The following is a 264,182-nucleotide window of genomic DNA, read 5'->3' as shown; positions in this document are numbered from 1 at the left end:
CGCAACTCTGCTAGACTAGAATTCTAATAAAATTCTTATCGCTGTCTCACAGAGGAGGAAGATGGGGCTCTCTGGGATTAGAGCACTTGCTGGAGGTCACACAGCTACGAAAGGGTGAATCCAGGTGAGCCGGGTGTGCCTGAATCCCAAACCCGTGCCTTTCCACCTTGAAGGAATCTGCATGGCTGGCAGGGTACGAACATGGGCTATATCCAGGAACCCCAGAGCCAGCCCCTGCTTAAACGGGGGGTTCCCCAAGAGTCACACAGGAGTGAAGGGGAGGTGGGCGCACCCCAGGCCCCAGTTTTCAGAGCAGCCCCACATCTCCCGGAAGAGTGAGCACGGCTGCATCAGGGGTCTGAAGCCAGCGCGTCCCAGCTCTTGAGAGCCCACTGTTAGAACTACACAAAGTTTGTGAGTCCGTTGTGAACCACGGCCATTATTAAAAATTAAATGATACAGGCTTACAATTAAATAAAATACAGTTAAGACAGAGGTAATACTTAAAACTCATGGCTTCCTAATTACGTTCCCACATCTGACTGGTGTTTATCCTCTTGAGGTTCTACAGTGTTGTGCCCCCCTCCCCTGCAGTGTCTTGTCCCCACTCTCCCTGCTGTGGGAGCTTAAACTTGGATGCGGGGGGTTCATTACCCACGGAGATCAGAAAATGCTAAATCAGGACTACCTCATGGCCGCCACCAGCCTGTTGTTAACATTTAACCATCCCCAGCACTGAACCCCAGGAAGGGGCAGGGGCAGGAGGGGCAGGTATAGCTCGGCGCTGAGGCCCAGGGCTGCCCATTATATTCCCTCACTTAATGCCTCCCCACAATGCTGTGAGGCAGAGTGCTGTATCTATTGGCAGATGAGGAAACTGAGGCACGCAGGAGCTTCCTGCCCAGTCACTCAGCGAATCAATTCTCAGAGCCAGGATACAAAGCCTGATCCTTAACAGTCACTGTCCACACTCTGCCCTCCCAAAAGTACCAGTGTTGGATGCAGGTCTGGCCTCTTTCCTGAAATTTTCAGCCAGCTGCAGACCCCAAACACCCCCACCACACCCTCCACCCTGGCCCAGAAGCCTGAAGTGGGCTTCAGTGATCACTAGGCCCATGGCCTCTGCTCTCCTGTGGACAGATGGTCTTGGGAACCACATTCTATGCAGATCCTAGTGCCAGGGAGAGGACAGACCCATCTGCAGAGACCTAGGTCAATGGTGGGGGTGGGGGGAGGCTCTTTCCTAAAACAGCTTGGGACCATTCTTGGAATCCCGGCGCACTAGGAGCGAAGCTGGGCAGGTGGAGGCCCCAGGGCTTCCTGAGGGCTGTGAAGAGGAGAGCTTCCAAAATGGCACAACCTGAGAGCCTCTCAGCAGGTCTGTGGAAGGAGCAAAGGGAGAGGTCCCTGGGTTGAGAAGGGGTCAGACTGTCCAACACCTGGGGTTTCAAAGAAGGGAATTCTAGGAAAGGTCTCAGGCTGCTCGAGCAAGAGGAGGAGGTCTCAGAGGTGGGATGGGAGCAGATTAGAGCAGGTTGCCCTGGGGTGGTGGGAAAGACATGTCATGACTTTTCCTCTGATGCTGGAGGCAGGAAGGCTGTGACATGGGGTGTGGCACGAGGGGTCGGGGTGCTCTAGATGAGCCACAGGGGGAGTGGGCAGAGGCTGGCCTGGGTTGAATGGTGGCCCTCCAGAAGATAGGTCCATATCCTAATCTTCGGAACCTGTGAACGCGACCTTATGTGGGAAAAGGATGTTTGATATAATTACGTGAAAATTCTGGAGATGAAGTCCTCTTGGACTACTTAGGGACGCCCAACTTCAATGACGAGTGTCCTCATAAGAGATACCGTGAGGAGAAGGCCCGGCAATCACAGAGCCAGAGATGAGAGGGACACAATCACAAGCCAGGGACCACCCGGAGCCACCAGAAGCTGGAAGAGACAAGGAAGGATTCTCCCTGGAGCCTTGGAGGGAGCATAGCCCTGCTGACACATGCGTTTCAGACATCTGGCTTCTAGACGGTGAGAGAACGCATTCCTATCGTTTCAAGCCACCCAGTTTGTGGTCGTTTGTTACCGAAGCCCTAGGAAACCAAAACAGGGGAGGTGAGAACTGGCCTATTACAGATCCCTCCACTGCACAGGGTGGCCCTGGGCGGGAAAGGAGCTTCGTAGACTGGCAGGGGGTGAATAACGGGAGAGCCAGGGAGCAAGTCTGCCCAGTGGCCGCCGGCAGGCTCAGGCGGGGCAGGCACAGGAAGGCCTGCAGAGGGCGATGTGCGAGGTGGGCAGAGGCCTAGAGCTTTCTGAGGGATTGAAAAGAGGGGCTCTAGGAGGGGGACTTGGGAAAGGGCACTTTCAGAAGATGGCAGGGCCTGGGAAAGGATGTGGGAGGGGTGGCCAATAAGGCAGATGGGGAAACCCCCAGAGCTGGTGATTGCTGGAGACCAGAGGCCTGGGAAGAGGCAGGGCCAGAGGGGGCACAAACCTTGCCAAACTGGTCAAAGATGGACATTTTAATGGCGGGGTCATCCCTGAGGGCTTCCTGTGGGCTGGACGGTGGTCAACACTGTGCACACTGTTTCTCATGTAGTTCTCCCAACAACTCCATGACAGACCATGCCCGTTTCACAGATGAGGAAGGTGAAGGCTCCAGGGGAAGTAACACCCAAAGTCAGTGAACTCCCTGGTGCGTGTCAGACCCTGATAGGAAGCCAGGGTCTACTGCTGAGCACCCTGGCCTACCCTGGGGAGGCTCCTCAGAGTGGGGTGATGAGGGAGCCCTAAAATGGGAGCCCATCAAGGGGTGCAGGGCTCCCTCTGCTTCCTGCCCTGCCTGCCTGTCCCTTCTTCCCCGGCCTCGGGAGCTCTGTCCCTCCCACTGTGCTCCAGGTCCAGTCTGTCCCTTCTGCGGTCCAGGACCCTGCTGGGCCCAGCTCCAGATCAAAAGACTTCTCCTGTTTCCTGCCTGGCCAAGGCAGTTTGCTCTCAAAACTGCTCTTTGTCCTCCTTTTTTTCAAACAATGTGTTTTTAATCAATTTTATAATAAAACCCAAACTGAATTCTTGAGAACAACAGCAAAGAGAAATAATAAAATCATCCCAGCTCCTGCAGCCGCTTGGGCTCAGCCTTCCTCTCTCTCAGAAAACCTACCTCCTCAAGCCAGCAGTTCTTAGTTACCAAGCTGCCTCAATATCCCCAAACGGCTCCTTCCTCCACTGAGTTTCTCCATCTCTGGAGAGCCGTGCCCCCTCCCAATGCCTCTCCCTGCCTCCCACTTGACTCCCCTCCAAAATGGTCCCAAAGTGTCCCCAGGGGGGTGCTCTAAAAGGCAAATCCATCTCCAGTAGCACCTGTTTCTCAGAATCCATCAGGGACCCAGCATCCCCTAGGAGCAGAGCCTACAATCCTCAGCATGGCATCCAAGGCCCTAATGTCCCGTCCTCACCTGCCCCGGCCTGATGCCCCACCATGCCCTTGACCCCTGCCTTTGCAGATGGTGGTCCCTCCACTCAGGAGACCCTTCCTCCACCTGTCCACTAGGGTCATTCGACTCCATCTTCAAGACTCAACCCAAATAGCTCCCCCTGTTCACTGACCCTCTCCTGCCCTTCCCAGGCACAGAGCAGACCTCCTGCTGTCACAATCCTGTGGGACTTTGTTCCTTCATTCACCTGGTAAGTGCCAAGTCCCACGCTGGGCCCTGGGGCACAGTGGAAAACAGTACAGACCCAGCGCCCCCACCCTTGGAGTTCACGAGCCCTGCTACTGTTGCCTAGGTAGACCACAAGTCCCCCAGAACAAGTCCCACCTATGTCCCACAGAGCCACGCTTGCTGCCCACATGCAGTGTGTGCGCCTTAAACTCGTTTGTTGATTGACTCACTGACCAAATGAGTGAATGAATAACCATAATCCTTCCTCTTTTCACTCTCAGGCTTCTGGGCAGGGACTGTGTTGGACTCACCTATTGTGGACTCACCTGCTCACAATAGGTGTTCCGCTCTAGGACACATTGTTCCCCTGAGAGAGGGAGGGTTTGTAGAGGAGGGACCCTGAGGGGTGAGGAAACTGAATGGTCCTGGTCCTTGAGGCCGGAGACCTTGGGAGTCTGCGCCCCTCTCCTGCCTACTCCCACACTCTTTCTGAACTCAAGGGGACATGGAGGGCTTGAAGGGACTGCTCTGGTCCTCAAGGGACTCCAGCTTGGATGCGGGGACTTGAGGGAGGGCCCTCGTTGAGCTACTCTTGGGCTGGTCCCACGTGTCACCCACATGACATCGGGTGCTCCCCACCAGGGCTCTGCCCAGCAGCCCCAGAGCTTGCAGCAGGGATCAGGAGCACCCAGGGACCCCACATGGGGTGGGCAGGATCTAGCTCCTCCCATCTCCCCCTACTCCCTGGCTTTTTTGTATCCTTTTCTTTCTTAAATAGTATTTTACCATTTGGGGGTGGTGATTGCTACAAAAATAGTGTATGTTTGTTCCACAATTTAAAGAGTACACAGGTGTATAAGAAAATAAGGGCTGTCTCTCAGCCCTGCCCCCAGCCCCCCTGCATCAAGTTGACTTCCCTGAGAACACTTAGGGTAATCATTTGGCACGTGACTTTCCACTCACCTCAACACCCATGACACTACCCACAAGAGAGTTCTTAGGAGGATGGAACAATCATAAATGTGTTCCTTTAGCATATGCCTTTTCTTTCTTTACTTAAAAATATCCATAGACATTGCAAGGTAGATCTATAGAATTAACTCATTCTTTGTCTAACTGCTGTGTAATGCTTCCTGCGGATGTTCATGATCATTTGTTTAAATGGCATGCTATGGACACCTTGGCTTTTTAATTTTTTTCCTATGATGAAGAATTCTTCAACAAACACCTTGCTACACAACCTTACATTTTTTTAAAAGATTTTATTTATTTATTTGACACAGAGAGAGAGATCACAAGCAGGCAGAGAGGCAGGCAGAGAGAGAGGGGAAAGTAGGCTCCTGCTGAGCAGAGAGCCCAACGCGGGGCTCAATCCCAGGACCCCGAGATCATGACCCGAGCCGAAGGCAGAGGCTCAACCCACTGAGCCACCCAGGCGCCCCACAACCTTACATTTTTAAAAAGATTTATTCATTCATTTTAAAGGGGGGAGGCGCAGAGGGAGAAAATCTCAAGCAGGCTCCCCACCAAGCTTGGAACCCAATGCAGGGCTCGATCTCACAACCCTGAGACCATGACCTGAACTGAAACCAAGAGTCAGACGTTTAACCGACTGAGCCACCCACATGCCCCATCCTTACATTTTTAATAGGTCTTGCCATTTTACTTTCTCAAGCAGTCAGAGCAATTCACAAGTACTAGGAGTGCGACCCCCACACCCTGGCCAGCTCTGGGTGTGGTTAATTGTCTAAACCTTCTCCAGTACCCTGGGGAAAATTTGATATCTTATTGTTTTGAAATCATGTTTCCTGACTAAGGCTAAAGTTGAACATCTTTTCATGTATCAATTGGCCTTTTTAATTTCCTCTTCCACAAGTCTTTCTATCCAACCTTTCATCCAATTTTGCATTGGGGCATCTTTATTTTTTAAAAAATCACCTTGTAGCAACTTTTTGAATGTTACTGATATTCTTTGTTGTGTTTGTTGAAAATATTATAGCCCAGTGCATTTGTTGTCTTTTGCTCTGTGGAAGTTCATATATACTTAAGTCATTTTTAACTTTTTATTACAGAAATTTAAAAACATTCTCAAAAGTAGTAAGAACAGTAAAATGAACTCTTAGTGTACCCACCTTTGAGCTCCCACAGTAATCAAGGTAAGGCGTGAAGTTTTCCTTTTGATGTTGCTTGTAGTGGTTTTTGCAATGCAGAGATTTTTGTTTTCACATAGTCAATTTTCTTACTTTCCTTTTGTGACTCCTGGGCTTTGTATAATTCTTAGAAAGGTCATTCCAGTCCAGGATTATTAACAAAACAAAAACAGATTCTTCCACTACTTCTTTTTTTTTTCCTTATTTATTTATTTATTTATTTGACAGAGAGAGAGAGATCACAAACAAGTAGGCAGAGCAGCAGGCAGAGAGAGGGGGAAGCAGGCTCCCCACTGAGCAGGGAGCCTGATGTGGGGCTGGATCCCAGGACTCTGAGATCACGACCCGAGCCGAAGGCAGAGGCTCGACCCACTGAGCCACCCAGACACCCCTCTTCCACCACTTCTAAAACATGATTTTTTTTTTATTTGTTATTTTTGAAAATGATGACATAGTATTTTTCACATGGAGGACCATAATTTATTTAACCAGTCCCCAACTACTGAACATTAAAGTTGCTTCTGATTTCCCCTATTATATTTTATTTTATCTATTTTTTTTTTAAGATTTTAGTCATTTATTTGACAGGCAGAGATCACAAGTAGGCAGAGAGGCAGGCAGAGAGAGGTGGGGAAGCAGGCTCCCCACTGAGCAGAGAGCCCGATGTGGGGCTCGATCCCAGGACCCTGAGACCAGACCGGAGCCAAAGGCAGAGGCTTTAACCCACTGAGCCACCCAGGCGCCCCTATTTTTAATCATGCCACATTGAGCAGGCAGCCCTGACTTCCCCCTGCACCTGGATTATTTCCAAGCAAACCTCAAATATCAAGTCATTTCATCCGCAAATATAGAAAAGTTAAACAATTTTTATATTGTAAAATCTGTTAACCCTCTGGTCTTTCTGCCTCACACCTTTATTTATATTTTGAATAGACAGCATGTTCACAAGGCTTCACATTCCAAACGGATGCATGGAAAAATCTGCTTTATATCCCGTTCGCTCGCTGCCCCATTCCCCTCCTGGAAAACAACCAGTGTTGTCAGTGTCTTGTGTATCTTTAGAGTCATTATTTACCTACGTCGAAGTGAATTATGTGCTTTTTCCTGCTTAAAGTACAATTGATAATCTACTTGAACGATGATCTGTTTATTTTTTAAAAAAATTTTACTTGTTACTTTTATTGCTTAACAGCATGTCTTAGAGATTTTTATAGGGAGCACCCTAGCTCTTTTTTATAGCTACCTACACTCCTCGTTGCACGGACATACAGGAACTCAGTTATCTTGTCTCTGCTGGTGGACGTTCAGGTTCATTCCAACTGCAGAGGGCTCTGCAGTGAAAAAGCCTGATGCATTCTGCATTTCACTTCTGTGTGAGGCTATCTGTGCGATACATCTCCAGAAGTGGAAGTGCTGAGTCAAAGGGGACGTGTGTTTATAGGCTTGATAAATATTGCCAAATTCCTTCTATCAGGTTTAAACCAGTTTACACACCAGCCAGCCAGAGGGGAGGGTGTTCCCACCCTTGCAAACCTGGTGTGTTAATAAACCTCGTTGTCTCTGCTGATCAGCTAAGTGAACCGCAGTATCTTTGGAGATAAAGTTTTCATTTATCCTTATAAGGGAGTTTTGAGCATCTTTTCACATGTTTAAGAATGCTTTTGAATTTCCCTTTTCCTAGGAACTGTTTCTTCATATCCTTTACCTATTTCTCCTTATTTGAGTCATTGTTGGTTCATTTAGAAATAATCTGTGGGAGCCCTTTCTATATTGGAGAAATCATCCCTCTGCCTAGGTTATGCCCACCACCCCCACCCCTGCGTGCCCCACTCCCCATTGAAAGTTTCTCTTTTGACTTGGTTTGTGGCAGTTTTTTTTTTTTTTTAAAGAATTTATTTATTTATTTGACAGACAGAGATCACAAGTAGGCAGAGAAGCAGGCAGAGAGAGAGGAGGAAGTAGGCTCCCCGCAGAGCAGAGAGCCCGACATGGGGCTCGATCCCAGGACTCTGAGATCATGACCTGAGCCGAAGGCAGAGGCTCCAACCCACTGAGCCACCCAGGCGCCCCTGTGGCAGTTTTTGCAATGCAGAAATTTTAATTTTTTTATGTAGTCAAATTTATCAGTCTTTTGGGGCTTTAGGTTCTGTGTAATATTTAGAAAGCATTTCTCGGGCGCCTGGGTGGCTCAGTGGTTAAAGCCTCTGCCTTCGGCTCAGGTCATGATCCCAGGGTCCTGGGATCGAGCCTCACATCGAGCCTCACATCGGGCTCTCTGCTTGGCAGGGAGCCTGCCTCCTCCTCCTCTCTCTCTCTGCCTGCCTCTCTGCCTACTTGTGATCTGTCTGTCAAATAAATAAAAATCTATTAAAAAAAATTAAAAAAAAAAAAGAAAGCATCTCTCCACTCTGGGATGTGTGTTTTTGTTTTTGTTAAAACACAATTTGTTTTTCATGGTGGGGTAGTATTTTGTATGGGAAGGCTGTAATTTATTTAACCAATCACCTGTAGCCAAACATTTAGGCTCTTTCCGATTTTCCTGAATTATAAGACATATTACAGTGAAAAAGCCTTGCCCATAAATATTCTTTTTTTTTAAAGATTTTATTTATTTATTTGACAGACAGAGATCACAAGTAGGCAGAGAAGCAGGCAGAGAGAGGAGGAAACAGGCTCCCTGCTGAGCAGAGAGCCTGATGTGGGGCTCCATCCCAGGACCCTGGGATCATGACCTGAGCTGAAGGCAGAGGCTTTAACCCACTGAGCCACCCAGGTGCCCCAACCATAAATATTCTTAAAAAAAAAAAAAAAATTCTATTTATTACAGAGAGAGCCCAAACAGGGGGAGGGGCAGAGGGAAAGAGACCAGCGGACTCCCCACTGAGCAGGGAGCCCATCAAGGATCTCCATCCCAGGACCCTGGGATCATGACCTGAGCCCAAGATCATGACCTGAGCCAAAGTCAGAATCTTAACTGACAGAGCCACCCAGGCGCCCCAAATATTCTATTTCACTGGGCTCAATTCCTGAAAGTGACCTTCATGTTGGTCCCCAAACTGGCCTCCAGAAAGCTGGGCTGCACTTCTGCCACACAGACATGTTTACTTCTCCCAAAATGCCCTCGCAGCCTAAGACAGAGTGGCAGGGACCCAGGGTGGAAGATTCTGTCCCGGCCTGAGCGGGTCTTTCCTCTGCTCCTGAGCTGTAGAGCAGATAATGTAAAATATGCTGGACGAGGGGGGCGAGGCAGGATGAGACCAGAGAGAGAGAGAAGGAAAACCCACAGTAGCTGCTGGGGTCTCACTCAGAGCCTAGCTACTCTTACTTTACACACACTTCTATAGTCCAGTAAGCTTGTGACCTGGCTTTTATGAGCACAGCAACATATTAGGAAGGGGAAGCAAGACGGCTGCTTAGAGGCACCTTGGTCCACTCTCCAGGTTCCAAAGGAAAAGCAAGTGAAAGTATAATAAAATGGAGTCAGAAAGCACCTAGTCTGGACTAAGCAGCACAGAGCTTAACTGTCCCACGGATCCCAGTAATGTGTAAGGAGGAGCCGGTTAGACTGGGGGGTCTCTAACGGTGCTCCTCGACCTGACATTCTGGTGGGCATCTTGAAAATTGTAATAGGCAGAATAATGGCCCCCTTCCCGAAGATGTTTCATCGTCGTCGTCTTCTCTTTTAAGATTTTATTTATTTGACATAGTGAGAGAGAGAACAAACAGGGGGAGCTGGAGCGGGAAAAGCAGGCTCCCTGCTGAGCAAGGAGCTCCATCCCAGGACTCTGGGATCGTGACTGGACCCTGGGATCCTGACCTGAGCAGAAGGCAGACGCTTAACCGACTGACCCACTCAGTTGCCCCAAAGATATCCTCTTCTTAATCCCCAGAATCTGTGATTATGTTACACTATGTGCAAAGGGGAATTAAATGTGTCAATCGAATTGAAATCACTAATCAGTGGATCTTAAAATAGGGAGATTATCTTGGTGTACAACATAATCTCACAGAGTAGGAGCAGGAGGCAGCAGAAGAGTTAGTACTACATCCATCCAATGTCAGAAAGATGGGGCCACTGCCAGCTTTGAAAAATGGTGACAGCTACAAACCAAGGAATGTGGGCGGTCTCTGGAAGCTGGAAAGGGCAAAGGAGTGGATGCTCCCTAGAACCTTCAAAAGGAGGTTCTGTGGACACCCCTGAGTTTAGCCTAGAGAGACCCGTTTTGGATTTGGCTCACGAAAGTGTAAGGTAATAAATGCGCATTGTTTTAAGTTTGTATTAATTTGTTACAGCAGCCAGAGGAGAGGCATACGAGTATCATCTGGTACTGCCCAGCAGAAGGAAGGCCCTAGAAGTACCCTGCGCTTGGCTGCACAGAGCCCGGAATCCGGACGAGAAGCGTATGCATATCCTAGCTCTGGTCTTTCTATTTTATTTTTTTAATTTCTAATTTTTTTTTTCTTTTTTTGCTAAGTCCTGTTACTTCTCTGCCTTCTTGAGGATGAAGGTATTACCAAAGTTAAATTACGTCCTGGTATAATTCATTTATCTGGAACACTCCTCTCCAGGCGTTGCTAGGTGGCTTTCTGGATGAGTAGGGCTTTACCCCCACCCCCAGCTTCAAGGGCGAGGCTCTGCGCCCCTCCCTCGGGGGCACGTGCTGTCCAGATGTGGAGGGGCGGGGCGCCGGGGCTGCGGGCCCCAGCGGGGCGCGCTCGGGGGGTGGGCGCAGGGGACTGGGAACCCGGGGCGCTTCCAGGCGGCGTGCCCCGGCCAGTGGCTGAGCGGCTCCCGACCCGCGGGGGGCGCTCCGCGGAGGCTGCGGGGCGCGAGCGGGCGCGGGCCGCGTCCGGGCGGAGCTGTGGGCAGGAGGCTTGAAAGGGGTTAACCCCGAGGAGTAGTGGTCGGGTCGGGTTACTTCCCTTTAAAAAGACGGGGAAAGGAGGAGTCAGGCCTTAGTGGGGTAGTGTCAGTGGCGACCCGACACGGCAGCGGCGTCGGGGAGGAGGCTCCCGGCCGGCCCGGGGCGCGCGGCTCTGCGGCGACAGGCAAGTGGGGAGCGCGGCGGAGGGGCTGCGGGCGCAGGGGGTCGGCGGCGGGGGCGCGGCTGCGGAGCGGCAGCCGGAGTGAGCGAGAGCCCCCGGGCGCAAGCGCGAGCAGAGAACCCCACATCTGCTGCCCACGCCCCCTTCTCAGACGGGTACACTGAGGTCCAGGAAGAGCGAGGCGAAACTTTCTTCTTTTCTATTCTTTTCTCCTTTCCCTCCTCCTCCTCCTCGTCCTCTTCTTTTTACAGAAGTTTCTTCCCAAGCGTAGAACCGGTTCCGAAACAACAAGTTGTTCTTGGTATAGGTGGCGACAGATGCGGGAGGAACCCGGACGCCGCCGCAGGGACAGAATGAGGTCTCGCCCCGCCCCAGGCTGGGGAGGGGTTTGCTGGGGTCAGACTTCTTCGTTCCACCGCGGCCCGGGGACCCTTCCCGGGGGCTTCGTCTTTAGCAACTTGAGTTTCTCCCGCTCCTCTGCGGGAGGGCCAGAGCCTGATCACCTCCTCAGCCAGCTTCTTGGGGTCGCTTCTTGGCTCAGGCGCAGGTGCCTGCAGCCCCTTCCCCAGACCCCACCACCACGAGTAAGAGGAATTCTTCTGGCAGAGATCCCACTGTGATCCTGTGGCCTCGGAACCCGCTTCCCTATGGAGCCTCGGAGTCCGAGGCTGGAGGGAAGCTGCTTCCATCTGGCCCAGACCAGGCCCAGCTGTGTGAGGCAGCCCAGCCCCCATCCTGGGTTCCCACCGCCCCACCGCAGCCCCTGGGGGCAGCTCCTTGCCACGCCCACGTCCCTAAGTCAGGTCCTCCAGCCCATCTGCTTGAAGTTTTACTGCTCAGTGCAGTGGGGATCCCTACATTGGAAGGGGCTGGGGGATCGGTATTGGCTGTAGTTCTTGGGCTTGTGGCCCTGGTGGAGGGTCCAGAACCCCTTGCTGGGTGCTGCTGGACGGTCTGAGAGGGGCGGCAGGGACGGTGGCCAGCTGCTCACACTGGTCCACACTGACGGCCATCGCCACTTGCCTGGCCGCACCCTAGATCTGTCACCAAAGGCCCCACAGGGGCTCCAGCTGCACCCGTGGAAATAAGGCCAGGGTCCTCCATGGGCCTGTGTCTGGTACCAACCCCCAACGCAGCCCTCCTGCCAGGAAGTTCCACTTCCCAGAACCACCCCGAGCTTCCAGTGCTATGAGGCGTGGAGCTCAGAGCCCATGGGCAGAGCCCGGAAGCTGGCTTCCATCAGAGTTTTTGTTTCTTGGCCATTCCCTACAACAGCCGCTTCAGGTCCGTGACGTTTAATGTCCTTTAAAATTCAGAAGAGAGGAGCATCTGGGTGGCTCAGTCAATTAAGCATCTGACTCTTGATTTCAGCTCAGGTCGTGATCTCAAAGTCATGAGATCAAACCCCATGTCAGCTCTGCTCTGAGCGTGGAGCCTGCTTGGGATTCTCGCTCCCTGGCCTCTCTGTACCCCCCCGCCCCCCATCGCTCTGCCCCCCACCCACACATGCTCTCTCTCTCAAAATAAAAGTAAATAAAAATAAAAATTCAGAAGGGACACGCAGTCCCCCTAAAAGATGATCAGACCTTTCATCCTGCCCAGATCTGCCTCTGTTAACTTGCTATCCTGTGTTGTTATGCTAAAAAGTGTCTTGCCTCCTCCAGGGCCCAGGAGAAAAGGGAGGGTGGGGTGGGAGAACTGTTTTACGAGTTATATGAGGTTGGGACCGTGCTTGTGTGTTAAGCCTGTAGAAGCTGCCATTAACTAGCTGTGTGACCTCGGGCAAGTCCCTTCATCTCCCTCTGCTTCGGTTTCCTCAGCAGCTCACTGGTGGTGATGACCCTGGTGGGGCCCATAGCAGGTGCTCAGTTGCACAGGTGGGAGCTGCCAGGCAAGATCCACAGCCCAGAATGGCCCCGGCCCCTCCTCAGCTGGCGTACTGCTGACCCCCAGCCCAGGGGGGCGCCTCTCTGCTCCTTCCCTCCGGAGAGCGCTGCTTTGGCTTAGAAATCCATCCATAGCAGAGCTCACTTCCCATCAGGGCCTTCTGAGGTTCTCACAGGACAGACGATGTCTGATGCTCCCAGAGGAAGCACCCTGGGAGCTGGCCCACGCCCAGGCTAACGCAGCTGTGGATGGAGGGCTCGGAAGCTTGGGAGTAGGCCAGCGGCTTGAGGGGCCAGAGTGTGTCCTATGCTGGAGCCGAGCCTCACCCCACCTCACTGTTCCTTCACGATAGACAGATGGGCTGCAGGTTGTCACCTAGAACCCAGCCTGCTCAGCCTTGCAGGGGACAAGGGGCAACGGAGTGAGTGTTAGGTAGCAGCTTACCAGGAGTCTGTGAGGGAGCCCGGATCGCACCCGACTGTGGGTCCCAGGCTCTCCCCAGCCACCCCCACCCCGCCCCAGGCTCCTGGCTTGGCTGTGCCGGAACAGACAGCAATCTGTGCCCCCGGCATCTGAGACAAAGGGGCCTTTTCTTGTTCAGTTGATGTCTCCTACATGTGTGGTGATCTGTGCCTTCAATATTCTCCAAGTTGTCGAACTTAATTTTTTTTTTAAATTTAGAACTTTTGTTCTCTAAACCAAAACATAGTCAAGCAGAAATATATAAACCCACAGAAAGGCTGCTTTGGTTGCGAAGGGGCTGGAGGTACTGAGCTTCTCCCTCATCAAGAGAGTCACAGTAAAAGGGACACACATATTTTGCTCAGGTGCAGTAAGGTCCCACGACAGAGACAGCCCACAGGGGACACCAGCCTCAGAATCAGAGAGGGCGGGGCAGTGATTTCTAAAGTGAGTGTAGTGAGACAAGATGATTTTAGAGACTACCTAGATGAGTAGTTTTTTATTTTATTTTATTATTATTATTTTTTAAGATTTTATTTATTTGTCAGAGAGAGCGAGCGAGAGCGAGCACAGGCAGACAGAGGCAGAGGGAGAAGCAGGCTCCCTGCCGAGCAGGGAGACCCGATGTGGGACTTGATCCCAGGATGCTGGGATCATGACCTGAGCCAAAGGCAGCTGCTTAACAAACTGAGCCACCCAGGCGTCCCTAGATGAGTAGTTTTTTAAATCAATAATCATTCATTAAAATGTATACAGGAAAAATTATAACTTAGCGCATCTAACTCTGAGTTCCTGCTAATTATTGCTCCAAAAGAGAGTAAATAGATTGACTTAAAGAAAAATATTGGGGCGCCTGCATAGCGTAGTCAGTTAAGCCTCCAACTCTTGATTTTGACTCAGGTGATGCTCTTAGGGTCGGGAGGTAGGGCCCCGTGTCGGGCTCCCTGCTCAGCGTGGAGTCTGCCTGAGATTCGTTCTGCCTCCCTCTGCTTCTCCTTCCACTCGTGTACACTGTCTCTGTCTCTCCCTCAAAAAAATAAAATCTTAAGAAAAAGAAAAATCTTAAGTGAATAGTATACAAGAGGATCACAGATATGGCAAAAGTCACAAAGGCGATTTGTGTCTATGATCCAGAAGCCTAAGAAGGAGTGTGGGATATAGGGGGGAATCGGCCCCCACGATCAAGGGTCTAACGTAGGGTGAGTTCCATCTTGAACCACCTGGCTCATTTTCTTACCCATGCCTCCATTCCATCTGCACGGATACCTGCCTGCTGCGTGCTAGGTGCTTTCCTGGTGTGGGGGATACTGTCCCCATGGTGCTCTGAGTCTTGGGGGTGATGGGAGGGCTGTCCTGGGACAGCATCACTGCAGTGAGCCTCCAGGATGATGGGTGCAGGAAACATAGAAGCTTCCCGGACCCAAAGAGCCACTTGTTGCTGGTGGGGAAGGGGTTGCAGTATGCGGCTAGAAGGGGGAGAATGTGGTAGGCTTGAGAAACAGAAAGAGGCTGGTGGGCAGAGTGCAGAGGGTGATGGAAAGAAAGCTTGAGATAAGACTAGAGAATCTTGGAGGGCTGGATCATGCCAGGCCTAAAGGCCATGGCAAGGATTGTGTACATGGTCATTCATTTAGCCAATACTTACTAGACTCTTGCCCTGTGCTGGTAATGGAGGGGCTTACAAAATTACGGTCTTCCTTTAAGGTGCTTGGGTCTAGTGGCAGGCTTTGAACACATAGATGGTGTAGTCATAAGTGCTGTGATAGAAATGTGAAATGGGCCAGGGAACCACAGAGGGAAGAGGAGTCACCGTGCGTGAGAAGGCCATGACATTGAGGTGGGTTTTGAAGGATGAGTAGGAGTTTGACAGGAGGGAGAGGAAAGGTATTCCTAGTACTAGAAACAGGACGAGTAAAGGCACAGAGGCATGAAAAGGCCCAGCAGGTTTGGGGAAATGGCTGAAGCTGGAGGCACAGTAGGCACTGGGAAGAGGAGAGGGCAGATGGTCAAGTTCACGGATGGTCTTCGGACTCAAGACTGAGGTTTCATTCTGCAGGCAGTGGGGAACTGGAGACTGTTTAGCAGGAAAGGAAGATCCTTCTGCTGAGGTGTGTGGTGAGCCTGGGGATGCCCGCCACTACACACTGGGGTGTGAAGATAGCAAGCTCTGAAGCTAGAGCATGCCCCTCACTGTGGCCCCCAGCCTGAGCTGGCCTGGTGCCCAGAGCAGGGACCCCTTATTACAGGGCAATAAGCTGCCTACTGCGCCAACTTTGAAAACTAGAGGCTCTTTCCAGAAGAGTAAAGATTCCAGCCAGCTGGGCCTATGGTCTGCATCCAAAACAAACAGGAAGAGACCACAGTGGGCCAGTCAGGGCCTCTTTCTTTATTTGGAGAAGGGATTAGGCCAAGTAGGCTTGTGGGTCTTTCTGCTTCAGAGGTGGGGGGCTGCAGGCCCCAGGGACAGACTGAAACTTGGTTTAGGGGGACACATGGCTCTGGGGGCCAGCCTATGGGGTCGCTATAAAGATGGCCTCCTTAGGCCAGTCCTGGCCCTGATGATAGACTGGGAGCACATGCCACATCACCCCTGGGAGCCGCTGTCCACTGTGTCACCATGCCCAAGCTGGAAACTTCTCTTGGGCACTCGGCTTCCTATGAGTGCCCTTGGGCGCCAGCCCAGGCCTGATGAAGGTGCGTCCTGGCCACCATGGTGGGAAGTCCACACCGGCCAGCCCAGGGCCCCGTAGGCAGGTCTCTAGAGAGAAGGAAAGAAGTGCCAAGGGCTCAGAACACCCTCGGCCTGAAGCATGGGCACTACGGATTCCCCCGAAGACCCCACCTCTGCTGGCCCAGAGACCGGTGGCAGTCATTCATTCTTGTGGTTACATGTGAATGAATTCATCTACGCGTCCATTCAGTGCATATGTGCACTCACTTCCCAAGCGTTCGTTCGCACAGCTCAGGGGAAGGCAGACGCGAGCCAGGGCGGGGAGTGACAGATGAACGAGGAGCTTACAAGCCGATGGAGCCGGCCCAGGTGAGCCCTGAGATAGAGTTGGCCCGAACCAGAACACTGCTCGTCTGCCATGGTTGGAGGAAGGTTCCTAGAAGGGGGCAGGCAGTTCTTCCAGGGCCAGAGTGGGGGCAGGGACGGAGTAGAAATGGGCTAGAAAGACTTGAGTAAGCAGTGATTCATGTATGTGTGCGTTCACTCAACAACTGCGCATTGAGCACCTGTTATGTGCCGGGCACCATGACGGGCTGGTGAGCGGAAGCAGCCAAGGGCCTGCTCTCATGGGGGCTGCAGTTGCTGGGGGAGACAGACGGGACTCAAGTCTTCACTATGCAGATCAAACGGAAAACTGCACTGAGTTACAGGGCTTCAACAAAGAGGTTTGTGGTACTAATGGAACTAATAGGGACTTGACCTGGCCAGCGAGGGCTTCTCTGAGAAAGAATGGAAGAATGAGTAGGAAATAACTAGGGAAAGAAGGTGCCCCTGCCCAGCCTACTGACCTTTGCTTGTGTGAGCCCTGGATCACATGCTGATCCAGTCAGCGGGAACAGCAGGTGCAAAGGGCCTGTGGCAAAGGGAGTGGATGAAGACCAGAGTGGCTGGACCACTGGGACAGAAGGGAATGTGGTGAAAATGAGGCTAGGAAGGGGGTAGGCTGATGGCAGGCTGAACTTGTAGGTCTCTTTGGAAGATTTAGTCTGGATTTTATGAGCAAAAAGGAAGTTGTTGTTTTTTTTTTTTTAAGACTTTATTTATTTATTTGACAGAGAAAGATCACAAGTAGACAGAGAGGCAGGCAGAGAGAGAGAGAGAGAAGCAGGCTCCCTGCCAAGCAGAGAGCCCGATGCGGGACTCGATCCCAGGACCCTGAGATCATGACCTGAGCCGAAGGCAGCGGCTCAACCCACTGAGCCACCCAGGCGCCCTTGTTTTTTTTTTTTAATTAAAGCTTTTATTTTTAAGTCATCTCTATCCCCATCGTGAGGCTTGAACTCATGTCCCTGAGATCAAGAGTGGTGTGTTCCACTGACCGAGCCAGCCAGCTGCCCTAGGAGGGTTTAAAGCCTGTCCAATTCTTGTGGCAAACAGGTTTGAGGGGGCCTGAATGGAAGTGGTGAGTCCATGAGGGCATAGTGGACTCTGTATGAACAGGGAGAGTGGCTTTGACCAAGGACATGGTGAGAGCAGGGATGGGGGCAGAATTGGACGTGGGAGTCAGGGTCAGGAGGTGTCAAGGTCTGAGACACCGGACTGCTGCGTGGGAAGAGCAATAATGAACATTCTTTTATTAAGTATGATAAATCATGTCTTCATTTCTACTAAGGATAGGAAAAGAGGCCATGGCTGAGCTCTGGGTAAGGAGGAAGGGAATAATGATGTGTAGGTTGTGCTCTGTGATGTTTAATATGTTCTCGTTCAATCTGGGCAACAAAGTTGAGAGATAAATACTGTTATCTATTTGCAAGGAGCGAGCTCTGAGCAAGGTACCTGCTCAAGGTCACAGCTGGGAAAAGGTGAAACCGCACCGCCTCCTCTCTTAAAAAAAAAAAAAAAAAAAAAAAAGCCAGAACACCTTCTTTCTTTCTCTTCCGTATGCTGATAGCTGAGCTAGAGCTTTTTGGCAAGAAGGGGTAAGAGGGGGGACCTGGAAGAACTCCTGCTCTGGAGGAATGCTAGGGACTCAGACCCTGTCCCCAGGGCTTGGATTGTCTGGGTGTGCCAGATCCAGCCACAGGGGTGACCCACGCCGCTCTTGACCTGAGCCAGAAACTGACTCTATCCTCTGCATCTCCCACCTCTTCCTGCTCCTGGGGGGTCCTTCCCTGACTCTAACCTCAATCCTCCCGCTTCTGTCCCCACTGTCCCAGCACGCAGGCGCATCAGTGCCACCCAGCCCCGCTCCTCCCTCTACCTGTTGCCCGCCCTTCAGCCCTCTTCCTGCAGCCCATAACTGGACACTGTTTGCTCCCCAGCAGGTGCCCTGGCACACTGTGTCTGGACCTCCTCCTCTCTGGAGCCTGAGCAGAGGGTGCCCCTGCCCAGCCTACTGACCTTTGCCTGTGTGAGCCCTGGTTAATTTTTGCCCAGGCTGTGGGCCGTGGGGCTCCTCCCCCGTCCCCTCAGGGATATAAGTCTGGCCCGAGGCTGCCTTGCTCCTCGCCATCCTGAACCTCCCCCAGCCCCCACCCTGCCCTCACCATGGCCAAGGGCTTCTACATTTCCAAGGCTCTGGGCATCCTGTTCATCATCCTGGGTGTGGCGGCCGCGTGCACCATCATTGCTCTGTCCGTGGTGTATGCCCAGGAAAAGAACAAGAACACCGGGAGCTCCGCCGACGGCTCCACAGCGAGCCCCACGAGTGCCACAGGTCCCACAAGCCCCACGGGCCCCACAAGCCCCACAGGCCCCACGAGCGCCACGGGTCCCACGAGCCCCACGAGCCCTACGACCCCCACGGCCCCCACGGCCACTGGGTCCACCACCGCGGCTACCACCTTGGACCAGACCAAACCATGGAACCGTTACCGCCTCCCCAAGGCTTTGATTCCCAGCTCCTACAATGTGATTCTGCGGCCGTACCTCACCCCCAACAACGACAGCCTGTACACCTTCAGCGGCAGAAGCACCGTGCGCTTCTTGTGCAATGAGTCCACCAACGTCATCATCATCCACAGCAAGAAGCTCAACTACACCAACATCGAGGGGCAGAGGGTGGTCCTGCGGGGCGTGGGGGGCATCCAGGCCCCCGCCATCGACAGGACCGAGCTGGTGGAGCTCACTGAGTACCTGGTGGTGCATCTCCGGGAGCCGCTGCAGGTCAACAGCCAGTACGAGATGTACAGTGAGTTCCAGGGGGAGCTGGCCGACGACCTGGCGGGCTTCTACCGCAGCGAGTATATGGAGAACGGTGTCAAAAAGTAAGTAGCAGTGGGGTCTGTCTGCTTGGTGGGGGCAGGTACCAGATCCGAGGCAGAGCTGGATCCTCGGGGCCAGGGAAGGCCTTGGATTGCAAGTCTTGGAACCTGGAGCCTCTTGCTGGCCCCTGACTCCATCCCAGGTGCTAGGGGAGCAGCCCCTCACCTGGGGGCTTCTGTACCCCACATTAGGGAGTCAGGGGCGAGTGGTAAAAAAGCCTCTTGTACAGATAGGAAAACTGGGGCTCAGAGGAGAGAAACTTGCCTAAGGTCTCCTGGCTAATATAGGGATGGAGCCTGCCGGGACTTTGACCCTGACTCCTGAAGGAGCTCCGCTCTCCCCGAGGAGCTGGACTGTCAGGGCCCAGGGCTGCCTGGGGGAGACGGAGACGGAGACAGAGACGGGGAGGGCAAGGATGAGTCTGGAGCAGACTTTCCCGCACCCCTTCTGCTGTACGCCTGGCAGCACCCTGAAACCCCCACCCCGCCCACCCTCACGGGGTGCGAGCGTTTCCCCCGCACACGCTCTGACGTCCTGGTTTGGGCAGGGTGATCGCCACGACACAAATGCAGGCTGCAGATGCCCGGAAATCCTTCCCGTGCTTCGACGAGCCAGCCATGAAGGCCACGTTCAACATCACCCTCATTCACCCCAGCAACCTCGTGGCCCTGTCCAACATGCTTCCCAAAGGTGAGTGGGTCTGTCCTGGGGCCACACAGCCTTGGGAAGGAGGCACCCCAGGGCTAGGATTTGGAGCAGGGGAGAGGAGGCATCCCTGCGAATTCCAGTGCTCCTTGCCCAGGCCCCAGCGTCCCTTTCCTGGAAGATCCCAGCTGGAACGTCACGGAGTTTGAAACCACACCTATCATGTCTACTTACCTGCTGGCCTACATCGTGAGCGAGTTCAAGAATCTGGAGGACACAGCACCCAATGGCGTCCTGGTAAGAAGCTGGGCCCACTCGTCCTTCCCCTTCTCCGGGATTGGCCCCGGCCCGAGGGATATTCTTGTTCTAATTCATTCCCATCTCTGCCCCTGAGTTGTTAGACCAGTGTTCGAATCCCGGCGCTGAGTGTCTTGGACAAGTGTCTTAAGTTTTGGCCCTTAGTCTCTGCAGCTGAATGTTTGCTCTCTCCTTATGAAGGGTGTTCCCAACCCTGGGTGTCAGGCAGACGGCAGCCATGACTACTGCTATTCCCAAAGGCTCCTCCCTAGGACTCTGAGCCCCTCAGATACCCCCCCAACCTCTCCTCTCCTCCCTCTCAGTTTAACCTAGTTGGTGCCTTCACTAGCCTGCTGGCCCCTGGGGCCCCGCCCCTCTGCACCAGGGGACCCAGGAGGGGCCTCTGACCTACCTCCATTCTTTCTGCAGATCCGAATCTGGGCTCGGCCTAGTGCTATCGACGAGGGCCATGGAACTTACGCCCTGAAAGTGACGGGCCCCATCCTAGACTTCTTTTCTAAACATTATGATACCCCCTACCCACTCAGTAAATCTGGTGAGTGAGGGGCCTTGTGGTGGGGACAGAAGATGGGGCACCCCACCCAGAGGCCATCCTGCCAATGGCCTTGCCTCCGCAGACCAGATAGCCTTGCCTGACTTCAACGCTGGCGCCATGGAGAACTGGGGGCTGGTGACCTACCGGGAGAGTGCCCTGCTCTACGACCCGCTGTCCTCCTCCACCGGCAACAAAGAGCGGGTGGCCACTGTGATTGCTCATGAACTGGCCCACCAGGTAGCCCCCCCATCCCAGGGAGGGCCGAGAAGTGAGTGGGGGGCTCTGGGAGGAGAGGGCACAAGCCCTAGGCAGCTGCGAAGGGAGGAGGGTCCCAGCTGACAGGATAGCGGAGGGGAGTCACGGTGATGCCAGCCAAGTCCCGGCCAGCGCCTGGCACATGGGGGACACTCAGTGAAGGGGAGTTCTGGGTACTGTGAGTGACCTTCCCTCCCCAACAGTGGTTTGGGAACCTGGTGACCTTGGAATGGTGGAATGACCTGTGGCTGAACGAGGGCTTTGCCTCCTACGTGGAATACCTGGGCGCCGACTATGCAGAACCCACCTGGAATCTGGTGAGCGGGGGCTCCGGGGGCCCGGGGTGCGGCGTCGGCGGGCCCCCCACCCCGCCGCCAGGCCGGTCTCCTGATGAGCACTGGGGATTTGCAGAAAGACCTCATGGTGCTGAATGACGTGTACCGTGTGATGGCCATAGACGCGCTGGCCTCCTCCCACCCTCTGTCCTCGCCTGCCGGCGAGATCAACACGCCGGCCCAGATCAGCGAGGTGTTCGACTCCATCTCCTACAGCAAGGTACGGAGGCAGCGGTGGGCAGGCAGAGGCAGCAGGGACACGGCCCATAGAGCCCGGCTCTGGGAACATTAGCCCTGGCCCGGTCCTGCTGGCTCAGCCCCGCTTTCTGAGAGCTCCTCCCCTTCCCCAGGGAGCTTCAGTCCTCAGGATGCTCTCCAGCTTCCTGACGGAGGACCTGTTCAAGAAGGGCGTGGCGGTGAGTACCCTCAGCTAGCCGTGGGGGTGGGTTTCCCCAGCCCCTGCTGTGTGTCCCCGAGCCCCCGCCTACCGCAGGGGTTCAGTGGGAGAGGCTGGGGAGCACCAGCTTTGCCTTCACCCTGGCCTTTCTTTCTGCAGTCCTACCTGCACACCTTTGCCTACAAAAACACCGTTTACCTGGACCTGTGGAACCACCTGCAGAAGGTCAGTAAGAGCCAGCTGCCCATGGCCATTCTTTGGGGGTCCTGAGATGCTGTAAGTCTTGGGGAGGGGGGCGGGGCGCAGCACGTTTGGGAGAGAATGTGTCCAGCTCCATGGCTTCCCAGCCCAGGCAGGTCCTCTGAAGCCTTGGTTGCTCATCTATAAAATGGGTACAGCGAGAGCTCCTCGAAGGAGGTGTTTGCAGACCATGGGTCAAGACCCCAGGCAGGCAGCTTGCCTCCCCGCCACAAACCGCACTGAGCTCCATGGCAGGAGCCCAGGAGCACCCTCCTCAGCCAGCCCACACGGTTCCTGAGCCCTCCCCTGCCTGGAACTTTGGAGTCATTCTACCTACTCAGCACTCCTGGCTGCCCTGTGCCCCAGTGGGCCCCTCCCAGGCCTGACTCTGCACACTCCGGCATCCCCAGCACCAGCTTTGACCTTCTCGCCCTGCCCTGCCTTCTCTTCCTGTCCACTCACACCTCACTCAGCCCTGTCTGTGGGACAGACCCTCTGACCACCCTACCTCCCCTCTCCCCTCCCTGCCTCTCCTAGCGCTGGAGTCTGCACACTGCCGTCTTCCCATCAGTTCCCCTCCCTTACAGCAGCCTGACTGACCCCTCCTGAGTCCCAAGCCCAGTCCAGCAGGGAGGGGAGACCAGGGCCTTGTCAGGGAGTCACAGCTGGGCTCCAGCACCCTTCTGGCTGGTCTCCAGGCCAACTTCTATCTGCCAGGAGCCTGGTTGGGCCCTCTCCCCAACATTCCCCTCCCTGGACCCCACACAACCTGCTGACAGGGGGCACCTCACTGCCTCCACACCCACTGTCTTCCTAGCCTGCCTCAGTCTCTCCCTCCTTCCTCTCCTGCAAAGCTGAGCCCTCCTCCATGCCAGGTGCCTTTCCACCTCCACCCCTCCCTCCCACTCCCTCTGTCCCTGAGCCCCCACTCTCTGCAGCCCCTCCCAGCTCCCCTCCCTGCTCAGCTTCTGCCCTTCTGACACTCTTCTTCCTCTTTCCTGTCTTTATTTTCTCACTTAATAGCAGATGTTGACTTCTTGCTGTTATTAGAAAAGCAACGCATGTGCGCGGAAACAGATGAAAAAAACCTGAGAAGACAGTAGAGAGCACCCTAACTAAGCCCGTCCCCAGACCACCCACACTCTCACCCACTCGCTCGCTCTGCACCCTGCCTGCTCCTGGCCCTCCTGTCCTCCTCTAGGGTGGTTCACTCTGGGCAACCGCCCCCCCTGCCAATACCCACCTCACCTTGGGCCCCAGAAGTGGTGGGAGCGGGGAGCCCACCAAGATTTGCAGCGCACCTAACGCCTGGCCGTTCTCAGCTGGTCCAGCCCTAGGACCCAGCCAGCTCCTGCCTCCCTGCGGGTGGCACTTCTGGAGCGAGGCGGGAGGGGGCTCTCCGCTGACGGCCGCCCCTGTGGTTCTGCCCCAGGTTGTAGACGATCAGTCAGCCAATCAGTCAGCCATCCGGCTGCCTGACTCTGTGCGCGCCATCATGGACCGCTGGATCCTGCAGATGGGCTTCCCCGTCATCACCGTGGACACCTCCACGGGCAACATCTCCCAGCAGCACTTCCTCCTCGACCCCGAGTCCGTTGTCACCCGCCCCTCAGAGTTCAAGTGAGTGGAAGGGGTCACCGACGCAGGCGTCCTAGAGAGGGCTCCGAGGGCAGTGGCCGTGGCACCCCTTGGCCATCTCAAGTCCAGGAGTGCTGCGATCCTGGCCCTGGTGGCCGGAGATAGGCTCTCCCTCTGTGGCCTGGAGGATGGGAGTGCTCGGTGCGGCCGAGGGGCAGACGCGGAGAGCCCGACCGGGCTGCTCTTACCCGGCCGCACCAGGAGCTGCTGTCCCTCACCACCTGGTCTCGGGGGGGCTCTCGTTGCAGCTACCTGTGGATCGTGCCCATCACGTCTGTCAGAAATGGCTTACAGCAGGCAGACTACTGGCTTCTGGGAGTTCCACAGGGTAACCCAGCCCTGCCCCCAGCTCCTGGCCCATGTTCTGGGGGCTACGGCAGGCCTCGGGGGCAGCTTCCTTTGTCATTTCATTCAACAAATGGAGCTGAGTACTTCGGTTCTAAGCTCTCCTCTGCTGTTGCCCAGCTGTGTGACCCTGGGCGAGTTACCATCCCTCTCTGGTCTCTCTTTCGTCATCTGTAAAATGGGGTGAGAACGATATCTACCGCGCTGAGTTGTGTGGGGACTAAAGAAGAGAATGTATACGAAATGTTTACAACAGCACATGGCATAAAGTGTGAACAGCCCTGCGCTGCCAGGTACTGAGGAAACCAAGCTCAAGGCGGTTCCTCCTTGGCCTAGCCCAGAACTGCAGATGAAGAGAAGGAAGATAAGCAGCTAGAACTTTCCAGAGCTATGTTGAGTACTTTAACAGAGGCATGTAGCCTCTGGGCTGCTGCGGGACAGGAAGCCAGGTATAAGAAAGAGTGAGCTTTGTGGAGAGGTGAGGTAAGGCTTCCTGGAGGAGGTGAGTAGGGTGTTAGAGGAAGGGAAAGACTTAGCCAGGCTCATGGCGGCAGAGGAAATAGCAAGTGCAAGGCATAGAGGCGGGAGAGAACGTAGGGACGGTGACTAGGGCAGAGGTGTGCCCTCCAGGTGAGGCAGGTTCCTGAGGTCCCTGCAGGCTGTGAGGCACAGCGGCTGTGTCCTTGGGCCAGGAGGAGCCGGGACAGGTGGGAAGTCGGCAAGGACCACCTCTGTGGAAGGACCCCCTTCTGGCTGCCAGAAGAAAGACTGGAAGGGATGGCTGAGAGGGCCAGCCCTGGTGGGGTTGACTGGCAGGGACAAATTGTCTGGGCTTCCCCCTCAGTGACTGGGGCGTGCTAGAGCTGTTCATAAGCCCAGAGAGGATGAGGAGGACCACAGCCTGGGGAGTTGAGTCTGAGTGGCCCGGGGGTATGGGGATGGAGATATCCAGGCGTGGTCACTGGCCAACCCACGGTAGAGTTTGGCCTGGCAGCCCCGCCCTACACCCCTTCTTCTCTCCTCTCCTTGGCATTGCCCAAGGCTTGAGGACTGGCCGGTGCCAGGCTGTGTGGGAGGCTGCTCTCGTTGAGGCCTGGAGAGAGGCAGGCCAAGGGTCAGCCTGTGGCCTTCTGGGCAGCCCCACCCAGCTCCGGTCTCTCTCCACAGCCCAGAATAACCTGTTCAGAACCACAGGTTCTGATGAGTGGGTCCTGCTGAACCTCAACGTGACGGGCTACTACCTGGTGAACTATGATGAAGACAACTGGAGAAAGATCCAAACTCAGCTGCAGACAAACCTGTCGGTGGGTGTCTGCAGCCCCACCCCATCCCCTGCCCCAGGTCCCGGGCCCAGGGTGGCGCCCCAGACTGCCGGGCCTGCCCCCACTACCAGCCTGAGGTGACGCCCTCTGTTGCCCCTTCTAGGTCATCCCTGTCATCAACCGGGCTCAGGTCATCCATGACACCTTCAACCTGGCCAGGTGAGTGTCCCCTTCTTCCTTGGGCCCAGCCTGGCTCAGGCCTGGTGACTTCAGCAAGTGCCGTTCTGTCACGAGAGCTGTTGCTCTTACCGTCCCAGGCACAGGGCGGCGGGCTCCCCGGGGCTTCTGCACACCCCGCCCTGGGCCCCCAGATAATCATCCGAGACTCAGTTTGAGTACTTTACCTCAGGCCACATAGGAGTGGCCCCTGACAGCCAGACACAGGCCCGTCCCCTCTAAAACCACTCTAAACGGGCTTTTCCTGAGGACTGACAGCGGGCCAGGCCGCCACGCTAGGCGCTCAGAGAATCCGGGAAGGCCAGGATGGGAGAGAGGCAGCACCTACTGTGTTGCCCACAGGCGCTAAGCTGATTTAAGTGATGTCCCCCATAGACACGGACGTTTATGAACCAGATGTGTGCACATGGCCTGGGGCGGGGGGCGGAAGGCGCAGAGGGCCAGACAAATCAGAGAAGAGGTGGGCAGAGCACAGGTTTCTGCCCTTATAAATCTCTGCTCTGTGACCTTAGGCAAGTCACTTGACCTCTCTGAGCCTCAGTTTACTATTCGTAAAATGGGGACAATATGCGATTGGCTGCCGGTGAGGGCGGGGCCTGAGCTGGCCTCATCTGCGGTGCCAGCCAGCATCCATTCGCAGTGAGCACTGGAGCTGGCGTGGCTGGGGCTCTGGGACCTTAGGTTCCACGAAGGGGTTGGAGTTCCCTCCGTGGGGCTGGACTTACTTGAGCCCCTCTGTTTGTCCCCAGTGCCCAAATGGTCCCCGTCACCCTGGCCCTGAACAGCACTCTCTTCCTGAACCAAGAGAGAGAGTACATGCCCTGGGAGGCCGCCCTGAGAAGCCTGAGCTACTTCAAGCTCATGTTCGACCGCTCTGAGGTCTACGGCCCCATGAAGGTACAGAGGAGCGTGGCAGGGTTCAAGGACCCGTTGGTCTAGTGCCTGAAATTGCGCCATCAGGGAGTTCACGGAAATGCTATCTGGAGGGGTGGACCCTTCAGAATGCCACGACGCCAAGTTCTTTGCCAAGAGCAGCCTGGGGCAGGGTGGTGAGAGGGATATGGGGTGAAGGGAGCAGGTGCCAGCGAGGTGAGCAGGTTGGGGAGGGTAAAGAAAGGACCCAGACTGCTAGCGAAGTTTGCTGTTTGCGAAGTTAGCACTGTCCGAAGGCACGGAAGAAACCGCTGCTCGGAGCTGGGAGGCCTGCTGCTTACCAGCCGTGGGGCTTCAGCCAGCTCTCTTCAGCCCCAGCATACTGTCCCCTCTGTGAAGTGAGCAGGCCCGTGCCTGCCAAGCCCAAGGGCGGGGAGGGAGAAGCAGGTTAACAGCTTTGAAGTTGGGGTGATTGGGGGCGGGGTATGTTGAGGCTCCCATGAGGGAAACGTCACAGTTTCAGACAAAAAAAAAAAACAAAACACCCAAACTCTCAATGTCCAACAGTTGGGGATTGGTTAAGTAAATGGCAATATCCATTCAATGGAGTATTACACGGCCATCAGATAATACTCGAAGAAAAACAAGTGACGGCGTGCGTGAGATTGGGTGGGAAAGGGCAGAGGGAGAATCTTTTTTTTTTTTTTTTTTGCAGAGGGAGAATCTTAAGCAGGCTCCACACCCAGCACGGAGCCCAACGCGGCTCAGTCTCACAACCCTGAGATCATGACCTGAGCCAAAATCAAGAGTCAGATGCTTAACCCACTGAGCCCCCCAGGCGCCCCTTGAAGAGATCATTTTTATTGATTTATTTTTAAAGATTTTATTTATTTATTTATTTGACAGAGATCACAAATAGGCAGAGAGGCAGACAGAGAGATGGGGAAGCAGGCTCTCTGCCGAGCGCAGAGCCCGATGCGGGGCTCGATCCCAAGACCCTGAGACCATGACCTGAGCCGAAGGCAGAGGCTTAACCCACTGAGCACCCAGGTGCCCCGAAGAGATCATTTTTTATTAAAAAATTTTTCACATTAACTTTCTATCAGGGTAAATTAGGTATTAGTGTAAATGAGCTTTTAACTCAGAAAAGTGTTCAAGGATGTGGAGGCATAGCGTCCGCAACGTCTTTGTCCCACTGCCACGCAGGACCCAGAATTCACCCAGGTTTAGAAGGTTCTAGGTTGGAAATTGTTCCTCAGCGAATTTCAGGGCTTGCTCCACTGACCCCAGCCTCTCATGTTGCTGTTGAGAATCAGAGCTTTGCTCATTTCTGGTTATTTGAATGTGGCCGTTCTCCCCCTTCTGGAAGCCTGTGAGCTCTTCTGTCAGTCCTGGTGTGCCTTTGTGTGGGTCTCTCTCCTCCCCTACCCTTTCCATCTGGGCATTTTGACATTGCTCCCTAAGACGTTTTTCCCCTCCTTGCTGTTTGGTTCTCTTTCTGGGTCCCCTGTTTATCCAGCGCATTGTTCTTGCGTTGGCCTTCCTTCTGTCCTGCCCTTAAATTCCCAAGAGCTGTTCCTGGTCCCAGTGTCCTTTGCGAATCTCTGAGTGCTCAGAAGTTACTCGTCTCAGGCTTTCACCAAGCTTTCTTTTTCTTCCATTGACTTGTTCCATGAGTCTTCTGTTTGTTTTTGTCTCTTTTGGAGAGATCACTCAGAGGCTGAGCTGCCCTCTTTGGATTTGAGAGTGAGGCAGTAAAAGGCAATTAGAAGTTCCATGAGATCATGTTTGTCACCTGCAGGTCTCACTGAGGGGTGACTGGGGCTATGTGACTCCTCATGGGGACCCTCAAATATTAGTATCCATGGGATGTCTGGTTGGCTCAGTTGGAGACCATGTGACTCTTAATCATGGGGTCATGGGTTCAAGTTCCACATTGAGTCTAGAGATACTTAAAAAGAAAAAAACAAAAAACAAACAAAAAAAAAAACCAGTGTCCAAGAGTGTTCCCCTGAGACTGGAGTCATCTTTTATCTTTTTTTTTCTTTTTAAGATTTTTATTTATTTATTTGATAGAGATCACAAGCAGGCAGAGAGGCGGGCAGAGAGAGAAGGAGGGGAAGCAGGCTCCCTGCTGAGCAGAGAGCCCGATGTGGGGCTCGATTCCAGGACCCTGGGATCATGACCTGAGCCGAAGGCAGAGGCTTTTAACCCACTGAGCCACCCAGGCTCATCCTTTATCTTATATAACAAAGCTGTGATGCTCGCTTTTGGGATTGGGGATGGGGCAAGAAACTGGAGATGTCTCCATTCAGGATATAACTTTTCACCTCTGACCTGTCTCTCTGCAGCCCACCAATCCTTCCCCTGTGTCTGGTGACCCCTGATTCTGAGCCCCAACCCATTCAGCCTCACCCACGGGGGAGGGCGGGGTTTCCCTGCTGCCAGGAGAGAAGCAGGAGCTTGGGGGTTTAATTACTCCTGCTACAGGCTCTGACTACTTCGTGCCCAGCCCCCGCCTCACCCCTGTCCCCTGCAGACCTGTCCCTCTGATTCTATGCCACTCGAGCCAGCGTCGCTTCTGGCCATGTGTGCCCCGCAGCAGGCGCTGTGCTGCAGGCCCACCTGTCCCTCTCTCCCCACCTTCTAGCTCCTTGCCTGCACGGGTCCCTCATCCACTCTGGTTTCCCCTCCTTTTTCCTTTGTTCTGGAAGTTTGTTCTTGGACGTAAGGCAGGACTTACGTCCCCGTGTCAGGGACAAAGAGCAGTGTGCGGAGTTACAGAGATGCTAGGTAGAAAAGGAAGAAGAAGGGGTAAGCTCCCCAACTTGAAAATCATAGTTTGGGGACGCTCCTGGGTGGGTTGTATTTTCTGCAGACGCTGCTCCATGTTTCCTAAGCTCTTCATAAGAAAAGTGGGATACTAAAAAAAATACAAAAAAAATATTTAAAAATAAATAAATAAAAAAGAAAAGTGGGATACTTAGCATCGGGCAGCGGGGGTGGGACAGAGGCATTATACTCTATTCAGAAGTGGTGACTTGGAGACCGGACTGTTAGACTGGGGGAGGCTTTCGGGAGGGAGAACCTCAGAACTGTGAGCCCCAACCTGGGCCGGCCCTGGCCTCTTCGAGCCCTGTGGCCCCCGGGCGAGGCCTGAGCCTCCAGCCTTTCCGCCTCCACCTCCGTGCCTTTCACCCTGGCGACACCTCCCCACCCACGCCAGAGGCTGTGCGGGGCTCCAGAAAGGTCAAGTGTGAGTCTCGGCTTTGAAGCCCTTCCTGTTTTCTTTTTCCCAGAGTTACCTGAGGAAGCAGGTCTCGCCTCTGTTTGATTATTTCGAAACTATCACCCAGAACTGGACGAAACACCCAGACACCCTGATGGAACAGTGAGTGGAAGCTCAGAGCCCTGCTCGTTGCCTCATTTCCGGAAGTCACGGGCGGCCCAGCCACCCTGACCTGGGGAGTCCCGAGCCGGGTCCTGCAGTGTCGTCCTCTGGAGGACAGCTCCCGGCTGGACCAGGGCCACCGGCCACAGAGAGAACCCCTTCTAGGAGTAGGAGGCCTGCCCTGAGGCTCTCTGTGGCCTGCGAGCCCGTCTGATCTCCTTATACGAGGGACCAAACTGAAACTGAGGTCCCTCACTGGCTTGGTCATTTTATTTTATTTTAAAGATTTACTTATTTCTTTTGGAGAGAGAGAGAGCAAGAGCACATGAGCTGGGGCGGGGCAGAGGGAGAGGGAGAGGGAGAGAGAGAGAATCCTCAATCAACCTCCCTGTTGAGCCCTGATATGGGTCTCTGTCCCAGGCCCCTGAGATCACGACCTTATCTGAACCAGAGAGTTGGCTGTTTAACTGACCAAGCCACCTGCGCACCCCTTGGTCATTTAGATTCTAGGTGTTTAAATTGGGGCTGGAGCTCGTACTGACCCCTCTAGGTCCCAAGGCACAAAGCAAAGAGGGGGACCCGATGGACGGAGTGGGTTGCAGCTGAAGACAGAGCCCAGGCCCTGCCATCCTCCCTGGAGATGTGCATCGGCAGGGGACTCTGGCCAGAGTCTGGGCCAGGTGACCCACGGGCACACTGACCAAGTGTCACCCCTGGCACAGGTACGGTGAGATTAACGCCGTGAGCACCGCCTGCACCTATGGGGTTCCGAAGTGTAAGGAGCTGGTCTCCACTCTTTTCGCAGAGTGGAAGAAGAACCCCCAAAACAACCCGTGAGTGTGTCCCCTGCTCCTCCCCCCGCCTTCATCCGCCCCTCATGCCCACAGCCATGTCCTCGTCAGACCCTCGTCCCATACTCCCTGCTCCTGCTCCCCCTGACACCCCCACCCTCACCAGGATCTACCCCAACCTGCGCTCCATCGTGTACTGCAACGCCGTCGCCCAGGGCGGTGAGGAGGAGTGGAACTTCGTGTGGAAGCAGTTCCGAAGTGCCACGCTGGTAAATGAGGCCGACAAGCTCCGTGCGGCCCTGGCCTGCACCAACCAGGTCTGGATCCTGAACAGGTGAGGGCTGCGGCCGGCCGGGGCTGGGTAAGTTTCCCTCCCCACTGGGAACCAGGATCCCCACGTGTGAGAGAACAAACCAGCCAGGCCTCTGCACTCTCATTCACAGGATCCCCACAAACTCGTGCAGTGGGGTAGTACGTTTCCCATTTTACAGATGAGAACACTGAGGCTCAGGGAAGCAAAACCGCTTACCCAAAGCCCAGAAGCTTTAATAAGTCGTGGAGTCAAGAGCTGAACCCTGGTCTGGGTCTCCATCCCCAGCTTTTAGCTGCTGTGGCTTCTTGGCCTGCAGTTGACCACAGCTCAGTTCTTCTCTCTGTCAAGGGCTCTGGGGCAACTGGACCTGAGTCCTCTCGGACTTGCAGCCGGGCACGCCTCCAGCTCTTGCACGAGGGCTTCTAGCTCTCACCCCCGGGCCCCAGGAAAGAAAAGCCTCTCTCCATGTCAAAGACAAACATAGCCACTCTACCTGGGATAGGGCTCTTGACCCAGGTTCTCTTTCTTTTCTTCATTTGTCCATGGCCCGTCATCAGATATTTATCAGGCACTGGGGCCACAGGACGCATGATGTTGGCATAGCCAGTGGCCCTGCCTGGGAGACTCAGTATCCCTCCTACTAGAGGGAGATCAACTAAGGGGTCTTCAAACCTTGGTAGGCCGAAGCGATATGAAGAGTCTTGCAGAAGAGGTGTGGGGAGGGGGGGGGGGGGTCTGTTGCCCTCCTGGGTTCTCTCTCTCTCGAATCCTCTGACCAGAGCCCTCGGAGGTGGTCACAAAGTCAGCACCCTGCCCTCACAGGTTCCTGAGTTACACCCTGAACCCTGACCTCATCCGGAAGCAAGATGTCACCTCCACGCTTAGCAGCATCGCCAGCAATGTCATCGGGCAAAATCTGGTCTGGGACTTTGTCCAGAGCAACTGGAAGCAGCTGTTTGACGAGTGAGTCTGCGGGAGCATGTTAAGAGAAGTGCCCACCGAGGCTGGGGTGTCTTGGGGGGGGCGTGAGTGTGTGAATGGGGCCCCGCAGGGCTGGAAGTTGCGGGGGCCTGTGGGCACTGCTGAGGAATGCGGGAAAATGAACCAGCTCGAGGGGAGTCGGGTGGGGGGCAACGACGAGGCAGGTGTGGGCCGGCAGGGGGAAGAGAGTCCAGTTCTCTGCAGAGATGGGGCAGGGACACTGTGATCAGACCTGTGTGCGTGTCCCTAGAGTGTGTCATTTCCTCTCGTCTACAAGATAAGGACAGTCGTGGCGTGGCTGTGAGGATAGTGTCGCTGGCCTGTCCCTGAGCATTAGTTCCTGGCCCTTCACAGCGCTTCTCTCCCCACAGCTTCGGCACTGGTTCCTTCTCCTTCTCCAACCTCATCCAGGCAGTGACCCGACGGTTCTCCTCGGAGTTTGAGCTGCAGCAGGTAAGCAGCCCCGGACCCTTGAGTGGTCCCCAGAGGCCCATCCCAGTCTATTCAGCGAGCGTCCCCTGAGTGTGCTTTCAAAGGACCTTGGGCTCCGCATTGCCAGAGCCTTTCTCATTTCCAGGGGAAGCAGGGCATCGGGGCTTTTTACATGGTGACAGTTCAATCAGAAACATGCATCTGGGAATTCTTATATAGGCAAAAAGTAAAGAGAATCGTATAAACGAACCTCCGTGTACCCATTACCCAGATTGAACAATTATCAACATTTTGCTGCTGCTTTTTTGGGGGGTGGATAATTTTCGGGCAGAGATCACTTACATAATTTCACCTGCAAGTGGTTTAGTTATATCTAAAATAAAGGAATTTTTAAAAGATAATCTCAGTGTCATTAACAGGCCCAAGAAAAATGAACAATTTCTTGCTATCATGTTCTATTCAGGGACATTTAAAACCCTCTAGGTGGTTTTTTTTTTTAAATTCCTTTTGCAATGATAGATATGCTTGAATCAGAAGCCAAACAAAGTTAACTCATTGTGTTAGGTTGATTTGCCTTTTTCTTTTTTCATTGAGATACAATTTATGTAGCACAACGCTCATCATGTTAAGTGGTTTTCTGTGTATTTACGAGGCTGTACAACCATCACCACCGTCTAGTTCCAGAACATTCTTGTTACCCCCCAAAAGAAGCTGTGGCAGTCACCTTCTTCTGTCCCTAGCCCCTGGCAACCTGTCTCTATGGACATGGCTATTTTAGATATTTCATAAAAGGGGATCATGTAATACGAGACCTTTTGTGTCTGGCTTTCGCCTAGCATCAGGCTCTCAAGTTTTATCCATGTTGTAGCATGTAGCATTTATGGCTGAATAATATTTGTGCGGCTGTACCACATCTATTTATCCACCAATCCGTTGGTAGACACCGGGTTATTCCACTTTTTTTTCCTTTTTTTAGATTTTATCTTATTTGTTTATTTGAGAGAAAGAGCAAGTGTGGGCGACAGTACTAGCGGGGCTGGGAAGGAGCAGAGGGACAGGGAGAAGCAGACTCCCTGTTGAGCAAGGACACCCCCCCCAAAATATGGGGCTCGATCCCCAGAATCCTGGGATCAAAGCCTGAGCTGAAGGCAGACCAGAACTGACTGAGCCACCCAGGCGCCCCCACTTTTGACTATATGAATAACTCTGTTATGAATATTCATGTACAGATTTTGGAGTGATTGTATGTGTTTGTTTCTCTTGGGTTTTCACCTGGAAGTGGTGTTGCTGGATTGTTTGGTAACCCTGTTTAACTTTTTGAGAAATTGCCAGAATGTTTTCCAAAATAATTGCACCTAATTTACATTCCACCTGCAGAGTAGGAAGGTTCCAATGTCTTTCTGTCTTTGTGGACTCTTATTATTTTCTTTTCCTCCTTTCCTTTCCTTCTTTCCCCTTCCTTCCTTCCTCCCTCCCCACCCTCCCTCCCTCCTTTCTTTTTAAATTATAGCCATTCTGTGGGTGTGAAGTATATGGACTGCATTTCTCTAATGACTAATGATGACGAGCATCTTTTCATGTGCTTATTGGCCATTCATACATCTTCTTTGAGAAATGTCTACTCAAATCCTTTGCCCATGTCCTAACTGGGATATTTGTCTCTTTATTGTTGAGTTGTAAGTGTTCCTTATATACTCTGGATAGTAGGCCCTTACTGGATACCTGATTTGCAAATGTTTTCTTCCATTCTGTGGATTGTCTTTTTACATTCTCCATAGTGTCTCCTGATGTCCTGAAGTTTTTAAATTTTGATAAAGTCCAGTTTTCTAATTTTCCTTTCATTGCTTGTGCTTTAGGTGTCATATCACATGCTACTAAGAGTCTTACCATTTTAGCTCTTACATTTAGGACTTTGATTAATTTTGGCTTAATTTTAGTATATGGTGTAAGGTAGGGGTCCAACTTCATTCTTTTGCATGTGGCTATCCAAATGTCTCACCACCATTTGTTGAAAAGATGATTCTTTCACCCAGTGAATGGTCTTGGCATCCTTGCTGCAAATCAATGGACTATGAATGTGAGGGTTTATTTCTGGACTCTCAGTTGTGCATCATTGGCCTATCTGTTCATCCTTAAGCCAGTACCACACTCTCTTGATTACTGTAGCCGTGCAGTGAGTTTAGGAATGTGAGCCCTCCAACTTTGTTCTTTTTCAAGACTGTTTGGCTATTCAGAGTCCCTTGCATTTCTTTGTGAATTTTAGGATCAGCTTGTCCATTTCTGGGAAAGAAGAAAATGCAGTTGGGATTTTGAGAGGGATTACATCGAGTCTGTAGATCGATATGGGAAGGGTTGCCATGGAATAATATTAAATCTTCCAACCCGTTAACACAGATTTGGGTATATTGGGCTCTTTTTTCCTTTCATTTAGGTATTCTGAATTTCTTTCAACAGTATTTTATGGTTTTCAACTTGCCAGCCTTGCATGTCTTTTGTCAAATTTATTCCTCAGTGTTTTATTCTTTTTGATACTATTGTAAATGGAACTGTTTTCTTAATTTATTCTTTGTAGGGGCGCCTGGGTGGCTCAGTGGGTTAAACCTCTGCCCTTGGCTCTGCCTGCCTCTATGCCTCTATGCCTACTTGTAATCTCTCTCTCTGTCAGATGAATAAATAAAATCTTAAAAAAAATTATTCTTTGATGTTGCTCCTCCATCTTGCATCCTTACTAAATTCATTAGTTTTAGTAGTTTTTTGGGTAGATTCCTTAGGATTTTCTATATCCAAAATCATGTCATCTGCTAATGGAGATAGTTTTACTTCTTCCTTTCTGGATGCCGTCTATTTCATTTTCTTGCCTAATTGCCCTGGCTACAACCTCTAATAGTATATCTTAATCTCTGACATCTCTCTCTCTCTTTCTCTTTTTTTTTTTATAGTGCCATTTATTTGTTGAAACAGCTAGGTTATTTGTAGTATAGAAATGGCCACATTTTGAATTTGGCTGATTACTTCCTTGTGGTATCTTGTCTGATTGTCCCTCTCTCTTTCCTGGATTGGACTAAGATTACAATTCAATTAAAAGCTAAGGTTCAACTCAATAAAGAACCGTAGGGTGAAGATTAGATATGTCCAGGAGCCAGATTTAACCACATGGTTCTTGGTTTTGACCTCTGCTCTAGATAAAGGCTTTATGGCAGGGAAGGAGAGGGGGAGAAGGACTGGCCCTTCCTCTGCGGCCCTTCCTCTGCTGGAGAAAGCCTGTGGCTGTGTTCCACAAGGGCCCTAATGTGGATGGGAGGCCCGAGGCCTGGACAGCCCTCTGCTTCCAGCTGTGTGACCGACCCAGCCTGGGGCTGAGAATCCTCATTCTCCCCGCAGCTGGAGCAGTTCAAGAAGAACAACATGCACATAGGCTTCGGCTCAGCCACACGGGCTCTGGAGCAAGCCCTGGAGAAGACCAAAGCGAACATCAAGTGGGTGAAAGAAAACAAGGAGGTGGTGCTCAGGTGGTTCACAGAAAACAGCTAATAGTCCTCGGTCCTGTGTCACCCCCCACCCCCATGTGAGTGAGATGCGTGCATGTGTCTGCCCGGTGGCCCGCGGCAGCAACCCCTTCCTAGAGCCTGAGGTGATGGTGTCCTCCCCTCAGGGACAAAGCCCACGTTTTCTCCGGTCTGCCCATGGGGCCAATCCAGTGTCCAATGGCCAGATTGTCCAAGCACCTCCCAGCCCCTGCCCCTCGTGCCCGCCCGCCCCCACCCCAGGCCTGGCACGGTGCCTGTCACCCCGGGCCCTGGGGCTGATCTCAGGGAAGCCCTGCTCCAGGGCCAGATGAGCAGAAGCCTTCCATGGACGATGGATGGCCTTGGGGGGGTAGCCCTGTGCCCTCTCTCACCTTCCCATAAAGACCCTGAACCTAAAGAATCAACAGGGCACAAGACCTATATATTTTTTTTCTAAGAGAAAATGTAAATAAAGGATTTCTAGATCAGTGTCGAGACTCATTACTAAACTAGAGCAGGACTGGGTTTGCACAGCAGCCAGGAAGACAGCGAGGGAACCTGGAGTGTAGGGATCCCCAGGGAGCACAGGAGGGGAGAAGTATCCAGAATGCTTGTGTGTCCTGTGGGGTCCGCCTGCAGTGCCTCTCATCCACTGAGAGGCACTGGGGACCTGGGTGCTGGGAGCTACGAGGAGGTAGAGGCCAGGCAACCAGACCCAACGGTTATCACAGTGCAGTGAGAGCTGGGGCTCGGTGCCGGGCCCAGGGCAGGTCCTGGCGGTGGAGGCAGTGTTTTGTTTTTTTTTTGTTTGTTTGTTTTGTTTTTTTCAGAAAGCAGAAGTTTCCATAGTTGCAGATGCTGGGGTCAGCCCCTGCCCAAGCATGAGGGACAGGAGCAGGGTGCTGAGTGGGCTTCTCTTCTCGTGGCTCGGTCAGCATGCCTGGAACAGTGAGAGAGGGGCTTGGAGGGAGGGCAGCAGGACCTGGGACCCAGGCCTTGTCTGACCCCTCCCTGGCCAAGGGCCTGTCCCGTCTCCTCTCGGGGACCCACGGTGGAAGGTGGGATGTTACTTTGTGAAGTGGCTGTTTTCAAGAGCAGTGCGCAGAGAAAGGCCGGTGCCCTCCGGACTGCCCGGGGCAGCCAGGGGATCAGTGCCTGTTTCAAGGAGAAGGTATGGGACCCACATGGCTCCATGGCCCACACTGGCCTTGTTGGAAGTTTCTTGACAAATGGAGCCAGGTGGTTGGAAGCTCACCTCAGCCTCAGCCCCCCACCCCCACCCTCGGGGTGCAGGTGAGCACCCCCAGCTGCTGGAGGGCACATGGGAGGTGACACACCACAGGGCTCCTTGGGGGTCTCCTCCAAGTGAGTCGCTGGGGCTGGAGGCCCGGAGACCAGGGGACCTGGTGTCAGAGCACAGCTTGGCCAGTTTCTTGGGCAATTTACCCAAAGCCCTGGGTTTTGGCTTCCACATCTGCACGATAAAGGTGACAGATCACGGAGCTGGGGTGTGGATCTAAGGAGAGTCACGTATCAGGGTATCAGGGGCATTGCCCCCCTCCCCCCACAGGAGATATGGGTGTTGTTACCCTTAGCCTGGTCTCCTGGCCTGCGGGCTCCCCATACAGCATCTGCTCGGCCTTGGGAGAAGTGGGGGTGGGGCTGGGCCCGGAAGGCGATCCCTCATCAAAGGTGGGGCGGGCCAAGGGGTAAGAGCAGCCCCGGGGGATGGGGTGGAGTCTCTCCACCAATCAGGAGGCTTCCCTCAGCCCAGCCCCTCAAGGCCAGGCCTTCCTGTCGCCAGTGCCCAGCAGCTGTGGCTGGCACTTAACCTTCTGGGGATCAGAGGGCAGGCTCCCTCCGGAGGTCCCGCTGGGGGAGGGACCAGCCCCACCAGGGTCCCTGGGAGAGACCTGGCCTCCAGGGAGAGGAGTCTGCAGGGGGCCTCGGCTCTGTGCCTGGCACCGGGCCGAGTGTTTATGCGCATTATCTCATTTGGGTCTCAACAGTCCCAGGAGATAAGGATTGGTTTTCTTATCTCAGGTTTGCAGATAAGGAAACTGAGGCGCAGAAAGGGTAAGTCAGTGAGGCTAGAGCGGGATGCCGGCTCCGAAGCCGGGCGGAACAGAAGGCCTCCCCCCCTCTAGAGCTGGGGCGAGGTCTGTGGCACCCACCTGTTGGGAGCTCCCACCACCGCACGGCTCCCCAGGCTGGCCTTCAGATGCCCTTGTAAGGGCCCATTCAGCCAGAGCGGCCCCACGCCCGTGAACTGCCATTTTGCTGTAAAACTGAAATTGACCTTGCCCACCCCTCCCCCCAGGGGAACTTATTTAAAAGCAAGTCGGGGGGGAGGGGGGGCGCCTGGGTGGCTCAGTGGGTTAAAGCTTCTGCCTTCGGCTTGGGTCATGGTCCCGGGGTCCTGGGGTCGAGCCCCACATCGGGCTTTCTGCTCAGCGGGGAGCCTGCTTCCCTCTCTCTCTGCCTGCCTCTCTGCCGACTTGTGATCTCTCTCTGTCAAATAAATAAATAAAATCTTTAAAATAAAATAAAAGCAAGTCCAGGAAACCAGTCCCAGGTAACAAAGTCCAAGTACAAGGGTGGTCAGACCAGGTGGAGGTATTCAATCAGTGGGGGCGCATACTGTCCCCTAGCTACCAAGGAGTATGGGCCCCCGCCCTTTGGGAGCCTTTTGGCGCCAATCCTAACCAAGGTGTGATAGGCTAAATCAAATGTCTACTAGGGTAAATTGTAATTCATTTGGTCACCTAGCATCACTGTGGAGTTTCCTGTGTGTGTTATAATCTCATTGGCCACCTGTGTGTGGCCAGGCCCAACTACATGGCCTTTGCTCTATAAAAGTTAGTCTGGAAAGCAGGGAGAGGTCGTCCTCTCTGTAGGGGCGGACCCGACCAGTCGGCTTGAGGGTCGGTGTGATTCCTGATACTTGGCGCGAAATTAAGCTTTGCTTGACCTTCGCTTTGTATCAGTCTCGCTTCTTTAATCACGGACCCATTATTGGGGTACCCAATTCTGGGGGGACCCAACACCCTGGGTGTCTGGAGGAAATCAGGTCCCCAGGAATCCAGCGAGGGCACCCAGAGCCCGATGTCCGCCTGCAGAACCTCCCCCAAGTCACACACAGAGCAGGGGCCAGAGTGGAACTCAGGCTGCTCGTCTGTGCCCAGCACTCTGCGGTGGGCTGACCGCTCAGGGCCAGTGGGGAGGCAGGCCCTGGGCAGTGTTGGGGATGGTGGGAGAGGTCTCCCACCTCCCCTTACCCAGGAGGCTTCTCGGGAGGCATGTCCTTTACAGGGAAGGATCATGAGAGAATGTCCATTCTCCTATTGCTGGTGATGGAGGGGGCTCCCCAGGAAGGTGCGGGAAGACCAGCCGTTCTGGGCAGGCCCCAGGCAGCAGCGCCCTCTCCCTCCCCTGCCGGGCCCTTAGTAGACAGGCAGTCAAGAGTGGCACGCCCAGGGTGAAGCCACGGAAGGAGGTGACGGGCTCCTGCTCCTGAGAGGCAGGATTGAACCTTCCCGTGTAGAGGCTGAGGGCAGGGGTGGGAGATCAGCCCAAGCACCGCCGCTCCTGGACCCCTCACTCCAGTTGTACCCAGATGTCTCCCAGGCAACGCTGGCTGGCCGCCTCTCCTGCCTTTGCACCCCTCTTGGGCTCCACTCCAGCCCTTGCAGAATGGGGGAGCTGACCTTGGAGCTGGAAGGGCATGGCCCTCTGTGACAAGACCAGCGAGCACCTCTCCCTGTCCCGACAGCGACCAACCCCCTGGGAGCCAAGGAAAGGAGATGGGCAGTTGTTTAATTTAGCCTTTGGTGCAGATGCTGTGAGACTACGGAGCCAAGACCTTGGGTCTTCTAGGGAAGGAGAGAGCACTGGATAGGGAGTCAGGGGCCAGGCATCCCTGCCTAGCTCGGGGGCTAGGGAAAGTGGCTTCTCTGCCTGGGCTTGTTTTCTCAGCTATGAAATGAAGGGGTGGGGAATATCCACTGAACCCAAACCTGCTAAAGATTTTTTAAATCCCCAAGTTTCTAAGTTCCCGCTCACTGCTCTGACTCATGCTCTCAGGGTGGGCCCCGAGAACCAGGTGTCTGGGCAGGCAGCCAGGTTAGGGAACCTCCGGACTGTAAGGTCGTGTGGCTCCGTTCAGCAATGACTACGTACCCTGCCTAAGAATCCTGAGGGACTGGGTCTCTTACTGTCCCCATTTCACAGCTGAGAAAACTGAGGCTCAGGGAGGTTTCAGTTTGCTCAGTTCTATGTGAGCAAGGGCTGAGTGGAACGTGCTCCCAGGTTAGTCGTGCCCTGTATCCATCTCCTCGATGTATGTAATCATGTGTGAGGTTTTCTAATCCTTCCAACTGCGGCTGGCAACCCCTAGGGACCGGAGGCCCTGGGGTAAGAACCTGAATCCTAGAACGCTAGGGCAAGAAGCCACTTCAGTGGGCAATTAAACCAGTTCCTCTTTTAGGAGATGGGGCAACTGAGGCACGGAGAGGGAGTGACTTGCCTGATGTCACCAGGCACATCAGCGGGTCCAATGGCTGGCCCTATGTGCAGCTGAGAGCTCAGGCAGCTTGTGCGTGGTTTTCCTGCCCCTCCTCTAGCCTGGCACCGTGACCATGGCCTCCCTGCCCGGCTCCTTTGTGGCCACGCAGCCAAAGGGACCACCTGCGCCTCTGACCAACTCCTTCTGAGTCCCCTGACTTCAGTGCCTCCTCATCATCCAAGAAAGAGGCCATACGGGGTCCCCACAACCTTGTCTATGAGCTCCTTTTCCCACCCTATTCATCACCTCTGTCAACTCTGGACGCGCTGTTTCTTCTGCCTGGGTCACTCCCCACTCACCCCTCTTGGCAAACACCCTTCAATACCCACCCCCGACATCCTGCCGTTCTCCCCTACCCTGGCCAGTAGAGACACAATGAAGTCACTACCATGGTTGGCTCCAGCCCATGGCGGCCATTGTCAACGGACCGCGGGTGGCAATTCTTTTCCTCCAGATTCTGGAGGTGCAGCTTATCCTTACTCAAGGCAGCTTAAACCAATGCACAGCATTAACATGATTGGGTAACTCAAGGAAGAGAGCGTGGTCAGACCCACCTTCCACCAGCTGTCACATCCTCTCTGGTCCCTAAGTAACTTATTACATTCCCATGCTCAACCCGGGCTTTAACGGCTTACTTTCCTCTAATCCACCTGTTAGTTGGGGGCTGTTTTCTCCCTGGCACCTCGCACTGGGTATTCTGGGCTGAACTGTGTTCCCCCAACATCCACGGGCAAGTTCTAGCCCCCAGGACCTCAGAACGAGAATGTATTTGGAGAGAGCGCTTATAAAGAGGTAAGAAGCTCTCATGGCGGGGAGGGGCCCCTAATCCAGTATGACTGGGGGCCTTACCAGAATGGCTGAGCCAGGCACAGAGACCCAGTGTAACTACGTGAGGACACACAGAGAAGGCGGCCATCTGAAAGCCAACCCCTCTGACACGGACCTTGGACGCTAACCTCCTGAACTGTGAGAAAATGGTGTTTCTGTTCTCCAAGCCACCCCATGCGCACCATTTCCTCATGGCAGCCCTCGGAACAAATACGCCAGGCCTCGCTTGTGGAGGCGAACCACCATGCATCCTTCAAAAACGCTTCGCCATAATTGTGAAAGAGCCCTTTGCGTCAGCGGGAATGCGTGCAGAGGAAAGGACAAGGGCGTGGTGATGGGTTGGAGGCAAGCAAACAGGCTCAAACGTGAACCCCCACTTGTGCCACCACGCACAGCAGGCCAAGGGCAGCCCCTGGAGATAAAGACTTGCCATAGTGGCGTGGGAGGGCACATGCAACCTCAGGAGGCCTAGATGCTGGGGGCGGGGGTGGAGTGGGAGGGGAGCTGGAGGGTGGAGAGGGTAGGTGGGGGGTGGGGGGGGGTGGAGAGCCTCAGGACAGTTCCCTGCAGGATGGGAACATTCTTCCTTTTCCAAAGGCAATAAAAATCCAGGTTGATGGAAGAAAAACAGACCAAGCCCACATTTTTGTTGTTTTTAAAAGAAGTACAAAAATCCAAGCGTACAGGTTTCTCTCCCCCTTCCCCCACCCCCAGAACCCACGCCCCTGGCAGTCCCAGCCTGGCCTACTCTGTGGCCAAACGGCCAGCACCTTCCTGCTCCTTAGCCGTGCTCTGCAGACACTGGTCGTTTTGGGGGGTTCCTGGGAGTAGAGGTCACTCCCCCAGCCCCGACTCTAGCCAGGGCAGCCCCCCACGCTCTGTTTCGAACACTACATCCGTGGAAGACATCACTTGGAAAAGAGGTCTTTGGCTTAAAAACAGCTTGAAGACCACAGCACGTAGCAAAGGAGGGGGCCACTGCACACCAGAGGGCTGATTCCTGGCTGACAAGGGGACAGACAAGGCTATTAGAAGATGCCCAGGTGGCCCCCCTCCAAATCTTCTTGCCAAAGTTCAGGGCAGCCACTGAGCTGCAGGCCTGAGCTCTGGGAAGGGCTTTGGTCACCAAGCTGGAAGCCAGGGACTGTTCCCTGGTCCTCTGAGCTGGAGAGCACGTCGGCACTGTGACTCCAGCATCCCCACGGGGCCTGAGGTTGGAGTCTCTGGCATGCTGGGCGGGACAGGAGGGGTGGGGTTTCTGGCAACAGACAGGATTCTGGAGACACAGCGATACTCTGCAGGAGAGACAGAAGCAGCTGGTTAGTGCCCCACCGCCTGATGTCCTGAGACCTTGAACCTGGATGCTCCCTGGAGCGTGGCTGGCAGCTTCTGGACAGCTCTGGGTACCATGGATGCAGTGAAGCAAAATGGTGAAGCTCTGGGGATACGCTCCAGGGGTTCAAATCCCACCTCTGCTGCTAACTGGTTTTAAGAACTCAACCTCTTTTATTCAGTTTTCTCATCTGTAAAATGGTGGTGATGATAACAGTATCGACCACACAGGGTTGCTGGAGGGCTGGCTGAGTTAGTACATGTACAGCACCAAGAACGGTGTTGGGCAAACAGCAATCAAGCAGTAAATTTTGGTTCTTAATATGCTCTTTTATGGACCATGATTCATCCACTCATGGGCCTCACGAAAAAATGAAGCTTAAAGGAAGCAAGGAGGTCACCAGCTCCAAGCCCATCTACTCTGGCAGTCACCGCCCCTGATGCTGGCTAGACTCCCTTCACCCCAAACCTTAGTGGAGCACTTGGAGCGAATTCCCTGCTAGGACCTCTCGCTACCTTTCATCTTGCCTCCGGAGCAAGTCCGAGGATCCCCCCTCTTTAACGTGGTTGAGAAGACTTCTCCGTGGTGGTGTCCTTAATGACCTGGGACCCCACCTCATTCCCCAGAAGGTTAGGGTCCTCTCCACACTCCCTTCACCTTCTCTCTAACCCTAACTTGGTTGGATTAGATAAACCAGGATCTAAAGAGCACGACAGTGTCTGCAGACTGGAGCCTACCCACTCCCTCCATCTCCCAATGAACCCAGGGACGACCCCGAGAGGAGCGGCATGGGATTGCACGCATACCTGGTATACGGCAAGCTCCGGGACAGCGCGGGGCGGCGTCCAGGGCACGGCCTGGTTCCTAGGTTCTGGGGACGTCTGCGTTCCGGACCAGGCCTGGGGCGCTGTCCAAAGGGCCGTCTCAGGGGCTGGCCCTTGGGAGAGTTGCGTGGGCGACTGCGTCGCAGGGCAGTAAGGGGGTGTAACCCAGGGATCCACGTCGGGCACCCTGCTCCCCAGGAGCTCTGGCGCCGCTAGTGCTACGGGACAGGAGGGCGGGGACCCCCACGTCGCGGCGGAGCCCAGGACCGGGGCGCGCGCCGGCACCTGCGCCTGCACCTGCGTCTGCGCCTGCGCGGGGCCGCCGTCGGGGCAGAGCGGACAGCCCCGAGGGGTCGCCGCGTCGCTGCGCCGCCGCCGCCGCCGCTGCTGCAGGCTCTCCTCGCTGAGGCCCAGCACGGCAGACAGGTGGCCGATGTAGCGGATGGCCAGGCGCAGCGTCTCGATCTTGGTGAGGGTCTGGCCGGCGGGCGCCACGGACGGCGGCAGGAAGCGGCGCAGCTCGTGCAGGGCGCGGGCGAGGGTGCGCATGCGCAGCTTCTCGCGCTCGCTGGCGCTCTGCCGCTGCCCGCCCGCCGGCCCGCTGCGGGGTCGTCCTGGTGCGGTCGGGGCGGCCTCTGCAGCGCGGGCGCTGCGGGCTGGGAGCGCGGGCTGCGAGGGGCCGCGGGCGCCGTCGCAGGGGCACGAGCCCGACGAGTCTGAGGAGGAGGCAGGGGACGTGGAGTCCGGGTGGCCGGCCCAGCCCCAGCCCTGGGGCAAGATCCAGTGGTCGTGGCCCAGGAGGCTGTGCAGAGGAGGGGACTGGGCCATGGCCGGGGCTGTAGTGGGCTCTGGGAGGCTGGGCCGGCCACCTCCAGGCCTGAGCTTTTATCTGGACCAAAGGTGAGAGGTGGCCCCCTGCCAGGTTACAGAGAGGTGTCAAAACCCACAGAGCCCAGGGAAGGCCTGGGCAGGGGGGCCTTGGGAAAGCGGGCCCATTTGCGGAGGTGTGGATTCTGACTCCTCGGGGGCTCTAATGGAGGCCCCTGCAGCCCGGGAAGTGTGGGAGGGACAATTCGCATCTGGATGGAGCTGCTAAGCTTCTCACCGAGTTCCCACCCACCCGGGCTCGTGCGTGGTGAGTGCCCAGGCCCGACAGGGGTGGGCAGTGCCATTGTTAGGGATGGCCAGGCGGTCCGTCATGTGAAGAGTGGACCCATGTAAAGAGGGACCGCCTCTCTCATCACTAGCCTCCCAGTGGGAGGGGGCGGGTGTCCAGTAACTTCCACTCACTGTCTACAAGTGTGCTGGATAAGGCGGCAAGACAAGCCCCGAGGGATGTGTCCACAGTGATGGGGGGTGGGGTGGAAGTAGGGGGACATACAGGTGCATTGTCCCTGGTTTGCTCCCAGAACCTACACTGGCTGGTTTGCTGAATAGTGGGAGGAAAGTCATCTCACTGCCCACAGATAGTTTCCGCCCCTGAAAACTAGAGCAGCCTGGAGAAGAGGGATAGGAAGCAGTGGGTGATGAAAATAGGGGAAGGTGAGCCCCCCAGGCAGGCCTGAGTCGATTTGCTGTGTGACCTGGGACAAGTTACTTACGTCTTCTGACAAGTTTCCTTCAATCTCCTAGCATTAATACTACAGACCACCCACCACCTGGGGTGTCTGCTGGTACTCAGCGGAACCATCTGGAACCGTTCAGTTCTGGGCCCGGCAGGTGAGCGGAATGTTTGCCGCTATCACTCCATAAGGAAGGTGCTTACATTTCCAGACGCTGCAGCCATTAGTCATTTACTTCGTATTTATTTAGCGACTGGTAAAGGTCAGGCACACCAGCACGAACAAGTTAGTTGTGGTCTCGGCTCTCATGACATTTCAGGTTTGTGCTGAGAGGCAAGTGAACAGGCTGTGTTCCCTAACTGGCTGTGTGCCCTTGGGCTGGGCCTTTAACCTGTCTGAGCTTGAACTTGGGCTCTATAAATAATGATTATAGTATCAACTCGTAGGACCGTTGTTACAATCTCATAATATAAACCTGGAGATAGCAGTCAGCAGTGATGACAGTTTAACGGAGGCATCAGTGTCCTTTGTGATCTTCGGAGAAAGGGCTGAACTCGGAGGCTAAGGGCCAGATGAGGGCCAGGGGCTATAGGGCTCTGGCCACAGGACTGGAGAGGTGGCCACAGGACTGGAGAGGTTGCCACTGGACCTTGAACCATGAGTAGGACTTGGTTAAGGAGAGAGGCAGGTAGGGAGCATTCGGGCTTCGGGAACTGCTTAAGGAAAGGCCTGGCAGTGGGACTTGCTAAGGGCCTTCCTGGACAGCGTGCAGCGGTGCTGATGTGGAAAGCGGGAGCACAGCTTGGCTGGGGCCAGGCTAAGAAGTAGGATTGCCAGATGGACCTTAGAGCAGAAATGTGATGTGGGGGGAAAAAAAAAAAGCGGGCCATCAGTAACGGAAGGTCAACATGATGATGTTTCTGGGGTAGATGGCTTTGTATCCGCTTGAAGTAATAAATAATGGCCTTGTAGTATTTGTGCCTACAAAGAAACATTTAGTTACACAAATTACATAAGGAATACATTCTCTTTGGCCACAGTGGGAGCGTTACAGGTAAAGCTAGGGTCCCTCAGCAAAGGTAGCAGCTCTCAGGTTGTCACGTGCGGCTCCACACCGGGCCCACACGGCCACGTATGTAAATGAGGCAACATCGCGGCCCGTTTGTAAGTTGCTTTTCTTTCTTTCTCTCTCTCTCTCTTTTTTTTAAGGTTTTATTTATTTGAGAGAGCAGGAAGACGTATGAATGGTGGAGGGGGTGGGGTGGAGCAGAGGCAGGGGGAGAAGCAGACCCCCCCGGTGAGCAGGGAGGTGTTCCCCGGCAGGCAGAGGGAGAGGGAGAGGGAGAACCCCAAGCAGGCTCCACGCCCAGCACCGAGCCTGATGCAGGGCTCGATCCCACGATCCTGAGATCATGAACTGAGCTGAAATCAAGAGTGGGAAGCTTAGCTGGCTGAGCGCCCCTGGGGGGCCCTGTCACTTGCTTTGTTTCAGTCAACAGCATGTCTTACGGCAACCCCTGTCAGGAGAGAACCAGCCGACTCCTAGAGGGTCATAGGCGATTTAAATGGATGAACATTTAAACATTATACGAACATTAGAGCAGATCACTGTAACCGGAAGGAAAATGGCAGGAGGCGCAGACAAACCTTCAGTGAGGAGATGACACCACTTTCTGCTCAGGACTTTTTTTTTTTTTTTTTAAAGTATCAGAGAAAATGTGCCCAAGTCACCGCTCTAACTTGATGTTGAGGGAATAATTGGCATTGAACGACGCTGGTCAGGGCAACCCCTGTTTAGGTGATCCTAGCTGCCGTGAAGGAGCAGAGGAAATTTCTAGTTTGTCCACAGCATGGGAAAATGGTGACTCACTTAACAGTGACCTTGAATCCAAGCAGGCTTTTCTCTGGAAAGAAGCAGGAAGTCACACAGTACGACTTAAAAGGATTTAAACCAAGTTAGAACAACAACAACAAAAACCTAATTTTTTCCTAAGGGTGGCGGGGACTTAGAAAACAGTCGATCCTACACTTTTTCAGTTGCACTCAGGGCTGTACCGGCTTGTTTATAAAACAAAAATAAAACCGAATTGTTTTATGTGTAACTGAGAGGGACAGACAAGATCCGTCAGGTTTCATGTGTGTTTCCTGATCTGGATCCTGAAGTTTCAGATGAATGTGCTGCTGGTATCGAGTTTCTGACTCATCTCTGTTAATTCTTCTATCATATTCTATAGCCTGTGTGCCCCGGTCAGGCTCCTACTGATGCATCTTTTTTTTTTTTTCTTACCGATGCATCATTAGTGTGTGTTTATTTTTTGCCAAATAACACTGCTTTGTGCACAGGCAGGTAGAGCTGGAGAGGTGGAATGGCCTTGTGACCTCCAGGAAGGGTCCAAAATCCAGGATTATGCCCGCCCTCAGAGCCAGCCGGGAGGGGTTTCCTGTGAAAGGATTTGGTGAGTAAGGGAGCCACCACCAGCGCAGAGCCAACCCCCTGCTTGCTCTACTTCCCTCGCTAGGATAGCCTGGCCTCCTCTCTGGGTCTGGGCTGGCCCCGGAGCCCAGGCCTCACACTGACTGGGACGCTGGACTGTAGGTTCTAGCCGGGTTCTTCACCAGGCCCCTCAGCCAGGCTCTGGAAGCGCGGGGACGCACTGTCGACCAGCCCCATTCATCAGGAGGGGAAGCCAAAGTGAATCCCGCCCCCCCCCCCGCCCCGCCTCACTGGGCCTGCGCTTAGCACAGGGAGGCCGTGCTGCTTGATGGTGAGGAGGCTGGGCCGTGGAATCGGACTGCCGTGGGCTTAGAGTCCCAGCCCCACCCCTTCTAAGCCGTGAGAACGTGGGCAACTCAGTGTGTTTTCTCATCTCCGAAGGGGAGGATTCTGGTTTCCAGGGTGACTGTTGGGGTAAATAAACATGACGCCTGTCATAGTGCTCAGCACAGAGGCTACATGTGTGAGTCTTGCTTATGGCAAGTTCAGGGGCAGCAGGATGAAGTAGGTAAAGGACTAGGCGGGGGGAGCGGGGTAAGGGCGCTGGGGTCTTTTAGTCTTGGCCCTAGAAGAAGGCGATTGTTTCTGTTCCCGAGACTCCAGCACCAGGCCAGGCGCATCCTGCCCCATCCCCCTCCTCTACCTGCCACCCTTTTCCTCTGTGGACTGAGGATGGTGGGGTGATGGTCCTTAGCAGGGCTCTCCAGCCCCTGGCCGGCAGCAGGGGTCACCACAGCTGCAGGGCAGAGGGAACGGGAAAGCTCAGATGCCTGGATCCAGAGCCCACCAGCCCAGCCCAGCCAAGGCTAGGAAATGGAGGATCTGAACCTGCTTCTGATGGGCCAGATCCTGGCCCAGGTGCTTGTCCAGCTTGTTTCTGGAACCCACAAGCCTTTCTCCCTCTATGCAGGAACCTGCCCTAGGTGCATGGTGCTTGGTGAGCAAGCTGGGTCTGGGCCCTGCCCCACAGGGGGCTCTCCTCCCTTCCTCATCCTACTCTCCTGTTGGAAGGAGGGACATCCGCAGCTGTATGCTCTTGGAAAAGGTGATTAACTTCTGGGCCTTAGCAGGCCACTGGCTCTGGGTTCACCCTCTCCTTCCTGTGCTGGGAGGAAGAGGTGGTTAGGTCAGGGAAACATGGTCAGTAGAAAGTTCACGGGTATGGCAGACCCTTCTAGTTGCACACATAGCATCTGTTACAGCCTCTGTTCTTATATCTTTTTTTTTTTTTTAAAGATTTTATTTATTTATTTGACAGAGAGATCACAAGCAGGCAGAGAGGCAGGCAGAGAGAGAGGAGGAAGCAGGCTCCCCGATGTGGGGCTCCATCCCAGGACCCTGGGATCACGACCCGAGCCAAAGGCAGAGGCTTTAACCCTCTGAGCCACCCAGGGGCCCCTAGGAAAGCTCTTTAAAGCAGAGAGGTACACTCCCATGTTTCCTAACCCCTTATGTTTTCTTCCTGGAACATACGATGGCTGGAACTTAAGCAACCATTTGGTGACACCGAAACGGTCCCAAGGACAGAAGTCCACTGAGGATGACGGGGCTGACAGAAGCCTGGGGCACGGAGGGCTATGTGTAAGCACCATACCAGCCCAGCACTGTGTGTCCCTGAATTTCTTCAATGTGAGAGAAAACAAATCACCAGTTTGTCCAAGTCATTGACACTCGGGTGTACATGAGCGGCCACACATGATTCTTATAAGGAAGAAGTGCCAGGGTATCCCTGTCAACAAATAGGGCCACGAGCTGGATGGTGGTTGAGTGAGCTCATAACAGACTCGATGTTCCCACAGATGAGTGGCTGCGTGTCCACCCGGAGGAAGGTCTGCGGCGGCGCTGCCACCGGCTCTCTTCCCAGCCTCGTCAAGGGCATTGTTATGACCTTGAATGAAGATATGAATTGGTCTACGTGGGTGTAGCGTCCATCGCAGCAAGCGAATTGGATAACAGCCAGGATCTAGAGAGAGGCTGACAGGCAGGAGCAGCCCTACCAGATCGAATAAGGTAGGATCCCCAGAGCTCCACGAATCCTCCCACAGTTTGGGGGTCGGGTGGCTCGTAACCAGCAGCACGCGTGGAAAACAAGGTCATTCCATTTTCGAGAAACAGGGTCTTCAGTCAAAGAGGTGACTGTTTCTTGTTCGCTCTGCAGGATGGTCATTGCCCAAGTAAGTGGTCAAATGTGGGGGCCATTATTCATGATGGAAAGAAACAGGCCCTAGCCATGGACGGCAAGGTTAGTGACAAGGCTTCAAGCCAGGTCACCAGAGAAATCGTCGAAGGACTTGGGGATGTTTTGTGCACAAAACACAAACTTCAGGATAGGATAGGATGGTTGTGTCCGGGTGCCTGGAAGGAAGTAACTCCAGTGAGACTGAAGAACTTCCTAAGATGGGAAGATCTGTCTTATGAGGGAGTGAGCGGCCTGTTTGTGGAGGTGATCAAGAAGAGGCCAGATGAGTACACGCTAGGCACAGGCAGGAGCTGGGATGGATGGCTGTGCCTGCCTCTGCCAACACCGACAAGCCCCATAAAACGAGGGGATTGGACATGACAACCCCTGAGGTACTTTCAGAGCTGAGGCCAAGAATGAGGGAGAGGGTGGGGCAGCCGCCTCAGGGCTCCCGGATATATGAGGGCGAGGAGCCACGGGGGCCCCTGCAGGCTGTCTTGGGCGGGGGGTGCACACCGAGGCCTCCCAGGTCCTCAGCAACCCTGACACTGCTCCTGGCGTCTCAGCACAGGCCCCCCCGTCTGTTCGCCCCCAGCCCTGCTCCTGGAAGTCCCGCAGCTGCTCTTTCCCCTGGGCAGGCCGTGCAGGGCCCCCGGGAGCAGGTCCGAGCACCCGGAGCATGGGGAAGGCCTGGCCTCTGCCCTCTAGGTCTTCTTCGCCTGCTTCCCCCTAGGGTTCCTGCCAAGCCCTGGGTGTGGGAACACGGGAGGGAAGGAGAGGCTGGGCACACGAGGGCTGCAGCGGCGTGTGGTATTCTCATTACCGGGGAGCAGAAAGGGCCAGGCCAGCCCCCCCGCCCCCGGGCCACTGTGGCCGCCTTCACACCTCCTCTCGGCCTGTTGACACAAGGCCACCTCCCCCTGGGCGGAAGGTGTCAACTTGGGAACCGTGGTGTTCGGGGGCCTCCAAAACAGGCAGCAGGTCCTCTCAGAAACCCCAGAAAGCCCTTCTGGGGTGGGGGTGGGAGGCTGCAGGTCCCCACCCAGGAGGCCCAGGGAGGAGGGAGGGCCTGTGTCCTGGGGATGGGGAGGAGGAAGCGGGGAGTGGGGGAAGACAGGAGCCCCTGTCCCCTCTCCTGGTTCTGGGGGCTGGTGCATGACAAGGTCCTGCCCGGCAGTGCCATCAGTGTCACCAGGGGGCCCAGAGACCGAAGCCACCTGGGCAAGGTCATCCTGACAGGGCCTCCTGACTGCCCGGTCTTCTGAGCCCTTCCAGACCGCACCGTGCCCACCACCACCTGCTGTAGCCTCATCACTGCTCAGCTCCCACGACTTCCAGCCTGTCGTTCTCCCCATGCTTGGACAGGCCAGGCCCAGAGAAGTCAGCTCCTCAGCCTTCATGCCCCAGAGTCAGGATTCAGATCCACGGAGGCCAGGCACCAGGCACGATGGGGAAACTCTGCCCCAGACCGAGGGGAGCCCTCTGGGAATCCAGAACTTGGCCTAGTGTGCCGGGAGCCCAGGGCCACAGAGGGGCACGACCCAGCCAAGTGATCAGGGCAGGACCCAGGAGGAAGTGGGGAGGAGACCCAGAGTTGTGGGTATTCTCCAAGCAGAGGTGTGGCCTTCCTGGCAGAGGGACGATGTGGGCGCACGCATCTGGGAGTGGGAAGCCACCCCCCGCCCCCCAGCTCCGGGCAGTGCAGGTAGGCTGGGGCCCCCGCCCAGAGAGGTGGGAGAGGCAGAGGACTAGCAAGCGGGAGGAGGTGGGGGTTCAAAAGGCTACTGACTGGGGAGCTGGGACTCCTAGGGAGGGAGGCAGTGGGAACACAGACATTCTGAGTAAGGAGAGGGGCAGAAGCTGCGCAGCCGGCCCGGTGCCCTTCTCCAAGACCGCTGATCCAGGGAGGCTGGCGTGAGAGGGCGTGCCGAGGCCCCAGGACTGCCTAGTCCAGCTCCCGGGGCAGCAAGGCCCAGTGGAGGGGGCTCAGGCCTATGGCCAGCCATGCCTGGGCTCCATCCCTCAAGCCTTGGTCTCCTCCTCTATGGAATGGGTGCTCTTGCTAGGAGGATTAGCTGGAGCATCATGGGTTTGGCATGTGGGGCTCCAGACGTCTTGCCTGCCTGCCTGGCTGGAGAGAAGCGACCACTTGTGCTCCTGCAGCTCTGGGAAAGGACAGAAGGGGACAGTGAGGGCCACGCACTCCTGCGACCCAGAATCTGGGAGGGAAGACGAAGTCTTCTGACCCCAGAAGCCACCAGGGGGCATGGGCCCACCTGCTGGAATGCAAACAAGTTTGGGCTAAGTCCTGGGACGCTGTTGGAGATTGGGTAGGTGCCCCGAGACCGGGGCTGTGCACAGACACGCATGCACGCAGTGGACCCCCGGAACTCGCCTGGCACCACCAGACGCCTGTCCGTGCGGGGGCTGGGCTTCAGGTCTCTGTTCTGTTTGTGCGTCTATCAGTGGTGTGCTGCTGAATGGGTTTTTCTGGGACTTGGTTTTTCTGTGCCTTTAATCTTTTCTAAGCAGAATGAATTCCCATCAGGGCACCCTCTGGGCAGAGGTTCTGAAGCTGTTCTGAAGTTGCAGGCGGCCTTGGGGAGCCCTGGAGGTGGGCTCTCGAGGCTCAGCTGGTTTGGGGTGCCCAGCTATCCTGGCCACCTGCGCCGTGACGGGCGCTCTGTGTTCTCCCAGGGCAGGGGCTGGATCTTAGATTTCTCTTGGTGGGGGAAATTCTAGAACTGAGGGTGGGTTCATCCTTTCACAAATAACCAGTACTCACCTCGTAAGACCCTTCTCCCACATGATTTCATATCTGATCAATTTAAGTTCTGTCCCTTCCCCCTAGATGTTCTCCACTATGTCTGGGGACATCCCTGTCCCCCAGTCTCTGGCAAAGAATCCTCTGCCGAAAGGCTTCTCACTCCCCAGGTCCCAGCCAGGCATTCCAGCTCAGTCCTAGGAGCCCCTACTCTGCTTTTTACTGGGCCTGAAGTCAGGTACCTCTGCGGGCACCCTCTTTCCCTTGCTTCCTCTGCCCTTGGAGTTGGCTGAGGGCCTGAACCACAGTGACCTGGCAGGGGCTCATCACTGTCTTGTCACCTCACCGTGTTGTTGTGAGCAGTCAGCACAGGGAGGGGTGGTGTGATCTGCAAGCCGTGAATCCTGCCTGGAGGAAGCTCCACCTTGTGCTTTCTGTAGGGGCTGGTGTCCTAAGTTGGCAGCTGAGCTGGACCTGCAAATCCTTACCAGGGACTTGGCAAGGGCACGGAGCCCAACACATCCCCTGTCTAGAGTTTCCGTCAACTTGGGGTCTTTTTTCAGACTTTGCTCCTGCGAGTATATAAGGAAGGTCAGGGGCCCGGGGAGACCTGCTTGGGCCCTGCCCTCCTGACCCCTTCCTCTTCTCCTCATTCCTCTGGGCTCGATCTTGCGCTGCTTCTCTGCACACAGATGCATGTTTTTCCCAGCGGCCAGATGAGCACACAGGGCTCCAGAGAGGGCAAGTGGCCCGGCTGGGAGTCACACAGCCCATCACACTGGCACTGAGCTGACTTCACCCACTTTTTTTTTTTTTTAAAGGAAGGAAGCTTGTTTCATGTTTCTGTTTGTTTGTTTTTTAGGAGTCAGTGGAGTCCAGGGGCCGAGCCAGGGCCCTGGGCCTCAGGGGCTAAGATCAGCCCAGAGTGAGGCAAGTCCTGCCTTCTGACAGCCCTGGGGCTCAGGACAGGAGGTGAGCCTGGCACGGTTTGCTCCTGGGCCGCAGGCCCGGCTAACGTGGGGATGTGGAAGAGTGAGTCTGTGTCCCCTCAGTTGTCCCCGAGTTTACACGGGCACGGTAGCCTGACAGGGCCAACCCTCAGTGAGTCACGGGTCCTGCCTGCACAGGGAGACGCAGCAGCTTGCATTCACAGAAAGTAAACTAAGGGAGGTGGCCGCACTCCCCAAGTCAATAACCCGTTTGCTGTGTGAGAAACAATTGTCCCTAAATGTCAGCCTTGGTGCCACAGGCCGCACCTGGCAGCGTGGAGGGTAGCGAGGCCAGAACGAAAGCTTCCCATAGCCCCCCAGCAGTGAGAATGGGGTCAGTGGGAGCGAGGGGGACGCTGCGTGGCTTCACCCACTTCCGAAGCCAGCCCCGCATCTCCGGTTCCTGGTGCCCATCAGCCCACCCACCGCACCCAGGCCCTGGCCCTGGCCCTAGGAAGAGGCCCCTGACTCCTGGACGTAGGTGTGCCCTGCTCATATCCCCGTTACCTGGGTGGCTGGGCAGTGCCCTCTGCTGGTGATGGCTGGGAATTCGTGGACCCGGTCTACTCCCGTGGACCCAGGGTCAACCCGCTGGCCAGAGATGGGAGCCTTCTAAGCAGGGCGTACAGTCTCCCCGAACATCTCAGCAGGCAGTCGGCAGGTCTAGACTCCTTTTTACAGTTGGAGAAACCAAGGTGCCATGTGACAGGATCCGCGCCCCGCCCCTCGCCCCCATTCACATGTCTGCATCTCGGCTCTGGGCTAGTTCAGCTCCCTAACCCCTTTCTGCCTTAGTTTCCCCACATTACACTATAAAGCTTAGCTCTTCCTCCACTTACCCAGGTGAAGCAGAGGAGTGTAAGTGTGACTCCCCGAAGAGCGGCGCGATCTGCGTACCCCGGGTTCTCAGCCCCCCTCCCAGAACCACAGAGATTGTGCATCTCCCCGGGAGTCTTTCCTGGAATCCGCCAGATCTCTCTCCTTTCTTGCCACCCCCTCCCTCCTCATCACCCCTCTGCCTCCTGTGACTCCCACTGGCTGCCCATCCAGCTGACCCATGACCAGGATAATCAGATTACCTTGGGTCCAGAATAATCCATTCCATATGGCTTGCCAACTCGGAGGCTCCGGGAGCCAAAGGTGTGAGGAAAGGGGGTGATCTTGGTAGGAAGGGGCTCCCTGGGATCCTCGGGGGCCTTAGCGGGGGAAAGAAGGAGGTGGAGGAGAAGTCGGGCGCCTTCCTGCTGAGCCCCCTGACTGCTCTGGGACCCGAGGGGACCACGGCCTCATCCATCTGGGACCCACGGGGGCTTAGGATCTGTGCCTTTTCCACTCTCTGGATTGGGACGTGGCCACTATAGGGTGCTGCTGCTCGGAAGGGGCTGAGGTTCATAATTCTGGGGCAACTGTACTTTTCGCACCCACATTCTCCTGCTCCATCCCCCCAGGGGCTCTGGTGGAACAGGTCCAGGGGGAGCATGGAAACCTTCTTCTATCTCCACGGGTCCCTGTGACTTGTGACAAGATGTTGTGGGTGTTTGAGGATTCTGGGGGAGTCTCCCCCACACCAGCACCCTCCCTCTTGGGGCAGCCTTCGGGAGGAAAGGAGCCCCTCCCGTCTTCCCGAGGAGACAGGACCAGTGGTGGGGAGGACAGAACACAGGCTTTGACCCAGGCTGAGGCAAAAGGGTCCCAACTCGGCCCCTGTTTGCCTTGTGACACAGGACCACCTCTCCACACCTCCATTCCCTCATCTGCAGAGGGAGGCAGTGACAGCCACATCACCGCAGGATGGAGAGCTGTGACCCAGCCACGCCCAGTGCCATGCCAGGCCCAGGTGATGGTAGCAAACGTGACCACGGCTGTGGCCAAAGGCCAGTCCACGCAGGACAACTGGATCCTTATGATGTCAACACGGCAGGCATTACCCCGTGGCTCAGGAGCAGAAGCTGGGGACTGAGGATGGGGAGTGAGTTCTCCACGGGACACAGGCGGTGCCTGGCAGGCCACACTCCAGAGGGGGTGTCCTAGGCTGTGTCAAGGCGGCCGCTTGTTAATAGCAGCCCCTGCCCCCACCCTGAAGGCCCTGCCTCTCAGGCTGGTGCTGGAGTTTGGTGGGAAGACCCCGGCGTCGGGGACACCTCTGTGAGGAGCCTCCTGGGAAGACGCCCCTGCGGATGCTAAGAGCTGCTTCCCTCTCCTGGGGCCTCTGGCTCCGGCGGGGACAGGGATTAGGGGCCACAAGAGGAGTATTGACATAGCACCTTTGATTAGCACTCCTGTGTCAGAAGGGCTGGCCGGGAAATGAGAGCACGGAGGCTGGGAGGTGGGAGGGGGCCGCATCCAGGACCCAGGACCCAGGCCTAGGCCTGAGGAGCCAGTTGAGTCTTCTTAGCGGGAAGGCTGAGACCCAGGCCTTGTATAGAGTCCGATGTGCTCTACCCTGGGTCCCAGAGGAAGCTGCCCTGTCCTGCCTGCCCCCACCCCGGCCAAGGGCCCCAACTGAACTCTTACCTCTGCTCAGTGGGGCTGCCCCCAGGCCTCATTTCCCAGCCTTACACGTTGGCAGGCGAAGGCAGGCTCGGGCCAGGGGAGCAGGAGCCACTGGCTCAGGCACTTGTCAAAACACAGGCCCCTGAGGTGTGAAGGCCTCACCCCGGCAGGAGGGCCTGCAGGCCCTGCTGCCCGGAGAACTCATTAACTGGGGCAGCTCCCAAATGAGCCCACAGGAGAGGCTGGCTGATAAGGACATCAAAGGTGAGAGAGGCCTGGGGGAAAGGGAAAGGCGACTGGCAGGAGGAGATAGAGCCCAGGCTCCAGGTTGGGGAGGGGGTCCCTCCTCTGGCCGATCTTGGCTGCATTGGGCCCACTGGCAATGTCCCTTGCACACACTGGCTTTAGACCCCCCCCAGGGCGGCAGCAGGAGAGGGAGGGACTCCCTGGTGGCGGCCTCTGGGGCCGAGGCCCCCCAGGTTGGGGCGGAGGTGACCTGCCATCTGCCGCACCTCTCTCATGCCCTTTCTGGGGGCTCTTTGCCTCCACACTCGCCCGGGGGACTTCTGAGCCCTCCCCCAGCCTGACAGCAGAACTTCTCCTGTCACAGGCGCTCCATCACGGTGTCTTTCCTTCTCCAGGCCTCTTGGTACCTCCCAGGCAAGGGCCCAAGGAGGTCAGATCTTAGGTCCCCAGTGTGCGAATCCTCAGGAGCCAGAGCTGTGTTTAGGATAAACAGTCCACCTCCTACACATATGGCCTGTTGTCCAAAACGTGTCTAGTTGATTCTGTGCTGAATAAAGAGTCATTCCAACGACACACCAATACTGGCAGTTTCCCCTGGACTGGGAACTGCAGGCCCCAGAGACAGGACAGTAATGAACTTTGTTAAACCCTCGTGCTTGTTGGGCTCTGGACTTTCTAGCCATGGGCACGTATTGGATTCTCAAAGAGACGACAATGAAACAAGAGGGTGGCTGATTGCCTGGGCGTTTTTGGTCCTGAGTTTTCTCAATGATCAGCTGCAAAGTGGAAATCCGAATCCTGTGGGAATTGGAGGGATTTTTTTTGACATTCAGAAGGTTGGCCACAAGGTGCCCAGAGCCCTCATGGATCCCACCCCTCCTGCCTGACTTTACTCGGCACCGCGTCCCATCCAAGTGTACGACACGCTCTACCTGTTGCCAACTGTTAGTCCCCTTGGGCCCAATGACATTGAAGGGGCCCAGCAGCTGGGCTGCAATGCCAGGTTCTTGGCTTGGATCTGGAGCCCCAGGAAGGCCTCCCTTGACAAGGGTCCGAAAGGCCCAGACCCCACTGACAGCTTCCCACTGAGGAAGGCCCTCCTGGAGCAGGCTCTCCTTGGGAGTAGATGGGTCTACAGCACAACCCAGGGAATGGGTTCCTCCCTTTCTCTCCGAGGGTGGGCTGGCATTGCCTCTCCTGGATGTGACCATGGGCATAAGAATTCTGGGGCTGCTGGGACAGACTGCAGAAGAGACCAAGGGCAGTAGAAGATAAGAAATGAGGGGAGGGATGGTGGTGAGCAGAGATACCCACAGGGAAGTTACCAAGTCACCTGGCTGCCTTTACTACAGACCAGCTCACCCATCAGTCTCACTGGGCTGGAAGCCATGGGAAATGGAGATGGGAAATATTAGCTCTCTCACATTGAAAGATGTGAAGGACTAAGGCTCTTGAAGACACGATACTAGACACCAGGTACTTCAGGGTCTAGGCAGAGGACATACATCCGTGCACAGAGTAGCTATTATGACAAGGGACAGACTCAAACTCCTGAGGGGTCAGGCAGGCAGCATAGGTCCTCTGAGATTTCCTACATAGACAATCATATCGTCTATAAATGGAAACAGTTTTATTTCTTCCTTTCCAGTCTGTATGCCTTTTATTTCTCTTCTGTTATTGCATAAGCTAGGCCCTCCAGGACAATGCTAAGTAGCCCCAGGTAGGAGCAGACATCCCTGCCTTGTTCTCAGCATTACGGGAAAGCATTCGGTCTTGCACTGTGGAGTACGGTATTAGCCTTGGGTTCTTTGTAGATGCCTGTTATCAGGTTGAGAAAGTTCCCCTCTGTTGCTAGCTGGCTGAGAATTTTTATCATGAAGGGGTATGGATTTTGTTAAATGCTTTTTCTGTGTTATGTCCACTCACATTTCAGTGGCAAAGTCTCTGCCTGCCCCAAAGTGGTGGAATGCCAGCTAGAGGCCAGTGGTGGCAGCTGGTGGCAGCAGGCCAAGCTGGATCCTGCCAGGCTGAGGGTGTCCTGGAGGGCATCAGGCTTCCCCTCCTCCAGCTCCGACAGTCTGGCAACTTGACCAGATTTGGCTAGCTTGTTGGACTGGGGTGGGATAGTTTCCGCATATTGCCTCCTCCGTCCCACGACCACCACCACCACTGGGTAAGGCCATGTCCAGGAGCAGAAATGGGTTACTATTCCTCTCACCTCTAGCAGGGATCAGGGCCCCATTCAGGGTTCCCATCCTACTGATTCTACAGATCTGGTTGCAGCATGCCCCAAGGCTCCCCATTGTACAAACTGGGAACAAATTTGCAAGAAAACGTTAAGAATCTGCATAAGGTCCCAACAGGTGAAGGCAGCCCAAATCTAGGTCCTATACGTCCAGTTCCCTGACTGCGCTTCCATTAACCTCCTGAGCTGGCCCAACACGCCAGGCAGCTCGGGCCACTAGGTGCAGGCAAAAGCCCGAGCGGCTGGGCCAGGTGCCCATTCGAGGACCCAGGTGAGGCCAACCTGGGGCAGCCCTCGGCCCGCACCTTGGCACCCCCGTTGGTTCAAAGGGCCAGGCCCCGCCCCCTCCAGGCCCCCGAGCCCGCTTTGAAGTGCTGATGCGGCCTGGAAGGGGCCACTTCACACCTCGGGCTCTGGATAAAGCGGTCGCCGGCCGCCGGCCGCCGGCCCGCAGACGCGCCACCGCCGCCATGGCCCAGTCCCTGTGCCCGCCGCTCTCCGAGTCCTGGCTCCTCTCCCCAGGATGGGGCCCCGCTCGGCCCCTGCCGCCCTCCGACAAGGACTGCGGGTGCTCCCCGGCCTCGTCCCCGGACTCCTGGGGCAGCGTCCCGGCCGGCAGCCCCGAGCCGAGCCCCGGGCAGCCCGGCGCCCACGCGGCCCCCAGAGCCGGGAGCGCGGGGAGGCGCGGCACCCGCGGCAGCCGCCTGGGCTCCGGGCAGCGGCAGAGCGCCAGCGAGCGCGAGAAGCTGCGCATGCGCACCCTCGCCCGCGCCCTGCACGAGCTGCGCCGCTTCCTGCCGCCGTCCGTGGCGCCCGCCGGCCAGACCCTCACCAAGATCGAGACGCTGCGCCTGGCCATCCGCTACATCGGCCACCTGTCGGCCGTGCTGGGCCTCAGCGAGGAGAGCCTGCAGCAGCGGCGGCGGCGGCGGCGCAGCGACGCGGCGACCCCTCGGGGCTGTCCGCTCTGCCCCGACGGCGGCCCTGTGCAGGCGCAGGTGCCGGCGCGCGCCCCAGTGCCGGGCTCCGCCGCGACGTGGGAGTCCTCGCCCGCCTGTCCCGCAGCACTAGCGGCTCCCGAGCCTCGAGACCCGCCGGTGCTCTACGACCAGGCGGCGTGTCCGGAATCGCAGGCCATGGAGCTGGACCCCTCGTCCCCGGTGAGTACCTCCTTCCCGCGCGGGACTCCCTCCCGGCGCCGTCGTGGGCGGCGCTACCTGCTGTCCTCGTGCCGGGCGCGCAGCTCTCCCCTGCGGGGCCACTCACTCCGCGGCACCCCCACCGGCAGCCTGCCTGATCTGAGTACTGTCCCGAGTAGTGTAACTGGTGTGTCCCCGGGCGCTCAAGCGGGGACGGGAGGGAGAGGACGCTCCGGGAACAGGGGCCTGTTCCCCGCCAAAGGTCCCCTGAGAGGGGAACCCCCTGGGCACGGACACCCACACGGGACAGCCAGCGCGGATGGTTAAACTGTTCCCTCCCCGCAGCTCTTTCCTGGAGACGTGCTGGCCCTGCTGGAGACCTGGATGCCCCTTTCGCCGCTGGAGTGGCCGCCCGCCTGAATCGTTGAAGTGACGCCCTGTAACTGACACCTGTCTATGAGCATTGAAGCCTTCTTGGCCTCAGCACCTTCAAAACGGCCGCTCTCCAGACTCCCTTTCCTGGGAGGGGGCCCCGGTGATACTGGCATATGCGTTCCTGAGAGGGAGAGCCTGTCCCCACCCAGGATGGTCCTCCCCAGCCCCTCCCTCAATGGAGGGACCTATAGGTAGACCCTGGGAGGCCGGCAGGGGGTGCCTGCCTAGTGTGTATTTATTTATTTGTGAATAAACGTTCTGGTGTCCATTGACCTGTTCTTCTTCCTCTACACGGGCACAAAGCTCCCTCCCCCTCTCCAAAGAAGAACCTGGAAGAATCAAGAGGGTCTCTTGCCGACTTCAGCCCTCAGAGCACACTGGCTCAGACCCTTTCCTCCTTGCCCCCAGCCCTGGCTTAGCATCTCCCATTCCCCAAGTTCAGTCTGGAAGGGGAAGTTGCTGCATATGAGGGTCTGTCCATCCTTTCTTTGAACCTGGTGGAAGTTGGGTAAAACCAAGGATCTCTGCAGAAAGTACGTTGCTGTTAGTACTTTCTGTGTATCAGGTCCTTTACACAATTTATACCCAAATCACCAACTTACAGAAGAATAAACCAAGGATGGGCACTCGAGTCCTGATATGAATTCAGAATCTGAGTTCTCATCCCCAGTAGGATTTTGCCAGCTCTGCGGTCTGAGGGGACACCAGCTACCAAGGGTTCATGTCAGGCGTCCCAAGCCCTTTCTCCCCCTGTGCTATAGCATCATGGCCTAGACCTTGGGGTTTTTTTCATCTCCTTCACTCTGATTTCTCTCCCTGGTGGTTTAGGGACATAAACTAACATCAGTGAGTCAGTCCCTGGTTCGTGTAACTGTGACCTCCCGGTGGCCTAGCTGGGGTGGAGAGACTCGTGGGGGTTGCCTCTGGAGCCACACAGCTGACCTGGAACCACACTCCTGACTACACTGCTGGATTCTGATCAGGGATGTGCTGTATGGGGAAGAGGAAAGCCTTGACCCTGGCCTTGCTCAAGGGGTATAGGAAGCAGTCAGATGTCGGCGAGGTGGGGGGAGGGGGGTGGAGGGGGAGCCAAGGGAAGTAGCCTTGGCCCAAAGGCCCTCTGTGGATGGGTACTGAGTTCTCCCCTCTCCCTCAAGCATCTTTGAAATACAGGCCTTCGTATTTATTTTTTTTATAAATGATTTATTGAGATACAGTTTATGTACCATCAAATTCAACTTTATAATTCAGTGGTTTTAGTGTATTCATAGAGTTATGCACCCATCACCACTGTCTGAATTGAGAACTTTTTTTTTAAGATTTTATTTGAAGAGAGAGAAAGAGCACAAACGGGGGAGCGGCAGAGAGGAAGAAGCAGGCTCCCTCTGAGCAGGGAGCCCAGATGCGGGGCTCGATTCCCAGGACCCAAAGGCAGACGCTTAACCGACTAAGCCGCCCAGGCACCCCTAAACTGAGAACATTTCCACCACCCCCCAAAGAAACTCTGTGCCCATTAGCAGGCACTTCCCCATTACGCCATCCCCCCACCCCAGCACACTCCGCTCCTTCCCGCCTCCGTCGATCTGCCTGTTCCGGACATTTTGCATGAGAGAAACCACACAACATGAAGTCCCCGGTGTCCGGCTTCTTTCCCCTGTCAGAGCATTTTCAGGGTTTAGCCACGTGGTTTCGGGCATTGGTACTTCTTACCGCCCAGGGATGGCCCCCTGCACGGACACACCCGGGGCTGTTTAGCCGTGGATACTGATAGGTTTGTTTTGAAACCATCTCAGAGATCCTTTCCAGCGCTCGGCTGGGCCCGGAAGGTGGGGGGTACTCAGAGCGGGCGGGCGGCACGGCCGTGTCATTCAGGCGGCGGGGCGCACCCTGGCCAGCATTTGGCCGCAGAGAGTGGGATCCGAAAGCAGAGGCCCTGCGGGGGGCAGACCTCACACCTCCGCTGACCACCCCCTTTCCCACACCTCCCCTCCCAGGACCCTAACCGGAGCCGAGTGGGAAGGCCTTTCCAGGGGCCTGCCCAATTTAGAAAATCTGTTTGCATGGCAAAGGCCCTGCGGTTTAGGATGGGGAATTAAAGTTATTAGCAAGTCTTTTCACAGGTAAGTGGAGCTCATTGGCCAGCGCCCTCCCCTGCGGAGAGCCTCGCCTCCCTCTCGGAGCGGCCGCGGCCCGGTGTTTGTTAGCACCCGGGTGTGAATTTTCATTAGCGCGTCTCTGCTAATAAGACAGAGGGCTGGGGCTGGGAAGGGCTCCCCTCGCACCGCTCCTGCGCCTGCGCCCCCCCGCCCCCCGCGCCAGGAGGAGAGCCTGCGTCCCCGTTGCGAGGCACCGGGATGGCCAGCAGCGTCCAGGTAGGCGACTCTCAGTTCTCAGCTAACCGGCCTGTGAAAGTGGCAGCTGCTGGGGCCAGGGTGAGGTTGGGAAAGTGGAGGAAGGAGAGGCTAAGAACACGCCCCAGCAGATGGCCAGCGGCAGCGTCGGACTGGGCCCCGATGGGAGGGCAGCCTCCCGGGGCGCGCACACAGGTGAACACCAGTCTGTCCCGAGGACGGGCACCCAGGGTACTGGCTAGCGCCCCCTCCATCACCTGAGGCCCTGGCTGGGTGGGGAAGGCGCGTGCCTGCTGGGAGGCCGGAGCCAGAGGCCAGCTGAGCCCAGGGAGCCCCACCGGGCCGCTGGCGGGTGCTGCCTCCTTCCTGAGAAGCTGCGTTCACAGCTGGCGGGGTCAGAACCCACGGGGCACGGGCTCACGGAGCGGTTCCCGTCAGCCAGGCTCCGTGGCGAGGGCTGCAAATTCAACAACTGACCTCACGTGGGTTGAGCGTGGGACCCACAGCTGAGGGGCAGGTGTGTGGAGTTAGACCTGTTTTCCAGAGCGGGACACAGCAGCACAGAGAACGGGGAGTTGTTCACAGAGCTGGTACCCGGCTGGTGGGTCCACGGGCGCGGACACCCGTGGCTGGTGGTTGACGGATCAGGTCTCTGGGATCGTCCTGGCAGGCACGTGTGTGTGCACGTGTGTGTGTGTGTGTGTTGGGAGGACAGAACCAGGCCCCTCATGCACCTTGGCCCCCGGTGTTCTTGCCGTAGCAGGAAGCTGCCTCTGCTTGCCGAGCGGAGATGTTGCTCTCACTGAGAAGGCCACACTGTGTGGGCGCTGATGCTGACGGGCTGCGTCCTATGGAGGGACAGCTGATGGTTTCATATTTAAGCCATTGATTCAAGGGCAGGCTACATGGGTCACTGTATGAACCCCGGGGGAAGACAGGGGCTGGTGGTCATGGGTTGTCTGTCCGTGGATGGGAGGTGATAGGACTGAGGCCGGGCCAGGCCTTGTGCGCCTGGGTGGCGCACCTGGAGGAGGCCGAGCCCAGACGTCCCTCCAGCCACGTGTTGCTCAGTAAACAGGGCCATCTGTGGGGCACGCGGATGCGCTAGGATTCTGGAACCGCCAGTATCTGGAGAAGGAGGGTAGCCCAGGGCTGGGGAGGGAAGCTGGGCCTAACTGCAAAGCCCTGCTTGTCCTGGGTGAGGCCAGGAGCCATTCTGCCCAGCCCGCTCACCAGAGGTCATCCCTGTGTTTGCACAACCCTGAGCGTGATGTGTCCTAACTATGACACCTGGGGCTCTCCTTTGACTGATATACTAGTTCTAACATTCCCCTGAGAACTCCCAAGGTTCTTGGTGCTTCTGAGGGGTTCTGTCACCCAGTGGGCAAGGACCTCTTTTGGGGACCACTGGCACCGCCCGCTCAGCCCTGGTGGTACACCAGCCCTGGTGGGGGCTAGGGCCATGGGTCCCCAGCTCAGTGCTGCTCAGGCCTCATCTGCCCATTTTCCCAGCACTTTGCTGGGCCTGGGGTCCTCAGCCCTCCTCCCTCCCCCCCGCCATGTACCTGTCCTAGGAGGCTCCCTGTGACTGTCCCAGCTCCCCTCACCCCTCCCTGCTCTCCCCATACACACTGGGCAACTGAGGAGGTGGCCTGGTTTGGGTGGCACGTGACTTTGGAGGAGGAGGACAGGGCCAGCCCAGCACCCCTCCTGCCTTCTTCCCTTGTGACCTGGCATTTTCCTGTCTTCAGACAGCTCTGCCCTCCTTAGTTTGGGTGGGCGTGACCTCCATGTCCCTCCAGGGATGGGCCCATGTCACAGGCCTGCACAGTCAGCCCCTGAGTAGTTCCAGAATGTGACCACATTCAGACCAGTGAGAAGCAGGCTTTGGACTTTGCTGGAACTGTTGAGAAAGGGACACTCGCTGTGGGGGGTGGTGGCGGTCACATTGCCAGCCGAGCAGTGGGCCTCCCAGAAAGGGGAATCAAAACAGAGTTGGAAAGAGAGTCCTGATTTCTCCAACACCTGGACCCAGCCGCGGGGAAAGAATCACACCTGGATTTTTAACATTACATGAGCCAACCTGAAAGTTCATTTGAGTATCTGACACTTGCTGATGAAGAAGTCTTTTAGGACTTGATCCAGGCTGTTCCAGGCCATGTAACCTGAGTCTCAACTTCCCTTCTGGGAAATATGGATAATGACAATATCTCCATCTCACTAGGTCACTTGAGGCGCACAGGTCGAGCCCACAATCACAATGGTGTCCCGTAAACCTTCGTTCCCTGCCCCATTCAGTGTATGTAAGGTCATGGCCACCATCCTAAGTTTTCCTCCCTCACCTCAAAAGAGAGTGGCCACAGTGCCTGGCGGGTGGAGCTAGAGGGTTGTTGTGAAAGTTGCCGCTGCTGCCGTCTCTGCTCCCGCCGTGGGAGGGCGAGGGACAGAGTGCCTGGGTGGGGGGACTTCTTTGGGGACATTCTGCAATCAATACCAGCACTGTGAAGGATGTGTCTTGGCGATGAGGAGCGTGTGCGATCCTAGGGAGGAGAGGGATGGGGACACAAAGGGAGCTGCCTGTCACAGACCCTGCCTGCCGCAATCACGGGGAGGCTGGGACGTGTCAGCCACCTGCAGTTCTCAGAGGGGCCACAGGGTGTCCTCAGAGAGGCAGGCGGAGGCCCTGAGACGGGGCAACCCTCTGGCCTGTTTGCCTGGGAGGGAAGTTTCCAGAGAAGACAAAGTCACCTCTCTGCCCACCCCTCCTGTCCTCCAGTCCCCCGGCCTCCTCTAGGGTTCCAAGCCAGCAGCCAGCGGCAGGAGTGGCACCGTCCCTGCCTCCCAAGTGCCCTCTCAGGTCCCTGTGACCTCAGGCAGTGCCCAGCCACTCTGAGGGAGCCTCCGCCTCTCCAAAGTGACTCCAGTGCAAAGAGGGAAAGAAGCGGGTGGGGAGAAAGAGAGCCACACAGTCGCTGGGGGAGCCTGGGGTCTTGCTCATGGGAGCAAAGGGACTCTCCGGGGCCCAGAAGGCGAGTGGTCCTCACAAGGCCCAGGACACTGCCGGAAACCATTGCCTGGGCCCCGCTAGGGTCTGGACTGGGTGGGAAGGAAGAGTCACACACCACAGCAGCTCTGGGGGCTGGAAACAGTATCGCTGTTTATTGGGGTGACACATCGTCCGCCTGAGGGCTCTCACAAGTGGCTTAGAGTTGAAGCCCCCCCCCCCCCGAGCATGGCTCTCCCTTGCTGCCGTCCCGGACTGCCCGTCCAGGTCCCTGGGCCTACTGAGCTGCAGCCCTGTCCCCGCGTCGCCTGGCCTCAGGGCACCCTCGGGGGAAGCCTGCCTGCGGCCAACCTTCTCAGAGAGCCCAGAGCAGCGGCCCGGTCACTTCCTGAAGTTCTCTCTTTGGAGAAGCAAGGAATACCTGCGAAGCCGCGTCCAGTGCTCCTGCTCCTTCGCCTTCTTCTCCAGCTTCTGGAACCTGTGGGCCACATTGGTGGAGATGAGAGGAAATCGTGTTGTGCCCCGTGCCCCCCACCCCTCCGGCTCCTTGGTCCCTGGACAGCCCCTGACGGCGCTGTGCTAAACCAATAAACTCGCCAAATGGCACATGTGCTGCCTGTCGGTGTCCTCGGGACTCAGCCTGGGCACAGCCCGCCCTCGGAACCTTTACTGCCTGACGACAGGGACTCAGCCAGGAGCTGAGCCTGGTAGAAGGCACAGTGTGCTGGGGACTCATGGTCCATGTGCGTGGACCACCGTCAGCCACATGGGAATGTCAGCCACATCGGAATGCCAGCACGTCCAGTGGTTAAATACTCCTTGAGCAGACTCTACTAGTGTCATCAGCTGGACCCCAAGACCTGGCCTTGACCGCCCCCCCACCCCATTTGTACCCACTAAACTTTGTCCCACATTTTTCCTTAAGTTCTTTTCTTTCTTTCTTTCTTTTTTTTTTTAGAGATTTTATTTATTTGACAGAGAGAGATCACAAGTAGGCAGAGAGGCAGGCAGAGAGAGAGGGGGAGGCAGGCTCCCCGCTGAGCAGAGAGCCCAATGCAGGGCTCGATCCCAGGACCCTGAGATCATGACCTGAGCTGAAGGCAGAGGCTTAACCCACTGAGCCACCCAGGCGCCCCTCCTTAAGTTCTTCTTTCCAGTGTATGTCTTAACTCAGGTAAAAGACCTGAGGGCCACAGCAATTGTGACTGAACCCAAAACTACCCCTCAAGCAGCAGCAAGAGCCCAAAGACTTCCGGAGGCCCAGACTGCCCCAACCGGTTTGCGCTTAACCCCCAACTCACGCCTGCGCACGTGGACCGTGGAGTGACCCATGGAGGGACAGACAGTTGCCTCTACCTCCTTGTAATACTAAAATCTCCACCCAAGGAAGAGCACAAGCCTCATTTATACAACATACAATGTACACACGGGCGAGTTTCCTCAAGGCGCACGCGTGACCCTAGGCCGGCCTCTATGTACAATGAGGGGGCTTCCCTAGCTAAGTATTCATCCTAACCCTCACTAAAAGGAACCCAGTCCCAAGTTACTCCCTGTGATCGCCTCACTGGCTGCAAATCAAGCTCCCTTCATGCAACAGCTCGCCCGGTGTAGCTTCCTGGGAGTGTTTGGTGACGCTAGTGACAGGCACGGGTGCAAGTGCAGGGAAGACCAGAGTGTACAGAAACAGCCCCAGTTCCCCCCAGGTTTCCTGTGGGTGACAGGAGTGAAGGACATTTATAATCCGAGGCATTTCAGTGCCGTCAAGGTCAAATGCAGGGAGAACCTGGGAGGGGTCCACCATGCCCCGGGAGTGCTCCTGGAAGATCAGGTGTCTGAGCTGGGTCTCTTACAAAGTAAGAGGTTAATTAAAATAAAACAAAACAAACAAAACAAAATACAAAAAAAAACAAGCAAATGCACGTTCAGTACAGGAGAGTTGGAGAAGCCCAGGATCTACCCCTCATTCTGCACGCGGACCTGGCCGCTGGGAGCGCGCGGAGGATGCCTTCCTTCTGGGTAAGGGGGTACAGGCTGCAAGCCAGGTTCCTGCCGCGGCCTGTGTGCACCGAGGGTGTCAAAACAGTCCGGGCGCGCAGGAGGAGGCTCCTTCTGGGGAGAAAGGCAGTGATTGCAGCTTTGGATTTGTTTCAAGGCTCTTTCTGCCAAAGCGCATCCACGTGGAGACGTATCTGGTCCTCAATGCACTAAAACATTTTTTAACTTGAAAAAGTAGCCTATACGTTGCTTTTAAAGAAATCAGAAAATCCAGGTGGGTATACAATTACAAGCAATCTCCCTCTCACCTCAGATCCTGGCTTTCCCTTCCCAAAGCAACTGTAATTAACAGCTCCCTGTAAGTCCTTGGAAATTGCTTTCACACGTACAAGCATAGACGTGCATAAAATCTTGTTTTTTTTTTCTTTTTGGCCACACACTATTGTGCACCCCCCGGTTTGCACCGGAAATGTATCCTAGAAACTGCTTCCAGGGGCCACTCACAGATCCGCCACCTTCTCTCTCCCTAACAAGCACACCCCGGGGCTGAAAATCCTTTGTTAAGGCCTTCTAGGCTGCGTGAACCATTGGTGCCTGTGGCGGGAGCGCGGAGAGGAGGCTGAGTGTGCACACGGTACACACTCGGGCTTTGAACCCACACTGCTTGTACCTCACAAGCTGGTGACCCTGGACAGGCGATAGTAACAACAGTAAAAAATAAGATTATGCCTGCAAAGCACTTAGCATAGTACCCGACCTCGGGTAGGTGCTCAGTGCATGTTAAGGTCATAATACTTCTGCCTGTCAAATAAATAAATAAAATTTAAAAAAAAATAATACTTCCACTGCTGATGAATTAGTGGGAGTGAAATTGCTGGCTCAGGAGGTCAAAACAACATGACTTTCATAGACGACCCTCTGGAGCGCCTGTCTGGCTCAGTTGGTAGAGCGCATGGCTCTTGATCTCGAGGTTGTAAGTTCGAACCCCTTGTTAGGTTTAGAGATTACTTAAAAATAAAATCAGAGAAGAAAAGAAAAGAAAAAGTGACTGCCCAAGAGGCTGCTGAATAGATGGGACAAGGGCAAGTCTGAAAAGGAAGTCTGAGAATAAAGCCCTTTGTGTGTTAAGACAACGTGGGTGATTTGCAGCATACATTGTGGCATGGAGAAGGCCTTTCCCTGTGGTCTCATGATAAGTAATGCTGGCCCTTACTGCGTGTGCCATCGTGTCCCATGCAGAGATGTGGCCGTTACTCATTTCATGCATGAAGACCTGAGGCCTGTCCCGTCCCACAGCTAGAGGCCCCCGGTCTGCACCCCAGGCCTACTGCACGGCTTATGCCCTGAATCTGAGGCTCTTTACATCTGCCCTTCAGCAACATCTAAGGGAGAAGATGGAAAACTCCAGCGACCTGAGCCTGGAAACTTCTGGCTGCGTGAGCAGCCGCATTTGCAGCTAGCCAGAAAAACCAGGAAAAAAACTGTTCGTAACACACTGACACAGAACTTTTAAAATCGAAAGAGAATGAACTCATGCTTGGGAAAAAGATCCAAGCCAAGTCACAGAAGGAGAGAGAGACATGTACAATATATGTAACAAAAGCTACAAAGTGTCCTTCACTTCTGGATGAAAATAGTGATGGGCTATCACTTCCCGCCTGCCCCACCCCTGGTTCCCTTGGCTGTGGACCTGGACTGTTGGGTCACCCCCGAAGCCCACCTTCTGGCAGAAAGCCGGATGTGGAGAACCCTGCATCTCTCTGGGCTTTGTATTCACAGGGAATGAAAGGAGAGAGAGACAGAGACAGAGACATAGAGAGGAATGGGCACTCTGTTTCTGTCTGCTTCCTGGTGTCCAGAAATTGCTGTCTTGTGATCAAGTTTGAGCCAGCCAGAGAGGGCAGACTCTAAAGCAGGGCAGGGAGCCAGGAAATGGTGCCTAGAGACCTGGGCTGGAGGAGAGCAGAGGCCAGGCCTCGGGGAGGGAGGTGGCGGGGTGAGGGGTAGGGACACGTATTTGGAGCTAACTGGCCTCCTTTTAAAGCCCCGAAGGCAGGCTCCCTTTCACACAGGCTGTTTATAAAAGTCCCAAGGGTAGGTTTTGTGAAAACAATTTGGACAGAGTATTGCAAGTCTGAAACTTTGACTCGATTGCCACATAAACCCATTGCCTTGAAATTTCACTTATTTTTAGCATCAGTGAAGCTGTTTTAGACATGAGGAATTAAAGGGGGGGAAAGAGGTGAGATTAAAATTGGGGGGACACATAGGGGCCTATGTGAGAAACAGCAGCAGAAGTATGTTAAAAGCTAAGTTGTGGGCATGTGGCTGTTCAGTGACTTTTTTCTCCTCAAACCTGTATTTTGAAATTTTTCAAAATAAGGGGCACCTGGGTGGCTCAGACTGTTGAGTCCAACTCTTGATTCTGGCTCAGGTCATGATCTCAGGGTCGTGAGATCGAGCAGCATGGAGCCTGCTAAAATTCTCTCTCCTTTTTCCTCTGTCTCCCCCTGCCCACCCCCACCCCGTGTGCACTTTCTCTTGGGAGGAAGGAAGGAAGGATGGACAATTTCAAACTAAAATGTTGGGGCAGGGACTACTCTTTGGGAAAACCCCAGGTATCAGACCTCAGAGCAGGAGAACAGAAAAAGCCTTTTAATCAATGTTTCCCATATTCTTGCTGGGACCCAGTTTGGAAAATGGGTTGCCACAAGGGATATAATTCGAACACTGTGATCAGGCCCAAGTGAATGTTCCTTCAATCTGGGCTGGCCACAACTACACAGTGTGATCCCTCCTAGCTCCTGCTGGGTCCCAGGACCCAGTGAGCACTTCCCTGGGCTTTTCCATTCCCAAGCTCCCAAGCCCTGGCCCCTGGCTCCTGATGTCCCACCTGGTCAGCCTCTCCAACCTTCTCCCCTGCAGAAGGTTCCTTAGGAGGCAGTCCTCTCCACCCCTCCTAGTGGCTGTGGGGCCTTCCCAGGGAGAGGTTGGGGTGTGGGTCCTAAGAGCTAAGCTGTGTTGATAAGGATGAAAGACATTAGGAAAAGAGCGCCTTTAAAAAGTCCATTCCCACGGGAACTGGAGGAGGTCAGAGTGGATGGACCTTGTCCTTACGAGAGCAGGCCCAACCACAGGGGAGTGGAGAACTATACTGTAGACACAGCCTTTCCATGGAAATTACAAAGGCATTAAAAACCTTATTTATAAGGAGGTTTTTCTTAAAAAAATAATGAACTTCTATTCTGGAGCGACACAAAGCCAGACTTAAAAATTGATCATGAAATAGGATCTCAACTTAGTAAAAACACCAAAGGGAAAACCTGAACCTAAATTAACAGATGAACAGCCCTGCTAGGGTTTTTGTGATGGACTGTGAGTTATTTAAAAAAATTCTTTTTGCATTGTCCTGTTTTCCGAATTTCTACAAGTGCATTGATAATAACTTCTATCAGAAATAGTGAATAATTTTTTTTTACAATGGAGAAGTACTTAGTAGTAGCTCTGCTTGAAGCAAATTTCCTTCCTTCCGTGGGTTCCTTCCACGGGTGTCCTGAGTTCTGATCTCCACTTATACCTTGGCCAAGGGTGGGACTTGTCCATGAGGGACTGAGGCACCCTGAGTTGGCCAGGCCCTCCGTTGCCAGGCAGGAGGTGAGCCTCCCAGTGCTGGAAATGTGGGGCCGGGGGCCGTTCCCCCAGGTGGGGCAGCCGGCTGGCTTCCAGCTCAAGTGGGAAGGCTCACCCTTTCCAGGCCAGTAAAAGAGAGGGGTCAGACTGAAAGGCAGAAATGGAAACAAGCTCCTTAAACAAGGGGTTCTCTGGGTCTCATCAAGAAAGAGCAGCAGATACTACGCAGCCATCAAAAAGAATAAAATCTTGCCATTTGCAACGATGTGGATGGGAGTAGAGGCTATTATGCTCAGCTAAATAAGTCAGAGAAAGACAATACCATATGATTGCACTCATGGGGGGACTGAAGAAACGAGACAGGGCTACAGGGGAAGGGAAAGAAAAATAAAACAAGATGAAAATCGAGAGGGAGGCAAACCATAAGAGACAAACTCTAGGAAACAAACTGAGGGTGGCTGGAGGGGAGGTGCGGGGAGTGGGGGGGCAGGGGTAATTGGGGGATGGGCATTAAGGAGGGCACTTCCTGTAACGAGCACTGAGTAGTATACGCCGCTGGTGAATCACTAATTTCTACCTATGAGACTAATTCAAAATTTTAAAAAGGAAAAAGCTCCAGAAATCTCCACGCCAGGACCTCCCCTGAGAACAGTCTCACTACAGCCATGGCCTAAACTCACACTCTTCACTTCTTTTTTAACCGATATTTAAAATTTTCCAAAATCACGTTTTTGTTTTGTATTTTTTTTTTTTTAGAAAAGCTGCAAATAGGGGAAAGTACAAAGAAAGAAAATCACACATACGTGATCACCCAAATATAACTACCATTACTATGGGTATCTACATTTCCAGTCTTCTTTTACTCAAAATCAGGATTATACTGTAAATAATAATTTAAAACTTCTCCTTATCTTTTACTTAGAAAAATTTCAAACCTACAGAAAAGTTGCAAGTAGTACAATACACCTGTATTCACCACCTATGAACATTTTATCTGTCTGTCTGACTCTCTCTATGAATATTGTCCTGGGTTTCACAGATTGTTCAAATTTTCTCCTTCTCTCTCTAAATGTTTTCCTGGTCTGCTTGAAAATAAACTAGACTTCATGATGTTTCACCCTTAAATTATTCAGCTGCATGTCCTCAGAACAAGTCAAGCCATCAAGGGTTAAAAGAAGAAGCCTCCATGGGAGGAACAGGGGCACTCAGTAAATCTTGGTAATCCTGCCATCAGGGGAAATGTCTACTGGCCCCTTCCTTGCTGTCCTCCCCCAAGACCCACAGACCATCCCCGGCTCCCGACAGGATGGCCCTGCTTCCCTCCCGGGGATGCTGAAAGCCCTAAGGCCAGCCCACCACGCCCAGGAAGGAACCAAGTGTAGCGGGTAAAAGCCGTCATGGGGGCCGTGGCGCCACCTGGCGGTGGTGTCTAGAGTTTCCTGGGCACGAACTGAGACTAACCCAGCGTTGTTCTTGGACCTACCACTGAGTGACGACCCCATGCCCAGCCCTTGACATGTATTAGCTCTCGAATACCTACACCACCTGCAGGCCAGGCATCGTGGAAGAGCCCACAGCACAGTCTGCTGCACCGTGGGCGTTCCACACATCTTTTTTGAATTAAGGAGGAAACTGAGGCTCTTGGAGGTTAAGGGACTCGACAAGGTCTCCCAGCTAGTGAGCGGCGGAGGCGGCGGATTTCAGAGCTGAGTACCCTGCCGTTCCTTCATTCCTCTGGAGGCAAGCGTGAGGAGATCATACTGGAGAGATCACAGAGTCCCAGAGCGGACGCTACAGAAGGCCCAGAAAGGAAAGGGACCACTCGATTCCCTCCCCACCCCATCTGTTGTAGAGGGCTCCACTGGTGACCCTGTCCCGCTTAAAGTGCATGGTCCAATCACGACACAAATCAACAAGAATTTGCAAGCCGCCAGAAATTTGTGGTGAATGGGAGAGAAGAGAGTCCTGCTTCTCAGAGTGGACAGAGCACAGTTCACAATGCTTCTACAGCGGAAAGGACTGTGGACGGAGTCCCGGTGGCACTGCGACAGCGGAAAGGGGAGAGATGCAGGACCTCACCATTTGTCCAGATGATGGATAAAGCAGAGGGGAGCTTGGACCAGGGGCCGGAAAACCGTTTCTACAAAGGCGTGACAGACCCTATGGTGTCTGTTGGCAGTGTCAGCTCTGCCGCTGTGACACACGAGCAGCCACTGGTAAAACCTAACAAACGGGCCTGTTCCAGGAACACTTTATTCATGGAAACGAGCCACAGACCCTGTCTTAGATGATTGCGTCTGATAATCCAAATATGATTTATAAAACCAAAGACTCAAGAAAGCAGAAAGCAAAGATAGTCTTGACAAGGAGAAAACAGCAACTGGCAGCCCTTCCTTTCCAGCCTGAATCCGCTGCTCGTTTTCTACCAAGCTGAACGGCAACGGGGGCACGGTTCCTGGGCTAGGAGAGGGTGGGGTTCCCTGCTGGCGGGGGCTCTAAATGCTGGACAGACCTTACCGTCAAACAAACGCCACTAGTCCTCCATCCAGACACCCCAAGGGCAGGGATGGGAGGCAGACCCAGCACTCTACCTCTTCTGGAGGAAACGCTCGCATCTTTTCTCCAAGGGCAGCACCTGGGCAAAGGCCGCGTTCTCGGTCATGTCAGCTTCCGGAATGGTGTGATTTTTGGACAGATTTTCCAGGAGTGGGTAGGCCTCGAGGTTGAAATAGAAAACAGAACTCTGGATGTCCTTGGTGTTGCTGGATTCAGTTTCGTCGGGATGGTCTCCTGAGATGAAACGAGAGGGCCAGCGCTGTGGAGGGATGACCTTCTCTGTGGGCTGGGCGGGCACAGGGGGGCTGCTCTCTCTTGGTAAGGCTGGCTCACTGGGACTGAGCTGTGACTGACTGGGCTCACTTGATCTAGAATAGCAAGATTCCAGAGAAAAGACCTTGCCTCGTGTTTTAGCTAAGCGCCTAGGGAGGGCTGAACAGCCGCGTCATTCTGGCCCGTGGTGTGGGGTGGGAGAGTGGGGAAGAGAGCGGGCAGTGTCACCCTGTGTTCTGGGAGGGGATGGCGAGTGTCAGGAAAAGAGCCAGCAGGCCACGGGGTCCCCCTCCAGTACCTCGGAGCAGGAAACACGGGTGTCGAAGAGACACGACAAACAAGGGCTTCCAGGGGACCACCAGATGGTAGGTTCTGGGTAGAGCAAAGGCACAGATGATCTGAGGCTTGGCCACATCCATGAGCTGTACAGAGCCGTTCTCGTAGAAGAGCAGCAACTGGGAAGCAAAGAGATGGTGATGGGGACTTCTCTGTCCCCTCCATTCGGAGTCAGAAAAGCAGCTGGACATTACAACAGGCCACAGAGAGGACTGATTTGCTTTCAGGCAACCAGTGCGGCTCAGGGAGCAGAGAAGTGTGTGTGTTTCCTTCTCTGGAGGTCCCCGCAGCAACAGGCCCTCCTGCAGGTGCTGGGTCTGATCCTGGGGGGCGCTTCCCCCTTCTGCCCTGGCTTCTAGTCCGCCAGTATCCCACCCTGCCCTGCTGGGGTGCCGGCCCTCCACGTGGATTTAGTGCTGTGTACAAACCCTTTCCTTCCGTCCTCGGGGACCCCATTCACTCCAATGGCCCCTCCTGGCCTGAGATCTGAGCCAGAACTCCCTCCTGCCTGGGCTTCTTCCTCCCTGTAGATGGGACATACCTCGATGTCATCCTCTTCCAGCTGCCACACCATTTCCTCTCCCCCAGACTCACAAGTCCAGTGTCTGTCCTTGTCCTCTCCACCCTCTCTTGTCACCACCTCCTGAAAGCAGCTGCTTTCAGCTGTGGACCCCAGCAGGGCAATGACTTGTTCTTTCATCCCCAGGTAGCCCAGAGCTAGTCCAGGGTCTAGTACTTGACCTGCCTTTGACATGTAGTTTTTGAAGGACAAATGACCACGTTTACTGAAGAGGAGTGAGGGGCACAAGGAACCTACCATGCCAGGTAAGGCTTGGACCGGGGCCACTGCACAGATGGCCTCATCCAGGTGCTTTATAGGCCTGCAGGAAACAAGACACATGGCCAGTCATACTGGAAGAGTTCAGGCTGCACTGTCCTCTCCTGGGCATACACCCCAGACACGCTCTTATGTATATAAGCATCAGGAGATATGTTGTGTGGGAGGCCACGATAAGGCTTGAGACGAGGACCAAACCAGGCCCTGACTTGTGCCTCCTTTAAATGCTGAATAGCGGAAAAAAAGGCTTAGGTCAATAAAGTCGAGTAGCACTGAGAAAGGGTCTGTGCTATGTGTTGTGCGCTTGCCTACATGACTTCCCACACGTTTGCTAGTCAGATAGAGATGATTTGGTCGGGGTCAGAAATTCTTGTCTGGTCCTTGCTGTCCTTGCACGGGCTATAGACTACACCACTGTAAGACTGTGCTGTGCTTACATAAACTATGTCTTGAGTGGCCTTGAAGTCAGTACATCTGGCGCTAGAGGGTCTGCTATCGGTGCTTGGGAAATAGATAATGGGAAAGCTTGAAGGATTTTCTGTGCATGCTGCAAACTCTTTAGTAATCAGCTAAAAATAGATACTTTCTTATGATTGTTTCTGTTAGCTATATAATGCCTTGCTGCCTTGAATAAAATTGACACTATTGGACATCCTTCTTGGTGCTCCTCCTGCCCCCATCTCTTTGTCTCTTAATTTCTTTTCAGCATCCTCTTACCCTCTCGACCTGGTCAATTTGTCACGCCGGCCGCGACAATGTTGGACTTTTCAGAGTAGCAAACACTGGGGACAATCTGATTGTCCCCTGGGAGGAGCATGCCTCGTTGTACTCTGTTATACGACGGGCTGCAGTGCAGGTGGGAAAATAACCAGGCCGCATTCCCCAACATGTGTGACTCCCATGAACAAGGTTGCAAGGCAAGTGATAGAAGAAATGGCACTGAGAAACAAGCTGGGGAGTATACAGGATAGGATTCCATTTACAATTGCCCCAAATAATGTGCAGCTAGGTGGTCGGTTAATTCTTACAGGAGAGCCAAGGAATAATGAATTTTGGAAAACCATATTATAGATGGAAAAAAAAACTGGCCGTAATATTTTGCAGCAACTCCCATCAAAAGGTGGAGTCAAGGGGCACTTGGGTGGCTCAGTCTTCAGTGTCTGACTCTTGGTTTTGGCTCTGGTCACGGACTCATGGGTTGTGGGACTGAACCCCCCTGCTTCGGGCTTCTTGCTCAGCTGGGAGTCTGCTTGAAAGAATCCCTCTGCCCTGCTCCCTGCTTGTGCATGCACACTCGCTCTCTCCATATAGATAAATCTTAAAAAAAAAAAAAAAGTCTTAAAAAAAGGAAAAAGATAGGGGTGCCTGGGTGGCTCAGAGGGTTAAAGCCTCTGCCTTCGGCTCAGGTCATGATCCCGGGGTCCTGGGATCGAGCCCTGCATCGGGCTCTCTGCTCGGCAGGGAGCCTGCTTCCTCCTCTCTCTCTCTGCCTGCCTCTCTGCCTCCTTGTGATCTGTCAAGTAAATATATAAAATCTTTAAAAATCTTTAAAAAAAAAAAAAAAGGAAAAAGATGGAGTCAATTTGCCCCCTGCTTGATCGTGGATATGGCCATGTGATGTGCTCTGTCCTGTGTGGTATGAGCAGAGGCCTGGAAACTGTGCACTGCAGTGGCCCTTGCTTGCTGAGGGGGCCCCTTGGGCTGTCAGGTGATGGAGGCTGAGACAGCCTGCAGGAGTGGCCACAAGGAGGAAAAACAAGCGTCCTGGCCAATGGCCAACAAATGGCCACCTAGGTGAGTGAGGCCACTGAGAACCGCCCAGCCCCTGGCCGAGCTGCTGGTGGCCTGGGACACACATGAGAGCCTGAGCCAGACCAGTGGAGGAGCCGCCCAGCTTAGCCTCACCCAAACAGCCGACCTACAGGATCGGGGGTTCGGGGCTAAATAATGAGTGTTTCCTTTAGCCTTTAAGTTGTGGGGTGGTTTGTTACATACAGCAATAGATAGAGAACTACCTTTGGGGAGGAGAGAGAAGAGTGTGACTGGGGACAAGCACACAGAGAGCCTTAACTGAATTGGAGATGATCTTTTCTTAAATATTTTGTTTATTTCTTTGAGAGACAGACAGCGAGAGAGAGGACAAGCAGAGGGGAGAGGGAGAAACAGACTCCCTACTGAGCAGGGAGCCCGATGCAGGGCTCGATCCCAGGACCCCAGGATCAGAACCTGAGCCAAAGGCAGACGCTTAACCGACTGAGCCACCCAAGCACCTGGGAGATGATCTATTTCTTAAGCTTGATGATGGGTGCAGGGGAGTTTCTCTCTGCCTCTAGATATACACACACGTGGACACACACACTATATATAGTGTATATATGTGTGTATATATATATATATATGCATATATATATATATATATATGGTGTGCATACAGATACACCCGAAATCCACACACATATTCTGTTGATCATTTGCAAGCTTAAAGTATTTCACAATTTAGAAGAGACCCTTGAGGAAACGGATAAAAGGCTCTTTTGGCAGAAATGATGCTCTTCTTGGTCATGCATGTGGGACACGAAAGGTGTCCCTTGTGCCATCATACAATTTTTGCAAGATGAGTTTTACATATCTACCCACATATAAAAGACAGTGGGGACCTTGGGACGCTCACGGGTTGGGGGAGGTGGTCGGTGTCCTATCAGTGAAAGGCGCCATCTGGCTGGCAGCTCGTTCACCCCGTCCTGCGCTCGAGCTACCCACCTCTCAGCGAGCACACTGACGCTGGGTCCTTGGGTCCCTCTGGCTGTCACCAGGTAGAGAGAAGAGTCTGTGCACAGCACCACACACTTCATTTGGGATTTCAAGGGATTCTCAGGATACATGTTCTTTCCTTCATGGACTAAGAAATACTTCATGAAGTGAATGCTCTGGCAGGAACAACCCTTGGGAAGAGCGATGACCCCAAGAGGGAAACCTGGAGAAATAATTGCACCAGCAGATCAGAAAAGTGGCCAGACGACGATGCAGCCATGGGCTCGGGGTCCGTGACCAGCAGGTGTGTGAGTGATGTGAAGGCAAGATCCAGCCATGAGAACCCTCTGAGAGTGAAACCAGAAACCCCAAAGCCCAGTGGGAGAGAAGAGCCCCCCCTTCTGAGTACGGAGAGGCATGGGGGGACAGGGAGGACCAGCCCCGTGGAGGGGGGCTGAGTCAGCACTGGGACGGAAGGAAGGAAGCTACACCCAGCCTGGTCCTGAACCACGGCTGACCAGGGCAGGTCGAGGTACAACAGAGGGGGCAAGGGCCGGGGTGGTCTCGGAGAAGGAGAGGGACACGTGTGTGTGTCGCCAAGCAATATCCAGAATGTATCAACATCCAGAAAAATGAAAGCAAGCTATTGGGCAAGTGAATGTGCCATTAGTATCACCCTTCTGCCTTTGACGTATCTTTTTTTTTGTTTAATCTTATTTATTTGACAGAGATAGATCACAAGTAGGCAGAGAGGCAGGCAGAGAGAGGAGGGGAAGCAGGCTCCTCGCTGAGCAGAGAGCCCGATGCGGGGCTCAATCCCAGGACCCTGAGATCATGACCTGAGCCAAAGGCAGAGGCCTTAACCCACTGAGCCACCCAGGTGCCCCTGACTTTGACATATCTTTAGCCATTGTAAGAACACTGTGGTGTAGTAACTCAGGTTCAAGAGGGCCTGGAGCCCTGTTTATCTTCCCGCCATGTGGGTGGAGTAAGCACTGTTGGAAACAACCATGGCTTCGTCAGATAAATAAGCCAAGTGAGGAAGGCACTTCACCGGCTTGACAGACGCGTCCCGGAGACGGCCACGAGCCAGGGCACCATCCCGAACTCTCACCGACACATGGGCTAGGAGCGCGGCCGGGGAAGATGGCGCACCTCTACTCCCAAATGAGACACATATCCAATTACAAAAGGGCAAACCAGTGATTCAGTCATCCCATCTAAGAAAGTCCTATAAGAGGGAGACACTCCCGGGGCGCCTGGGTGGCTCAGTCGGTTAAGCGTCCAACTCTCGGTTTCGGCTCCGGTCATGATCTCATGGGTGGGATGGAGCCCCATGTTGGACTCTGTGCTCCGTGGGGAGTCTTAGGTTTTCTCTCTCCATCTCCCTCTGCCCCTCCTCCCCTTTCTCTCTTTAATTAATTAATTAATTAATTAATTAAAGGGAGACACTCCCTTACATCCTGATCAACTTCGGGCAAGTAGACACCGCTGATTTTCTGCACCTGCAGAGCGAGACCCAGGACCCAGGACTCTTGCAAGTTACCGCCCACCCAGAATAGTTGCTGGTCTTGGCCTGGTCCCCTTTGAGGTCTCTTAGTTTCCATACCAGTGAGGTTCCCGCTGACCAGGGAGGGGGTAGAATAGCAGGAAGGAGGACTTGCTTATTTTGAGAGCCTGGGGGAGACGGGGAGAGGGCTGAGGCTGCTATGGTGCCACACCCAGGGCTGGAAGACACTTCCTCCCCAGAGAGTGACAGTGAGGAAATGGACAGACTTCCAGGCCCTGGTCCGGTGCGGGGACGGAGCTGGCACTCGTAAATCCACAGGGAATGGGAATTGTCCACACATATTAAGTTCAATAAATGTCTGTTGAATGAGTGAATGAGGGGAAGGCAGGACCAGCTCCCCAAGTTGACCTAAGAACACAGAGTAACTAACAGTAGGCCCCGAGCCTACAGGAATTCCAGCGTTCCCGGACTCTGGTTACCCAGAGACCCATCCAGGGGTTAGGCAGAGATGGGGCTCACCTTCGGCCAGGTCCAACAGCGTGAGCACGCCATCCTCGCAGGCCAGCACTAGGAAGGTGCAGGTGCGGCTGAGCTGGGAGACCGTAATGGGCGCGGCGCAGGGCCACACGCTCTCCGGGTCTGCGAGGAGGACACAGCATGCAAGGCTGTCCCCCAGCCTCCGCCCCCACCCAGCACCTCCACCTGCACAGCCCGAGACCCAGACGAATCTGCCTGTCAGGGACGTGGGCAGGAACCGTGGTCTGGGCTCACCCTCTCGCTCACCTCTCGGCAATGCTGTCTCCCTCCTAAGGATAAAAGAAGGGGTCATGCTACTGTCCCCCCGCAGCTTAACACTGAGTGAAGGCTTACGAGGTGCTGAGCACTGTAGTAAGCCCTTTCCATGCCTCCTTTCAGTTAATTCTCACAAGGGTCCCGTGAGGTGAGTCCTGTTAGCACCCCTATTTCACAGATGTGGAAACTGAGGCAGAGATGTAAGCGACCTGCCCCAGGTCCCAGCCAGTCGGTACAGAGGTTGGTATTGGAAGCCGCGCTGCCTGGGAGAGGGCTGGAAGGAGAGAGATTCTTCCTTTGCCCATTTTCACATTTCACTATCCTTGTATAATTCTGAAATATAACCTAAGTGAACAGCTCAAGGAATCACCCCGAAGTGAACTTGCTCGACAACCATGAGTTTGTATAAACCAAACCACCACCGTGTTTCCAAAGTGCCTGTCAGTTTCAAAGAGCTTTCACATCCGGAAACCCTCTGGATTTGGCTCTTCCCGACAAGGGCAAGCAGGGGGCAGGGATGGCGTCGTGAATTAGCTCTGTGTTTCAGATGAGAAAAGGGGACTGGGGCTCATGGTGGCTGGCCTGACGGCACGCAGTTTACAAATATTCGGGCCCGGGCTGGATCTGGCCTCTGACGCCAGGCCTCTCTTTACCTGAGCTGCCAAAGGAGTCCTGGGGACCGGACCGGGTTTTGTCCCTGTTGACCTGTTCTCTTTAAGAAACGGGACCGCTCAGAGACAGAGCCTTGCGGTCACTGACACCCCAGCCACTGAGCCACCTGCTTCTGCCTGCACAGCTCTGGTCCCCTAAAGTGACACGTCAGTCACGTGCCCTCAACTAAGCTGGAGAAGGCCATGTTCTGAGAGCTCTGAGCTTAGGGAACCCCCATCTCAAAGTACCGACTTTATCCTTCAGAGTTCGGTGAAGTGAATAGAGGAAGAAGTTGTGATTTCCAGGCCAGTGTATGCCAAGGACACAGGCTACCCCTGGGAAAGAAGAGAGAGGGGCATCATGTAAGGAATCTAGATACCCTCTGGTGTGTACAGAAGCTGTTTGCCCAAGAGGAAGTCGGTTTGCAATCAAAAGTGGTCTGTTCTAATGGGCAGCAGGCAACAGAAGGACGTGCCTCCTGGGGAGTGGGGGGGCATCCCTGGGAGGGCTGTACCTAAGGCCAAGTCACCTTCCTGGGTGGGGAGGATGGTCACTACCCCTGGGCTGCTTTCACATCTTCTAGATAATTCATGTCCTCTTGGCTGTCAGTGTTTTAAATAACCTTTTGTACAAAATGAATTCATGTCTAGAAGCAGCCCGGCGGGCTATGGGCTCATGCCCTCCTCTGTGGCAGGTCCCTCCCTGAGACGATGCCAGTCTCTGTCATCAGGGAATCTGGGTGCCATGCATCCAGCCAGAAACCATTAAGCTCCAGCTGTGAAGCTAGTGACCTACTTCCTGCCTCCCTCCCTCCCACAGTGCAGGGTTTGCTGAGGCATTCCCTCCAGTGGCTCACTGCCAAGGATAACCCCCTGCTTCGTGTTCATTTACCCGAGGGGCTCTTGACTTCTGCCGGCATTGCAATCATGCTGCTGGGAAGGAGGAAATGGAATGTGGCCAAGCTGGGGAGAAAAAGAGACACCAGTCAGAGCCCCAGCAGACTCCTTGGCCAGGAGAGACGCTGGCAATCTTGGTGCTAAAACCAGACGTGGGTGGTTAAGATGGACCTTCCACGTTCTCTGTGCTGGTCCTGGTGGCTGCAGACCTTGGAAGTTGGTGAGGGTGGGGCAGACTGAGCTGTGGGAGTCATTCGCAGGTTGGGAACAGTGCCTAGCACCTAGCAGAACTTTCTCTGTCCTAGAGGAAGATCCCTTAGTGATCAGACTGGGCTCCCTCATGCTGGGGGGTAATCCAACTAGGGAGGGTGCTGATAAATTTGCTCTTCTTGAAAAAGCCAATCAATTTCTTGATTTATAGAGTTTGCATTTACAAGAGCTTCCTGTGGTATAAAGACTCCCAGTACGGACTGTGCGAATAGTTTAACAACTAGCCTGCAACACTCCTAACTACCCAGCTAGGCAGTGCACCCCTGAACCTCATGGGGTCCCGCTTCAGGTCTCTGGTAGCTGCTATGAGGGCACAACCCTAGGAGTCTGTGTCCCCAAGTGAGAAAATTCGAGATGCTCTTGACAGCAAGATGTGAGGCTTCCCGGGTAAAGCAAGAACATTCCAGAGGTTCAGCATAGCTGTGAGGAGAGCTAGCTCCTAAAACCAGCTCTACCAAGTTCAAAGACTTGGGCTCAGTTTTTACAATCACAGCAGGGAGTTCATGAGCCCTTCCTGCTGCCTGAGGTTACAGAGGAAGGTATTTAAGTAATTAGACATTAATATATGACGTTTAGAAAAACTGGATGGAAATTGAATAGTGAGTCTCACTGAATAGTGAGACTTTTATGTCAATCTGCAGGCTCTTCTGTGTTGTCAAGATAATCAAAATTTATCTTGACAAGATATTATCTTGTCAAAAATTATCTTGACAAGATAATCAAAAATTATCAAAAAAAGATAAAAAAATTTTAAGAGATGATGTGCACAAAATTGTAAACTAAACTCTTCCGCACACACGTCTATCCCCTCTTTGAAATCCACGTGGTCAGCCTCTATCCTAACAGTATTTGAACAATCTCCACACACTTTTTCAAAACATCTGCTGAAATTCTTGGAAAAAAAATCCCTGAAACCAGTTGGAGCTCTTAGATGAATTCACGGGCTTGGGCACACGTTCCTGCGTGTGCCCCCACGGCTCCGGGGAGCAGGGGGCTCCCGGGGCCCCCGGCCCGCTCACCTGAGTGGCTCCTCCTCCCACTCCGTGTCCGGGTCCTTCCTGTATGAGGCGTGCAAGATGGCCGCCTGCTGCTCCCACTGACTGTCCTTGATGAAGTGGTTCTGCCCCGAGCCCAGGCCATAGTAGTCCTCTACCTTGGCAAAGATTTCCAGGGGGCTTTTGAACGTGGTACCTAGGATGAAAAGATTCCAGAATTGGTCAAACCCTGGGACTTCCGCCTTCCTGATTTTCCCTCCTTCCTCGGTGCTTCCCAGTTTCCTGTGGAATCCCTCATCCCCAGAAGTCCATGTGGGAGCCCGGGGTTCAACCTTCGCCCTGCCTCTTTCCTACCCCGGGCTGCTCAGGGAGCACAGGCGAAGCGCAGCTACTACAGCCCCATCCCACCGCCACTTCCTGTTTCCGGGTTACCGGATCCGCAGAGGCGGCCTCAGACCACCGGTGCTGTGTCCCCAGGTCAGCAAGGCCCCAAACGGCCAGTTATGGTCACTACTGAGCTGCTGCTGAAGGCCCACGTAATCAGTCCCGCCCCGAGTTCACCTACCCCACCGCCTTCCTTCAAAAATCTCCTCTCTGCCAAACACTTTTCTTCCCACTCGACTTCCCCCGAAACCTTTCATTTCCTTCTTTTTCAACTGTTCCTAAATCCTCAGTAAAACTGGGTATTGATTTTCTGGGTGCCCACCCCAGCTTTGAGAACTCTGCTCTCTTTGGAGTGGGCTGGAGGCCTCATAGTGCCCCAGTTCCCCTTCCCCTGAGACATCCACTGTCCCTGGTTTCTTGCATTGGTTGCTACAAGGAGACCCTTTTTGTATAAACGAATGGCAGCGAAGGATACACAAGCAGTTCCCTGAAGTGGGGTCCCTGATCAGCAGGGATCCCGCAGGCTCAACAGTACTTGTTAGAAATGCAGATTCTCGGGCCCCACCCCAGGCGGAAGGGGAAACTCAGTGGGTGGAGCCCAGCCATCCGGGTTCTAACAAGTTCTCCAGGTGAGTCTGATGCAGCTAACGTTTGAGAGTAGTTCTTAGACATGAGCACTCTTGCGTGTTTCACTCGCAGTGGCTTGGAGATCTCTTCCTATCAGTACTATAGATCTTCCTCATTGTTACTTGTTTTCTTTTCTTCTTTTTTTTTCCTTTTTCCTTTTTTTTTTTTTTTAAGATTTTATTTATTTATTTGACAGACGAGATCACAAGTAGGCAGAGAGGCAGGCAGAGAGAAAGAGGGGGAAGCAGCTCCCCGCCCAGCAGAGAGCCCGATGTGGGACTCCATCCCAGGACCCTGAGATCATGACCTGAACCGAAGGCAGAGACTTTAACCCACTGAGCCACCCAGGTGCCCTTTTTTTTTTTTTTTTTTTCTTTTAAGACTCTGTTTATGTATTTGACCAAGAGCGAGCAGGAGCACACAGGCTGGGGGAGCGGCAGAAGGAGAGGGAGAAGCAGGCTCCCCGTTGAGCAGGAAACCCATTCGGGATTGGATCCCAGAACCCCGGGATCATGACCTGAGCCAAAGGCAGCTGCTTGACTGACTGAGCCACCTGGGTGTTCCTGTTGCTTGTTTCCATTCTCTGAAAAAATTTCTTATGTGAAATATAATACATTCAGCAAAGAGCATAAAAATATATATCTTAATAAATTATTACAAGGCAAACATCTGTCTCTACTCAGGTCCAGAGATGGGACAATGTGTGCTCCCTAGAAATTCCGCAAAGGCCTGTCTCCAGTCACAGCCTCCGGGGAACAGCGGAAGCCACTCTCCTGGCTTCTGTGTAAGCACCGCATTCTATTTATTTTACTTCTGTCTCAACGTGCATCTAAACACGATAGCTTTGTTCGGCCTGATTTTGCACTATATACACAAATGGGATTATATACAGTGTTAACTCTAAGCCCTCTTTGGGTTAATACTCTTTGTGGCATTTGGCCATTTTGTTGCAGATGGCTATAGTTTGTTCCTTTTTATTGACAGTGTCCCATCGAGTGAATGAATATATGACAGTTACATCTGTTCTGTCGTTGATGGGCATTTCGGTTGTTTCACATGGGCGGGTACTGAAAAATCACGTCACTGCTATCATTCTTGTACATGTCTGTAAATATCGGGGGAGCATTTACTTGTGAACCTATCAGGTATACACCTAGAAGGAGGGGGACCACTTCCCACCGCCCCGGGTTTGCTCACAAAGTCCCTACTGTTCGCGGAGAAAGCCCCACACCCCAGAAATCACCTCAGTCCCAGGCAAGCTGGAACGGTTAGTCATGCTAAGAGTGTAAGTGCTGGGTCTCGGTATAAATCATCATCAACATTACTAGATCATACCAAACTGTTTCTCAAAGTGATTGTACCGATTTTCATGGGTACCGTGCATGCGACCTCTGGTTATGGTTATTTCACATCCTTACCAACTTGGTACCATCAGCCTCTTTTCATCGTTGCCATCCTGGTGGGTGTGGAATGGTAGCTTGTTATGGTTTTCATTTGCATTTCCCTGATAACTAAGGATGTTAAGCACATATGTTCATATGTTTATTGGCCATTTGAATAAGGCCATCTTGCCTGTTTTATACTCGATTGTCACTTTTCCTTAATAAGTTGTAGGAATTCTGTATATACTCTTGATATGGACCATTCATAAGATTTATGTGTTTTGCAAATGTCTCCCCCCATTATGTGGCTTGTTCTTTCATGCTTTTACTGATGTCTTAGGGTGACGGGAAGTCCTTAATTTTAGTAGCCACATTTATCAAATTTTTCTTTTATTATAAGTGCTTTTTCTATTTGTTTTGTTTAAAAAGTCTTTCCCTACCCGGAAGTCATAAAGATATTGTCTTATATTAATTTTTAAAAGCCTTATTGTTGGGGCAGCTTGGGGTTCAGTTGGTTAAATACCTGCCTTCAGCTCAGGTCATGATCTCAGGGTCCTGGGTTCGAGCCCCAAGTCAGGTTCCCTGCTCCGTGGACAATCTGTTTCTCCCTCCCCCTCTTCCCCTTTCCCCTATTTGTGCTCCCTCTCTCTCTCTCAAATAAATAAAATCTTTAAAAAATATTTAAAAGCTCTATTGTTTTCTCTTATTTACTTCTGTGAGTCACCTGGAATTTATTTTTGTGTGTGGCATGAGGCAGGAGTCCCATCTCACTTTTGTTTACATATGGACAAGCAGCACCATTTACTGAAATGACCATCCTTTCTCCACAGCTCTGGAGTGCCACCCCTCAGATATCAAGTGGCCACTAATGCCTGAGTCTGTCCTGGCCTCCATGATAGTTCATTCATCTATTTTTTTTATCTTGTCTTAATCACTGTAGCTTTATAATAAATCTTGATGGAGCAAATCATATCATCATGTTCCTTTATGAGAGTGAACTAGATATTCTTGGCTTTTTAAATTTCCTTCTTTGTTTTTAATGGTTGCAAAGTATTCCTTTGGATGCGTGTGGCCAGATTTTATTTAACTAGTCTTTTGCATCTATAAATACTGCTGCAGTGAATGTTCTTATATCTTTTATGTCATGTGCACGTATTGAAAGGATATACTCTATCCTCTGCCTATAATGGACCTCTCCTCTGCACCTCATGACCTACTCCTACTTATCCTTCAAAACTTTCCCAACTGCCTCGTCCTTTGATATAGGCTTTGCCTGCTCTGTGGCAGAGTTAGTCACTCTTTCCTCTATGTTCTCGTGGTCCTAGATGTTCCCCATCATTGCACTTATCATAACATACAATGTTGGTTTCCTCTTACTCCTCTTTGGTAGCACTGCAGCTTTTAGAGCACAGGAAGGTGACCCCTCATCTGTGTGCTTGGTGCATTATTGGCACTCAGCAAATACTGATGAATGAACGAACACAGAAATATAGAAATGAATAAACTCCAGCTAGATGACTGTCTTTCCAGATTTCCCAATTCTGTTAATTAGCTGTATCCTTGTAACTTCTATATTTTTTGTCTTTAGATCCCAGAGCTTATGACTTAAAATTTTTTTTCCTTTCAGAACTATACTTGTAATTTAGATATTGCTGCTAATAAGTAGAAAAGATGGGAAATGTGGAGAAAGGCAAAAAAAAAAAAAAAGAAAGAAAAGAAAAGAAAAAAAAAAATCAATGGCAGAAGGAAAGAGAGCAGTTAGTTGAATTATACTAACCTGTAACTGGTTTGGGTGGTTTGATCTTCATTATGTGAACTGGAAGACTCAACTTAATGTCTCCTCTAAAACAAACCATCATATCCTACAATAAGGAAAAGGCACAGCTAAGAAGCCAACAAAGGGGATATAACAGAATCATTAAAAACATATCTAAAAGAAGACAGAAAAAGAGGGGAAGGGAAGAAAAAAAGGGAAAAAGTGGGACAAATAGGAAGTAAATAGCAACGTGATAGATTTAAATTCAAACACATCAATAATTACATTAAACATAAATGGCCTAACTACCCTAATTAAAGGTAATTGTACAAAAACTGTATAAGAAGGTAAGACCCAACTACATGCTGTCAAAAAGAAATTCATTTTAAATACAAAGACACCAATATTAAAAATATAGAAAAAGATACTTCTTGTAAAAATAATGAAAAGAAAGCTGGGGTGACTGTATTAATATCTGACATAATAGATTTCAGAGCACAAAATATTACCAGAGTTCAAAGATTCACTGAATAATGATAAAATAGTCAATTCACCAAGGAGATATAACATTCCGAATGTTTACACACCTAATAACGGAGCTTCAAAATACATGAAGCAAAGGCTCATAGAAGTGAAAGCAGAAATAGATAAATCTGTAATTTATTTTTTTAACCATCTCTGCCCTCCCACCTCAGGCAGCAATCCTGATAAATCTGTAATCTTAAAGATTTGAACACTCCTCTCCCAATAACTGATAGAATAGACAGAAACCCAGTAAGAGCATAGTAAGGATATAGAAGGAAAAGCAGTAAATATATAGGAGACTTAAATAACTTGACCAACAATAGCTGAATACACATTGTTTTCAAGTGCACATAAAACACTTAACAAGATAAACCATATTCTGGGCACAAAACAAATCTTAATAAATTTAAAAGGTTTCAAATTATATGAAGCATGTTCTCTAATCACAATGGAATTAGAAATCACAAAAATAAAGACATCTGGATATTCCAAAGTATAGAAGTATTTAGAAGTATAATATACCTCTAAATAATTCATTGTTCAAAAAATATGTCAAAAAGGAAATTGGGAAGTAATTTGAAATATTTTTAAAAATAACATCAAAATATAAAGAAAGGTCTATTTCTGGGCTCTCTGTTCTCTTCCATTGATGTATGTGTCTGTTTTTGTGCCAGTACCATACTGTCTTGATGATAACAGCTTTGTAATAGAGCTTGAAGTCCGGAATTGTGATGCCACCAACTTTGGCTTTCTTTTTCAATATTCCTTTGGCTATTCGAGGTCTTTTCTGGTTCCATATAAATTTTAGGATTATTTGTTCCATTTCTTTGAAAAAAATGGATGGGATTTTGATAGGGATTGCATTAAATGTGTAGATTGCTTTAGGTAACATAGACATTTTCACAATATTTGTTCTTCCAATTCATGTTCACTATTATATGATCTCCCTGATATGAGGAAGTGGAGATGCAACGTGGGGGGTTTGGGGGTAGGAAAAGAATAAATGAACAAAGATGGGCTTGGGAGGGAGACAAACCATAAGAGACTCTTAATGTCACAAAGCAAAGTGAGGGTGGCTGGGGGTAGGGGAGTAGGGAGAGGGTGGTGGGGTTATGGACATTGGGCAGGGTATGTGCTATGCTGTGTGCTGTGAAGTGTTTAAACCTGGCAGTTCACAGACCTGTACCCCTGGGGCTAATAATACATTATATGTTTATTAAAAAAATTAAAAATACTTTAAAAAATATAAGGAATATAAAGGAATTATAAATATATATATATATAAATATAAAGGAATATAAAGGAAGCAACTAAAACAGTGCTTAGATGTAAGTTTATAGCACTAAATGCCTATATCAGAAAAGAAGATCTCAAATCAATGACCTACCTTTCTACCTTAAGAAACTAGAAAACAAGGAAAAACTTACACCTGAACTAAGTGGATGAAAGAAAATAATAATCAAATTGGAAACCGATGAGATAGAAAACAGAAAAAAATGAAGAAAAGAAATGAAACCAAAAGCTGGCTCTTTGATGAGATTAATCAAATTGACAAACCTCTAGCCAAGCTGATTAAGAAAAAAAGAGAAAATACAAATTACCAATATCAGAAATGGGAGTCATTTGAGTGTCTGACTCTCAGTTTTGGTTCTGGTCATGATCTCAAGGTTGTGAGATAAAGTCCCCCACCTTCCATCAATGGGGAGTCAGTTTGGGATTCTCCCTTTCTTTCTCTCTGCTCCTCCCCCACCAGCTGTCTCTGTCTCTCTTTCTGTCTCTCTCTCTCTCTCTATCTCAAATCAATCAATCAAACAAACAAACCAATATCAGAAATGAAGAAGGTGACATCAAAATAGATTTTAGAGGGGTGCCTGGGTGGCTCGGTATGGATTTGGCTGAGGTCATGATCTCAGAGTCATGGGTTCAAGCCCCGCATCGGTCTCTGCATTCAGCATGGAGTCTGCTTGAGTTTCTTTCCCCTCTGCCTCTCCTCCTGCTCACTCCCTCTCTTTCTTTCTCTAAAATAAATAAATAAATAAATACATCTAGCTTTTTAAAAAAACAGATTTTACAGATAATGAAAGGATAACATGGGATTATGAACCACTCTAAGTCAATACCTTAGGTAACTTAGATAATATACAAAAGTTTCCTTAAGAAGAAAGCGATAACCCTTTGTCACTCAAGACATCGAATTTGTAGTTCCACAAAGAAAATTCCACAGCTCGATGGCTTTATTGGTTAACTCTATCAAACATTTTAAGAAGAAATAATACGAATTCTATACAAACTCTTCCAGAAAATAGAATGGGAATATTCCAACTTATTATACAAGACCAGCATCACCCTCATACCACAACCAAAGATGTTATAAGAAAATAAAACCAGGGTACCGGGCCTGATCAGGTGGTGGGATGTGTGACTCTTCATCTTGGGTTTGAGCTCAAGCCCCAAGTTGGGTTTAGAGATGACTTAAAAAAAAATCTTAAAAAGAAGAAAAGGAAACTAAATATTCTTCATGAACATACATGTAAAATTTATTAAGAAAATATTGGCAAGTTAAAATTGGTGAGTTGGATCTACAAACAGCTCCTTTTAAAAAAATTAAAAGAAGGCACACATAAATAACATTAAGAACAGGAAAAGGGACTAATTTAAGAGACAGGTTTTTATTTTTAAACCATAGGAAAAACATATTTACACATATCTACAGTTATAGATCTACACTAATAAATGAATTGTGACTGAACTAGGCTCAAATTTTTTTTTTTAATTTGAAATTAAAAAGATAATATAAGGTGCCTGGGTGGCTCAGATGGTTATGCGTCTGCCTTCGGCTCAGGTCATGATCCCAGGGTCCTGGGATTGAGCCCCACATCGGGCTCTCTGCTCAGCTGGGAGTCCACTTCTCACTCCCCTTCTACTCCCCCCACTTGCGCTCTCTCACTCTCTCTGTTGATAAATAAAAAAAAATAAAATCTTTTTCAAAAGAGATAATATAGGACTTATTTGGACCTAGAGGGTAAAAAAAGAAACATCCAGCTTTCTTTACAAGGCTAGCATAACACTAATACCAAATGCTGATAAGAAAACCACAAGGAAAAAAAAAACTCTACAAGCCAATCTCATGTTTGAACCTGGATACTCTATGAACACCAAACTATCATTCTGCTTTGCTAATATCTTATTTAGGACTTCAATATCAGCAAAGCAAACTGACAGTGCAATTAAATGAATTATTACCAAGTATGGATTATCCAAGAATGGAAGGAAGAATGTTTCCACATTAGAAAATCTATTAATGCAATCCACTGCATTAGCAGATTAAAGGAGAAAAACTGAAAAGATGAGGAGGAAGTATTTGATGAAGGTTGATATCTATTCCTAATTTAAAAAAAGAACAATAACAAACTCTTAGCAAACAAAGGCTGGAGGGACACATGCTTAATTTGCAGAAGGGTATTTATGTCAAACACCTTTAGTAAGCTTCATGCAAAATGGTGAAACACTTGGAGTGTCCCATTTGGGTCCTGGATAGTGTACTGTCCCCATGACTATTCAACATTTTACTAGAGCTCCTAGAAAATAGAACAAGGCAAGAACAAAAAATAAATAGGAATAAATACTTGAAAGAGGAAAAGCTGTCATTATCTACCGTTAGGATTGTCTATGATTGTCTAGTTAGAAAATCCAACAGTTTCAGCTGACAGACCATTAGAACTTCAGTAAAGAGGCCAAGGGTCCTGAGACTCAGGTGAAGGAAGTAAAGTACGAAATTTAAGGAGGCGCTCACTCTTAGGTGCCCACCCTGTGCTTGCATGAACCCGCCAGGATCTAGGTTTTGCCGACCTCACTCAAATACAGGATCAATATACAAAAATCAGTAGCATTCCTCCCAATTTTCTGAAACTTGATATTCTTCCAGTTTCTTTGCTGTAACTAAGGACCTGGAATACTGATACAGCCACAGACTAGCACGAACATGCTAGAAAATACAGATGGTAGTGTCCACATTTAACACTTAACACCTCTCCTTCCTGAAACCCCATTAAAATGACAAAAAGGTGCTTTTTCAAAAAGGACTAAACTCATAAGGAATAAGAATAAAAAGGAGACAAAAGCAAGAAAATTTTGAAGTTGGAAAGCAGGTGGCTAAATGATTTAGCAGGCCCAAGAATGTCAGGTCTGAACCAGTAGGGGAGAAAGCCTGGGAGGCATCCAATTTATACCACAAACACCCTAAGACTCGAAAAAATGGCAGCTCCAGGTGTCTTGAGTGAACTGCCAGTGGGGCCAGAAACAGGATTGGCTGAAAATCTCTTTAAAGATTTTATTTATTTATTTATTTACTTACTTACTTACTTACTTACTTATTTGTCAGAGAGAGAGAGAAAGAGAGAGCACGCAGGCAGAGAGAGGAGGAGAGAGAAGCAGGCTCCCTGCTGAGTAAGGAGCCCGATGTGGGACTCGATCCCAGGACCCTGGGATCATGACCTGAGCCAAAGGCAGTGGCTTAAACAACTGAGCCACCCACACACCCCTGGTTGAAAATCTCATTAAGAAGCATTCAAGTATTTATTCCTAATTCAGAAAATTGGAAGGAATTAAATTTATTCCTTATTCAGAAAATTGGAAGGAACCTAGGGAAGAGGGTAGGCAGTGAAAATGTAGCCAGGACACCACTCCTGAACATCACCACCCCCAAGAGACACAGCCACCAAAGCTGATGCTAGGCTTTTCTTAGACTCCCTATCTCCATGGAGCCAACAGAATGAAGTTAAAGTTGACACACTGAATGTAGATGTCACCCCACCCCCACCCCCAAGGTGTCTTCCCACAAGCCTCCGCAATTCAGGTGAGAGCTGCAGTTAGAGAGGCACACAGCACCTGCTTAGAGCAGCTCCCTCCCACCCCCACCCCTGCAAATCCTTCCCTGGGAGCTATACCCAGCATGTAGGCATCATGAACCATAGCTTTTGACTGTGTCTGTGAGCATTTGTACTTCATGTCATTTTATTTTATATATACATTAGCAAGATGTGTTCTAAGATATCAGAAAAGCCTAAGGTTATTTTGGGAGTCTGGGAATGCTCAAAAATTTTTCCATATAAATTAATGGTAATCCCTTCTTCACTTTACACCATTTTGGCTTAGGAAAGGTTTTATAGGAATGCTCTCCTTTTAGATTGCAGGAGAGACCTGTATTCTCCAAACACTGATTTGAGCATTTCCCAATATTAAAACCCAGTTGGGGCACTCTTTAGCAAAACCCCAGTCAACCAGCCCCACCCATGCCCAAAGGCTGGCATCCTGTCAGTTTCCCCATGACTCCCACTCTTACGAGTAGAGAGCCAACTACCACCAGGCAGTGAGGAGAGCATCTCTTCGGAAAGATCGAGACCAAAACAAATTGGAAGAAAAAAGCAGCTTGGGGAAAACAGACCAAACATGGAGAAGAAACACCAACAATTAGAAACATTTTTAGGGAAGGCATAGTATTTATCAAATAAACAATCAGAGAAAAAAGGGAAGCTCTTGTAAATAAAAATATGATAGCAAAAATGAAAAACTCAGTGAGAGAGTGGAGAGACTGAGCCAATGAGCTCTCCCCAAAAGGTGAACAACAGCAAAAGTATGGAAAATAGAACAGAAAATAACTGGGTGGCATTGATGAGATTAGAACCCTGGCAGTTTTGCTCCAAAGTTCAGTAGGTCCTGGTGTAGGTAGATGAATATTGTAATGGGACAGGATAAAGAACATAAAAGTATATACAAGAATGATAAAAGATCACACTTCAAAACAAATGGGAAAAGATGAATTACTCAAGGATATTTGTGTGATAATTGGCTATTTGAAAAAAAGAGATAAAAGTGACCCCCTTCTCACTCCATTCACAAAAGACACTCTCCTCTATGAATTAGAGTGAAATGTCAAAAACAAAATTCTGAAATTATTAGAAGAAACCACAGGAGAACTTATTTATAACATTGAGAGGAGAAAGCCTTCAGTAGAATGAATATTAAAAAAAAAAAGGGATAGAAAATTCTCACTATATTCAAACCTAAAACTTCTCCCCTCCCCCTTTTTTTTTGAGATAGAGAGAGAGAGAGAGAGAGAGAGAGAGTGTGTGCATTCACATGCAGTGGGAAGAACAGAAGAAGGGGGAGAGAGAGAGAGCCCCAAGTGGGGCTTGATCTCATGACCCTGAGACCGTGACCTGAGCCAAAATCAAGTTGGATGCCCAATTGACTGAGCCACCCAGGCACCCCAAACCTAAAACTTCTCTCTCTTTTTTTTTTAAAGATTTTATTTATTTATTTGACAGAGATCACAAGTAGGCAGAGAGGCAGGCAGAGAGAGAGAGGAGGAAGCAGGCTCCCTGCTGAGCAGAGAGCCCAATGTGGGGCTCGATCCCAGGACCCTGGGACCATGACCTGAGCCGAAGGCAGAGGCTTTAACCCACTGAGCCACCCAGGTGCCCCCTAAAACTTCTTTACAACAGAAAAGCACACAAACAATGGAGAAATGGAATTAACAAATTGGAAGCAAATATGTAACAAGCAAACTATATAGGCAGGCAATTCAAAGAAAACCTCAGTAAATAAGGCCAATAAAAAATATGGAGATCAATGAAAATTACACAAGATGTCATTTTGTTCCACCAGTTTGCAAAAACAAAAACAAAAGGATAATAGCAAGGTCAGAGAGGCTGTGGAGAAATTGGTTAAAAGTAAATAGTCATGCCACTTTGGGGAGGCAACTTAGCAGTATCTACATTAACACTAAAAATGCACGTGCCTGAACGCTCAGAAGCACCCAGGTATACAAAGAATTGACAAAGTTTTTCACTGTATAATGTAAAAGCCACAAAGTGGAAATGTCTTCAGTATCGATAGACTCATACCCCAAATAAACTGTGGTATATCCATAATATGGAACAGAACACGAGAGGTCGAAAGAACAAGGTAGGTTTATTTGATGTTGAAAAACTTGGCAAAAAAACCCCAAACACCCCCAAAAACAAAAAAACACAAAGTTGTAAGAGAATATAAAAAGTATAGGAAATTCTCATAAAACAAAACAAAAACAAATAGAAAAAATTTCCCATAGAAAAGACATTCCCATAAAACGAAACTATATATTTTTTAAGATAAATGCATCTAAGAACCTAGATACACACTGAAGATCGAGGAAACACACATCAGGCTAATAACGGTGAGGACCTGTGGAGACAGCTGCTGTCTCCGAATTACCTGGGTTTTCCCAGAGTGATAGGTTCACCTGTTGTTTGTATAATTTGAAGCATAATATAATTTAAAAAGGGGGAGAAGAGAGGGCTTTTGAGAGACTTCCATGTGGAGGTGACCTCTTCTGTACTGGCCAGCCTGGGTCCTCCCAAGAGCAGAGCCTCTGGAAAGCCTGGTGTGCTCCTGGCCTCAAAGGGAGAGCCGGGAAGCTCCAGGGAAGCCACTCGTCCCCTGAGGTACGAAGATGAAACCCCTCAGGAAACTTGGCTTGGGGGACTGGGCTGTTATTAAGGCAGAAACAAACCGGGCCTCATGGGGCCTGAGGGTATATAATTTGGGGGCCTCTGTGAAAAAGAGAACACAAAATTTTGAACACAAAATGCCCATGGCCATCCTAATAACACCCAATATGGAGTAAATGGCGACGGGGGAGAAGGAGTGAAGACAGTGGTCTTAAGTGACTGTGGTTAAAATGTTACTTTTGCCAATTTTACAAGACTATGTGGCCATGTTAATACATTGTTAGGGTCCCTTGCAGGGCCTTGGAAGGGGCCATACAGGAGAGGGGCCTAAAATTTCACCTCCCTTATCATCATGGAAACCCATCTCTGGACAAACGACTCGGGGCAATGATCCTCAAGGATAGGGGCCTGTCTTTTGTGGATATGAGGTACGAAGTTGAGTTACAGAGAATCTGAAAATGTGCCCTACTGGAACATTTTCCTGGGATACTTGGTATTTAAAGCACATTTTCAGTCAAAATAAAAATCTGTGGCATGCAACCTGAATTTCCCTGCAGATTTTCTTTAAAGTTCCTTACCGTTTCTAAATCCTCTGAAGTCACAGGTTCAAGAGGATTCTGAGGAGAAAAATGAGAAATTAAGTCACGATAGGCCTGATGTATGTGCGTCCCCCGCTTTATTCTCTCTCTCTCCCCGTTACTGTCGTCAGTAGTGAACGCATCCTGCAGACACAGATGACTGATATTTGCGTGGTTGCCTGGCCCGCAGGATTTTAACACAGGATCCCCTGCTGTCCAGGGTCTTAGGATGCAGGAGGGGAGACTGGAAATAGTGAGAGGAAGAAATATGAATGGGGGTGCCCCTGGGTGGCTCAGTCCTTAAGTCTGCCGTCAGCTCAGGTCATGATCCCAGGGTCCTGGGATCGAGCCCCGCGTCAGGCTCCCTGCTCAGTGGGAAGCCTGCTTCTCCCTCTCCCACTCCCCCTACTTGTGTTCCCTCTTTCACTGTCTCTCCATATCAAATAAATAAAACTTTAAAAAAAAGAAATAAAAAGAAATATGAATGAACAGAAGTAATGTTGGGCATTGAGATTATTAAAAAAAAATAAATAGACTGAAATGGTAGAGCTCCTACTTTCTAAGAATAATATGAAGAACATATGTATTCCTATATATTGAGAACAACCTGATTATACCATAATCTGGGAAATGCAGTGAGGCATGAAAGGATTACTTCAGCCCAGAGTGGGGGGGATAAAATGACCGAGGAGGCAGGAATCAGGATAAAAGACCGTTCTCCCAGAGAAATGCCTGGGAATGGTCTTGGTGGAGAGGCACCTCCCAGATGAAAAAGAGACTGAGGCTCCCACTACTGAGGGCACCTCTACGTTTTAATATCTTTTTTTTTTCTTTTAAAGATTTTATTTATTTGACAGAGAGAAAAAGAGAGATCACAAGTAGGCAGAAAGGCAGGCAGAGAGAGAGGGGGAAGCAGGCTCCCTGCTGAGCAGAGAGCCAGATATGGGGCTCGATCCCAGGACCCTGGGATCATGACCTGAGCCAAAGGCAGAGGCTTTAACCAAGCCACCCAGGCGCCCCTAATATCTTATTTTAACCAAAGCAAAATGATTTTGGAGTCATGGGCCCATGTGCCTGCTGTCCTCTCTTGCTGCCTCCATAGGGCCCCATTCGTCCTGATTCCAAGGGGCATTTAGGCTAGATGTGGGTCAAGGGGAGGGAGAAACCCATCAGTGGGAAACAGGGGCCTTTCCTACCGGTTGTGGCTGTCTGACTTTCTTCTTCGGATTTAGAGCTGGTTGGGGGTGCTCCACCTCCTTGAGCCAAGACTCCTTGGGCAATTTGTACACATCCAGCCAAGTGTCCCCAGCTCCTGCATTGGGAAACCAAGGCGCCATTGAGCAACTGTGAGTAGGTGACAAGCTTCCCCTGAGGAAAAGCCTGTCTTCTCAGAACCCCCAGCGTGGGGCCCAGCAGGCACCCTCGGAACAGAGACTTGGGCAGACCGAGGGAGCCGTGTTCCTGCCATGGGTCGCTGACAGTCCTCACTCCCGGGGAGCTGTAGGGCCTCTCCCCTCAGGCCACTGCCTTCTGAAGGAAGCCGGGCTCCTTACCCTCACAGCACTGGTTTTACGGTTTTTAACCAAGCTGTCGCCTCTGCCCAGTCCCCCTGTCTTTTTCTAGGTTCCAAGAGGTAAATTACACAGACATTTTGTCATACTGCTTTTCCTGTCAGGGGAGGAAGGCGATATGACACAGAAGCCATGACTGAGAGGGGATGGCTGAGGCTGCAATTGGGAGAGATTCCCTCCAGAGCATTCTTCTGATATTTGAGGAAATGATCACCAAGGACTACCTTGGTGTGGGGCTTTAACTTGTCATGGAAACACACTCAGCTTCTATACCCAATACCTGACAACCTGGGAAGGGCCACTTCCCCTTGGTTTGGGGCTCTAGCTAAGTGTTTCCTTTAACACGCAGTCATCTGGACCCCTGAACTTCAGGTTTCTAGTCTCTAGTCCTGGGAGAGAATAACTGTCTTGTTTTGAGCCACCAGGTTTGTGGTACTTTGTTGGGGCCTAGGAAACAGGACAGAGTATAAAAGCTTCCTTTGAAGTATATACTTTCCTCAAGCACTTAACATTTGAGGGACCTGTGGCAAGAATATAGAGGCCCATATACCATATGTCTAAATATTTAAAAGTTAAAAGTCAGGTTGCCTGGGTGGTTCAGTCGTTAAGTGTCTGCCTTTGGCTCAGGTCATGACCCCAGGGTCCTGAGATCGAGCCCCACATCAGGCTCCCTGCTCAGCAGGGAGTCTGCTTCTCCCTCTTCCACTCCCCCTGCTTGTGTTCCCTCTCTTGCTGTCTCTCCCTCTCTGTCAAATAAATAAAAAGATAAAAATCAAGCTAAAAGTCACTTGAATAAAAGATGTTCCATCTCTGCAGTAATAATTACAGCAGGTAAGAGCCAATGACAAATGCTAAAATTGGTGGGTTGTACTTTAAGGGGATGCGGGATATATGCGTAGTCTCAAAGTATCTCCCCTCGAATGCTTATCAGTTACTGTGGTGGTTTCAACATATGCCCCCAAATTCTTTGATTCTTCTGCCTCCAGGAGGAGAAGCTTAAATCCTTTCCCCTTAAGTGTCGCCTAGATGTAGTGACTTGCTTCTAACATAGTATGGGTTGGGAAAAGCAGTATCTTAGTGGGGGAACCTGGCAGACACCAGTTACCTGGGTGATATTGCTGGCACATACCCCCGACATACAACGACAAGAGCAATTCACCTCTGTGGCATCTCCCCTAAATCCTTAACCTTGGTTGAATCATGAGAAACATAGCAGGCAAATTGAAACTGGGGGACCTTGTACAAAATATCTCACTGGTATTCTTCAAAAGTGTCAAGGTCATGAAAAACAAAGAAAGACTGAGAAATTGTCACAGATAGGAGTAGACTAAGAAGACACGATGACTAAATAGAATATGAAATCCTGGATCGAGCCTTCAAACAAAAATTTAGTGGAAAAATGGGCAAAACCTGAAGAAAAAAGCCACCACCTTTAGTTAATAGTATTATATCGATGTCATCACTTAATTTTTTTTAAGATTTTATTTATTTTTTGGACAGAGAGAGAGCACAAGTAAGCAGAGTGGCAGGCAGAGGGAGAAGCAGACTCTCTGCTGAGCAGGGAGCCTGATGCGGGGCTTGATCCCAGGACCCTGGAATCATGACCTGAGCGGAAGGCAGAGGCTTAACCCACTGAGCCATCCAGGCGCCCCTGTCATTAATTTTGACAAACGTACTGTGGTCACGTTAAATGTTGGTATTGGAAAACCAGGGGAACCCTGTACCTATCTTTACAACTCCCATAAATTATTTCTAAATAAAAGGTTTGAAAAGAGGTGGTTATCTGGAAGAGACTACACATCTGAACCTTCTTATCAGCTCACGGTTAATCTCACCTTGTAGGAGGAAGGCTGCGAAACCCCCTCCTTGAGAGATCTCCACCTTCACACAGGTGGTTTGCTTGCTGGCATCATCCTGAAAAGAAGAGAGGTGTTGATAGAGTAAGGTCAAGCCTGACGATGGAGAGGAATGGTGGAATTTCGATTTCCTGCCTAAAGGTTTTGGATGTATTTCCTAGTTTCTTAAATACCATAGATTGGATGACTCATAAACAATAGACCTTTATCTCCCACAGTCCTGGAGGCTAGAAAGCCAAGATTTCCAAAGATTTCAAAAATCTGGCAGATTCAGTGTCTGGCGAGAGCCTGTTTGCTGGTCTGTAGACTTCCTGCCTGCCACCTTCTCAGGTGCCTTCACATGGTGGAAGGGTTGAGAGAGCTCTTGGGGCTCATCTAAGGGCACTAATCCCATTTATGAAGGCTCTGTCTTCATGATCTAAACCTTTCCCAAAGGTCCCACCTCCTAATACTCACACCAGAGTTTAGGATTTTCAACCTGAATTCTGTGGGGACACAAACATTCAGTCCATAGCAAGAAGAGACTGACTGTAACCCTGGTATGAAATTTGCTCAAATTTCAGGCCAGGTGAGAGACTCAATGTTTATGGTTGTCTGTGGCCTGCTTTTTCATTTTCTTAATTGTAGCTTTATAATAACAAAGATACTTGTTATTATTAAGACCTTTATTAATAGGTGCTTGCATTTTGTTGATTTAAAAAAAAACAAGTTGTAATGTTTTATTACAAATTAAAAATGAGGTGCTTAAAAACCTCAACTCGGTGAGGGGCAGCTGGGTGGCTCAGTGTGCTCCAGCATCCAATTCTTGATTTTGGCTCAGATGGTGAGATCAATCCTTGCATCTGGCTCCGCACTGGGCATGGAGCCTGCTTGGGATTCTCTCTCTCCCTCTCCCTTTGCCTCTCCCCCACCACCCCAGGCTCGCTCTCTCTCCAAAACAAACAAACAAATATCTCAACTTGGCTAGATATGAAACAATGTTAAAACCTTTAAAGGTGTATTGAGAAAAACCAGACTTTTCGAAAAACCCATTTGGTATTACCAAAAAGAGACATCTTTAAGTAAAAATAAAAACCAGATGGTGCATAGATGATGCCTCTAGTTCTAGCTGTCTGGTCAACAGTAGAAATACAAGCACTGAAGGTCTTCAGCTCCAATCTTTCGTTCACTTCTTATTGCTGGGATGTCATAATTTCACCCCCCCACCCCTCTGGCAACCACCAATTTGTTTTCTGTATTTAACAGTCTATTTGTTTCTTTTTTTTCTCTGTTTGTTTTGTTTCTTAGAGTCCACATAAGAGTGAAATAATATGGTATTTGTCTTTCTCTGTCTGACTTATTTCACTTAGAATTATACCCTCTAGGTCCATCCATGTTGCAAATGGCAAGATCTCATTCTTTTTTATGGCTGAGTAATATTCCATTGTGTCTGTATATACCACATATTTTGTATCCATTCATCTATCAATGGACACTTGGGGCCTTCCCTAATTTGGCTATTGTAAGTAATGCTACAGTAAATACAGAGGTGCATATAGTTTTTCAAATTAGTGTTTCATTTTCTTTGGATAAATTCCCAGCAGTACAATTACTGGATCATGTGGTATTTCTATTTTTAATTTTTTGAGGAATTTCCATACTGTTTTCCACAGTGACTGCACTGACTTACATTCCCACCAACAGTACATGAGGGTTCCTCTTCTCCAGCTCCTTGCCAATTCTTGTTATTTCTTATCTTTGATTCTAGCCATTCTGACAGGTGTGATGTGATCTCATTGTGGTTTTTTGATTTGTATTTCCCTGATCATGAGTGGTGTTGAGCATTTTTTCATGTGTCTGTTGGCCACCTGCATGTCTTCTTTGGAGAAATGTCTGTTCATATCTCCTGCCCATTTTTTAATTGGATTATTTGGTTTTGGGGTGTTGAGTTGTGTAAGTTCTTTATACATTTTGGACACTCTTTATTAGATATGTCATTTGCAAATATCTTCTCCCATTCTGTAGGTTGCCTTGTCGTTTTGATGATGGTTTCCTTTGCTGTGCAAAAACCTCTTATTTTGGTGTAGTCTGGATATTTATTTTTCTTTCTTTTTTTTTTTAATTTATTTATTTGAAAGACAGAGATCACAAGTAGGCAGAGAGGCAGGCAGAGAGAGAGAGGTAGGGAAGCAGACTCCCCGCCGAGCAGAGAACCCGATACGGGGCTCGATCCCAGGACCCTGGGATCATGACCTGAGCCGAAGGCAGAGGCTTTAACCCACTGAGCCACCCAGGTGCCCCTGGATATTTATTTTTCAAGATCACTCCTTGTCGGCTGACCGAAGTGTGTGCCGGGACAGGTGGTAAGCCTGCATTTGCTCAGTCCCGCCCTGCTCAGCCTGGGGAGACATGACGCCTCACCTGAATTCTCAGCTGCTTTTGTCCCTTTGCCATCTTATGGCTTAGGTTCTCCAGGCATTTGCATCAGTAATAGAAGTTGCAGGGTTGAGGAGGCTGCTGACCTTGGGTGTCATCTCCTTGATTTTCCTTCTCCTCTTCATTGCTGTCCTCTCTAGGCGGTCTTTGGTGAGATGGGCCCATCCCCTGATACAGATTCTCTCACTGATCTACTTGCTGTGCCCTGCTCGTCTACCCCCTTCGTCCCTTCTGCACGGGAGGGTCGGCATCGTGTGATGGGCTCCCTAATGGGCTCTGCCCACATGCAGGTGGGGACTGTCACCTGTGCCGGGCCCAGTGGGCTGGGGCCTGACCTTCAGGGGCACTCTCTGACCCCTCATTCCTTTCCCTACTCTCACAAGTCTGGAATGCCACTGGTAATTGCATGGAGGCCCAGCCCTAGACATGGACAGTGTTCCCCCTGGTTCTATTCTGCGCTGATTTACTGCCCTGTGCTGAACTCCATCAGGGCCTATGACGCCCACTGCCTCTGCACACTTTCTCCTCCAACAACATCCAACTCTTCCATCTCTCCATCTCCTATATCAAAAAGTCCCTTTTTGGGGTTACCTTTTATGGCAGTCTGCTATCCAAATACATCTTCCTTGGTGTCCTTGCTGCTGATGAAACCGTGTCTGTTCTGCGCATGGAACCACCTGACTGGTCCCTAAACCTCTGTTGCCATGACCTCCTTGTCCCCACCAGCAGGTGCCATTGCTCCCTGCTTGTGGGCAGGTGGCATGGGCGGGGGCACGGTGGTGTGGGTGGGGGGCATTGTGGAGGCCCCTGCTGGGTTTCCGCTCCACGGCTCAGGATTGCTGTCACTCTGATCGGGGACAGCTGTGGCTCTCCCTGGAGTGTGAGGGTCACTGGGCCGGTGCCGGTGGGGCTGGTCAAGGCTCTCAGGGCCCCCCATCAGCTCCTGCTAGAGAGTGAACTCCAATAGCATCTTTTGATGAGAAGTTTTAATTTTTTTAAACTGCTTTATTAGGAATATAATAACATGTACCAACTACATGTTTAAAGTGTACAATTTGATGTTTTGACACATGTATATCTCTTGAAACCATCCCACAACCCCTGAACGTATCCATCACCCCTGAAGTTTCCTCCTGCCCTTGGTAATCATTGCTTCACCTTTCTCCCACCCCACCCCAGGAAAAAACTGATGTTCTCTGTCACTACATTAGTTCATATTTCTAGAATTTTATATAAATGGAATTATATGGTGTGTACTCTTTTTGTGTCTGACTTCTTTCACTCAGCATAATTATTATTTTTTTTTCTTTTTAAAGATTTTATTTATTTGACAGACAGAGATCACAAGTAGGCAGAGAGGCAGGCAAAGAGACAGGGGAAGGCAGGCTCCCCCTGAGCAGAGAGCCTGATGCGGGGCTCGATCCCAGGACCCTGGGATCATGATCTGAGCTTAACCCACTGAGCTACCCAGGCGCCCCACTCAGTGTAATTATTTTAAGATGCATCCATGTTGTTATATGCATTAATAGTTCATACTATTGAGTGCGCATACCCCAATTTGCTTATCCCCGCCCCCCATGCTGATGTACATTTGGGTGGCTTCCGGTTTTTGGCTAGGACACAGACAGCTGCTTATAAACATTCACATACACGTGTTTGTACGGAGATACGCTCTCGGTTCTCCTGTGTAAATATCAAGGAGTGGAACACCCAGATAGTACGTTTAACTTTTCAAAAAAAAAAAAAAACTGCCAAAGGGGTGCCTGGCTGGCTCAGTTGAGTGAGCGCGTGACTCTTGATCTCAGGGTTGTGAATTTGAGCCCCACGTTGGGTGTAGACATTACTTATAAAAAAACCTGCCAAAATAATTGTACCATTGTATTTCACCACCAGCAGTGTATGAGAGTTCCGGCTGTTCTGGATCTCTGCCAACTGTTGGTATGGTCACTCTTTTGAACTTGAGGCATTCTAGTACACGTGTCGTGGTAGCTCGCTGTGATTTTGACTTGCGTCTTCCTAATGACTAAGGATGCTAAGCAACTCATTTACTTTCCATCTATCTTCTTTGGGGAACCGTCTTTTCTTTTCAAACCCCTGCCCATTTTGAAAACTGGGTTGTTTGTTGCCTTATTGTTGAGTTTGTGTCTTGAGAGTTCATCGCATGTTCTGGATACAAGTTGTACATCAGGTAGGTGATTTACAATTATTTTCTGCCAGTCCGCTGCCTGTCTTTTTATTCTTTTGCCAGTGCCATCTACAGAAGAAGCTTTCAATTTTGATGAAGGCCAACTTACTAATTCTTTCTTGTATGGATTGTGCTTTTGATGTTGCTGCTAGAAACTCTTTGCCAGTCCCAAAGTCACGAGACTTCCTCCTATGTTTTCTTGTAGAGGTTTTATGAGTTTAGATTTTACAGATGGGTCCTATGACACGCTGCAAGCTAATTTTTGCGTATGCTGTGAGAATAATAAGTTTTTAACTTTGATGAACCCAATATCAATTTTTTCTTTTCTATTTAGTACTTTCCATGTCCTAAGAAATCTTTGCCTTCCCCAGGCGCCTGGGTGGTTCAGTGGGTTAAGCCTCTGCCTCCAGCTCAGGTCATGATCCCAGGGTCCTGGGATCGAGCCCCGCATCGGGCTCTCTGCTCAGCAGGGAGCCTGCTTCCCCCTCTCTCTCTGCCTACTTGTGATCTCTCTCCCTCTCTCTGTCAAATAAATAAATAAATTTTTTAAAAAATGCTGTAAGAAATCATTACCTTCCCTGGGGTGGCTAAAATATTTTCCAGTGTTTTCTTTAAAAAGGATAATGTTTTTAGCCTTTACATTTAGACCCATAACCCATCTCAAATTGATTCTTATATATGGTACAAAGTAGGGTGGAATTCACTTCCCCTCTAGCATTCCAGCATCATTTGTTGAAAATACTTTCTTTTCCCCACTGACTTGCTTGGATGCCCATCAGTGGTATTTTTTACAAGACAAACTGCAGTTAAAAATCTACTCTGAGCAACAGCCTCTCTCTTTTTTTTACTCCTCGATTCACAAAACACTTTCCGAGACCCTACGGTAGACAGGCAGTGTGTTAGGAACAAGGGATACGTGGGTGAAACATGGGTGAATAAGAACACGTCTCCTGCCCTCAGGATGGTTATATCCAAGAGAAGAAGTAGTCATACAAACAAACAAGGATGGAAGGTAGAGAAAATACTACAACAGAGATTCCATTCTGTATGGGGGCAGACAGAGGAGGGAGAGATTGGGTCTTTAGGGGCATTTCAGGGAAAGTATCTCAGAGAAGGAGATATCTGAGCTGCTCTTAAAGGAAATGTAAGGGAATGAGGGAAATTTAAGAGGTACATACAGTAGGTACGGAGGCAAGGGGAGCACTCTGAGCAGGGGGAACAGCATAGGCAAGGGGACAGGATGGGAAGCAGCCTGGAAATTGTAGGGACTTGTAAGTATTTGCTGAATATATTGGTCTGGTGCTCATTCTGGACTGGAGATCCTTAGTAACTTTTTCTCCCAAAAACAGGGTCAATAAATCCACAGCTTTCAGCATGTGCCCTCAGTTGGTGGGGGGGGTCTTTAAACTGGATATTTTAGAGAAGGCCCTCTGTCCAGAGAGTCTCTATCTTTCTACTCTAGGACAGGGGTCATCACCTCCATAGGAAAAGTCAACTTCATTTGCTACAGCTTTTGGCCCAGTTCTAGGGTAAACAACAGGAACTTACCGCTTCATTGATGGCTTTGATGAGGAAAAGACCATCCTTGTAAAAATAGAACAGTCTAGCAATGCCTGAAACAGAGAAGGTAAGACACACAAATGAATCAAAGAACTGGAATTTTAGATCTGACTTTCTGAATTACCAGCTTGTGCTCACGGGTCCTTAAGCCTCCTCCTGGCCTCTCAGTCTCCCTGGCTTCCTTCACCCCCGACGTGACATGTTCAAGCTGTTCTGCTGGGTTCTCTCTGCCTACCGTGGCCCATCCTCTGGTCCCGGAAGCCTCTGTAAGACATTCCTAACTCGCGCTGACACCCATAATCCAGAAAGACAAAGGCAAAGGTCCCATTGTGGGTGAAGGTCTAACTCAACCCAATAAACCACCACAGGATATCTGCTGCAGGACCAGAGATGTGCCAGGGACAGCCAAGGCGGTCTCTGTCTTCACATGTATTATACTGAGGTCACACAGACGTGAAACCCAGCGGATGTAACGCAGTGTGATAAAATACGATCCTATCTTTAGACCAAATTCCTCTTGAATTCAACGATCCCCCCTCCAGCTGCCTCAAAAAGCGCATGCTCAAACTTAGAGAAGAGTTTCCAAAATAGTACCAAGAATACCCCTATATCCCTCAGCTCACTTTCCCAATGATAGCATCTTACAAAACTATAGTACGATTTTTCCTTTCATTGTAACAGCCCGTGCCTTGGTTCAGACCTTCATCATTTCTCTCCTTGATGAAAGCAACAGTCCTTCTTGGTCTCCCTCCCTCCCTCTTTCCTTCTTTCTCCCTCCCTTCCTTTCCTTTCTTTCTCTATCACTCTCTCTGTCTTTCTTTCCCAACAGAAGATAGGTTTATTTGGGGATAGTACAGAATTGCACCCCTGGACAAGCCAACTGCTACACAACCACATCTCTTTCTCTCATTTTGACTTAGTCCTACCACGGCACCCTTCCTAAAACACCCGTCTGGTCGGCTCACTCTCCTGCAGAAACACTGTCCTCCACTACACTGTCTACGGCTCTGAGTACTCTCGTCCCCATGAAGGCCTGGTTCAGCCTCAGGCTGAGGGGAAGAAACGATCCCTACTTTATTTGAGCAGCGGGATTTCTGAGTGCCCAAAGGGTGTGAACTCCGGGTCCATGCTGGCTGGGCAGCATCCTGCCTGTGCCACTCTCCTTCTACATCATCCCAAGTAAGTTATTTAACCTCAATGCCTCAGTGGCTTCTTCTGAAAAACAGGGTTAAGAAATTCTACTTACCTCCCAGAGCTGTTGTGAGGGTTGCATGGGTCAGCTTATGAGCAATGTTAGACTAGTGCTTTGCACACTATCATGTTCTGTGTGTGTGAGTTAATACTATGTGACCAGGGAGAAGGCTCCAGGTCTGGCCCCACCCATACCTAGAAAGGAGATTAAATTGGAACAGTCTACAGATAACTATAAATTTGGCTAAAAAAAAAAAAAAAAGAGGAAGAACATGTACCCATTTCATCCACGGGAACAATAAGTATTTCACTCCCCAAATCTGTGGCCCAGATGGAAGTGACATCCACCTTAAGTTTCTCCCAACCATATACTCGTTTGGCACTGTACAGATTATAGATGGAGAATCCTTTGGCTCCTCCAATAAAGACATAGTCTTGGGAAATCGCCATACAATTTGGCATTTTGTTGAGCTGGGGAAACAAAAAACAAAGGAAGAAGGAATGATTTTCAGCTGCCACCATCTGCAAGAATGTGAGCTAACTTTTCAAAGAGGCATGTGGGCCCTTCCTAGGTAGAATATCACCCCCAAACAGTGCTCACCTAAGTATCTTGCCCAAGCATCAGGAAAGTCATAGCATTCTACTTTTAGGAGAAAAGAGCCAGAGAAAACAACCAAGTTGAGAATAAGTACACATTTACAAGACTAACCATGACCACAGGTCCTGTGATGAGTAGAACAAGTGTCCCTGTTCCCTGTACTTTTATCATCTAGAATGCCGTGGAAACGCTGAGACACTGGCAGATTCCCAATCATCAAGCAAGAGAGTGACTAAAGTATTCAGAAGTATTTTTAAATAACAACAGAATATAAAAGACTTTCTGTATAATCTCCAACTAAACAGAATACTCATTTCTCCCAAGCAATTACTAGATCCATTTTTTAAATTAATTAATTCATTCATTCATTTAAACGCCATGCTACTTGCTGGGTAGAGGGACCACTAACCATAGCTGTCTTTTTTTTTTTTTTTTTTAAGATTTTATGTATTTGACAGAGATTACAAGTAGGCAGAGAGGCAGGCAGAGAGAGAGGGGGAAGCAGGCTCCCCACTGAGCAGAGAGCCCAATGCGGGACTTGATCCCAGGACCCTGAGATCATGACCTGAGCCGAAGGCAGTGGCCCAACCCACTGAGCCACCCAGGCACCCTACTAGATCCATTTTAATCAACATCAGCAAGCCTAGTAATCTTTTTTTTTTTTTTTTTTAAGATTTTATTTATTTATTTGACAGACAGAGATCACAAGTAGGCAGAGAGGCAGGCAGAGAGAGAGAGAGGAGGAAGCAGGCTCCCCGCAGAGCAGAGAGCCCGATGTGGGGCTCGATCCCAGGACACTGGGATCATGACCTGAGCCGAAGGCAGAGGCTTTAACCCACTGAGCCACCCAGGCGCCCCAAGCCTAGTAATCTTTCATAAATGCACCTGTCTTAATGAGGGAAGGTTCCTTGTAGGAGCTCCTTCCCTGGATCAGGCATTTTCATTTATCAACACTACTGGGAAAAAGGGACTCCTGGTCAGCTCCTCCATACCTTGCTTTCTATAAGTGGAGCGTAGGTGGTGGGCTGGGTCTGGCTGAGCTCAACTTCCCTCCGTGCCTCCCTTTCCTGGATAACTTCCCAACACTTGTCAAACAGAAGGTTCACCATCTTGTTGATCATGCGGTAAGGCTGTGGCAGGGAATCCATCTCCTCACCCAAATCTATGAAGATATAATCATCTTCATCATCCTTTGGCCAGTCCTTCTCTGTTGGGGATGGCACCTCGAGCACCCCCTTTCTCATAAAACTGGAGACTTGACTTCCTCTGGGGGTTGACATCACAGAAGCTGGCACTGGGAGCATCTAGGAAACTTGGAAAAGCTGACAAAGGAAGCAAGCAAAGGTCCTTTGAGAAAAAAGAGAAGTTACCAGAAGACAGCACATCCCCCTCTCTAACACAAAAATTGCTGGGAACTATTTATTCTAGAGACTGGCGCTTTCCTTACTTATCACAGGATTGTTACCACATTACTAAAGTATGCCCTTCATATAATAAGGATATCAGCAGAACTGGGTGTTAACGAGTCACATCTTCCAGAATAGCTCAAGATGATGGGTGCTATGGCACAGGGAGAGGAAATGTGGCATCCTTGTTGCCTTTCTCCAGCTCCTGCTCAGAGAGTGTCTGTCTAGGTCCCAACTAGAATTCAACCTCTCTCCTACAACTTAGGTCTTCTCTTCCTTCTTCCATCTCTGCAAGTGGCTATGCCCAGGCCAGCTGGGTAGTGAGCCAGGACTGCTGTCCTTCCTTCCCCTCCTCTCTGACCAGATGCCGTCCAAGCACTTCGAATCCTTGCTGTCTCGTTTGGTCCTTTCTCTCTAGGCCCACTGCTACTGACTGACAGTTCTGTAGACAGAGCACCCATGGCCTGTGAGATTTTTCTAGGGCCTGTAGAAATGTTTGAGACTTGGGGGAAAAAATGGACTAAAACAAAACAAAATCCCCACGAAATGAAAATAATTAAACATTCACAAAAATATCACAACTTATTAGCTCCAGGCTGTGTGCATAACGTTTCAGTCCATAGAAAAGAACAAGTAAGCTGAACTTCATAGAACTCAAAACTGTACAAATTATAAAAAGGCTCTCAAAATTACAGGTAAATAAAGGCATTTAATGTGGCACATGGGGTCCATTCTGAGATGATTCACATGTAGTGGAGTGGGGGTCTTGCACTGTCAGAGCACTGGGGGGGGGGCATTGAACCCTTGTAGAAACCCACTGCCATCCTCTTACCTCACCCGTTAGGGTTCATCTGTGATGTTTCTGGTGCATAGCCAGAGGAGCTAGCTGAGCCCCAATATGACAAAAAAGAGCCACCTGAAATCACAGGTAGGAACAGTAAGCTGAGCTCACACCAGGAATAATGCCAGTTTCCACGCAGGAGAATGGGAAGCCTCATAATTCACAAACACTGGGTGGAGTGATCAGAAGGTCTTGCCAAGCAAGGGAAAAATTAGCCCTGGAATTAACGTTGCTCTGGTACTGCTAGTCAAATCTTAGAAGGGACAAGATCAAAAAATTGCTAAGTAACTTCACGGCATACCAGAGCGAACTCAACAATATTTATAGGAAAACAGAAATATCCAGCATTCAATGAAATAAATATCTGGGATCCAATTAAAAAAAAATGACCTGGCATGCAGAGGCAAGAAACTCACAAAGAGAAAAGTCAGTCAACTGAAGCTGGCTCATCATCAACGCACTTATTAGAACTAGCAGATAAAACAGTTATAAATATATTTCACATGTTTAAAAACGAAGAGGAAATGTTTGCTAGAGATGTGGAAGAAACCCAAACTGAACTTCCCGAGATGAAAACTACAGTGTCTGAGATGAGTACATTCGATCAGATTAATCACAAGCTCTTCAGAGCAAAACAAATTAGATGGACAGAGGATTAGGAAATTTGAAGATACAGCAATAGAAACACTGAAACAAAGAGAGAGAGGGAAAAAAATGAAGAAAGGTGTGGGAGAACCTGAAGTAGTCTAATATAAGTGTGATTGAAATCCCCAAAGGAGGGAAGAGGCAAAAAAAAAAATCTGCAGAAATAGACAAAATATTTCTAAATTTGATGAAACTGTAAACTCACAGATTCAAGAAGAACACAAGGCCTAAGCAAAGGAAACATGAAGAAATCTATACCAAGGTGCATCATGGGCAAAACCCTTGATAAAGACAAAATTTGATGAAGACATAACCCCACTCACTGCGAGTGTGCTTGGGCTCCGCTCCCTTGTCTCCATTGCGCACCCCCCCCATGTCCCTGAGCACTCCTCTCTCTCAAATAAATAAAAAAAATCTTTAAAAATAAATATATATTTTTAAAGATTTTATTTATTTATTTGACAGACAGAGATCACAAGCAGGCAGAGAGGCAGGCAGAGAGAGGGGAAGGGAAGCAGGGTCCCCGCTGAGCAGTGAGCCCGATGTGAGGCTCCATCCCAGGACCCTGAGATCATGACCTGAGCCGAAGGCAGAGGCTTTAACCCACTGAGCGATCCAGGCGCCCCCAAAATAAATATTTTTAAAAAATAATAAAAAAATAACCGTACGGTATGTGGGTCTTTATTTGTAATCCTCCCCCTGGCCTGCAAATGTTAAGGGCAGGCCTGACCAAGGGAATAAAGGTTACAAAAATAAACTTTTTGATTGTAAGGGGTATATTTCGTAATATTACTATTATGGAGTGGGTGGGATTCCATGTCTTCAAGCCCCAAAGAACCAACGCTCAGTGCTGCAATTTTGCCGGAATCTATTTCTGCCTCAACTTTGTTCATATTAGCCCCTCTAGGATTTCCTCAGGTGGCAATCTTGAGTACTTAACGATCCAGACAGAAAATTCTCCCACTTTACCTGGCTCTCCATGCTAGAAATACATGCCACGCATTGGGTTATCTTTGGTGTTTCCTACCCCAAACCTGGAGCTGGGGTTGCTCAAGGGAAACCGAGGTACAGAGGTGGGACACGATTAGGTCCCAAAGTCGCCAAGCAAAACCTCAGGGGAATCTCCATTCAGGATGCCGCATGGGCTTCCGGAGTTCTCAGGATCTCCGGAAAGGTCAGAGGCTGGGGAGATCCCCCACCCCGAGTCCTTCTCTAACAGACCCTAGATGTCAAGGAGCGTCGGGAGATTCCCCCCCGAGTCCCCCTCTAGGAGACCCTAGATGTCGAGGGGCCTCCGGGGACACGCGGGGAACCGCTGAACCCAAGCGGAGAAGCCAAGTTTCCGCTCACCTGGGCCGGGAGCGTGGCGTCGCCTTAGTAACCGCCACTTCCGGCCCCCACCGGAAGCCCGCGAAGTAGTTCTACGGAAGGCGCGCCCGCCCCCACGGGGGCGGGGAGACTGAGCTAATCCCGAGGGGACCCGGTGAAGCCCTTGAGGACTCGCGACTGAACTCGGGGTGACACGTGGCCTCGGGCCGGAAGCCATGGACACCTTCATCCGCTTCACCAACCAGACCCAGGGCCGGGACCGACTCTTCAGGTGAGTCGGGTGCCCGCGGCCTCCACCCCTTCCCGGTGCTGCCACTTGAGCCAGGTCTCGGGTCCCCCGGCTTCCGGAGGAGGGGCTCGCCCAGTGGGCGGCGGCAGGACGGAGTTCGGTTCCGGAGCCCTTCTCGCAGGCAGTCTGGCGGACCGGACCCCGCTGTCCGCCCGAGCCTCCGCGGGACAGCCGGGTGTGTGGCCGCGCAGCCGCCCGGGCCCTGACCGCCGTGGACCAGTCCACCAGCGTTCCTCTAACCTGGGGAAGACCGAGTCCTCTCCACTCAGCCTTCCTCCCGGCATTTTTAATTTTTTTTTTTAAAGATTTTATTTTTTTAAGTAATCTCTGTACCCAGGGTGGGGCTCGAATTGGCAACCCCGAGGTGAAGAGTCCGCGGCTCCACAGCCTGAGCCAGCCAGGCGTCCCCCGGGATTTGTTTTTTTCTTAAGATGAACTTTGGGCTGGCATTTGTGACCCGGGAAGCCAGCCATTTGGTTGTGAAATGAAATGCTTACGGAGAGACAGAATGTGTATTTATCTACTATTATTGCCCTGTCTCATTGAGATTGTAGGGCAGGAAAAATTCTCCCCCTACCCTCAACGTCTTTCAACTAGACTAAGAATTACATTTACACGGAACAGCTTCACAGGAGGGGGAGAAAAGAAAAAGAAGGTGTGTGCACAGAGGCCCATACGTGAAATTCAGACCTAGAGAAATGACCCAGGCAGGCACTTTTTATACATTTTAGACAAACAGACAATAACATTTGTGAGGAATTGACAGGATAAAGAAAACAGGTGTTTGAGAGCTTCCTTTGGGAGGGAATCCTGAACAGGATTTAGGCTGATGTAGCAGGAATCCGGAAAAAAACTAACGAGGTTGTTTCTACAACTTTCTCCGTTTTAAAGCCCCTGTCTCTGGTGATAAGGATGTCTTTTGACTTCTGTAGTACAGGGAGGGTATCTTTCACATGGGAGATGTGTTTTTCCTGCTTTCTGGGGGACAGAGGAGGGTCTGAGTGTCCTTGCACCAGCTGTTTCTTAAGTAACTTTCTTAGAATAATCAGTGTGCCCGAGTGATACACTTTGGGGTGGCTTACCCTTGGCTGCTACACTTCCCTTTTCTGAAACTTTCCTGGACGTTTCCTACATTAAAAGTTGAGCTGACAGATGGTCCTGTCTCCTTGAACCAGCGTCTCAGTTCTGACAATAGGTCATTTTAGTTAAACTCATTTCAGGAGGTGGCGATGCAAGTGTGTTCTCAGAGTTAGGCCTGTGGTTCAGATAATCAGGTAATAAGGCATTTCGATGAAAACAAAAGAAAAACAATGATTCATGATCGGATCAAATTACAAACCAGTTTCTGAGTTCTGAGTGTAGCCAGTCAAGGATTTCTAGTTGTCAGGTTTAAAGGATCTTTATAGCAAGTGAGGGCAGGCAGTGGCAATCCGTCAGAATTGCTTGGTTTGTAGTTTGAGTGTCTCTGGTGATCATTTTGAGTGGCTCACAGAGCACCAGGCATGAAAATTGCTCATGTGTGAGCTGTTGTGGTTTTTTGGAAGTTCACATCAACTTGTTCATGCTCCGTGTCCAGGGTTTTAGGAAAAAGGGAAGTTTTAGTTATCAAGTGATTTTCAATCAAGAATATAAAAAATACTAGTTTGGAGAATTTTAACCAAGCATTGGAAGAAACTTAGAAGAAACCAGGATCTAGTCCAGTTCATAATAAATTGTTAATTGAATCTAATATCCACAAAGTTGTGTTATTGCAACATATGTTTGTTTTTTTATAATCAGTTTCATTTTACCAAAGATAGCCAAATTAAGACTAATTTATTTGCAAAAATATATCTAGTTTGGAGAAACTTGGCCTGGTTATTTACATAAGTGTAGCAAAAATACTGCTTAATCATATAGGCCTTTTAAGATCTGCTTTGCTGGAACTTTTTGTAAGGAATCTCCATATTGAACTTTAAACTGCCGGTTGAGGCCAGAAGTCAGGCCAAAGACTTGCCATCAGCTGTCACCTGTAATACCTAGAGATTAAGGCTAATTCCTCTCTTCTCGAGGTTCCCAAAATATCCTGAGGTTTTTGCACCTGTCAGGAGGTGACTTACTCACCTGGTAAGGCTCCTGGGAACCCGGTAAGCAAGCTGTCAGGCTCTTTTTCCAAAGGGCTTTACTGGCTCCATTGATCACCCTTAGTGCCTTCGAACTGCCTAGTCATATCTGAGTTAATGCCTGTCTCCCAAATGTGACATTCCAGTCACAGCCTTTGAACATAACCCATGCTTCCAATTGTGTCCTGTCACAAGAAGAGCAAACTCTGGGACGCCTGGGTGGCTCAGTTAGTTAAGCCACTGCCTTCGGCTCAGGTCTTGATCCCAGGGTCCTGGGATCGAGTCCCACGTCGGGCTCCTTGCTCAGTGGGGAGCCTGCTTCTCTCTCTGCCTCTGCCTGCCGCTCTGCTTGCTTGTACTCTCTCTCTCTCTCTGACAAATAAATAAATAAAATCTTAAAAAAAAAAAAAAAAAGAAGAGCAAACTCTTACTGAACTTGCCCAAATAAATATGTTGTCAAAAATATATAAGAATTCAATGGGTGTTTTTGAATTCTGCAGGGATCAGATAGGGAGAAAAAAGAAATTGTTGTAAATCATAGCTTAAGAGAAGAAATTTTCTTAAATCTGGAGAACGAAACATTAAAAATTTATCAATATTTCAAGCAAAAATGTCACAATTATAATTACCCTTCTCAGTTCATTTAATCCCATGTTATTTATTCTTGATCTGCTTAAATTCGGTTCTCCTGTTAGTTCCAGAAATTCTTTCCGAGTTCACTTTTATGATCTTAAGGTTATTGGAAACCTGTATTTGTCAAAGTTCCTTTTTATGAATTTCTCAAGATGAAACACATTTGCAGGAAGCTTTTGTAAAAGGATCTGAGTAAAAATGTAAGAATGACAAAAAAGTTTAAAATGGCCATGGTTAAAGATCTGATTAAAGTTTGTCAGGGAGAAAGAATTCCTGTTCCCTGAAAGATCCTTCTAGCTAGACTAAGAATCAAGTTGACCTGAGACAGATTAAAAAGAGAAAATCAAATTTAACAGGTGTACACAGGGTATCTCCATAGACATGAAAATTCCAAAGAGAGGAAAACGAGGGGTGTTTTGTGTGTGTGTGTGTGTGTCTGTCTCATGCTGAGCTAAGGAGAAGGGAGTAGAGGTCTGGGATTTCAGAGGAAAGGAATGCATTTTACAGTCATAAGGGGAGCAGATATTTGGTAATTAAATGTTTGCCCGACCATACAGATGGGTCATTCAGATAAAATTTATCTCTGCTAATAACGCTTATGCTAGGAAAGACCCTCAATTTAGAGTCTATGTAGTTAAGGGAGGGGCAGAAATTTCTCTTGAGCTGGCGGGATCTGGGAGTAGTAGGATCAGGAAAAAAGTAACGAGGTTTGCTTCTACAACTTTCTCAGTTTTAAAGCCCCTATCTCTGGTGATAAGGATGTCTTTTGACTTCCTCAGTATAGGGAAGGTATTTTTCACATGGGAGATGTGTTTCCTGCTTTCTGGGGGACAGAGGAGGGTCTTGAGTGTCCCTGCACTGGCTGTTTCTTAAGTAACTTTTATTTAAAATAATCAATGGGGACATTTGAGGGCAGCCTGCTCTTGGCCGCTGCAAGATTCTGCGTGTGAGATAGTTCTGTGAACTGTCTAACCGGGTACTATGTGGAGAGCGCCAGACAGGGCTGACTGCACCGCTGCGGTACCCGCTATGCTACTGAAAATACTGAACAGAGGTTGTGCTTTCATACTAATTAGTTCATGATGTTTCTTTTAGAAATTTGGTTGATTCTTGCTCAGTAATAAAGAAGGAATAATTAGGGTTGTGGTTTCATTTAACAGCTTTCCCTTCTCTTCTGAGTGTGCCAGGGCTGACACAAACAGGCCAGTGTGCAGAGCCCCGGTCACGAGACTTTCCGAAACCGACTTGATGCCAGATTTTGTTCTCAACATGTTACCGCTGTTAATCCATTTAACCCTCATCACAACCCTGAGAGGTAGATAGATATTCTAAATGAGTCCCGTTTCACAGATAGGGACACTGAAGCGGGAGGTTAATAGGAACACAGTGGCAGAGCTGAGATTTAAATCCACACAGGTAACTCTCATGCCCACCACCATGGTAGTGACCAGCCCATACCACTGTAGTAATTTATTTGATAGGTTTTTTTAAATGGTCGCACTGTGTACAAGCTTCATTAAAAAGAAGGCTTCAAATGCAGTGCACTTGGAATGTACCCTGCAAGGTTTATTAGGGAGGTTGGTTAGTAAAATAATTGTTTTAGATATACTTTTCACCAAGATCTGAGATCTCTAGGATTCATTTCCCAAGCCCCGTGGTGATCGATAGCTCCTGTGAACTAACTGGATTCGTAAAATAATACCTGGGTTTTGGACACATGGCTGTTATTAGCCCAAATCTGAGAAGGGGACTTACTGGCATGACCGACTTGAGCCCTATAGCCAGGAAACTGCTTTAAAAATTCTTTTTACTTCATCTGCAGTAACAGGTTCTCCATTTCGGAAAATGTGCCCCATTTTTATTGAGAATCATATCTATAGCCTGAAGGGATTCTAGTGCAGTTAGAGGCTTGTGGGAAACAGGCACCCACTTCGTTAAATAGATTCTAGTGCGTTTAGATGTTCGAGCATGTGACACAGGATTTCTCATGGGTTCCATTGCTGTTAATGAGGCAGTGTTACTTGTAGTCATAACAATGATCGCTTTACTGACTACTATTAAGCAGGAGTCTGTATTCATATAAAATCCTAACTAGTTTTGTTTTTTTTTATTTTTTAATTTTTTATTTATTTATTTTTTAATTTATTTGACAGACAGAGAACACAAGTAGACAGAGAGGCAGGCAGAGAGAGGAAGGAAAGCAGGCTCCCTGCTGAGCAGAGAGCCTGATGCGGAGTTCGATCCCAGGACCCTGGGATCATGATCTGAGCTGAAAGCAGAGGCTTTAACCCACAGAGCCACCCAGGCTCCCCCTAGTTTTGTTTTTTTAAAAAGATTTTATTTATTTATTTGACAGAGATCACAAGTAGGCAGAGAGGCAGGCAGGGAGAGAGAGGGAAGCAGGCTCCCCGCCGAGCAGAGAGCCCACCATGGAGCTCAATCCCAGGACCCTGAGATCATGACCCGAGCTGAAGGTAGAGGCTTTAACCCGCTGAGCCACCCAGGCGCCCCCAAATCCTAACTAGTTTTGAAAGACAAATGTAAAAACATATCTCTACATATTCACGCATTGGTGTGTGTTTGATCCTTTTACAAAAAATTCACAACCGAACTTTCCGTTCGGTTCTGGTTGGAGTGTATGTCTGATTACGTAAGTAGTTGGCGATAGGTAAAAGGTTCATTTTAGAAATTGGAAAAATTGTTCTACACAGGAGAAAAGAAAGAATAGGGATTGCTGCAGACTTAGTACGAGGGAGATTTTTGTGCCATTTCCACTTTGACTCTACCCATTTCTCTGTGCCAGCAAGAGGCCATTTGAAGGGCTGTTCACCGTTACCTCACCATTCTGTTTCATTACCTTTGTGTCACATTTCCGTCCCATGTTCTGCCCTTTAGCCCCGTGGAGTGACTGTTGCAGAATTATGCTCTTGTAAGAGCCACTTATGTGAGAACTTGTCTTGGAAACTTCGCTTTTAGCAACACGTGTTCCTCCTTTCCTTACTTCATGAATCAAATTTCATTTGGCTTGTAAATCATTCTCCTCATTTTTTTTTTTTTCCGTTCCAGAGCCACTCAATACACATGCATGTTGCTTAGATACTTGTTAGAGCCTAAAGCTGGCAAAGAGAAGGTGGTAATGAAGCTCAAGAAACTGGAGACCAGTGTGAGCACTGGCCGCAAATGTAAGTACCCTGCCTCATGAGGCACAGTGGCTCCGGTTTCAGATCGTCAGACCCTGCAGTTCACAAAATACTCTCTAGATCGTTAATTTTTTTTTTAAGATCGTATTTATTTATTTATTTATTTATTTGACAGAGATCACAAGTAGGCAGATAGGCAGAGAGGGGGAAGCAGGCTCCCCACTGAGCAGGGAGCCCAATGTGGGGCTCGATCCCAGGACCCTGAGATCGTGACCCGAGCCAAAGGCTGAGGCTTAACCCACTGAGCCACCCAGGTGCCCCTAAACAATCATTTTTGAGCACCTACTTTAGGTATAGCTGAGCTTTATGAGAGAAATAAGATTGCATTGTATAAATAATGATATAAGATTTAGTGCCAGATATATTAGCTAGGATAGAGCGGGGGGAAAAGGTTTGGGAGGCAGTGGAACTTGAGGCATAGCTAAGAGAGAAAGGGAAGGAAAGCCTTGAAGGGTGGTTTCCCCTGCGAAGGCTCAGAATTGTTATGAGCAAACCATTGTATTAAAGGTCATGAGGAAAGTAGCTTGACAGAGCAGTTAAGTTGTCAAGTGGAGGGATGTTGGAGGATAGGACGAGCTTTTTTGGATGGCTTTGAAGGATAGGATTAGAAGTTTTCAGATTTTTTAGTATGTTAGAGCTTACAGGTCCTTCAGAGGTAAGGTTCTGAAGTCTGGAAAGGACTTACCCAGGGTCATTCAGCCAGTTGATGCCAGAGCCAGAACTGGAACCCAGGATAGTTCATTACACAGTCTGGTTTGTGTATTTTTGATAAAATCATACCAGACATTCTCATGAGATTATAAGTCTCTTGAGGGTAGCTACTTTTGAGCATTTGCTGAGTATAGGATATAGTCCTTTAAGGAAAGTACTTTTTTTGTATTCTCCATAATGCGTAGGACTATAACTCCTTCTGTGTAGGTGCTCAAGACATATCTGTTGATTGCTACATCCCTGATGAACTGAATTACATGTTCAGAGGAGGATACGCCTTGCAGTGGTGGATTTAATTCAACTAGGAGTCACCAACGACAATATTAATGGTTTCCTAGCCACTAACTCCTACCGTCTCTACTTTGTCTTCCTGAGTAGGGAGCCAGAGGGGGTTTGGACCACACAGATGGCAAAATGATAATGATGTTTTATAAGAAAAGCCATCTTTTGTCTGGAAAGTAAATAAAATCTAAGGCATTAGACTCGCCAAAAGATTGTTGGTATCTGGGCCAGAGAAATGGCCACAGGGAATCGAAGCTTCCTATGTGCAGAAATAAATAAGTAAGTAAATAAAGTTGCATCTAAACTTCATGTTATAGAACTTTTCTTCTAAAGATGTATAGCTAGTCATATTCGGATGTCACAGTCCACACTCATGACTGACCTTGCCTGAAGGGTGTTGTAAGCCAGTGTTAAGCTGTTCGCTGGAATGAAGGTGGTAACTTCAAAGAGTCACTGTCTTTTGTGCCTGCCAGGATCATTTTCGGTGTCCTTAATATACTGTAAAGTCCTTCCTGATTCCCGAGCGAAGACTGAGCCTCACATAGTAGTCAACACACCAGTGCTGGCCTCTCACCCCAATACAGGGCTTCTGCCTTCATATGACATAGTAATTCGACATCCGTTTACCATTGTGGGTTCTTCTCGCAGGGTTCAGATTAGGCAACGTGGTACATGCCGTGCAGGCGACCCAGCAGAGCGTTCACGCCACTGACCTGGTGCCCCGCGTATGCCTGACGTTAGCCAATGTGAACCGTGTGATTTATTCCATCTGTGATACCGTCCTCTGGGTGAGGAGCGTAGGCCTTGCCTCCGGCATTAACAAAGAGAAATGGCGAATGTGGGCTGCCCGCCACTACTACTATTGTCTGCTGCTGAGCCTGGCCAGGGACGTGTACGAGCTCTCCCTGCAGATGGAGCAGGCTGCACGCGACAGGGCGAGGACGGAGCAGTCACTGTCTCAGGAGCCTCTTGGGTACAGCGTGGCCGATGAGGAAACAGAATGGCTCCAGTCCTTCCTCCTCCTCTTGTTCCGATCTCTGAAGAAGCACCCGCCCTTGCTCCTGGACACAGTGAAGAACTTCTGCGATCTCTTGAACCCCTTGGACCAGCTGGGGATCTATAAGTCCAATCCTGGCATCATTGGACTTGGAGGTCTTGTGTCCTCCATAGCGGGCATCGTTGTCGTGGCGTATCCGCAGATGAAGCTGAGGGTGCGCTGAAGCGGTTTCGGACGGAGACCGGCGCCTGCTTGAAAGACAGCGTCTAGGGTGCGTCTGCGTGAGGCACAGACCACGTCAAGCGGCGCTTAAAGACTTGTTCGTGGGAGCATTTAGCGACTAGTGGTGTGAGCAGAGGGGGCGCCAAGAATGGAGAATGGGGCGCATGAAAATTTATAGGTGTTTTTTAGAGGGCTGGAGTGACTTCTGAATTTCTGAGTATTTTCCTTTCGTCTAACATTTATTGAGCATCTTACGCTCATAGTGGGAGCTCACTGTTTGCTAAATGTCTAACAATTGAAAAAGGCCCAAACAGTTGAACATTAATATACAGCAACCTTTGGGGTGTGCGCCTCACTGCTTTTGCACAATACCATAGGTCTGACACCAGCCCTCTCTCAGACCTAGTAAAGACCTCTTCCTCCTCTGACCAGATACCAACCCCCCACCCCCCACACGGCTTCTCCCTAGAGGCCCATGCCCCCCCTTACAGCCTTTCATCATGGCAGTCCTGCCCTTCCTCTGTCCAGAAGTACAATCAGAAACGCATCAGGCACCTTCATGGTAGAAATGGTGACTTTAGGTAGTACAGCGAGAAAACAAAGATCAGAAGCACGTAGAAAGGACTGGGGGCCCCATAATATGGGAGGTCATGACAGGTGCCTGTGGGTAGCCTGTGACAGATGAGGAAGCCGGTTTAAAAAAACACACCAGCACCTCATTCCTCAGACTCCAAATTCAGTGTTTTTCGAGGATAGTTCATTGCCTTCCTGACTGAGTGGAGGTGTGAGACTCCAGAATCCTGTGTGAAAAGCCTTTTTTAGAACTTTGTTAGTGGTTTATAGAAAAATTAAAGCTCTATCTAGATTCACCAGCCAGATTTTTTAATTTAAAGTCATATAACAGTTCGGGCACGGCTACGTTAATTTTCAACAACAGTTACGCAGTTAAGAAATTTCATGAGTACTCTGAACGGAGGAGCATCACCATTTTCTATGAGAAATCAGACTTCATATGTGTGGGACGGTTGGGGGAGTGGAAAAGAGCAATGAGGAAAAGGCCATTTATTCATGGTCCCACTTCCCATCTTGGCTGTTGAGTTCTTTGTTGGTTGCAGATCCCCTGATTTGGGGGAAGTGAAGCAGAAAAATAGGTTGTGGCCAGGTGGGAGGTCAATGTCAGTCCTATCAGTGAAGCCATTTCACTTACCTGAATGGAAATGAGAAAAGAAATGCGCGCTAAATGTTTCCCATAAATGTGAATGAGATTCTTAAAAAGCAGACTCAGGTCCTTGGCGCTCTTATTTTTAAAGTGTTTAATCAAGGTAACGGGATTTGAGAAAATACTTCGGGAATTTTAAGTGAATCGAAAGCTGCTAGGTCAGGGCAAGTAAAAAGTTTGAGCAACTAATTTTACTTTGTCCAGATCCTCTACAGTCATAGATTAATTATGTCTAATAAATTTCTAGACAAAAGAGACTCCAGTATCTGTGAGTGTGTCCTGGGAATGAGGAAGAGCTGAAAGGAGGGCGAGTCAGAGGTGATCTGGTAAAATGAGCTCTTGCCTGGAAGATCCACGCTGAGGAGGAGGATGAAGAAAGATTTAGACTGGAACATCGGGGTGTAAAGAGACCTCTGAGGGGATCTCATCCAGGGCGGCGTCCCCTGTCTCAGCTCTGTCAGGTGGCACTCTGGCTTCTGCCTAGAGAAGTTGGCTTCAAATCTGTGGTGGCCGGTTATGGCAGCATCCGTCTCGGTACTTTTGTCCTCTGCAATTTCGGGGGGGTGATGGGGAGCTTAAGGAATACCGCCTGTTCTGGAATTTGTGAAAACCTCAACAGTACCCTCGTACCTTCCTCCCTGTGCATCTTTCCCATTTCTAACGAACCCTCCTACCTCCAAGCCTCCACATTCGTGAGGGATTTTAAAAACCGAAGGTGTGGGGTGCCTGGGTGGCTCAGTGGTTAAAGCCTCTGCCTTCGGCTCAGGTCATGGTCTCAGGGTTCTGGGATCGAGTCCCGCATCAGACTCTGCTCCGCGGGGAGCCTATATCCCCCTCACTCTCTGCCTGCCTCTCTGCCTGCTTGTGATCTCTCTCTCTCTCTGTCAAATAAATAAATAAATAATCTTAAAAAAAAAACACACACAAAAAACCAAAGGCGTTCCTAACAGATGGACAGGCCAGCACATTCACAGCTGAACGCTGTTCCCTGAGAGTTGACTGAGCAATGAAGCTTTGAATGCTGAGCTTAGCGGTGGGGTCCACTTGTGCACGGGAGGACCAAGGTCCCTATGCTCCTGTGGGAAGGTGGAGGGTGAGGGGAGGAGAGATGGTAACCCTGTGTCGTTCAAGCTGGGGCTGGAAGACAGACTGCTCCCAGGGGACTGCCCTGTGCCCTTTCACCGCTTCTCACCTCTCACCCACATTCTGGACTCCCAGCCAAAGCTGCCAGAGGACTGGCTTTGTCAGCAGAACTTTCCGGCACGGAGCCCTATATACACTGTCTGGCCCAGAGCCATGACTCCAAAGGCTTGGAACCGCCCTTTGGCCTAGTTTGCAATCCAGACAGAACCTCCTGGATAATTCGTCCTGAACCTTGAAGTGAGGGTAGTAGAGGCTCCTTTTTTATTTTATTTTATTTTATTTTATTTTATTTTTTTAAAGATTTTATTTATTTATTTGAGAGAGAGACAGTGAGAGAGGGCATGAGCGAGGAGAAGGTCAGAGGGAGAAGCAGACTCCCCATGGAGCTGGGAGCCCGATGTGGGACTCGATCCCGGGACCCCAGGATCATGACCTGAGCCGAAGGCAGTCGTCCAACCAACTGAGCCACCCAGGCGTCCCAAGAGGCTCCTTTTTTAGATGCTTCCTTTCCTCTCCATTACTGTCTTGTATTTTAAAAGTCTAAGTTGGATCAATAAGTATTAAACGTATCATGTACTTATAACTCCTTTTGGAGGCTCCCTGTTTGACTCTCTGTTTCTGACCTCTTCCCTGCCTTATATCACAGGTACAGGATTACCAAGGATCCATCAGAAATCTCCCCATCTCCTTGCCACTTTCTCCTGTTGCCCACAGCAACAACTTAGTGGAGAGTCAACAATAGAGGTAATAATACCAACAACAAGGAAAATCAGCTTTGTCCCTTCATTATCCATTTTATTATTAATAAAGCCCCAACATGGGGCTCGAACTCCTGACCCTGAGATCAGGAGTTGCATGCTCTGTCGACTGAGCCAGCCTGATGCCCCCCACCCCAACCCGTTACCCATTTTAAAAGGCCCTTCTTAGATAATCTGAAAACTATAGCTTACACCACAGTCCTCTATCATCTTTGAAGCCAGGAACTAGAACTTGGGCTCCTGCCTGATTTGTTGCTGAGGAAGGGATGAGAGGTGATAGTTCTTGGTTATCTGGTTGCTGTTGATCAGGAAGAGGATCCCGGTCAGCACACTTCTCCAGACTCAGCAAAGTCCAGTTGACTCTCCCGAGGCATTTTCTGGTGGCACCGTAGACCAGTAGAGTTCAATAAGCTTCCTTGAAATCTAGCAATTTTCAGAGGTTGAAATGGGTCTCTCAAAGTTTAGAGTCAACCCCTAGTTCTGGTCCTTTTCTTCATGGGGAACAATCTTTTTTTTTTTTTTTTTTTTTAATATTTATTTATTTGAGAGAGGGAGAGTGTACTCACAAGTAGGGGTGGGGTGGGGGGCAAGGGAGAGGGAGAAGCAGGCTCCCCACTGAGCAGGGAGCCCAATGCAGAGCTCAATCCCAGAACCCTGAGATCATGATCTGAGCTGAAGGCAGATGCTTAACCGAGTGAGCCACCCAGGCGCCCCAAGAGCAATTTATCGTAATAATCAAAGAGTGGCACATTCAGGTGAACTCTGTTCCTGTGTGGGTTTCAATCTTACTGTTCAAAATACACTCTTAATAGTAAATAATACTGGATGAAGGAAATGGGTTAAAAATGGTCCACAGGACACTGTGAAAAAGGAGCCAAAGATTATAGAACTTGACAATTTATGAGTTATATGACCTATATTCCGACACCTTCCCTCTGGAAGACAGTTTTTTGAGAACTGGGAGCCAGAAACATGTTACCGAGCTGATATTTCATGGCTCTGGAACAATCCCTCCCCTGGGGCCGGATCGCTGTCAGCTCTGCGGTCCTCCTCCTAGTTGCTCAAATCTTACAGAAGTTTGGACTTGCCCAGGGGACCCTGGCTCAAATAACCATGACAACCGCCTGACCCAGCGCTCTCTTCCACTCCGCCCTCCTCCGACGGGGACGCTTTGGCAGTGTTGCCCAAGGCGTCCCTGGAGCCGCTGGCGTTGCTTCTGCTGGGGGGAGCCACTCGCAGCCTGGCTGTGTGGGACTGAGGCAGCGTCCGTTCGCGTGAGTGTGGGGCCCTGCGAGCATCCGCCATACCTGGTTGGTTTTCGAGAGTTAAAGGAACGAAGCTGAAGGTAGGGGGTCCCCTGAGAGTTGCCCTGAAGATGAAGAGGCCTGAAGGGAAACCACTGAGGGAGAGATGATTCAAGGCGAATGACCAGGGGTGGAGGGTAGATATTCTGGGGTGCCAGCTTTCCCAGAACACAGCCGGAATGGCTGGTTTTAAGTGACGAGTTGCTTCCTCGTTGAGCGTTCTGGGAAGTACTGGCAGGTACGCTCACTTAAAAGGAGAGAAATTGATGTAGAACTTTTTCATCAAAAAAAGACTAACCCTGAAATTTATTCTTTTAGTCTCTTTTGGATTCTCATGTGCGGACCCCTTACCATCATCTAAAACCCCTCATTTCTTAAAGCTACCCTTATTTGTCATTTCTTACCCTGAACCCTTATAAGAAACTTCAGTTAACAAGTAGGCTGTGGGGCAGCTCCCCACAGTGGGGTCTACGTTGTGGCTGCTTGTCTGTGACATTCGTGCTCTGCGACCTAATGTCTTCTGGTGAGAGAGCTGGAGCTCCCCAGCAGCCTGGGCCTCGCCAGAACCATGAGAGGTAGGGGACTGACCCTGCAGATCTCAAGCTCAGGGCTTTCTAATGGACCTGGGCCTCTGCTTTGCAGCTTGAAGAGCTATGACGGCCGTCAACAAGGGCCCAGCCTTGCTGGATGGAGACCTCCCCGTAAGTAACTTGGGCCTATATGGGAAGTGGAGGAACCACTGTGTGGGGGAGGAAGGAGCAGGGAGGAGAGATTCAGGGGACTCAGAACAAGTTATGTCTCCATTATATCCCCTCTCACTGGCCATTATGTCTTCATTATTCTCGCTCTCAGTACCTTTTGCAGGGGGCTCTTAGAGGATGGGGGGAGTGCCTACCAAAAACTGAGCACCTCGGAGGAAAAGAACAGAAATACTGGCTGAGTGGGTAAGGAGAGGAAGGGAACTACTGTGTTCTAAACCCTGGTGCAGAAGCCGTCACCTTGTCCCCCCAGGCAGGATGTAGATTCAAATGCCAGGCCTCTGCATTCTGTCACTGTGGGGCGTTGAGCGTGTTCTAGAATATGTCAACGGCCCCTCTCGGAGTTACACAACGCACAGCCTGTGCTGCATATGGGAAAGGGTTAGAGGAACATTGTTCCCAGGGTTTTGTGTCTAGCCTGGTTTTCGCTGTGACTTGGGGCTGTGTGACACGTTTAGGGGTACCCGACCCCTCCAGGCAGGGCCTCTCTCATTTAGGCACAGTTCAGATCATCGGTGAAACTTAAAAACTGTGAGCTCATATAATGCCCATCTTGTTCCAACTTAGGTTTTAGCTAACTTTTACACTCAGAATCACCACCAAGTTTTATATTAAATCATAGAACACAGAGGTGTAAAATGAATCCGTGCGTAGTTAACCCAGCCTAATGGTTGGTGGTCATTCTCTTCCACCCTGCCAGGACCTCTCTATCCCTCTGTGGCTTTGCCTACAACAACCCCCAAAGGCTCTGTCCAAATGTTAAAGAAAATATTCCCTTGTTTACAGTCGGAATCTTTTTCTAGTTCAAACTTCAAAGTTGTCTGCAAAATGAAAGCTAAAACATGGGAGCCTGCTGTTACGAGTTTTCTTGATGGGTCTCCTAACGCAGCCTACAAAGAGAAGAGGCCAGGTCCTTGCCTCCAGAGCAGAACCGTGGAACTGCAGAGACCGCTCCAGTGTCCGAGTCAGGACCTCGGGAGCTTTCTGTCTTTACTTTTCACGAGAATTCTTGGCAGTCCTAAGAGCGGACAGAATAGTAATGTTCTGCCCTAACTGCAACAGCCATTATCAATCCCGTCCTGCCTCGTCGGCACTCTCATTTACTCCCCCACTGGGCGATATTTCAAAGTGAATCTTGCAGATATGCCATTTCAGGCCGGAGTTGGAATCCTGACTCTTGCTGTGTGATCTTGGATAAGTCACTTCACATCTCTGGGTCTTTGTGTCCTCACCGGCAAAGTGTTAGCACTGACTTCAGAGGTCACTGTTAGAATTCAGGTCTTGTCCCCCAAGCACCCCGATCAGTGCCTGGACCATAATGGCCCCAAGTAAATATTTCCCTGTGCAGAACTAGAACCCACATTCTTTCCTCAAAGACCAGTGCTTGTTCGCTGAGGTTCCAGGGTGACATTTTCATTTTATGACTGCATTAATAAGAGCACAGCACCCCAGTAATGAGAAGCGGCAGGTTCACGATACCCCACGTGCTCAGACCACCCTTGGAATGGTGTCTTCAATTTGGAGTGCCATATGCTTAAGAAAGACCACACTAAACTGTGGCATATCTGGAGGGGACCACCAGACCAGGCCAGTAAGCTAAGTTAGGATCTAGGGCTGTTTGGCACGGAGGAAGGAGCACTAAAGGCAGACACTGCCTTCAGATATGTGAAGGGCCAGCCCATGCATGATGAAATAAGATTTGCTTGGTGTTGTTCCAGAGGTCAGGGGTAGAGCGGCGGGTGCAGGCACACCGCAGCTCAGCAGCGCTGTCCAACAAGGGCCACGGGCCACCCTATGAGGGGCAAGGTCCATCCCAGGAGGCATCTCAATCCGAGCCTGCGGTGGAGGGGAGGAACGTGGAGGGATGGGGTCACTGGGCGATGGACATTAAGGAGGGCACGTGATGTCATGAGCACCGGATATCACATAAGATTGATGAACCACTGACCTCTACTTCTGAAACTAATAACACATGATATGTTAATTAATTGAATTTAAAATTTTTTTAAAATGAAGAAATGGAAAAAATAAAAAATAAAAATACAAACCTGCCAGAAAGACTGTGGGAAGCCCTTTGGCTACAGAGGCTTCCGGAGGCCTAAACGTCTGTGATTCTGTGTAGTTGGGCAGATCCCAACTTACCCCTCCTAGGCGCAGCCCTGACCCTTCCATTTGTTCAGCTGGCCTCGCTGCACCAGCCCTCGGCTGGGCAATGGGGACACAGCGATGACAGTCGGCTGGGAGAGAGACGAGTACACACGATCCAGGGCCGTGCGAGGGCCTTGCGAGGGCCTGGGAGGGATGTGGACATGAGCCAGGGGAGGGCTGATGTGAGGGAGGAGAGTCCAGAAGCTTCCCAGAGACAGGGATGCTCAAGCCGTGTGGAGGGAGCGGGTATGACAGGGAAGGGGAGCGTGCCCGGCCTGGGACCAGCCCACACAGGGGCAGGGAGGCCGTGACCCTGTAGCTCTGCAGAGCCTGGATTGAACCAGGAGAGCACAGCAGTCTGGCTGTGGCTTTTCCTGTGGGCCATCCAGAGACCGCTGCGGCCTGGGCTCCTCCTAGGTCCCCGGGACCCAGGCTAGCCTCAGCAGCGGGCTCCATGACCCCGGCCGGGGCTGCCTTCGCGAGGTGGGAGCATGTGGGGAACCCCTTGATTGCCTGCCTGCCTTCCCTCCGAGCCAGGAGCAGGAGAGCGCGTTGCAGCGTGTCCTGCAGCTGCCGGTGGTGAGTGGCACCTGTGAGTGTTTCCAGAAGACCTACGCCAGCACCAAGGAAGCCCACCCGCTGGTGGCCTCTGTCTGCAATGCCTACGAGAAGGGCGTGCAGGGCGCCAGCAGCCTGGCGGCCTGGAGCATGGAGCCGGTGGTCCGCAGGCTGTCCACCCAGTGTGAGTCTTTGGGGCACCGGCAGGCCGCCACCTATCTGTCCGTCTTTCTGTCTGAGAGCTTGCTTGTCTGTCTGCTGACATGTCTGTGTGCCTTCTTGGCTGTCCGGTGGCGTTTCTAACCACCTACATCCCGTTCCATGATCTTCTCTACAGACAGAGATGCTGCAGTATAGACAGCTAGACGGCTGTAGAGACAGGTACAGATGTGGACCTACGTCTCTCCTCATCCAGGGATGTCCCATCTACAGCCCAGATGGCAATTTCCTGGGATGACAGTGATGGGCCAAAGCACGGGCAGGGGAAGGGATGGGCAGAGTTATGTGGGCTGTGGTGAGAGTGGGGCTCATGGTAGACCAGACGCCCACTTTGGCCCCAAATATGGCAGCAGCTGTGGAGCTGCCAGAGTCTGACACAGAAGCAGGGGCGGCAGACACTAGATCTGGCCCGGCAGAGTCTGGGGAGGGGCCAAGGGGGACAGGATGACCTCTGTAATTCCAGGATCGCTAACATACAGTGGCGTGTTCGTTTCAGGCATATAATATAGTGACTCAGCATTTCCGCACATCACCCGGGGCCCATCCCAAGTGCACCCAAGGCAAGGCTCTTGACAGGGCCGAGAGAATTTCCAGCAGCACCAAGGAGTCTAGGACCTTCCACCATCCTGATTAGAGAATTATGGGTGTCCGAGGATTCCGCCCTGGGCCAGCCTCCCTGCCCACAGACTCCTTCAGTAATTACCCTGGGTCTCACTTTGCCCAGTCAGAAGATGGCCCAAGTCACCTGGGCCCTCTGCTACTGGAGGATGTTGTGAGGAAATGTGAGCTATCTGGAGAGAGAGTGTATGAAATCACAGAGAACTGATCTCCGTGATCATGACTGCAGAGCTCTGTCCTCAGAAGCCTCTACCCCCTAAAAGCATCTGTGTCCCCTGGCACTTGCTCCCCTCCCTGGGGGCAACTCCTTTCTCTTCCCCTGCCACCCTCTTCCCACCACTGATCATCTCACTCCTAGAGGCTGGAAGGAAGGACATGGACAGTTCAGGGCTTGGGCTGGCTGCAGCTCGGACTTGGTCACCTCGAGGATGAAGCAGTGCCGGTCCCACCCCCACAAGGCCCATCCGAGGGCACCGCCGCTGCTCCTCTCACACCTCGTCCTTCCTGCCCGCCCAGACCTCACCCAGAGAAGAGGGAGGACAGGGAGGGGGAGCCCAATATTTGCTGGTGATTCACAGAATTCCTGCCACTTCCTCCTCACCACAACCCTGCAGGGTAGGCACCCTTAGTCCACATCCGACAGACGGGGAAGCTGAGGCTGAGGCACGCAGTGACTTACCCGAAGCCGCACTCTGCAGAGGGACGCACCAGGCTCTGAGCGCAGATCTGCCTGACTCCAGAGTTCCTACACAGAGCGAGGACACCAGCCTGGCTCAAGGAGTCACAGAGGACAGGGAGCTCAAGGGACTTGGCGGGGGGCTCGGGTTCCAAGGTGCTTTGGAGGCAGCAGACCTGGGGGCTCTCGAGGGCTCTAGGGCCCCTTCCTTGGCACAGAGGCCCCTGCTAGGTCCTTGTGGCTCACCGCACTGTGGTCTTTGCTTCTAGTCATAGCTGCCAATGAGCTGGCCTGCCGAGGCCTGGACCACCTGGAGGAGAAGATCCCAGCCCTCCAGTACCCTCCTGAAAAGGTGAGGCCCTTTTGTCTTCTCTAACGTGCCCCGTCCTCTGCTGTCCTGCCTCTCAGGAGGAGAGGGCACAGGCTGATGGTGCCATGAGTGTCAGCCTTTCATTTCTACGATGAGTGCCCTCCGGGCTTGGGGGTGGCTGCCTGCCCCTTAGGCCACACAGTGGGCTCATTCCTCTCCTCGTGGTGCCAAATGAAGGCAGGTTTTCTGGAAAGCAAGCACAGCCTAGGAGGTAAACTGAAACAGGGGCTTAGGGTGGGTCCCACTGCTTCTGGTCCCCGCATTCCGCCTTCCCTGCTCCAGGATACCCAGTGAGCCTGTACTGGGCCACGTGGTAAGTCTAGTCACCTAAGATCATGGGCCACACTCATCAGATCCCAAATTTGCAGTCCCAGGACCTCAAGATCCAGCCCTCTATGGACCATGGGACTGAAACAGTCACTTTACCTAGCTGCGTACGTACTGGGCATTTACTAGACAAGGGCCATGTCACGTGCTGTGGGGAAGGAGCTTCATCTTGCTGACCAACTGTCTACTCATCCCACAAACATTTACTGAGCCTGCCCTATGCCGGGGGCCACAGTACGATTTATGGAGGCCTCCCATTTAATCCTCTTGTCAGCCCTCTGGGACAGTGTGGGTATCCCCCTTTTACAGATGGGAAAACTAGTGACTTCTCCCTGGGCGCACAGCCTTCCATGGAGGCCACGTGAAAGCAGGCCTGTTGGGCTCTGAGGCCTGTGCTCTCCACATTTTTCCAGATGAGGAGCCTCTTTGTCGCCAAAGAGCTCCCAGACTAATAGGAAAGAAAGATAAATTATTTCAATAAGGAACTTGTAGGAAGATGACCCACAGGTCTGAATCAACCTAAATGCAGATGGGAATGGGAGCACGTTCTGAGGGAAGGACAGACAAGACATTCGAGGCATTTGGGAGTGGTGACGCCTTGTGTGCCTGCGAATATCAAGCCAGGTGTCATCGAGGAGGTGGCCTTTGGGGGGTAAGGTTGGTTAGGATGTTGCCAGGCAGAAGTGGGGTGCAAAGACGCCAAGAGATCATGCACAAGGAGGACCGGAGCCCTTTACCTTTAAAGCCCGGGTTAATTAAGGAGCCCAGATATTGGTGCCCCTCCCCTGGGCCTTTATTTTATCTTAAGTAAGCTCTATGCCCAGTGTAGGGCTGGAACTCATGACCCTGAGCTCCAGAGTCACACGCTCTACTAGCTGAGCCGGCCAGCTGCCTCTCCCCTGAGCCTTTAAATAAGGCCTTCCTGGAGGCCAGGCTCAGGCCTACCAGACCGACAGGCCTGACTCCCTGCCCCATCTCCCCCAGATTGCCTCTGAGCTGAAGGACACCATCTCTACCCGCCTTCGCAGTGCCAGGAACAGCATCAGCGTGCCTATCGCCAGCACTTCAGACAAGGTCCTGGGGGCCGCTCTGGCCAGCTGTGAGCTTGCCTGGGGGGTAGCCAAAGACACTGCCGAGTATGCCGCCAACACCCGAGCTGGCCGGCTGGCCTCTGGAGGGGCCGACTTAGCCCTGGGTGGTGTTGAGAAGATGGTAGAGTTTCTCCTCCCTTCAGCCAAGGAAGAGTCAGGTATCTACCACTAGGGGGGCTGGCAGACCCTCCCTGGGAAGTGGGTTGGGGACCCATGCTGCCTGGGAATCAGCAAGAGGCAGCCGGGGCTCAGCCAGCCACAGCTCCGGAGCAGGGAAGGCCCAACAAGATTTCCAGAGTGAACTATCCTAATTTAGCCTCCTCTCCCCATTTGTAAGTGGGGAAAGGGAGTGACCCGAGTCACCAGCAGACTTGTGGAGCTCCATAACCACTTTCCAACCCTAGACACAGCCCCAGCTTCTCTTGTCTCTGATTGGCTTTCCTCTCTTTCCCACCAAATCCCACCCAGAGCCTGCTCCAGGACACCAGCAGACCCAAAAGCCCCCCAAAGCCAAGCCAAGCCTCGTGCACAGGGTTGGGGCCCTGGCCAACACCCTCTCTCGGCACACCTTCCAGACCACAGCCCGGGTGCTGAAGCAGGGCCACTCCCTGGCCATGTGGATCCCAGGTGTGGCACCCCTGGTGAGTGTCTTCCCTGAGCTCTGGCTGACCCCCTGGGGGTCAGGGTCCCTTCATCTGGGTCTGGGTCCCTTTCGTCCCTACCCAACTCCACCTCTGGTCCTAGGAACATTCTCTCCTCTAACTTGGGCTGGGAATTTTGGTCTAAGGACAAGGGCTTAAGGGGGTGGAGAGCCAGTTGTTTGGGCTTCCAGGAGAGGGAAAGGATAGGATGTGAGCCAAGGACAAGCCTGCCTTGCTGGGGTGGTCCTCCCTGCTGTCCACTTCTGTCTCTCTCCCTCTCCCTCTGAGTCCCATCCTCAGCATTCATCCTCTCAAAGGGGTTTCTTTCTGTGCCCCCCCACCTATGGGGGAGCAGGGACCCTTAGCTGCTATCTAGGGACCATGGAGTGTCACCTGTAAGTAAGCAAGGCCCCAAACCCCTTCTGTTGGGGAGAGAACGCTGGCTGGGCTGCATCCCTGACCCTGCCTGCTCCCAGGTTTTCACATTTCCTTTCCGGAGGCTTCTAATTTGCATCCTACTTGCACCTAAGGTAAAGCTGCCTTTTCTAGGCCCAGGCAGGGGTAACTCCCCACCATACCCCAACCCCCCGCTATGTATTTTAGCAGATATAGAACAGATTTTCTCACAAGAACCTTTATAAGAAGCAAAGGTCAAATAAGGGAGTAAAGGAAATAAAAGTTAAGAATTAAAGCCTAAGGGTCAGCAAACAAAACAAAACCACTCTCAGCCATCATTTGGATAACACTTTTAAAAGCATCATCAGGCCTGACTCATTCATTCAAACAAATGTCAGCAGGTTCTGTGGCTCCAGTGGGGATATGAGAGTAGTGGTTCCCTTCTGTCCCCTGCCCTGGGGGATCATTCACCCGTGGGGGGCTGCAACCGACGCGTGTCCCAGCCTAGTACCATACAACCTCAGGCACCCTGTTCACACCATAGTGGTGTCTCCTGGAGCCATATGATGAGGAAGCCCTGTTGGGGGCGCTCCCTCTGGCTAGAAGTGAGCCAGGCTGTGCCTCCAGGGGGCGCTAGCCCACCTGCCTGGGTCTGTTTCTGCCCGTGGGACACTGTGGCCCTCTTGACATTTTCCATCTTCAGAGACCTCCAAGGAGTGCCTAAACACCCCTCCCGGCTAAGACCCAGCAGTTCAACCCAACAGAAGTGAGAGCTTACGTGTCCCCAGAGACACGTCCAAATGTTCCTATCGGGCTTTATCCTTAGCCCAGAACTGGAAGCAACACAGACGTCCGCCACCAGCAGACTGGGTGGGTTGTGGTAGAGCTGCATGGGATATGACACAGAGTGACAAGCAGGGAGCTCTCTTGACGTGCAATAGCACGGATGAGTCCGCAGCACGATGTGGAACAGAAGACACTATTCACGGAAGAAGCCACCTTGCCTGAGTCCATTTACATGAAGTTCAGCAATGGGCAGAACCTACCCTCTGTTGGCAGAGGTCCCCATGCGGTCCCCCGGAGGGAGTGTGTGTGGTGGGTAACAACAGGGTGTTGAAAATGGCCTCTCTCTTGATCCATGGTAGTTTGCACATGGGCGTTCTTAGGAAACCTCACAGAGCTGCACGTCCCCGACGTGCGTGCCCCAGGTGTGTCAGTGAGAACTCCGTGTCAAGTTTGGGGGACAGTGCGCTGGGGCCTGGCCCCGGTGGTAGAGGTGCGCCCCCCCCCCCCCGGGGGCTGCAGGTGTGCGGGGCCCGCAGCTCACGTCCCCGCCCATCCCGCAGAGCAGTCTGGCCCAGTGGGGCGCGTCGGCCGCCATGCAGGTGGTGTCACGGCGGCGGAGTGAGGTGCGCGTGCCCTGGCTGCACAGCCTCGCCGCCGCCGCCCAGGACGAGGACCACGACGATCGGACGGACACGGAGGGAGAGGAGACGGAGGAGGAGGAGGAATCAGACACGGAGGAGAACCAGCTCAACAAGGTAAGGGGGCGAGCGGAGGCTGAGTGGGGGCGCTGACACCGCAAGGTCCCGCAGCCCCCTCCAGGGGCGTGAAGCAGAGGCACGGGGTGAAACAGGGGTCTGCGCCCCCAGACCCAGAGACATAGCTCGCATGCACCGTTCATCGTACCCCCAGACAGCCAGCTAAGCACTTCCATGTCCTTCTCTCAGCTGACCCTCACCCCCAGAAAGCAGGCAGGGCGGAGACTATCCTCCCCATGGTGCCCAAGAAGAAGCAAGCCCAGAGAGGGCAAGTGACCTGCCTAAGACCACACAGCTGGGAAGAAACGGCAAACAGTTTCGCCCATTTGGTGTCCACGTTCTTTCCCTCCAGCTCTGGGGGCCGCGGGAGGAGACGGGCCCCGGGGACGCGCCGCAGCAGGTGCTGACCTAGCTCCGGCCCCCAGGTGGCAGCCCTGTCCAGCGCGCAAGGTCTCCTGGGCGGCGTGGCCCACACGCTGCAGAAGGCGGTCCAGAGCACCATCGCCGCCGTGACGTGGGCGCCTGCGGCGGTGCTGGGCTCAGCAGCGAGGATGCTGCGCTTCGCCCCGGCCAGCGCTGTCTCCTCCACCAAGGGGAGGGCCATGTCCCTGTCAGATGCCCTGAAGGGTGTCACTGACAACGTGGTCGACACGGTGGTCCACTACGTGCCGGTGAGTCCCACTACAGCAGCCTGGGAAGGTCGGGGAAAGCAGATTTGACCCAAGGGGCTGCAGTGGTCCTCCTTTCCCTAATCTTGGTGTGGTTCTCCTGGTCCTCAGCGCCCCAGAAACATTTTGACAAATTGTGGCCTTAGTAGGAGGCGCTTGCCAGCCCCAAGAGTACAGAGGCAGTGGCCCTAGCTTTAGACCATTCCCCACAACCCCTGCTTCTGACCATCGGTCTGAGGGTCCCCAGTTGGCCCAACCCTCACCTGGGGGGGCGGGGTTTGCATGCTGCTCCCTGGAAAGGGGCTAGAGGGAGGCTTCCAGGACACCCTGGGAGGCGGGCTCTATTCCAGGGCACAGCTGCTGCCCCATCCCAATCCTATCACCTATTAACGACAGGAAAAACCCAAGAGACACCAGTACTGCCTCTCTAGCAGTCCCTCGGCCTCTTCCCAGAGTGAATTACAGGTTGCGCAGGCTCCAGAAGGCCCACTCAGGACCCCACCCCTTGGGGTTGGGGGCTTACTCAGTTACTCATTTCCAAGAGGCTGGCGGGGGTCTTGGCTGCCAGCTTGTTCTCCTTGGGCTCCAGACAGGGCCAGGCCTGGGTCCCCTGACCGTGGCTGGAACAGTGTGTGGGCTGTGCTTAGCGCACAGCTCAGGCAGGAAATCCGCTGCTTTTCCATGGAGCGAGGCCTGAGGGCGACCCGAGGGGTCCAGGCACTTTGGGAGGGGGCTGTCTGCCTTGCCTTGGAGGTGTGGACCGAGGAGACCATTGGAGAGGGCAAGATGTCTCCCCTACTTCTTCGCCCCACACCCCAGGCTGCGTCTTCCCAAGGCCGCTCCTGGGAAGGGTGCATGCGAGGGGCCCGGAGGAGCGGTGGGTGGGAGAGGCAGGGAGGAGGGCCAGACCCGGGGCCCTAACGCGGCTGCTGGGCCCTCAGCTCCCCAGGCTGTCCCTGATGGAGCCCGAGAGCGAATTCCGGGACATCGAAGAGGTGGTGCGCCAAGAGGCGGAGCGCAGGGCGTCTGGGGTGCCGCCCGCGGGCCCGGATCCCGCGCGGCGTCCCTCGCAGCCCCGCGGCAGCCTGCGGCCCGCGCGCAGCCCCGGGGCGCCCCCAAGTCCGGCGCCGGAGGACAGGGTGGACGCGCCCCCTGCGCTGCGCCCGGCCTTCCCGGTGGTGGCCCGCGAGAAGCCGAGGCGCAGGGTCAGCGACAGCTTCTTCCGGCCCAGCGTCATGGAGCCCATCCTGGGCCGTGCGCAGTACAGCCAACTGCGCAAGAAGAGCTGAGCCCCGCGCTCTGCCCCGCCGCCCGCCCGCCGCCCCGAGGGCAAGGCCTGGACCCACTCTCCGCACAGAAACAGAGCCCGCCCCTCCGAGGGAGCGGTGACCTCTTCCAAGCTGTCCCCTGGGAACCCGAGCCGCGTTACCGCGGCACCCCCGAGGCACGCATTATCTTTTTAGCACCGTTTTCAGGCTTAGCGGTCAGAACCTCATTTTAAGAAGCGTCAGAGCAGCAGCTTGCTTTGAGTCTCTGCCTTGTTGTTTTGTTCTTTTAACCAAAGAATTAATTGCCTGACTTGATCTCTCACTTCTTTAACCAAACATGTGGCCAAATGACATCTGAATGTTTCCCAAAATTAGAGCCATCCTCTGCCTGCAGAGATTAAGCAGGAGTCTCTGACATATGTTTAGAGCCCGAGCTCAGCGATTCCTCTGAGTATCCAGGCTCAGCAGACTACTTTGAAGGGCGCGACAGTGAGGTGCAAAAGCTGTTTTATGTTTATATAAATATGAGCCCCCCTTTCCGAATACTGGGTACTTTTCTCTGGTTAAGTCCGGGCCTGGGCTCTGTAGCGCCACCTCCTGGCTCACATCCACACTGCCGTTTGCATCCTTCCTGCCTTCCCTCCGTACGTTCATTTCGAATGCTGGCGCCCCCAGTGTCGGGGGACGACGATGGTGGCCCTTCACCTTATAAAGTCACAGCTACATAGACACCTGTATGGACTCTGCAGTAGCCACACTTCATTCCAAGTCCTATTTCTGAAAATGTCAATATTTGGTAAATATAGAGAACGCATAAGTACAATTTAAAAATTCAAATACTGCAAAAGGATGTGTGTCTTCCTTACTGAGTTCCCCAGTTCCCCGTCACAAAAACCCCGGTGCTGTCAGTCTCTTGGACAGCCTTCCAGGTCCAGGCTGGGCATGGGCAAGCTCACCTGGTTCACACAGCTGTGCGATGTGATCCTGCTTTCCTCACTTAACAATACATTTTAGAGATCTTTGTGTATCCTCGCCGTAAGTCCTCCTTGCTCTTTTTTTTCCCCTCCTTGCTCTCTTTAATGGCCATGTAGTAAGTGCTCAAAATGTAGATATGCTATCTTTGATTTACCTGGTTCCCTAGTGGTGGACTTTAAGGTTGTTTCCTTTTATTTGGTCCGGCAAACAGTGCTACAATAAATGTCTGTATACAAAATGTTTTGCGCAGTTGTGTAGGTATATCTATAGGAGAAATTTGTAACATGGAACCATGGCATGCTGTGCATTTTAAATATTGTTAGAGGACACCAAGTAGCCTTCCAACCCAAACTCCGTTTTTCTTGTTATTGTCATTGGCAGCTGCGCAGATAATCGCTATAACTCCGTCAGTCCTTTTAAATGTCCACGTACACACCCCTCACTGGCTCCCCTCAGACCATGAGGACCCTCTCGGCCCTCACTGTGTTGCATAGCTGAAAGCCCAGCTTCCTGAAACTGACTCTGGTGTAATGAGTCCCTGTCCTTGATGCTTGGGTTTGGAATCTGAAGATGGACACGCATGGGTGGACATGGCCAGGACTCTGAGCTAGCCTTGGGCACGCCACCCCATCTCTACAATCCACGCCACCCCAGAAGTTTCCTACCCCACCTCTACAATCCACGCCACCCCCAGGAGTTTCCTGGGGGAGAGAGTGTGATCTGGCAAAAGAGGCCCTTCTAAGCTGATGTGACCAGGGCTACAAAGATAGAGTCCAGCCTCGCCCTGGCGGGGCTCCCGTGGCAGCTGCTGGTGCAGTGACGTCAGGCAGAGAGACAGCCAGCTGTCTGGACTCACCTGCCCATGCTGCTTTCTTCCTGGAGCTTCTAAAACCACACTCCTGACTGTCCAGTCCTCCAGAGTCCTGTGGCTCTTCCTTCTAGGCCATACCCCAGTTGGCCCAAAAACTGCCTTCTCAGAACCAAGAAGAGCTGGGGCCTTGACAGGGCTGTAGCAGTCAACACACCTGCTGACCAGGCCCTTACCCTTCACCCCTCAGTGTGTGGGGGCCAGCGTATGGACTAGTGCAGCCCAGGAAACAAACCCTTGAAGTTGTCAAAGATTCTTTCTATCATTAAAAACCTCTTAAGTAGGGGCGCCTGAGTGGCTCAGTGGGTTAAAGCCTCTGCCTTCAGCTCAGGTCATGATCCCAGGGTCCTGGGATCGAGGCTCCCATGCTCTCTGCTCAGTGGAGAGCCTGCTTCCTCCTCTCTCTCTGCTTGCCTCTCTGCCTACTTGTGATCTCTCTCTCTGTGTCAAATAAATAAATATAATCTTAAAAAAAAATAAAAACTAGGCTCTATGTCCAATGCGGGGCTTGAACTCATGACTGAGATCAAGAATCACGTCCTCTACCAACTGAGCCAGGAGGGCTCCCCTCCATATTTCTACTATTCTGTAATTTTGGCAATGAACATTCTTATGAGTTTCTTGGGGACTAGGACTGAGTGGGATTGCTAAGTCATAAAGTGTGTGTCTTGTTCACTGGATATTGCCAAATTATCCTCCAACGAGGTTGTTCTGTTTTGCTTTCTCTCCAGAAATGCAGTTGACTCTTGAACAACACAGGTTTGAACTGTGCGGGTCCACGGATACATGATTTTCTTTTTTTATAATTACAGTCTAGTACTGTAAATGTATCTTCTCTTCCTTATGACTTTCTTAATAACATTTTTTTTCTCTAGCTTACTTTATTATAAGAATACAGTGTATAAGACATATAGAATACAAAATATTTATCAATTGATTGGGCAAGGCTTCTGGTCGACAGTAGTTACATTTCTAGGGAGTCAGAACTTACACACGGATTTCCAACTTAGCAGGAGGGTGGGCGCCCCTGCCCCCCCCCAACCATTGTTCAAGAGTCATCTGCATATGGGTCCTCTTAACTCAGCATTTTCACCAACATTTGATATTGTCTAGTTTTCTCATTTTTACAAATCTGGAATGGATAAAATAGTATCTCGTTGTGGATTTAAGTCCCTGATTAGCAAAGATGTTGAACATTGTTTATTGTGTTTCTTGAATATTTGTGGCATGTCCCTACTGTGAAGTGTCTATCAAAAGTTTTGAGAAATGTTTTTGAAATTAAAAAAAAAATCAAAGTATAGGGCATCTGGGTGGCTCATTCAATTAAGAGTCTACCTTCAGCTCAGGTCATGATCTCAGGGTCCTAGGATCAGGCCCCGTGTCAGGCTCCCTGCTCAGTTTAGACTCTGCCTTTCCTTCTACCCCAAATCCTCTCATTCTCTCTCTCTCTCTCAAATAAATAAGTAAAATCTTTCAAAAAATTAAAAATTAAGAAATCAAAACACAGTTGATATACATTGAACGACCTATTTTGTTTCCGTTTTTCTTAACTGATTTTTAGAGGGTTTTTTTTTTTTTTCATATTTTCTGGGTACTAATCCTTTATCAGCTGTACGTGTCATACATATCTTCCAGTTTGTGGCCTATCTTCTCATTCTACTTATGGTTCCTTTCATTGAACAAATGCTTTTCATTATTAATGCTTTTCATTATAATCAAAATTGTAATTCTTTTCCTTTATGTTTTGCAATTTCGAGTTATGTGTTAAAAACTCTTCCCTACCATGAAGTCATGAAAATATTACCCTGTGTTTTCTTTGAATTTCTCCATAGTTTTGCTTTTTGCATTTAATTATTTTTTCTCTGTGGTTGAAGTAAGAATCCAATTTCTTTCTTCTACATGGAGAACTGATTGTCCTATATATGCTTCCTAATTTCTTGAGTTCTTTGTTTCTCCTTAGTGGAAGTGTACACTGTGGGAAGGTTAAGAGTTCCTCTTGGGAGTCCTCTGGGAGCTTCTGACCTGCTGATGTCTGGGGCTTGAATGATGCTTTCTTGTATTCAGGTGGGGGTAAGAGACCAGGTTGGGCCTTATGTATGCACTAGCTGGGCTTTGCCCCACTGATCAGTCCTGTCAGCCGTGTCATAGACCAAGTTCCCAAACATGCTGTGTGTGTCTGTTCCTCTAGCACGAACACATTGCCTGAATTACAGTAGTTTTTTTTTTTTTAAGATTTTATTTATTTTTTTGACAGAGAGAGACACAGCAAGAGAGAGCACACAAGCAGGGGTAGTTGGAGAAGGAGAAGGCTTCCCACCAAGCAGGGAGCCCGATGCTGGGCTCGATCCCAGGACCTTGGGATCATGACCTGAGCTGAAGGCAGACACTTAATGACTGAGCCACCCAGGCACCCCTGAATTACGGTAGTTTAAAAAATGCTTTCATACCTGGTTGGGCAGGTGCTCCCATCCCCACCGCTGGCCCTTCTTGGAGTGTAATCACAGCGGCTGGCTCGGCTGGCTGGGCTCTGGTGCTTTTCCATTTAAATAATAAGGCAGCTTGTCAAAATTTCAAGAGAAATTTTCACAGACTTCTTTCAATTAACTATAATTATTATTCACTTCTTGGGTGCTCCAATTGTCATATTTTGGCCGTTTTAGGTGGGAGCCTTTTCCCTTTCAGATGTACAGCAGACATTTTAAAAGTATCTGAGTTTGTTTGTTTTTTTTTAATTTGGCACAGAGAGAGAGAGATCACAAGTAGGCAGAGAGGCAGGCAGAGAGAGAGGGAGAAGCAGGCTCCCTGCCAAGCAGAGAGCCCAATGCGGGGCTCGATCCCAGGACCCTGAGATCATGACCTGAGCCAAAGGCAGAAGCTTAACCCACTGAGCCACCTAGGCACCCCAGTATCTGAGTTTTTTTATCACAAAAAATCATCCCAGTTCTTGACCTAATATGTGGAATCTGCCACTTCTTTTTTCAAGAGATTTTTCAACTTATTTTAGAGAGAGAGCACATGTGCGCATAAGCGGGGAGTGGGGGGCGGTGGTGTAGAGGGAGAAGGAGAGAATTCCAAGTAGACTCCCCACTGAGCATGGAGCCCACCTTGGGGCTCCATCCCATGACTCAGATCAGACCTGAGCCAAAATCAAGAGGCGGGTGCGTCTAGGTGGCTCAGTCAGTTAAGCATCTGCCTTCAGCTCAGGTCATGATCCTGGGGTCCTGGGATCCAGCCCAGTGCTGGGCTCCCTGCTCAGTGGGGAGTCTACTTCTCCCTTTCCCTCTGCCCTTCACTCCCCACCCCCTCCACTAGCTCTCTCACACTCTCTTCAGTCTCTCTCTCTCTCTCTAATAGATAAATAAAATCTTTAAAAAAAAATAAACAGTCAGTTGCTGGAGTCAGCTACCTTTACTAGGGGATACTGATAGAGCCTACAGTTTGAATGCTGGACTATACATACTTGATGGTTCCTTGTGCATATTAGCGATAGGCAAAAAACACATCGCACCACCACTAGTAAGAGCGAGAAAAAAGATATTTCTTTCCCAAGTCATGAATTCACATTGATGGTTCCGGTGAACTCTAACATCACACAAGTCTCTCAAAATTGTATAACATCAAAGTTTTAATTTTATTTTCTTTAAGCTTAATAACTATAATTATCACTGTACCTCCTTCTCTTAAATATGAGGTTTCGCCAACTTTTGTTACATTTACATGCATGAAGATCAAAGTTTTGTTTCCAGCTTCTTCACATTCTAAGTCTGAATGAATTGTTTTGACTGTTATGGTAACAGGCATTCTCTGCATCATTCCAGCTCAGGATCCCAGCTGCTTTAGAATATTTGGGACCGGGGCACCTGGGTGTCTCAGTCGTTAAGCATCTGCCTTCGGCTCAGGTCATGATCCTAGGATCCTGGGATTGAGCCCCACATCGGGCATCCTGCTCCATGGAAAGCCTGCTTTTCCCCCCACCACTCCCCCTGCTTGTGCTCCCTGTCTTGCTGTGTCTCTCTCTGTCAAATAAATACAATCTTTAAAAAAATAGAATATTTGGGACCAACAATGTCTGTCTTTCTACAGCATGTCAGAGAACACTGGGTTTGCATCGATTTTTCCCAAATAGGTGATTTTTAGTCTCTCCTTAATTGAATTACTTTTTTCCTTAATTGAATTCTATACCCCAGAAGTGTGGCAGCTTCTGACAGATAGATGCTTGGTAGCTGAACGAGGATCCTTCATGATATGTGAATAGCTGACTGGCTTCTCTTATCGTTAAAAATTCTAGGATGCGGTTGTGGATGACTTCCTGTCTTAGGGTTCTCCAGAAAAACAAACCCAACAGGGAGTACACGCATATATATCAATAGGAGGTACACACACACACACACACACACACATACATACACAGAGAGATTCATTAAAAGGAATTAATTCACACAGTTACAGTGGCTGGCAGGTCCTCAGAGTTACAGGGTGAGGCAGCAAGCTGGAGACCCAGGAGAGCCAGAGTTTTCATTTTAGTCCAAGCCTGAAGGTCTGAGAACCAGGCGAACTCTTGGTGTAGCTCTAGTCCAATCCAGTCCAAAGTCTGGCAGGCTCAAGACCCAGGAAGAGCCAATACTCACTTTGAGTCTGAAGGCAGAATCAATGCCAAAGTCTCAGTTCTAGGAAAGTCAGGCAGGAAAACTCTTATTTGGGGCAGGGTCAGCCTTTTGGTTCTGTTCAGGCCTTCACCTGATTGGACAAGGCCCACCCATATTGCGGAGGGCAATCTGCTTTACTCAAAGTTCACCAATTTATATGTTAATCTCACCCAAAATTGCCCTCAGAGAGACATCTAGTATAATGTGTGACCAAATATCCAGGCACAACATGGCCCAGTCAAGTGGATACATAAAATGAACCGTCACATTTCCCAGCACCAGGCAGACCCGTCTCATGTGCATATTCCAAGCCGTCATAGTCATTCCGCCCTTTTGCCAGTGGTTACTTCCCAGGGGGCAGCCCTGAGCCATGCGGTACAAGAGATGTGAGGGAAAGCTGCTCTTAGGGCTCCCAGGAAAAGTTCCTTTGATCCGAAGAGTGCCGCATGGATGTTTTATGGTAGAAGGTGATGGCCAGAGAAAGGGACAAGCCAGGTCCTCCGTCACACTGCCACTGACTCAACCTGCACCAGAGCCGCCTCCTTCTTGTCTTTCAGCTGAGATAATGCACAGCCTTATTGTTCAAACCACTTTGAGCTCTGGTTTGTGCTCCTTGAAGCTGAGGCCTTCCTAATACAGATCTATCCAGAGAGACTTGGCAACTTCTAGAGCCTTTACTTACACTGCCGGTCTATGACGGGCAATCTTGTGTATACATAATAAATTAAATTTGGCTACTACATCAGAGTTCTAATGACATTTAACGTGACAAATGTGTTTCCAGATTTTAATTAAAATTCAACCATGTGTGGTGCTCCCAGTGCCACCAGTCTGTCAGGGGTCACAGAGGTGAAGACACCATCTCCTTAAGGCGGCAGGTAGACATTTCCATTACCTCTCCCAGGGCCAAGTTTCCCCTGGCAATGACTATAAGATCCAACTCCCATTTCACAAATGTTACAGTGTGAGAAAATGTTGAGTCTTAGAAATGAGGAAACATTTTTTTGGTGGGGGGAAATAGACATTTCTACTGGTTTTGTTGTTGTTGTTGTTGTTTTTTGTGGGGGTTGGCGCTCAGGCCTGAGAGTGCAAAACAGAGGTGACTGAAGACGGGACGCTGACCTGAGGACAGGATGTGGGCCTTGACTTCGAAAACATAGGACGCCATCATAGGGATGCTTCTTGATTCTCCAGATGTGTCTTAAATGCTTTTCTGTCCCTTTTGCCTACAGTCTGAAAACATGAGCTATAATGACCAGTATCCATATTTCTGCTAATGCAAAAATGTTCTTCCTTTCTTCAATAACTTTTACTAAAAACTGCTATGGAGTGACAGTGCCAGGCTGTGGGCCAAGGGAAAGAGACACAGGGTAAATAAGGCACACTCCTTTCAAGGACCTCTCGGTGTAGGGGGTACAATGGACAGGTAATAATGTGTGTATTATACGTGTGTGTAGTATATATGTGTGTATTCGTATATTGTAGGGCTGTAGTCTGAATGTTTGTGTCCTCCTGCAAGTTCATACATTGAAATCCTAATCCTCGACGTGGGGCCTTTGGGAAGCAATTAGGTCATGAGAGCGGAGCCCTCATGGATGGGGTCGATGTCCATATGGAATAGGCCTCAGAGAGCTAGCTTGTCTCTCCTGCCATGTGAGCACACCGTGACGCGGGCCCTCTGAGACATCCAGGAAGTGCGCCCTCATCTGACAATCTTCCAGTGCCATGATCTTGAACTTCCCAGTCCCCAAAATTTGAGAAATAAATGTTTGCTGTTTATAAACCGCCCAGTCTGAGCATCTGACATTGTCGTATCAGCCCAAATAGACTAAGACACACAGAGAATAAGAGTTTGAAGGTTAAAAAAAAAAAAGAGAGAGTTGGAAGGTCACCATCCAAGACATTGACCGTTCTTACCTGCCTCCTTCTTACATTGTGCTCTTTATTGTTATTATTCTTTTAATTGCTGTGTGTTACCGGGACAGGGGAACCAGTGAAGTGGCTTTGCAGTGGCTCAGATGAGGCTCTACAGTGGTCGTGATGGTGGCTTGGATGACCAGGGTATAGCCGGCAAAGAGCTTTGCCTGGACGGGAAGCTGTGGGGGAGGGGCAGTCAGGGCTCAGTGGCAGATAGGATGAGAGGAGGAGACAAGGATGGCTGGAGTGCTGGCGTGGACGGTGAGGGTACACTGGAAGCGATGTGTGGGGGCAGCACCTGCCCAGGTAGACGCAGGACGAGTACCTCCGACACGTTCCCGCTAGCTGTTCCCCCAGAGTAACCTCCCTGACTCGAGAGGTTGGCTGAGAACTCCACGACCTCACCTCCCAGTGGCCTCTTTCCGGGGCACTTGTCCCTCCAGGAACCCGAGGCTGGGTGGCCGTGGAGTCTACCAAGAGACCAGAGGTTGCCCTGCTCATTCTAAACTGGGGGCTTCCAATCCAGCACCCTGGGGCCAGGCCTTGTCGGAGCCCGCCCTGGTGAGGCTCCCCCAGGGGCAGACTCCATCCTGCTCTCTGTCTGGCATGCCAGCTTCCTGGCGGCGTCATCCATCCCCGTTCTGGGTCACTCTGGGTCTTGGCGGAGAAGGGGCACAGCGATGACTCTTTTCGTGTGAGTGCAGAGGGTGCGGCCAGGGCCCGTTCACACGGGGTGCAGTGGGCCGCCAGCCCAATCTCGAAAATCTGGGGAATAGATCCTTCTCAACTTTACAGGGAAAAGCGAGGTGGAGGCTTCCTGAGGATAGGGAAGAGAGAGGTTTGCGGAGCTTTGAGGGGGCATAGGGAGTGCTGCGATGCCATACAGGGGTCCCAGGGCGGGAGGAGAGAACGTCTGCACCTGAACGAATGAATTAATGACAAATAGTAGCTTATCTTTCGACCACTGTTACTCAGGATCTAGGGTTGGAAAATCTAACCTCCCCTCGCGGAGCGGTAAGTCTCCTAGTTTTCGTCTTCTCACCTGTTGCGACTTGCATTGTAAGATCTCGGTGCCCCGCTCCATGAGCAGGTGGGCTTCTCCAGCTCGGAGCATCAGGTGGCCCTTGGTGGGCGGCGTGTCCCCAGAATCCCGCAAGTCTGCAGAGCTCAGCGCCTGCAGCCTGGGACCGCTCAGGGGGACCCCAGTGGGACGTGTGGCCCCGCCCCCTCGGAAAAGGCCCCGCCCGCCCCTCCGCCCCTCCAGCCCCGGCCCCGCCCTGTCTGCGGACAGACTCTGCGGCGCCGCCCGGCTCGCGCCTCCGCCCCCGAGCGCCCCGGCGGGCGGAGTTGCGGGTGAGGGGCGGGATGTTTTGGGGGGCGGGGGTCCCGATGACGGCATCGGAGCGCGCCGCGCGGAGGCTCGGAGCCTAACGGCACCGGCGGGGGACGGTGCTCCCATCCAAGCAGGTGGGTGTGGGCCCGGGAGGGGTGGAGGTCCAGGATAGGGTGGGTGGGGGGAGGCGCGCGCTCGCCCCCTCCCCGCGCAGGCCTGGGCCGGGTGGCGGTGGGAGCCGGCACCTGGGGAGCTCTGACAGAGCACGAGGAGCCCCCATCCTTGCGTACCAGCCTCCTGAAGGCCTCTTCCTGGGCGGGCGGGAGCACCCCCTTCCCTAAGCCGGGAGCCTGAGGCCAGCATCGCGGGCCTGGCCGGGAGGAGTGAGCGCCGAAGCTGCGAGGGTCCGGTCCGCGTTTATAATCACTTTTGCAAACTCCAGGAGCCCCTGTCCTGTGCCCGCCTCCTCCAGCGCCCGACCGCACCGGCGGAGTTGTCCCTGCGTCTTCCGTGCGCAGGGCCTCCGAGAAGCCGGGACCGCGCGGCGCTGGAAGAGCTCAGGGTGCGGGGCGCGCGGAGGCGCCCACTGTACTGCGCGACGGTCACCGCTGTGTCCCCAGGGCCCGGCACCCAGCAGGGACTGGGTGATTGAAGGAAAGAACGAACCGTTACATGTGTTGAGAGAAGTTAGTGACAAATCGAGAGCTGTGGGCCCTGTGGGTACGGGGCGGTGCGGGCTGCGGTAAGAAGGGAACCCGGACGGGGAAGGTTTTCGGGGTGCAGTTTCATCATCGCTGCTGGGCAGCTACTAAGCGTCCGACCTCGTGCTGGGCGCTGGAGATACAGCACGAAGCGGGACAGGGGAGTCCCTGCCTGTGTGTGTGTAGTGCTGGGGGACACAGAGCAGAGGCGCGTCCCTGGCTCCCTGAAGAAGACAGGGCCAGCCTAAGGCCGGAGAGATGGGAGTGTGTTGCAGAGAAAGGTGAGCAAAGGTGGGGTTCAGGAAGTGAGCAGACAAGGTGGGCAGGGTTGTTAAAGTTTTGACTGCCAAGGGCATTGTGGAACCTCTTTTGGGACAGTTTAAGCAAGAGAGTAACAGGGTTGCATTTGCAATTTTGGAAGATGCCCCTACTTGCCTTGGTGGAGGGCACAGGGAGACTGAGAGCCTCGAGGCAGCTGGTGAAGGGGCCAGTGGCCAGGCCCCGGGCTTTGGCAATAGGATGGGGAGGGGTGGGGCAGCAGGTGAACGTGATACTTAGGATGGAATTGGCAGATCTGGTGGTGGGAACTTGTTCGTGAAGGATCTGACTTTTTTTCAGGAAGGTGGGGCAGGGCCTGTGAGGTGACCAAGGCAGAGATTATAGGGGAACCCAGTGGGTAGTAGGGAAAGGAGTTCCCTGATGTGGCGGTGGTGGTTGTGGGGTGTGTGTGTGTTTTAGGAGATGGGGTCTGGGGGGAAGGGTAGAGCCGGAGCAAAGAAGCCCGTGGGAGTCAGGTGCAGGAGTGAGGGCCTATTTTGCCGGTGATGGGAGCCATGACCGGTTACGGAGCAGGAGCGCGTTGGCTGTCGCGGTGTTTGCTGGCGCAGAGGACGTTCTGAACGTTAATGACCCTCCCTCCCCTCTCTCGGAGGTCAGGAGCCCCAGGAGCCCCAGGACCCTACTCCCGGTTACCTGCAGGGGGCGGTCCAGCCCCTGGAGTACAGGTGCTGACCGGAGGGGTCTCTTTCTCTCCAGGCCCCCACCCTCGCACCATGGGGCTGGAGACCCAGAGGCTGCCGGTGGCCGAGGAGGCGCCAGTGAGGGTGGGCCTGCGCGTCCGCCCGCTGCTGCCCAAGGAGCTGCTGCACGGCCACCAGAGCTGCGTGACGGTCGAGCCCGAGCACCGCCGCATCACCCTCGGTCGAGACCGCCACTTTGGCTTCCACGTGGTGCTGGATGAGGACGCCGGGCAGGAGGCCGTGTACCAGGCCTGCGTGCAGCCCCTCCTCGAGGCTTTCTTTGAGGGCTTTAATGCCACCGTCTTTGCCTACGGCCAGACAGGATCCGGGAAGACGTACACCATGGGGGAGGCCAGTGTGGGTGAGTGACCGTCCTGGAGGCCCGAGCTGCGTTGACGGGCCTCCGTGTCTCTTAAACTTCTGCCTCTGCCATTCCCTGTTGAAGGTGGGAGTGCTGCGGGCCGAGGTTTCCTCCTCAGATCTGCCGCCCAGGGTGGGACCAGTCATGTTGGTAGAGTCCTTGGAGGTGGGGGCCTTGCGGTTCCACAGAAATGAGGCCACACTGTGTGGTTGTGGTGATCTCAGCGGGAGGACAGGCAACAGAAGCTGGCTGTTGTCGGGATGGCTGTCGAGGGTCAGGAATCCGTGTTTGGGTCAGAGTCGTTGGAATGGGAACCGTCTTGGGAGAGCCGGGCTTTGCCCACCATGGGGTGAGGGAACAAGCAGCTCCTGGGGCTCAGAAGCAGACTGGGAGAGATGCTGTGGGGCCAGTTAAAGGAACTGCCCCCATTTTAAGTAACACAGACTGCTTTCTCTCTCTCTCTCTCTCTCTCTTTTTTTTTTTTTTTTTTTTAAGATTTTTAATTTATTTGACAGAGAGAGATCACAAGTAGGCAGAGAGGCAGGCAGAGAAAGAGGAGGAAGCAGGCTCCCCACTGAGCAGAGAGCCCGATGCGGGGCTTGATCCCAGGACCCTGAGATCATGACCTGAGCCAAAGGCAGAGGCTTAACCCACTGAGCCACCCAGGTGCCCCCAGACTGCTTTCTCTTAGGTTATAAAAGTATCCATATTTGTCATGGAAAAATTAGGAAAATACAGAAAAACACAAGCACACACACAAAAATAACTTACTTGATGATTGCTTTTCAGCACTTAACAGCACTACCCTGTTAGCATTCCAGTTTTTTTTCTCCTGAGGAAATTATTTTACCTTTAAAAAATGGGATTATATTATACCCATTCTTTTATAACCTGTTTTTTTTTTTTTAAGAGTTTATTTATTTATTTGACAGAGAGAGAGACAGGGAGAGGGAACACAAACAGGGGGAGTGGGAGAGGGAGAAGCAGGCTTCCCACAGAGCAGGGAGCCCGATGCAGGGCTCCATCCCAGGACCCCGGGATCACGACCTGAGCCAAAGGCAGACGCTTAACGACTGAGCCACCTAGGCGCCCCATTTTTTCTTTCCTTAACAACCTATCATAAACATTTCTCTTTATCATTAAATATTCTTCAAGCTAATTTTTTTTAAAGATTTATTTGACACAGAGAGATCACAAGCAGGCAGAGAGGCAGGCAGAGAGAGAGGGGGAAGCAGGCTCCCCACTGAGCAAAGAGCCCTATGTGGGGCTCGATCCCAGGACCCTGAGACCAGACCCGAGCCGAAGGCAGAGGCTTTAACCCACTGAGCCACCCAGGTGCCCCGCTTCAAGCTAGTTTTTTAATGGTGGCTTGGCATTCTATGGCATTCTATGGTGTATATAATTTATTTAACCAGATCCCCTCTTGGATCTTAGGACATTTGCATTTTTCTTTGAGTTATGCAGAGTGCTGAAGAGCCTCTTATTACTTCCTTGGGATAAATGTAGGCGGTCCTTTAGATAACTGAGCACAGATCATAATAACAAGCTCCCTGTCCCAGGGAGTAATCAAACCAGGGGTATCTGATGATCAGGCAGAGATGTAGTGGAGGGGATGCTTACATCATAAAAGGGGTTGGTGGTACCTTGAGAGGTTGCTTCCAACTCTGACATTCTGTAATTCTGCCTGACCACCCCGGAGCATGGGCCGGCTTAGGCCACTCAGCCATCCTGGCCTCTGCTGCTGTCTTCATGCTGGAGCGTCCGCCTCCAGTTGCCGGCAGGGGCATGTGGGCCTTGAGCTCTGTCCGGCTGAAGGCATGGTGGCAGGAGGCTCTGTGGTGTGTCCCCAGCCTCCCTTCACGAGGATGAGCAGGGCATCATCCCGCGGGCCATGGCTGAAGCCTTCAAGCTGATCGATGAGAACGACCTGCTGGACTGCCTCGTGCACGTGTCCTACCTGGAAGTGTATAAGGAAGAGTTCCGAGACCTGCTGGAGGTGGGCACTGCCAGCCGAGACATCCAGCTTCGGGAGGATGACCGGGGAAATGTTGGTGAGGAACTCCCGGGGCCGCCTCTGCTGGCAGTGGGGCTTCACCGGCCGAGGGGCAGTTCACCCACCTGCGAGGGGTACCTCCTAACTGGGGAACCCAAGCTCTGGAAGGTTTTGCCTTCCTGTCTCCTGTCTCCACTGAGTTCAGTATATACGTCTGTACTCAGAGTGCAAGGCATTGAGGTGGGCTTGGGGCAAGCTGGAGCCCCTCTGTCTGGGTCACGATGGGCAGGACCCCCCCCCTCCCCCCGTCTACGGGGTTCAGTGGGCATGGGAAAGGGGCATCTGGGTCGGGAAAAGCCGTAGGCGCCAGCCCTGCTCTGTCTGCCCTCCTGGGCGGTCTGTCCCGGGCAGCCCCCGCCCAGGGCTCACCACCTTCCGTGCCCGCAGTGCTGTGTGGCGTGAAGGAGGTAGACGTGGAGGGCCTGGACGAGGTGCTGAGCCTCCTGGAGATGGGCAACGCAGCGCGGCACACGGGGGCCACACACCTCAACCGCCTGTCCAGCCGCTCACACACTGTCTTCACCGTGACCCTGGAGCAGCGGGGGCGCGCCCCCAGCCGCCTACCCCGACCCACCGCGGGCCAGCTGCTGGTCTCCAAGTTCCACTTCGTGGACCTGGCGGGCTCAGAGAGGGTGCTCAAGACGGGCAGCACAGGCGAGCGGCTCAAGGAGAGCATCCAGATCAACAGCAGCCTCCTGGCGCTGGGCAACGTCATCAGCGCCCTGGGTGACCCCCAGCGCCGCGGCAGCCATATCCCCTACCGGGACTCCAAGATCACCCGGTGAGGGCCCTGCGGCCGATGGCCCACGCGAGCAGGGGCCCCTCTCTCGGGCCGCTGGTGGGGAAAGGGGGCGGGGTAGGGGGAGGCGAGTAGGGGATGGGTCCGGTCTGGCTTGCGGGGCGCGCCGCCCACCAGTACGAGCTGCCGGCCCGCGGGGTCAGATTCGAGGTCCCGGCGCCCCGGGGGCCCCTGACGCGGCCCACCTGGCGTCCTCAGGATCCTCAAAGACTCACTGGGCGGGAACGCCAAGACGGTGATGATCGCCTGCGTCAGTCCCTCCTCCTCCGACTTCGACGAGACCCTCAACACCCTCAACTACGCCAGCCGCGCCCAGAACATCCGCAACCGCGCCACGGTCAACTGGCGGCCCGAAACCGAGCGCGCCCCCGAGGAGGCCGTGGCCGGCACACGGGGGCCTCCGCGCCACCGCTCGGAGACGCGCATCATCCACCGCGGCCGGCGCATCCCCGGCGCCGCCAACGCCCCCGCCCTCGCCCCAGCCCCTGCCGCCGCCGCGGCCGCTGCCGCCGCGCGTCTGGGCGCGGAGTGCGCGCGCTACCGGGCCCGCACCGACGCCGCCTACAGCCTCCTGCGCGAGCTGCAGGCCGAGCCCGGGCTGCCCGGCGCCGCGGCCCGCAAGGTGCGCGACTGGCTGTGCGCCGTGGAGGGCGAGCGCAGCGCCCTGAGCTCCGCCTCCGGGCCTGACAGCGGCATCGAGAGCGCCTCCGCCGAGGAGCAGGCCACGCAGGGGCCCGGCGGGCAGACGGTGGCCAAGGGCCAGGTGTGGCCCCGGGGAGGGAGGGAAGGGGAAGGAAGAGGTCTTCATCAAGCCAGCTGTGCCCCTGCCCCGTGTCTATCGGCAGAGCCCATTCCCGATTTAGAGGCCCTTCTGCTGATCACCTCGATCGCATTCCCTACCCTCCCTGAGCCTCAGGCTCTCAGTCTGTGAAATGGGGCTAACGTTGGTATCTACCTTCTGGGGATGTTGTAAGGGCCGGAGGTGTATCAAGGGTCCAGCCCAGCACGCTGTGGAGCCTCAGTAGGTTGGTCCTATTAATAGCGGTGATGATATTATTGTCAACAAAAGTGTGATTAATAATGACAAGAGATGGCCCCAAAAGCTTGCAGAGGGGACCACTGGCAGGGTGGGCTCTGGAGCCCCGATTGCCAGGCAGGGCCTGCAGCGGAGTAGCAAGTTGGACTAGGGGAGCCCCTGGCAGGGCAGAGGGAGGGCTGGTAAGTCCCAGAGAAAGGCAGGCTTGTCCTGCCAGCTCGTGCCCCTGAAGCCTCTCTCCTTGCCCCGCAGGACGAGGACGGGGCAGTGCAGCTTCTTGCACTGCAGAGCCAGGTGGCCCGGCTGGAGGAGGAGAACCGAGATTTTCTGGCCGCGCTGGAGGACGCCATGGAGCAGTACAAACTGCAGGTGGGTGGCGGGCTTCCTCCAGGGGAAACTGGGCCGAGTGTCTGCGCAGCAGAGGGAGTTAGCCAGGGCCGGCTTCTGAGAGGGTGGGAAGAGATCGGGGAGGTGCAACTGGGCAAAAGCGTGGAGGTGAGGAACAGAATCGGGTGGGTGGGCGCGCGGCATGGCAGTGAGCGGGGATGAGAGGTGGGACTGGAGGGGCTGCGGGTCTGTCCCAGGAGTCAGGCCTTTTTGTCCCAAGGTAACTGAGTCAGCATTGCTGCTGGCGCCCTCTGGCGGCTGTGATTGGCATGGAAGTGGAGGATTGACACAGAGGGCGGGATAGGGCCTAATAGGATGGGGTGAGAATTTGACCCTGAACTCGTGCAGCGTGTGTTGGGGGTGTGCGGGGGCCCAAGAGTTCGTTAGAGATATTTGGCCCTTCTCGGTTTTAGCCCAGAGAGGGTGGGGTGGCCTCAGACCTGTTCTACAGTTTTCTGCACTTCTGCAGTCAGCGTCCATGCACCCTCCGCATCCGCGTCTCCCATCAGCCCCGGGAACTTGTCTTCCAGAGCGACCGGCTGCGGGAGCAGCAGCAGGAGATGGCAGAGCTTCGGCTGCGGCTAGAACTGGTGCGGCCTGGCTGGGGGGCCCCAGGGCTCCTGCAGGGTCTGCCTCCTGGGTCCTTTGTGCCTCGGCCTCACACAGCCCCTCTGGGGGGTGCCCACAGCCACGCATTGGGCATGGTGCCTTCTGCCTGCCTTCCTGGAGACGAAGTTGGCCCCGAGAACTGGGGAGAGGTGAGGAGGTGGCGAGGCAGGCTGTCTCTTGAACTGGACAGGCTCAGACAGGGGAAGGGCAGTGCCGGGGAGTGTGCTGCTCACCCTGGGCTTTCCTGGGACCAGCTGTGAGATGCCCCTTTCCAGTGCCCCTAGGGGAAGGGCCAAAATTTGGGTGACTCTGTCGGGCCTCTCAGAAGGATCTGCTGCCATTGGGCATTCCGGGGCTGGCTGGAGATTGTGGAGTGAGGAGGTTACAGAGGGGATTCTGGCTTCCGGCACTGGCTGGGAAGCTTGTATACCTCCAGAGATGGGGAGCTTATCACCTCTCAGGCCACCTCTTTTGTCTTTGCAAGTATACTTTTCCAAAGGCCCTAATCTCCCTGAGCTTGTCCTCCTACTTATGACCTTTTGGACAAAGGCTGTTTCTGCGTCTTCCTCAAAGCTCTGAGTCATGTCCGCTGTAACAGCCCAAGGCACAGAGAGGGCGGGTGTGAGTTTGGCAGCAGACTGTTATACACCCAGCACTCGGGCAGAATGCAGACTTGGGTGCTGATGGCCTGTATACAAAGGAAGAGCAGATTGTCACCTGAGGAGTCCCAGGTGCTGTGGGTGCCGTGGGGGGAGAGGGGGAGCTCCTGCTCCAACTTGGGATGGGCGGCGGGGAGGGGAGGCATGGGGGGGTGCAAAGACTGGTGATGGGAAATGACTGATGGAGGGTGCCCTGGAGGGCTTCCTGTCCTGAGGCCATCGGCACTCCCCTAGCAGGTGACAAATGGCAGAGAGGCGGGAGCCAAGGTGGAGGCAGACGGGCCCGGAAGTGGAAGCGGCTCATCGGCGGAGGAGGAGGAGGAGCAAGCGTCGGAGCCGCCGCGGACCCTGCACCTGCGCAGGTGAGTGGGACCCGGTGCCCACCTGACAGGAAGCAGCTCAGCGCCCAGGCTGGGCCCAGGGAGGATCCCGCTGGAGTCCCGGGCTGCCCTCACCTCCAGGTCCCGTTGGGAGGTACAGATGGGGGCGGTGGGCTTGGAACCCAGGGTTCTCACTGGGGTGAACGTGCTGTGGGGTTCACGGTTCCCAGCCTTCAAGGCGGCCCTCAGTACCCCCAACAGCTCAGCCCCGCCTCAGTTCTCCCAGACTGCCACCCTGGGTTCCACTGATTCTGAGGGGACAGAAGGCCCAATGGCTTCTCTTCCTTCCTCGTGGGGAAGGGTACAGACTCCTGCTTCTGTCTTCCAGAAACGGGATCAGCAAGTGGAGCCAGAGGGTGGGGGCCTGCCCAGAGAGTCCACTCGACAGGAAGGGCCCAGAGCTTAACCTTGAGGAAGTGGGTGCAGCCATCCCAGGGCCCAGAGGTGAGCTGGGTCCGGGGCAGAGAGGGCTGTGACCCTCCCCTCCGTGGCCCTGCACTGCCCTCCTGGACGGTCCACGCCTCGTCCCTGGCTGTCTGGCCGCCCCTGCCCGGGGTGTGCCTCTTCCCTCCCCCACCTCCCCCTGTTGAGGCAGCGGCCTTGACAGTGGGCTTGTTACAGTCAGTGGTGAGAGCAAGGCCCCGGCTCGACCCCGTCAGACCCCAGCTGCCATGGCGTCTGAGTGGCGGCTGGCCCAAGCCCAGCAGAAGATCCGAGAACTGGCCATCAACATCCGCATGAAGGAGGAGCTCATTGGCGAGCTGGTCCGCACCGGTGAGGTGGTGGGCTCTCAGGTGGGGCTCCCACCTGGGGGTGGTTAGGAGCGGGGGCCAGATGGTTTAGGTTTGGTAACCAGCCAGCCTCTTCCAGCTGGAGGACCTTGAGCAAGTAGGATAGCGCCTCTGTGACTCGGTCTCCTCATCTCTAAGGTGGGGCTTGTAGTTGTACCTGTTTTATGGGTTGTTGAAGTGAGTTAATTCAGCTGGAGCGATTAGGCTGGTTCACATTACCTGGTGGTAGTAGCAGGAGTTGTATTTACTAGTAGCGTGCTGGGTTAGGCCCTGTGATGCACACGGACTCTCTTGGTCTCAGGGAGCAAACAGTGTCCCCAGATCACTCTGTCTGCTACTGGCGATGCATGTCAAGGGGCTGGGAACAGTGTGAGGTAGTGACCAGCTGAGCCTTTCTATTTTAATAGTTATATGTTTATTACAAAATGCCTTATGAAAAATTTCAAACCCACAGGGAGAGACTGAACCAGTGGGGCCCTTACCCACCACCCAGGTTTAGCGTTATGGGCTTTTCCCCGCATTCATCTCTCCCATTTCTCTTTGCTGAGGGTTTCAAAGCAAATCCCTGGCATCTTGTCACTGGGCCCCCACACCTTTTGGTATGCCTCTTTTTGGACATTTTAACCAAAATGCTGTGAGCATATCTAACAAAATTACTGTCACCTGGATGCCCAAGGCACGGGCCCGTCCCCTCAGTTCCTCGGCAATGTGTGCAGACCACTGGTTTGCTGGAACCCAGCTCCCCATGTGTCCCACGTGCTGTGCGTGCTTGTTAGGCCTCTGAAGTCTCCCTTCTAACTCCTCACGTGTCTCAAACCCCCCACCTCCCAACCCCTGTGTTCTGGGTTTGCCTATTTGCTTCCTTGTGGTGTTATTTAACTTGTTCCTCTGTCCTCAGATTTCCTGCAAAGGAAGTTAATTCTAGAGGCTTAATTATATGCAGGCCCAAGCTCTGTATTTGTTAGCATGTATTAGGTAAAACTAAAGTCAGTTTAATCCATAATAGCCCCGGATTGCTGTTATCAATAAGGCTCATTTAAAAAGAGAGCGATTTAAAAGAAAGTAGATTAAGTAACTCACGGTACCAGTGGAACCAAAGCTTGGCAAAACCCGTGCAGATGCCCATGACGGACAGCCGTCTAGAACCCTGCCCAGAGGAGCGAAGGGATGGTCCTCCCTGGTGGAGAGGGGCAGCCTGTGCTGAGGAGCACGCCCTCCCCCTCTCCCTTTCTTCCAGGGAAGGCGGCCCAGGCCCTGAACCGCCAGCACAGCCAGCACATCCGGGAGCTGGAGCAGGAGGCAGAACAGGTGCGGGCTGAGCTGAGCGAAAGCCAGAGGCAGCTGCGGGAGCTCGAGGGCAAGGAGCCTCAGGACGCAGGCGAGCGCTCCCAGCTCCAGGAGTTCCGCAAGAGGGTCGCCGCCGCCCAGAGCCAGGTGCAGGTCAGTGTTGGGACCTTGGGGTGGTAGCTGGAGTCCTGGGACCGAGACACATGGGCCCCAGGGCCCAAGTTCACTGGAAGCAGTGGATGTTCAGGCCCTCGTGCTCCTGGCTTCTGGCTGGTTTGGTGAATGACCTCCCGGCCTCCCAGGGTGAGGCTGGTGTTCCACAGAAGTCAGCAGCCCTGGGGGAGGCAGCCTGTGCCCTTTAAACACAGCAGGAGCAGGAAGGCTACTTCTGCTGGAGACCAGTGAGAGGGGAAGGGTGGGCATCGAAAGCAAGGTACCCCTTCCTCATGCTACCCTCCCCTCCCGGTTCCCTGGCCACTTACCTGTCTATTCCATCTTCTCTCTGTCTTTCTACCCATCTATCCATATGTCTGTCTCATCCATACACCCGTTTATCATTCTGTTGGTTTGTAACCCCCTCTGGAGCTTCCCAGGGATAACCCGAAATGGGTCCCCACACTCGGAGGGCAGGGAGAAATGGGAGAAAGAGACAGCCACTCCAGGTAGGAAGGTGGCAGGTTTACTAAGCACAGGAACTTGTCTTGGGTGCCCCTCTTTCTGCAGTGGGCTCTGGGCCATTAGCAAGGTGTTGGATTCACTTCGAGGTGGCTCTTTTTGTGGCCCTCTGGCTATCTTGGAGGCAGATGCCCCAGGAACAACGTAGGCACATGTAAGAGAGAATACAGAATAAGACACTGATTCCAAATTCCAAAATCAGTCACTGCTTTTTCTAAGAGCCCCATGATGTGAACCACTGATTTCTGAGTCCCCAAGGCTGGGGGTGGGATCACTCGGTGTTCACTTATGTTCTCATGTGATTTAATAAAGCCCATGCGTCAGCAGACTCAGCTGTGAACACACCACAGTCTGTCTGGATAATGGCACAGGTGCCTCCTCGTGGAGTAACAGTGTCCCAGGCCATGCTGTTTTAGAGGATAGCTGTTCTCAACAGAGACATCAGTGTTCAGTAAGAACAGACTTTGTTGGCTATCCTCTGAGGCTTGCTGGATGAATTCAGTAAGGGCTTCTATGTGTGCTGTAACCACTGGGCCAGAGGAGGGAACCAGGATGGTGGCCACATTGTATTACTGGAAACAATGTCCACCTGGCATTGAGGAGACACAGGTTAGCCCCTTTAGGAAATTGGCCTGGTTGTGCATACCATGCATGTTGGCTGGGAGAGGCAGCACAGTCAGGTGTGTAAAGATGGATGGGGGTGGGATGTACCCAGCCCCCACCTTCTTCCCTCCCTCAATGGTGCATATTCTGTTCCACATATAGTGCATTTCAGCAAGTCCAGCTTGTAGCAGGACAACAGAATCCCCGTGGAGATTGGATAGTTCCCTCTCACCTGGGGGTGTGAAGTCACTCACCCAACCTGATGGGACATCCTGAGGCAGGTTCTGGTAGATGATCCCTTTCCCAGGCATGATGGGGCTTGGTGTTCTCAGCAGCACAGCACCTTGCTCTTCGGGAAGAGTTGGGACCATGGCTGTTTCCCGTGACTTCTGTATCTTTACAGGATTGGGTGCCTTGCTGGGGTCCCCAGTCCGACATATGGGGCAACAGACCCTACTGGTTGATCAGCCAAATGTACGGAAGCCTAGGGCAATACTGTAGTCTACCCAGCCAGACTGGTCTTATCTGTTAATAGTTTAATCTGCGGGGTTTTGGGGTTTTTTTTACAGTAGTTTTAGGTGTACAACACAGCGATTTGACAAGTCTGTGCTTGTGCGGGGCTCACCACAAGTGCAGCTGTCGCCTGTCACCACCCCCACACTGTTCCAGTAGCACTGACTATGTTCCATATGCTGTGCCTTTCATCCCCGTGATTTATTCATTCCCTAGCTGCAAGCTTGGACCCCCCACTCCCCTTCACCCATTCTACCCATTCTCCTTCCTGCTAGCAGCCAGCAGTTTGCTCTCTGTGCTGGTGGGTCTGCTTGTGATGTCTGTTTGTGCTGTTTGTTCATTTGTTCTTTAGATTCTGCATACTGGCAAAGATCGTATAGTATTTGTCTTTTATTTCACTTAGCATAGTACTCTCTGGGTCCATCCATGTGGTTGCAAATGGCAAGATCTCATTCTTTTTTTTAGGGCCGAATGATAGTCATTGTGTATATATACTGCATCTTTATCCATTCATTTATCAGTGGACACTTGGGCTGCTTCCGTATCTTGGCTATTGTAAATAATGCTGCAGTGAGGGGCGCCTGGGTGGCTCAGTCAGTTAAGGACCTGCCTTCGGCTCAGGTCATGATCCCAGGGTCCTGGGATCGAGCTCCGCATCAGGCTGTCTGCTCAGTAAGGAGTCTGCCTCTCCATCTGCCTCTCCCTTCTGCTTGTGCTTTCTCTCGCTCAGTCCCTCAAATAAATAAAATCTTTAAAAAATAATAATAATACTTCAATAAACATAGGGGTGCTTGTATCCTTTCAAATTAGCATTTCCGTTTCCTTTAGGTAAATACTGATGACTGGATCATATGGTATTTCTGTTTTTTTTTTTTTTAATAATGTATGCTACTTTTTATTTTAATTTTTTTTTGAGATTTTATTTATTTATTTGACAGACAGAGATCACAAGTAGGCAGAGAGGCAGGAGGAGAGAGAGAGGGTGAAGCAGGCTCTCTGCAGAGCAGAGAGCCCATATGGGGCTTGATCCCAGGACCCTGAGATCATGACCTGAGCTGAAGGCACAGGCTTAACCCAGGTGCCCCGGTATTTCTGTTTTTAATTTTTGTGGATCCTCTAGACTATCTTCCATAGTGGTTGCCCTGAATTGCATTCCCAGCAGCAGTTCATGAGGTTTCCTTCCCACCCACCACCTTCCACAACACGTGTTACTTCTCATCTTTTTAATTCTAGCCATTCCAACAAGCACGAGGTGATACCTCATTGTGGTTTTGATTTACATTTCCCTGATGAGTGATGTTGAGTGTCTTTACGTATGTGTGTTGGCTGTCTGGAAGTCTTCTTTAGAGGAATGTCTATTCATATCTTGTGCCCATTTTTAATTAGATTATTTGTCTTTTTGGTGTTGAGTTGTATAAGTTCTTCATATATTTTGGATACTAACCCCTCACTGGTTATGTTGTTTGCAAATATCTTCTCCCATTCCATAGGTTACCTTTTGTTCTGCTGATGGTTTCCTTACTGTGCAGAAGCTTTTTATTTTGACATGGCCCCAACTTTATTTCTTCGTTTATTTCCCTTGCCTCAGGGGCCTAGCTGGAAAAAGTTGCTACAGCTGATGTCAGAGAAGTTACTGCCTATGCTCCCTTCTGTGATTTTTATGGTTTCAGGTCTCACATTTAGGTCCTTAACCCATTTTGAGTTTATTTTTGTGTGTGATGTAAGAAAGTGGTCCAGTTTCATTCTTTTTCATGTAGTTGTCCAGTTTTCCCAACACCATTTGTTGAAGAGATTGTCTTTTTCCCGTTGGATAGTCTTGCCTCCTTTGTTAAAAATTAACCCCATAAGTGTGGTTTATTTCTGGGCTTTCTATTCTGTTTTGTTGATCCATGTGTCTTTTTATTTATTTATTTATTTGACAGAGATCACAAGTAGGCAGAGAGGCGGGCAGAGAGAGAGAGAGGAGGAAGCAGGCTCCCCGCCGAGCAGAGAGCCCGATGCGGGACTCGATCCCAGGATCCTGAGATCATGACCTGAGCCGAAGGCAGAGGCTTTAACCCACCCAGGTGCCCCTCCAAATCCATTTTGGAAAGCTTCCAAATCCATTCGAGGAGGCCAGCACTACCCTGATACTAAAACCAGATAAAGACGCTACCAAAAAAGGAACCACAGGCCAGTATCTCTGATGAGCATAGATGCAAAAATCCTCAAAAAAAACACTAGTGAACCGAATCCAACAACACATTAAAAGAAAAATCATTCACCACAGTCAAGTGGGATTTATTCCCGGGATGCAGGGAGGGGTGGTTCAATATCTGCAGATCGATCCATGTGCTACATCACATCAGTACGAGAAAGGATAAAAACCATAGGATCATTTCAACAGATGCAGCAAAAGCACTTGACAGACTACAACGTCCATCCACAATAAAAGCCCTCAACAAAAGTAGGTTCAGAGGGAACAAACCTCAACATAATGAAGGCCACAGATGATAAACCCGCAGCCAACACCACACTCAATGGTGAGAAACTGAGAGCTGTCCCCCTGAGGTCAGGAACAAGGCAGTGGTGTCCACTCTCCCCACTTTTATTCAACACAGTATGGGAAATCTTGCCCCCAGCAATCAGACAACACAAATAAAATGCAGCCAAATTGGTAAGAAAGAAGTAAAACTGTCACTATATGCAGATGACATACTAGATACAGCAAACCCTAAAGACTGCAACCAAAGAAACTGCTAGAACTGATAAATGAATTCAGTAAAGTTGCAGGATACAAAATCAAGGAACAGAAATCTGTTGCAGCTCTTCACACTGATAATAAAGTAGCAGGAAGAGAAATTAAGAAAATAATTCAAAATATCTAGGAATAAACCTAACCAAAGAGGTAAAAGGCTTGTAGTCTGAAAATCATAAAACACTGATGAAAGACACAGAAGATGACACAAATGGAAAGACAGACCATGCTCACAGACTGGATGAGCAAATGTTAAAATGTCTGTTCCAGGGGCACCTGGGTGGCTCAGTGGGTTAAGCCTCTGCCTTCAGCTCAGGTCATGATCTCAGGGTCCTGGGATCGAGCCCCGCATAGGGCTCTCTGCTCAGCGGGGAGCCTGCTTCCCCGCCCCCCCCGCCTGCCTCTCTGCCTACTTGTGATCTCTGTCAAATAAATAAAATTTTTAAATTAAAATCTTTTTAAAAAATGGATTTGGAATAGTTTGAGAGCAATGGGTATTAACACTTCTCTAAATGTTCAGTTAAGGGCGCCTGGGGCTCAGTGGGTTAAAGCCTCTGCCTTCGGCTCAGGTCATGGTCCCAGGGTCCTGGGATCCAGCCCCACATTGGGCTCTCTGCTCAGCGGGGAGCCTGCTTCCCCCTCTCTCTCTGCCTGCCTCTCTGCCTACTTGTGATCTCTGTCTGTCAAATAAATAAATAAAATCTTTAAAAAATTTTTTTTTCAGTTGAGAGGAGCCTGGGTGGCTCAGTCAGTTAAGTGTCTGACTCTTGATTTTGGCTCAGGGCATGATCTTGGGGTCCTGGGATCAGGCCCCGTGTTGGTCTCCCCACTCAGTGGGGAGTCTGCTTGATTCCCTCCCCCTTTGCCCTTCCCCCTGCTTGTGCTTTCTCCCTAAAATAAAATCTTTAAAAATAAAGAAATAAACATTTGGTAGAATTCACCTATGAAGCCATCTGGTCCTGAACTTTTGTTGGTTGGGAGTTTTTTGTTGTTGGTGGTGGTGGTTTTTTGTTTTTTTTTTTTAATTACCAATTTAGTTTCATTGCTGATAATCGGTTTGTTCAAATTTTCTATTCCCAGTTCAGTTTTGGGAGGTTATATTTCTAGGAATTTATCCATTTCTCCTAGGTTGTTTAGTTTGTTGGTGTATCATATTTCATAATATTCTTACAGTCCTTTGTATTTCTGTGCTGTTGGTTGTTATTTCGCTTTCATTTCTAATTTTGTTTGTGTCTTTCCTCTCTCATTTCTTTTTTTTTTTTTTTTTTTGATAGGATCGGCTAAAGATTGATCAATTTCATTGATCTTTTCAAGGAACCAGCTCCTGGTTTCATCGATCTGTTCTATGGTTTCTTTAGTTTCTATATCATTTATTTCTTCTCTGATTGTTCTTGTTTCCTTCCTTCCGCTGGATTTGGGTTTTGTTGTTTTTTTTCTAGCTCCTTTAGGTATAAGGTTAGCTTTTTTTGAGATTCTTCTTGCTTCTTGAGGTCAGCCTGTGTTGCTACAAACTTCCTTCTTAGAACCACTTTTGTTGCATCCCAAAGATTTTGGAGTGCTGTGTTTTCAGTTTCCTTTGTCTCTGTGTATGTTTTGGTTTCCTCTTTGATTTCTCAGTTGACCCCTTCACTGCCTCGTAGCATGTTTAACATCATGTACTTGTGTTCTTTCCAGATTTTTTCTTGTGGTTGATTTCTAGTTTCACAGTGTTGTGATCAGAGAGGGTGCACAGGATATGACTTTGATCTTTTTGAATTTGTTGAGATTTGTTTTGCGTCCCAATATATGCTCTATTCTGGTGAGTGTTCCGTGTGCACTCAAATGTCTATCCTGCTGTTTTAGGATGGAATGTTCTAGATATGTCTGTAAGATCCATCCTGGTCCATTGTGTCATTCAGAGCCACTGTCTCCTTGTTGATTTTTCTGTTTGGATGATCTGTCCATGGATGTAAATGGCCTGGTAAAGTCTCCTACTATTGTATTAGTATCGATTGCATAAATATTTACAGTTCTATCTTCTATCTTATCTATCTCCAATTCTTGTTGGGTTGTCCCCTTAACGACTGTATAGTGTCCTCTCTTGTTACGGGCTTTGTTCAAAATTCCATTTTGCCCCTTGTCAGTGCTGCTACCCGGGCTGTCTTCACAGCCATTTGCATGATGAAGGTCTCCATCCCCTCACTTTCCATCTGCAGGTGACTTTCAGTCTGAAACGTGTCGCTTGTAGGCAGCACATAGATCAGTCTTATTGTTTTATCCATCCTGTCACCCTGTGTGTTTTGATTGGAGCATTTAGTCCATTTACATTCCAAGTAATTACTGATAGGTATGTACTTATTGCCATTTTGTTACTTATCTCATGGTGTTTTTGATAGTTCCTCTTGGTTCCTTTATTCTCTTTCTCTCCTCGCACGGTTTGCTGGCTTTCTTTAATGATATACTTGGATTCCTTCCTCTTTATTTTTTGTGTATCTGTTACTGGTTTTTGATTTGCGGTTACCAATACATTTGTGTTTTATATTCTCTGTACGTAGCATTCTATCTTCAGTTGAGGGCGGGTTGAGTTTGAACCCATTCTTTCCTCCCCTGCCCTCCACATTTTAGGTATATGGTGTCATACTTGACATCCTCTGAAGAGTCTCTTCATTGATTTTTACAAATAAACTTATTTTTACTGCTTTTGTGCTTGCTACTTTTTTTACTCTTACTTAACGGTCTTTCCACTCAGAGCCACATTTAACATTTCTTGCAAGGCTGGTTTAGTGGTCATGAGCTCCTTTAGCTTTTGTTTGGGAAATTCATTATTACTCCTATTTTAGAAGGCCACTTTCTTCTGACCTGCAAAGTTTCTGCTGAAAAATCCGTTGTACGTAACTGTTTTCTCTTCACTGCTTTTATTTTTTTTTTAATTTTATTTATTTTTTTAAAGATTTTATTTGAGAGAGAGCGAGCAAGAGTGAGAGAGAACATGAGTTGGGGGAGAGGCAGAGGAAGAGGGAGAAGCTGGCTCTCCGCTGAGCAGGGAACCAGATGTGGGGCTTGATCCTGGGACTCAGGGACCACGACCTGAGCCGAAGGTGGATGCTTAACTGACTGAGCCATCCAGGTGCCCCTCTTAACTTTTTAAAATTCTCTCTTTATCACTATTTTTTTGCCGTTTTAATTACTAAATATCTTAGTTTGGGCCTCCTTGGGTTAATTTTGTTGGGGGAGTTTCTGTACCTCCTGGATCTGGATCTGTTTCCTTCCCCAGATGATGGAAGTTTTCAGCTATTATTTCTTGAAATAAATGTTCTGCCCTCTTTTCTTCCTCTTCTTCTGGATCCTTATAACGCAAATGTTACTACACTGGAGGGAGTCACTGAGTTCCCTAAGTCTCTTCTCATTTTGCATATTTTTTTCCCTCTCACCTGCTTGCCTTGATTACTTTCCATTTCTGTCCTCCATTCTTCTGCTTTTTCTTGTCTACTTATTCTCTCTAGTGTCTTTTCCATTTCATTTATTCTATTCTCTGACTGGTTCTTCTTTAATCTCTTTGTCGAGGGTCTCACTGATGTCTGTCAGTCTTTTCTCAAGTCCAGAGAGTACCTTTATTATTTAAATTCTTTATTATTTAAATTTATTATGTATATTATGTATATTATATGTATATATACTATATTAATAAGTTATTAATTTGTTATTTATTATTTAAATTTAAATCTTTATTATTTAAATTCTCTATCAGGCATGTTACTTATCTCTGTTTCACTTTGGTCTTTTGCTGATTTTTGTCCTGTTCTTACATTTGGGACATATTCCTCTGTCTCCTCATTTTGTCTAACTCTGTGTCTGTTTCTGTGTGTTCAGAAAGCTAGCTACAGCTCCTGCTCTTGAAATCAGTGCCCTTATGGTGAAGAGGTCCCATTGTGCCTGCAGTGTAGTGTCCCCTGTCGCCCAGAACCTGACCAGATGTCTGCCCCCAGCCCAACCACTGATGGGACTGCAGTCTGGTGTGTGTGGTCACAGGTCCCTCTCCTTGGTGGCAAGAGTCACTTTGGAGTGGTGCTGCCTCCTGTCGGGGCTGTTTGCACACTGCCACGCTTGTGGCCCAGGTTTGGATGGGCTCCTCCAAGAGCGGATTAAAGGGGGCAGAGATGCGACCTGCACAGGGACAGGGCATCCAGTTTTAGCAAGGTTTGCAGACTGGTCCTCTGGTGACTGGGAACCTGCCACCATGCCTGGGACCAACTGCGGGGCTGGAGAAGGTGGATCTGTAAAGCATGGGGCACAGAGTGTTTGTAAGGTTTGCGGCCTTCTTCTGGGGGAGGATTCCTGTCTTGCTGGGACTCCGGCAGGCCTGGCTGCAGGGCCCAGATCCACTTGAGCATGGTGGGATGGGATGGGGCTCAGTGTGCATAAGTTGAGTAGTAAATGTTGGTGCTGCCTGGTTCCTGCAGATGGCCGAGCACTGATGCTGGGGGCAGAAGAGTGGGAGGGTGCCTTCCAGCTCCTCTGTTCCTGGAGGAGTCTCGCAGTGACCTCTGTCCCTCCAGAACACCTCTGAGATTAGTGAATTACTCTCCCTCCCGTATGCACCAGGCATTTTTTCAAACCTCTGCTTCTGTGCGGTATCTCCTTGGCTCATGTGTTGTACTGTCTCTGTAAGGGCAGGGACTTGACTTCCTGCCGCCCTCGGGGCTCTCCCCTGAGCTGAGCCTGCTGAATTTTATAGTTCCAGGCTTGAAATATGCTAGTTGCTAGTTGTAACAACTCTGAAAATTTGGCCTCTCTGGTTTTCAAAGCCAAATGCTATGGTGGTTGTCTCCCATGGTGGCTCCCTGGTGTAAGGGTTTCCCTCCCTTCTTTACTTCCTTGGCATCTGTCCCTCCCATGGACAGTCCTGTGGTCCACTTAGCTCCCCACACCTCTGCCCCTCCCTTTTTGATGCATTTTGTTGTGGAGTTTGATCTGCCATCCTTGGGTCATTTTCTGGGTCTTTTAGACCAATGTGAATGTTACGTAGTTGTACCCTAGGATGAAGCGAGCCTAAGGTCCTGCCCCTCGCCAGTCTTCCCACACCTCTCCTGCAACTTCCTGTATCCATTTGGCTTTCATTGCGGCCATCTAGCCGAGAATCACTGTCCGCACACCCACACTCGTACCCTTCATCTTCCAGAAGCTCTGGACGGGACTTGGGGCAAGGAAACTGACAGCAGTTTGCAGAAGGTCTCCCCCACTTTTTTCTTTAGTCTCTGTGGGCAGGGCTTTGGAAGATACAAATTTAAGGGGCAGAGAAAGCATGCAAGTTTTCTTCTAGGAGTTTTGGGGTGATTGCTCTTTAAATTTTTGCCTTTGTGGGGGAGCCTTGGTGGCTCAGTGAAGCGTCTGTCTTCTGCTCAGAGTCCTGGGATCGAGTCCCACATCGGGCACCTTGCTCAACCAGGAGTCTGCTGCCCTGCCTGCTGCTCCCCCTGCTTCTGTGCTCGCTCGCACTCTCTCTCTCTCAAAATCTTAAAAAAAATAAATAAATTTTTCCTTTGTGCCGGGGCATGGGCCACATTGTCCGTTTCCTCCTCAATTACCACAACATTCTCCTCTTCATTCAGATCACCTCCTTAGAGAGTCCTTCTCTTAGCATCTGAACCAGGCTTTGTCACAAGCCCAGATGTCAACCGGAGGTGTCTTGTGCCCTCGTCCTCATAACTTGCTTATTATTCTGCTCTCCCACTTTGTCCACCAGCTCAGAAAGCAGCAGACTGGGGGACATTCCCGCGTCCGTCTCTAATCTCAGCTCTTCTAACTCTAACTCAGGCCAAGGCCTCTGGCTGGGCCTCAGTAGCCACATGAACTGCCCACAGTCAAGGCCAACCCACTGCACAGCCTTGCCTTCTGCTTCTTTGCCCCAGCCCACAATCCCCTAAATCAGCCAGCATCTTCAGGGTGTCCCTGTCCTCCCGCGGCCGTCCACGAGTGTCTGACATAGGAGCCGCCCCTCCCCGCCATACACACACAGCTCTGTGACCAGCTCAGGGTCTCCCCTGATGCCTTTTTCCCCAAGGTCCATTCCTTCAGTGGTAATCTCCTTGGGAGCTTCCCAGATATAACCTTAAATCGGTCCCCGCATCTGGAGGGCAGGGAGAGACCAAAAAGGCAGCCACTCCAGGTTGGAAGGTGGCAGGTTTGATAAGCAAAGGGAATTTATTGACAAAGCTTGTCTTGGACGGATCCCCATGCCCACCTGCTACATCTTGAAAGTTTATCAAGAGGCCTTCACCGGGTTCCATCTTAGGAACGGTGCAGCGTTCCCAGCTTCTCGTCACTGTCTCAAGGCCATGTCTTTGGAGCCCCCTGTGAGGCAGGCAGAACCCACATTCCAAGGACAAGGGAGGGTGTGAGGCGCCTCTGATCACCCAGGTCCAGCCCATGGGTCAACCAGTGATCACGTCTTTCGATGATCTTCCCTAGCACTTTTGGTCACAGTGGATGTGACCCACTGTCCGTTTATCTGTCCGTCAATTTGTCTTTCTCTTGCCTTTTTTTGATGCTGTATTATCTCTTCATCCTGTTTTTTACCCTTCTGTGATCCATCCATCTGTCCACCCACCCTTCCATCCGTCCATCTGTCCAGCTGGCTATCACTCTTTCCTTCCTTTTCTCAGTTCTGGTGTCCGGTAGACACTTAGTAGAATGATCGGGAGTGCGGGCTCTGGGACCCGACTGCTTGGGTTTGAATCCCACCTCTGCCGTTTACTAGCTGCGTGTCCTTGCTCAGGTTTCCTGACCTGTTGGTGCCTCAGTTTCCTAAGCTGTAAAGTAGGCATAATGGTAATCCCGCTTTTCCAGAGGCAGGTCAGGATTGCTTGATGCAGAATACTTGCTGGGTGCCTGGTCCCTAGTTACCGTCAGGCTGCCCCCATCGCCAGTCTGATGTCCTGGGTCCATGACTCCCCACCCCCCGGGAGTGTGTCCCCCTCTGTCCTCCCTTCTATCGCTTCCCCAGCCTTGGGTCCTGCCCATCTCGGTGGAGTGTCTGGCAGGGGTGGGCGGGCGGCGGCCCAGCGGAGGCTGTGTCGGTCCAGGTGCTGAAGGAGAGGAAGCAGGCGACGGAGCGGCTGGCGTCGCTGTCGGCGCAGCGCGAGAAGCGGCTGCAGGAGCTCGAGCGGCACGTGCAGCTCATGCGGCAACAGCAGGGGCAGCTGCAGCGGCGGCTGCGCGAGGAGACGGAGCAGAAGCGGCGCCTGGAGACCGAGATGAACAAGCGGCAACACCGCGTCCAGGTCGGGCTCCCGGCGGGGGCAGGAGGCTACGTCTGGGGGAGGCCCCCCTCCACCTGGAGCTGTGTGACCTCCCGAGCGGGTTGCTTGGCCTCGCTGAGTGTGTCCTCCGGCAGAGGGGAGGGCAGAGGCGGGCTGTGCGTGGAGTGGGGCCCCGTGAGATGTGGGGTGGCGAGCCCGTCCCTACAGGGGCTTTGGGGAGCCCAGGCAGCTCTTGGAGAGACCCGGCGCGCCCCCCACTGCCCCGCCGCTGAGCCGCTTGCCTGGTGCGTCCCCAGGAGCTGGAGCGGAGGCACGAGCAGCAGCAGAAGATCCTGAAGATTAAGACGGAAGAGATCGCGGCCTTCCAGCGGAAGCGGCGCAGTGGCAGCAACGGCTCCGTGGTCAGCCTGGAGCAGCAGCAGGTTGGGGGGGGGGGGGGCGCCGCGCCCATGGCGGGGAGTGGGGGGGCCGTTCTCCCCACTCTGACCCTGGGCAGCTGCCCACCAGCCGCGTTCCAGAGCTGAGTTTCCCTCCCTGGCACCCCACCCTCCCCCAGAAGATCGAGGAGCAGAAGAGGTGGCTGGATCAGGAGATGGAGAAGGTCCTGCAGCAGCGGCGGGCCCTGGAGGAGCTGGGGGAGGAGCTCCACAAGCGGGAGGCCATCCTGGCCAAGAAGGAGGCCCTGATGCAGGAGAAGACGGGGCTGGAGAGCAAACGCCTGCGGTCCAGCCAGGTGAGATCCCACCAGGTGAGGTCCGGCCAGGTGAGGTCCTCCCAGGAGAGACCTGGCAGCTGGGTTTCTGCTAGGTGAGGTTCTGCCAGGTGAGATTCCAATAAGTGGTTCCTTCCAGTTGCGGTCCCTCTGCCAGCGGACAATAACCCCGCCAGGTGAGGTCTAGACAGGTGAGCTGCTTCTGGGTGGCGTCCCTGCCAGGTCAGTCCCAGCCATGTGATGCTTTGTCCTACGAGACTACAGCCTGCGGGCCCCTGCGGCCTCGGGGGCATTAGGGTGTTTACGCTGCAGGCTCTGATGTGCGGGTAGAAGACGCTGGTCGGGGCTATGCGGGCAGAACGGGGACTGGCAGGTGGAGAAACGGGGGATGGCCGAGAACCAGCCCTCCCTGGCGCCGGAGGCGGAGAGACCTGGGCACGTGGCCCAGCCTGCCTCTCTCCACCCCATGTCATGGCTTCCTCCTAAATAAGACCTTCTGAGCCAGTTTCCACCTCAAGTCGAGCAGAGTCGAGCGGAAGCCCCATGTTGCCACGCAGATGGCGAGGGGGTGTGTCAAACACAGAAGCAGAGCCTGGGCCAGGAGCCAGTGCTCCGGCGAGGTCCCCGTAGGGCTCCCGACCCATTGTTGCTGTCACAGAGCACTCGGGAGGCCAGGAGCTCCAGGGCACCGCCGGATCGTCCAGAACTTCCCTGTGCTCGCAGAGTCCTCTCTTCCTCCCGCACCGGGCCCCTGGAAGGGCCTGCTTTCTTTTGGTCCGTGCCGTCCTCTTTTTTCCAGTATCTTTTCCCGTGCTTGTCTGTGTCCTGGGCCATCCCTGGGGGCCAGCCCCTCCTCTGAGGCCCCACTCCCTGAGCCCCGCAGGATGGAGAGCCAGGCCTGCCCACTGAGCAGTGTTCCTGGCTGGCAGGCCTCTTGAGGGAAGCGCCAGCAGCCTCCTTTGCCTCCCTGGGTGGGGCTGGGCCACTTGTGTCCACCCGCTCCCGGGTGGGTGGCCGGGGCCCGCTCCCTCCCTGACCCCTGGCGGTGCCGCCCCCAGGCCCTCAGCGAGGACATCGTGCGCGTGTCCAGCCGGCTGGAGCACCTGGAGAAGGAGCTATCGGAGAAGAGCGGGCAGCTGCGGCAGGGCAGCGCCCAGAGCCAGCAGCGCCTGCGCGGGGAGATCGACGCCCTGCGCCAGGAGAAGGACTCGCTGCTGAAGCAGCGCCTGGACATCGACGGCAAGCTGAGGCGGGGCAGCCTGCTGTCGCCCGAGGTAAGCCCCACAGCTGGGCTTCACTGGTCCCTCATCCGTCCGTGCTCCGCGGCCCGGCCGGTGCTTCGGGCCCTGCTGCTCCCCAGATGTGCTTTTCCCGCCAGTGAGACCCAGAGGGGTGTGGCGGCCGGGGGGATGCTGGCCTGGCCCTGCTGCCAGCTCTGTCCCCCGGGGCTGGGACACACGGGCCGGGGCCTCGAGGTTCCTGCCCAGGGGGACCCCGGGTGCTCCCCGCGTCCTATGCAGTGTCTGCCGCGTGTCTCGTGGCTGGGCTCCCCGGGTGGGAAGGAGTGTCAGCAGCACAGCCCCGCACCACGCGGCCAGTCCCTGAGCAGCAGGGAGAGCCTTGCTCAGCCCCGCAGACCCGCTGGTGCCTCCGCGGCAGTCCCGCCTCGCCTGCCCTTCCGTGTAGAGTGTTCTCGGCTTCCTGGTGTAGATGGCGGGAGAGGCAGGCAGTCTGCTGCGGAAAGCGGCTTCTCAGAGTCCTGGCGGCCCCCCAGGGTCGAGGCTGGAAACTGCCTGTCCCTGCCATATGGGGCGGGGACTCTTCCTGACGTGCTGACTGCCTGCTCAGGACGAGGGGTCATGCTGTCTCCCCTGTGGCCGGGAGCCGGCACTGTCGGCCCAGGTCTGTCACTTGGGGAGTGGGCGCGAGAAGCCAGGCCTCCCCCTGCACACGGGCCTGTGTCCCACAGGAGGAGCGGACGCTGTTCCAGCTGGACGAGGCCATCGAGGCCCTGGACGCGGCCATCGAGTACAAGAACGAGGCCATCACGTGCCGCCAGCGGGTGCTGCGGGCTTCGGCCTCCTTGCTGTCCCAGTGTGAGATGAACCTCATGGCCAAGCTCAGCTACCTCTCGTCCTCAGAGACCAGAGCCCTGCTCTGCAAGTATTTTGACAAGGTGGGTCACTGGCTCCCAGGCCTCCTGTCGCCGCCTTCTGGTGCTTGCTTGGAGGGGGGCGGCAGGGGCGTCTGATGGCAGCTGCAGAGAAGGCCCTGCTTCCTCCCAAGTGCGGGGACAGAATCAGGGCTAACTGGTCTCCAGGACTGCCTCAGACTCTCCTTCCTAAAACCTTTCTTAGTGAAAGTAAGACCCAGTCCTCTCCTCACTTTGCCCGGTCCATTGGTCCCTTCAGTGTACCCACTGGATCAGTGGTTCTCGGCAGGGAGGGTTTTGCCCCCAGGGGACATCTGGCCATGTCTGGAGAGGCTTCCAGTCACCACTGCAGTGGGGGGTGGGGGTCGAGGGATGCCGCCGACTCCCCTACAACCTACCAGAGAGACACCTACAACCGCGCATTTTCTGCCTACCATGCCAGTAGTGCCAGGGTTGAGAAATCCTGGCCACAGGGAGATCCCACCACTCGAGGCTCTGCCTGCGTGCTTAGGAGCATGTGACAAGGGAGGAAGGAGGTTGAGGCAGGGACAGAAAAGAATCTGGTTAAAAAAATCTGGTTAAAAAAAGCGCGGACTCTTTTTTTGTCATTGGGCCATCACTGCCTAGAAGACTGTCCAGGTGTCCGAGGCCCTGTCTTGGCTCAGCAGGACCCCCTGGCGGTTTCCTGGTGACCTTCACCGTGGGGCGGCGGTGGTGGCGAGTTGGCCGAATCCCCCCGTCGCGTCTCCCCCCATCCCTCCCCCACCGCGGGCACCATCTGGGGAAGGGAGCCGCCAGGGCCAGGGGCCAAGCGTGTCTGGGTTTGGGACAGGTCGTGACGCTCCGGGAAGAGCAACACCAGCAGCAGATTGCTTTCTCCGAGCTGGAGATGCAGCTGGAGGAGCAGCAGAGGCTGGTGTACTGGCTGGAGGTGGCGCTGGAGCGGCAGCGCCTGGAGATGGACCGCCAGCTGACCCTGCAGCAGAAGGAGCACGAACAGAGTGTGCAGCTGCTGCTGCAGCAGAGCCGAGGTGAGCGCCCGCCGGCCCCGCCCCCCGCCTCCGGCCTGCCCCGCCCCCCGCCGGCCCCACCCCCGCCGGCCCCGCCCACCCCGCCCGCCCCGCCCACCCCGCGGCCCCTCACCCCTCGGCTTTGGGTGTGTCCCCTGCAGATCACCTCGGGGAGGGGCTAGCGGACAGCAAGAGGCACTACGAGAGCCGGATTCAAGCCCTGGAGAAGGAGCTGGGCCGCCACATGTGGATGAACCAGGAACTGAAGCAGAAACTCGGTAGCTGGAGCGCCGCCGGCCCGAGCAGGGGTAATTCTCCCCCGAACCAGCGAGCGGCCCCCGTTTCCCCGCTTTTTGCCGTGCGGGGCTGAGACCTGCGGGGAGCTGGGAAGCCGCGCTGACCTCAGGTTTTCAGGGGCGGGTCACACGTCGCTCACGGCCTCCGGCTCTGACAACAGCGCCCTCACTCCTAGTGCCAGGTGCGGAGAAGAGGACGCTGTGCCTGGAGAGCAGACCGCCCCCCGCGACCGAAGAGGAGCTCCCCGCCGCGCCCGAGCTGCTCCGGCCACAGCCCCTCCCCGACGGTGCCCCCCGCGCCCGGGAAGAGGTGCGGGACTTGGTCCGGGCCCCGCTCCCGCTGACGTGGAAACGGTCGAGCCTGTGCGGTGAGGAGCAGGGATTGATGGAAGAGGCGCGGCCGCGGGAGGCCCCCGAGCCTCTGGCAGGGCGGGTGCACCCCGGCACGGAGGTGGCTTTGCCCTGGAACTTTGGGGCCCTGGCCAAAGCCCGGCGGGATCTGCGCAGAGCCAGCCCGGGAATGATTGACGTCAGGAAAAACCCCCTGTAGGCTCGTGGGCAGAGCCCGCCTTGGGTGGGGGGACAACCCTCTGAGCCCCCTGCGCAGTCCCGCTGCTGGCCTCTGCTTCTGGGAAGGACAGTCTTGATTTCCCACCGCAGATCCAGGTCCTATCTTGACCCAATTGGAGTCTACAAATTCCGACTACAGCCCAAATGAATGGGACTCAATTTTTTAAATATGGAGACTCATGCCCCCTTTTTCCTTTGAGCTATGGTACCATATTGCCATCTTTTGGCTTGAGAGTTTGCAAAAGGCACTTGTGGCCTCAAGCCTGCATCTGTGTGCCTGTCGCTCTGGGGTTCAGCCAGCGCCAGACCCAGAACCGTCAGTGGCATCGGGGTAGGGTTTTAAATGGTCTTAGGTTTATGGTGGGAATGGGGAAGCTTTGCCTATTTTTAAAGTTTTGTAAAACCATTTTATAATAAATGTCTCTGAAAGAAATAGAAGTTTGACTTAGTTTCACCTAAAGACAAGAGAATTTGAGGACATGACAGGCTTGAAAGCACGTCAGACCCCTGAGCCAGAGCCAAGTGAGAGCTGCCCCCCGCCCGCCCCCCCTCTCCCCAGCAGGGAGAGGACCGGGCTGTGGCAGGCCTGGGTTCCAGGGCTGACTGGGAGACGAGACACGGCATCAGCCACCACTGGAGCTCTGCCAGGGTAAGTCAAGCTGAGGTCTCGAGGTTTAAACAAAAAGGCACTGAATGCTGCATAGCTGGAGAGGGTTTTATTAGGACGTGAGGAAGTTAAGAAATTCATTCTGCTGTCGGGCACAGCCTTCAGCTTTGGGAGGGACCCATAAGGAGCCCTTTCTCCCACTTCCCAAGTGAGGGGGTGGTTGTTGGACTGGCTTTGGTCTCCCGGAGGTGGGGACTGGAAGGGGAGCCTGCTCTAAGAGTCCTTGTCTGCCTCCCCTAGCAAGGGGCAGGGCTGGGCGGCAGGCCTCCCGGGAGGGACTCTTGTGGGAATCACAGAGACCTGAGACCAGGCCCTGGTATCTGCAGGCTCCTGGGGACGGGGCTGACTTCATCTTTTGAGCCTCTGTTCAGAGTGCCCCGCTTCTTCCTGTTTCTGTGCAGCCAGCCCAGGGTGACGTGGGACAGAGTAGTCAGGCCCTGGCTCAGATGAACTGAGTTTCTGGGGTAAGAATTCCTCAAACGGCCACAGCAAACTGCTCTCCAAGCACTTGTCTGTCCTGGGGAGGTGGTGGCTCTGGCCAAGCTCATATTAAGTCCCCCACCCAGTTCCATCCTAACTAGCTTATCAGCTTCTTCCGTGTGTAAGTTCTGCTGATGGGGCGTCTCCTGGAGAACGCTCGGCTGAAAGGAGAGTCCTCGGCCGTTGGGGGGAGGACCTCTATGTCCTCATCTAGAACAAGACAGAGAGGGCATGCAGGACGTGAGCATGGAACAGAAAAGGGGCTTGAACAGGAGGGAGTCCACATGCAGAGGATGTCCCCCCAGCCCGCCTGTGGCTCACGTGCTGAGGAAGGGCAACCTGCGCTTTCTACTGGGCTCTGTGCCCTCATAGCACGGGGCCGGTGGCGGTTAGTGACTGAGAAAGCACGGTACCGTGGTCTGAATTCCTTCAGCGGGGTGTACATTTAAATTCTGGTCTTGGGGATTGTGGCCTCCTGTGTTCCTCTACAGTTCTAGATGTTTCTAACCTGGTAGTGCACTGAGCATCTGCAAGCCAGTCCCTTCCCAGGTGGGTCGAGGAAAGGGAATCCTCGTGTCCGGAGGCTGAGCACAACAGCCGGTCTCTAATCCTAATGTAAGCACAGAGGTGTGAGCCCCACGCCCCCGTGGGGGGGCGGGGCGCAGACTGCCAGCGTGCCACCTGTGCTGCCCGACGCACGCTCCTCAGGTGCCCGTGACTACACTGCACAGGGGTCACTGCTTCCAGAAGCTGTTCCACGACATACTGGAGTTCCAGCGGTGGAGTTTCTCTGGGACGAGCACAGGACCCCACAGGGACAAAGTCCTCTGTCCCAGCTCGGGCACTCCTTCCGACTCCTCCACCATCCTACTGTCTGGCAACCCTGAGCTACCTCCGGGGAGTCACCCGAAGGACTCACGTACGTCTCCAGGACCCTCGCTTAACGAGTTACCTCTGGCCTCGTGACACTGCGAGGAAGGCGTCCTCCCTTGGAACAGCAGCGGAGAGTGGGTGAGAGCCTGCAGGCCGCTGGCTGAGAGGCAGCTGCGCAGCGCCCAGCCGGGCGGGGGCGTGGAAGCTATGGGAGGGGACAGGGTGAGCACGCCCCGTGGCGCCCCCAGACAAGGGAGCCTCCCGATGCCTCTGTGCCCAGCACCGCCAGCCGCAACCCCACGGACGCAGACTCACCTGGAAGGAACACCTCGTCGTCGCCCGCGGAGGGCAGGTGCCACCCACTCGCACGCGGAGACGGCTCCCTGCTCCCGCTAAGCTCTGCGTCTCCTCTCGGCTCCTCACACGCTCTCTTGGCGGGACCCTCCGCTTCCTCCTTGGCAGGAAGGAGCCTCTTCCTGGAACCCAACCCGAACTGTCCCCAGGAGGCTTCCTCAGCCTGAGGCGCACAGTCCCTGGGAGGTGACTGGTCTGGCAGCCGGCACACCCCCTCAAGCTCAAAATCCCCCAAGAGGGGAGTCCTGCTGCCGCCGAGTTCAAGGCCTCCTCGCTCCCTTCTCTCCGGCTCGAGCAGGGACACGCCTGCAAGAAGGTCAGTGCCGCCGCCCACCGCCCTCTTCCTCCGCGGCCAGTCTTTAATGGTGTCGGGAGTGGTCTTCCCGCTGTGCTTGGGGGACGGGGTCCAGGGAACACCGACGTCTGTTTGAAACGGAGAGGGGGTGCTAGAGGGGCAGCGGGTGGGGGTACAGGACTGGCAGATGTAGGTCTGTCCCCCGCTCTTGCCGGGGGTGCTGTGTGAGGGGCGAAGGCAGGGGGGCGACACGTAGGTGGCTTCAGGTTTCCCCGAGGCCTTGGTGGCCCCAGGCATGCTGAGTGCAGGGAGGGCACTCTCCTCTCCCAGGGATGTCCCCTCCTGTCTCAGAGGCTCGGCTTCGGCTAGGGAGCTGGGGTCTATCTTTTTAATGCGCAGCTTGGGCAGGCCGGAAGCTTGCATCTCCAGCTCCACCTCGTAGGCCCGGGGGCTGCCAGAGGCTCGGGAGGGCCGAGTCGGAGACTGCGGGTTCTCCAGCTGCGCGGCGGCCCGGCGCTGCCTTCTGTCCGCGGTGCAGCGCAGGGCATAGGATGGGGCCAGGGGAGAGTCGGGCCGGCGGGAAGCAGGGGATGCAGCACTCCCGGGGTTGGCCGGAGAAGGCTTCTCCCGGGCCACCACTGTCCTTGACGCGTCACCTTCTTCCGCGGGCATGACGTGACCTGGCGTGCCGTCGCTGCCGTGGCGCTCCGCCTGGTCCAGGAGAGTGAGGTCATCTGTGTCACTCGCGACAAGAGGAGAGGACATACGCCAGTCACTCCCGCAGCCAGTCCCAGAATAACTGTGTCTTTCCGGGGAAGGCTGAGGAGAGAGGGTCACTTCCTTCTGGTTCTTTCTAGCGTCTGTGAGGGCAGCTGGGTTGCCAGCTGTGGGAACTCTAGGCATAGCGGAGGTGCTCGGGTCCAGGTTGGGGATCTCTCTGTGCCTTTTTCCAATTTTGGAAGGGGGCCGAGGGGGCACGGGGTCAGACTGGGTTATCTGAGAGATTCGGGGGGGAGTGGAAGGAACAGGACAGGAGAGAGACAAGGCTCCAGTGGGTGCTTTCAGGGGCTCTTCCCAGTCCAGTTCTTCAGGAGGAGGAGAGTCTATCGAAAATTCCCGAAATGGACTCTTAGAAATCTCACCTAAAGGAGAGGTCAAAGGTTTTTCTAGAGAAAGAGCTGGGGGAGAAATCAGATTGGTGCTCCTCGGTGTCTTGGAGACTGAGAAGGCTTCATCCTTCCATTTCTGCACAAGTGCCTCTGCCTGAGGAGGACTGTCCCCAGGGACACTGGGACGATAGTGTGTTGGCTCCAGAGCGCCTTCCCGTAGCCCCCCCGAGGCTGCTGCTCTGGGAGGCGTGGTCAGTGCAGACCCGACGGGAGTCAGACTCTCACTCCTGATCAGGGCTTCCGGGCCAGAGGGGCTCTCGGGACTGGAAGTCAGTGAAGGTGGCCAAGGAGAACTCAGAAATCTAGGTGACTGACCACTTGGCCTTTTGGGAGTTCTTGGTGTCTTCTTTTCAAGAGGAGAGGTTCCTCCTTTTGCCAGGGAGTGTCCTTTCCGAGGAGTGACTCTGGGTTGAGATGGTGAGCCCCAGCCATGTGAGGAGTCTTTTAAGGACTCCTTAAAAATGACCTGTTTGGCAGGAGTCACCTCCGTCAGGGGCTTCTGCCGACTTTCAGGGGAGCACAGCGGCATTCGTGGCGAATGAGGGAACCTCCTTGGTGTAGCTTTAGAACAGCTTGGAGATTTCTGGTTCCTCTTCTTAGGAGTCTATAAAGAGATGCTTATTTCAGTGCTTAAATACCATAATAACCTGTACTCTCTGTCGAGTATTTTAGTCCTCTCTAAAACAGAAAGGCAGATGGGAGATATCTGGGCAGCCGACAGAATGACCCTAAGCTGGCTTTCCAACAGTGACACGTTTCCGCTTCCAGCCATGACCCAGATTTCACTTGGCTACTTTTTCTAGCACCAAACACTGAGTCTAATCTTGGGTCTGGGACAAAAAAAGTTTTCATCACGTGCACAGGCCAGCTAAACCAGGCTTTGCCTCTAACAACGTATCCCTCCACCGCTCACAGATACCTTTCTCTTCAAGGAGACAGCTCCTTCTGATCTCTGACTTGGTCTCCCTCTGCTGTTCATCTGCGTTCAACATGTGCCCGCCACGCTCCCACTATGTGCCAGGCCCCATGCGGGTGTGTGACGGAGGGTGGAGCGTCCAATATACAGACATAAGGTACAGACAACATCTCAGGGAGGAGACTCTCCCTCCCTCCCTGCAAAATGCAGTGACACACTCCGACAGGTAGAGGAGATCAGACACCTATTGTTTCTACCTTATCTGATTATCTCAAGGGAATCCTGGTCGACTGGGCATTTCACGTTCAATTGAGGCACAGCCAGAGAAAACACGGTGTTGCCAGTGCACAGACAGGGCCGTGCATGGGACAGTGTGGGGGCACAAGAGCGGGCCGGCTGTCTAACCCAGCTCGCAGGAAAGGGGGACAGGAACAGGGAGTCAGGTCTTTAAGAATGGGTGTCAGAGGTAGAGGCCAAAGGTGGGGAAGTGGGGAAGAGGGAACTCTTGTGCCTTTGCTCTATAGTCGTCTGTGCCTACAGTCAACAGCAGCAGCTACGTGCACTCTGATGTTGCCGGGAAAGTGGATTATTGGGGGCGGGCGGTGTGCAGTGGCAGCCCACAGAGGCCCATGCTTGTCTGGGGAGGACTGAACCTGGCCCTAGAGATCAGTGATCTTCAGACCCATCCCCAGAACTTTGTCCTCCCCCAACCTCTAAGCAGTTTATTGGGTTTCCAAACAACTATTTTTTTAACACGAGGGTTCCATTTTAGGAAAACCTAGAAAACCCTGCTTGAACAAAGAATGGTAGAGCTTTAAGCATAGTGATGCAGTGTGAAAGATCACTCTGGCCTCTGGGGGCAGGATGGACATGAGAGGGAAAAGAAATGCAGGCAGGAGCTGCACAGGAGGGAGAAGAGGGAATGAATTATGAAATTCAGTCTGTAAATAAAAGTGGCAGGACTGACTGGCTCTGTCCCGGAAGAGGGAGCAGTCCAGAGTGACTAGATTAGAAGGGCACTGTAAGGGAAACAGAGGACTGACCCCTGCACATTTCAGAAAGATATATACGTAGCGTATAATAAAAATGGTGGGTGACCCCAACAACAGCCTCAGCCGGACTGCTGCCTCACATCCCCACGTACCCAGTGATCATTCATCTGGATCAACCCCACCACCCCTAAAGAGCGAGTAGTAGTGAAGGATCACCTGCTTACTTGTTCATCCCTGACAGACTCAGTGGGTTTTCTGGGCCATGTCTCTGTTTTCCCCTCAAGACCACACTTTTTTAAACATTGAAGAAATGTTATACCTGATAAGCTCTGGGTATCTCAGAGCCCAGTGGGTTTCTTGAAGATCTCTGAATTCGAGTTGAACCCTTCTCTGAGGGACTGACCATCTCGGACAATGCCCCGAAAAGCAGCCTTTTGGGAGAACGAATACTTTGGTTTGGAGAATTTTCTCTTTGGCCTGCAAGTCAAAAACAGTGAGTCTTTCTCAGCTCCTGCCTTCCCGATACTAATAGAACAGCCAGTCCATACAAGATGACAGTTTGACAATGTTTTAGAGCAAGTGGGAGTGGGGAGGGATCCCACCTAGTTAAATGCCAGCAACTAGTTATGGCTGCCATCTTGAATTTTAATAAGCTGGCATATGAACTTCAGCCCTTATATGTTAGGCAAGTAAAACTATTTGTAAATATAAAAGCACATGACTGAGGTTCCAGACTAATGGATAAAAGCATGAAGGCCAAACTTGTATCACCTTCTAGCTAGGACATCTGAGTGTAGAATGTGAGCACAGGTGGAAATAATGGGTAATTCCTGTTGAATGGATAATTACTCCGTGAGGATAGTGTGGATGACCAGCTGTAATAACCCAGAGGGAGGACACTGTTAACGAAGGTCCTGGATTGTTCGTCACCCTGAACCTCTCATGGACATACCTATTCCACTGCTCCAGCGTCAAGCAAGAAAATGTCAAATTTTGTACTTTTCCCAAAAACACTTCCTGCCAAGTAGGCCTAGACTTCTGAAGGCAGATGAACAAGTATCTTACCTGACTTTTCTTGCTGGAAGGAACGAACTCTTTGCACACTTCGAGACTTTGGCTGAGATCCAGAATAGAAGGAACCAGAATTTGTCCTGCTGAATGACAACTGTTTGATTCGAGGACTTCGTCTCAAGCTTATTTCTGCAAAACCAGAATCCCAGTTAGTATCCAGGGAGAAATGCAAGCTTTTTACATTTTCCCACGTATGAAATGGATAAAATTTATGTAATACCACATACAAGATGGAAATTTGACAAAGATGGAGACTTCTGAAGTGTCATAACAAAGCTACAAAGGGTATGATATATGGCCCCAAATGGTACCAAAAAAAACCATTGAGCCACTAGACTGTCACCCTCACAAGTCTCAACTGCCAGCCTTTAACCACAATGTTGGGTGGGGGAGAAAAAAAAAAGCTTTGTATAGTGTGACTTTTGTAAAAAATTTTTAAAATTTAAAAATTGCAGTTTTCTTACTTATGTTACATACATTTGTACAGAAATGGCACCTGTAAGAGTATTATTAAAACTAAAATGTTAAACATATTTCTAAGTGGTGGGATTATGAAGTGATTGTTAAAATTTTGCTTCTGTTTTCTGATTTTTATACAATAAGCAAATTACTTGAATCATTAAAAAAGGTTTTTTTAGGAAACCCCTGCATCACTTTTTTTTTTTTATTTTTAAAGATCTTATTTCTAAGTAATCTCTACACCCAACACGGGGCTCGAACTCACAATTCCGAGATCAAGAGCCGCACACTCTGCCCACGGAGCCAGCCAGGTGACTGCACATGCACTTTTAAAATAAACCACAGGTCTTTGTATTACACAGTGGTTGGCCTGTATCCTGAATTCCGTTTCTACTGTGGAAAAAGATTTCTCCAGGAGTCCCCTTGGTAAATTCTGTGTAAGAGACCATTTACTAATAAATATTTACTGATCTATACTGTGGACTCAGAGCTGTCACAACATCTGTAAAATATCTTGGGATATGCTAAGCGACAGACAACTCAAGTACAGAAAGGTTTTCACAGAAACTAGTTGAAATGCAACACAGAAGAGGGGCTCCTGGGTAGTTCAGCTGGTTAGGCATCTGACTCTTGATTTCAGCTCGGGTCTTGATCTCAGGGTCGTGAGTTCAAGCCCCGTGTGCAACGCAAAACAAATGGAGGCAATACCGTCTGCTCCTTTTTCTGGGGACTCTTCAACAACTTCAATATCAGGACCAGGGTCAGACGACCTTAAGGAGTAACAAGTGTAAGGGTTATTCAGTGTCCCTCGTTATCAACTCATGCTCAATGCACTTTAGAGACCCAGCCTCTCACCTCACACAGCAGCAAAGACCACAGGGTTTGATACCGCCAGTATCAGCATGCTCGCACACTATACCGTCCATTGTAAAATGTTTAGGACGCTTTTTTGGAAAGCAGTTTTACAATATATAAAAACTAATTAGAAATATGTATGCCTTCTAACCCACCAATTTCACCTCTTGCAATTCGTCCTACAGATTTTTACGCAAGTGTGTTAAATCTGTACACAAGTAATGTCTAGACAAAGCCTTGCCGGGGCTCCCCATTGTTCCTGTGAAGGGCAGCTAAAAACCCAGGATGTTATACATAAAATGAACTACAGACTAAAAGGTGGTGAAAAGAGGCAGACTGCCTCAAGATCCCAGGAGAGACAGGACAGTGAGCTCCTGGAGTTACCTTTTTGCTTCATAGCTCCCAGACTGGGTGCTGGGGGGACAGACAATCCAAATACATCGACAGGTACAAACACTGCCCTTCAAGCCAGTTCTCGCAGCTAAAGAAGCAGGAAAGGGGCAGCCTAGCAGGACGAACTTTCAGACACTAACTGCCATGGAAAACTGTGGCCCAATAACACCCACAGGCCAAGTTGAGATCCTAGACTTCCAGCCTTGCCCAGCAGCCATGACTCCCTCCATCCAATGATGAGTGGTTTTAAAAATGTTGAATATGTACTTGATGGAAGGCTGCTAAGCGCACGGGCATGTAAGCGCATGCGCACGCGCACACACACACACACCCCCCCCCACACACAGATGAACTATGGACACATGCAACACTACAGATAAATCTCTAATTATGCCAAGTGAAAGAAGGAAAAGTACATTCTGTGTGGTTCTCCAGCCCTCAAAGAATTTACAGAGTGCTCAACACTCTTTGGTTATAAGCAAGTCAGTTAAGACGTGAGTCACAGGAGGCTTGTAGAGATGGACAACATGCCCACAAGACCATTAGCAAGGCCGAGGCGGTGCACAAAGCAGCTGGACAAGGCTATTACTCACCTGCCCTTGATTTGTCTATGAAGGAGCCTTCTGGACACTTGCTTATGTATGGGAGTCTCAGCCACGCTCCTCGTCAGCAGTCTGTGATAACCTAAGATATAAACAGCACAAATGTCATTTAACCTTATCAAAAAGCAGCAGCAAGCCCCAGGGGAACAGTTTGAACTTAGGTATGGCTTACTACTCATGCCGGAGTGGTTTTTGTTTGCACTTAATGGTTTCTGAGCTAATGTCTGACCAACCACAGGACTCGATTTAACATGATACAACAGTTTATCAGCATTACAGACTAAATAATAAGCCAATGTAAAATACTATAAAATTCTTCTCTAATAAGCAATCCTGAAAAACAAAGCAAAACATTCATTAGAGCTAATACATTCACTCATCAGTGGTTCTTATATTTATAATTAAATGAACTAAAGTATGCAAAAATGCTGATATGCCACACAGCTTTAAGGTATTTAATAATAAGATCCAGCCAGCTGGCATAAATTTCCGCAGTAAAGTATACAACTAAGCTGCTCATGGGAGGTCGAGTTTAAAGGGAGTTAAAAGTGGCTAGGAAATGGGATGCCTGGGTGGCTCAGTCAGTTGAGCATCTGCCTTCGGCTCAGGTCATGATCCTAGGGTCCTGGGATCAAGTCCCATATCGGGCCTCTTGCTCAGCGGGGAGCCCGCTTCTCCCTCTGCCTGCCCCTCCCCTGCTTATGCGCTCTCCCTGTCCCTTTGACAAAAATCTTAAAAAAAAAAAAAAAAAAAAAAAAAAAAGATTTTCTCTCTCTCCCTTAAAAAGAAAAAAAGTGACTAGGAAGAGAAGGGATATCAGCTGGAATGTGGCATAAGGACCTCTAGAAATAACTCTCCTCCATAAAAGGAATGAGAACACTGGGCAAAAATGGGCAAAATCAGTTTTAGAACACTGGAAATTAACCAGTTTATAACAATCCGCGGAGTATTTGTGCAAGAAGAAACACTGAATCCTAGTAACAGCAAGCTTCACAGAATTTTATCCTGCCTGGGTCCTGACCCCCCTCTCCCCTGCCCTTAGCCTTGAGAACCAACAGTCTGCAACCCGCCTGCAAACCAACAGCGCGGGGGCCTGTGAGTGGGCTGAAGGAGACAGAGGCTCCTCCAAAGTGCCACTCCCAGCTGTCATCATCTGACCTGTCTGGCAGCTTCCTGCAAAGCCACATGCACAAGGGTGGTCTCTGTTGGACCTTGGAACTCAGCGAGTGCAAACCACCCCTGTCCAGGGAGCACAGACTGAAACCAATTGGCAGTGACCGTAAACGTTACAGCTACCGGAGGGAGTGGTAACAGCGGGGGCCAACATGCTCACCAGGAGTTTAAAAGGGAACACTGGGGAAGGAGACATCTACAGGGGCCTTTGCAAACCTCCAACATACTCCTGGGAACCTCAAATTCCATGCAATGTAGGGGCGTGTGCGTGCCCTGGAGAAACCTCTGAGGCCTGAGCTGGCAACCGTGACTAACCTCGAGGCCTCCAGCACTCAGCCAGGCGGCTTACATTTCTCTCTTAGGGCTTGAGCCCAGGCACCTAGGACCCTCGGCAAAGGCTGAGAAACTTACTGGTTCCAGGCACTGAAGGAAATCGGTCCGATCACCAAGCAGGACCACTAAGCTAACTGAGCAGACGTCAGCGGCCACACAGGACAGAATACAGGCTTTAAAGAATTAGTTCAGGAAAGTCACCCAGCAAACAATGGCACCAACGGTAACAACCAACCCTGGCTGGGAGGGGCAGGTCTGTCAGAACTGCCTTGTTATGTCCAGTTGTCAATAAAACATGAGACATGCAATAAGCAAGAGAGTTTGGTTCAGGTGCAGGGAAAAAGATAAACCAGTCAGTGGCAGCAGTCCCTAAGGAATTCCAAACAGTGGATTTGTTAGACCAAGACTCTGAATTAGCTGAAATATGTTCAAGGACCTAAAAACACCACATTCAAAGAACCAAAGGGAAGTAGGAGACTGAGGACTTGCCCCAAAGACAGCATCAATAAAAAGACAGAAATCCTAAAAAAAAGAAACAAGCAGAAATTGTAAAGCTGAGAAATGAAAATATCAGAATGGCTTAGCCAAAGATATGAGATAGGAGAAGAGTCAACAAATTTGAAGGTGGCTTAATTTAGATTATCCAGTCTGAGGGGCAGAAAAAGGATGAGAAGAAACCGTCTCAGACACTGTCAAGTGCAACATCCACATAAGAGGAATCCCAAGAGAAGAGAGAGAAGCACAAAGAACATCTGAAGAAATATGGGCTGAAAACTTCCCAACTTTGATGAAAAATATTACACATCCATGAACCTCACTAACCCAAGTAGGATAAAGTCAAAGAGAGCCACACTTAACAAATCCTAATCAAACTGTCAGAAGTCAGAGAGAGGGTCTTGAAAGGAGCCCAAGATCAGGGAGTTCCTCAAGTACAAAGGAACCTCTAGAGGGGCTACAGCTGGTTTCTTACCAGAAAGGAAGGACAAAAACACTGTGATGATGTACTCAAGGGGCTGAAAAGACTTAGCCAAGAATTCTCTATCCCGCAAAATTTTTGTTCAAAATGAAGGCACATTCCCAGATTAAAACAAACTGCCCCCCAAAAAACACAATTTTTAAGTTGAAGAGAATTTTTAAGTTGAAGACCTGCCCCACTAGAGGGAGTCCTTTAGACTGAAAGGGCACTCAAGGGGAGAGGAATCTGTGGGAAGAATTAGCACCAATGAAGGAACTACATAAAAAAATAATATAATGCACAACACAAAAGCATTTTTTGTTTGTAACTGTTTTTCTCCTAGGAGTTAAAAGATAAAGTAATAATTATAAATTGGTGTCGATGGGGAGCCTGGGTGGCTCAGTCAGTTAGGTGTCCGACTCTGGATTGCGGCTCGGGTCTCAATCCCAGGGTCCTGAGTTTGAGCCCTGTGTTGGGACACCACACCGGGCTGTGGGGCCTACTTTAAAAAAATAAATACAAATGAAAAATAAATTGGTGTTGATGGGCATACAACGTACAAAGATGTAATGTGTATGACAGTATAGCACGAAGGAGGGAGTAGGAAACAGAACTGAATTTATAGGGGCAAAGTCTTAGAATGCTAATGAAATCAAACTGGTATTAATCTGAATGAGGCTGTTATAAGATATTAATCATAATCGGGCAACAGGGGTGATGTTCCACAAATTAGTGCCATAGAAGCTCTTGGGGTTGGTCTCTCCACCAAAAACAACTAGTAAGCTGGGGGGGATATGATCAGAATCAAGTATTTTGGAACTATGGAACCCGACTGGACACTGGTAACAATAAGGGAAATGCTTTATATGAAAGGGAGATGCTGATTTTCAGGAAGGGAATGCCATGCATGGATAGCTATGATCTCCTTTCCTCAGCCCTGCTGCAGTGGTGGGGAGAGGCCCACATTCTGGGAGCAGCTGGCTGGTGGCAGAGCAGACAGACAGTGGGGACTCTGTCCTCCAAACCTGGGGTTGTGTGCTTAGTGGACTTCTGAGTGCAGACAACTGCCTTGGTTTTGGACCTCTCAGGATGCAGCAGCTTCCCTCAATGCACCCTGGGAAGATTTTTTTTTAATTTTTTTTTTTTAAGATTTTATTTATTTATTTGACAGACAGAGATCACAAGCAGGCAGAGAGGTAGGCAGAGAGGGAGGGGGAAGCAGGCTCCCTGCTGAGCAGAGAGCCCAATGTGGGGCTCGATCCCAGGACCCTGAGATCACAACCTGAGCTGAAGGCAGAGGCTTTAACCCACTGAGCCACCCAGGTGCCCCTACCCTGGGAAGATTTTTAAGATTTTTGAGAGAGACACTCAAGTGGATTTCATGTGGAGCACAGAGGCCGACTCAGGGCTCCGTCTCACAACCCTGAGATCAAGAGTCAGATGTTTAGCCAGCCGAGCTACCCAGGCACCTCATCCCTGGGAAGATTTAAAGAGACAAAAATACCTTCTTGTTTTTCCCTTTTTGGAGTCAGACATTTAAGGAAATCTTTGTCAGGTCACTGACTAACCACAGGTAGAAACTTCCGTGACCACACACAACATGGAATAATATAAGCCTTACAAAAAGTTTGGAAAACAGAGCTGATGCCCTCAATATGTCAAAAAAAAAAAACGTTAAGGACATCAAATCAAGTTTGTTTTTTTCTTTTCTTAAAGATTTTATTTACTTATTTGTCAAAGAGAGAGACACGCGCAGAGAGAGCACAAACAGGGGGAGAGGCAGGCAGAGGGAGAAGCAGGCTCCCTGCTGAGCAAGAAGCCAATGAGGGACTCGATCCCAGGGTCCTGGGATCATGGCCTGAGCTGAAGGCAGACGCTTAACCAACTAAGCCACCCAGGCATCCCCAAATCAAGTTTTCTAAATATGCTTAATGAGCTCAAGAAAATAATGAAGTAGTAAATGAAATCAGGAAAACAATGTATGACAAAATGAAAATATCAATAAAGTAATAAAAATTATTAAAAGAGGGATGTCTGGGTGGCTCAGGTCATGATCCCAGAGTCCTAGGATCAATTTCCACATCGGGTTCCTTGCTCAGCAGGGAGCCTGCTGCTCCCCCTGGCTTATGCTCTTCACTGACAAATAAATAAAATCTTATTAAAAAAATTATTAAAAGAAACCAAATTCTCAAACTATTCCAAAAAATAAAACAGGAAGAAAATTTCTAAATTTATTCAACAAGGCCAGCATTATCCTGACACCAAAACCAAAGACACTACAGAAAACTACAGGCCAGAATCTCTGATGAACATAGAGGCAAAAATCCTCAACAAAATATTAGCAAACTGAATTCAAGAATATATTAAAAAATTATTCACCACAATCAAGTTGGATTTATTCCAAAGAAGCAAGGGTGATTCAATATTTGCTAATCAATGTGCTATCTCACAGGAACAAGAGAAAATACAAACCAAATGATCCTCCCAGTAGATACAGAAAAAGCATTTGACAAACTACAGCATCCACTTATGATAAAAACTCTCAACAAAATAGGTTTCGAGGGAACATACCTCAATGTAGTAAGGCCATAGATGAAAACCCCCCACGGCTAACCTCATACTCAATGGTGAAAAACAGAGCTTTTCCCCAAGTTCAAGAGTGTCTACTCTCAACTGCTTTTAGTCAACACAGTGCTGGAAATCCTAGCTGCAGCAGTCAGACAAGACATGAAAGGCATCCAAATTGGTAAGGAAGAAGTAAAACTGTCACTATTGGCAGATGACACAATACCATATAGAGAAAACCCTAAATATTCCATCAAAAAGCTACTAGAACTGATAAATAAATTCAGTAAAGTTGCAAGACATTAGTATGCAGAAATGTTACATTTCTACACACGAGTAATGAAGTAGCAGAAAGAAAAAGAAAACGGGAGCACCTCAGGGGTTCAGTCAGTTAAGCATCTGCCTTTGGCTCAAGTCCTGATCCCAGGGTCCTGGGATCAAGCCCTGCTTTGGGCTCCCAGCTCAGCAGGGAGCCTGCTTTTCCCTCTCCCTCTGCCCCTGCTCGTGGGCTCTCTCTCTCACTCAATCTCCCAAATAAATAAAAAAAATCTTAAAAAGTAAAAAAAATTAAAAAAAAAAAAAAAAGAAAAAAAGAAAAACAATCCCATTTGCAATTGTACCAAAAAGAATAAAATACCCAGGAATAAACTTAACCAAGGAGGTAAAAGACATGTATGATGAGTACTATAAAACACTGATGAAAAAAAATAGAAGATGGCACAAATAATTGGAAAGCTATACCACGCTCATGCATTGGAGGATTTAATATTGTTAAAATGTCCATAGTATTGGAGGATTTAATATTGTTAAAATGTCCATACCATCCAAAGCAACCTACACATTCAATACAATCTCTATCAAAATACCAATAGCATTTTTCACAGAACTAGAACAAATAATACTAAAATTTGTATGAAACCACGAAAGACCCCAATTAGCCAGAACAATCTTCTCAATTCCAGATTTCAAGAGCTACTACAAAGCTGTAGTCATCAAAACAGTATCGTACTAGCACAAAAACAGACATAGATCAATAGAACACAACAGAAAGCCCAGAAGTAAACCACCCTTATATGACCAATCTACAACATAGGAGGTAAGAATACGCAATGGCAAAAAGATAGTAACTTCAGCAAATGGTGCTGGGAAAACTGGACAGCTACATGCGAAAGAATGAAACTGAACCACTTTCTAACACCATACACAAAAATAAAATGTATTAGAGACCTAAATATACGACCTGAAACCATAAAAATCCTAGAAGAGAACACAGGCAGTAACTTCTTTGACACCAACCTTAGCAACTTCTTTTTTAAATATGTCTCCTCAGGCAAGGAAAATAAAAGCAAACAAATTGCTGGGACTACACCAAAATATAAAAGCTTCTGCAAAGCAAAGGAAAAAAGCGAAACGACCAGGCAACCTACTGAGTGGGAGAAGATATTTGCAAATGACATATGTCATCAGGGGTTACTATCCAAAATAAGAACTCAGGCAAGTCAATGCCAAAAAATAATCCAATCAAATGGGCAGAAGACCTAAAACAGACATTGTTTCAAACACATCCAGATGGCCAAGAGACACCTGAAGAGATGTTCAACGTCACTTATCATCAGGGAAATTAAAATCAAAACTACAGTGAGCTATCACATCACCCCTGTCAGAATGGCTAAAATCAACACCACAAGAAAACAACAAGTGGGGGCGCCTGGGTGGCTCAGTGGCTTAAAGCCTCTGCCTTCGGCTCAGGTCATGATCCCAGGGTCCTGGAATCGAGCCCCACTTCGGGCTCTCCGCTCAGGGGGGAGCCTGCTTCCCCCTCTCTCTCTGCCTGCCTCCGTCTACTTGTGATCTGTCAAATAAATAAACAAAATCTTAAAAAAAAAAAAAGGAAAAGAAAACAACAAGTGTTGGCGAGGATGTGGAAAAAATGGTAGCCCCAGGTTGGTGAAATACAGGCTAATGCAACCACTGGGGAAAACAGTATGAAGGTGCCTTAAAAAATTAAGATTAGAATGACCATATAATTCAGTAATTCCACTACTGGGTATTTACCCAAAGAAAATGAAACCACTAATTCGAAAAAATACAAGCTCCCCTATGTTTACTCCAGCTTTACAGAGAGCCAAGATGTGGAAGCCATCCAAGTGTCCGCTGACAGATGGAAAAAGCTGTGGTATATATGCAATAGAATATTACTCAATCATAAAAAAAGAATAAGATCTTGGTATCTGTGACGACATCAATGGTCTTGGAGGGCATTTTGCTAAGTGAAGTAAGTCAGAGAAAGATGAATACCATATGGTTTCATTTACATGTTGAATCTAAAAAAACAAAACAAAAAATCCCAGACTCTTAAATACATGGAACTGGTAGTTGTCTGAGGGGAGGTGGGTGAGGGATGGGTGAAATAGATAAAGGAAATTAATTTTCTTTTTTTTCCCCAAAGATTTTATTTATTTGACAGAGATCACAAGCAGGCAGAGAGGTAGGCAGAGGGAGAGGGAGAAGCAGGCTTCTCGCTGAGCAGAGAGCCCGATGTGGGGCTCGATCCCAGGACCCCGGGATCATGACCTGAGCCGCAGGCAGACGCTTAATGACTGAGCCACCCAGGAACCCCGGGAATTAATTTTCAATTATAAAATAAACAGATCAAACAGATGAATAGTAATGCACTCCACCCAGCAAAAGCTGAATGCACGTTATTCTCAAGCGTACACAGAACGTTTTCCATTAACAGAACAGATGGTAGAGCATAAAATGAGTCTCAGTAAACAAGATTAAAATACAAGGTTTGTTTTCCAGCCACAATGGAATGATATTAAAAATTAACAACAACAGGGGCACCTGGGTGGCTCAGTGGGTTAAGCCTCTGCCTTCGGCTCAGTCATAATCCCAGGGTCCTGGGATCGAGCCCTGCATCAGGCTCTCTGCTCAGCGGGAAGCCTGCTTCCTCCTCTCTCTCTGTCTGCCTCTCTGACTACTTGTGATCTCTGTCAAATAAATAAATAAAATCTTAAAAAAAAAAAAATTAACAGCAGCAGGAAATTTGGGAAACTCACAAGTACAGGGAGGTTAACATATTCTTAAATAACCAATGGGTCAAAGAAGAAATCACAAGGGAAATCAGAAAATATTTTGAGATAATGAAAACAAAATACACCCAGACTTAGAGGATACAGTTAAAGAAGTGCTTCGAAGGGAATTTGCACCTGTAACGCCTGTATTAAAAAAAAAAGAAAGATCTCAAATCAATAACCTAAATTTAACCTTAAAAGTTCAAAAAGATCAAACTAACACCAAAGCAAATAGAAGGAAGGAAATGATAAAGACTGCGTAGGAAACCAATGAAATCAAGAATTAAAAACAACATTTAAAAAAAAAATCAATTAAAACCAAAAGTTAGTTCTTTGAAAAGATCATTAAATTGACAAGCCTTTAACTAGACTGACCAAGAAGAGAGAAAACCCAGCCTCCCACTGGGAAAGTCAGGTGAAAGGGAGTGACCGATAATGGAATGTGGTTTCTTTCTAGAGTGATTAAAAACGATCCGCAATTCATGATGATGGTTGCATAACTTTGGGACGCTAACCAACACAGGTGAATCATATTTAATTACTAAAAGAACAAAAAAAGCAAAAACCAAAACAAACAAAAACCTCTAAAAGATCTGAAAACAACTGGTCACTATCCTTCCTTTCTTTTTCATTGGTTTTGTAAACTAGATGCTTGTCTGTGGGGCGGACTGGGCAGACACGCAGGCTTGGAGGGAGAGAGCCCCCAAGGGGAAGACTGATGGTAACCACAGAGAGGAAAAGAGAAGATCAGTGAGCTTCTCCAAGAGTTGGGAGGCTGCTTTGGATACAAGAGCCCCCCTTCTCTTGGCTACCCTAAAATATAGTACCTTTGGTCCTTTTGCCGTTGTCAAGTTTACACTCCAGACCCTCCACTGCGGACACGGAGTGGCTTCTAGGCAACCCCCGCTTTGCCGATCTCTTTGAAGGAGAAATCATTTCCTGGTTGAAGAGATTTCTTCGAACTTTGGTCACTTCTGAAAGCATCGAAAAAAAGAAAAGAAAAGCAACATTTACTAATATTCACATTTACTAATAGATTTCCTTAAATACTATACTCACATGATGCAAACTATTACCCTTACAAATTCAGTTTATTTATTTATTTGTTCATTTGTCAGAGATCGCACAAGCAGGGCAAGCAGCAGGTGCAGGGAGAAGCAGGCTCCCAGCTGAGCAGAGAGCCTGATGCAGGACTGGATCCCAGGACCTTTGGATCATGACCTGAGCCGAAGGCAGACGCTTAATCGACTGAGCCACCCGGGTGTCCCACAAATTCCGTTTAAATCCAACTTTTCAGGAACGTGAGGAAGGCCCACATCACTTAGAGGCTGTCCTCATTGTAAAATGGACACAATTCTTAAGAGGCTGGCTCAGGTAGATCAGAGTCCTTTTACTATATGCCATTACTGCGATGATTTTCCTCGCTTTGGACCTTTTTACTCCTTTGTATTCCGCTCAGCTCCAAGGAGAGGAACTGTTCCTTTCAATTCCACAAATCTCTCTCTTCTTCTTCTTCTATTTTATGAATTTGCTGGATTATGCTCTTCCTGACTCTAGGACATGAGAATTTTGTGACCACTCAGATTCCAAAGTTAGGAGAAACAGCTCCCAAGTCAGAAACTACCTGACAAAGCTAGCAGGATGGCATCTGAGTCTGAAGCAAGATGTCCCATAGGCGGCTACTCAAAAACTCATGAAGGATAAACTCCTCTTAGAGCAGGTCATTTAAATAAAAACCAGGGGAACCTGGGTGGCTCCGTGGGTTAAACCTCCGCCTTTGGTTCAGGTCATGATCTCAGGGTCCTGGGATCGAGCCCCATATCGGGCTCTCTGCTCAGCGGGGAGCCTGCTTCCCCTCTAGCTCTCTGCCTGCCTCTGTGGCTACTTGTGATCTCTGTCAAATTTAAAAAACAAACAAACAAAAATCTTAAAAAAAATAAATACAAACCAAATTAACCCTACCCACAAGCTGGGAGGAGCCCTGCCTGATATTTACCCACTGGTGAGCAACATTACAATTAAGGACACCAAAAACACCCAAGTTTCAAAAAAAAATACCTGAAATGGATTTAGGACCTGATGGCCAAGTTTGATTTGTTCCTTTGTTTTACCGAGGTTTTAAAAGTTTAATAGTGACAGAAAGCTTCGAAGAATAACACATTACACATAGACTCAACACTAAAATTCATCAGCCATCAAAATTTGATTTTCCCCCTGCACCTCTCTATGTTTACACAATTTTTCCCTCACCGAAGTTGCACAGTAAGGTGAGGACATCCCAACCCTTTAGTTCCCTGCACTTCAGCGCACACCTCCCAAGATCAAGGGCAGGGCACCGGGCATACTATCCATCCTCCCATTTCTCTCGTGGTCTCAGCAATATCCCTTACCACACCCCCCACACCGGCCCATGAAAGTTACGATGGAAGCAGGGATCACGTGGTACTCTCTGTGGTCACGTTAAGTGCTTTCACCCAAACCAGTTTATCACCGCTTCTTTTCCTTCTTGTGGCTTTCACAGTAATGGTGTTTTTAAGGAAGATTTCCGACTAGTGATTTTGCAGAATGCAGTATTTTGAGAGCATGTGAATACCTTATTCTCCTAGCATCGGGCATTTGGACATATTTCATTAAGCAATGATTATACAAAATTCTCATTTACAACTGTATGCAGTTGCTAAAATACATGCCATTAAACTGAGTTTGTCATGCTAGTGAATAAATGTGTGCACTGCGAGAGCCTGGCGTACCTTGTACTGGATCTTTCAGCGGAAGTGGAGGCTGCTGAAGAGGACAGGAGCTCTCCTGGAAGAGGAGGAAACCGACGTTCATTTAAAAGAATAAAAATTCCACGTGAAATCCTCTGACCCTTGCAGTTCCACTCGTAGGAATCCCTAACAGGAATACTTATAAAATGCACAAAAACAGATATAGGTTCTAAGGACACGGAAGCCTGCATTATAATACAAAATAAGAAACATCCTCAATATCCATAGTGAGGGGCGCTTGGCTGGCTCAGTGGGTTAAGCGTCTGCCTTCGGCTCAGGTCATGATCCCAGGGTCCTGGGATCGAGTTCCACATCGGGCTCCCTGCCCAGCGGGAAGCCTGCCTCTCCCTCTGCCTCTGCCTACTACTCCCCTGTCCAATCTCTCTGACAAATAAATAAATAAAACTTAAAAAAATATATATCCATAGAGTGAAACAAATTTTGATACATCCATCCAAAGCAGACATTAAAATATCAGAAAGACCTCTAGAATAGAGAAGGAAGGAAGACCCCTCTGTACGTACACAGAAAACAAGCCCATGATGGGGAAAAGGAAAAAAACAAACAGAACGAGTACAACAGGTATGTACGACTGTTTGTAATGTGTGTGTGTGTGTGTGTGTGTGTGTGTGTGTGTAACAGATAATGAAGACGTCTTTGATGTGTGCTATTGGTATATAGAGAAAAGGGCCTGGAACAGCCACAGCAAAGAGTCATCCAGGATTCCTTCTGAAGAATGGACGGAGGAGGGGCGACTGAGTGGCTCAGTCGATGAGCACCAGACCCTTGATTTCGGCTCAAGCCACTTTCTGAGGGTTTTGAGATTCTCAGGGTTGTGAGATTGGGCCCCTGCGGCAGGCTCCGCACTCAGCGGAATCTGCTCAAGATTCTCTCTCACCCGCTCCAATCTCCCCCCAGAAAATAAATAAAATCTTAAATTAAAAAAAATAATAATAATGGAGAAGAGACTCTTAAGGGTAAAGCCATATAAACTAGAGGATGACTACACGCTTCAGGGCTTCACTGCATTAATCTATTCACTATTCGATAGTCTAAAAATCTACAAGCATCTAAACAATTGTTTTTAAAGCTTTTCTTTCCAATTATGCCAATATATTTTTTAAAAAATGAACTACCACATACAGGCTGACTTAAGGAGTGCTAGAAGGACTGCAAATCATTATAACATCTAGAGAGAAAGAAGGTCTGACACCTTTGTTGCCGTCCACTTCTGGATTTTCTCTGATTTCTGATCTGGATTCCAAGGTACACAAGATTTGCATCTTTTTTCAAGGCATACTGAGGATGTGAACACCACTTTTTTTTTTTTAATAATTTTTAAAAAGATTTTTATTTATTTATTTGATAGAGATCACAAGTAGGCAGAGAGGCAGGCAGAGAGAGAGGGAGAAGCAGGCTCCCCGCTGAGCAGAGAGCCCAATGCGGGGCTCCATTCCAGGACCCTAGGATCATGACCTGAGCCGAAGGCAGAGGCTTAACCCGCTGAGCCACCCAGGTGCCCCACGGGTAAAATGGTTTATCTTTAACAAATCTGTAGTTCTTCAGTTGTTGGATTCCAGTTGAATACTCATTCATAAAACCCTCTCGGGTCCCACTCCCTCAAAGTAGAGGCACTCCCCTGCGAGCTTATTTATTGTATCAACTCGTGCTAGAAGGAACGGATCTGGTGGCCTGATCTCCTGTCCCCTGGGAAAAACTTACATTTTTTGTAGCTCTCTTGGACGCTTTGGGGATCTCAATTTGTCGAAGATTCTGTGAAACCTCTGCAATGCTTTTATGCCTTATTAATGCATTTTTCCTTTTAAAAACAGAAACAAACAGCCATTACACATTGAACAGAGGTTATGAGTAAATTAGAAAAGAAGCAGAGTTGAAAATAATACACTAATTAATAAAAGTCAGTTATCTTGTCATTGGTCCGAATTTGTAGCAAAACACGGCAACCTCACAATTTCCAAAAGTTAACTACTATCAGTTCAACTAGTTACGAACAACAGGGAGCATCAAGGAAAACAAAGTCACCGAAGCCGGAAGCTTATCTCATAAAAGGCCCCTAGCTCCTGCAGACCCTATGTCGACAAACAAGGGCACTGTGGACTACGTTATCAATCCTGCATATTCCCTGGATAAAATACAGGATGCCAGATGTTGCATGTTAGGAATGCCTATAGATGGCTTCTGGGATTCAGACAGAAGGACAACTAGTAATTCAACAAATTCTATACCAAGACGACTGCCCTCTGTCTGACCTACAATAGAGCACGTAATTCCTTCTACTCCTACCTTCTTTTCTTAGCCGATCTGGTGCGAAGCTCTTCTAGCTGGTCAGACTCAGTGCCACCAGACACTGATCTATGAGCACTTGACGGAAGAGGCACAGAGAGAAGGGGTGACATGTTTTCTTGTGTCACGGAGTCGTCACTGAAAAAATCTAGAGGAAGGACACCAGCCAGCTTCTGAGGAATCATAAACCCCAGGCTGTCATAAAGATTTCCAAGTGTCTTCGGGATGGAGTCAATATACCTGCGGAAGAGATTGGTTAACTATGCGACGGTCACCATTCCGCCCTCTCTGTTCCGCCCCGCATCCAGCAGGACAGACAGTCCTTAGAATTCCCTAATTCTCACATAATACCAAGCACATGCAGTTTCTGGTAAGACAGTTCTAAAGTTAGTAGTCATCAAACTCACAATCCCAAGATTTCCTCCAGAAACTTTGCTAGGTATGCCGAATCCTCAGTCAAACACACGGTGCGCAGCAAGCCTGTCACCTGAAGAAGATAACCGAAAATGACCACGTGCTTCCTGCAGGGAAGCGGAGAGCCTTTCGGGCTCGTCTCCGGCGGTGCTGGGCTATATACTTGCCTCCTTCACCACCTGCTCCATCTCAGCGGTGCTTTCGTGGACGGACGGGCACTGCAGACACAGCTCCAAACGAAGAAACACCTGAAGCTGGCACCTTGACAGAATGAAATACTTGGGTCATATCCATCCTGAGTGCCATTTAACTACACGCTCCCTCCTTAAGCAAAGATCCGTTTACAGAAGAACTGACAACCGAAAAGGAAAAGAGACACTGCTTTTAAATAGGGTAGCTCGGACTGCGCATCACAACGTTGCGGAGAATAAGCCTCTAGGAGCAACTGGCAATCTAGTTTGTATTTATTAATCAGTCATCAATCCATTTTAAGTGGATCCAAGCAAATCTTGGAGCTGTTCTGGAGTGATATAAATAAATAAATAAATAAATAAATAAATAGCCAACCACACACACACACACACACACACACATAAAGTAAATATATCAAGGTAGTTACTTACTCTCTGACTTTATCTTCATCCAGTTTTTCCCCTAGATTCTGTCGAAGACTTTTGCTAGTTTTTAAGAGGCTATTTTTCACTTGATTCACACAGTTCATCTGAAAATACAAAATTATTACATAGGAGACTACTGAGTTACATATTATTTCTAATTTATTTCACAGCTGATTAACGTCCTAAGAAGGGAAGTACATTCCCTTACAAACTGCCCCCTTATTTCATCTGAATGAAAAACAGTGAAATGAATGTGTGGGCGCCCGGGTGGCTCAGTCGGTTGAGTGTCATCTTGGTTTCAGCTTAAGTCATGATCAAGTGGGATCCAGTGGGATCAAGCCCCCCACTGGACTCTGTGCTTGACGCAGTCTCCTTGAGATTCCCTCTCTCTCCCTCTGCTTACATGTTCTATTTTAAATAAAATCTTAAAAAAAAAAATGTTCTTTCTCCTTATCTTCAAAAGTAACATGGTAAAAAGTATTTGAGAGCAGGGGGACATGGATACAAGCCTCCATATCTGACCTTTTTAAAAAAAAAAAAAAAGATTCCTTAGGGGTGGAGGGGTGCCTGGCTGGCTCAGTCAGTACAGCATCTAACTCTTGATCTCAGGGTTATGAGTTCAAGCTCCACGTTGGGCGTGGAGCCTACAATCAATCAACCAAATTAAATAAATACATACCTACATATATAAATAAGGACCATAAGCAACTCCTGTCCACTTGAGAGGAGCCTGGCTTTCACCACTAACCATGAATAAAGACAATGACAGCATGGTCTAAACCAGTGGTTGGCAACACTCCCTGTGCATAAGAATCATCTAGCAAGCTTTTTATAAGTACACATACCCAGGAACAAGCCTCAGTTGGTCTTGAGGAAGCCAGGCATCAGCATTTTTAAAAAAATGTTCCGAGTGAATCTGGGTAAGAACCACCAGCTTAATTCATGCAGCTAACGTGCAGTTCAGGACAGAGATTTCATTAGAAAAGAAGTATGTGTAATTTCCACTACCCTCACTTGGCCTATTTCCTGGGTTTCTGCCTAACCAGTTCACCATGTCCACCTTCCAAGGTCTGGAATTATGTTCACCCCCTTGCTTATCTTACTTGTGAATCACACACCATGGAACAGTCATTTCCCAACATATATGGCCAAACCTGCCAACAAGCATCCAACCACCCCATACTCTCTTACTTCTAATTCCTTGGTGCCTTTGGATTTTAGGAATGCTTTAATGGTTGAGATCATATTCTGAGCGCATGAATGCAACGTGTTTTCTCCTGTGGCCACAGTCTTTTGGTAATTTTCATGTATGTAAGACAGGAGCTCCTCTTCTGTTTTAAAATCTATGAAAAAAAAATCAAATTGATCATCACCCTTAGCTGAAGTCATTGTATTAAGTCAGTGGTCTACTGGGAATTTTTGCCTCCCAGGGGATATGTGACTGTGTTTGGGTTGCCAGTCCGGTGGGGATCTAGTGGGCAGAGGCCAGGGATGCTGCTAAAAATCCCACAGCACAAAGGACAGCCCCTCCAAGAGATTATCCCACCCAAAATGTCAGTAGTGTAGAGGATTAGAAACTGCAGAGATGGTCATTTTAAGGCTTTGCAAATCCAATATGCATGTTATAAATTTAAGGATAACCATTATGGAAAAAACAAAAAACAAAAAACAAAAAACTATAGGGGTGCCTGGCTGGCTCAGTCAGTGGAGCATGTTTAACTCTAGATCTCAGGGTTGTGAGTTCGAGCCCCACGTTGGGTATAGAGACTACTTAAAAATAAAATCTTAAAAAAGCAAAACAGGGGCACCTGGCTAGCTCAGTTGTTAAGCTCAGGTCATGATCCTGGCTGGAGTCCTGGGATTGAACCCCACAGCAGGCTCCCTGCTCAGCAGGGAGCCTGCTTCTCCCTCTCCCACTACCCCTGCTTGTGTTCCCCTTTCTCACTGTCTCTTCTTTCTCTGTCAAATAAATAAATAAAATCTAAAAAAAAAAACCAAAAAAACAAAAAAAGCAAAACCAAACAAAACTATATAACCTCCAAACCTAGCAGAAAGGAAAAAGAGGAATAAATAGAACTTGATTAATCTCAAAGTCTGCTAGCAAGGAAAAAATAAAAACTATAGAAAGCACAAAATAAGACACTAAAAAACTTCCAAGCTTATCAGTAATTATAAATATTTATTTTACAAATGTGCTTGCTGAGTAAAAGAAACTATCAGATTGGATTAAAAAATTCCCTCACATTACAGATGTCAGAAAATATTTAGAATTAAGTATCAATAAAAACAGAATATGACAAACATGTATAATGCAGTTAAACTTAAAGGAAAATTCATAGTCTTAAATAATCCCTTAAAGAAAAAAAAATAGGGGCACCTGGGTGGCTCAGTAAGTTAACTGTCTGCCTTTGGCTCTGGTCCTGGGATCAAGCCCCATATTGGGCTCCCTGCTCAGCAGGAAGCGTTTTCTCCCTCTGCCCTTCCCCCTGTTCATGTTCATGCTCTCTCTCTGCACCCCCCAAAATAAATAAAATCTTTTTAAAAATAAATAAATAAATAAAAACCAGGGGCACCTGGGTGGCTCAGTGGGTTAAGCCTCTGCCTCTGGCTTAGGTCATGATCTCAGGGTCCTGGGATCGAGCCCCGAATCAGGCTCTTTGCTCAGCAGAGAACCTGCTTCCCCCTCTCTCTCTGCCTGCTGCTCTGCCTACTTGTGATCTCTCTCTTTGTGTCAAATAAATAAATAAAATCTTAAAAAATAATAATAATAATAATAAAATAAAGATACCCATTTGTTCCCACACCATTTGTTGAAAAGATTATCCTTTGCCCACTGAATTACTGGTGTACCTTTGTCAAAAAGCTGTGTGCCACTGTCGGGCAGGTCTATCTCTGCTCAGAATCTAGTCCAGAAACTGTTAATAGCACATGGTCTTGAATGCTGTTAATTTTGCTCTCTCCTGAATGAACCATCCACATTCTTGAATACTTTTACTAGCTCATTAAAGACATTCTGTCTCATTCAGACTGATAATCATCTATGAATCTAACATTCCACAGGCCAAAAAAAAAAAAAAATCCTTCAAGGAGCAGAATTTATTTATTTATTCCAGAATTCTCAAAAGAACTCAAAGGTGACATCATGCAGTTATTGCCCGAAGTCCCTAAACTATCTTTACAGCTTTCCCATAGGACTGGCTCTAAATGTGCCCTGAGAAGGAGAAACCTACTGCAATTCTATCCCTTCTATAGAAAAGAAAGAAAGAATGGCAAAATTAGTATTACTGGACGAAATTCTTCTGCCCAACTCTGAAAGACCTCAATGCTCTAGATCGCTCCCAAAGCTTTCCCCTTCCCTTTTTTCCTCCATGCAGAAAGCTTCTTTAACCACTTGTATGGCTGTGCCATGGCCCTTCTTGTGACTTTGCTTAGGCCAGTCCCCCATCTAGCATGCCCTCTCTTAACCGTGCTGCCCTCTCAACTATGCTCGCCCCTCAGCATCCAGCCTGGGCTCCCCCTGGCTCCCGAGAAGCCTCCTCAGCCTATTCCAGCCCAAGGCTGCCCTTCCCGTTCTCCGCTCCTCACATGTCTTTAGTTCCCTGATGAGCAAGTCCTTCCTGTTGGAGACTCCTGGCTCTCCTGTGTATTAGGCTGCCTTAGTTCATTGTGTATTTTATATATGTGTGTGTGCGTCTGCATATATGAGCTATTATCGTCTTTGAGGTTGCATCACAATCTGAGACCAGGACGTGATCTTTTTATTGTGTTCCCCATAACACACTTTGAGGAATGCAGCCGATGTCTGATAAATGTTCGTTAATTGAGGGATAGAATTAAAACTTATAAGAATCTGAGGGTATGAAAGAGTCAACCTGGCCTTAGACACCAAAAGGCTATGGAACTGAGGGATACCTTTAGGGTTAGAGCTTCGTAGTGTCCTTCCTCGGTTTTCCCATTTATCTGCTGTCCTCCCACTGGCCGCCTTTGGGACGCCCTTCTCCCCGGCCGCCTCTGGACCACCGTCGGGACACAGCTTCTGCGCCTTCACGTTCAGCCTCGCCACGTTCAGCATCTTCAGGGAGCGACACATGGTGCTCATCTTCCGCCGCACGGGAGTCCGAGGGACCCCTCCTTCCCAGACAACAGCGTGCAGAGAAAAGGAAAATAGCTTTCACTTCTGGCGATTTAGGAACCACTTTAAGATGAAGCATTCTGTGAGAGAGTAGGAAGCGTAGCCCTTCGGGGGTTTGTGCATCTCTCTGTGCCTCCAGCCCGGAGTAGAGAGAGAGCTCTTCTTTAAACTGAAGTTTAGGAATGAAACATTGCAACAGGACGCGAGGATTTTTAGTAAGGCCAATGCCAGACCCATTTGGTGTTCCCCGATGGTCAGAGTTGCGACGTAACTCTCCTGAAAGCTACTCTCTCCCACTTTTTGGTACAGTAACTTGTTCCTGACAACTTATTCTAAGGAAGGCACTCAAAGAATAAATCACCTGCATCATGTACACTCTAGTATTTATAATGATGAAAACTGAAAATCTCTTGGACAACGTAAGATTTTTGTAAATTTTGTGAAGCGATGAGGGAGAACAGTAACTGAAAAGGCAAGGAAGCAGATAGGTATTTATAAGAAGCACGCAAAGCTGGATTTGTATTTCTGTCCTAAGAATGGAAACGGTTTATTAAGAAAGTAGGATTGTGGGCGATTTTTAAACATCGCTTTTGTAATTAATGTCATCTTTTTCAAATTTGAAATAGAAGAACCTGTCCTTCTCTCATTCAGTTACCATTTCAACCTCATTTCAGGGAAAGCTAATCTTTTAAAACACACACGCTCAAACAAGGCTGCCTCAAGAAACAGTTGACGTGCTTACGTTTCTTTTTGCTGTCTTCCTGATTGGACACAGCGGATTCTTCCCGAGACTTCCTCTGGTAGAGCTTGGACAGGCAACACGTTAACTCGCTTTCAGTTTTGGAAGACTCTTCCTTATCAGATGAGGCAGCCTGTAATAACCTGTGAACAAAGCAAGAGGTCTAGGATAAAGCTGAAATTCTGGTTTTTCTAAAACGCTTTAACAACAAAATTATCCCTTTAAAAGCTAATCAAAAGATGTCTGCACAAGAAGTCTTCAAAAATATTTTTTGCTCGGAAGGGAAAATACCCCTCTCTTCTCACAATTTAAACACTCACACCAGAAGACAGGAGAGAAACATGCAGTAGACCCCCCCCAACAGCTCTTAGAAGAAACCAACCCATGCAAGAGACTTAATAATCACACTTGTAGACTCCATAACTGTGACACAATAAATGTGTTGTTTAATCCCTTCAAAAAAACAAAAAACAAAAAAACACACAAAAAAAAACCGCTCAGCAACGGAAGCTACCTGTTCACAAAACCATTAATCATGACACACAGGACTGACTTATTACCAAGATTCTTTATGTCCTAGGGTATATGCAGGCAACGATCCCATAGTTATTTTTTACTCAGTGTCAATGAAGTGTAAGACGGTGTAACAGAACGTCGTCACAGTGACTCCTGAATCATTTTCTCACGCTGTAGTAAACTAATCTGGGATTGTGAGAAGCGGATGAAGCAGGCCGGAGGGGGTGATCACGTGTCCAATGCTCTTCTGCCTAGGTCTACATGACAGTCACTAAGCAAACTAAGAACATGGCAACACTTTCAAAATGCATTACTTGAAAAAAAAAAATGCATTACTTGTATTTCACTGTCCTCCATTATGTGATATTATCTGATTTAAAGGAGGAGGAAGTTATGGCGACCAGTGTTGAATCTGGGGGGAGTCTCAGCTTCACACACGTAGCAGGTCTGAAACAGACTAATTCTTCCCAAGTGTGCTGGGATTGCCTTTCACTGAGGGGAGGGTTTGTTTTTCTGTAAATTTAGAACTTAAGAACCTTTCAAATACACAACAGAGAAAGCATTATTAGCTATGTACATCCCAGCAAGATTAAATATCTGTTAATGTTTTACCCTAACTACCTCAGATTTTTTAAAAAAATATTTTATTTATCTGACAGAGAGAGAGAGATCACAAGTAGGCAGAGAGGCAGGCAGAGTTGGGGGGGTGCGGGAAGCAGGCTCCCCGCTGAGCAGAGAGCCTGATGTGGGCCTCGATCCCAGGACCCTGAGACCATGATCTGAGCGGAAGGCAGAGGCTTATCCCACTGAGCCACCCAGGTGCCCCTACTTGAGATTTTTTTAATGAAATTAAGCATTACAGACACAAAAAAAAGCCCACTGTATGTTTTCCCATCCCTTCCTTCCAGAGGTATTCCTAGACCTGTGTTTATTTATAGAGACATACGTATGTATGGAAACCAACATAAATTGCTATTATATACATTCCAAGTTTTTAAAAATATCATACATCACACCCATCCCTCTGCACTTTGTCTGTACTCAACATATTTTTCACAAGCAGGTAAGTAGTTCTAGCTTACTCAGTTTCACTACTCTATAATATTCCCTTGTATAATTATACCATAGTTTGTTTCTCCATTTCCCCACTGAGACACAGCTGATTCTTTTTTTTTTTTTTTTCAAGACTTTATCCATTTATTTGACAGACAGAGATCACAACTAGGCAGAGAGGCAGGCAGAGAGAGGAGGAAGCAGGCTCCCCACCAAGCAGAGAGCCCGATGTGGGGCTCAATCCCAGGACCCTGGGATCATGACCTGAGCCGAAGGCAGAGGCTTTAACCCACTGAGCCACCCAGGCGCCCCGAGACACAGCTGATTCTTTCCACTTTTTCACTTTTAACGACTGGCAGTGAGCAATCGAGTGTAGCTCTCATGTTTGTGCAAACTGCTCTAATGTAGACACGTGTAAGTGCAATTGCTGGCGGTCAGTAAGTTTCTGCTTTACTAGGAATACAATCTGCTCTCTGAAATGGCTGTAACCATTTATGATTCTACTGTCTAAAGTGTTCTCATTTTCCCTCCTGCTAGATCGGATTTACCGACCTAGGACAATCTACTGGTATAAAATAGAATCTTGCAGGTTTTTTCTTATTGTGGTTTTCATTTTCATTTGAGCATCATTTTTTTTTTTTTAAGTAAGCTCTATGCCCAGTGTGGAGCTTGAACTCAGGACCCTGAGATCCAGAGTCACCTGCTCCCCGGACTGAGCCAGCCAGGTGTCCCAGCTGTTTCGTAGCTTTTCAAATTACTGTTCTGTTGGATTTCATTGCGTGAACTGCTTGTTTGCATTCTTTGCCCAATTGCTTGTCTTTTCCTTGTTGATTTCTAGGAGCTCTGTACTAATTTAGGTACTAATTCTTTGCTAGTTGCATGGATTACAGTCACCCAGGCCTATGACTAGTCCTTTTCATCATACAGAAAATTTTAAATTATAGTCATCTATTTTCCTTCATGGTTTGAATGCTTGAGGTTTTATGCAAAAAGATCCATTCCCAGCCTCAACTACTCATTTTCCCTTCTTACAATTTTATTTATTTATTTATTTATTTATTTATTACAGGGGAAAGCACGAACACAGTCCCCCACTACCACAAATTATGCAGTCGAGTTTCCCACATTTGGGGAAATCGCAGGGGTCAGCACATCTGGAGTGCAATGGATAAGCCTTGCCCTGGGAAAACCACCTTTGTGATCATGGTATCTCCCCTGCCAGGTAAGTATCCTTCTTATAATTTTACTTATTTTTTTTTTAATTTTTTAAGATTTTATTTATTTGACAGAGACACAGCGGGAGAGGGAACACAAGCAGGGAGAGTGGGGGTCGGAGAAGCAGGCTTCCTGATGAGCAGGGAGCCTGATGCAGGGTTTGATCCCAGGACCCTGGGATCATGACCTGAGCCGAAGGCAGACACTTAATGACTGAGCCACCCAGGCGCCCCCTTCTTAAAATTTTAAAACTTTACTTTTCACACTTGTTTTTAAAATTTTATTAGGATTTATCATTGTGTATGCTGTGAAGTAGAAATCTAATTTTAATCTTCTTTTCTTCTAGAGAGCCAACGGTCACACCACCATTTAGTGAACAGTCTGTTCTTTTCCAGATTTAAAATTCTGCCTCTGTCATATGCTGAGCTCCCATACAGGTGCAGGTCATTTTGGGGGCACTTAACTGTTGCATGGGTCTCTCTGTCAAATCATTGCACCCATCCCACGCTGCCTTACTCACTAGAGCTTTATGGTAAACATTGCTTTCCTTTTTTTTTTTAAGATTTTTTTTTTATTTATTTGACAGACAGATCACAAGTAGGCAGAGAGGCAGGCAGAGAGAGACAGGAGGAGGCAGGCTCCCTGCTGAGCAGAGAGCCTGATGCGGGACTCGATCCCAGGACCCTGAGATCATGACCTGAGCCGAAGGCAGAGGCTTTAACCACTGAGCCACCCAGGCGCCCCTAAACATTGCTTTCTTATAGGGGAAAGTGCACCTGTTCCGTCTTAGCCCTTTTAAGCTGTACCATGTTCATGAATCAGAAAACTCGTTATTAAGTCAATTCTTCCCAGACTGACCTACAGACTCCATGCACTGTTGGTGAAAAATCCCAGCATGCTTTTCTGGTGGAAATTTAACAGACTCATTCCATAATTTACATGGAAATACAAAGGATCTAGAATAGTCAAAACAATTCTGAAAATAAGGCAAACAAAGTTGAGAGGACTAAGACAACCTGATTTCAGTACTCGAGACAATGTGATATTAACACACCTTCTGGACCAGATTCTTTTCAGAAATAGACCTAGATGATGGTGGCCAACTGATTTCCACAAAGCTGTCATAGTAACTCAGTGAGAAGATTATCTTTTAACAAATGGTGCTCGAACAACTGGTTATCTCCATGGCAAAAATAAACCTTAGCTTTACCTCTTAATACTAATTTGAATTTCTTCTATATCTCTTACATTTCTTTTTTCTTTTTTTAGGATTTCTTTACTTGAGAGAGAGAGCGAGAGAGAGTGAGGGCAGGGGGCACGAGCAGAGGCAGAGAGAGAATCTCAAGCAGACTCCCCGCTGAGCACAGAGTCTGACACAGGGCTCAATCCCAAGACCCTGAGAACATAACCTGAGCTGAAACTAAGAATTGTAGGCTATACTGAGCCCTGGGCGCCCCTCTTTTACATTTCTAATATGGTTTGTCTGGGTGGCTCAGCCGATTAGGCGTCTGCCTTTGGCTCAGGTCATGATCCCAGGATCCTGGGATCAAGCCCCAAATCTTGGGTCTCCTATCCAGTGGGGAGCCTGCTTTTCCCTCTCCCTCTGCCTGCCACTCCCCCTGCTTGGGCTCTATCTCACATAAATATTTTTTTAAAAGATTTTATTTTTTTATTTGACAGAGATCACAAGTAGGCAGAGAGGCAGGCAGCAGGGTGCGGGGGAGTAGGCTCCTCGCTGAGCAGAGAGCCCGATGTGGGGCTCAATCCCAGGACCTTGGGATCATGACCTGAGCCAGAGGAAGAGGCTTTAACCCACTGAGCCACCCAGGTGCCCCATAAATAAAATATTATTAAAAAAAAAACAAAAAAGGGATGCCTGGGTGGCTCAGTTGGTTGGACGAAAACTGCCTTCGGCTCAGGTCATGATCCTGGAGTCCCGGGATTGAGTCCCGCATCGGGCTCCCAGCTCCACGGGGAGCCTGCTTCTCTCTCTGACCTTCTCCTCGCTCATGCTCTCTCTCACTGTCTCTCTCTCAAATAAATAAATAAATAAATCTTAAAAAAAAAAAAAAAAACAAAACTGATTGGTTTTGCTATAGATAATTCTATTTTATTTGGCTTCTCAAAGAATCACTTTATGTTTGTTGATTTCTATTGTGGTTTTTTTTTCTGTGATTCATGTTTGTTCTTATCTTTTATTACTGTCTTATTTTGGGGGTTTACTCCCTCGTGCTACTTCCTGTACTGGACCCTTAATTAATTGGTTTTTAGCTCTTCTTCCTTAAAAGATAAGTTCTATGAATCTTCCTTGAAGTATACTTAGCGGCATTACCCAAACGTTATTTTTCATTTTTACTGAGCTTTAATACTAAATATTTTCTGACTTCCATGAGTGCATTTTTATTTTTTCCAATTTTTTTTTTATCGTGGCAAAATATACATGCCATAAATATAACATCCTAAACACTTTTGAGTACAAAGTTCAGGGGTATTAAGTTGATTTATAATTAAGCTACCATCAATCACCTCCATCCATCTCCAGAACTCTCTTCATCTTGTAAAACTGAAACTCTGTGACCATTTAAAAATGCTCTCCATTGGGGTGCCTGGGTGGTTCAGTGGGTTAAGGCCTCTGTCTTCAGCTCAGGTCATGATCCCAGGGACCTGGAATCGAGCCCCGTATCCAGCTCTCTGCTCTGCAGACAGCCTGCTTCCTCCTCTCTGTCTGTCTGTCTCCCTGCCTACTTGTGATCTCTGTCTGTCAAATAAATAAATAAAATCTTAAAAAAAAAAAATGCTCTCCATTTTCACATAGTTTTTAATATTATGGGACTATACTAAGAAAATGCGGTATGCTACACAAACCAACCCATACGTAGAGAGAAGTGAGACCTGATTTCATCAGTCAATATCCAAAGAAATAAAAAAGGTTTACCCAAATGACTCCATCAAACTTGAACTGGCGCCACTAAGGTTAGAGCTAGGAAACCACTTCTCCACAACAGCCGCACTCCAGGGACCGGTGCGGCCAAGTTCCTGCTGGGCCCACTCTGGAACAGGAGCAGCTACAGGGACAGAAGCAGTGATGGGAGAGGACAGAAAGAAAGAAAGGCATTAGGCCCAAAGTGGAAGCACTTGCCCCTCCCTTGAACAGGTGGCAAAAGACACACAAAGTCACATCATTAACAACATTCCTTCGTCCACATCACCAATTCCAATGGGCCTATGCGGTCTATGAAAAATGCTACCCAGCAATGTACAAACGTAGGCTAACTCACAGTTCCTCAAACGCACCAGACACATGCCCTTCTCAGAGTCTTGGTGCTTGAGTTGCCTCTATCAGCAATGTTCTTCCTGTATTTGCAACCCTCCCACCCCTTACACTCCCCATTCCTTTTTTCCTGCTTTATTACAATGGCACTTATCTCTTTCAAACATACTATGCAACCTCCTTATTTATTGTCTTGTTTCCCTTGACTAGACAGTATACTAAGAACAGAGACTTCTATTTTGTTCTCTGACCCATTGCCATTACTTAGTACAGCGCCTGCCATGGCAGCCACTCAATCAATCTGTGGAATAAATATCAAATTGATTATATTTCTATCCACCTAGCATAAATAAGGTTTGTATTGTGTTAGTAACAATTCAACAGACTGCAAGGTAGACAGAATCACAATAGTTTCATATACAGTCTTCAATAAATATATTAATACAAGGTTCACCTTATACCTTTGATTCAAAGCAGTTTCACAGAAGTGCTTTAGGCTTTCTATAAATAATACTGATTTAAATTGCCTGAAGCTTGCTTGCAAGCTTAATTGCAAGCTTAAATTGCTTGTAGCTTGCTTTTATCTGTTTTATCTGTTTTATAATATATATTGGGGTTCATAAAGAGCACAGTGAAAAAAATTCTGACAGTGGAAAAAACTATAAACCCACTGCCCAGGAGTATGTTAGTTATTGGTTCAGAAGCTTACCGCAGGTAACAGGATCTTCAAGTGAATTGTGAACCTGATTCAAGACACTATCCATAATATCAGAAACAAGGGAAGCTGTATCCTGGGGGCTCTCTGCCACAACTGTTTGGAGAAAAGGTCTTTGAAATTCAGCCTCCTCAGTGCGGAACACGGTGAGAATTGTAGCATTGGTGGAGAGGGGGGAAATAACTCCCGTGATGGGGGGCCAGCCTTCACCAAGGTCCACACTGGCAACCTACGTCAGAAGTTCTAATTAGTTGAGAAGAATGTTGTCCTATGGCTAAAGAAGAATGTAGCTTAGTAAAAGACAGATTGATAGTTTCTCCTGATGATTATTATTCGAAAAGTGAGAACTGTGGAAAAGACAGGCTGGATGGGTATAAGTGCTAGAATTGAATTTAGTGACCATATTACCTTAATCTCTCAATTAACAAATAAGAAAAAGCTAAGGTTCCCAGGAATATTTACTAAGCACTTACAATGAGATTATAACTCACCGAGTCCTCAAAACTGAGGACCTCACAACATTACTCTGAGGTAAAAATGATTATTATCCCCCTTTTACAGAGGAGGAATTAAGGCTGAGAAATAAGTAACCTGCTTAAGGTCACCCAGGTACTAAGATGCAGAAGCCAAGAGCACATGAATTCGAAACCCATGCTCTTAACCCAATACTACTACTTAAGGGATTTATTCAGATTACACAGTTGGGCAGCAGAGCTGAGACCAAATTCAGACTGCCTGACTCCCGACCCAGTGCTCTATCAGAACACACAACTCTTAGAACACCGGTTCAGAGACTATAGAGCTTTTCTTTAAGTGTCTCACAATGGGATCCAGAAGATGGAAGCCTTCTGCGGTAACAAAGGCAAAACACAAAGTAAGGTGAGAAATTTGCTCGTCGTTTAAAAATAACCATCACCTTTCAACAAAATCTGGATAAATATGTATTTTTCAGAAGACATTTCTAAGTTTGTATAACTACTGAACACTATTACATCTAATGTTACAGTGCAGGGCTTTTAAAAAATGATATTGATTACAAAAGTTAATAAATATATAACAGAAGGCTTACAAAATAACTAGAAACCAGACATTACTTCACCGCCCTAAACTAATGCTTGCATTCCATTCGGCCCACTGCCTTTTTTTCCCCATGTGACTATAATTTAACTTAAATGGGATCAAGGTACACGCAGTTTTATAAACTGTTTCGTCACTAAGGGGCACTGTCATGATGCTGCATGTGTCACTGAAACCACGCCGTGTAGAACATTCCTCGGCACTTCATAAACACACTAATTTCACCTCACCAGTGTGGTTTTAGATAAGAAGGACTGAGCATGCGCCAGGTACCTACCAGGTGTAACTCTTCAGTAGCCAGCCTGCTTACCAGCTGCTGGAATAACACCCTCTGAGTTGACCTGTTCTCCGGACTTTGCAGCATCCAGCTCTCAGTGCCCAAAGTGCTGCTCGCTGGGAGAGACCACTGGCTTGCCGTGCCTTTTAGAAAAATTCTGACTGGTTTCTGGAAATGTCTCTGATGCATGGCCAGGGGCTCTAGGGTGACTGTCCATGTTTCTTGAGTCTCTTTGCCTGTTAGAGATAAGGAATATTAAAATTCTAATGTAATCGTTACTAAAAATAGATTTAATAGCGAGAAGAAAAAAAAATGAGATTGTCAGTGTGGTACTGGTATTGTCCCTTCACGGTTCAGCCCTCATCTAACGACAGGCTAGCGGAGCGAGTGCATTTCGTTCTATGGGAAGAGCTACATATGAACAGAATCACAATGGTCCAACTGAATGTCAGAAATTCTCAGTAATTATGCCTTAGAAAGAAGTATTGAAGTAATACTCGTGACTTACAAAAAAGACAACATGGCTTAAATCTGTGAAATAGAGTATATTACATCATATGAGAATGTTGAATTCTAAAGATTATATATGGCAAAACTACTTAAACAAAACTACTCTTGGGGCGCCTGGGTGGCTCAGTGGGTTGAGGCTCTGCCTTCGGCTCAGGTCATGATCTCAGGGTCCTGGGATGGAGCCCCGCATCGGGCTCTCTGCTCGGCGGGGATCCTGCTTTCCCCTCTCTCTATGGGTACCTCTCTGCTACTTGTGATCTATCAAATAAATAAATAAAATATTAAAAAAAAATTACTCTTGAAATTTCCTTAAACTACACACAATGTATATAACAGAGTTTTATGTACCCATCTCTACAGAGTAGGACTTCTGCGTGGGTACGGGATTCAGATGTGAGATTCACGATACAGCAGATCATGCAGTAAACTTCTGAGGACTCTAACATGCTGGCCCTTCCTGGTAAAAAGCACCATTTTCAGAGGCGGGTGACTAATTTGTTATTTCTTCTCTCAATCATTGCTTCCCTATGGCCTTCCATTTATCAGTCTTCTATGAGGCGGGAAATCTTACCACCCCTTTGCGTGGGCACGTGAACAGTATTATCCTTCTTTTCAACAGCTGGGAAATTCTTTAAAAATCACTCAGTATTCTTTTTAAAGGGGAGCTGGCAGTTACCCGGTGCCAGTGTTTAACACTTCCCCGTGCTACCTGATTCTGCACAGATACCTTTTTTTTTTTTTAAGATTTTATTTATTTATTTGAGAAAGACAGTGAGAGAGCATGAGAGGGGAGAAGGTCAGAGGGAGAAGCAGACTCCCCATGGAGTTGGGAGCCCGATGTGAGACTCTATCCCAGGACTCCAGGATCATGACCTGAGCCGAAGGCAGTCACCCAACTGACTGAGCCACCCAGGTGCTCTGCACAGACACCTTTTAATTACAAGCATTAATCGAATGCCTAGGCTGTTGGAAAATCGAAAGTGAAAAGCATAGGCTTGCCTGAAAGAAATCAATGTACCTGAGACCATAACGCTCCCCGAGAGAGTATTTGCTTACCTTCAACAGGGAGAAATAACGTTCCTTCCATCCGTGGAAAGGAGGCTTCATAGGCAGAATTATAGAGCAAACAGTTCAAAGTGGCATCAGGTGGCAGAGCTGAAATCCAGGAAGACGGGGCAGATTCACTCGCCAGCTTTTTTTCACTACCACGCAGCATTTCCCCAGCTTTAGTACAGTCCTGGCTGAAAGTTTCGGATGGTAAGATCGTGCCGCCAACAACTTGGAGCAGTTCACACAAGGCCCAGTACCCGAGGTGGTCCGGGGAGTCCCACAACTAAGGTAAAAATGACAAAGAAACACAGGGGGCTCTAAATGAAGCATCCATAAATCAAGTTTGACGGGAGTGGGAGAAAGTAAAGCTGACATCTACATTAAAGGATCAAATTACTCGATTACTGTATTTATTAAGCCACAAACCAACGGCCAGTATCTTGTCACCATGCAGCCTGCTCTCACCACAGCCCTTGTCATCTCTTGCCTGGACTCACTACATAGCCTCTCCCTCCTGGGTCTGGCCTCTCATGTTGCTCTCAGCATTCTCCCAGATCATGGATCTGATCATGCTACTTCTCTAAAAGTTTTCAAGGACTTTCCACTGCCTCCACGGTAGAGCAAGTCTTGGGCTTAGCCCAGCCCTAAGCAACCTTTCCAAACACATTATCTTTCCCTCGCCCACTGCTACCTTCCAGGCACACTGAACCATGCACCGTTTCCTGAACACGCTGTATTTTATCTTCCATGCTTTGGTTCATTCTGTTTCCAGTGCTTTCCCCCTTCTTCTCCAACTTGGGTAATCTAGCTCAAATTCTGCTTTCTCTGTAAAAGCCAGCCTTTATTTCCTCACATAAACAACTGTTCGTTCAACCTTCTTTTAACAAACTTTTATGGAGCAACCTTTATATGCTATGGATTAGTAAGACTTAGTCTCTGTCTTCTAGAATCTTAAAGTTGGGGGTAGAATGAGTAAAACCACAGTAACATGAAATATTTAACTCAGCATCACAGTATAACATGACAATATTCAAATAGTATAGGAACATGACAGAAGAGCGCCTGCCCCAAAATACAGTTACCCTGCTGGCTTGCTTACTCCACAGGACTTAACAAGGACTTACTTACTTGCTTACTCCACAGGACTTACTCCACAGGACTTAACTTATGCAGATCATAAATTGCTATGGAATGTGAGGTCTTCCCAGTCATCTCCAGACTCAAGTTCAAAAAAGGCCATAAGAGTACCCAAGGTCACAACAAAGCAAGGACTCATCCAAGAACCAAGAACTATCTTGGAGAGTGCTTTTAAAATGAGGGTCATGACCCTTTGGCAGACTGGGATGGATCCTTTGATGGATCAACTGACTGGCTCGTGATCAGCATCAAAAAAAACCAGAATCGGGGCGCCTGGGTGGCTCAGTGGTTAAAGCCTCTGCCTTCGGCTCAGGTCCTGATCCCAGGGTCCTGGGATCGAGTCCCGCATCAGGCTCTCTGCTCAGCGGGGAGCCTGCTTCCTCCTCTCTCTCTCTCTGCCTGCCTCTCTGCCTACTTGTGATCTCTGTCAAATAAAAAAAAAAAAAAAGAGAGAGAAAATATCTCATATAGTGAAAATAAACAATATATTATAAAATTTTTGTTCCAGTTATGCATGCCAGCTTGGAAATTAATCAATTAATATTTGCTGTTACCATCTATATGTCCATACCTGTGTTCACCGCTATGGGGGAGAATGGTAAGCTAGTTCATATACCATAGATCCTGATTAGGATTTTCTGCCAAAGGGAAACAAAAAATTTGTTGAAATTGTTAGATATTCTGGCTAGAGGACAGCTAGGGGGAAAAAAAAAAACTGCTTATCAATTGAAACGTAAAGCTTTTTATTTTTTTTAAGAGTTTATTTATTTATTTATTTATTCATGAGAGATAGAGGGAGAGAGTGAGAAAGAGGCAGAGGCACAGATCCCAATGCGGGACTTAATCCCAGGACTCTGGGATCATAACCTGAGCCAAAGGCGGATGCTTAACCATCTGAGCCACCCAGGTGCCTGAAAGGTAAAGCTTTAATAAGAGTTGAAAAAGACATTAACTTTTGATGAGAATATATGCATGACTAAAAAAACCACAATCACAAAAAAAACCCAAAAAACCACAATCACTATGTAGAGTATGGTTATACCTTTCATTTTTATGCATGTAACAGATTAAGTGAGAGACAAATTTTAGTGATAATTTCAAATCTGGAGATTTATAAACGTCCACAAGACTATAAATTCAGGGGCACTTGCTTGGCTCGGTCACTAGAGCATGGGACTCTTGATATCAGGGTTAAATTCGAGTTTTACATTGGGTGTAGAGATTTGTAGATTACTTTAAAAAAATAATAAATCTTGGGGGAAAAAAAGACTATAAACTCCACGAGAGCAGGAACTACATCTGTCTGGGTCACTAATGGTACACCCAGCACCCAGCAGATATGGAACATGTACGTGCCGAATAAATCAGAGGTACAAAGTCAAGAGCATGCCAGTGGTCTGCTGTGCTCCCTTCTATCCTGTAAGAGTTCTGTGCTTGGATCCCTCCTCCCCCAGTCTGTGGGTCCAGGTTCTGTTTCTTCCGCTTCTGTCTCTCAGACTATGAGCTCCGCAAGATAGGACCTCTCCTTCCCTTCTCTCTACCCCTGTAGTGAGAGCGCTCCAGGGACTAACCTAAAACTCCCTTTTGTCTCCGCAGTGTGGTGGGGCAGAGGCTTTTTGAACAGGAAAAGATGAATCTTCACCAGAAAAAAAAAATTCCAGAGAAGCTTGTTTGATGGGCATTTTCTTAGGGTAAACAACATAGCAGATGTGAGAAGGGAAACCTCAGAGAAAACCCATCCCCTCAGATGGTAGAATGTCAGAACTTGAAGAGATCTTTAAAAAGACACCATCAATCTACTTATTGAAATGCTGTTCCAAAAAGAAAAAAAGGAGAAGACTTTCCAAGCCCCATCTGCTAAAATTTATTTCTAGCCAGTATTTGATACAGTTCCAGAATAAAGTCTTTGGTGTGATTTGGTATTCATTACCCCAAATCACGCAGTTATGTGTTGTGTACCATGTCCAACACATGATTTGCTGCCTTAACAAATTTTAAGTTCTAGGATTCCATTTTCTCCACCAAAGGCCCTTAAACACCTTTGTTCTTTCCTTTTCTCTGACAAGCCACTGCTGCCTTATTTTGCATTTATCATGTCTTTTTTGGGCTTTGTATGTGAAAGAACATTGGAGATTTTAACTTTTTTTTTTTTTTTAAGATTTTATTTATTTATTTGACAGACAGAGAGCACAAGCAGGCAGAGAGGCAGACAGAGAGAGAAGGGGAAGCAGGCTCCCTCCTGAGCAGAGAGCCTGATGCAGGGCTTGATCCCAAGACCCTGGGATCATGACCTGAGCTGAAAGCAGAGGATTAACCCACTGAGCCATCCAGGTGCCCCAGGAAATTTTAACGTTTATTATTCTTTAAGTACCTGCCCATTTTCCATTTGTAATCTTGCAATTTAACCCACTCCTAGTTTAGTCACATGTGTTTCCAGTAAGTGGAATCACATCTTTCATTTGGTTAAGCCACTGTCCATCAATGAGAAGAAAATCTGCACTTTGACTGCCTAGGCCCTACAGACATGTGCTTTCTGAAACAAACTAAGCTCCTTTCCATTTCAAATCTTTATACCTGCTCTCTGTCTGGAATGTTCTCTCTCAACCTTCCTGTTCCTCCTCCTTTACCTCTCCCACTCATGAAGCTCCTTCCGCACCCTTCTACCTCCTGTTGCTCACCTGTTTGTTCTTATCTGTTTAATATATGTTCCTCACTGGAAGGTAAACCACCCCAGCTGGCCACCACACCTTCTGCAACTTTTACAGTGTAGTAGGCACTCAATGCAATGGCTTCTCAATGGCTATTTGTTAATTAAATGAAGGTGACAGGAGGAAAAATGGCAAGGGGAAAAGTACTTATTGTGGGCCTGGGTGGCTCAGTCTGCCTTCGGCTCAGGTCATGATCTCAGGGTATTGGGATCCAGCCCAAGGAGGAGGGCACCCTGCTCTGCAGGGAGTCTGCTTCTCCCTCTGCCCCTCCCCCCACTCATTCTCACTTTCAAATAAATAAATAAATAAAACCTTAAAAACAACACAAATTTATCTCGGGGTACTTAACAGGAGCAGGGGGTCCCACTGCCTAACAAAAATCTAAATGGGCCATTTGTGACTACAAGTATCTACATTTATTCCTTTAGTCAACAAATAGTTACTAAACTGGCACAATGTTCAATACGCATCTTCAGAGGATACAAAGCCTTTGAGGTATGTTTTAGACTAGATGGACGGTGAGAGACTCGCACGACTGGAAGACATAAAGGGGACAGGGGGAGTGCCACAGAAGCGCGGGGACATTCGGAAGTGGAGACTGAGCAGTGGTCACGGGACAAGGCGTTCTAGGTCTGGGCTGGCATAGAAGAGTGAGCCCTGGCATTCGGGGTGACCGGTGACACGGAACACGCAGTCAAGGTTTGTTGACCGACTAGACGATGCTTCCATGTGCTGAGTATTCGTCCTGTGTAGGAAAAACGGCACCTGGGGAGGCAGAGAAGGGCCCAAACTGTGAAGGGCCTCACACGCTTACCTTAGTGTGTACCAAGGACCTACCTGTCGTCGCAGTTTGCGACCCCGGGACTTCCCTTCTGAAGGGACCCGCGCCGGTGGTGCTAGTCTGGCTCTGGGTCTCCCCGCTGCTCCGCAGACGCTGCCGGGTTCTGGTCTGCCAGCGGGACACGGAGCGCCGCGTGTGAGCTCCCCGCGGACTTACCTTCGGCCCCTCGGTGGTATCCAGCCAGTACAAGGTGATTTTTCGGGCGATCATGACCTCCTGGACCCTCCTGGGCAGCAACTTCTCCATCACCTGCTTCGGGGGAGGCGGCAGGCGCTGGGCCTGCGCCTCGCAGCCGGACACGAACTGCAGCAGCTCCCTCTGCGAATGCGGACAGGGGCCCAGCAGGAAGACCGCGTTCCCAAAGCCCCCGAGCGCGGTCTCGGCCTCCTTGGCCTCGCCCTCCACGTCCAGCAGTCTCCTCCCGCTGCTGCGCAGGATGGGCTTCGTGGGCGACGTGATCTCGGGCCGGTCCCACTGGTAGTCCAGCAGCGTCTCCATCAGGGCGCTGTGCGTGTGGCTGGCCCGGGGCGCCGGGCCCGGCAGGTGCGCGCCGTGGGCGCCGTCCCCGAGCCTGGCGTCCAGCTCCTCCTCGAAGTCCTCCCAGGAGCGGGCCCCCAGTTCGCGGAAGTCAGACACGCGGGACGGCCGGCCCCGCGCCCCCTCAGAGTCAAAGAACTTGAAGGCCCAGCGGACCCTGGCCAGGCCGAATCGGCAACTCAGGTAGGTGAGGAGGCGCAGGGCGGCCCGTCGGACCGGACTCCGGTCGGCGGCACCGCCCGCGGTGTCCAGCAGCAGCATCACGTTGTGACAGCAGGCCATGTCGGCCGCGCCGCCGCCCCGGGGCTCCGGCCGGGGCCCGCGCGGCTCTCTTCTCGGCTCTAGCTTCAGACAACCAACGCCATTCACCTCTTCCCTCAGGAGCTCTCATGGAAAAGCTCCCGCGCTCTCCAAGTGCTCCTGCCATTGGCGGAGTTGGTCCCCAAAGTCAGCTCCTATTGGTCGCTTGCCTTACGTCGCTTACGTGAGTAACTTCCATTCTTGGCGCTGATTGGAAAGGAGGCGGAGAAGCTCTCTGCCTGATTGGTGGAGGGCGTGGCTCTGAGCCGGGCTCCGTGTTCCGGGGAAAACTTAACATTCATTGGCTTGGGCCTTCGTTTTAAAATTTAAAGAGGTTGCGCTTCGGGGGCGTGTCCTTAAGTTTCCCTTTTGGGCAGGAGGCCTGCGTCGGGGCGATTGTGCGCAGGCGTGGGTGCGGGCTGCTGGGAGGTGTTTACTAAAACTTGCAAAGTTGGTACTGGGAGGGCATTGGGGATGGTCTTACTCCAACTGGAATGAAGCCACCCTCGACTGCCCATGGGGTAGAATCCGATGATGAAGACTTTCGTTTTCTGTAACTTAAGAAAAAATTATCAACAATTTAAAGTTCACCTCTTTTTCCCCGATGATTTCAAGGAGGTTCTCTGAAGAAGGTGATTAGATCCAAATAAAAAAGACGTGTACGTACATCATAGTTATCTGACTTGAGAAAAACTGGAAAACAGCGCAAGTGCGAATGACTCAAGTACAGTACACCCTAAAGGGAAGGAACATCATGTAACTTTTTATAGGTAACACTAGATGAAAAAAGGACCGCGAAACAGTGAGAACCCCCGACTTTTTTTAGGTGTATATTTTTAAACTGTTAAAACTGGACGGAAAGTTGTCTGTGATGGTGATGACATTATGCTGATTTTTTAAAAAAGCATATAACACTTTTCTAAATTGTCTATAATTCTGTATTGCTTTGTTTCATAGTCAGAGGGGGGAGGGATAATATTTAATGACTAAAAAGTATTTCCTGTTGCAAATAGAAGAAGGCAGATTTCCAAAAGGGCAAGAAGTTAAAGGAATATTCAGGTAGAGTCTAAGGACAAAGGGGGAGTTTGTTTTTGGTATACTGTAGGAAGGTCAAGGAAAGGGGGAACCCTGGGTCAAGGTCCCCTTAGGAGATACACAGAGCTGTCAGGGAGTTAAAATTCAGATGATGAAGATGACACTGGGAGGCTTGGTAAAAGCTGTGGGTTCAGTGCAGGACTCCGGCCGTCTGCAGGGTCTGCAGTGAAACCTCTGTTTCATTCTTGATATAGGTAATTTGTGTTCTCTCTCTTTTTTAATATCAGTCTAACTAGAGGTTATTGATCTTTTCAAAGAATGAGCTCGTTTCATTGATTTTTGTTTGCTTGTTTTCAGTTTCATTGATTTCTGCTCTTTTTCTCTTCCTTCATTTTTTAAAAAAAGATTTTATTTATTTGACAGAGACAGAGATCACAAGTAACCAGAGAGGCAGGCAGAGAGAGAAGAGGAAGCAGGCTCCCTGCTGAGCAGAGATTTTTTTCCCCATGCTGGATCCCAGGACCCTGAGATCATGACCTGAGCCAAACGCAGAGACTTTAACCCACTGAGCACCCAGGTGCCCCTCTCTTCCTTTGTTTTGCTTTACGTTTATTTTGCTCTTCTTTTTCTAGATTCCTTAAGTGAGAATGTAGATTATTGAGGTGAGAGTTTTCCTCTTTCCTAAGATACGCATTTAGTGCCATAAATTTTCTCAGCACAGCTGTGTCTCACAAATTTGGACACCTTATTTTTTTTTCCACATATCTGCATATTTTTAAATTTCTCTTGAGAATTCCTTTTTGACTCATGGATTAATTTAAGTGTGTTGTTCGGTTTCCCATTGTTTGCAGATTCCGTGTTATCTTTCTATTTTTGATTTCTAGTTTGATTCCATTGATTTGGTGGACACACTCTGTATGATTTCAATTCTTTTAAACTCACTGAGGTTTATTTTATGGACCAGGATATGATCTATCTTCATATATGCTCCTTGAGCACTTGAAAAAAGTGTATATTCTGCCACTGTTGAGTGGAGTGTTCTAAAATACCAATTAGATACTGTTGATTAGTGGTGGTTTTTAGTTCTTCTGTGTCTGTGCTTTCTGTCTAGCTGTTCTATCACTTGTTGAGAGAGAAATGTTGAAATCTTCAACTCTAACTGTGGATAAGTCTGTTTCTCCTTTCAGTTCTATCATTATTTTGCTTTATGTATTTTGCATCTCTGTTGTTTGGTGCATACACTTTTAGAATTGCTATGCCTTCTTAGTGGATTGACCCTTCTATCACGATGTAATACCTCTCTCTATAACTGGTGATTTTCTTTGCTCTGAAACACTTTGTCTGCTATTAATATAGCTCTCTTGCTTTCTCTGATGAGTGTTTGCATAGTATATCTGGCTTCATTCTTTTTCTGTCAACCTTTCTATATCATTATATTGAAGTGAGTTCCTTTACATGACAAAAGATTGAGTCATTTTAAAAAATCTGTTCTGCCAGTCTCTTTTAACTGATGTATTTAAACTATCTGTGTGTAATGTATTAGGGCTTAAGTCTACCATTGTATTTTTTTGTCTGTGGGGTTTTTTTTGTTTGGTTTTGGTTTTTGGTGTTTGGTTTTCTGTTCTTCCCCCTGCTTCCCTCACGAACATTTTAAAATTTTTTTATTTTTTTAAGGACTTTATTTATTTATTCGAGAGAGAATAAGAGTGAGAGAGATTACAGAGGGAGAGAATGGGAGAAACAGACTCGCCTCCAAGCAGGGAGCCTGACGAGGGGCTTGATCCCAGGATGCTGGGATCATGACATGAGTGGAAGGTAGACAATGAACTGACTGAGCCACCCAGGTGCCCCAGTTGAACATTTTTTTAAAGATTTTGTTTATTTATTTGACAGAGATCACAAGTAGGCAGAGATGCAGGCAGGGGGCGGGGGAGCAGGCTCCCCACTGGATGGAGAGCCTGATGCGGGGCTCGATCCCTGGACGCTGGGATCATGACTTGAGCTGAAGGCAGAGGCTTAACCCACTGAGCCACCCAGGCACCCCCAGTTGAACATTTTTTAAATTAAATTTTGATTTATCAATTTTGTTTGTTAGTGTATTTCTTTGTCTAGATTTTTTAGTGTTTTGTCTGAGTATTACAATATGTGCATATAACTTACCACTGTCCGGTGAAGTGTAATTATAATATGGTATGGAAATATTACCTCTTTTTGAGTCCCTTACCCTCCCTCACTTAAAATTGTCTTAACTATTTCCTTTGTAAATATTGATAACCACACTGGTTATCATTTTTGCCTTAACCATCAAACTAAACTTATAAAAAGAAGAAAAGTAAAGCTTTTTAAAAAAGTATTTACCCATACTTTTCCTCTTTCCATTGTTCTTTCTTTCTTCCTAACGTTCTCAGATTCCTTCTTCTATCCGTTTTTTCCGTTTTAACTACTTCCATTAGCCATTCTTTTAGGGTAAATCTGCTTGCAGTAAATTCCTTAATTTTCCTTCATCTGAGAACGTCTTTATTTTTCCTTTATTTAGAATCCCGGGTTGACAGCTCTTTTTTTTTGTTTGTTTGTTTTTTCCCATCACTTGAAAAATGTGGGGCTGCTTCCCCGCCACACACTCTGTGATCTCCTCCGCTGACACTGCAGGTGGGGGAACCGCGTTATGGGGTGGGGAGGGGGAGTCCTGTTTCTCCCCTGTGCCTCCTCTGACATAACCCAAGTAGGGCAGGGAGGGCATCTTCTTCCCAATGGATGGATTTAGGAGTTGAGGTACCCTCAGGGATCTCCACTACCTCCTTATGCCTGGCACCGGGTAAGTATAGGCTCCCACTCAGTCTTGGCTGAGGGGACTGGGATATCATTTATTTGGGGCTTTTGTTTGTTTGTTTGAATTTGACTGGACTGGAGTGATTAATGTCCACAGGTTTTCTGTCTTGTCTGCCCCTGTCCTGTCTTTTGACTAGAGAAAGCAGACTTCTCTTGGGGCTTTTTGTGGGCTGCAGCCATTGAGGTATTAGGACACGAGCTTCCCCAAGATCCAGTCAGATATAAAAGGGCAAAAGAAAACCCAAGAAACTCACTGCCCTGTCATTCGTGGCATCTCAAAGTCGCTAGCAAGTCTGCCTCTTCTCTCAGCCTCAAAGAGTCTTCCCACGGGTGCCTGGGTGGCTCAGTGGGTTGAGCCTCTGCCTTCCGCTCAAGTCATGATCTCAGGGTCCTGGGATCGAGTCCTACATTGGGCTCTCTGCTCAGCAGGGAGCCTGCTTCCTCCTTTCTCACTCTGCCTGCCTCTCTGCCTACTTGTGATCTCTCTCTCTCTGTCAAATAAATAAATAAAAATATAAAAAAATATATATTTAAAAAAAAAAGAGTCTTCCTATGTCTGGTTTACACAGACTGTCCAGGGGTTTTAGCTTTACTTCGTGGGAAAAGTAAGAGTAAATATGTCTAAACCCATTTTGTCTGGAACCAGAAGTCAGGAGGCTTTTTTATTATAACTTAGACATTACACTCTATTCCAGCTCTTTAAGAGTTTGCTTTCTTTTTTTTTTTTCCAGATTTTATTTATGTTTTTGAGAGAGAGAGAGAGCATGACCAGGAGAAGGGGCAGAGGGAGAAGCAGACTCCCCGCTGAGCAGGGAGCCCAGTACTGAGATGGTGGCCTGAGCCAGAGGCAGAGGCGAGCCGCCCAGGCGCCCCAAGTGTTCGCTTTACTTTCTAAACTTTGAGTTCTTAGAGGGCAAGAACTGTGCTTTATTTGTCTATGTATCCCTAGTGCCTAGCAGGGTAGCAATAAATTATTTTTGTAATTGAAATGTAGTGTGTTATCAAGCATTTTCCCAGGGTGGGAATTTGTGCAGAAACCGCTATGCTACCACTAGAGGGCAGTAGCAGCACCCTTCACTGGGGCTCCCAAGCCTGTGTGCCCCAGGGCAGAATGAAAGCTTTCCCCAGAACTGCTTGTCCTTCCTCTGGGTTAGAAGAGCAGAAGTCTGGGAACTGACTGTCATTGGGCCTCTCAGGGAGAAGAAAGGACCTTGGGGTGGCTGACAAGGATGCACCTGGAGCACACGGGTCCCATTCTTTTGGGGCACAATGTGTTCTGTGTTCCTGTAAAGACCGGGGAGGTCATTCATGTATTTCTAGTATCTCGAGGGACAGTCGTGGTTCTCGGCACTCGTCACAGTAATCCTGCAAGCCAGACATTATTTCTTCCCCTTTACTGAGGCAACTGAGGCTCAGACGGTCTTGCACATCTAGTTAGAGGGAGCACTGAGACTCTTATACTGCTTCCCCCCAGGAGATCCAAGGACAGCCTCCTCCCCGGACAGGGTGGTCTGGGGAAGGGAGACCTCATTGGCGATGGAGGGCCAGCCCAGTCCCCCACAACCAGCAAGCCTCTTTCAGCCCTGTGTTCTTCATCTTTCTCTAATGGGATGATAATCCACTTTGCTTTTAAGAACCATGTGATTGGAAAAAAAAAAACAAAAACTGTGTGATTGGGGTTCCTGGGTGGCTCAGTGGGTTAAGCATCTGCCTTTGGCTCAGGTCATGGTCCCAGGGTCCTGGGATCGAGCCCCACATCAGGCTCCCTGCTCAGCGGGGAGCTGCTTCTCCCTCTGCCTCTGCCTGCTGCTCCCCCTGCTTGTGCTCTCTCTTGCTCTCTCAAATAAATAAAATCTTTAAAAAAAAAAACAAAAACGGGGCACCTGGGTGGCTCAGTAAGTTAAGCCTCTGCCTTCGGCTCAGGTCATGATCTCAGGGTCCTGGGATCAAGCCCCACATCGGGCTCTCTGCTCAGTGGGGAGCCTGCTTCCCTCTCTCTCTCTGCCTGCTGCTCTGCCTACTTGTAATCTTTCTCTCTCTGTCAAATAAATAAATAAAATCTTTTAAAAAAAAGAAAGAAAGAAAAAACAAGAACTGTGGATGTAGGTCCAAGGACCAGCAGGACCCAGTACAAAGTGAAAATGTAGGACCCCTTATTTAAAAAAATTCAAAATTTCAAAATAGCAGAGCATTAAACCAAGCACGGGCCCTTCTAATCATGAGGGGCCCATGTGACCGTCCAAGGCACGCCTCAGTGAAGCCAGCCTTGTCTAGAGCAATAGCAGAAATAATGAAATCATAATAGCTTCCCTCTTTAGCGCAACTACTCTGAACTAAATTCTTTCGCTTTAAATATTTTCTTCCAGCCTTTCTGGGGGTTTCTCCCCTTGTGTGTGGGTTTTGTTTTTTTGTTTGTTTTTTTCAGAGAGAGGGGGGAGAGAATCTTAAGCAGGCTCCATGCCCAGGTCAGCATGTGAGCGTGACATGGGATCTGATCCCACAACCCGGAGATGATGACCCGAGCCGAAATCAGGACAACCGAGCCACCATGGCACCCCTCCCCCTGTATGTTTTTATCTCTACAGTGAGGAGGTTGGACTAAACCAGAAGTTCTTAACCCTGGTTACACATTAGAAATACCTGAGGACTTTAAAAAACCATCCAAACCTGGCGATTCACAGACCTGTACCCTTGGGGCTAATAATACATCATATGTTAATAAAAAAAATTAAAAAGAAAAAAAACATCCAAAGCTGGCCCTACCCACTGCCCCCAAGGATTCTAGCTGAATTGGGTGGCAGTGGGGTGCCGGGCTATGTCACTAAACTCCCCCCCAGTTCTGAGACTCTGGTTCCTACTTGAGGGTAATGATGATAAAAATGTCCTTCCTCTGCTGGCCTTCCCCCCCCCCCCCCCCCCCCCCCCCACCCCTGCTCCCATCGGACATGGAGCCTTGAGGTCTCAAGTCTGGGAATTTTGACTGGCAATGACATGAAGAGTGTGTGTCCTTGGTAGGTCTGGACAAGGGGTGGGTCTTCTGTGGAACTTGTTTCTCCGCCACACGTCATTTGCTCAACTCTCCATTCTGCTCAGGGTCCCAGTGCTCCTGGAGGTCTCGGGGGAAGCCGTGCATTTGTGGCAGTCTTCCTGGGCACAAAGGATAAACGATGGCTTCCCTGACCCTTCTGGGAACTGCCCCCTTGCCTCGCTTCCCTGACAGAGCCAGGGCCATGTGTGTAAAGCCATGAGGGAGAAGAAAGCAGAAAGGAAAATGTTTATCATATACTTTCTGTGTGCCTAGCATTGCACTAGGAACACTCACATTTAATCTTCCAAACCCCTTCTAGGTAAGTATGTTTTTAAATCTCCATTTTAACAGTTCAGAAAGGCTAAGTAAGGTGCTGGGTGTCACACAGCTCACAGAGTGGTCCCTCTACTTACTGGAGGGGCTGGGCTGTGGTTCAGACGTGTGGTGGAGTGGGGGATGCAGGCTGGGTGGTCCTCGCTTCACCCCTGCCCTGTCATCTCTCTGACCCCTGCTGGCCACAGGCCTGGGACCCCAATCTCTTGTTCAAACCTCATGTCTACTCCTACCCCAGCAGTATTCCCTGGGAAACTGAGTCTGAGGCCAGTGTGATCCCAGAGTCTGTGGGACTGGCCCCGTTTTCTGGCTGAGAAAACCAAGCTGTGGTTGAAGCCAGTGAGGCATGGCCCAGGCCTGCCTTATCAGGCCCGCACAGGGCTCAGAAATCCTTCACCCTGGGTCCTGTGGAAATGGTTTGGAACACTGGGTCCATTCACTGATGTGAGAACCCAAGGATGAAAGGAAGGTTCCCTGGGAAGGAAGCCCGGGCTCCTCACAGAAGCCCATTGGGAGATGGGGCTAATGCAGCAATGCTGGGGCCACTGAGCGGGCTGAAACTCCTTCTAGAATCGAACTTCTCTGAAGTCAGTTATATTGCCCCAAGCCTGAGTCTGCCCCACATACTAGGGTAGTTCTGGGAGAATGATCACCAGCCTCAGGCCCCGCCCACTGGGAGGTTACCCTCACCTTTGAGGAAGGGTCTCAAATTCCCCTCCCTACACTTGGCGGGGGCTTGTAGAAGCTCAGGAAGACTGTGGGGCCTGGCGGATGGAAGGGCGGGAGGGACGGAAACCCCAGACAAGTTAGAGGGGGTGGGCAGGACTGCAACCTCCGTAATGGATCCAAGGCCAGACCAGAGAGGAAGGCTGGAGCTGATGTGGAGGCCCCAACCCTAGGAATCCACCCACCCACCCCTTCAGGAGGGAGGACCTGGGCTGGACTGAGCCAGTAAGACCTGGACAGGCCAATAGGTGCCAGGACAAAGGATTTCTATCCATTGTGAATCCCAGGGCTGCCAACTGGTTTCGGAGTGAAGAACTGGGGAATCTTCTTTTAGTTCATTCTTCAAAAGCATAGGTCAGATGAAAAATATTTTGTAAGATGAACTGTGATATGGGATGAGAGACAGTCTTGGAGATGGATGGGGGTGATGTTTGCACAACAGTGTGAATGTACTTACTTCATGCTGCTGAACTGTTCACGTTAAAATTGTTAAAACAGGGGCACCTGGGTGGCTTAGCCATTGGGTGTCTGTCTTCGGCTCGGGTCATGATCCCGGGGTCCTGGGATCGAGCCCCGCATTGGGCTCCCTGCTCGCCAGGAAGCCTGCTTCTCCATCTCCCATTCCCCCTGCTTGTGTTCCCTCTCTCGATGACTCTCTGTCAAATAAATAAATAAAATATTTTTTAAAAGTTGTTAAAACAGTCAATTTTATGATATGTGTATTTCACTACAACTGAAAAAAGAGGAATGTGTGAAACGGCAGTTCGCTTAGAAAGCATGTCAAGCCAGTCTCATCTGAGGCTCACGAGAGGATTCTGTTGTGCTCTAAGAGCTCCGGCAGGCTGAGGCCACCCAACTTTTGAGGAAGGCGTTGTCTTCTCCTCAAGGCTCACAGTGACCCACCCAAGGGGTTAGAAATGGATTTTAAAGAGCCTAACAGATGTGCCTCTCTCCTCACTCTTTCTGGCTATCCTTAGGTCCATGAGACAGGATTTTCTTTCTCCAGTACTACTTGGGGATGAATGTGAGGAATGAGCCAATAGATCAGGTTTTTGTTCAGGAATTTTTTTTTTTTTTTTTTTGCCATTGTGTTTTTTTGGACTGATAGGACTGGTTTTTACAAAATCACAGCTGATGTGATTGTGTGGAGTTTGTAGTGGAGAATGTAGGCATCCAACCTCAGAGAGCCAGATAATGACCCAGAGGAGAAGGCACTCTGGGCAGAGATCCCATAATGCTCTGTGTAGGGGTCTGTGGCCATATGCTAGGAGCACAAGGAGCCCCAGGAAAGAAGGGACTTCCTTGCCTGGAGCATATCTTAAAAACTCACAGGAGTGGATCACATTATGTTTTTAGACTTTGGCAACCTGTATACTGAAGCAGGAATAATAAAGATTAACTTGGTCCTTGTACAAGGATGAAATCAAATTTGTGAAGCATTCTATATTTTTTAGTAGTAGATAGTTGAAAAGTAAAATTTAAAAAACAATTCAATCTGGAGGTGCCTGGGGGGCTAAGTCAGTTAAGCATCCAACTCTTGATTTTGGCTCAGGTCATGATCTCGGGGTTGTGAGATCAAGCTCCACATCAGGCACCACACTGATGTGCAGCCTGCTTAAGATTCTCTCTCTCTCTCTACACCTCCCCCCCCTAAAAAAAAAAAAAAAAAAAAAAAAAAAAATTCAATTTACAATAAAAACAAAAAAACAGAAAATACTTAAGAATAAATTTAACAAAATATGTGCAAAATTTACACTGAAAACTAGAAAACATCCCTGAGGGAAATTTTTAAAGGATCTGGACACATGGAGAGACATACCATGTTCATGGACTAGAAGACTCAGTACTGTTAATTCTCCTCAACTGATTCACAGATTTAATTCATCAATCATAATCTCCATAGCCTTATAGAATCAGGGAAATTGACATGCTGATTCTAAACATTATGCAGAAATACAAAGGACCCAGACTATCCAAAGTAATCTTGAAAAGAAGTTAGAAGTCTTACATTACCTTATTTCAAGACTGAATATAAAGCTACACTAATCAACATAGCATGGTACCATTATAAGAATCAACCAATAAATCAAGGGGCAGAACAGAAAGCTGAAAATAGACTCACACTTATTTAGTCATTTGATATTTGACAATGGTGCCAAAGGAATCCAAGGGGGAGAGAAAAATCCTTTCGATATATGGGGCTGGAATAACTGGATATCCAAATAGAAAAAAAAGTGAGCCTTATCTCCTACTTCACACCATACACAAAAAGTAAGTAACTCAAGACAGATCATAGATGCAAGCCTAAAAGCTAAAACCATATAAAGCTCTTAGAAGAAAACAGAGAATATCTTCGTGGCTTCCTAGGAAACACAAATGTTTCTTAGGAAAGTGAGCTTGCTCTGTGGGGAGGCTGCTTCTCCCTCCCCTCTGCCTACTGCTCTCCCTGCTTGCGTACTTGCACTCTCTCTGTGTGTCAAAATAAATAAACTCTTAAAAAGAAAGATTTTTTTAAAAGACTTTATTTATTTATTTGACAGATAGAGATCACAAGTAGGCAGAGAGGCAGGTAGAAAGAGAACAAGGGAAGCAGACTCCATGCTGAGCAAAGAGCTCGATGCAGGGCTCGATCCCAGGACTCTGGGATCATGACCTGAGCCGGAAGCAGAGGCTTTAACCCACTGAGCCACCCAGGTGCCCCCCACCCAAAAAAGAAAAAAAGATTAGAACAGATGTTTCACAAAAGATGATATATGAATGGATAATAGGCACACGAAAGACAATATTATTAATAATCAGGGCAATGCAAATTAAAATGATAAGATCCTACTACATAGGCGACAGAACAGCTAAAAATTTAAACAACTGACCCCCACCAAAGGCTAATGAGAATAAGGAACAACCAGAACTCTCATATATTGTTAGTGGGAATATAAAATAATACAATCACTTTAGAAAAAGCTAGTTCTTTTAAAACTAATTATACACCAACCCTATGATCCAGGAATTCTACTTCTAGGTGTTGACCTGAGGGAAATGAAATTACGTCCACAAAAAGACTTACACAGGAATGTTCATAGCAACTTCTTCACAGTAGCCAAAAAGCTGGAAACAACCCAGACATCCATCAATAAGAAAATGGGTAACAGTGCTATATTCATAAAGTGGAATATTACTCCAGATTAAAAAAAAAAAAAGAACAAAGTACTGGTACATGCAGCAACATAGGTGACTCAAAACCATGATGTTGAGTGAAATAAGCCTTACACAAAAGAGTACATTCTGTATAATTCAATATCTATAAAGTTCTAGAACAGGTAGAACTAACCTGTTAGTTGGAAACAACCCAAACAGTGGTGTCCTCTGAGAGGCTGGGGGCAGATATTGACAGGAAAGGGCACAACAAAACGTTCTGGGATGATGGTAGGGTTCTAGGTCTTGTTCTATGTCTTGGGGTGTACAAGTTTATGTATTTGTGAAAATTGGGCAAATGCACACTTAAGATTCTGTGTTTCATTGCTTGCAGATTTCACTTCAAAAAAACTAAAAACAGGGGAGCCTGGCTGGCTCAGTTGGTAGAACACACAACTCTGGATCTCGGGGTCATGAGTTTGAACCCTGCATTGGGTATAGAACCTACTTAAAAATGAATTTTTATTTTAAACCATAAACAATACTGAGCTCTAATTAAAGATAAATATACTGAAGTAACTAGGGGGAAGTTACTGAGGTCTACAATTTACTGTGAGATGCATAAAAAAATAAAATGTATTGATGGAAGGATGGAGAGGTGGAGAGATATAATAAAGCAAATATAATAAAATGTTAATAGTAAACATTGGGGGATGGTATAGGGCTATTTTCACTATGAAAACCATTATGTTTGAAATTTTTCATTAAAAATGTTGAAAAAGGGGTACCTGCGTGACTCAGTCAGTTGAACCTCTACCTTCAGCTCAGGTCATGATCTCAGGGTCCTGGGATCAAGCCCCGCATCAGGCTCTCTGCTCAGCAGGGAGCCTGCTTCCCCCACCACCCCGCGCCCTCTCTGCCTGCCTCTCTGACTACTTGTGATCTCTGTAAAATAAATAAATAAAATCTTTTAAAAAAAAGAAATCTTGTAAAAAGACATATAGCTATATCAAGGAGTAGCATATAAAATTTATGTGAATTTTATCACAGATCTGTACCCCTGGGGCTAATAATACATTATATGTTTATTAAAAAATAAAAAAAATTATGTGAATTTTATATGCTAGAACAGGAGTGTTCCAGACAACTCTTGAATATATATTTCCTTTATTGGCCTGAAGTGTCCCTTCCTCCCAACACTTAACCATAGTGATTTCCCACCCCCCCTTTCTCTTGGGAAACAAAACATCCAGCAAATTGTGCCTCGTGGCTCTGGTTCTCTCTGTAGCCAGAGATTCTGATTCTGGCAGTTTTAATTTGCTACTAGAGACTCGAGAGGACTGCCCACTGTGCTTGTCTAAAAGAGGTAATCAAGTTAGAGTTGACTATTTAGATGATATCAAGGCCTCTGGATGATAGATCCTTCAGCATTCGCCAAGTAGAGACACAGCCGGGACCCAAGGCTGGAAGGCCCAACATCCCACAACGGGCGCTGTGCAGAGGCTGACTTTGGTCTGGAGCTGGAGGTCTTTGGAGGGAGAAAGCTTCTTATCCCAGCCCTTGGGGGAGTAAAAGGAAGAGTTGGGATGGGGTCTGCTGAGCCCATGCTGGGGAGCTGAACATCAGGGCACCAGGCCAATGGGACCCTCCCAGGTCACTATGGGCCCTCCCTGCCACCTGGCCCACTGGCTTTTACTCCTAGGTTGGATGATTGCTCAGTTAACCTGAGAGCCCAGGGGACCAGCCTGAGCTGCACTTGCCGGAACTGGCAGGGCTTGGAGTGGGGATAGGGCTGGCTGGAAAAAGGCGGTATCCACGGGCATGGACAGAGGAGGGAAAAGACAAGGACGACTTGACTTCTCTCAGCTGAGGGCTAGTGGCAGCCTGCCTGGTCAGCCCGTCCTGCCCACCCCACCCTGCGATTAGCGTGGTAACTGGGAGTCGTGAAGATGACAGGAAGGAGAGTGGATGATTAGGGGTGTGGTGTCCCCCCTTGTACCTCTAGGCCTGGAGTCCTTGAATTTAAGCCTCTCTGACCTCGTGCCCATGGCCATGGGTCACCCCCATTCTGTGTCCTTGCTTGTTAGGTCTATTCTTTGAGTGTCTTTGTGTGTTTATCCTGATTTCTTTCCTTAAAAAAAAAATTATCTCTTATAAAAAAGTAATATGTACTTATCATAGAAAATTCAGATAAACAAATTAAATAAATGGAAATAATCACCCAAAGGTAACCTCTATTAAGCCTGCGATGTGTTTTCCTGACAATGTTTATTTCCCAATGGGTATCTACCCAATTTAAAAAATGAGATTATAATATGTGTTCTGCTTTGTAGCCTGCCTTTTCTACTTAACAGTGCATCATGGAGGTCTTTCCTGGTCATGAAATACAAGGAAATAATGATCATTTTCGCTCGTTGCTTAGCCTCCCAATAACACAGATATGCACTAAGTTGTTTAATCTCCTCTTAGTGGAATTTAGATTCTTAAAGTATTTTGCTATTATAAACAGTGCTGTGACTATGAACATCCTTGGACTCAAATCTGCCCTTGTCTGTGATTTTTTTTTTTCCAGGAATTCTTTGATGTGGAATCATTCTCTTAGATGGAAGGCAGACTGCTTTAAAGTCTTTGTTGACTTTTTTTTTTTTTTTTTTCCTGAATGTAAGGGACATCTGATGTGCTTCCCTGCTCAGAATTCTTTGTCCCACTTCTTCTAATAACAGCCTTTTGTTTTTCCCTTAGGGAGCCACGCCTCCCCTACGCTCTCTGGCCCTTGTGGGCTGTCAGTCACTATGAACCTCTCCTCTACAGGGCTGAACTTGCCACTGGAGGCAGCCAGAGTACTTTCTTCCCCTGCCTGCATGTTCAATTCAGAGATGGGCATAAGATCCAAAGAGAGTTAATCAGAGTACTCCCTGAGACTTTATATGAAGCTTCTGTGAGAGGGGGCTTTTTCTCTCCCTTTTTGATCAGAAGCCACAAAGATACAGGCTTGAGGCTCTAAGAGGCCATCTTCCCTGCCATGTAGATCGAGTCTCATGAGAATAAAGCCGACACAGTCAGAGAAACAGTCAAGAAATAAGGAGTCAGAGCCCTGATGGTCTTAGCCATGTCCTGAATCCAGCTGTGCCTGAAGCCATCCCTCCCTCGGTCTTCCCAGTTAACTGAGTCAATGACTATCCTTTGCTTGTTTGTTTAAGCTAGTTTTGAACTAGGATTTTGTAAGCTAGTTTTGTACTTGGATTACTGTCACTTGCAAATGAAGAAACCCTGAATGATACTCCATGCTGTCCTCCTGAAAAGTGACACAAGTGTACACTCCCAATAGCATGGGATGAGAATGCTGATTTTTAAGGACCTGCTACTTGTCACCCACGTGAGAGTATATCATGGAGATCTCACCTTGTCACAGTCAGGAAGGTGTGAGAGGGACACAGCATAATCCCAAGGAAGTGGGACCAAATGTGGCAGCTGACAAGACAAACCTAGATGATTAGAAAATTATTCCTTGGGACGCCTGGGTGGCTCAGTGGGTTAAGCCTCTGCCTTCGGCTCAGGTCACGATCTCAGGGTCCTGGGATTGAGTCCCTCATTGGGCTCTCTGCTTGGTGGGGAACCTGCTTCCTCCTCTCTCTCTGCCCATCTCTCTACCCATTTGTGACCTCTCTGTCAAATAAATAATAAACATCTTAAAAAAAAAAGAAAGAAAATTATTCCTTAGGATTCTGCATGAAATGAGCGTATTCACAGGCTACAGTGAGTGGAGTAGTTCATGGATAGGTGGGTCCTGCACTGATGTCTATTATGTTTAAGAACAAGTAATCAACAAGTAAGAACGACAACACAACGACAGCAACAACAATCGCAGAGACATTCGATTGCCCGTGTCTCGTAGCATAAAACCACAGAAACTGAAAACCCGAGGTGGCAAACTAGCACACCATAGGCTCTATCCAGCCGAGGAACATGGTTTATTTAACCTGTCCACTGCCTTTAAAATACTTGGAGAAGGAACCTGAAACTCCTGCAGAAATGGCTAAAGTCAGGGCAGGAGCAGGAACAGTTCCCTTGGGAATGAGAGACATCAAGTTGTGCCTGGAAGGGGAAAGGTGACCAAAGGCAGCAGAGAGATGTCAAAACAAAACAAAACAACAACAAACAACAACAAAAAAACTTCCCAGAGAACCATCTCGAAGGGGTCTGCTGGCCAAAGGCAGTACAATTTGAGCATCAGAGAAGAATAAAGGATGTCATTGATTACACAACATCGAATACAGAAAAATCCAGCCGTCCACAATGATGCTAAAAAAGGAGAACACTTTGTCATTTCAGTCATTCCCCCATATCTGTGGTTTCGGTCAACTGCAGCCTAGAAGGAGACGATCAGAAGGCCAGTAGCAGCCTAACGCTAAGCCACTGGCCCTACGTCTCCCACTTTGCTTCATCTCGTCACACGGGCATTTTATCATCTCACCTCATCACAAGAATGAGTACAAAACAATGAGATATTCTGAGAGAGAGACTACATTCCCGTAAGTCTTATTATAGTATATTACTTACATACGATATATTACATACAGTATACTGCTCTTATTATAATTGTTCTATTTTATTGTCATTCATCTCTTACCGTGCCTAATTTATAAATTAAACTTTATTGTAGGTATGTATGCATAGGAAAAAACATAGTATATTTGTGGTTCAGTACTATCCATGGTCTGAGAACATACCCCCAGGGATAAAGGGGACTACGGGATTGGCCAAAGCTCTTACACCAGCTCCTTACTCTGAGAAATGTTAAAGCCAAAACATGATGCATTTTTTTCTGTCTTCCAGGAGGAAACCATAGTTCCAGTTTCAGGAAAACCACGTAGCCCCAGTTGATGACACAAGAAAGCTCTTCCATACCGAGCAATGCTGGCTTGTAAATGGTTTTTTTTTTTTTTTTTAAGATTTTATTTATTTATTTGACAGACAGAGATCACAAGTAGGCAGAGAGGCAGGCAGAGAGAGAGGAAGGGAAGCAGGCTCCCTGCTGAGCAGAGAGCCCGATGCGGGACTCGATCCCAGGACCCTGAGATCATGACCTGAGCCGAAGGCAGCGGCTTAACCCACTGAGCCATCCAGGCGCCCGTGGCTTGTAAATGTTGAAGGCGTAGCAACCCCCTCTTGCAATCCCTAATGAAGTAATTGATTAGGGCAAGGAGTATCAGTGGAGGCTAATCCATCCAGTGAAGTGTTTCTGGGGCAATAGCGGATCTAAGGAAGAAAATACATAATTATAAGGTAGGGAATCATCTCAACCTAATCTTTCATCAGACATCTGTACTAATAGCGACAGCAACCTGGGCCTTCTGAGATCATGGATTAGGCATTCAGCATCACCCCACGACACATTCTTGCCAAAATACTAACATAAATTTAATCCAGCCTTTAGATCTAACTTCCAGTTTGCAGGAAATGCAGAAGATATATGAACAAGGTAAGTGACACCACAAGGAAACCATCAGACCTGTCTAGATAAATAGGACAGTCGACAAGACACTGGTCTGAGTTCTTCAAATCGCTGTCCGTAAAAACACACACACAAAATAGCAAAACAAAACAGTGACGGTCTCTTCTAGATTAAAGATACTTAAGACACATAACAATCAAAACCAATTCTTGGTCCTCGATTGGACTCTGGTTTGAAAAATCCATCTAAAGCATCACCTTTGGAGTAGCAAAGGAAATCAGAATAAAGATTATTTGTTAACTTTAAGTATTATTAAGTAGCTACTACTTAGGAAAATATCTTTGTTTTGAAGAGATACCTATTGAAGTACTTAAGGATAAAATATTTTATTAGCTCTTCTGATTTTGTTACATTAAAATACTTCAACAGGATGGGCCCCCTTGGCTGGTTCAGTTGGTGGAGCATGTGGCTCCTGATCTCGGGGCTGTGAGTTCAAACCCCATATCGCGTGTAGAGAGGACTTAAAATAAAAACTTATAAAATACATAGGCAGGAAAAAAGTAGATGAAACATGGCAAAATGTTCAAAGTGTTAAATCTGAGTGAGGAGTGTATTTGGATGTGGTTGTTCATTATACTATCCTATTTTTCTGTACTTTTGGAGTTTTTTGTAATAAAAATTTTTTTTAACAGATCAAGAATATTTGACCAGTTATTGTTAAATCTGGATGTTTCAGACACATAGACCAGTGGAACAGAGTAGAGAGCCCAGATATGGACCCTCAACTCTATGGTCAAATAATCTTCGACAAAACAGGAAAAAATATACAGTGGAAAAAAGACAGTCTCTTCAATAAATGGTGCTGGGAAAACTGGACAGCTCTATGTAGAAGAATGAAACTCTACCATTCTCTTACACTGTACACAAAAATAAACTCAAAATGGATAAAAGACCTCAACGTGAGACAAGAATCCATCAGAATCCTAGAGGAGAACATAGGCACTAATCTCTTTGATATCAGCCACAGCAACTTCTTTCAAGATATGTCTCCAAAGGTAAAGGAAACAAAAGCGAAAAACTTTTGGGACTTCATCAAAATCAAAAGCTTCTGCACAGCAAAGGAAACAGTCAAAAAAACAAAGAGGCAACCCACGGAATGGGAGAAGATATTTGCAAATGACAGTTCAGACAAAAGGTTGATATCCAGGATCTATAAAGAACTCCTCAAACTCAACACACACAAAACAGACAATCATATCAAAAAATGGGCAGAAGATATGAACAGGCACTTCTCCAATGAAGACATACAAATGGCTATCAGAAACATGAAAAAATGTTCATCATCACTAGCCATCAGGGAGATTCAAATTAAAACCACATTGAGATACCACCTTACACCAGTTAGAATGGCCAAAATTAGCAAGACAGGAAACAACATGTGTTGGAGGGGATGTGGAGAAAGGGGAACCCTCTTACACTGTTGGTGGGAATGCAAGTTGGTGCAGCCACTTTGGAGAACAGTGTGGAGATTCCTCAAGAAATTAAAAATAGAGCTTCCCTATGACCCTGCCATTGCACTACTGGGTATTTACCCCAAAGATACAGATGTAGTGAAAAGAAGGGCCATCTGTACCCCAATGTTTATAGCAGCAATGGCCACGGTCGCCAAACTGTGGAAAGAACCAAGATGCCCTTCAACGGATGAATGGATAAGGAAGATGTGGTCCATATACACTATGGAGTATCATGCCTCCATCAGAAAGGATGAATACCCAACTTTTGTAGCAACATGGACAGGACTGGAAGAGATTATGCTGAGTGAAATAAGTCAAGCAGAGAGAGTCAATTATCATATGGTTTCACTTATTTGTGGAGCATAACAAATAGCATGGAGGACAAGGGGAGTTAGGAGAAGGGAGTTGGGGGAAATTGGAAGGGGAGGTGAACAATGAGAGACTATGGACTCTGAAAAACAATCTGAGGGGTTTGAAGCGGTGAGGGGTGGAAGGTTGGGGGATCCAGGTGGTGGGTATTGGAGAGGGCACGGATTACATGGAGCACTGGGTGTGGTGCAAAAACAAGGAATACTGTTATGCTGAAAAAAAAAATTAAATTAAATTTAAAAATTAAAAAAAAAGAAGTTCTTCAAAAAGTTAAAACTCCCATATATTCCAAAAATCCCACCTCTGTATATATAACCAAAGGAAATAAAATGATATGAAAAAAAAAATCTGGATGTTTCATGGAGAGAAGTCCACAGAGTTATCTGGTCACTGGGTCCATATTTCCAAATGGAAACATCTGGGCAATGGCCTCCCCTTCAGTCTTTCTGCCCCTAGCACACCCTTCTGTCTACTTTCTTCACTCATTTACCTGCCTGGACCTTGAAAGTATTTGCATTTGCCTACAAAGACCCCAATCAAACATTCAAGCAATAATTAAACCATCACTTATGGGATACAGAGAGGATGCAGTCTCCTGGCAAGGAGGCAGGACCAACTTTAGGAGCAAGAGGGTGAGTATCTCAGGACCCAGGCAACAGGGTCGGGGCCCAGGAGCCATTCTCAAGGCAGGTCATTGGCTCCGAGTCATGTGATTTTAAGTCACTGATTATGTGTGAATATTTATCCTTCCTCTTGGCTGCCCACAAACACCTTTCTGGTGTTTAGGATGGCGTCCACCTTTGGAGTCTGTGTCTCCCTAAAGTAGAAATCAGAAATGTACCTTCCCAGCTTCCTTTGCAGTTGGGGCATGGACGTGTGCCTGGCATCCACCGATCAGATGCTTGGAGCCTAGCAGTTGGGAAGTGAGTGCCAGTTTGGGGGTGGTGGTGGCAGAGCCCTGTGCTCAGCATCGGCCCTGGGAGGGCCCCCATCTGGCCACACTCCACTGGGGCAGCCATGAGATCTCCTTACGGTAGCTCTGCCTTGTCCCAGCGCTCAAGCCCAGCCTCTTGTCCCCACAGCACTTCTCAGAGGCACACGAAAGACTTTTCTGCTTACACGCGCCCCAGTGGGTTGTTTGCAGCCAACAACTCTGAGTATCTGTCACCTAATCTGTCCAGGCCTGTGACTGAAGAGTGAAGGAGAAAACATTGGTGGGAGAGAGTCAGAGCCCATTTCATCCGCACCCTCCACTTCCCCAAACCCCAGTCATTTGGGGAGCGAGCCCCCACTAAGATGTGAAGCCCCAGGGTGCGGGAGTGGACTCAGCAGGACAGGTGCTGAGTGAGGGAATCCCTGTTCCACTGGTGAAGCCTGCCAAGCGCAGTCTCGTCTACCTTGGCAATGAACGTCACGTTTCTTGGCACGGAAGAGTCAGTCTTCTAAATCAGATCATACAAAGGAGAGCTGAATGCCTTCCAAGCCAGCCCAGCACATTTTCCCTGGGGCCTATTTCAAACTTAAGGGTCTCCTGTGATGAATACCTCCTTCTAGATGTTCCCAGAGCCCAATGGGTAGTATCACCCTCGTCCTGGGACCCCATGAGCCTTTGATTCCCCAAGATTCCCAGAGACCAGCTGCAGTAGATATGGTGGTGCAGGGGAAGGGAGGAGGGGAGGAAAGAAGAAAAAAACCACACCCATAAATTTAGAATTTGGGGAGCTATCCAAATCTATTAGCAGAATGATAGCGAGGAGCCACGTCTAAACAGTGCTCTCTGACTCAGCTCTGTTGATGCCATCGTGGGGATGGAACCCAGGCCCGTCCTGGGCCCCAGCCGTCTACCCAGAGGCCCCTCGCAGCACACGGTGGGCAGGAGGGGAAGACATTCACTGCCTGTGGCCCGCTGCATTATCCGCGCCCCCAGCCCAAACTCCTCCCTAACCACCGGGGTCTGCCCACCTTCCTGCCTCTCTCTGGGACTTGACCCAGGCACGTAACTCTCCAGGCACATGTGGAGACAAGCCAGCTGCCAGCCGCACTCAAACTCAGGAGTCATCCCCGGGTGACTTGGACCGCAGATAATAATAAATAATGGCCAGCATTTCGGTAGCGCTTCCCATGTGCCACGCACTGTTCTAAGAACCTCAAATCAAGCCTTGGTTTAATGTTTTATTGTCTCCACCTAAGAAAGTGATGGGAAAATGATCATAATTCAGATTAAACTGCAAAGTGTGTTATGTCTGTGGCCATTACGCTCTGAATAGTGCGTGCACACACACACACACACACACACACACACACACACACACACGCCTGAGGAAATATTCTCCCACCACTGGAAAATAATTCTCTGCTAAAGCAAAGCAACAGCTCACGTTACTGACTAGTGAGTGAAATTCCAACAGTCCCAACACATCTCAGTTGTTTCATTTCCTCTTCCTCGTTCACATCAAGGAGAAAAGTGTTCACCAACTTTTACGTTAGGACTACAGTGAATGGCAACCGTAAGTTGGCTAAGGAGGCAAGAGTTTGGCAAAAATCAACCAAAGTGTTTGTGTGAATCAACTGTGTAGAATTTATAGTAAATAGGGGTGCCCAGGTGGCTCAGTCGGTTAAGTGTCTGCCTTTGGCCCAGGTGATGATCCCAGGGTCCTGGGATCGAGCCCCACATCGGGCTTCTTACTCAGTGGGGAGTCTGCTTCTCCCTCTGCTGCTTCCCCTGCTTGTGCTGTCTCGATCTCTCTCTCTCAGATAAATAAAATCTTTATAAAAAATTTACAGTAAAGTGTATGTTTTATTATTATTTATAAATGACGTGCCATACAGTCTTTGCATCAGTAAAATATATGTATATATGCATGCATACATTTTCCCTTACATCCTGGGTGGACCTGAAGGTTTATCTTCTCGTCTCTCACAGGGTGTTGGGGAAGGGAAGGCAGCAGAATGCAAGCTCATGGTCTCCAGTGTCCTCCAGAAACCCTCAGAGTACTGGCAGGCTCTGGGGTTTCTTAACTCCAGTTTGCGGGTCTGTGGATTGTTCATTTTTGTGTCAATTCAGTGATTCATTTAAAAAGACATTGTGTTTCATCTCTTCCTCAGCATTCAATTTTTTAGTTTTTATCCCCTGGGAGAACCTCTCAGGTATCTAATCTACCACACTCCTATTTTGTACTGACACACAGGCACAGGGGGCCTGGCTAACCTAGGAAGCAGGCTTTATTTGTTTTATCTGTCTGCCCCACAAGGACGAAGACTCAGTCATCTCCGAACAGGGAGCAAATTAGTGGATGGTACCTGATTACTGTATCATTTCCAGTCTTCTCATAAAACGTGTGGATTTAGAGTGTGAGGTTTTGGATAACTACACTGTCCTGAGCTTGTTTTGTTGTGTTTTCATTTTGTGAAGGGTATAGGTGGCTTTGGCTTGGGTGTGAATTATTATTGCGACCATCACCATCAACATCACTATCGTCTTCATGACCACCATCTCCGTCACTATCATCACCATCACCGTAATCACCATCACTGTCATCACCGTCACCACCATCATTACCATCACTGTCATCACCATCACTGTCATCACCAACATCACCGTCACCGTCATTACCATCATCTTGGTTCTCCTCCAGTCCCACTCAGTTTGAACAACATTCCATGCAAGGGGGGCCATTCATTTTAATTGTCATCCTTGGCTAACTGGTACCAGCTGGGTCCCTGTCTTAGTTTGTTGGGGCTGCCAGGACAAAGTACCATAGACACAGACGAGGAGGCCTAAACAACAGAAATTTATTCCTCACTGTTCTGCAGGCTAGAAGTCCAAGATCAAAGTGCTGGCCAATTTGGTTCCTGGTACAACCTCTCTTTCTGGCTTGTAGCTGGTCAGCTTCTCACTGAGCCCTCCTCCCACAGCAGAGAGAGGATGCATCACTCTGATACCTCCGCTTATAAGGACACTAGTCCTATCAGATCAGGGTGCCACCCTTATGACCTCATTAAACCTTAATTACTTCCTTACTCCAAATGCAGCCCCGCTGGGAGTTAGGGCTTCAGCTTTTGAGGGTTTGGGGGGGGGGTGGCACAATTCATCCCGTAGCTGTCCCTCTGTCCAGCTGAAGGCCCAGCATCAGCTATAGAGTTGGACAGACCCAAGTTCAAAGCCAAGCTCTGCCACTTACTTTGTAAATTATTTCACCTTTCTGACCCTCGGTTCCCTATTCTGAAAAGTATATATTGAGCCCCAGTTCAGGACAGCGCTGTAACTAGTACACAGCGCAAGTGCAGAGGGAGCTTGCACAACGCCTGGCAGACCTCAGGGGCTCAGTAGACAGTTTCCAGGATGTCACTCCAAATGTGGTTTTTGGCCCAGCAACATCGCCTGACAGCAGGACAGAAAGACAGAATGCCAGGCTCCATCCCAGACCTGACAAGTCAGAATCTGCGTCTTAGCACCAATCCCAGTGATTTGAACACACGCTGAAGCTCGAGAAGCACTGAAGGACTTAAGGGGTGTGACTTGCACCTGGCTGGGTCATGAGACAAAATTCAGGGGGGCTGGGGGAGGGAGCCGGGGCCAGGCCGCACTGTGAGTTACCTTGGCCAGCGCAGCCCTGAAGAATGCTGGATGGGAAGAAAGGAAGGGAGCAGAGTATGAGGAATGGGGACCCCGGGCAAAGCTCTCAGCCGTGCACTTGCACTGTCCAAAGGGCCCCACTGGGCGAGGTCCCCACAGCTGTGCTGCTTTCCAAGGAGTCTGCCTGCAGCTCGGGCCAGTGGTCACTGGCACTTACAGAAGGCCAGTCCTCAGCCAGTTCCTTTCTGGTCTGAACTCCTAGTTGTTCGCAGAAGCTGCTGTTTCTCATCTCTGGGGCTTCACACCTGATGCTTTCTCTCCCTCCTCCCCCTTTTCTTCTGGCTCCTTCCTACTCCTCCCCACCCCCAAAAACTTGGCTTGAAGGACACCTTGAAGTGGTCGCTACGCTTCCCTTAACCACTCCCTTCCCAGCTCCCTAGCCCGGGCTCATGGGCAGGGAAGGGGTGTGGGGCACCTGCCCACCTTCCCCCTTGGTTTTTTTTGAAAAGTCTAAGCAGTTTTCTATTGGGAGGCTGAGCTGGAGCTGGAAGGCTGCCTCTGCCACTTCCCAGAACAAGTCTCTTAATTTCTAGGAGCTTCTCTCTCCTCATCAGTGAAATGGAGACACAGTTCCCTTGAGAATTAAATAAGATCTGGGTGTAGGGCCGGCAGGCTTTGCAGCTACTACCAAGAGTATGAGAAATGCACGTCTGCTCATTCTATAAATCAGCTCATGTCCAACTACCAGTAGGCTGGAGGGACATTCAGTCTCAGTCCTTCCCGGGGCCTCCTCCTAACTTCTCCCCTCCACTGCCCCCGCCACTCACACAGGAATCGTGGCAATTTTCATGATGTGCGGTGAATGGGAGAAAGGCCCTAGATCTCGAGTCCCACTGTGGACGGCAGAGACTGGCGTGCTTGAGCATGTAGGATAGTGTAGTGGTTGAGAAGGAGACTCTGGGGTGGGTCCCACCTCCACCACACCAGCTGTGTGACTACGGGAAATTCGCTTGACCTCTCTGATCCTCAGTTTTCGAATGAGGATGTTGCTAGTACCAACCCTACGGAGTTGTTCCAAGGACTCAAGCTGATCCTAGAAAGCACTTTAGTAAAGGTAAAGCTCATGGCACCTGGAAAAGGTTAATCCAGTAAAGGTGAATTAGTATTATTATTATAGTGCACAACGTGAGATCTGTGAAAATAAAAATGATTGTCCAAAGGCACCTGGGTAGCTCTGTTGGTTAGGCCGCAGCCTTCAGCTCAGATCATGATTCCAGGCTCCCGGGATCGAGTCCCACATCAGGCTCCTTGCTCAGCAGGGAGCCTGCTTCTCCCTCTGCCCTTTCCCCACTCATATTCTCTCTCTCAAATAAATAACCTTAAGAAAAATAAATAAATAAAAGCTGCTGGATAAAATTTAAAAAATGAATTTCATGGAAACCTTTCAAGAGAAGACACTTCTCCTGTCTCCTGTACACCGCCCCCCTGCCACGTGATAAAGGATGCAGATGTACAGCCAGAGGAGAGACACACGGGGAGGGGCGGGGCGGGGGACTGGGCGGGTCCCTAACGCTGGAGCTTCTGTCCCGGTGGTGCTGGGATGCCTGACCCGCCCAATGTGGACATGTTCACCAACCTGGAAGCCCGCCAAACCCCCGACTAGGTATTTTATGGCTGCCTCATGTCGGCAAGATCATTTCCAGCCCCTCTCCCCTCTCTGCAGGATAGGGTGCTCCTGAGAATTCCAAGTTTCTGATCATGGGTCTGTCTCTCTGATGAGCAGCCTAGAAGCTATCTAGGATCCCACCCAGGGTCACCGCCCCAGAACAAAAGACGCCCCTATGACCCAGGAAATTCCAAGGGATTTAGGAACTCTGTGTCAAGAGCTAGGGTCAAAGACCAAATATGAGAACAAAAGATGCTCCTAGTGGTCTTGTCACTCAGCAATCTACAAGGGTTTTGTGGAGTCCCTTATGGGGAACTGGGACAGAGACACAGATTTATTTGATTATGTCACATCTTTATCTTGCTTTCACACCCAGGAGTAGATGACAAAGGGGTCACTGCCCAGCCCTGCGGATCAGGTGCTGGTTGACTTCCTTAGACTCTGGTTCTCTCTCTCTCTTTCTTTTTATAAGACAGAGAGAGCAGCAGGTGGTGGTGTGGGGTGAGGGGAGAAGAGGGAGGGGGGGCTCGATCTCACAACCCAGAGATCAGGAGCTAAGCTAAAGTCAGGTGGGGACCTTAACCAGTTAAGCCACCCAGGCACCCCTGGACTCTGGCTTCTAATCTCAAGCCAAACAAGGCCCCAAGTCAGATCCAGCAGAGGACTGGCCCAGAGGTCCCTTGCCATCTTCCCTAGAGGCAGGAAGGCTTTCTCCAGATTCTTCTACCTTTTTTTTTTTTTTAAAGTAGCACAGGGTTCACACTCACCACCCTGAAATCAAGACCTGAGCTGAGATCAAGAGTCGGACGCTCAAATAACTGAGCCACCCATGAGTCCCCCAGATTCTTATTTAGGACCTTTCCCTTTTCTGGGGCACTCCAATGAGCCAGGGCCCTGGGTGGGGCCCGGGGATGCTCTGGGCAGTCTGGCTTATACTACCAAACAGCCCCCGTTCTCCGTCTCCCTGTCTTTCATCTCTGAGACTCCACACACTGTTCCCCTCTCTGCCTCCCTACCCAGCAAGGCTCCCCTAGAAAACTCCCTAATCTCTCTTATCCATGTGCCTTATCAACATCTCTTTTTAATCGGCTGGCCTCAGGCAGCTACTTCCAGTTCCCAGAGGTGAAGGAGGCACCTCTCAGGCACTCTGGCCAAGCCAGCACTTTGTCACACACGGCGGGACCACTTCTAGCCTTGGTTTGGGGAGCGGCCCCCATGTCTGCTCAGACCGCCATTCCTAGAACTGTCTGGCTTTCTCACTACTCCATGTACCTACAGCATGTAGCTGTACCGCCCTGTTCAGGACACAGGGAGAGATAGACAAATCCACTCCGAGACAGGCATGCGCTTCATAAAGAAAACAAACACCCACTGGGTTCCGCAGGGTCCATGGTGGCAGCCAATCCTTCATCCCAGGTAAGTGCTCTGGGGCCTGGAGGAGCCCAGGGCTTTTGGAAGCCCTGCCTTACATTATAGAAAACATTTTAAAGGATCCCCCCTTCCACACACATTTCACATTAAGTATAAACTTGACATAAAATTGTTTGAAATGATGGGGGACATTTCTTTCTCTTTTGTTGCCAAAATATATTTTAAACTTTCATTGCATTTTTCATGTTAAAAAAAAAGAAATACAGAATTAGCTTTATTATTATAAATAATAAAGTGGTATGGTAGTCACCATCCCCCCTTAGAAATCAAAAGTTACCAAGATAGTTGAAACATTCTGTATTCCCCTCTCCCCTTGCTGACAAGGAAAGGACCATCATGAATTTGGAGTGTCTCCATTTCTTTAAACTTTTTTTTAAGGACTTTTTTTTGGTTGACGATTTTATTTATTTATTTGACAGAGCTAGAGAGCACAAGCAGGGGGAGCAGCAGAGGGAGAGGGAGAGGGAGAAACAGGTTCTCCACTCAGCAGGGAGCCAATGAGGGGCTGGATGCCAGGACCCCGGGATCAGGACCTGAGCCAAAGGCAGACACTTAACCATCTGAGCCACCTAGGTGCCCCTCTTTAAACTTTTTATATATAAATATTTACATATCTATACATTTTAAACAGATTTACATTTTTTGCATTTTTCAACTCCATCCCAGTGATCAACTTAAATGATTTTTACAATTTTTACCTTTCAGGTATTTGGTTACAAATTACTTAAATTATGATTGGTTCTGATTTCTTATCATCCCTGCAATTCTTGCAGGATAAGAAAACCTAGCCTAAAAGGAATTTCTAATGTCATCAAATGTCTAGGAACGCAGTTCATAATGTTAAAGTGACAGTGCATGTAACAAAGCATTCACTAATTTTGACTTTACAAGTTTCCTTTCATAGTTCGAAGCCAGTCATTTTTCTCTAGGTCTTATGGACGTTTCTGCAGATTGGAGAAACTCAGGCCCTATCCTGCAACTAGAGTTTCTGGGGTCACCACAAAACGGGGAGGGGGCAAGAAAAAAATGCTGCCACTTTGCCAGGCCCACTGAGCCCAGCCCCGCCAGAACCCTCTAGTATCTGTGAGTTCACTTACTCCAATCAGGCACAATCAGGCCGGTGCTACTGCTCCCCCCACCCCCATCCATCCCCACTTTCGGGTAGAGGAAGTAGGCATTCCTGCGCCAGGAGGAACCAGAGCTGGGACTTTTACCCATGCACTCTGAACCTTTCTTCGAGCTTCCTTCTCTGTTCCGAGCCACCCTTGTACGTACACGGATGTGAATTTCCTCAAAAACCTCACAAGGGCCAGGGATCCTTAGCCCCATTTCACAGGAAGGCAAACTGGCTCAGAGAACCCCAGGTCACCCGGTGCTGGCAGATGTGGGATTTGAATCTGCATTTGTGTGATTCCAGACACTGCCTGTGCTTTTAAAGACCCCAAGCCGCCACCCCTCCGGAACTTGCCACTTTGTAACCAGGCCGAGTCCCCTCCTTGTCCCTTGTAGGGGCAGGGCCCTGCAGGTGTTGAAGGGAGGTTAACAAGGGGACACCAGAGGCCAAACCATCGGACCATCACCACGATGTCCCGCCTCTGTTAGCAGGAGGCCCCTGCAGGAGTGGGGGAGAGAGGGAGACTATTTGCAGGTCCTTGCCCCCTGCTCCCTCCTCTGTCCACCCTCTCCTCTTCCCTCATCGCCCCAGCCCAGGGCCCCCCCGCACTGGTGGCTGGGAACCGGCTAGCTGTTTTGTTTGCTGGCGATAGTCTCAGCTGAGTGCCTCTCCTCCCCCGCAACTCCAGCAACTCTCGCTTATCTTGGGCCATCAGAATCTCTCCTGCCTTACCGCCCCCCACCCAGCCCAAGGTCACCTCCAAAGGGCTTGGCGCCTGCTCACTGCACAGGCCCCCTTCTGCCTGGACTTGGGGGATGGTTTTAAAGCGCCAGCCCCCTTCCCCGAACCCTCAGCTTTCCACGCCAAGGAACTGGCTCAGAGTGACCCGTGCAGGGGAAAGGACAGTGGGCTACAAACTAGGATTCTGTCCGAGGCTCTGAGCCTCACTCATTGTATAACCTTGAACTAGTCACGTCCTCTTTCCTCTTTCCGGGATCCAGTTTTCTTATCTGGGAAGAATGTGGCTGGACCAGCGGCTTCTCCAAGATCTTTTCCTTCTAGGAGAATGTGTGACTCAGTCTCTACCCTTTACTGTTGAGACTGCGACACGCATATGTATATATGGGGGTGTGTATATATATATATGGGTTTTTTTCCTCAATTAGTAGTACTACTGGCAAACTTGTCCCCTACCATCCAGGATGAAGTCTCACTGACTGTTCAGCCCAGAGAGGGAAGAGAAGGCCGAGAGGAAAACCAAAAACCGAAACCCGTCGGGGTGGGGGGGTGGGGAGCAGAGGCTGAAGCAGGAAGGGGAAGGGAATCCCAGCGTTCAAATTTGGCAGGGCACCAGAATCAGAGATGGAACTTTTGAAAGCGGGGTGCCCGGAGCCCTCCTACAGACCAATTAATTCAGACCTTGGCGGGGGCGGGGGGGGGGTGCTTGGGTGTTCATGTGTTTTAGAAACTCCCCAGATGAGTCCACGGCACAGTGAAAGTCCCCACACTGTTTGGGAGCACTGGTTCTCAAAGTTGAGCTCATCTCTGCACCCCAGGAAAGGCTTGGGACACACAGGGAGGGTGCCGGGCCCCAGGGCTGTTTCTGACTCAGCCGGTGGGGGTTGGAGCCCATGTTAGTTCCCTACTGTTGCATTTTTCTTTAATTGAAGCAGAGTTGACACACAGGGTTACACTGGTTTCAGGCATACAAACTAATGATTCACTCTATGCTGACGCGGTGAGCACCACAAGTGTGGCTATCACCTGTCACCACGCAGCACTGTCACAGCATCACTGACTATATTCCCTATGCTGTGCCTATTATTTCCGTGGCTTATTCATCCCATAACTGGAAGCCTGTATCTCCCACTCCCCTTCACTCATTTTGTCCATCCCTCCTCCCCTCCTCCCCTCCAGCAACCATCAGTTTGCTCTCTGTATTTATGGGTCTGTTTCTGATTTTTTATTTGTTTTGCTTTGTTTTTTAGATTCTACCTATAAGCAAAACCATATGGTATGTGTCTTTCTCTGTCGGACTTCTTTTTCTTAGCATAATGCCCTCTAGGTCCATGCCATTGCTTGGTTTAGCAGATCTCCACAAACGTAACGTTTTACACAACACAAATCTATTACCTTACGTGCTGGAGGTCAGAAGTTCGAAGCGAGCCTCAGCCGGCTGACGTCAAGGTGCTGGCAGTTCTGCGGTCCCTCTGGAAGTACTGGAGGAGGCCGGTTCCCTTGTCTGTCCCAGCTTCTGGAGCCCCTCTGCCTCCATTGGCTTGAGGCTCCTTCCTCATTCAGAGCCCACAGTGGTATCCTCCTGCTTCCCCTTTGTCCACATCTCCCTCTCCTCCCCCAACACACCTGCCTCCCCCTTTCACTTGTAAGGAACCTCTTGATTTTACTGGGCCCACTCAGATAACCCAAGATAATCTCCCCAGGTCAAGACCCTTAATTTAATCAATCTGATTGCCAAGTAAAGTAACATTTTCACAGGTTCTGGGAATTAAGAATTGGGAGGGGGGGCAGTATTCTGCATACCACAGGTCCCAAGAATTGACATTTCTAACAGGTGTTCAGGTGAGGTTACATGCTGTTGGTCTGGGGAACCCTGTTTTTTTTTTTTTTTTAACATTTTATTTATTTATTTATTTGACAGAGAGAGATCACAAGTAGGCAGAGAGGCAGGCAGAGAAAGAGGGGGAAGCAGGCTCCCTGCTGAGCAGAGAGCCAGATGTGGGGCTTGATCCCAGGACCCTGAGATCATGACCTGAGCCAAAGGCAGGGGCTTTAATTCACTGAGCCACCCAGGTGCCCCATGGGGACCCTGCTTTGAGAACCACCGCTTTACAGTTCACAGAGAATCAAATGAGTCGAAGCCGCACTGAGAAGTGGGTGTCTAGGGGAGGATTTTGCCTGATATTGGGGGAGATGATTTCACTTTTCTGCCCTGACCCCAAGTCCAGGAAAGCCTCCAGGAAATGCATAAACAAGACATTCGAAGTAAAATCGGTGTTTCCTTTGCATGTGACCATGCGGAGACCCACCCCAGAGTGAGAGCAAGTAGGCTCAGCCAATTTAAGTCCTAAGTGGGAGAGAGGATTAGGAAATCTTTCTTCCCATGCCTGGGATGCTGCAGATGGCCGCCCACAGGACAGAGCCACGTATGATGAAAATTCCAAAGGTCCAGGTGACGCCGAAAATGTTCATGTCCCTGCGGACTGATGCCTTTTGGCCCTACTGCCTGGAGCATTCCCCTCCCCTCTCCCAGCTCTACAGCACTGTAACCTCCTGGTCCCTAAGTCTCTTCCTTTTTCCCTTCCCTTCGCCTCCTACCAGGTCCTGTCCAACCTCCAGGAAAGACTGCCTTCTGGACCACTTCACAGATTTCCCTTCAGTGTTTCACCACATCTGCCAGATGCTCAACATTTTCCCTGACCACTGAGAAGAGCGCTCATTTCCTTACTGTTTCTCTGTTTTGTACTTATTTGTATTCGGTTTGGGTTCAGAAAGGTCTTAAAACAGATTCCCCCACTGACTCACATCTCACATTAACTTCCCAGCTAGAGGAGGCCTGTCTGATCCAACCTCTTCGATTCAGTCAGAGAAAACATTACAAGGTTCGCAGCCCCCTACCCCTGCCCCATTTGTCAGCAACGGGGCAAGACAAGCGTTTGTATCTCTCACTCCTGGACACATTCTCTTTTAAAAACATCTTCCTGGGGCATCCAGCTGGCTCAGTTGGTTAAGCATCTGACTCTTGATTTAGGCTCAGGTCATGATCTCAGGGTGGTGAGATCAAGCCCCATGTTGGGCTCTGAACTGGGTGGGGAGCCTGCTTAAAATTCTCTCCCTCTCCTTCTCCTCTGCCCCTTCCCCAGCTCCTTCTCTTAAAAAAAAAAAAAAAAAAAAATCCTCTTCCTTTGGTTCTGGGGATCAAGTGGGACCATAACTAGGGTGACCCTAGTTATCACCAAAACCAGAGTGAGAGGGGGCAGTATTAATAATTACACTAGGTGTAAACAGACCTGCCCTGGGCCATGGGACACGTGATCACTCTAGCAGGACAGCTGAATGCCAGCCACTTGCCCACCAGGAAAGCTTCTTCGTAGCCTTATGACTAAAGGGACCCGAGAACTTATCCCCCTCCGCACCCAGTGAGGGGCTGGAGGACCAAACAGCCTTGCAGGTCTGGCCTTCCCAGAGATTTTCAGGGCGCCCTACACCTGGCTGCTCTCTGGATGGCCTCCCTACACCCCCAGAGCTGTGTACACATAAACAGAGGCCCCACTCGACCGCCCCTGCCTAGGAGAGGGCAAGTGCCCCGCCATGTGCAGCAGAGCTCCGGTTTCGGGTGCTTCCCTCTGGGTGACACCCACTGAACCAAAGCTCTAGGTTGTGCAGTTCGAATCGGCTAGAGCCGCGCCCCATTCCCCCACCTTTATTTTTACTTGCACAGCTAGTGCGGGTTGGAAATACACGCAGGGGTCTGAGATTTTTTTCTTACGTAGGGACCCCTAGGCAGGGTAGCCCCGGCTTCTGCCCTGGACAGCAGTGTCCCCAGAGGGCAAGCCCCACGCCCGGGTGCTTCTTACGCCGTGATTGCATCATCCGCGCCGCTGACGCCCGCTGCCTCGACATTGGCGCACGCTGGTCACGTGGTCGGATCCCTGCATTCAGAGGCGGGGCTTCGCGGAAGCGCATGGCTGGAGAGACCCAGTGAATTGCGGGTTGCTTGTGACAGTCTCCCACGATCAGTAACAAACACCTAGACCCATGCCATGTTATGACTGCTCTGAAGGCAGTGAGCCGCTGCTGAGACTTCCGTAGGTCCATGGGGACATCGTCCCTTCTCTAGTGTTGTTGACCTCATGGCCTGCTGGGGACCCCACATCCTGCTAGTTCTTCCTCCAGGTCCTGCGCTCTGTGCCCACAGCTCACGGTGGCTCCTAAGCTTGTGTCTCAGCCCAGGGCCTCGCTGGCCATCAGCTGCCTTCTGGGTCGCCACACTCCAGCCAATGAGACCCTTCTCTGGCCTGCACTTCATCGTGTGATGTGGGGGACAAATAATTTAATCAACTGCAACTGTGTCTCCCTCCACTGGGAATACTGATGTCACTGTGTAGGCATTAGGGATGGGATAATGTTCAGGAGGTGCCCCGCTCATTGTAGGAACTCACCCAGGGATTACTACACCTACTGTGTCCCATCTTAATGTTAATATATTGTTTCTCCGTCTTCACTGCCTGCTGGAGGCCTCCTCCCAGATCTTAACAGGCTTACTGGAGAATTACTGGAGGTGATTTACAAGCATGAAAGCACCAGAAGGTTCTGCAGAAATTCTTACCACCAGGCTCTCCTCATGGATAAAATGTTCAGCCACTCATCTGACCAATGCATGGGCCCAAGGAACAGGGGCACGTTAATCCCTTTACCACGATCACATAGCTGTAGTCATCTGTAATCTTGCAAGGTCATGTGCTTAAATTAAACTCTCTTCCCTGACTTGCTCCGTTACTCTTGCTTTTGGGTGCTTTGTTCCAGCAGGAAGAACACCAGCTCTGAGTTTGACACTCATCGAGCTGCAGTCTTGTCTCAGCCTCGTTTCGACCAGTGAAAAGTTGTCTCCAGCTCACAGACTCGTGAGGCTTATATGAAGTAATGTATGAAAACAATCTGTCCTGTGGCAGGACTCGATATATGCAGGGTTTTTTCTTTAATTTTTTTTTTAGATTTTATTTATTTATTTGACAGAAAGAGCGATCACAAGCAGGCAGAGAGACAGGCAGAGAGAGAGGGGGAAGCAGGCTCCCTGCTGAGCAGAGAGTCCGATACAGGGCTCGATCCCAGGACCCTGAGACCATGACTGAGCCGAAGGCAGAGGCTTAACCCACTGAGCCACCCAGGTACCCCAATAAATGTAGGTTTTATTGCTTTTAACACATTATCTTTCTTTTGGTTGACAATATACAATTTTTTGTGGGGCAAAGTAAGCAACCAAGTCAGCCAGAATGTCTAGTTTTTATTGCTGTTTAGCAAATCATCCCCAAACATAGCAGCTTAAAAAAAATCTTTTTGGGGGAACATCTGAGTGACTCAGTGGGTTAAGCACCTGACTCTTGATCTAGCTTAGGTCTTGATCTTAAGGACATGAGTTCAAGCCCTACACTGGACTCTACCCTGGAGGTGGAGCCTACTTAATTTTCTTTTTTGCTCATAATTTTATAGGTTAGGAAATGGAGAAGACTCACCTGGGATGTTCTTGCTGAGGTTCCCCCAGGCAGTTGTGGAACGGGGCTGTCATCATCTGAAGGCTCAACTGGGCTGGATGTCCACGATGACACTCACTTCGAAGCAGTTGATGATGGCTGCTGGTTGGGAGCTCCATCTGGGACTGTCCAGTATCTTCGTAGTTGGATTTCTTTTTTTTTTTTTTAAGTTTTTATTTATTTATTTCTCAGAGAGAGAGAGAGAGAACAAGTGGGGTAAGCAGGAGGCAGAGGGAGAAGGAGAAGCAAACTTCCCACTGAGCAAGGAGCCCAGTGCAGGACTTGATCTCAGGATGCTGGGATCATGACCTGAGCTGAAGGCAGATGCTTAACAGATGGAGCCACCCAGGTGTCACTTAGTGGTTGGATTTCTTATATGGGGGCTGGCTTCCCCACCAGAGCAAGCCTCTTAAGGGGACAGGCAAAAAAAAGACATGGCTTCTTATGACCTAGTTTTAGAAGTCACAGGGCATTCCGTTCTGTCATACTTTACCTGTGGAAGCCGGCTCAGACTCAAGAGGAGGGGACCTAGACTCCACATCTCCATGGAAGGAGTGGTGAGGTTATACTGTCAACAAGCATGTTGGGTGGGAGAAATTGCTGAGGCCATCCTGGGAAAACTCAATGTCACATCCTCTCAATTCATTTGTCAGTTGGGGCTTTTTCTCAGACAGGATTCTTGCTCATAAACTATAGAAGTTGGTTTTGGTTAAATTAAGCAAAAAAATTTTGTAAGGCCTTTAGGGCTCACAATCGATGGAGGCTGGAGGGCCAGGATTGGCACATGGGCCAGAACCAAGGGGATCTGGAGGCCTGGGCAACAGGTACCCCCACAAAAGAGGAGCATAGAGACTGTCCCATCCAAACAGTCTAGCCCATCGCTGCTAGAATACATAGGACCTTTAGGTGCCCAGCTTCCTTGAAGGATTCTGAAGACCAAAGCCCAGGAAAAGTGAGTTCATGGGTTGAGTCACATGCTTTCCTTCTAATTGGGCCAGGGTAGACAGAGGGAGGACCCACCGCTACATTTCGCTTTCATATTGGGATGCTGGGTCATCTATTTTGGAGACTGTCCACAGTAGGAGATTCTCCAAAGGAGAGGCAGGGTGCTATGGGACAGGGGGGAAGTAGATGCTGGATAGTCCCAAACCACAGGTGTCCGCCAGAGAGTCCGCAGACTCAGACACCCCTCTGTAGGGATCGGTCCCCCGGTACTGAGATAGAGGAACAGAATGAGCTGAAGAAGATGCTCATTGTCAGCAGATTATCTTCTTTTTTTTTAAGATTTTATTTATTTATTTGCCAGACAGAGATCACAAGTCGGCAGAGAGGCAGGCAGAGAGAGAGGAGGAAGCAGGCTCCCTGCCGAGCAGAGAGCCCGACGCGGGGAATCCCAGGACCCCGGGATCATGACCTGAGCTGAAGGCAGAGGCTTTAACCCACTGAGCCACCCAGGCGCCCCAGCAGATTATCTTCTTAAGGACTTAAAGGCTGTCACTTAGAGGAGGCCTCTGTCTTGTTCAACATGATTGTAGGACAGATCTTTGGCTCCGTATCAGAAAGAACTTTCTTTCTCTTTAAACAAGTTATGACATGTTTAATGTTTGAACAGGCAATACGTTCGTTAGAGAAGTATTAAAGGCACATAGCGAAAGTCTACCTCCCTTCTCCACCTGCTTCTCACTCCAGTCCCCACCCCCGCCCACTCCAGACACTCATCTTAGTAGTGACTTGTATATGCTCCCATGAGGGTTTGTTGCCTTTTGCGCTTTTTTCCCTTAAGTTTTGTTTATCTAAGTAATCTCTACTACCCAGCATGGGGCTCAAACTCCTGACCCTCAGATCAAGTCACATGCTCTTCCAACCAAGTCAGCCATACACCCCTCCTTTTGAGTTTTTAAAATTTAACATTTAGGGGCGCCTGGGTGGCTCAGTTGGTTAAGCCTCCAACTCTTGGTTTAGGCTCAGGTCATGATCTCAGGGCTGTAGGACTGAGCCCACATATGGGGCTCTGTGCTCAGCGTGGGGTCCGCTGAAGATTCTCTATTTCCTTCTGCCCTCCCCCCCACTCATGTGTGCACACACACACTCTCTCTCAAAATACATACATAAAATAAACTCTTTTAAAAATAAAATAAAATTTAACTTTAAGTTGTGGTAAAATATACATAGCATAAAAGTTACCATTTTAACTGTTTTTAAGTGTACAACTCTGTAACATGAAGTCCACTCACACTGCAAATATCACGACATTTTTCATACTTTTTTTCATCCTCCCAAACTGAAATTCTGTTCCCATCCCATTACACATGAACTCCTAGTTCTCCCCTCCCTCTGGCCCCTGGCAACCACCATCCTTCTTTCTGTCTACGAATTTGCCTATTCTAGGTCCCTCATGTAAATGCAATTGTACAGTAGTTGTCTCTTCATGACCGGCTACTTTCAGTTCACAAAAGGTCCTCAAGGTTCATCCACATTGTAACATGTGTCGGAATCTTCTTCCTTTTAAAGGCTGATTCATATTCCATTATACACATATACCACATTTCGTTTATCCCTTCATCCATCAACGAACACTTGGGTTGCTTCCAACTTTTGGCCATTATGCACAACGCTGCTGTGAACATGGGTGTACAAATATCTTTGTATACTCTGCTGTCAGTTAACTGGTAGACGGAATGATTATAGGCGACAGTCTATTCAAAACAAAGGTATGTGGAGAGGTCTATTTTTGGAAGGAAGGAAGGAAAGAAAGAAGAGAGAAAGACAGAAAGAAGAAGGAAGGGAGAGAGAGCGAGGGAGGGAGAGAGGGAGGAAGGAAAGGAAAGGAAGGGAAGGGAAGGGAGGGAGGGAAGGAGGGAAAGAAAGAGAGAAAGACAGGAAAGAAGAAAAGGAAGGAAGGACGGGAGATTGATGATCGATAGAGCGATCTCCGCAGTGTTCCTTTCAGGACAAATCCTCTCCCTTTCTCATCTCACTCACAGTCATCTCAATTGCAGATATTGCCCAATTCTTGATTTTTTACCACAATTTTTGACATTAACGAATGACGCAGTCGCTGATTTACAAGCAAGTTCTTTCTAGAATTTGTGATTCAAACTCCACCACGTTCTGTAGTGCACTTGTGTCTGTGTGTCCTAAAAATGACGCCACAAGGGCTGCATCTTCCCCAAGGTCATTTTTAACAGTAAAACCCGGGGGGGAAATCCTAAATGTTCAAAGAGGTTAAATAAATAAATGATGAGACCTTCATGCACTCAAAATATCGGCCGCTGCTATCTGGATGCAAAAGTGGATTTGCTGATATGGAAGAGCGTTCACAAGGCATCACTGAACGGAAACAAGCAGGTTGCAGTGCCCGATGTACAGTACGATTCCCGTTGCATCTGCTTTCAAAAATCCTTTCTATATTTAAATATGTTAATGTACATACATGGATATATAAATTCTAGAATGATAGCAACAACATGTTGACAACACTTACCTGGGATTTCAGGCCATTCTTGTATTTTTTGTTTCTATTTGCTATAATGCACTTTCTTTCCTTTATATTCAGGAAGAACAAGAAGGTTATCATCATTTTGTGGAAAACATTAAATTAAATGAAAGCACATTTCCCCGTAAGAACGCAGCTCGGGAATTGTATGAATCAAGTGGAAATGAACAAGAACCAGATCTAATAGCAATTCTCCACGGAGCTCTCCCTTGGTCCCCCGGAGCTGTCCGCCCTCACCCACCAGCCTGTGCCCATCACCGCCCCTGCAACCCCCAGCTCAGATGCTCAGGGACCGCCAGCCTGGGCTGCCCCTGTCCCTGGGCTGGGCCTGCAGCGGGGGCCATGGGGGTAGGATGTGGAGCAGTCCAAGTCCCAGCTGCCAGAAAGCCTGCGGTAGTGTTGCTATGGGCAAACCTCTGTCTATGGAACAGGGGTGAGTTTGGGCATCTGTGTCAGCTCTGGGCAGGGAGTCCCTGCGTCCTCCCCTCCTCCTTCCTTTCCTCCCTTCCCCCAATCCCTTCCATCCTCCTGTCTCACTCTTTCCCTCTCTCTTTCATCCTTCCTCTCTCCCTTCTCCCTTTGTCTTTCCCTCCATCCCTTCCTCTTTCCTTCCTTCACTCCCTTCTAATTTCCAAGCATGTCAAGCACAAGGGACACAATGGTGACCCCCCACTGCTCCACCCCCAGGGATCTGTAGTCTGGAGATGGAAGCAACTGAGTCCACAGTGTGCTGTTGTGTGCTCAGAACCCTGAGTGAGGGCTTCCTGGAGGAGGCAGTACCTGTGTGGAATCCTGACAGATGCGGAGGAGCTGGTCAGGAAGGAAAATGGACAAGAGCTAACCCTCACAGGTAAATCTGTTGTTGCTCTGGGCTCCTGACAGGCCTTTACAGAACCAGTCCCACCCAGAAGCCCTCCTTCTCTGGGACAGACTCCCTGGCCATCTGGTGGCCCTGCCTCCCCATCGACCTAGCTCACTGGTCCTGCAACGGTGATAGGTCATGACAACCAGGCTTGGCTCCAGCTCGGCCCATAAATTCAGCTGAATCAGGAATCATCTTTGTGCTCAGGGCTTTCTAGAAGGGGCCTGCCCCACTGCTCCTGACAGGTCACACCCAGGTTCCGTGTTCTCACCATCAGTTTGGCAATTCTTCCTGATTTGGAGCCCCAATCCTTCCTGCTGCTTTTAATCCAGTGTCCTTTGCTTTATCCCCAAGGATTTAAAAACTGAAAACAAGAAACTGGTCGCCTCCCTCTGTTGGAGAACAGCTCTCCGGTGCTACACAGGCGTGACTAGGTGTGTCTCTGTCACCGCTTGGCCCTTAGAGCCCCTTTTCGGGGAGCTCTCTCACTGCTGTCACTTCTGCCAAGGGCCCCTCCTGGGTGTCCTGATCCACCTGCCACATCTGGATTGTAATTTGACGAAAGACCTAAGCAGGGATTATTAGCGCTTGTGAATAAAGCCACTGCCCTCTCCAAATTTCTCTTGGTTTTAAAAGGCGTTCCATGTGAACATAGGCTTTGGGGAGGTCAGGTTCAGGACGAGTCATGCTGGAAGGTCAGACATGGGAGCTGGAGACCAGCAAGAGAGGTTTGGAGCAAGGGAGAGGAAAGAGACCCGCTGAACTCTTTTAAAGAGAGGAGAAGAAATAAACATGCATGGTTGTGAAATAACATTTCCATAAATTCTATCCCAAAAAGGAGAGAGAAAGAGAGGGATTGGCAGGGAAGCTGCTGGAGGCAATCAGAAGGGAGCGTCCACCATAGAGAGGGACAGAGGAGAACCTGGAAGAGCTGCGGGGGCCAGGGGCAGACCTCCCAGCTGAGCCAGCAGCCACAGAGAAACCCTGGGCTGAAGGAGTGGAGCCTACAGTATGGTCTAGGATTGGGGAATGAGAAGGGCTTTGGGGTCGGCATGGCCACAGGGTCCTTATTTCTCTCCTTCCTTCATTCTATTAACACTGCTGGTCCATCTCAAAGTCCTGAAAATGCATCCTGAATGCTCTGTGGTTCCAGAGACCAGCCCATCGTGATTCCCCTAAAGGGGGTGGGGGGAATGTACCGAGGTCTTCAAACCGTCCTGATCCAGGCACAGACCAGCCTCACCGCTCACTGCCCCTCCACCAGGTCCCTGATCCCCAAGGCCAGAAACTGACGGGGGAGACAGATCCATACACGTAGCCTTGCAGGACTTACATGGTAAGAGCAATGCTGTCACAATGCCAAGAGCCGCCTGAAGCTCATTCGTTCCTTCAGTGCTTCTGCGTGCTACCCACGTGCAGGCCCTGCTCTAGCCTCTGAGGATACAGAGCTGAGCCCAACAGACAAAAATCTCTGCCCCTTTGGAGCTTGCATTTTTTTTTCTTTTGTATTGAGGAATAATTTATATATAGTGAAATATATTAATCCAAAGTATAAAGCTTGATACATTTTTATAAACGTATACATCTGAGTATCCACCACCCTCAGTCAATAACTGTCCCCCCCCACCCTGGTAACCACTGTCCCGACTTCTTTCACCACCGGTCACGTTTGCCTGTCCTCGCAACAATCAACAAAACGAGACAAAGGGCAACCTACAGAATGGGAGAAGATATTCGCAGATGACATACCTGATAAAGGGTTAGTATCCAAAATATATAAAGAGCTTATGAAACTCAACACCCCAAAAATGGATAATCTGATTAAAAATGGGCAGAAGAGGGGCGCCTGGGTGGCTCAGGGGGTTAAAGCCTCTGCCTTCAGCTCAGGTCCTGGGATTGAGCCCCGCATGGGACTCCCTGCTCAGCAGGGAGCCTGCTTCCTCCTCTCTCTCCGCCTGCCTCCCTGCCTATTTGCCATCTCTGTCAAATAAATAAATAAAATCTTAAAAAAAAAGAATGGGCAGAAGACATGACTAGACATTTTTCCAAAGAAAACAGACAGAGGGCCAACAGACATATGAAAAAATGCTCAGTATCACTCATCCTCAGGGAAATGCAAATCAAAACCACAATGAAATGTCATCTCGCACATGTCAGAACAGCTAAAACCAACAGCAAAGGAAACAACAGGTGTGGGCGAGGATGTGGAGAAAGGGCAGCCCGCGTGCACTGTTGGTGGGAACGCAGGCTAGGGCAGCCCCTGTGGAAGACAGTATGGAGGGTCCTCGAAACCTTAAAAGTAGAACTGCCCTATGATCCGTAATCACACTACTGGGAATTTACCCTAAAATACAAAACACTAATTTAAAGGGTTGCATACACCCCAAAGTTTATAGCAGCGTTATTTACAATAGTCAAATTATGGAAACAGCCCAAGTGTCCATCAATAGAAGAGACAAAGAAGATGTGAGAGATACATATGGAATATGAACTATTACTCCGTAAAATATTATGGGATATTATCCTGCCATGAAAAGAATGAAATCTTGCGATTTGCAATGACACGGATAAAACTGGAGTGTATCACGCTAAGTGAAATGTCAGTTAGAGAAAGACAAATACTATTTGATTTCATTCCTATGTAGAATTTAAGAAACAAAACAAATGAGCAAACAGAAGAAGGAGAGAGAGAAAGAGACAAACCAAGAAATAGACTCTTAACTATGGAGAACAAACTGGTGGTTACCAGACAGCCTGTTGGGGGTGGCGGGGATAGGAGATGGGGATGAAGCAGGGCACACGTCACAATGAGCCCCGGGTGATGCATGGACGTGAAAAATCACTATACTGTACACCAGATATTAACATTACACTGTATGTGAACTAACTGGAATTAAAAAAAAAAACTTAGAAAAACCTGTCTATCTTTACTTTTTTTCTTTTAGTTTTATTTATTTGTCAGAGAGAGAGAGAGAAAGAGAGAGAGCACGCACAAGCAGGGGAGTGGCAGAGGGAGGGGGAAGCAGACTCCCCGCCAAGCAGGGAACCAGATGTGGGCCTCAATCCCAGGGACCCAGGATCATGACCTGAGCCAAAGGCAGATGCTTAACCCACTGAGCCACCCAGGCGCCCCATGTCTTTAAAATTGATGTCAATGGAGTTGTCAGGCGCATAGTCTTTGGTGGCTGCCTTCCTTCCTTTCTGTCTGGGAGAGCTATCTAAGTGGCTGCACCTACCAATAGTTACCTTTAAAAAAATTTTTCTATATAAGGTGCCTATAAGTATTGCATGGTCCTGAAACTTCAGGAAATTATTCTCAAAATAAATGCAGGTGGGGCACCTGGGTGGCTCAGTGGGTTAAGGCTCTGCGTTCAGCTTGGGTCATGATCCCAGGGTCCTGGGATCCAGCCCTACCCTGGGCTCTCTGCTCTGCAGGGAGCCTGTTTCCTCCTCCTCTCTCTCTCTCTCTCTCTGCCTGCCTCTCTGCTTACTTGTGATCTCTGTCTGTCAAATAAATAAATAAATAAATCTTAAAAAAAAAATAAATGCAGGTATGATGGAATATGATTCAGACATAAAAAGGAATGAAGTAATCATGGGGCACCTGAGTGGCTCAGTGGGTTAATCGTCTGCCTTCGGCTCAAGTCATGATCTCAGGGTCCTGGGATCGAGTCCCGCAGAGGGTTCCCTGCTCAGTGGGGGGTTTGCTTTTCCCTCTCCTTCTGTCTGCCATTCCCCCAGCTTGTTCCCTCTCTCTCTCCCAAATAAATAAATAAAATCTTTAAATATGGCGTACCTGGGTGGCTCAGTCATTGGGCATCTGCCTTCCGCTCAGGTCATGATCCCAGGGTCCTGGGATCGACCCCCGCACTGGGTTCTCTGCTCAGGAGGAAGCCTCCTTCTCCCTCTCCTACTCCCCCTGCTTGTGTTCCCTCTCTTGCGTGTCTTTCTCTGTCAAATAAAATCAATCAATCAATCAATCAATCAAGGGGGAGATAAAATCATATACATGTGACAACATGGATGAAACTTGAGATCTTTAGGCTAAATGAAATAAGCCAGACCTAAGAGGACAAATCCTGTAGGATTCCACATACAGCAGGTGCCTAGGGTAGACAAATTCATAGAGACAGAAAGTATATTAGAGGTTGTTATCAAGAGACAGGAGGACAAAGGGTGGAGAGTGAATATTTAATGGGCAGAGCTTCCCTTTGGGAAGACGAGAAGGTCTGGAGATGGGTGGTGGTGATGTTTGCGCAACAATATGAACGTAATTGACGTTGCTGAATTGTACATTCAAACATGGGTAAAATGGCAGATTGCAGATTACATATATTCTATCACCATTTAAAACAACCCCTCACTAACAAGATACACGAATGCACAGAACCCATGTGTGCTGGGGGCCAAGGGCATACCTGGATGTCCTCCAAATTCACTTCCATGTAGAATGCAATGCTTCTGAAAGGTTATGTACTGTAACTATGCTCACTGAAGCTTATACATGCATTTTTAAAACTCAGTGCTAATTGCAGCCATTGTTTAGAACTTAGGCCAAAAAAGATGTTCTGGGGTAGCGGGTATTTTATCATTGTTCAGAATGGCTGATCCTGGTGCACAGTGATAATAAAAAGCAGATTATCTTTTTCTTTTTTTAAGACTTTATGTATTTATTTGACAGACAGAAATCACAAGCAGCCAGAGAGAGAGGGGGAAGCAGAATCCCCGCTGAGATGCGGGGCTTGATCCCAGGACCCTGAGACCATGACCTGAGCCGAAGGCAGAGGCTTTAACCCATTGAGCCACCCAGTGCCCCCCCCTCTTTTTTTTTTTTTTTTAAGTAAACTCTGCCCCAGCATGGGACTCAAACTCACAACCCTGGGAGGTCAAGAGTCCAACACTATCAACTGAGCCAGCCAGGAGCCCCCAAAGCAGAACGACTTTAGTTTTTATCACTGTCCTAAATTCTCTACAAGTACCTCCTTATTGCCTGCACACTAATTGAACTGCAGCTACCACTTTGCTTTGGGTGTATGCCTAAGAGTGGAATTTCTGAGACCAGAGCAGGGGTAGGTCTGGTTTTTACTGATTTATTCTCCCTCCGGCAACGTAGAAATGCTCCAGCTGCTCCATATCCTTGACAACCTTTCTTACTGTTAATCGCTTCAATTTTAATCATTCTGATGAGTATCACAGAATCTCATTGAGGTTTTGTTTTGCATTTCCTTGATGACTAATAGTGTTGAGAGCCTTTTCATATGCTTACTAGCCCTTTAAATAGCCTCTCTTTCAAGTCTTTGCCCAAATTCTGGTTGGGTTGGTTGTGCTTTTCTCATTGATTTGAAAGAGATCTTTATATATTCAGGACATGAGTCCCTTGTCTGATATATGCATTGTGAAAGTCTTCGCTTGCCCTTTTTTTTTCTTTTAAGATTTTATTTATTTATTTGACAGACAGAGATCACAAGCAGGCAGAGAGGCAGGCAGAGAGAAAGGAGGAAGCAGGTTCCCCGCTGAGCAGAGAGCCTGATGCTGGGCTCTGAGATCAAGACCTGAGCCGAAGGCAGAGGCTTAACCTCCTGAGCCACCCAGGTGCCACTTCTCTTGCCCTTTCACTCTCTAAATGACATCTTTTGATAAACAGAGGTTTTTACTTTAACGAAGTCCAATTTACTAATTAAAAATTATAATCAATATTGCTCTGTATGTTAACTAAAATTTAAATTAAAAACAATTATAGAAGAGCCTTTTATGTCCTGCACAAAAGATCTTTGCCTGTTTGTGAAGATTCCCTCCCGTGTTTTCTTCCAGAAGGTTTACTGTTTGGTTTGCACATTTAGGTCTCTGACCCATCTTGAATTAATGTGTATGGTGTGAGGAAGGGATCAGAGCTCTTTCCCCCCCACCCCATGAGCATGCATAGAAAAAAACACTGGCCCCCACAGAATTGCATAGGCATCTTCCTTGTAACAAGTTACCATACATGTATCGATCTACCATGAACAATTTTAAAGATACCAATTTCCAGATCCTCAACTCCTCCAGGTCCTTCTTTCTAAAATGAATCTGCTTGCCTCTGCAGTCAAACATCAAGTCAATTTTCCCTTCTAGTCTCACTTAGCTTTCCAAGTAAGGTTTACTTTTCACCCAACCCCACTCTGACCATGTTGCATCATCTAGATGTTTGCCAACCACTGGGGACCGAACCTCCTGAGGGAGGGACCGTTCAGAAAAGCACACTGAGTATCAGCTATAAATATTGGTGACAAAGTATTTTCTGACATTGAAGGGACCAATTCTAGGTGACAAGACTCTGCATACTATTTAGCTTAGAAGTAGAATATGGAAGTGAGATGGTTGTCACAAGGCTATGTATTAATATATTTATCTGAATTGAAAAATGTATCCAGATTTTCTTTTGACAAAGAGTCTAATTAGGCCGACTGGTTTGGCAATGGATTCTGATGTTGCTAATTAGCTTCTATGGCAGACCTTTTCCATAAATTAAATAAACCGAATTTGCAACTCTGAGATTCTGGAGAAATGATTCTGGAAATGATATATTTGCAGCTATTAAAATTATGATGGGGGGGGGGGCCCTGGGTAGTGCAGTTGGTTGAGAATCAGACTCTTGGTTCCGACACAGGTTGTGATCTCAGGATCATGAGAATGAACCCCAAGCCCAGCTCTCCCCTCAGTACAGAGTCTGCTTGAGATTCTCTCTCCTTCTCCCTGCCTCTCTGCTTGTGCTTTTTCTCTCTCACATATTTTTAAAAAATAAAACAGAATTATGATTAAAAATCTGGACATTAACTTAAAACATGAAAAGGGGTATGTTGTTTTCCAAAATCCTTTTAGGGAGCACACAAGCATGAAAAGTCTGAAGAAATCTGATCTGGGGGGAGTGGTTCTCAATTCTGGGTACAACTGGAATTATTTGGGGGAGTTTAAAAGAAGATGATGTCTGGGCTTCACTCCAGGCCAATAAAATCAAAGGAGCTAGGAGTGAGAACTTTTTTAGAAGCTCCTTAGGTGATTCAAAGGGCAGCCAGGCTGAGAAACACTTGCTTCACTTGCTTCCTCCTCCACCCTGCTCTGTTTCACTCACTCTAAATACCGCTCCCGTCCTTCCCACCCAGCGCTCCAGGCTGGCTCCCTGATGCACGCCCATGACTAGCTCCATGGGAGGCTAAACATCACCTCCTGGGCATTTACGTGCCCTTCAAATACAGCATGTCCTGAACCAGTCTCGGCAAAATTTGGATTATATATCAGGAAAAATGTGGGTGTGTGCACCTCAAAATACATATATTCAAAATAAACCATATCCATATAAATGTTATATATATACATATAAATCATATATTATATACATGTTAAGTACTTATACTTCTATATAAATTTATATATATGTATTGATATATACATATATGCATATTATACATACATATATTTTACATACATATTGTATACACATATATCAACGTTATAGGTCTATATAAATGTTCTATATATAACTATGTTAATATGTCATGTGCATCATTGTCTATAAAACAGAAAATAAGTATGAGACTAAAAATGAGTATAAATACGAGCTCTAATATTTTCTCTCCGTAGCCTATGGATTACCCATGTTTTTTGTTCATGTTGGTCCTTTGTCCTGGAATTCCCCTCCCTTGTCTTTCATTATGAACTTCCATTTAGTCTTCCAGGGCCAGTCTGCATACCTGAGACTCCCCTGCAAATGCTCCCACTTCCGTGGGGCCCCCAGGGCACTCTTTACAGGCCAGTGTCTTGACACCTGCTGTGCTATGTTAAGGCGATCATAGGGCTCTCTTCCCTAGTGGCTCAGGAACACGCCGAGAGCAGCGCCTATCATAGGATCTGGCTCCTGATAGGTCTGCAATAAAAGTCTGCTGGCTGATAAAGAGATGGTCAAAATACCTAACAATCAGTAGGGCAGTGGGGTGGGGGTGGGACCGGGAAGGATGGGGGTGGGGAGAAGGTTCTGAAGGGTCCCCATTAGAAGAATGTTGAGGCTCCAGAGGCTGGTTTCAGGGAAGCCAGGGGTCCAGGTTGACTGGGGTGGAGAAGGACGCTGGTTTGGCCATACCACCGAGTACTGCCTGCACTTTTTTTTTAAGATTTTTTTTTTTTTAATTTGACAGAGATCACAAATAGGCAGAGAGGCAGGCAGAGAGGGAGGGGGAGGCAGGCTCCCTGCTGAGCAGAGAGCCCAATGCGGAGCTCCATCCCAGGACCCTGAGATCATGACCCTAGCTGAAGGCAGAGGCTTAACCCACTGAGCCACCCAGGCGCCCCTACTGGCTGCACTTTAGTGCTGATGGCAAATTCCCAGACACCTGGCTTGGAGAGTTTTTAAAATTGTCTGGAGGGGGGCGCCTGGGTGGCTCAGTCAGTTAAGCGTCTGCCTTTTGCTCAGGTCACGATCCCGGGGTCCTGAGATCAAGCCCCTCATTGGGCTTCCTGCTCAACAGGGAGCCTGCTTCCTCCTCTCTCTCTGCCTGCTGCTCCCCCTGCTTAAGTTCTCTCTCTCTCTCCGTCAAATAAATAAATAAAAATAAATAACCATAAAATGAATGAAATGAAATAAAATAAAATTGGAGAGCAGCACCCTCGGCTGCAGAGAGAACTCCAGCCACCCTGGGTAGGGATGGAGGTAGGGGTCAGCTCATGCGCAAGATCCCTCCCTTTGTTTCTGACTGTCTGGAATGCCAGGCCTGGCCAGGCACCCTGAGGCCACCGGGACCCCTTGAAGTACACTGCAGGATGGAACACTGGGGTGCTGGCAGGGGAGAACTTCCCCAGGCCTGAGGGTGATGAACAGGGCTTGGCCTGTCTCTGGTCACTTTCATGGGTCCCATTGGGGCTGTCACCCGCTGGATCCCCAGGGAGAGCCACAGGGCAGCGATGGAGGGAAGAGCAGCATGTGGGGTAAACCAGGTCTAGCCTTCCCTTCCCCGCTCTGTGGGAAGAAACTGCAGAGGTAGATCAGAACTCCCACTGGGGCTTGTCCGCCCGCCCACTGCCAGCCAGGAGCAGGGCTACACCAAGAGCGGCCTTCTGGCTCCAGGCAGGAGGAAGGTGTTCAGCCCCGCTGTCCGGCAACGTTTGCAGACGTCTGTAGTTGTTTCAGGTAGGAGTGGAGGGCGCTACGGGCTACCGGCATCCAGGAGGCTGGGATACCACCTAACATCCCGCAAGGCACAGGACAGCCTCTGCAACAGAGATTTCTTCGGCTCACGACGTCACCAGTGCCCAGGCTGAGAACCCCACCCCGGGCCCTGCTCCCTCCACATCTTCCCTTCAGTTGTCCCACTCTCTGCCTGGCATGCCTGGCTCTCCCCCGTCAGCTTCTGAAACCCCTTCATGGCCGAGACTGGCTGCCATCCTCTAGCTGTGTGACATTAGGCAAGTGGTTTGAATTCTTTGAGTCAGAATCTCCACCTTGTTAAAAAAAAAAAAAAAAAAAAAAAAAAGGTGCCTCCTGCACAGTCAGCATGGTGAGGAGGAGACACAGGGATGCCCAGGGAAAGCCTAGCTCTGTGCTTGGCTTCTAGGCGCTCCCAGTTCCCAGAGCAGCTGCCATTATATTTTCTGCTTCCGCCTTCCCCTGGACCACTGTGAGTTATTTGTGAGTCTTTGGACTCCCATACCCATGACATACTCTGCAGTGATCCGGGCTGACCCCCGTGAACTGTGGGCCCTGACCAAGCAGAGGCCACATCTTCATGGCTCAGTGGCTTGTCCAGGTCCTGGCATGGAGGGGGCGGGTGCTGGCCCCTAGGCCGTAAGGAACACAGAGAGCCAGGGAGGGGGGGGGAATGGCAGAGTTTGAGCTGCAATCAGGCAAAGGGTGGGTGTGGGATTCCCCTTGACCCTAGGACTCTGTGGCTTCGCCCTAGACGTTGGGGAGGCAAATTTGTCCTACAGACATCAGAGACTTCCCATGACAGCCCCACAGGACTTATCTCCAAACTTCTTGTTTACAAATCTTCAAGGCCTACAGAAAAGTTACAAGGATAGTATCATGCAGGCACCTGAGTGGCTCAGTCGGTTAAGGGTCTGCCTTCGACTGGAGTCATGATCCCAGAGTCCTGGGATCAAGTCCCGTGTAGGGCTCTCTGCTCGGCACGGAGTCAGCTTCTCCTTCTCCTTCTGCCCCTTCTCCTACTTGTGATTGTGCACTTGGTCTCTCTCTCACAAAAATAAATAATAAATTTTTTTTTTTAAAGTATAGTACAGGTGCACCTGGGGGGCTCAGTCATTGGGCGTCTGCCTTCGGCTCACGGTCCTGGGGTCCTGGGAATGAGCCCCACATCAGGTTCCCTGCTCAGCAGAAAGCCTGCTTCTCCCTCTCCCAGTCCTCCTGCTTGTGTTCCCTCTCTCACTGTCTCTGTCAAATAAATAAATAAAATTTAAAAAAAAGAATAGTACAACACATGTGCATACACCCTTCACTTGGATTTGTCACGCCTGCTTTTTCTTTCTCTGTGCGTGTATCTCTCTCTCTCTCTCTCTCTCTTACACACACACACACACACACACTTGAGAATTGTAGACAGGACATTCCACCTCTAAAATGCTTCCCCAGGCACGCTCTAAGAACTAGAACCTTCTCCTAGACAACCACCTTGCCACGATCATCCTCACAAACCTCAGCACTGATGAGTCCCCTAGCTAGCATATGGTTCTTTTGTAGCTTTCCCCAGTTGCTCCAAGAGTGTTCTTTCTTATACAGAGCTTTTTGTTTTGATCCAGGAGCCAATCGCAGATCAGTCAAAGCACTGCGGGCACTTGTCATGTCTTTCTAACCCAGCTCCCCTTCTGTGGCATCTGAGACATGTACTTTTTTTTTTTTTTTAAAGCCTCCAGGCCAGTTATCTTACAGGCTGTCCCTCAGTTTGGGTTTCCCACTGCTTCTGCAAGACTGAATTCAGGGCAAGTGATTTTGGCAGGAAGAGCATGGACAGGAAGCTATGTCCCTTTCAGAGCAACCCACCAACCAGGCAGAGCAAATAAGATGGCCCGTTCCCCACTACGGTCACCTTACTTTGGATCCCACAGGTTGTCACAGAGGAGGGAACTTTGTGGAGAGCCCCGCATCCTCTCCCCGCCCCACCAGGCTGGCCTGGCTGTACTGGAGAGCTCCCCGTGGGTGTGGCTCTGAGGGAATGAAGGGGACGGTGTGTGTCCAGGACTGCTTCCCAGGGCCCCAAACCCTGCTCCCAGCCCTGCAGTTCTGGGGAGGGCGTGGGGATCCCTCTCCAGGGCCCTTACCTTCTGCAGACTTTTCAAAGAGCACTGGAGGAGAATGCCATTACCCAGCATCATAGAAGCCTCCCTTAATTGTATTTATGACATTGCGTCATTTACGAGGGACTTTCCCATTCATTTCCAGTTGTAAACGAGAGCTACCGTTTCCTCCAGCAATCGCCATCCAGCCCTCCTAACCGCCCTGAGAGGTGGATGCTACTGTTGCACCATGGTGTGGATGTGAGGATGGAGTCACAAAGCAGTTAAGTGGCTTGCCCAA

At 49.8% G+C, this 264,182-nt stretch overlaps 8 protein-coding genes and 1 non-coding gene across 15 annotated transcripts; 5 read left to right on the top strand and 4 right to left on the bottom strand.

Moving 5' to 3' along the window:
* Positions 1–18,196: 18,196 nt before the first annotated feature.
* On the top strand, positions 18,197–35,676 carry ANPEP (alanyl aminopeptidase, membrane). Its single transcript, XM_032836817.1, has 20 exons — positions 18,197–19,140; positions 19,686–19,828; positions 19,941–20,080; positions 20,510–20,636; positions 20,719–20,873; positions 21,095–21,208; positions 21,303–21,446; positions 21,577–21,642; positions 21,783–21,848; positions 23,296–23,483; positions 23,750–23,829; positions 25,014–25,150; positions 25,272–25,327; positions 26,095–26,242; positions 29,518–29,609; positions 30,332–30,442; positions 30,567–30,734; positions 31,536–31,676; positions 32,066–32,147; positions 35,508–35,676. The coding sequence occupies exons 1-20, from the start codon at positions 18,422–18,424 to the stop codon at positions 35,655–35,657; spliced, it is 3,027 nt and encodes a 1,008-aa protein (XP_032692708.1). The 5' UTR covers positions 18,197–18,421; the 3' UTR covers positions 35,658–35,676.
* A 6,217-nt stretch (positions 35,677–41,893) lies between these two features.
* Positions 41,894–44,009, bottom strand: MESP2 (mesoderm posterior bHLH transcription factor 2). The gene is made up of 2 exons (XM_032836853.1): positions 43,164–44,009; positions 41,894–42,319 (listed from the first exon to the last, which is right to left on the bottom strand). The coding sequence occupies exons 1-2, from the start codon at positions 44,007–44,009 to the stop codon at positions 42,053–42,055; spliced, it is 1,113 nt and encodes a 370-aa protein (XP_032692744.1). The 3' UTR covers positions 41,894–42,052.
* Positions 44,010–58,623: 14,614 nt separating this feature from the next.
* Positions 58,624–59,918, top strand: MESP1 (mesoderm posterior bHLH transcription factor 1). Its single transcript, XM_032836884.1, has 2 exons — positions 58,624–59,313; positions 59,638–59,918. Exons 1-2 carry the CDS (start codon positions 58,624–58,626, stop codon positions 59,710–59,712), a joined length of 765 nt encoding a protein of 254 aa, XP_032692775.1. The 3' UTR covers positions 59,713–59,918.
* Positions 59,919–65,368: 5,450 nt separating this feature from the next.
* Positions 65,369–110,974, bottom strand: WDR93 (WD repeat domain 93). Of its 2 annotated transcripts, XM_032836909.1 has the most exons (18): positions 110,936–110,952; positions 108,932–109,015; positions 107,686–108,015; positions 106,374–106,566; positions 104,893–104,957; positions 98,724–98,802; positions 96,514–96,629; positions 95,318–95,356; positions 86,746–86,830; positions 82,600–82,771; positions 81,306–81,376; positions 80,663–80,749; positions 79,491–79,610; positions 77,471–77,684; positions 74,690–74,753; positions 73,835–73,991; positions 73,299–73,497; positions 65,369–65,560 (listed from the first exon to the last, which is right to left on the bottom strand). In XM_032836909.1, the coding sequence occupies exons 3-18, from the start codon at positions 107,995–107,997 to the stop codon at positions 65,464–65,466; spliced, it is 2,070 nt and encodes a 689-aa protein (XP_032692800.1). In that variant the 5' UTR covers positions 107,998–108,015; positions 108,932–109,015; positions 110,936–110,952; the 3' UTR covers positions 65,369–65,463. The 2 variants fall into 2 exon arrangements, with proteins under 2 accessions (XP_032692800.1, XP_032692799.1); XM_032836908.1 differs by lacking the exon at positions 108,932–109,015 and having other exon boundaries at positions 110,936–110,974.
* Positions 110,975–111,028: 54 nt separating this feature from the next.
* PEX11A (peroxisomal biogenesis factor 11 alpha) lies at positions 111,029–120,824 on the top strand. 2 transcript variants are annotated; one of them, XM_032836792.1, is made up of 3 exons: positions 111,029–111,185; positions 117,005–117,120; positions 118,780–120,824. In XM_032836792.1, exons 1-3 carry the CDS (start codon positions 111,130–111,132, stop codon positions 119,349–119,351), a joined length of 744 nt encoding a protein of 247 aa, XP_032692683.1. In that variant the 5' UTR covers positions 111,029–111,129; the 3' UTR covers positions 119,352–120,824. The 2 variants fall into 2 exon arrangements, with proteins under 2 accessions (XP_032692683.1, XP_032692684.1); XM_032836793.1 differs by lacking the exon at positions 117,005–117,120 and having other exon boundaries at positions 111,074–111,185.
* On the top strand, positions 111,107–135,700 carry PLIN1 (perilipin 1). Of its 5 annotated transcripts, XM_032836788.1 has the most exons (10): positions 121,067–121,103; positions 122,359–122,456; positions 124,417–124,475; positions 127,218–127,422; positions 129,021–129,103; positions 130,433–130,697; positions 131,008–131,180; positions 132,923–133,117; positions 133,543–133,788; positions 134,727–135,700. In XM_032836788.1, exons 3-10 carry the CDS (start codon positions 124,428–124,430, stop codon positions 135,072–135,074), a joined length of 1,563 nt encoding a protein of 520 aa, XP_032692679.1. In that variant the 5' UTR covers positions 121,067–121,103; positions 122,359–122,456; positions 124,417–124,427; the 3' UTR covers positions 135,075–135,700. The 5 variants fall into 5 exon arrangements, with proteins under 5 accessions (XP_032692680.1, XP_032692679.1, XP_032692678.1 ...); XM_032836789.1 differs by lacking the exons at positions 121,067–121,103; positions 122,359–122,456 and adding an exon at positions 111,107–111,185; XM_032836787.1 differs by lacking the exon at positions 121,067–121,103 and having other exon boundaries at positions 122,238–122,456.
* Positions 135,701–144,819: 9,119 nt separating this feature from the next.
* KIF7 (kinesin family member 7) lies at positions 144,820–175,625 on the top strand. Its single transcript, XM_032836766.1, has 20 exons — positions 144,820–144,926; positions 146,529–146,873; positions 148,724–148,924; positions 149,314–149,707; positions 149,924–150,488; positions 151,014–151,130; positions 151,679–151,906; positions 152,651–152,778; positions 153,125–153,240; positions 153,418–153,570; positions 154,825–155,027; positions 166,464–166,661; positions 166,937–167,062; positions 167,197–167,373; positions 168,411–168,626; positions 169,322–169,528; positions 170,337–170,535; positions 170,676–170,822; positions 170,987–171,799; positions 175,615–175,625. The coding sequence occupies exons 2-19, from the start codon at positions 146,546–146,548 to the stop codon at positions 171,358–171,360; spliced, it is 4,077 nt and encodes a 1,358-aa protein (XP_032692657.1). The 5' UTR covers positions 144,820–144,926; positions 146,529–146,545; the 3' UTR covers positions 171,361–171,799; positions 175,615–175,625.
* On the bottom strand, positions 172,598–214,897 carry TICRR (TOPBP1 interacting checkpoint and replication regulator). Its single transcript, XM_032836765.1, has 22 exons — positions 214,110–214,897; positions 209,274–209,550; positions 207,708–207,943; positions 206,348–206,582; positions 205,303–205,432; positions 199,587–199,726; positions 198,625–198,843; positions 195,904–196,055; positions 194,719–194,816; positions 194,263–194,356; positions 194,089–194,168; positions 193,682–193,921; positions 193,100–193,196; positions 191,360–191,414; positions 189,437–189,583; positions 180,498–180,588; positions 179,365–179,426; positions 178,192–178,326; positions 177,446–177,603; positions 173,716–175,822; positions 173,480–173,605; positions 172,598–172,737 (listed from the first exon to the last, which is right to left on the bottom strand). Exons 1-22 carry the CDS (start codon positions 214,770–214,772, stop codon positions 172,625–172,627), a joined length of 5,655 nt encoding a protein of 1,884 aa, XP_032692656.1. The 5' UTR covers positions 214,773–214,897; the 3' UTR covers positions 172,598–172,624.
* LOC116854806 lies at positions 202,219–202,382 on the bottom strand. The gene has a single exon (XR_004380221.1). It is a non-coding gene; the product is annotated as a U1 spliceosomal RNA (small nuclear RNA).
* Positions 214,898–264,182: the final 49,285 nt, after the last annotated feature.

Source organism: Lontra canadensis, unplaced genomic scaffold (genome assembly GCF_010015895.1).
Source record: "Lontra canadensis isolate GAN:19392208 unplaced genomic scaffold, GSC_riverotter_1.0 scaffold94, whole genome shotgun sequence".
NCBI classification, from domain to species: domain Eukaryota; kingdom Metazoa; phylum Chordata; class Mammalia; order Carnivora; family Mustelidae; genus Lontra; species Lontra canadensis.
This window is presented reverse-complemented; position numbering and strand designations above follow the sequence as displayed.

Coding starts and splice junctions, on each gene's coding strand:
- MESP1 (XM_032836884.1), top strand. CDS start 58,624: ATGGCCCAGTCCCTGTGCCCGCCGCTCTCCGAGTCCTGGCTCCTCTCC. Junction 59,314..59,637: donor AGCTGGACCCCTCGTCCCCG/GTGAGTACCTCC, acceptor CCCTCCCCGCAG/CTCTTTCCTGGAGACGTGCT.
- PLIN1 (XM_032836789.1), top strand. CDS start 124,428: ATGACGGCCGTCAACAAGGGCCCAGCCTTGCTGGATGGAGACCTCCCC. Junction 127,423..129,020: donor CCGCAGGCTGTCCACCCAGT/GTGAGTCTTTGG, acceptor CTTTGCTTCTAG/TCATAGCTGCCAATGAGCTG. Junction 131,181..132,922: donor TCCCAGGTGTGGCACCCCTG/GTGAGTGTCTTC, acceptor CCCATCCCGCAG/AGCAGTCTGGCCCAGTGGGG.
- WDR93 (XM_032836908.1), bottom strand. CDS start 107,997: ATGCTCCCAGTGCCAGCTTCTGTGATGTCAACCCCCAGAGGAAGTCAA. Junction 77,685..79,490: donor GCTGTTGGACCTGGCCGAAG/GTGAGCCCCATC, acceptor TTATTTCTCCAG/GTTTCCCTCTTGGGGTCATC. Junction 65,561..73,298: donor GAGCGTTTCCTCCAGAAGAG/GTAGAGTGCTGG, acceptor TGTGGCCCACAG/GTTCCAGAAGCTGGAGAAGA.
- MESP2 (XM_032836853.1), bottom strand. CDS start 44,009: ATGGCCCAGTCCCCTCCTCTGCACAGCCTCCTGGGCCACGACCACTGG. Junction 42,320..43,163: donor CGGAGCTTGCCGTATACCAG/GTATGCGTGCAA, acceptor TCTCTCCTGCAG/AGTATCGCTGTGTCTCCAGA.
- TICRR (XM_032836765.1), bottom strand. CDS start 214,772: ATGGCCTGCTGTCACAACGTGATGCTGCTGCTGGACACCGCGGGCGGT. Junction 196,056..198,624: donor ACGAAGCTCTAACCCTAAAG/GTATCCCTCAGT, acceptor TTTTTTTCATAG/ATTTTAAAACAGAAGAGGAG. Junction 179,427..180,497: donor CATAGACAAATCAAGGGCAG/GTGAGTAATAGC, acceptor TTACTCCTTAAG/GTCGTCTGACCCTGGTCCTG.
- PEX11A (XM_032836792.1), top strand. CDS start 111,130: ATGGACACCTTCATCCGCTTCACCAACCAGACCCAGGGCCGGGACCGA. Junction 111,186..117,004: donor GGCCGGGACCGACTCTTCAG/GTGAGTCGGGTG, acceptor TTTCCGTTCCAG/AGCCACTCAATACACATGCA. Junction 117,121..118,779: donor TGTGAGCACTGGCCGCAAAT/GTAAGTACCCTG, acceptor TTCTTCTCGCAG/GGTTCAGATTAGGCAACGTG.
- ANPEP (XM_032836817.1), top strand. CDS start 18,422: ATGGCCAAGGGCTTCTACATTTCCAAGGCTCTGGGCATCCTGTTCATC. Junction 23,830..25,013: donor GCTTCTGGGAGTTCCACAGG/GTAACCCAGCCC, acceptor CTCTCTCCACAG/CCCAGAATAACCTGTTCAGA. Junction 25,328..26,094: donor GACACCTTCAACCTGGCCAG/GTGAGTGTCCCC, acceptor GTTTGTCCCCAG/TGCCCAAATGGTCCCCGTCA.
- KIF7 (XM_032836766.1), top strand. CDS start 146,546: ATGGGGCTGGAGACCCAGAGGCTGCCGGTGGCCGAGGAGGCGCCAGTG. Junction 150,489..151,013: donor AGACGGTGGCCAAGGGCCAG/GTGTGGCCCCGG, acceptor CTTGCCCCGCAG/GACGAGGACGGGGCAGTGCA. Junction 151,131..151,678: donor TGGAGCAGTACAAACTGCAG/GTGGGTGGCGGG, acceptor CTTGTCTTCCAG/AGCGACCGGCTGCGGGAGCA.